We start from the raw sequence: 288,358 nt of genomic DNA, 5'->3' as shown, positions 1-288,358 counted from the left end.
TTGTTACTAAGTAAACGATTCTATCTTTCAAGGTTTTAATGTACTCAACTACTGTAATTTGACTTTTGAGCCATTATAATGTAATTTTTGTCCTCATTGAAAAAAATCATCAACGAATAAATACTTGCACACTTATAAATGTTGTTGATTTGTTTGTTTGGGGATTTTTTTTAGCGCATCGGCGTCTATGGCCATAGTTCGCCAATCTAAATTGTATAAGTTAAGGTTTTATAATTACATTCATTTATAAAATATAATTGCCCTCATTGTCAAGGGCCACAATTTCAAACTTCGTTTAAAAGGATTACTTGTGCAAAGATATTTTTTACACTGTAAAAATAATATCCTTTGGCAAGGAAATTTCGTTTCTAATTACTTGGAATAGAAGTGGGGGGCGTGATTGTTAATTATTATGTTAAGGAAATAATTGAGACTAAACTATTATGCCACCTGATAGATTCAGTAATTTATTATCGAAATGAAACAATTTAAAGAAATTGAACGATCTCAACGCCAAAATTAAATTATTCATTGCAACATTAGAAAAATGTTTGAGGAACTACCAATTTTCAAATTTGATTAATTACACCCGTTACAACAAATTCAGAGGGGATTAGGGATTTTTAATAAATTATCTTTATGAATGAATTAATTAATTTAGTGGCATACGAACTTATTTCGCTCACGGCGTCCTTTATTATATATAAAATTTATGCGACCCCCTCAAGGTAAATCCCGAGGAAGGATAACAATTTTATAGAGAAGAAAAATGGCATTTTATAAATTTTGAACTAGAAAATTTTATTTAAGTACCGAGAAAGGAATAAAAAAAAAATTCTTTCCTTTTTACTTTACACATTAAAATAATTCTTTAATATTTTTATTGAATACAGCAAAAATAACAAATCAAATTCTTATTGTTCAATTAAGATTACAAAACAGTAAAAAATGAACAATTACAAAACAAAACAATTAATGAGCAAGATAAGTTTGGATAACCGATAATATATGGAGGCAATATTTGAAATTGCTAATCTTTTGTCATCTTCTGGATCAAGTTTTGAACGCTCTTTTGTTTTATAGCAGCTAATTTTGAGAAACAAACATCACATAAATATGAATACCAGAAAACTAGCTAGCTATCTTTATATCGCCATTTTCGATAATTTTGGGTACTCATCTTGAAGAGATGAGCCAAAAGTTTTCACAAGTAGTCTTGAAACGAGCACGTAATACTTCATCAAACGACAGGTCGACGAGATCTTTCTTTTTGCTCAATGGTAATTTCGGGACATGGAAACATTTTAAAAGCAAAGAAATCACGGATCCACGGATTCAGTTTGTTCTGAAGATTCATAATCGTTTGGAAAAAATTCTTAATTATCATTGTCAGGTAAGGTGGCAATGACATCCCTAAATTGTATAATGACAACATTATCGCTATTAAAAAAAATCAGAAACACATGGGAACATTTCTGTATTATTTCGTTCAAATTCAGTTTTCCAAAAGTTAAGTATATTTTTGAAAGCTGAGTATTAACGTATTTGTTCCCTGTACTTGAAGACTTAAATTTAAATCATTACGCTTTTCAAATACTGTGTACATCAATAGAGTAACTAAGTTTTCCAAGTCATTTTTTAATTGTAAACAATTCAGCAAAATTCTGAGATGTGTCTGACAAAATCAATAAAACTGCACGTTTGAGGACAGGAGATGTTGCAACACCTTTCCACTGGGCAAACACCTCACTTTCGTATACAGAAGAAGCATGTCATACGGATCCCATTTCATTAAAAAGTATGGTGAAAACTCTGCTCTTTAAGTTTCTACTTTCAATAAAAGGCCCACTTGTTGAATAGTTTATAAATAGTTTATAAAGTGCCGAAAAATAATCAAATCTAATTCTCGCTTGATTATAAATTAATAATATTTATTTTATAAAGGCGAAATTTGGAAATTCGCCTGGGGTTCTGAGAGTTCTTAAAATGGCCCTGCTTCCCTATGTATAATGCAATGATTAAAAATTATATTTGGAGCAATTTCATTTCCTTTACTTTGCCTTTAAACTTTATTTTCTCCTATTAATGCAGCCATCAGTGCAAATCGCAACACTGTTCTTCCACGTTAGATTATTTGTTTGAAAGAAAATATTTATAACATAAAAATCTTCTGGCCCGTCGTTCTTCCAAAGCTTTGCAAAATAGATAATCCTCCAAAGTGTCCCCCTCTTAGCAGTATCCAACACATACAACAATTATCTCTGAATATATCTAACTGTATTGATAAAATTAGACTTTCTCTCAATTCATTTAATAAATTGAATTTTGTTGTCCGATAACTGTAATACGTCTTGAAATTGTGTCTCTGGACAGAGGACAGGCTTATAAATCATTCCTGTATCATGCATAATTGAAATTATTTTTTAATTGAAGCAAGGAGAAGGCATCGAATTACGATGCAAAATAAAGCTTGCGTGAAACCAAGGCCGAGGGAACTTGGTAAGCCTGGTAAGCAGGCATAGGGGTACCGAAATTAATTTTTTTTTATTTTTTATGTGAACCCCAAACACGAGAGGTATTAGAACCTATAGTACTTAGTACCGTGCTTGGGTTGGAGATTGAGAAGACGAAAGAAGATATTTGTTGACATTGGACTTGAACTTCTGTAGACTGTAATTTTCAGGAAATATGTATGAAGGAAGTTTGTTCCAGAAAACGGCAGTTGAATGAATAAATGAGGAAGATGAAAAGTTGGTTCTGTGGGTTTGAAGTTGGACAGTAAATGGATGTTGGCTGGTGGCAGCACGTGTTCGGACTGTTTTGAAAGAGAGAGCAGGAATTATAGAAGCCAATTCAGAAGAACAGTGCCCATGGAAGTATCTGTAGAAGACGAATGCAGCAGAAACAGTGCGTCTATGAGAAAGCGAATGGAGAGACTCTGTTAGAGATGAATCATTAATTAACCTAACTGCCCTCTTCTGAATGGAATCAAGAAGCCTGAGAGAGGTTTTGGGGGCACCACCCCAGTTGTGGGAACAATATTCCATGGCAGGGCGGATTTGCGATTTATACAGAAGGAGCAGCTGTTTGAAAGAAAAGTAACGCCGAGAGCGAAAAAGAAAACAAAGTTTTTTAGATGCAGAGGAAGTAATGTTTGTAATGTGCTTGTGCCAAGAGAGATTAGAAGTTTAGTGTAATCCCCAAAAGAGATATATCATTTTGCCTAGAAATCGGAGTGTCACTAAAGATAAGCATAGGAGCAGAAGAATCCTTTTTGCGAGATATAAGACAAGACTGAGTTTTAGAAGGGTTGAAATCAACTAAGAGGTCTTTGCCCCACAGGAGAATTACTTGAAGATCGGCATTTAAGGAATTGGTAGCAGATTTTCGAGAAGTTGAAGCTGATTAAGCAGGACAAGGTTTCTCAAAATGGAAAGTGGAATACAATGTGCAATCATCGGCAAAACTATGGATAGGATTTCCAGTCAATGGAAGAAGGTCATTAATATACAAGAGGAAAAGAGTGGGGGAAAGAACTGAACCTTGGGGGACACTGGCATTAGTGGAGAAGTTAGAAGACAGAGAGCCATCTACCATCACGTTCAGTGAGCGATCAGAGAGAAAACTGGATAACCAATTACTAAAAACAGTTGGCAAACCATAAGATGGAAGCTTGTTTAGAAGACCTTTATGCCAAACACGATCAAAAGCCTTTGAGATGTCAAGAGCAACTACTTGTGTTTCACCGAACCTTTCCATTGAATTAGTCCATAAATGGGTAACATAAGCCAGAATATCACCAGTGGATCGACTCTGACGGAATCCAGACTGGCGATCGTTAATCAGACGGAAGGTTTCAAGGTAATTTAAGAGTTGGCGGTTAATTGATTTCTCCATTACTTTAGAAAGAGTAGAAGTAATTGCAGTGGGACGATAATTGGATGGGAGGGATTTGTCACCCTTTTTAGGAACTGGCTGGATATGAGCAAATTTCCAAGCAGAAGGAAAAACATCTTTGGAATAAGAAAGTGAAAAAAGGCGGCAAAGAATAGGAGTGAGTTCAGGAGCACAGGTTTTGAGAACAAGTGGAGAAATACCATCAGGACCTGGAGCTTTCTTAGCATCAAGATTGATCAAAATCCTTCTGATATCCTTTTGACGGAAGACCACAGGAAGCATTGAATGGAGCGTGTTGGGAATGGTGGGAGGTGTTTTACCAAGATCATTAGTACATGAGCTGGAAGAAAAATGGGATGCTAGCAGGTCAGCTTTATCCTTGGCTGAAGTGACAACAGAACCATCTGGTTTGGACAGAGTTGGGAGCAGAGATGGACAAAAGTTGCGGCCAATAGCTTTGGCAAGAGACCGGAATGCTCGGCTACCATTAGGGCAAGAAGCAAGTTTTGTACTCTTAGCCTGTTCAAACTCTAGTTTGGACTGATTAATAACTGCTTTACAATAGTTGCGAGCCAAAAAATGAAACTGAAGAATTAGAAACAAGCCAATTACGATATGCAATATTCTTCTCTTGAACAGCCTTAGCACATTTATTGGAAAACCAAGGTTTAGATAAAGGACGAGATTTTAAAGTGGAGTGTGAGATAAAGGATTCCATTCCTGCAAGAATAATTTCACTGACACAATCTGAACAAACGTTGACATCAGAAGTTTTGAAACAGTAATCAGACCATGGAAAAGAAGAAAAGAAGTCTCGCAGGTCATCCCATTTTGCATTCTTATAAGGCCAAACAACACGAGGTTGGGAATAGCCATGAGATAAAGGTTCCATTGCAGAAGACCAAGCTGTGATCTGAAGTGCCTAAAGGGCCTCTCACTTCAACCGTGTACTTAGAATGGTTGTTTGTGAGAAAACGATCAAGCGTATTGGCTGTATGATTAGGATTGTCCGAATTCTTGTAGGTAAATGAACAATCTGTATTAGGTCATTAGTAATTGCAAAAGCTCAGCATCTCGACCAGCTGGGTCGGTGTGACTAGAAAACGGAAGCCAGCTGGAGTTGTGAACATTAAAATCACCAAGGAAAATTACCTCACTGTTAGGAAAGTTGGACTGGAGAAAGTCAAGTTGCAACGACAGGAAGTCAAAGATCTCCAAGTGATTAGTGGAGTTGGGAGGACGGTAGAGACAACAGATGAATTTGACACAATGAGGTAGAGAGATTTTAAGCCAGAGAAGATCAAAGAGAGGAGATTCCAAATTTTCAAGTCTCTGACAGGGAATATCAGAACGGACATAAATAAATAAATAAATTTTCTGTTTATACTCCGGGACGACCAAACGGTCAGAGGAGTTCACAAGATAGACAGAATACAAGAAACAGCACCATATTCAGCAGTCACGGGTTTGAACCCCGGTCACTCAAGGCACGTGTACTTATGCACCCGCGCACCTGACCACTAGGCTACGGCGGCCTTAATATGCACAAGTACCACCTTTGAGGCGAAAGGAATCATACAGCGAATAATTTGGGCATCTGAGATGAGCAATAGTTGAATCAACCGATAACTGAGATTCTCTCAGAAAAAGTACATGGGGTTTGGCAGACTGCAAGTGAAATGGACATCGTTTAGATTAGAATTGAGACCACGTGTATTTGTGAAATGAATTAGGAAGTGCTTGGGAGGTTTAGATCTTTTCGCAGATAAGCTTGCTCTATTATTTTGACAATTCAATTATATTAAATATTATAATAATATTTAATAAAAGTATCTCAAGTGCGCCAAATGCACATCTGCCTAGGGACCCGAAAAACCCAAGCGCAAGGCCACGCCTGCATGCAACACACTTGCTATGTAAATTTACTGCTATAGTACATTCACACCTCTGGCCTTTAAGCAATTTGAGAAATTGTGCTGTAGGAAGCACGAATTAAAAAATAAAGGGATTAATGTGGTAGTACTGAGAAGTATCAATACATACTGAAAAGTCGCACTAGTCGCTTCTTTTTCTCTGTCCATAAACAGTGATCAAATTAAGGCATATTCCCGAAGCGGTTGGCAGTAGGGTTCATTCGTATCTCACACTTAGTTCGAATAGCAAAGTCACCTAAAGTACCTACATCCACCTACAGTACTGATAAAGTAATTTTAACAACAGGTTTTTAGTTTTTATGTACACAAAAATTAACTTTTTAATTAAAAGTGTTGGACAGGTCTACATCTAAATGAGTATAGTAGAAATAGAATACACTGTATTAAAAATGATCAAAATGAAACTTGTAGATTCACTGCACAAACAACGTACTATGCCCCATACGCCTGAAGCCTGGAAAGAGTAAGTTCCCGAAACACAGCCATGAATAGTTTTATGTGTTTGGCAATGAGATGGTTCAGTTCCTTATTGTATCATTTTGATAATAAATTATTTAATTTGTCAATTAACAATAACGGTGTTCTCAATTCCTAATGCGCTTGCGCCAGCTAGTGTAGTCGCCTGATTTTAGTGCTCTTCGTTTTCAGGTATTTCTACTAACTTTTCCGTAAAGTTTAACTTATAATTTAGTATGGTTGGATTCATCATTGTGAGCTGAACAAGAGGATACATCACTCAAATTCTGGATTTACACAGGTAATATATTATTTGTATTTTAAGATGAAAATAGGGAGTTCTCTGAGCTGGGCACATTAATTACCAACAACAAGAACTTTCAGGGTATATCGCTGTCGGGATAAACCCCTTGGGATTCACCACGTGTAAATGCTGCCTACGTAGGTAGTCAACTAAGAAGTAAGTACTCCAAATAATCTTAAGACAATGCCGCAAGCAATAAAGGTCAAAGAATGTACCACCCCACAGGTGGCACAATAATCTCTTAATCACTGAAAGTACTAGAAAGCTTAAAAGTGCACTAAAGGTAGCAGAACAATTTCAGAACTATACAGAATTGCATATTAAGTCCACATTATGGATCAGCAAGAAATCATTCCGGGTCTATTAATATGTAAAATTTGTGGAATTAATGAAGAAACGATTATTAAATGCATTAAATGCCTCGGGTTGATATGTAATTCTTGTACCAAGATAAACCTTACTAAATTGCCCAAAGCTAAAAGACGGCTATTTATTTGCGATCAGTGTAAAGAAAATACGAAACAAATAGCTTCCTGTAAGGCGCCAGATGAAGCTCTCATTCAAGAACCACAAAATAAACACTCTGAAAATGCCGATACTTCTGAGAGTGACCACACGTTAGAAATAGTTTCAAAAATGAATGAAGAAACAAATGAATCGCTGGATGATAATAATTTTACACAATTTCCTCTGAGCACTCAAGATTACTTAGATCTAGAGTCCTATCCGGCTTCTGACAATCAGGAAATCAGTACACGTTCTCTGAATAAAAGTACGCAAACGGAAAGTATAAGCAATGCTGAGAGTAGTCATGCACTGCTAATGGTAAATACGGATTTCCAGAACACAAGAAAAGCCCCTGAACAACTCTCAGCAGCAATAGAAAGTATAGCTCTGAATCTGAAGAACGTTCAAGAAAATCTAACGGTTTTGATTGACGAAAACCAAATACTTCGAGCGCAAAATACAGAAATCTCTCAAGAGCTATTCACCCTCAAGCAATTCATCATGAATCTCCATTTATCAGAACATACAATGAGACCTGAAAGTACACCATATGGCAAGTACAAACAACGGGATAATGAATATCATGATTCAGACGCTATCTCAACAGAAACCCGACAACGGGTCACTGATAGCAGTGTCACACCAGAGCCAGAGAGAGTACCAGTATCCACGTGTAGCAAACAGTTCCCAGTGATGATCTCAGCAACAAGTAGCCACATACCGCAAGCTGAAGAATGTTTTGTCACCTTCGAACAGGAAAAAATCGATAAGCATCCGCATAACAGTACAACCGTTTCCTCTCAGAGCTGCATCTCAATGCATAAAAACTCCTCATCTGAAATTCATACAGTAAAAAAAAAGACAACAGAGCATACATTGAAAAAGGATACTCAGAAGATAAGGGGTGTAACACTTGCTGGTACTAATTCAGTAGATACAGCCAATGAGCTTGTCGGCTGCTGCCTAAACCCGCCACAGCAAAAACAATAGTTTTGGCGGTCTTATGCCGACGTTACCGCTACCAGCCCAACTGGCGTCCGACCCAAAGGTAGAGACAACCAAAACGGCACCCATGAAGAGAACCAACCTCTTAATCCCAGCGCTGTGTCGTATTTCCCTCCATCTCTAACAAACATTAATGAAAAGGGTATCATAAAACATCATCCGAAACCCAATCAACGAAAGACTTGCCCAGCATATAACTACAATATAACAGCTGTACGGACTCGGGACCAAATCTTTGTGTCAAGATTAAATCCAAAAACCACTACTCAGGCAATCACAGAAATGTATTGGAAGGAATACTCCATCAGAGTAGACGTTAGACAACTACGTACGCGGCACGCATCTTATGCCTCTTTCATTGTCTCAAAGCCAGCTGACCCCTGCCAACCGCTAATAAGCTTGGAACCATGGCCACAAAATACTGTAATTAAACCTTTTGAAGACAGAAAAGCTAGCGTTCTCCAGAGGGGACATAATAATACTCAGGTATAGCAATTACAGAGTGTCCCATCCACACCCGTATCTGTAACTATCAGATGCTACATTCATAACATAAGAGGCATAAGTTACAAACTCCATACACTTCAATCTATTCTCCTTACTGCTGAGTACGATATTATTTGTTTAATGGAGACCTGGATGAACCACAATAGATGTATTGACACTCTTTGCCTCCCTTTGAACTATGCTGCTCAAGTTAATGGACGTGCCATTCTCCGCGGTTGTGGAGTTGCAATCATCTATAAAAATTCCTTTTCTCAACATAGGACCAACTCAAGTAGTTCCGAAAACTTTGAAGCCATCTCTGTAATCCTTGACCTCGATGAAATTAGAATACAGGTTTGCACACTGTCTACCTCCCTCCAGAACACACCCTAGAGGTTAGAACGGAATTAGCGACCTGGATTACTACCAATCTCCAACTCAACGTCCCTACTATTCTCGTAGGGGACTTCAACATGCCCCTGCCAAGGTACTCAACGGCTCGACCTTCATCCTCTTCAAATTCCCCCAATTCGCGGAAATCAGCAGCTCGACCTCATTTTTCACAACACACTTCATGCAGAACATATCGAACCAACCTTCTTCTTCAAATCAGATCATCAACCGTTAGATTGTGAATTTTATGCCCGTTCCGACCTCTCTAATACCTCGGTTGAAGGATGTGGCCCGCTGCATACGAGAAGAGTCTTTTCAAACAAGTTCATTAAGCAAGAAATAATTCTCCATCGCCTCACTTCGTATAAATGGAATTGTCTGTTAGAAAAGTCAGGGCCTGAAGCCGCTTCCATCTTGGCTGAAGAATTATTTCAAATAGCTTGTGTTCGTGCGTCTAAGGAGATTCGGATCTCACATCGATCTAACTGGTGGTTTAACAACAATATGAAGGTTGTGTTTGTAAGAAAACAAAAGGCTTACAGAAAATGGCAGAAAACCAGAACCGCTGAAGACTACATCGCTTACAAAAAGGAACGAGCCTGTTTCTTAAAGCACAAACGCCAAGAGTACAACTTTGCAATTTCTAAAAAGCTTAAACAGTCTAAAAGAATCAATAACAACAAGAATACCAACTTCACCATGGACGAAACCTTATTTAGGGAATGGGCGAACAGTGCCTTCGGAATCTCTCCAGATCCTAATTTAAAGTATAACTCTCTCAATATCAGTTGGCTGGTAAATTACATGAATAACATGACTCCTTCCGGATCCAATCTTGAATTCCTTGATGGCAATACTTGAAAGGCATTTCAGAATACAGGGAGGCCTATTAAAAGTCATCCTTTCCATTCTCAAACAAAGGCATTTGAGAGTAGAACATAGAACCTTCCAATCGAACCACGTCGTCTACAGAGGAGTCCCCCAAGGTGGCGTCCTTTCCGCACTATTTTTTGCTGCCGCTTTGGACCCCTTCCTCTCTACGCATCCTGACTGCAGCTCTTACGCAGATGATATAAAACTCTTCATTTCGTCAAAACACGGTGACAGATCTGACGCAATCACCGCCCATGCCACTGCCCTAATAGAAGAACTTGACCATTATCTTGTGAATATTGGCCTGTCCATAAATCCGACCAAGTCAGCACAAATGTCTTTCACCAACATGAAGAAGAAGATGAACATAGACATCTACATCAATGGTATTAGAGTCCAAAAGGTTTCTCATCACACTGATCTAGGGCTCACCTGGGATGAAGGCCTGACCTTCCAACAGCACTTTGCCAACACTAAGGCAAAAACTCTGTCAGCAATGTGGGCGATAAGACAGGAACTTACTGGAGTAAACAACCAAAAACTTGCCACTCACTACATACAAACATGTCTTGTTCCGGTTCCCATGTATGCCTCGACGATCTGGTCCTCTGCTTCCCTCACTAACATCAAAAATTCATGGGTATTGAGTACTGGATTTTAAGGTGGCTGAACCGTGTGAATGGCCACCCTTTCACCATCTCGAGATCAGTCATGTATACTAACCTTGGTTGCACCCCTTGGAATCAGTTGCTCACTACAGGAAATCTGCGTAATCTCTGTCAACTCCTCACCGATCGCTTTGACACTCCAAATGTCCATAATCTTGTTGCAGGCCCTAGGCTTTCCCGCGTCCTTTGCAATAGTTGATGGATTCCCCTAAGAAGCGTATTACAGAATTTAACTATGCTTAGAAGATGTTTTCCGTCTAACATCCTCCAAACGTACAACACCCTGAAGATTGATCCCCACAAGTACAGTGATGAGAAAGCGTACAAATCTGAGAAGATACAGGACATGTACCATCACATACAACTGTAAAAGTTTCCTGATCCATCAACTCTACTTTGCTGAAGAATTAATTTGTTTTAAATCATTGTGTTTTGTATGTATATGTATTAGCTGTATATGCATATATTAGGACGCGTATGTGTTTATATGTCTCTACCTTTTGCTTGTGTCACTGTATATATTTGTATCTGCTTTATTTGCTCACGTTAGATGTTAATTGTTGGAATATAGAAACTAATGTTTATAATATTATATAGAAACTAATGTTTCTATAAAATAGAAATAATAATAATATGCGTAATTTGTGTACTTTTCCTATGATTGCTCTCTAACTTATAATGTACAAATGTATATAGGCACCCTCCTAGCTGAAGGCTGTTCAGGGGTGAAGCATATGTAATAAATTGAATAATAAATAAATTCATTAACATCAAAATTTGTTGATCTTACAAGTTATCTGTGGCAATCGAAAAAATTAATCACTTCATATTTATTTATTGCAACATTTTTTTGCCTGATAATTTTATTTTCCACATGATTAATGGGTTTCATATTGGATTCAATAAATACTTACTTAAAATCTAATAATGACTTTTTCTAGTAATCCAATTATTCTAATAATAACTTCTAACTGCATACTATTTTGTTTCTGCAATCCGTTTTAGGTTTTACTTTCATCACAGCAGATTTTAGTATAAGAATTAAACTGCTAGCAAGCTATTAAGATAAAGTTGCTTGTGAAATATCTCCTGAGGCAGAGGTGAGCGACTTCTAGAAACTGATTATTTCGCTCCGCAAGACAGATATTCTAAATACGTTTCTATTCATCCAGAAAGAATAATTTTTTTTTTATTTGATTCCCTAAAATCTCTGTACAAACAGCACAAAATTCCTTGTTTCGATCTGAAAAATCTTCTTTTTCTTTTCGCAGCACCAATGAAGTGAAGTTTTTTTTTTCTTTTGTTAGCGCATCAGTTTCTGTGGCCATAATGCACCCCCGAAAGTTTCGCATTTACTCTGATTCAACACTAGGCGGGATTTGAAACGGTGTCCTTTTGGTTGCCAGGGAAGCACTTTACCCACCCGGTTAGCCCTTTCGGCAATGAATTGAAGTGTCACATGGGTAAATTAATTTTTCGAATTTCCAAAGGGCAGCGGAGTCTCTCTAGGTAGTCACTCCTTCTCTACTATAATGCTGTTTTCCTTCTCATGGTCACCTATGCAGCAGGAGCTTGGTTTCATCGGGCCACCAATTCCAATATCAGGTTAAAACTGAATTCCATCCAGCGGAGCATGCTGCTCTCTATTCTCAGAGTCTGTATGTTTGTTGTTGTTTGTTATTTGGTTTTTAGGAGCATTAGCAACTAAGGCCATATTGCTCCGGGATATACGGTGGTCATTCCATGACCTTTCCGCATTCTCCATATTTGGTGGTGACGGGCTCGAACCCCGGTCTAATCAAGAAGCGTGTGCTACGCACTGCTGCTCCTTCCCACCTGGCTACGGAGGCGCTCAGAGTCTGTAGAACATTTTCCACCGCTGCAGTGCAAGTTATTGCGGGGTCCATTCCATTGGATCTATTTGACATCTATCGTGGCACCTGCTTTCTACACAAAAAACAAATACCTTCAGAATTACTTAGTATCCAGCTTAATTTAAATGAAGATCCTAAAATAGAGAAATCCAGATGCTTTAACGAGCTAAATAGCATCTTTCAGACCAGATGGGACAAAACCCCACTTGAAGCGACGACAAGAAAACTCCTCCCTGCTGTAATCCATGCAAAAAATGCAATGACAATTTATATTTTTTAATTTAAGGTAAATATCACAAGAGTGCTAAGAATTAAAATTAATTTCAGTCTTAGAAATAAATTCTATACTCTTCTTTTTTATTTATCCTTTCTATGTATTGTTCTATTTTTCTTTTTGAAATTTAATGACATTTTTGGCTGCGAAAAAAATCTGTTATTCTTATTAGTTGGCAACATTTGTTGTTTACAGTTAAATACGTTACGTCTGGTTGTCATCAAATTAGTAACAGCATGTTTGTGCAATTCCGTTAATTTTAGTTATATCTTATAAATTTCGGATAATATTTCTTTCTTTTCTTTAGGTAGTATCAATTGAACTTGCCCAAGATTTCACCACTTGACCTGGTGATATTGGTGACAAAATTTGCAAATGAAATGGCATGCAAATGGAGATTTTGATGTGCCTAAAATCGAAACTTTTAAAAGACTTAAATTTTAACATCACAATTCACAAGATTATTCTTTTGTATTTGAGAAAAATAACCAAAGATTGTTTTTCCTATTCTTTCAATTTAAAATAAATTCAGCAGTTTCAAATTTTCTGCCTTTCATTTTTTCTAGAAGACACCCGTTTTTGAAAATCGAAGTTGGCAAATTTTTTTTGGGGGGGGGGGGGGTGCAAGTAATTAGCCTTGCCTAGGGCGCCAAACAGCCTGGCACCGGCACTGCATCCAGGATAAATTCATAAATTTTAACAACACTTTCTTCTGTTACAGTAGTTGGCGGGACAGCTTCGTGGAATCTTTTCGATTTACATAATAATGAACATTCACTTAGGCCCCCTCACCTCTTCCAAATAATTCAAAATGAAACTTTCTTTGTAATATGCGTTAGATTATTTTTAAAGTGTGGAAAATGCCTTTGCGCAAGTTGTTCTTTAATCAAATGCAACTTGAAATTGAGGAATCTGAAAATGTTTTGGGCAATGCAATATGTTGTAAATAAATGTAGTTATAAAGGCTTAAATTTTAAATTTTAGAAGACTGTATATTGTTAATCAATTTGTGTTGATTTTTGCAATGAAGAAAAAATTAACGTTTTAAAAATTAAAACGTTAATTTAAAAAAAAATTAACGTTTTCAAGTTATACTGCAATAGTGGAGTACCTTAATACCTTGGAGGACAGAATCGTCTACTTAGTATTAAAGAGAATGTGTCATTGGGGTTGCAAATTCATAATCTTGTTGAAGATTAACATCACAGCGTGGAATTTATCTGGTTTCTTGGAAATAAAACCACAATATGCCAGGAGGCAAACACGAGAAAATCAACCCTATTGGTATACTCAAAAAAGTCTGATATCCAGGGTTTATTTCACTCAACGATCTCTATTTGGGCTTTATGTTTCATGCTGAACGTTTGGGATTAGTATAGGCTTTATTTCATTCGAAAGAACTGTATAAGTTTATTATAGCATATATCCCCTATTTTATTCTATTAGAAAGGTAAGTTTCGAATGTTTAAATATTTAACAGTTATACAAATATTTAAATAATAATTTCATAAATTCTAATTTTAGTATTTATTAAAATTTGAAAGGAAGCCAGATTTTGTGATTTGCCCTATTTTGAGCATAGTCCCCAGGTTCACCTGAATTTTTTTTTTAATACAGTTTGGTCACAATTATTTTTTAGGTTAATTGTATTTAAATAAAGTGTAATGTAAAAAAAAAACGTTTTTTTATTAAATATAGTAAACCGATATAATTCTTAAATTACTGATTCCAGACTAAATTCCAACTGTTGCTGATCATGTAAGGTTTTTAGGCTAGCCTGATTTAAAAAGAAAAAATATTCCAAATTTATTTTCCATTCATAAACACAAAACACCAAATTCTTCTTGTTTTTCATATTTGTCACTATTACAATGCATTTGCGACATTTAAAATTATTCATGTTGTGGGATATCCATTACTGGCTCAAAGCAGAGGATTAAATTTTAAGGCGGCTCGATTAGTAAGCTCATAACTCAGTATTAATACTGCCTTAAATAAACTGTATTGGACTATTGCCAGTGCGATATCAGCATTATGACCTCTGGCCTTTGTTTTTTTGGCGAGTATATTACCTATGAATCAATCCGTTTAATAAACTTTACTTTGCTCTAAACCCACACACACTGCGTTTCTAATTTTGAATAGATTTCGGAAAGAATCAACTGAAAAACGACAAATCTCTTCAACGAAAACACATCGTATTGTAAAATGATAACCTTTGTTCGTTCTGCGTTGGTATCGTTTTAGTTCTATCTCTAAAATTAAAGAGGTAGTGCAATACCATGGCAACTTGTTGCGAACGTATTAAAAATATGAGATATAATTAAAATTTTTCCTACTTAACTATTTTGGCAGACGGTTTCGAATTAAACTGATTCAACAGCACTAGACTATATGCCAATTAATTAATCAATTTTCTTTTTTGTCGAGTTTGCTTTGTTCCCAATTTTAACTCAGAAAATATGGTGGCTCTAGAATAAGTGAAAATGAAAGTAGGTGTGTTGCAAAATGCACAATAACATACGATACGATGATAATATACGATATCTTGAACTTAATTCGGGTATCATAAACGCCTGTTCGTCGTTCCACTGGTATTTGAATAACAATTTAATTTATTTTTATTTTTTTTTAATTTTTATGCATGAAATTTATTGAAAGGATAACAAAGAAATAAAGAATGTTTTTATAGAAAAAGTCAACTTTTAATTATATTTGTACAATGTTCCTTAATTTTTATTGTAAATAATCCCCCCCCCCCTCGTTCGTAGTCTGTTTATTACCACAAATTTCAAAACTGTGTGTTATAATTTGTCGCGCAATTGCGAAAGATTATTTCTAACCAATGTTCCTCTTTTCTTTTACAAGTACTTTATACCAAATTTTTCCATATGCTGTTAACATTGAATGAAAGGTATTTTCTATGAAATAGCACAGTAATAGAAATTATACTTTCTGTGGTTAGAAAAAAGGTCGAGATTCAATATCGGGTACAGCGTTCCGACTGCTAGCGATACGGCAGTGATTGACGGGTGCTGTGATTGGCTGATTACGATTGCGTAATCACATTTTGGTCAGTTCTTCATTTGTGCGGGTGCCTGTTGCTTGCTGCAGTGAAATCTCCTTTGTCACAGGAAACATTCCGGCAGCAGCCATTTAACTATGGAATTTTTAAAAGCTGTGAACTTTGTGTATAAACCTGAAACTGAGGATTGAACGAAGACTGATGAAATGAGTGGTTTTTCTTTGTCTCAGTTCACTCTGATTGTTTTTCATAGAAATAGCATAGAAAAACGTGCGTTTTTGTTTCTGTTTCGTAAAATTTCCCCTACAATTAACTTTTCGTTTTCTTTTCAGCCTTTCTCATTGTTAATGCACGTAAAATTTCCCTTCAAATTATGTTTTCTTTTTCCTTTTAGGAAAAAGAAAAAGGCAAAATTTCCTTTTAAATTACCTTCTCCCCTTTTCAGCTATATCCGAATTATTCAAATGTCACTTGACATTTTGTTATCGCCAAAAACGTGCGTTTTTGTAACTTGAACTTTATTGGATTTATCCTTTGTTTTCAGCTGCCATATTTGTTGCTGTGCCAAGTGCCCTCCGCGTGTCACTTGAAATCCGCCGGGCAAGGAGAGGTGGGGGAACGCAGTGAGTGGGCGGAGTCACAACCCGTCAATCATTGCTTCCCCCCCCCCTCTCCTCGTCGCCATTTTTGGCGGCTGTACCCGATATTGAATCTCTACCGAAAAAAAATATGAGCAACTCAATCATTCCATTGATGACGGAATAAGCCATTGAACCTACTTGAAAAAAGCGACATCACTCCCTAAATCCCAGACAGAAAATAGATTTTTCAGCTTATTCAGCCAGGTCTCAGAGAAAAGCATTAAGCCAGGATGAACCGACAAAACTGCATGAGTCCTAACCAAAGCATGAGAGGAGGCCCCAAAATTGTATTTATCCATTTCTACCTTCACAATAACAAACGAGGAAGGAATGAATAGTGAAAACGGAAGCTATATTTGATTTATACCTGAAATTCATTTGAATCCTATGGAGTTTCACAAGAGAATCTAGGAGCATCGCCTCTAAAACAATGAAAATAGCCATAACATAAGTAATAATTAAAATTTGTGTTGTTTTGCTTGTCATATTCAGTAATAAAAAATATACTGTGTCTCAAAAATATTTGTACAAACGTTTAGGGGAGGTAGGTAACATCTAAAGGAATGTGAATCGCATAGGAACCCATAACCGGAAACGTCACGGGAAAGTAGTAGCAGAGGCACAAGAAGCAGGAATGTTGTTGTTATTTGGTTTTTAGGAGCATTAGCAACTAAGGCCATATTGCTCCGGGATATGCGGTGGTCATTCCCTGACCTTTCCGCATCCTCCGTATTTGGTGGTGTTGGGCTCGAAACCCAGTCTAATCAAGAAGCGTATGCTACGCACTGCTGCTCCTTCCCACCTGGCTACCGAGGCGCCTAGAAGCAGAAAATGACACAAGACAGTAATTAGTGGCAAACATTTATTTGACATAATATTAACAATGGAGTACGAGATGGATGAATTTCATGATGTTACAACAGATGCTCAAAGGTTCCACCATGAGAAGCGATGCATGCGTAACACCGATGCAGCATGGATTGCCGGACACGGTCGAACACAACTGGAGTTTCTTTGACAGTAGCAGCAGCGCAGACGAGTGTCGCCACGAGATCCATTTCCATCTCCACAGGCGATTCAGACACAATAGATTTGAGGGCCCCCCACAGAAAGAAATCAAAGCTCGATAAATCAGGTGAGCGTGGGGCCAGGCAACGGGTCCACCACGGTCAATCCATCGACGCCCAAAACGCCTGTTCAAATGGTCAGGCGCCGGGTCATGTTGAAACCAAATGTTGCGATTCACATTTGCTAGAACATCGTCAAATAACCCTGGTAGAACTTGTTCATGAGAGATCCGATATTCAGCGGAGTTCATGCGGGACGTTGTGCCACATGGGGGCGCACACCGTGTGGGCCCTCTGCTAATCCATACACTAGTTGCATGTCTGCCAGCTCACAGTTCGTATATCGATGCATGTTCTTCGTGCGGAAACTATTGCTTGAATGAGTAAACCTGAAATTTTCCCTCTCGCGAACTGATGAACAGCACCGTATACCGACTTTCTGTGACGTTTCCGGTTATGAATTCCTATGCGATTCACATTGCTTTAGATGTTACCTACCTCCCCTAAACGTTTGTACCAATATTTTTGAGACACCCTGTATATCATTACATCTACTTATACAGTGCACACCTCATAGCAGTTATCATTGATAAGAGATAATGGACAATAAAAATTTTAACACTTTTGAAGTCCATTAATTGAATTCAGTGAACTTCATTAACTGATGCTTCAAATAAATTCGCTATTCACTCCACAGATATTCGGGAATCTGGCAGCCTACGGTTATTCTCAAATATCCTTGAATTTTTGATTTGGAAATAAGGATTTTCTCCTCTATTTCGAAGTAGATTACTCGTAATGAAGAAATTCTTAGGATTTTTTTTTTTTTTTTTTTTTTTTTGATATTTCTTTGAAGAACGAGAAACCTGGGATTAGCAGAAGAAGAAGAAGAAGAAGATGAATAGCGAGTAACGTGTTTGTTTGGAGATATATGACCCCAGATAATGATTTATCCTCTTGAGAATTGTTAAATATGCTCAAGAGCATCGGCGTGAGGAAGGTAGAGGGAGATATGTCAGCTTCCACGGTCCAACATCGTGTAGCGACACCAGGATCTCAGGAACAAGGCTGACAGTTGAAGGGGCGTGCTGACCCTCGACGCCCTCAAATCCAGTAACATTATGTGTACTGATATAACTATGCGTTGCACAATAATTGATAATAGTGACATAGTGTTTTTTGTCTGGTGGCACAGAGGTTTACACAACAACGCGTTTTTACTCGATGTAGAATAAAATACTCTGCGCAAATCCAGGATTTGTGTGGTTTGTGGTGTTCGATAATAGTGGCCTAATGTTTTTGTGGAAGGCACCACCGGTGGTTTCCCACATCTGCGCGACGGTACTTTGTGAAAAATTACAGAATCTGTAAAAGCATGCGGCCAAGCAGCCAGAGACAGAATTTGTTCTGTTTCTGGCTGCTTGGCCGCATGGACCCTAGTGGAACGCCAAGTTGCCCGCCACAACCATTGGGAGGTGATAGAGGCTGTCCATTATACTCGGCTGGCCTCCGCTAGGGGTGCTTGAGCTTCCTGACGGAGGCCAAGAAAAAAAAAAGAAAGGAGGGCTAAGAGGGGGGGACAGAAGAACAGAGTATTGAATGAGAAATGAATTTGGGTGGATTGACAAAGGAGATTAATCAACAATGGCGAAGTAAGGGAAATAGTGAGATTTTAAGAGTCACAGGTAACAGGCGCCCCCGTGTAATTACCATTGGAATTGTATTTGTATATCCGCACCTAGATCGCTGCCAGCAGTATATCCTACTCATTTCAGGTTTGCAATGACTTTTAATCGCGCACCCTGAATGGTGCCTGTAATAAATCCTACCCAATTCGGGTTAATATGTCTGCGTTCTTCTTGTCGATGGACAGTTATTCCATGCCGGTCTGGTTTAGTTCTTCGGCTCTGATAAAGATAAAGGTCACATGGAGACCAGGCGAAAACCAGGGTTGACGTTCTGGGTGAGTTGAGTTTATAGATGGAAGGAATCGTTTTGTGATACCCCTTTTGTTGTAGTGTCCCAGTCATGTTGACATATCTCTTGTAGACGTTGGTCTATCCGCTGTCTTTCCTGCCTCGTTCGTTTGTGATGTCAAGTTGAAGATTAAGCAGTTGGGTTCAAACTCCTTTAAGTGGGAGAAAAGTCATCTTTTGATCTGCAGAGACAGGGGTGCTGCTCACCGTTCAAATTGAAAGGAGCATGAACATCTGGATTGAATCGAGCTTACGTTTGTTTCTTGCTTGGATGGCTTTTCGGTACCATATGGAGGCACTGTTACAACAATTGGAACGTATACCGCTTGGTATATGAGAGTAAGGGCCTTATGATTCTGCTCTGCTGATCAGCCTTATTGTAGAAGTGTACCTTTGAATTTTGTTGGCTAGATACTTTAGGTGGTTGTGGAATGTAAGCCCCGAGTCTAAGAAGATAAATAGGAGCTTGACTTCAGTGTGCAGTCCTATGGGTATAAAGTTTAATTTTATTGTAGGCGGTTACTCTTCATTAACTGTGTTTTAGTACTCAATACCTTGTAATGATCTAAGAATATAAATATGTATTAAGAGTGTTGCTTTTTGTAGATTTATAGTCGTTTTTCTTTTGGATGATGTCACTGTAGAACAGCTCTACAGTGACTACATCCAAAAGAAAAACGACTATATTAAAGCCATAGCAGCCAGGAAGAAAGGAACCTGGGTGAGCTTTGTTAAGGAAACTAGAAATTCCAACCCCTGGGGTTTAGTATATAAAATAACAAGAGATAAAACCTTCACCCCTGAAATTTTTAACACTGTACAGGCTAACTCCCAGGAAACCTCCAACTGGTTTGATTCAGCCAACCTAATCCTTGACAGGTTGTTTCCTCCAGACGATGTTGCTGAGGATCTCCCAGAGCATACAGCAATTAGAAATGCCAAACGAAACTACGCCACAGAAAACACAACGGATCCTTTCACCCTGGAAGAACTGAATACAGTATTACTGAAAATAAACCCAAACAAATGCCCTGGCCTAGACCAGATAGAGTATACCTTCATCTTTCGTCTGTTTAAACTAAGGCCGCTATACCTCCTCCTGTTGTACAATAAATGCCTCCAGGGAGGTATCTTTCCCAAGGAATGGAAAACTGCTCTTCTGCGCCTTCTTCTTCACCTTCAGATCCTCGCTCCTTGCGTCCCATTGCACTCTTGGCAAATCTCGGGCAAATTCTCGAGTGTCTTATGGTCCTAAGAGACTCGGCGCTTTTCCAGGCGAAAAATCTAATCTCTCCACATCAATATGGCTTCATACCAGGACGCTCCTCTGAAGAGGCCCTTTTTGACCTGGTGTTACATATCGAAAACTCCGAAGCTAAGTTTGAATTGGCAATCTTTGTCGATTTTAAGGGAGCGTTCGACACTGTCTGGTGGGACAGCGCTTTGGAGCGCCTCCGGTCTGCCTCCTGTTTCCATCAATTATATAAACTTTTCCTTAGCTACTTCTCCGAACTGTTATCCTAAAATCTAGGTATCAACATGTCCTCAGGCCTGTCTCTCGGGGATTCCCCGAGGGGTCGGTTTTGGGGCCTGTGGTGTGGAATATGGTTCTACAGAATTGGCTCTCCCGTTCTTTTGAGAACACCAAAGTTGTTGCCTTTGCCGATGACCTTACCATCATTGTGTCTGGAAAATCAAGGAGTGCCATTGAACATAATGCCAATCTGTTCCTGTCTGATCTCTCCTCCTGGGCAGCATTGACAAACTCCGCATTAAAACAAGCAAAACCAAAATGATGCTTTTAAGCACAAGCTAGATCTCAGGAGTCCACCACAGGTTAAAATCTCTGGAATCCGGCTACCCATAGTTACTGAAGCTACCATTCTTGGAGTGGTAATTGATCCCAAACTGAGCTTCCTTCAACACCTCACCCATCTCAGATCAAAAGTCAAGAAGCTCTCTGGCTCCATTATTCGTATCTCCAGGAATGACTCCCTTTCCAAGAGGACACTTCGTCTGTACGATAAAGCAGTCTTCCTTCCAATTGTCACATATACAGCTGGTGCCTGGTTTCACCGAGTTGGCTTGGTCAAGATGAGAAACAGATTGAGTTCCATCCAACGTACAATGCTACTGGCTACCCTTAGAGTTTGCAGAACAGTTTCTACAGCAGCCATCCAGGTCATAGCTGGAACTCTTCCTCTCGATTTGTATGTTGCTTACAGAGGACTAGAATTTAGAATTAAAAACAGCATCCCCACTAAGTTCCTTGACATCGAGCTTGATCTTGACACTGACCCAAAAGCCGAGAAAGCCAGATGCTACAACGAATTAGTGAACATCTGGCAGACCCGCTTGGATTCATCCCAGGTTGGAGTGATTACTAGAAGATTCCTTCCTGATGTAACCTTTACATCCTCTAATTTGATCCAATCCTGGCTTTCCTTCACCATGGAGACTTCCTTCCTAGTTACTGTACATGGCTCTCTTAATGAAAAACTGCACCAACTAGGCCTCTGCACGACTGACCTCTACTACTGTGGAACCAAGGAAAACTGGAGGCACCTCCTTTTTGACTGTATTCTGTACGAAGACTTGAGAAAAGATTTAGTGAACACCATCCCAATATCGGAAAACCAATTAGACCAGTTACTCGAAACCCCTGAACGTTTATTTGCTCTTCACAACTTTGCTATGCAAGTCTTTGCTCGAAGGAGGAGATCATATAGAGTGGTCTACACCCCTGGCATTGGGCCTGCAGTGGATTAGACAATGGTGTTTTTTTCCCTGTTCCTCCTTACTGTTTCTGTTTGGAGTGAGCCACTCCACACTTAGTTTTATTATATATATATATTTTTTTTTTAAATTTATTTATTTATTTTTTTTATTATTATTATTTTTTATTTTATTTTTTTGTTTTATTTTATTTATTTATATTTTTATTTATTTTTTTCCCGATTACCAACACCACGGGTGGTTTTTTTTTCTTTCTTTTTTGTCTGCCCCTCTGGAATGGGCCCCCAGAGGATCTGACCTACATGCTGGCAACACCATGTGGGTCAGAGTCTCTTTTGAGACAGTACGTGCATTACTAGGACTGGCCCACCATCCCGTGGGCCAGTCTCAGTAATCTGTACTCGTCTCAGTACTCGTCCATCTTCGTATGGACGAGTACCCAGAATCATCTATCCAGGTGATTGATGTTTCTGGGTAGCCAAGTGGCCAGACACAACAAAAGAACACACACAAACCTACGTCACACACATATCTGGCCCATCTGTAGTGATACTGTTCTTCACAGAGATACGAGGCGGAGTTGAACAGATGTTCAAGGTGCCGCCCTTTACAAAAACACATGTCCACATATAGATTAGACCAGTGGTACTCAAACATTTTTTTTTTTTATCAGAATTAAAAAAGATAACTGTATTTTCAGCAGTGTAAATAAGTAAAAAAGATGAAAAAATATTGAGAGAGGAGGGAACTTACAGTTTCTCTGTCATCTACTAAGGCTAAATGGAGAATTGGTTCCTTTTGAAAACAAGGATTTCGGCTCCTCTTGCCAAAACTAAATTAAACCCCTTTTTGCTCTTTTTTTTTTCCTTTTCATTCCCCTTTTTATTCGTATATATTTCTTTGAATATTATTCACTTTTACTCCTGTTCTTTGATGGGTCAACATTGAGTTATGTACTAGAAATTGCCAACTTTATTTGGTACAAAATATGATGAAAAATCAAATATTATACCTTTATATATATATATATATATATATATATATATATATATATATATATATATATATATTACATTATAACATTATTCAGTATAATAATATATTAGAGTATTAATATATTTGAGATAACAAGTGGTAGTGACACGTTACAAAATGTGGAAAGTTTGTAAGAGAGAAAAGAAACTTCTAAAAAATAAAATAAATAATCTTATATAATAAAAAATAGTGTTATTATGACTACTAGAAACTCAACATTTTTCTTACCTGTTTTAATTCTTGAAAAAATTAAATATATTTTCAAAACTTCATTTATTTCTAGACACATTTTAATACAGAAGAGGAAAAAGTTTTGCTCCCATCATGTCCTCATTTGAAGAAGCAGATGAATTCATAGACGTGGTGGGAATAAGCACGGATGATGACGAGATTTCAAATCCAATTTCCCGATTAGAGTTCAAGCATGCACCGGCAACAGAAGTAAATCCACAGAAGTTACAGCCAATGCTAGTAACACAAGGAAGTCGGCCAAAGCATAAGAATTTAGATGTTAACACAAAAAAAATTAAGAAATATACTTTACTGAAACCGCTTGAATGGAAATTATATCTGTCCTCAAATGAACACCTGAAAGCAGTTTCAGCATCTTGCTTTAAACACATACCACTCTCCACTATTTGGAACCACATGTCAATTGACGTCCACATTGAAATAAAGCACAAGGAATCAAGTTTTGTTCACGATATTTTTCATACTGCCTACTGGATTGCTACAATCGTTAGGATTGAAGGTTTAATGGCTAAACTTAGATATCAAGGCTACGAAAGAAACGATGTCCATGATTTCTGGATTAATCTTTGCAAGGAGGATATACATCATTTGGGTTGGTGTGCTTTAAATGGGAAGGCAATCATACCACCAAAAATCCTGAATAGCAGTAAAAATTGGCGTGCATACTTGATGAAGGCACTCGACAGACCCGCAACAATTCCTGTAAATTTTCCAGAAATTGTTCAAGAAAGCTTAAAAACTAAATTCAAAGTTGGAATGAAGTTAGAAGCAGTTGATAAAAATTGCATTTCTGCCATTAAATTAGCACGTATTTCAAAAATTGTTGGGTGCCATTTGCACGTTGTTTATGAAGATGAGAATGATGGATGTTGGTTCAACGCAAATTCCCCATTAATACATCCCGTTGGATGGGCAGAAGAAGTTGGATACGTTCCGCCATCAAATACATTTCCTTGGAATTTTAAAAAAGACGAGATTGCACCATCTTCTTGTTTCATTCGTATGACTGGCACCATGTTGCCTCATATTACGATTAAGGTAGGAATGAAATTGGAAGCTCTTGATCCTGTTAGCTTTAATACTATTCGGGTAGCTACAATAGCAAAAATTTTAAAGAAGGGATATCTAGTAATCCGTTTTGACGGCCTATTATCATTCAATGGTTCAGATCAGTTTTGTTATCATATTTCTTCGCCGTACATATTTCCGGTGGGTTTTTGTTCACTAAATGATATTCATCTCTCTCCTCCTCCTGATTACTACACAAAAAATTTTCAGTGGTTTGATTATTTAATGGAAACCAAATCTCGACCAGTACCGGTGTGTGTTTTTGAGAGGAAAATTTATAACCACGGATTTGAATTGGGCAGCTACGTAGAAGCTGTCAATTTTTTGAATCTTAGTTGCTTTCGAGTAGCGAAAATTGCACGAGTTGTAGGACGGTTGCTGAAACTCCATTTTGTCGGTTATAAAACCAATTGCGAACAGTGGTGCGATTGTGAGAGCCCAGATATTTTTCCTTTAGGTTGGTGCGAAATGGTTGGTCAGAAACTTGAGCCTCCTGAGAAAAACACCATTCTTCTGAAAGAACGATCATATCAGATACGGAGAAGCGGAAGGGCAGAATCACGTCATTAAAACTTATCAATTCCCAAATCATGTAAGAAAGTTTTTGCAAAAATCAATTTTCATTGCAACTTTAAATTATGCAAATGACCCGGTTTGTATCATTATCAGGATGCTTTTTGTATGAAGAAGTGTAAATGGTGTACATTGATAATAAAGGAATACTTTTTTCATAAAATTACGACTAAAAGTATTGTTGTTTATTTCTTGGTCAGACATACATATATATCTATCTCTATCCTCAAATATTTTCTCGGTTTTACTTACTAAATTTATATTATCATACGATATTTGATTTGATATACAGAAGAATGGCGAGAAGGAAAAATGGGAATTTACTAAAAGAGTGTAAATTCCCTTACAGTTGAGACCGTAAATATTTTGGCGACTCAAATTATTAGCGAACTTTTAAAAACCTGTTCTTCTTTTTAAAAGACAAACAGTTTACGGTATTGATACTTTTATTGAGGAAGAGGTAGCAAACTCCTGGAGAATGGAGTTTTCTACCAATTCCAATAAACACCCTTTAATACTTGTAGGCGCTATATGCCCAATGCAGCCATTAAAGTGAAGAAACAGCTAGTCTTCAAGCATGAATTGAGAACAATATACACTTCTGCAGACGAGGAATTAGTCTATAATGGAAATATTTCTTTAAAAATTTTTAATATACGATCTAATTGGCTGAAATATCAAGAACTGCGGGAAAAACCAATTGCCTAAAACCAAGGATTTTTTTTTTTTCTCCATCCACCATATTTTGCCCAGTTATCACTGCAATCAGTGCACAGGAATAGCACGTATTACTGCTTCAGACTCTGAGGACCACCATCTTAAAAGAAAATAGTTAGCCGACAATCTAATGCAATCAGCGATAACCATGTCTGGCAAGCTGTCCTTGGGTACGCTTCCGTAAACTTACATCGGTTCTTCTCAACCTGGAGTACCTCGGGCATTGTATCCATAATGGCAGATTTTCGTGTGCTTAGTTTTTAGTAATATTTTTAATATTAGTATTGGTTGAGGTATACGATGCAAGAAAGCTAGCTCATATAGCTTAAGCCACCATAAAAAAAAAAAAAAAAAAACATTCCATTTCACTCATCCATTCAGTCCCATTTACCTAGTTGTGCCTTGAGTTCATTTAAACTGTCAACTTCCAGAACGATAGATGGAATTTGTTCCAGCAATCTAGCACCCACTGGCAATTTAGCCGACCGGGCTAGCCGAGTGGGTAAAGTACCTGCCCCGCAACCCAAAGGTCGCGGGTTCGATTCCCGCCTCGGGCTTGGATCAAAGTACTGCAAAAACCTTGGGAGGTGCAATATGGCCACAGAAGCCGATGCGCCAACAACTACCAAATCAAAAAAAAAAAAAAAAACCCACTGGCAAAAATCAAAATTCTACACATCTACTGTAAAATTGTCTTTTCTCAGTTTCATTTATATCTCCTAAGGCTACTAATTTTGGGCGAGTGGAAGAATCCCATGAACACTGAGCTTGCTCATGTGCAACAGTATCAAAAACATTCCTAAAATCCAAGTATATGCTAACAATATTATTTTTTTCCATCCAGTTCTTTTCGTAGTATCCAACTGAATTGGTCAGGCAGAACTTCCCTCAACAAACCCATGCTGTTTCTAAACTATAAGTGTAGTCTTGTCCTGTATTGCTTCTTTAACCAATGACTCCATTAATTTGGCCGGAACAGATTTTAAACTAACAGGTCTGTAATTACTTTTGACACCCTTTGCGAATTCGGGTCATATCTGTGCAGCTCCAGTTCTGAGTCCAAGGTAACTTTCATAATTATTGCTACCTGTTTGCTTATTTCCTTTGCTGCTTCGTTTAATATAACTGGATAGATCCAGTTATAGTAAATTATAAAAAGTTCTCGTTCAGTTTGTCAGCTATCTGAGCAGGATCATCAACAGTTGAGCCATCGATACAAGTGGATCAACCAGGTTCACACACTTCCTTCTATAGTTTATATAAATAAAGATGAAGTTTTTGCTGCTTTGATTTCTGCCTTTGCTTGCCTAATTCCCTTTGTAACTAGATTACACACTAAGTTATATCTACCATAAAGCTCTCTGTCGCCTTATAATTTAAATTTATCCCATGCATTTTTCTTCTCTGCCACGAGTCTCATTAGTTCATCAGATATCAATTTAAGGCCTAGACCTTGAATAGTATTTCATATATGGTATGAAAAGCCTAGTACACTGAGTTCACAGAAATCATTGGATACCTAGCTAGTAACGAGTATGCCCAAATTTCGCCTGGATATGGGCAATACCACGGCGATGTATTGATTCCACTATTTCACGAAACCGTTCCACGGGTATTTCCCTCCATGTTTCCTGCACAGGTGTCCATGAGTCTGTCGCATTCTCGGAAGACCCCAAGCAAGAACGAACCTTTCATATCATTGGGATGCTATGAAAGGTTCGTTCATCATTGGGATGCTATGAACGAACCTTTCATAGCATCCCAATATACTCTACAGGGTTCCAGTCCAGTGAACGGGAGGCTATTCCATGGTATTAAAATATGCTAAAAATTTATGTAACGTCCTGATGGGAATAGGTAAAATGAATGAGGGAGGTTTATTTTCACTGGTAAGAGAAAAAAAAAAAAGCTAGAAGTCACAAATTTAATATTTTAGGGAAGGACTCGAAATTTGCTATTTGTCCCACGTATGTTCGCAAGAACAATAATAAAAATTACCACAGAGAATAAATTCAATATTAGGTGTACAACATGTGTTGTATTAATTTCAATTAACTATTATCAATTCGAATATACCATCATTAAGAACGTATTCCAGGGAGGGTCATTTGGCTCGGGCTTCAAATCAATTTCTCAAAATACTTCAAGTGAAAGCACTTCACCAAATTAAAGCTTAGATTCTGTTTATTATTATTAGACATTGTCAGTTGGGTCTTTGAAAGTTTCTCTCACATCTGTATCAATCAAGGAGCAGCAGAGAGAAAACATGCAAGGAACGTATGACTGATAGATTCGACTAGTAATGAATAGAGTATAAATTTTGCATAAGTGAAGGTCTTTAATTTCAATTATTTTGATCAAGATAATCTCTTAACATGCCTTCAAATATTACGAAAATAAATTCTTAAATAATTAGTACACTTGCAGAGCAAAAGGCTAGAAAATTATTTAAATAAAGATATATTCAAATTATTTCGGACTTTTTTTTTTTTTTTTTTTTGCATTAGAATTTTCCGACACCGGGTGGGGGAGGTGCATAAAAAACCGGTGTCGGATGCCTACTTATATCGAAATTTATGATTGCTTTCGAAGATTTCTTGTTCTTATTAACAAGAGTTTATGACTGCATGAAATTCGAAAAGGCCTTGACGAGGAATCAAGTTTAGGATATTAACTAAAATCACATAAACTAATTTTTAATTACGAAATTACGCATTAGAAGGAAACAGGTAAAAGCCTTCAGGAACGTTTTAGGATTTGCTTGCATCCAAGTTATAAAATTATTTTGATAGAATTGTGGTAAGCAACTGTTAATAATTCGTTGACTTTTCATAACTATATTTATACGTCTTGTTTTCGGTTAATGTCAAATGTTTGTATGAAGTTTCTAATCAGTATTCTCTAAATAAATGGTTACCGTATATCTGACAAACACGTTGCGCCAGTACAATGTTTAATTAGCAGTGCTTATAATGGAGAGAATATGGTGATCTATGTCGCTTAAACTCCCCCTCCCCTTAAGTAAATCCAAAATACCTCACCTTTTGATTAATTACGGTTGACGTGTCTGTTCAGCTTTTACGTACCCTTCTCTACTTTTTATTTGTTTATTTTTATTTATTTTTTTATGTCTACAGTACTTCTAGAGTTGCATTTCCAATCATTCAATGCGAATTGACCATTCTGATAAAATGGTCTTCCCTCACTCTCAGTAGTTAATCGTACTTGTTTCGAGCTACAATTTTGAGTGACTGATTAGTTTTTCATTTCATCCTTATTCCTGTCTATTTCGGTCGGTTTTTTGATGCATATCCTGATTTCATGTCGCCATTTCTTTGGTTATGACTACGTTACCGAGTTGAATCGGTATTACAACTTTAAAACCACGATTTAGTACAGCAGCTCAGATTAAACAAGTTCATCTGCATATTGTTGCAAAGTCAAGATTATGTTGCTGTGACAATCAAGACATTTGCTTTATCTGTACATTTGAAATCCTGCTGACAGAAAAGTGGATTAATTTGAAAGGTTTGGCATCATCTCTTCAAAGTGAAGGTTCACACTGATAAGGTAGTAATATACCAGAACTCGAAAATTAATTAAGAAATATAATTCTTGCATACATAATACGCTAAAAATTAATTAAAAAATGCATATTTAATCTTTAAGCAAGAAAATTTATATTTTAATATATGTTGCTGGCAGTATTGTAAGCTGCAATATCTTGCTCACTTAAAGCAAAATGTTAAGAACCCCTGCTCCAAAAGAACAACAATGAAGGAGTGTTAGAATACTTTTTATGTAGATGGAGAGGGGAAGTTGGGCTCAAAAAAATTTCAGTATCCTTGCTGTAGAGTTATACATTATTTTATACTAATTGACTTTACAAGTCAACATCCCAATAATAAGAAAAAAAAAATAAAAGAAAGCAACCAAAAACATAACTTGAATTAGTGCAAGTCTGGTAGACTTACTCTCATAGATTTACTGTGATTGAAGGTTTTTTTTTTCATCTACAAAACTTTGCAAAATAAAATGCTGTTTAACAAATGAACATTAGAGAACTTACTTGGAATCCGATGAGATACAGAACTTACACTTTCTGGCAGATGAAGTGTCCAAACAGGGGCAAAACAATATGAGAAATACAACATACCTGCTTAAAAGTTTCCGTGGGCATTTGAGATAAGTTCATTTCCCAGCAAAAATGGAATAATAAAACGATTACTGCAGATAGTGATCCTAATTCACAGCCGAACAATATTGCAACTGATCAATAAGGTTGTCCACTTATGCAAAGCAAAAGGCAAGAACGTAAGAAACTACGTAAACGTAAAAATGAAGACTTCAGCACCAATTTCGTACCGTCGGACAATCTTCTCTTCTCAGCGTAGTCATAACCAAAGGAATGATGACTTGAAATCAGAATATTCAACAAAACCCTACTTTAACAGACAGTGATAACAAGGAAATGAAAAACAGACCAGTCCATCAAAAACGCACCTCCAAACAAGTTTAAGATTCACTACTGCGGGTGGGAGAAGACTTTCTATCAGAAGGGACGATTTTCATTTCATGACTGGAAATGCAATTTCAGCACTTTTGAATTAGTAAAATAATAATAAAATAAAAATTAGGTAAGTGTATTAGGTAAGTATAACTTACTTAAAAGTAAAACAACTACTTCAACTGTAATTAATCAAAAGGTGAGTGGAGCGGTATTCACCTGAAGGGTGAGAGCGGGGAACAGTATCCCTCCGTTACACGCACTGCTAATTAAACATTGTACTTGCGAATGTGTTTGAGAGATATAAAATAACTATTTATTTACAGAAAACCGGTTAGCAACTTCATATGAACTTTTGAAATTACCCTAAAACAGAACCTATACACATATACAGCGAAGAAAATTCAATGAATTATTTACAATTTGCTTACCACAATTCGCACCAAGTAATCTTATACTCCGTATGCATGAAACTTTCCCGAAATTGTTGAGAGCATTCACAGTTCTCGTTAAAATGCGTAATTTTGAAATTAAAAAATTTGTTTTTTAATTTTAGTTAAAAAACTCAACTCGGTTCCTCTCAAGACGTTTCTGATTTCACTAAGTCTTAAAATCATAAATAGTTGTTAAATAAAGCGAATTAATTCTGCAAACGAAGTTTGCATAATTAGTTGTAAAGCTCTCATATAATCATGAAGACCCACTTGGTGTCTGGCAATAGCAGCTTTTTCTATGCAAGTGTACTTATTTTTGAAGAATTTATTTACATAATATTTGAAAGGCATATTACACAGATTTTGCTTACCACGATTCACACCAAATAATCTTATAATCTAAATGCAAGAAACCCTTCCGAAATTGCTGCAGGCATTCACAGTTCTCCTTGAAATACGTAATTTTAAATTAAAAAATTTGTTTTTTAATTTTAGTTAAAATCATGAATTCGATTCCTCGTCAAGACGTTTCTGATTTCTTGTAGTCGTAAAATTGCAAACCCTAAAGTCTGCAAACGCACATTTCAAGCTCTCATATAATCAGGCAACTTACGTTTGTCAAGTTCTGCCTTTAATCTATTTAAGCTATCCACTTCTACCACGACAGTTGTCGTGGAAGAAGTGGATAGCTGGAAGATTACTGGAAGTTTGTTCCAGTAATCAACCACCCGCTGGCTAAAGGCAAGCTTTCGCACATCTATCCTACAACCGTCTTTCCTCAATTTGACTTTATGCCCTCTCTGGTGATTATTCTCAGCAAGAGGAAGAGTCCCATCAGCATTGAGCATGCTCGAACCATTCAAAACTTTATACACCTCAATCAGATCACCTCGCAGGTAGCTAGTCTCCAGACACTGTAATTGGCAAAATTTAAGCCTTTCTGCATAAGAGCAACCCTTTGTTCCATTCACTAATTTTGTTGCCTTTCTCTGTACTCGTTCCAACAGCTCTACATCCTTCTTGAAATGAGGCCTCCAGACATGTTTACAGTACTCAAGGTATGACCTGACCATTGCCTTATACAAGGGGATAATCATCTCCTTATCATTGCTAGAAAAATTCATGTATATCATTGACAAGACACCATGAGCCACTCTTGAAGACCATCTGCACTGCTCAGAAAACTTCATATCTGCCTGCACAATTACCCCCAGGTCCTTTTCTTTCTCTACCACAGAGTTGATAAGTTACTAACAGGTCTGTAATTACCTGTGTCTCCCATTGATCGTCGTTTGTGGATTGGGGTCACATTTGCTCATCTCCAGTCCATCGGTGCGTCCGCTGAGTCCAAGGAAGCTCTCATTATTATGGTTGATGGTTTGGTTACTTCCTTTGCCGCCTCCTTTAATAAAATTGAATAGATTCCATCCACCCCAGGTGCCTTTTTTATGTTTATCTTCAACAATTTCTCCTACACTTTGCTTTCAGTTATCTAGCTTACTGCTAGAGTTTAATACACCTCTGGCATTCCTCTCCCTGAAGAACTCCTCATGTGCGAATGTAGATGCAAAATATTCATTTAGTTTGTTAGCTACCTGAGCAGTATCACCAAAAGTTGAAACATCAATATCAAGTGGACCAATATCAATCTGATTCATCCCCTTCCTTCTAGAGTTTACATAAGTAAAGAACTCTTTGCTATTTTTCTTTGCATCCTTTACAAAAGATTTCTGGTAAACTGCCTTCGCCTGCCTAACCTCTTTTGTAACTTGGTTACAAACCAGCTTATATCTATCATAGGCTTCACTGTTACTGTTATTTTATACGTATGCCATGCATTTTTCTCCGAAAGCTAGCAGTACAGAGCCTCTATGAAGCGTACAGATTACTTAAACTATAATCTTGTAAATAATTGCATTTTGGAAACAATATTGGAAATATACGCACTTGGGTAAATATTGTAATTCTTGCACACCCTGCTTATATAAGCAGGGTGTGCAAGAATTGTGAATAATTGTAATTCTTGCATTTTTATACACCCTTCTAGCCGGTCGGTTAGAAGGGTGTATAAGGATGAAGGCAAACATTTGTTACCTTAATAAACGGATTTAATAATAATAATGTCTAGTTGTCAAGCTTTCGAGTCCGACTTCTAAGCCTTCATATAGAAATCGATGAATACCTCTCACCAATCTCTATGTTGTTTGTTTTTTTTTTTTATTTAATTTTCTTTGAAAGATTTACCTTCCTTAAGTGTGGCCTACGGACCTGAACTTTATATTCCAACGGCGATTACACCATCGCCTCACTCGGAGGGAAATGAAATTCTTCTTCCCTCTTGCAAAGATCCTGCAAATAAATAGACTGGGTCGTGAGAGCACATCTGGCAACCTGTTTACGCTGAATAATAAATATCATATGTGATCGTATTTAATTAATAGATAACAGAGCTGCAGTGGCTCAATGCATTCTACGTTAGTTATATATTAATTAGTTAAGAAAAAGAGGATTGCTTCTATGATGTCTCGTAGAACACTTCGGTGCTGAAACAACCACAGAAATAGTTTACATATATTCCACACCCTCGTAGACAAAACCAATGATCCAATGCCATGAATCCGATTCCCGCGTATTCCGAACTACATCAAATCATTAATCCTAATCCTTGAGCGAGAGAATACAATTCGACCTTATTTTATTAAATTAAATTTTAAAACATTTAATTATAAAATTAAATCTTTCGAATCCAAATAAATAATGAATCCATAATTTTTTAACACTTTTAAACAAATATAATAGCAATTTAATTTCAGGCCTCTCCAAGATTAATAATTTGGTGTAATCGTGTTGGATGCTGAGAATTTTTGCTTCGTTGAAGAGTAAGGTGACCTTCACTGATTGCATGGAATGCAAGTTCCGAAGCCGAGTAGAGGGATGAAATGACGAACACTGAATGTTGCTTCATTCTCGTATTGAGTGCACAACCAGTATATCCCTGGTATGAGGGATATACTGGTTATCCTTGCAAGATATGTTGTAGAATAAATCATTTAGATGTAACGTTGAATCAGCTCTAAACACACAAATACAAAAACTAAGAAACAGATTTCAAAATAGAGGTTACCCCCTAAACGAAATAAGGTTAGACGCACAAAACAGATTACATAATAACACTCCAGTTAACAACAATAATAACATAAAAAATATATTGTATTGCTTTACCGTATACTGAAAAATGGTTCAAACACTAAACAGAATTTTCGAAGACACACAATTCAAAATCATAGCTAAACTCACAACGAAACTACATGCGGCCCTTAAAAACCACGAAGTTCAATCCACTTCCACGTTCCAATTAAATGATTTAGTCTACATTGTTGCTTGAATGATTGCAACTCCTCGTACTTCTCTACCATTAACATATTTTAATGTATTCGTGTTCCATAGTATTTAAAAGTTTTCTTAAGCAGAAAAACATATATATTTTATTTAATATATTTATTCTGCTTCTTGTGAAGGAAGTAATAATAAAAAGCATGTATGCTAATCATATATTGTATATTAATTATATTTTATATAAATTAAATTAAATAAACATATTCTTGAAAAGTTTTTTTGAAGGCGGACAGATGGCGCTACATAGATATAGGCAATGATAAATTTCACTATAATACACACTGGTGTTCAAAACTTAAGGACAACACTATTTCTAAAGGTTACAACCAAAAAACCTTTACTTAAGGTACTCTTTACCGATGAGAGTAGATTCAGTCTCAGCAGCGATTCTGGACGTCAGCTAATCTGGCGAGAGGTTGGCCCACGGAACAATGGAAGGGATCGATATGGCGGTCGAAGTGTTCTCGTCTGGGGTGGCGTCATCTTGGTTAGACGTACTAGAAGATGGTACTGTAACCGGTGCACGCTACTCTAGAGGTAATCCTTCCCCATGTGCGTCTGTTCCGAGATGCCATTGGCCTCGATTTCATGTTTATGGATGATAACGCCACATCCCATCGCACTGCAGTTGTTCAAATGCTTTTGGAAAGTGAGGACATTCTTCGTATGGAATTGTCCTGCCCGTTCCGAGGACCTATATCCAATCGAAGACATATGGGACGCTCTGGAGAGACACCTAGCGACACGTCCACCAGCCGAAGATGGCACTGACAGAGGAATGGACAATGTTACCGCAAGAACTTATCAACAACATTGTTCTAAGTACGGACAGGCGGTGCAAAGCCTGCAACGACATTAGGGGTGGCCATATCTCCTACTGAGAATCACCTCTTCCCTTTGTTCCATCTTTGGCAGTGATGCATCTGTATCATGGCTGCCAGTGCTATGTTGCCATTTTTGAATAAAGTCCCTCTGTACCGTTTTGTTTCCTTCATCATTTCTGTACCTCACGAGGTTCCATTGGTATGTTTTTCCTATAACCAGTCCACTCCTATGAGGAACTACAGGTGAAAACGTGACTTGTCCTTAAATTTTGCACACCAGTGTAATTAGCTATATATGGTTCAGGTGCGTCAACAACTTAAGCGATATTGGGCTTGAATAAACTACAAGTATGTGTACAAATGACGTGTGTTCTCTGCTTGATTTACTGGAATTGCCGGAAGAAACAACAAAATTCTTCGCGTTCTTGATGGGATTCGAACTCAAGTGTTTTCCAACCGTGTGGGGAGGACTTATCAATTATGACTTCCCACAGAGTCCAATGTTGGATTCTGTGGAAAGTTGGTGGCGTTGGTTAACACCCGGTAACAGTGAATTTATCAGGTAGCTTCAAGCTTCTACTCTGTCAGGGGCCATGCTATGCCGGGGGGAGGACAATTTACATCAACTCCAAAATTAATCCTTTGGTTCAGAAGCGTGTCTAGTAGCCTCTGCACATACCTGCTGTGAAAGTAATGTCTTTCCCCGGCCTGAAGTAGAACGCCACCGCGTAGAGGGGGCCCAATGGAGTTAGAACGTAGGCACACTCAGCACAAGCCGCGCACCTCAACTGAAGCCCACCGGGTATGACACACAATCAATATAAACCTGGAGACTTGCATTTCCTCTCTCACTCTGGAGGTATGTTTCTACCAAGAGTGTGTCCAACTGGTTCCATAGGTACGCTGTCTGTCCTCTAACCCTAGTGGTTACCCTACTGGTTTGTTCCTTGAGCAGGATTTCCAGGGCAGTTTTAAAGAAAAGTTCCGGCTTTTTTCCTTTCCCCTGTCTGGAGGGTCCCAGCACGAGGGTTCTCCACTTCTTCCTGTTCAATGATGAAAGGATCGTCGTTTTGAATCTGCAGCATAATTTGTTTAGTCTGGTAGGGTTCCTCCTCCAAGTTTAGTGAAATCTGAATTAACGGGCCCATTCAGATTATCGTGACTCTCGTTGTTTCACGTGTCAGTTATATTAAACAGCTTTCAATAAATAGGTAGCGAAATTTTGGGCATTCCCCCCCCCCCCAAAAAAAAAAGACTAACACCGACCACGAGAAATGACTTTACCATCGATATTACCAACAATCGGAAGAGAGAAAAACAAAGAATTGTTGGCACCGATATGGCATAACAGGTGGAACGAAACCACCAAAGGAAGGATAATATGCAAATTCATCCCGATCGTCACCAAAGGATCCAGGCTGGCTATACCCAGGATTAAACACAATCGTCCTACACACGGGCCATGGGAAATTCAAAGCCAAACAGCACTCGGCCGCTATGAACAAGAACTCTTATAAAGAAGAAAGACGTTAATTGCAATCTACCAAGTAAGCCCAAGCTGAAAAATCCCAGTCCATCCAAGTACAACACGAAAGCTCAATGACAAAAGACGGGAAATCCCACCCCTCACAAGAAACGAACACAAAACTGATATCATAATGCAATGTTACGAAGGAAGAAGAAACAGACAAAACCACACTTGAAGTATCTTGGACCTGTGCTTGTTGTGGTAAACCAGACCCAACAAGTCAGCAGAGACATTGCCGTCACGTAAGAAAACTTGTCACACCAACTGCACTGAGCTCAACTCCACGATTGAAGCCATCAAAAAACAAACAACTAAACCGGACTTATCCATAGACAAATGCAGCGATCCTGCAAAGACGCCATATGACGACCTGCAGCCTACACACTCCCTGGCGGGGGATGGGAAAGACTTCCGCCCTCTGGTGGAGCACGGGCATGCCTCAATGCCAATTATAGGGCGCCTTACCTATTCACCCCATATTTCTGTCTTTTCCCCCAGCCTTCAGTCTCCCATTTAATCGGCCTTACCAGCGTACACCTCACACAGCTATCAAAATCCATAATTACAAATATAACTGCGTGATATTAGCTTATTTCCTTTGATGCCTCATTTAATATAACTGGATAGATCTCATGCACCCCAGATGCTTATGTTTAACTTCAACAATTTCTCCCCCACTTTTCTCTCTGTTAGTAAAAAATCACTGCGCTCCGGGTTACAGTTTAATGAGCTTCTCTCCTCCACTTCCCTACAGAATTCCTCATGTGTGAATAAAGATACAATATTCTCGTTCAGTTTGTCAGCTATCTGTGCAGGATCATCAACAGTTGAGCCATAGATATCAAGTAGACCAATCTGATCCATTCCCTTCATTCTAGAGTTTATATAACTAAAGAAGTGTTTGCTCTGTTTTTTTTTTTTTTTTTTTTTTTGCATCCTTTGAAAAAGATCTCTTGATTTCTGGCTTTATTTTCCTAAAATCCTTTGTGACTTAATTACAGATTAACTTAGACTGAGTGAACACTGAATTATCAGCACCTCTATGAAAATTGAATGTGATCTGTTGACCACGTGAGGTACGAGAGTGCGAAGTTATTCGACCTGCGTAGCATAGATAAGGTGTATTTGTTCAGTAGACAGTAAAATTTCTCGCGTGATGGATAAAAGGAAGGATTTGTCGGACTTTGATAAAGGAGAGATTATGGGAGCTCGACGTGCTTGTGCCTCGATTTCCCAAAAGGCTGAACTGGTGGAATGTTCGAGAGCCGCCGTTGTTAAAGTGTGCCAGGACTGGCGTCAAAATGGTCAAAGAATGACCCAAAGGCAAAAGGTTGAAGTTAGAAATGAGCGCCCAGTGATGACTCGTACAGAGGCAGCATTATTGAAGAGTTTACTACCTAATACAACATTGTCCAACCGGGATCAATATCTGGCATGGCATGCGTCACACGCTTGCACGTATGGATTGAACCAGCAGACGACCACTATGGCAACCTCTCCTAAACAAGGTTCATCGGCGTAAAATATTCGCCTGATGGAAAGAGTCTGCAAGTTAGACGTTAGAAAACTGAAAGGAGGTGTGCTGGTCGGTGTAAAGTGTCTTGATGTCTATAAAGTTTCCCACATCTCCGAGTTGCTTTCATTGTTGTAGTAACAGTTCGCTGTGAGGCGCAGAGAATTAAAAAGTGTGTGGGATGTTCGAGGGCTGCCGTTGTCGATGATGCGAGGATGTTTAATGTTCTTTTTTCCCGAATTTAATTATTCGGGTGGCCTAAAAATAATAGTTTTAGTTTGGCGTGTAGTCAAAGTAGTTGAAGTGCCGGGTATCCGGGTCTCTATCTGGTAGATTGTTGTCCTAAGAGTCGGCGAGGTCCCTCTTTATTGTAGTTTCTTATATGCATCAATTGTGTTTTGCGCTGGAGGGGGAAAGCAGCTCCTGCGAAAGTTGCTCCTTATTATTGTGGTTCTCTGAACAGCAATTTGTGTTCTGCGCCGGGTAAACAACTGCTGTGCGAACGTGTCTCCCCGCTCCGACTTTGGTATTAACTCCCAATATTTCCTTTTCCCTGTGTGGGGGCTCCCCGAACGAAGGTACTCCACTTCTTCTTGTTCACTGATGAAGAGATTGTCCTTTTTAATCTGTTCTATGACGTATTCAATTTGGTAAGGTAATTTTGAGATCTGAATTAACGGGCACATTCGGATTATCGTGATTTCCGTCGTTATACTTGGCAGCTGAATATCGTTAAATACAAGTCCATAGTTACATTAGACGGCTCTCAATGGGTCGGAAAAATTTGGGACATTCCCTCCTGTGACGTGGTGTGGGGGGGGGACCACCCATGCTGAAAATTCTGGCACTGTTCTCAGCCATGAGATGACCAATGCGGTCTGGCAACAAAGGAAACTGAAAAATAATGCTGAGAACTAACAAAATACACGGTAGAATGCTAAACCACCAAATACACGGTAGAAAGGTACCACCAAATAAAAGGACGAAAGCGAAAGGAAACTCAACCTAATAACCCGACTAACATAAGTAAAGCGAAGCCTCTTTCGGTAACCAACGATGGCAACAGTTTTGTCAGACCTGCAGTCTTATACAGCTCACCGAACTCTATAGCTCTCGATGTAATTGAATCACCATGTCAGGTGGCACCCAGCGTCGAAGATTCTATGTGTATGGCGACGTACTATTAGCTCGTAAAACAGAAGGCCTGATGCAGGAGAAAATACTGTACCAAGATATAATGAGAATGACAAAATAGCCGGCGAACACAGCCAAACCGAATGTGTGGGCAGCCCAGCGGGTGGCTGCCCTCACATTCAACACAGAAGAGACAACTCCAGACCAACACCAGGCAAAACTGGTGAGACTTATCACAGAAGCGGCGGACAAATCTATCAAAAGAAAGAAACCATCTCCGGGGGCGGTACCCTCGTGGAACCCTGAGCTTCAGCAACTAAGGCAGGTAGCAAACACCTGTCGGAAAAAATTCCAGCGGGCTAGACGTGATTGGCCTATTGCAGAAGTAGAGGCGCTCCGGGAACTGCAAGGAATCAATACACAGCAAAAATCAGAGAAAGAAAACAGCGTACATGGGAGCACCTAGTTTCCACGACAGGAAATGACAGCCCCTGGGGAGTGGTCTATCTGGTGACTACAAACAGGCTTCCCAGAGGCGAGGTACTCCCAGCAATGAGGAAACCGCAAGGGGGGTTTACAAAGACGTGGCACGAAACGGTCAACAATATTTTGGATGCTATGTTTCTGGAGCACACTAATCCCACTACGCCAGAACAAGTACTGCTCTGCCAACAGAACAGCATATACACAACCCCGAAAATTGAGGAACCTTTCACCAAGATTGAGCTGGAGATTGCGGCGGCCAAGCTGAGAAACAAAAAGTCCCCAGGGGAAGATCTCCTAGAGCCAGAGATCATCAAGAAAACAGTGGACACTATCCCGGAGGAAATACTGAAACTATACAATAAATGCCTCAAAGAAGGCTACTTCCCGTGCAGTTGGAGGGTGTCGACGCTCCGGCTAATCTTGAAGAATCCCACGAAGAGGCAGCACCTTCCAGGGTCCTATCGCCCGATAGCGCTCCTGACAGTTCTCAGCAAGCTTCTTGAACATCTCCTGCGAAACATGATAGAGAAGCACTATAGAAACGCAGGCCTAGAGTCACCCAAACAATTTGGATTTCGAAAAGGATACTCCACCACCGATGCCCTACGCAGCATCATCAACGCTGCAACAGAAACAGACCGCAAATACTTTCTTGCCATCGCGGTTGACTTTGCCGGGGCGTTTGACACCCTCTGGTGGCCAAACTCCCAAGTAATCTATACAATTGCATCAGCAGTTACCTGTGCGACAGGTCAGTAAAAGTCACTGCTCCTTACTGTTCAATAACCAGACGCATCTACAGAGGATGCCCACAGGGCTCCGTCCTGGGCCCACTGCTCTGGAACGTGGTCCTGGACGGATTCCTCAACCTCAACCTCGGAAATGCAACCTCCCAGGCGTATGCGGATGACCTTGTCCTGATACTGGCAGAAAACTCCAGGGCACAGCTGGAAAACACAGCAAACCGGGCGCTCGCCATTCTACAACAATGGGCTGACGAAAATAACCTGAAGATATCATCCACTAAGACAAGCTCCATCCTACTTCGGGGAATCCTGGACACTAGGAGACCCCCCCAAATAAAAGTACAAGGAACCATCGTCAAGCTGACCACAGAAATGAAATTTCTTGGGGTTGTCCTTGATAGAAACCTATCCTTCACTCCCCACCTTAACTATCTCAGAAATTACTCGTCACTATTTGCGAGAATCACCCGCAAGGACTGGGGCATAAAGAAGAAAACCCTTGCTCTTTTTCACAAAACTGTGTTCCTGCCAGTCATCCTCTATGCCTCGGGTGTCTGGTACAAGAAAGCAACCACTGCAACTAATAAAAGAAAACTAGAAACCATACAGAGGTACATCTTGCTGACTATCTCACGAGCTTGCAACACAGTGAGTACACACGCGCTTCAGGTGCTCACGGGTGCCCTCCCCTTGGACCTGGAAGTGATACGCAGTGGACTCCTCTACAGCCTTTCCGCCTTTCCAGAGGCATACCGGATACCTGCCTAAATTTCACATTAAACGTAGCCAGCGAACCGAAAATAGAGAAAAGAAGACTAACTGTACATCTCCAACAAACCTGGCAAACACGGTGGCAAAACTCAACAAAAGGGCAAATAACGCGAAAATTCCTCCCAACTGTCTCGGCCGTATACCCAAAATACCAAAGCTGGCTCTCCCCAGGATTGCTGGCCACGTACCTCCTAACTGGCCACGGCGCTATCAGATTCAAACTAATGACCTTTGCACTGAGCAACACTGCCCTCTGCCATTGTGGCTTAGTGGAAACGTGGGAGCATTTAATGTACCACTGCAAGCTTTATGAAGACCTCCGATGCCGACTAATTACAGAAATACATTATGTACCAGAGAATCAAGAGGAACGCTTACTGGAGGAGGAGCATAGCTACAAAGCACTGGCAAACTTTGCACAAGATCTTTTTGACAGAAGGCGTACTCTTCCGCCCCCACAGCCACAATAGCGATTCTCAGGCCCACAATATATGACTTTGCAAACAACAACCATATAAGGTGCACGGACAGTCACCATCAAGACAACCCACAAAGGGATTGCATCCCAGGAAGAAACAGCAAAAAAAAAAAAAAAAAAAAACACCAGGACTCGACAAACTCGGATCCAACAAATGGACGAGGATCCAATAACTAATGACCATGACTCCAGACAGATCAGAGACATAAGGTGCACGGACTAAATACCCACAACTACGGACCTGACTAAGGCACCTGTCCTGCTGCCAAGTGACAACCACAGACAGGAACCTACACACGAATGGGACAACTAGGACCCAACCAAGGACCTGACTCAAGCAGACATGCAGCCGCCAGGCCATACGGCGACCTGTGCCGGCTCCCTTGCCGGGCACACTTTCCTCCCTTCCCTGGCAGAGGGGGAGGCGACAGCCTTCTTGTTGCCTCCCCCCTGCCATCCCACATCTTTCTCTCAGGTGGGGCATGGGCATGCCCCACTGGCACATGCTGGGGTCGTGTACTCTATTGATCCCAGTCTTTCCTAGCTATTCCCCCCCCCCTAGCCTTCAGTCTCCTTCCCCTCTCTATCTGTATGCCAGCGCAAGACCCACACCAAAATTCTAGCTTCTTTAAATTATTTTGCCCTCTCCTCGGCCATTAAATTTTCAAATGCAACCCCTTCAAACCGGGAAACATGTATGTGATCAACATACAACGTGCAAAATGTTTTTTTTTTTTTTTTTAGGTCCTAGCCACTGAAATCTCAGGAAATTAGGTGGCAGGACCTGCCAGAGTAAATTAATTATAATACTGGTGTACCTGGTCTGCCTCCACGGGGCGAAAGTGGGGCAACGTTGGGCCTCAGTAGGGGTCCAGCGGCTAAATGACCAGATGAACAACGGTACACGACACTACACATGTACAATATCCATACACTTTTAAATCTCTGGCATTTCCAGCAAACTGGCACACCCATCACAATGTAAACAACGTGGAGATGGGGTAAAACCCTGGTGCCGTATGACCCTAAATACACTTTACAGCCAAACTGCCCAACCAGACAATGAAACGGCCTAATCAGCCATGTGTCAAGACCTCTACCGGCTTCAGCATACTGAAATCCCCGTGAAGACTTTCAACCTGCACAATAAATGTGCCTTTACAATGCAGTCTGAACATCACCACCATCTACCATGACTGCCGCTCCGGCTTCTTTACAGTGTTCTGTAACACACGACAATGTAGACTACACGGAGATCGGGGAAACCCCTGGTGCCGTTAGATCCAAATTACACTTTACACAGCCAAACTGCCGTGTCTACATTAATGTCTGGAATGAATTTTGATATCGGGATACAGTCTTCCGTGAATGGGAATTACGATGCAGAGTGGCTGTATCAAGAAGCTAATGCTTCATATACCAGCCTGCCGAATTTCCCGCCAATCCAGAATACTATACCCTGTCTCAGTAGCCTTAGGCCAAACAGACTGAATAACAAATCATATGGGAACAGAAATGGAATTTTCTTCCAAACAAAATTTGTTCAAAGACCTCCCGTCCTTTCCTATTCATCTAGTCGTAGCGGGTACACCGAAACAACTACATGTTGACAGCCAGTACACAATACCCTACCAATAACAACTGCGATAGATTGTCAGGTGCATTAGTCTCCTCTAGAATGATCCAACAATCTAAAGCCATCTTTGTTTCCCGAGTCGTCACTCAGACTACTCCAGACCAAATTGTGTCTGAATGCCTACGACTCATGAATATAACTGTAAGAGTCACTCTATTGAAGAGGGTAGCCACATATGCGTCTTTCGAAATTGAGTGAGATGAAAAAGATATTAATAATGTTGCCGCCACTTTCTTCTGGCCAGTGGGAGCTGTCTCTAGTCGCTGCTGTATACAAGGCCTACTTCAAATCTAGATTTGTAACGAGGTGGTGGAGGAGTAGCCCTGTTTGTACGTGACATAGCACTTCAAATCATTTCAGTCGCCTTCTCAGAGTCAGAGCTTTATGGGGCATTGTCACTTTAAAAGCTCACACAGTACTCTTAGTCGTTTACATTCCACCTGTCCCTAGTCTAGAAATCATTAATAAGGTAGTATACTGGGTTCTCAACAAATTACGTGTCAGCTACACATATACTATGTGGAGATTAACTTTCCACCACAGCTCAATAACCTGCTTAATACCATGTTAAATAAAAATACAGCCATGTTCCATCTCTCTTATCAATGACCAACCTAGGAGAGGTGACTTGACCTAATCCTGTCTTCTGGTAAATGTATAATTGATGTGCAAATGGATCAACACCTCTTGCACATGAATCATAATCAAAATGGCAGCTTTGTAAGTGGTTAAGGTGAACCCTTGTATTACAATTGCCAGGACTCAAGAGAGAAATGAAGTTTATATTTCGTCTTTTCGTGTACATTTTAGCCATTTTTTTATTTACATTTTATGGAAATACCCTGGCATTTTCTGCCCGGAAGGGAATTTGTCACTTACGGGTGTACACCTATATGGTAGAACAAATAAATATTTATTTATTTAAGAATATAATAGGAGGGGAGGACGGAATATGGTTCTAGATAAGAAACACTTAAGAAACTCAAAGAAAGTGCATCCTGTTGATATGGGTGGACAGTTGGGTGTTATTCGAGCACTGGGGAAACAAAATTGGGAGTATTTTAACTATTTTATTGGGAGTATTTAAAATTGGAGGATTTTAACTTCCCAGAATGGAACTTGTGTTCATTTCTACAGCAGCACGTTCCACAGAGAGTTACCTGATTATCAGTAGTGATTTCATCTCTTGATCAGTGATTTTTCATGCATTAAAAATCTGCTGATAAAGAACCACTAGGTGGCAGAGATCAGTGTTCTGATATGCACACAATGATCACTGAAAGATGTAAAGTGATTTTTAGTCAAAGATGTAAATAACATCAGGGGTAAAGGGAACGGTTTTTGCTCACTGCAGGACTACACCCGTTTGATCGATAGTTAATAATATTGTTTTTAAATTCTCCCCAGTGTGACAAAATAAATTCTCATCCTGGAAGAATTTAAAAACGGTATATTTTAAAATACATTACCTATCAGCTGCCTGTTCAGAACTATGCGTTTTCGTGCTGATAACGAAGTGCTTTCAGAATCCCCACACTAAAACCTTGGCGCCCCAAAATATTTAAGGAAAGAAAATTTCCATATTTCTTTTTGAACACACTTACAGCATAATTTAAATAATAATGAAATATTCGTTTTAATAATTTTAATTCACGCAATAAAAGCCACAAGGATTTAAAATAATAGCCAGAACATATTTAATTTTTTAAAAAAATATTCGTTTATTATCGTTGTACACTATATTATATTATTCATACAAAAATCTTCCTAATAGTATTACAGACCGGGTCATTTGCATCGTTTTAAGTTACAAGGAAAATTGATTCTTGAGGAACTTTTTTATATCATCGGAAAGTTAATAATTTTAATAAGGTTATCGTGGCCTTCCGCTTCTGCGTATCGGATATGATCTATCTTTGAGAATAATGGCTTTTTTCTGCGGAGCCTCAAGTTTCAGACCAACCATTTCGCACCAGCCTAAAGGAAAAATGTCCGGGCTCTCACAATCGTACCACTGTTCGCAATTAGTTTTATAACCGACAAAATGGAGTTTCAGCAAGTGTCCTACAACTCGTGCAATTTTCGCTACTCGAAAGCAATTTAAGAAATTGACCGCTTCCACGTAACTGCCCAATTCAAATCCGTGGTTATAAATTTTCCTCTGAAAAACACACACCGGTACTGGTCGCGATTCGGTTTCTATTAAATAATCAACCCACTGAAATTTTTTTAGGAAATAATCAGTTGGAGGAGACAGATGAATATCATTTAGTAAACAAAAACCCACCGGAAATATGTACGGCGAAGAAACATGATAACAAAACCGATCTGAACCATTGAATGATAACAGGCCGTCAAAACGGATTACTAGATAACCGTTCTTTAAAATTCTTTCTACTGTAGCTACCCGAATAGTATCAAAGCTAAGAGGATCAAGAGCTTCCAATTTCATTCCTACCTGAATCATATTATGGGGCAACACGGTTCCAGTGATATGACTAAAACAAGAAGATGGTGCAATCTCATCTTTGTGAAAATGCCAAGGAAATACATTTGATGGCGTTACGTATTCAACTTCTTCTGCCCATCCAACAGGATGTATTAACGGGGAATTTGCGTTGAACCAACACCCATCATTCTCATCCTCATTTTCATAAACAACGTGCAAATGGCACCCAACAATTTTTGAAATACGTGCTAATTTAATGGCAGAAATGCAATTTTTATCAACTGCTTCTAACTTCATTCCAACTTTGAATTTAGTTTTTAAGCTTTCTTGAACAATTGCTTGAAAATATACAGGAACAGTGGAAGGTGAGTCAAGTGCCTTCATCAAGTATGCATGCCAATCGTTACAGGTATTCAGGAATTTCGGTGGTATGAGTACCTTTCCATTTAAAGCACACCAACCCAAATGATGTATTTCTTCTTTGCAAAGATTAATCCAGAAATCATGGTCACTGTTTGTTTCGTAACCTTGATATCTAAGTTTAGCCATTAAACCTTCCATTCTAACGATTGTAGCAATCCAGTACACAGTAGGAAAAATATCGCAATCAAAACTTGATTCCTTGTGCTTGATTTCAATGTTGATGCCAATTGACATTTGGTTCCAAATACTGGAAAGTGGAATATGGTTAAATAAAGATACTGGAACTCCTTTCAATTGTTTATTTACTGATAGATATAATTTCCATTGTAGTGGTTTTCGTGGCGTTAATTTCTTCAATTTTCTTCTTTTAACACGTAACTTCTGTTGGATTAATTCTTTTGATGTGGTCTGCTTCAACTTCCATCTGGAAATTTCATTTGAATTCTCCTCATCGTCCGTACTTATTCTGACTACATCTATGATTTCTTCTTCTTCATATGAGGACATGATGGCAACGGAGCTTTCTTTTTCTCCTTCCGTATTAAAATGTATCTAGGAATAGATGAAGATTTGAAAACATATTTAATTTTTGCATGAATTAAAACAGGTAAGAAAAATGTTGAGTTTCTAAAAGACATAATAAGACTAATTTTTATTACATAAGATTATTTATTTTATTTTTTAGAAGTTTGTTTTCTCTATTAGAAATTTTGTACATTTTGTAATAAGTTTTACTACCACTGGTTATCTCAAATTCAATAATAAATATTAGAATTAATTGTTGTGTTTCAGATATTGTAAATCTGTAATATATTATTCTGAATAATATTATAATATAATCTATCTATGTAATTTGTGTGTATATGCTGTATGTGTGTAAACTAAGATCTGATAGTGAAAACCGCGCGTCTGAATTAAGCCTGCAAACGTCTGATCATGGATCTCTTCATCCTGGAACAGAAAAATGGCTGTAACTCAGAATCAGGTGAACTGTATGTTCACATGAACATTTTATTAAAATATTGTTGAAGTCCTAAATCCAACTCTGAAGTAGGTCCCACATTTTATGATACACCATGTGTATATATATAAATAAATTAATAAATAAATATTTATCACTTTTACTAGTATAAAACTCACTGTTGACAAAGAACCAGAATAAGAGTGAATAGAATCAAAAGCAAAAATAATAATAATAAATAAAATACTATAGCATAATTGTTCTTGTCAATGAATGAACCACTAGATTGGGAACTTCACTCTCATTAATTACGAAATCTAACTTGCATTTTAATATAACAAAGATTTAAATGCGTAACTTATTTCAACAGAATTTGAAAGCGTCAAAAACCATGCAAGATTTAAAATCTGTAACCTTTTTTTGAACTTCATTCATGAGTATTGTCTAACGGAATCATATCCAAACATAGAAAGAGCGTTATGAATTTTTTCATACCCTGCTAGTAACAGTAGCTATATAATCATAGATCGTTGGAATTTTTATAAATTTATAAAGATTGACCATCTGCATAATATAACAGCTTCCTACTTATATTACTTTTGTCCCAGGCATAGGATTGCGTAGTCTCGTCTCGGTATATTACAACTACATAAAAATATATATATATATATCAACAGTTTGATTTCATTGGTACTGTTACTTTTGAAATAAATCTTTATTTATTTAATCCACTACCTCTGCTTAGTGCACAGGTAGTGGATGAAATTAAATTAATATAATTCGCATAATGGAATTAATCGACATGAAAACGATTAATTGGCATCGATTTCAATTCAAACGTTTTTACATCAAACTGATTGGCAAAACATACGAGAGTGGATAGTGAGCAGGTATTAGAAAAATAGCTGGTCAATGAAAATTCGAATCACAATAAAAGACCAACTTTAATAACCCAACCTTAAAATAAAATTAATACTCTTTTTAATTTAGTGTTCCATCTCACAGATAATATACTAAAATTCAAACGAAAAGTGAAAAATTTAGATAAGATTAATTATTGTAATGAATTGCTCTTGTAGCAAGTGAATAATATAAAATTATTTTATTGAATAAGTGCGTGTAACCTATTAACTCTAAATTGATAAATAGATGATATTTCCAGATCCATACTGAATCCTATCATCAGACAACAAGAGGCTGGTATTATGTAGATTCATAACAATTTAACAAATAACAAGCAATAGTTAAAAAACGGTCCAAAAAAATCAAACAAAATGATTATCAAATTCATTGGAAGAATTTGTTCTTCCAATGAATAATGATTAACAAATTCATTACTCTATCAAATGATGTATTCATTTGATATAGTAACGTTCTTTTTTTTATATTATTGAAATATTGCAATTAAACTGGAAATACAGTATTTCAATACTTAAATAATGCGGCCACGTTTCGAGAACAATTCCTGCTTCTCATAACGTTGGTTTCCAATTTAAAATGAAAATTTTAATAAAAGCAACTTAAACTATCAGGAAATGTGGGGGCTTTGTTAAGTCTTTCTTATATGATTAAATAAATTAAGAAAAAAATATATATATATAAAAATAAATAACATACCTATTAAGAGCTCCAAACACACTTGGTGATCCTAGCAACACTGATCTCGAATAGCGAATTTACTTTAATTCACAAATTTACCATTTGAATGCGAGATGGTATTCTGGCTTTTATACATTTTCCAAGGGATAAGACATAATAGCATCAATCTCCTATCGGCCAATGGAAAATAGCCAGAAAATAAAACCTTGAACCCAATGGCTGTGTTCTAACCTATAAAATCTCGAACCCTAAACTATTATGCAAACCAAGTCTCGTTCCCAAAACGCCTTTTCACATGCATAAAAATATAATTCAACTCAACGTTCTGTAATGCTTTAAAGCTTTCCTTCTGGATTTTTAATAATCCAGAAGGAAATCAAAAAATAAAAATAAGATCGTACCATGCGGTTCACGTTTTTCTTAATGTAATTTCTTAATGTTTATGTTTAATGTTTTTTCGTAATGTAAAAAAAAACACGTTGAAATATAAATCGTGTTCTGCGTTTCTCTGTCATTCATGCAATAAACTAATAGGATAAATAAATTGTAACAATTCATGATTTATATATTTAGTAAACTAATAACAAAAAATTAGCTATTTCAAATGCTCACTGCTTAAACTCAGAACGTTACTTTATTTGTCAACCACCATATTGCTCACTCCAGTCTCGGTATGGCAATATGGTATAATGGTCATAATGGTATATACATAGGTTTTTGTCATTCTTTTTTTATTTTACTCCATGGCGGGTATTTGTAGCAGGTACATTGATTGATTGTCATGTCTGGCGATTATTATGAGTTAAGGAAGCCTGACAATCCTACAAGTGTTCAGGATGACAGTCTTGCTTTCTCGCAGGCAGCAGAGCCAGCCCACTGTCAAAAGGCCCATTTTTACCCCTGATGAAGAAATAATTAAGATAGGTTAATATTAGGCAATTAGCCCCTTTTTAGCGGTTATACCTGCTGACAAAAAATCCAGGTTAAGATACTGCTTGTATGTGTTCTCTAAAACGGTGGTCTCAAAACGTTTTTGGTCGCATATATTTATTTTACTTCAAAGAACGAGCACGGGAAAAAAAATTAAATATATAAATTTAATATATATCTTTTTATTTATTCCATTTACGTGGAAGGCATTATATCTAAAATCACAAATAAAAAAATACAAAAAATTAAATTGAAATTCAAGTACAAAATGATAAGAATCATTAATGTAACAAGTGGAGAAAAAGCAATGGTATTTGTTTTATTTATAAATAATTTACATGATATGCGTTATATCTTGATAAAATATATTATATCTAGGTTATATCAGTGTGGAAAACATAATCCTCACGATTTTATTGGGTATTGTCGCGTGCAATCGTAGCGGTGGGCGTACTCCACTTTGGAGACCCTTTCTATGAGGTTCTCATTAGGGCAGTTCTTTTTGTTACTATTGTTATTACATACTGCTCCTGGACAGCCTTAGTCTAGGAGGGTATAAGCTACTTTAAACTAAAGTCAAAGCAAAACATGAGGCTTGTGTAGATGGACCATGTCTACTTAATCTATAGTTGATATGTATTAACATATTTTGTACAGTATTTTCATATTTAGCAGTAGCACATGATCTAAGCACGTCTCTCTCTCTCTGTCTCTCTCTCTGCATACAGTGCTTTTTTTGTAAAAAAATAGGTGCCGGCACTCATTCTTTGCTATCAAGAAAAATTCCGTGCCGGCACGGGTGACACGGCTCGCACGCAGTGGGTGTCATCCATGCTAGCTGCTTCCGTCTGTTAAGGATCACGTGACACTGGGTGGAGTCAGCATCCGTCAATCACGGCCGTATTGCTAGCAGTTGGTAGTTGTCCCTGCTTCCCTATATCCGATACTGGATCTCGACCATTAATTTTATTAACACACATTTTATTAAGCATAAATTTATTATACAAGTATATTAAAAATAAGTCAAAGGTGAGCCTTATTTAATAAATAAAAAATAATAAGTAAATATAAAAATACGGTAAGTACCAAGTAAAAAAATAGGTAAAAATAATTTCATAATGAAGTTTTGGTCGAGATTCAGAAACGGGTACCCCTTCCAGACTGCTAGCGATACGTCCGTGATTGACGGGCGCCGACTCCGCCCATTGTCACGTGATCTCCTTAATGGATGGAAGCAGCTGGCATGGCTGACACCGACTGCGTGCCAGACGTGTCACCCGTGCTGGCACACTGTAAAAAACGTGCGGTACGCCGTACCGTCACAAAAAAAGCCCTGTATATTTATATATATATAGGTAGGTATAGGTATGTTGAGGGTCGGACGGCTCCAGGGTTTTCTCCCATCTCCGCGTATGTTCCATGTATCGAGTGACAGTGCCCTGTCGATGCCAGAGGTTTAAAAATAATGTATGGGTCATGTGGTATGTAGTTTGTTGTGCCCATTGTTCATCCGGCATGTTGGCCGCTGGGCCCCCAGTGGGACCCGGTCTTACCATACCTAGCGACGGAGACTCCGGCCTCGTGTACCAAGAGACTAATTATACTCTGGCAAGTCCTGCCACTTACTTTCCAGGAATTTCGGTGACTAGGACCTAAAATAAAGGTTGGAGTTATCGCTGTTGATTTAAGTAAAATTGCATTTAGAAAGCGCTGCGTGGGGTTTTACGCTCAAAGAACTATTTCTAGAGAGCCTAAAAGGTCGGGCAGAATTTGATGTGATTTAAATTTGGACATGTGGGGCAGTCGCTGTACAAGAGAAAGTAATGGGAGGAAGGGTGTAGATGGGGGGTATGAAATAGGAAGAAGCGGGGGTCGGTTAGGAAGGTGGTCCCCCATTTTCAGTGGGGCATGCCCCTCGACATGGGGAGGCGAGGAGAGGAGAAAAAAAAATAATAAAAAAAAATAATAATAATAATTAAATAAATATATATGAGGAGGAGAGGAGAAGAGCAAATACCCCTCCCCGAATATATATTGTTAAAAAATATAATTATATTGATAATTATCAATATCTATATATATATAATTATAAGGGGCGAAATTTGAAATTCGCCTGGGGTTCTGAGAGTTCTTAAAATTCCACATGTATAATGCAATGATTAAAAATTATATTTGGAGCAATTTCCTTTCCTTTACTTTGCCTTTAAACTTTATTTTCTCCTGTTAATGCAGCCATCAATGCAAATCGCAACACAGTTGTTCCACGTTAGATTATTTGTTCGAATGAAAATATTTATAACATCAAAAATCTTCTGACTCGTCGTTCTTCCAAAGCTTTGCAAAATAGATAAACCTCCAAAATGTCCCCCTCTTAGCAGTATCCAACATACACAATAATTATTAGCATTAGCATTAACATTAGTAGAAGCATTTGATGCAAGAAAGCAAGCTTATGCAGCATCAGCCAAAAAAAAAAAAAATATATATATATATAAAATAAAATTAATTAATTAATTAATTAAAAAATAAATAAATAAATAACCACTTCCACTTCACCCCTCTGTTCGTTCGAAATACCTGTCCAGCTGAGCCTTAAACTTATTTAGGCTCTCAACTTCCAAGACAAGGGATGGAAGTCTGTTCCACCAACCAACCACCCGCTGGCTAAAGGCAAATTTCCGCACGTCTATCCTACATCTGTCTTTCCTCAATTTCAATTTATGCCCTCTCAGGTGATTATTCTGAGCAAGAGGGAAAATCCCATCAGCATTGAGCATGCTCAAACCATTCAAGGCTTTATAAACCTCTATCAGATCACCTCGCTGGTGCCTAGTCTCCAGACACTGTAATTTGCAAAACTTAAGCCTTTCTTCGTAAGAGCACCCCTTTGTTCCATTCAATACTCTTATTGCCCTTCTCTGTACTCGTTCCAGCAGCTCTACATCCTTCTTGAAATGAGGCCTCCAGGCCTGTATACAGTACTCTAGGTGTGGTCTGACCATTGCCTTATACAAGGGAATAATCACCTGCTTATCCCTGCTAGAAAAATTCCTATATATCATTGACAATACACCATGAGCTACCCTTGCAGCCCGTCTGCACTGCTCAGAGAACTTCATATCTGCCTGCACAACCACCCCCAGGTCCTTTTCATTCTCTACCGCTGTCAGTCTAGTACCACAGAGTTGATACGTTGCTCTGGGGTTGCTGTTTCCCATATGTAGTACTTTACATTTGTCAATGTTAAACTTCATTTGCCACCTCTCAGCCCATCTGCTCAACCTTTCCAGATCCTGTTGCAGCAACATAGTGTCAGAAGTATCCTTGACAACCCTGCCAAACATTGTATCGTCTGCAAACGTGTACATTAAGCTTGATATACCATCATCAATATCATTTATAAATACAGAAAACAATAATGGACCCAATACTGAACCCTGAGGGACTCCACTAATAACATTATGAGCAGTGTCCATTGATTACCACTCTCTGTCTTCTCCCCCTCAACCACCCCTTTATCCATAGCAGCAATTTGCCTCTAATGCCACACTGCTCCAATTTGTGCAGCAGTCTTAGATGTGCAACAGTATCAAAAGCCTTTCTCAGAACCAAGTATATAATATCAAAGTTATTCCCTGCATCCAGTTCTTTTGTGACTGTATCATAATATTTCTTAGTTGGTATGTAAAGCCTAATAGCTTCCAAGATAAGTTCTTTGAATGCTTCCCATTTTGAATTTGCTGTTGGTAACATCATCAGTTGGTCCCACTGTATAGAATTTAAATATTGTCTAAGTCCATCGTAGTCGCCTTTATGAAAGCAATACCCCTTCCCTTTAGCCCTAATGGTAGTTACCTCTTTGAGTAACTCCCACTTCAGAACACTGTGATCACTACCACGTAGTGGTTCATTTATCTGCAGAATCTTAATGCATGAAGAATCACTACTGATAATCAAATCAAGAGTATTGCTCCCTCTAGTTGCCTCCCGAACATGCTGACGTAGAAAACAATCATCCAATAAATCCCCAAAAGCCTTGCTAGTGTGTGAGTGACCAACCCACAAATTACAGTCAATATCTGGGAAATTAAAATCTCCCATTATAAGACTCTCTGATTTACAGGCCCACTCTATTTCCCTGTACAGTTTCTTATTATACTCATCAGAGTATTAGGCCTATAGCACACTCCTACTCTCAATTTTTATCTCCCAATGCTTATGTCACACCAAACTGACTCAACACTGCACTGTCCAGCGATGTCGACTGGCTTCACTTCCTTGGATTTTATTTATTTATTTAACTAATAGTATAACCCCTCCTCCCTTCCTATCCTTTCTGTAGACGTTGTACTCCCCAAATTCCAGTTCTCCATTCCTTATATCTGTGTGACACAACGTCTCTGAAATCCCCACAACATCTGCCTTTGATGTTTTGAGCAACACCTCAAATTCATCAAATTTATTTACTAAACTCCTAGAATTGGTGTACACGCAAGTATACATGCACCTGTTCTTTTTCTTAGCTACCCTAACACAACCGATGTGTTTATTTGTACCCCCAATGATTACCAGCAGTCTCTGAAATATCCTGCATCTTATTTTCCAGGCTGCTGCTCATTCCAATAGAAGCAGTGCAAGAATCACTTTCACCTCTGCCAGTGGCTACTGTTAATCTATTAGTCCTTGTATTCCCCCAATCTAGCAGTTTTCCGACCCACCTAACACTGTCTCGATAGCATCAGCAAACATTCTTGCACCCTTTCTATTTAAATTATCTCTGAATTTATCTAACTGTATTGCAAAAATTGGACTTTCTCTCAATTTATTTAATAAATTGAATTTTATGTTGTCCGATAACTGTAATACGTCTCGAAATTGTGTCTCTGGACACAGGAAAGGCTAATAAATCGTTCATGTATCATGCATAATTGAAATTATTTTTTAATTGCAGCAAGGAGAATGCATCGAATTACGATGCAAAAATAAAGCTTGCGAGAAACCAAGGCCGAGGGAACTTTGTAAGCCTGACAAGCAGGGGTGCCGAAATTAATTTTTTTTTATTATAATAATATTAAATAAAAGTATCTCAAGGGCGCCAAATGCACATCTGCCTAGGGCCCGAAAAACCCAAGCGCCAGGCAGCGCCTGCATGGAACACACTTGCTATGTAAATTTACTGCTATAGTACATTCACACCTCTGGCCTTTAAGCAATTTGAGAAATTGTGCTGTAGGAAGCACGAATTAAAAAATAAAGGGATTAATGTGGTAGTACTGAGAAGTATCAATACATACTGGAAAGTCGCACTACTCGCTGCTTTTTCTCTGTCCATAAACAGTGATCAAATTAAGGCGTATTCCCGAAGCGGTAGGCACTAGGGTTCATTCGTATCTCACACTTAGTTCGAATTGCAAAGCCACCAAAAGTACCTATATCCAACTACAGTATTGAAAAAGTAATTTTAACGACAGGTTTTTAGTTTTTATGTACACAAAAATTAAGTTTTTAATTAAAAAATGTAATAAATATTCGACAGGTATCTAAATGAGTACAGTAGAATTAGAATACACTGCATTAAAAATAATCAAAGTGAAACTTGTAGAATCACTGCACAAACAACTTTCTATACCCCATACGCCTGAAGCCTGGAAAGAGTAAGTTCCCGAAACACAGCCATCAATCGTTTTATGTATTTGGGAATGAGATGGTTCAGTTCCTTATTGTATCATTTTGATAATAAATTATTTAATTTGTCAATTGATAATAACGGTGTTGTCAATTCATTAACATCAAAATTTGTTGGTCTTACAAGTTATCTGTTTCAATCCTAAAAAATAAATCACTTCATATTTATTTATTGCAACATTTTTTTTGCCTGATCATATTATTTTCCACATGATTAATGGGTTTCATATTGGATAAATACTTAAAATCTAATAATGACTTTTTTTAAATATCCAATTTTTCTAATAATAACTTCTAAATGCATACTATTTTGTTTATGCAATCCGTTTTACGTTTTACTTTGATCACAGCAGATTTTAGTATAAGAATTAAACTGCTAGCAAGCGATTAAAATAAAGTTGCTTGTGAAATATCTCCTGAGGCAGAGGTGAGCGACTTCCAGAAGCTGATTATTTCGCTCCGCAAGACAGATATTCTAAATAGGTTTCTATTCATCCAGAAATAGTCCTGACAAAAAAGAATAATTTTTTTTTTATTCGATTCCCTAAAATCTCTATACGAACCAAACACAATTTCTGGTTTCGATCTGAAAAATTTTCTTTTTACAGCACCAATGAAGTGAAGTTTTTATTTTTTTATTTTTAGCGCATCAGTTTCTGTGGCCATAATGCACCTCCAAAGGTTTTCTCATTTACTCTCATCCAACACTACGCGGGATTCGAAACGGTGACCTTTGGGTTGCCAGGCAAGCACTTTACCCACCTGGTTATCCCGGTCGGCAATGAAGTGAAGTGTCACATGGGTAAAGTCAATTATTCGAATTTCCAGAGGGGAGTGGAGTCTCTCTAGGTAGTCACTCTTTCGCTACTATAGTGCTGTTTTCCTTCCCATAGTCACCTATGCAGCAGGAGCTTGGTTTCATTCGGGCCACCAATTCCAAAATTAAGTTAAAACTGAATTCCATCCAGCGGAGCATGCTCCTCCCTATTCTCATAGTCTGTAGAACAGTTTCCACCGCTGCAGTGCAAGTTATTGCGGAGTCCATCCCATTGGATCTATTTGTCATCTGCTTTCGACACAAAAAACAAATACCTTCAGAATTACTTGATATCCAGTTTAATCCATATGCTTTAACGAGCTAATTGGCATCTGGCAGACCAGATGGGACACCACCGCACTTGAAGCGAAGACAAGAAAACTCCTGCCTGATGTGACCTTCTTACTCTCTAAATCGGTTAAAACATGGTGCTCTTTAACTATGGAAACTTCCTTTCTGGTAATTGGACATGGCTCTTTCAATCAAAAACTCTTTCAGTTTCGCTTGCATCACACCGATCTCTGCAGCTGCGGAATACACAAGATTGGAGTCACGTGCTCTTTAACTGTGCAATCAACGACGATCTTAGGGTGAAGCTCCGAACTGATGTGCCAGATTTCTCTCCTGGGAAAGAGGAAATGCTTCTGCATAATAAGAATCATCTTTCAGCTCTTCAGAACTTTGCCTCCGAGGTGTTTGCTCGCAGAAAAAGAATCAACGCCAGGGCTGCGCACCAAAACAATCCACCAAATACAACTGTGTAAGCGGGGCAATAGTTTGCTTCTCTGATTTATTTTCTTCTGTGGTTCAAGTTTGTATGAATTGTCATTGCACTGATCCTGAAGATCACCAGTTCCACATCTGAATTATTCTGGATACAAGATTGAAGACTACTTTTTTTTTCTTTATCTTATCAGTCCCAGAATCTTTTTTTTTTTTTTTTTACTATTTTAATGATTTTTATTTATTTTATTTTACCCAGCACCACGGGTTGTGTTTATTTTATTATTATTATTACGATTACTATTATCATTATTATTACTAAAAACATTATTATTATTACCAACATCAAAAGAATATTCTCTGCCGAATTCTGGCTTCTAAAATGGGCCAACAGCAAACTCCACCTTCCCCCAGCTCTCAGATCAACGCAGTTAGCAGAAGCTCTTCAACTACGCAGGCTCCGGTCCTACATCGCAGAAAGAAGGCTGCTGTTCACCATCAAGATGGCCACCGGTAAAATTACAGAGCCGAACTTCTGGGATCACTGCTCTTGGCGCATTCCTCCCCCTTATCTCCGGTCTTCAGCACAGCTGCTAGCAAACCGTAACCGGCTAGTACTAACCGACAGATTCCTACCAAAGCAAATGCTGCCCTCACTGCAAGCCATCGACGGGGACCTCCAAGAAGTGGTCAATAATAAAAAATACAGGAAGGGTATCCTCGTCGAACTGAAAATGTAAAACTGTGCTTTGTTATCTGATTTATCTTTTTTTCTCATGTGTATCTCTTTTGTAAATATGTTTTGTTAACCCCTGGCACCACCATGCCGTGACGGGACTAATTGTATGTCTATCATTGCTGCAATTAAAGATTCTATTCTATTCTACTATTATTTTTATTATTATTATTTTTTATTTATTTACTTTTTTATTTATTTATTTTTTCTTCTTTCTTGCTGCTTTCTTTTCATCTGGAATGGACCCCGAAGGAATCTGGCGCCGACCGGGCTAGCCAGGTGGGTAAAGTGCCTGCCTGGCAACCCAAAGGTCGCGGATTCGAATCGCGCCTCGGGCTTGGATCAAAGTACTGAAAACACCTTGGGAGGTGCACTATGGCCACAGAAGCCGATGCGCCAACAACTACCAAAAAAAAAAAAAAAAAAAGGAATCTGGCCCACCTTTTGGCAACATTAGGTGGGTTAGAGTCTCTTTTGAGGCATTACGTGCTCTACTGGAACTGGCCCACATTCCCGTGGTGTGGACTAGTACCCAGAATCATCTGTCCAGGTGACTGACGCTTCTGGGTAGCCAAGTGGCCAGAATATAACAACAGAACACACACACACAATATACACAAACCAAGGTCACACATATATTTGTCCCATTTGTAGTGATATTGCTCTTCACAGAGACACAAGGCGGAGTTGAACAGACGTTGTAAGTGCCGCCCATTACATATACACACATGTCCATGTGTAAAGTGTAATACAGAGCAGTGATTCAATTACTCTTTCTGTAAGGAAGAGTAATTGAATCACCCAAACAACCCACAAAGAAATGGTCGCTGTTCGTGGACAACGTTAGCCAGGTTACATGGTTGTGGAAAATTGGTATAAACAACTGAAATGTGGAAGAACCTCTTTGTATGAGGAAGAAATCCCAAGATGCCCAGAAACTGTTGTAACACAAGAGTGTATTGCAAATGAGGCATTAATCTTGGATGATCGCGGTATTAGGGTTGAAAAAATTTATTTCCAATGCAAAGCGGAGCATTGTCAGATTTTCTTCTAAATTTGTTTTGTCAACAATCTTATCATTGTAAGAAACGAAATTGTTTGCAGTCGGAAGAACTCCAGAATTTTCAAATAGTTTTGTGCTGGAAAACACTTTTCAGAGCTAAAGACGACTGCCTATTAACAAGTTCTAACTGGGTAGCTCCTATTCATTTTAATTGAAAATTTGTTCCAATATTCGTTTCAAAATTTCCGTAATTTATCGTTAATTCAAATTTTCGGAGGTGCGCTTTCAAGTATTTAAAACTTTCTTGGAATTTGTCACTACGGTATTTCATTACATTCGTTACAAATGGGAATTTTAGCCACCCCCATAAAATCGTTGAGTGTATAGATCACTGATTTCTTCTCGAAATTTCTGATATTCATAGATTATCGGCATCCGCCAATGCTACTCTTTGCATTACAAATAAACTTTTTCAACCGTAATACCGCGATCATCTAGAAAGGGCCGGTGCTATCATTAGGCCAACTAGGCAGCCGCCCAGGGTGCTGACCTCAGAGGGACGAAGTACTGACCTTTGAGGGGCACAGTTTTATAGAGATTAGATTTTTTACCCATGCAAAAAATGCAATCACAATTTATATTTTTTAATTTAAGGTAAATATCACAAGAGTGCTAGGAATTAAAATTAATTTTAGTCTTAGAAAAAAGTTTTATACTCTTCTTTTTTATTTATCCTTTCTATGTGTTGTTCTGTTTTTCTTTTTGAAATTTAGTGACATTTTTGGCTGCGAAACAAATCTGTTATTCTTATTAGTGGACAACATATGTTGTTTACAGCGAGATACGTTACGTCTGGTTGTCATCAAATGACCAACAGCGTGTTTATGCAATTCCATGTAATTTTGGTTATATCTTATAAATTTCTGATAATATTACTTTCTTTTTTTTTTTTCGATAGTATCAATTGAACTTGCCCAAGATTTCACCACTTCATCTGAAGGAAATGGTGACAAAATTTGCAAATGAAATGGCATGCAAAACGAGATTTTGATGTGCCTAAAATTGAAAATTTTAAGAGATTTAAATTTTAACATCACAATTCACAAGATTATTCTTTTGTATTTGAGATAGATAATCAAAGATTGTTTTTCTTATTCTTTCAATTTAAAATAAATTCAGCAGTTTCAAATTTTCTGCCTTTCATTTTTTCTACAAGACACTCGTTTTTGAAAATTGAAGTTGCCAAATTTATGGGGGGAAGGGATGCAAGTAATTGGCCTTGCCAGGGCGCCAAACAGCCTGGCACCGGCACTGCATCCAGGATAAATTCATTAATTTTAACAACACTTTCTTCTGTTACAGTAGTTGGGGGGCGTCCAGGGTTTTCTTCATATGCACTGAGGTTCCTCGACATATGAATTGTTTATACTAAAGAACAACAACACCGACCTCGGAAGTCTTCTCCGACTACAGCTTCGTGGATTCTTTTCGGTGTTTTACTTTGTAGATAAAGACACTGAATCACTGATTCTAAAAGAAGAAAAAAATTGAGAAATGAAAACTGAAATTTGGTTTGTTGCAAAGAGATTTCAGGATATGAAACAAAAAAAAAATCATCTTTCTACCACTCGTACTTCGGGGTGAACAGAAATATTTTTAGAACCTCCTGTATATTCAAGTCAAAGTTCTTTCGCCGGTGCGTAATTCGCTATCTCCCTATCTTAATTATTTGCTAGTAGTTTAATCGTAAAATTTCTTAAAAGCTGTTGTGACGAAAGTAAAAACAGCGCATGTGCTATCACGGATTGTATTATCAAGGTCATCATCATTATTAGATTATTAAAACAGGAATTATTAGATTCCAAGGAAGTATCAATGAATCCAATAATTTATACGGAATCCATTCACGATGTGGAGGAACGAACGATCAGAGAAAATATTACAATAAATAAACATGTAGTAAATTGGGGGGGGGGGGAATTGTAACAAATAATGTGCAAAACGAATTTTCGTGTTAATGAATTGATAGATACAACACTACAAATGGTAAATTAGGTAATTTATTATCGAAATGATACAATTTAAAGGAATTAAACTACCTCATTCCCAAACTATTATGACTATATTTCGGGATTACTGTTTCTCGACTTCAGGCCTATGAGGGGGGGGGGGAATAGAACGTTGAGGACTGGTAGTACAAATTTTCAGTTTGATAAATTACAATATAAAGTGTATTCAATTTATAAAATTTCAATAAAAATCAATAGTTCAATCAATAGTGTATTCTAATTATACCATACCCCTTTGCATGTATAATTGTCATATAATTATTATATTTTTTCATAAATAATTAACTAATTAAGTTAGTTTGTGAAGAATTCCTAGCGTTACCCTCTGAATTAGTTGTAAATAATCAAATTGAAAATTTGTACAGTAGTTCCTCAAAGAGTGCTCCAACGTAACCATAAATATTTTAAGATTGGCACTGAGGTGGCTCAGTTCCTTTAAATTGAATTATTTTGATGATGAATTACTTAATGTTTTGATTGAGACAATACCAGTACCTAGCCATGTGGTAAATTTACATAATAATGAACATTCACTTAAACCCCCTTCCCAAATAACTCAAAACGAAACTTTCTTTGTAATATGCCTAAGATTATTTTTAAAGTGTGGAAAATACCTTTGCGCAAGTTGTTCTTTATTCAAATGCAACTTGAAATTGAGGAATCTGAAAATGTTTTAAGCAATGCAATATGTTATAAATAAATGTAGTTTTAAAGATTTCAATTGTACATTTTAGAAGATTGAATATTGTTAATCAATTTGTGTTGATTTGTGCAATTAAGAAAAATTAACGTTTTAAAAATAAACACATTATATTGACTAAAGTTATACTGCAATAGTGGAGTACATTAATAACTTGGAAGACAGAATCGTTTACTTAGTATTAAAGAGAATGTGTCATTCGAGTTGCAAATTTTTAATCTTGTTGATGATTAACATCACAGAATGGAATTTATCTGGTTTCTTGGAAAAATAAACCCACAATACGCCCGGAGGCATACACCAGAAAATCAACCCTATTGGTATACTCAAAAAAGTCTGATATCCAGGGTTCATTTCGTTCAACGATCTCTATTTGTGCTTTATGTTTCATGCTGAACGTTTGGGATTAGTGTAGGCTTTATTTCATTTGAAAGAACTGTATAAATTTATTACAGCATATATCCCGTATTTTATTTTATTAGAAAGGTAAGTTTCGAATGTTTAAATATTTAAACAAATATTTACATAATAATTTCATAAATTCTAATTTTAGTATTTATTAAAATTTGAAAGGAAGTCAGATTTTGTGATTTGCCCTATTTTGAGCATAATCCTCGGGTGCACCGGAAATTGTTTTTTAATACATTTTGGTCACAATTTTTTTTTAGGTTTACTGCATTTAATTAAGGTGTAATATAAAAGAAAACGTTTTTTTTTTATTATTAAATATAGTAAACCGATAAAATTCTTAAATTGCTGATTCCAGACTAAATTCTAACCGTTGTTGATCATGTAAGGTTATAAATAGGCTAGCCGGATTTTAAAAGACAAAAGATTCCAAATTTATTTTCCATTGATAAACACAAAACACCAAATTCTTTTTGTTTTGCATATTTGTCACCCGTAAAATGCATTTCACACATTTAAAATTATTCATGTTGTGGGATATCCATTACTGGCTCACAGCAGAGTATTAAATTTTAAGGCGGCTCGATTAGTGAACTCATAACTCACTATTAATACTGCCTTAATTATATATACTGTATTGGACCATTACCAGTGCAATACCAGCGTTATGACCTGTGGCCTTTCTTTTTTAGGCAAGTATCTTACCCATGAATCAATCCGGTTAAATATACGTTACTTTACTCTACACACACACCACGTTTCTAATTTTAACAGATTTCGGAAAGAATCAACTGAAAAAACGACAAATCTCTTCAATAAAAACGCATCGTATTGTAAAAAGATAACCTTTGTTCTTTCTGCGTTTATGACTTCGTATTTCAGTAGGTTTAATAGAAATTTAGCAAACTGTTTTGCATTCTGACTTGAAAAACAGAGATAATTTTCGCAAATTTCGACTCCGATTTTATCTTTTTAATTAATTAATTAATCTATAGTATTTTTAGGACAACAGCCTCATGCAATTGCATCAGTTTAATTTGTAGCCATACACCAGAGTAGTTAAGTTGGTATCGTTTTAATTCTATCTCTAAAATTTATCATGGTGTCATTATAAATGGTGAAATATTACTTATTAGAGGTAGTACAATACCATGGCAACTCGTTGCGAGCGTATTCAAAATTTGAGATATAATTAAAATTTTTCCTACTTAACTACTTTGGCAGATGGTTACGAATTAAACTGATTCAACAGCACTAGACTATATCTCAATTAATTAATCAATTTACTTTTTTGTCGAGTTGGCGTTCCAAATTTTGGTTAAGATTTAGTTGATGGTGCACCCTTCAAAATGGCGGCAAGGAGAAGAGGGGGGAAAGCAGTGATTGACGGATTGTGACTCCGCCCACTCACTGCGTTCCCGCTATTCTCCTCGGCGAACGGTACTAGGTGACACGCGGGTGGCACAGCAACAAATACGGCGGCTGAAAACAGGATAAAACCAATAATTTCAAAAGTTCAAGTTACAAAAATACAGGTTTCGTGGATCACAAAATATCACGTGACATTTGAATAAGTCCGATACAACCGAAAAGAAAAAAAGAAGGGGGGAAAGGTAATTTTCGCGAAAGAAAAGGAACGGCAAATGAACATTTATTAAAAAAAAAACAAACAAAAATGCACGTTTTTCTAAGCTATATTTTACAAGCATTAACAATGAGATTGGCTGAAAAGGCAAAAAAAAAAAATCAAACAGTAATTTTTAAGGAAATTTAAATAGGGGGATTATTATTTTTAGGGCAATTATTTTTAGCGCAAATAGCGGGGATCATTATTTTTTTTTTTAACAGACCCCCGTTTCTGTGGGGGCTTCTGCCCCCACACCCCCGATATACGTATTATTCAGCCTTTTCCAAAACCAAACAACTTTTCTTTTTTTGTTTTATAATTACGGATCGATAAAATTAAATAATATGCTAATCAAGTATTAACACCACGTGACATTTCTAACAGCGAAATTCATAACACGGGTGACACGCGTGCCAGATGTTTCCGTATGTTCAGGAGAACACGTGACACTGGGCGGAGTCAGCACCCGTCAGTCACTGCCGTGTCGGCGAGTGTAGAGAGGGTGCACCGAGTACTAAATATTAGCCCAGAATTATAATTTGTCATGCAATTGCGAAAGATTATTTATAACCATTGTTCCTATTTCCTTTTACAAGTACTTTATACCAAATTTTTCCATATGCTGTTAACATTAAATGAAAGGTATTTCTATGACAAAAGTGCATGTGTCGTAACCAAAGCATGGGTGGTGCCCCCCAAATTGTATTTATTCATTTCTACCTTCACAATAACAAACGAGGAAGGAATGAATAGTGAAAACGGAAGCTATATTTCATTTATACTTGAATCTCTTTTGAATCCTATGGAGTTTCACAAAGGCGATGCTCCAAGAGAATCTAGGAGCATCGCCTTTTCACTTAGTATCAGTGGTCGGGAATCAATTCTGTCCCCTCTTCCAAATTGTTTTGTGATCTTACTTCACCTGTTTGCCAATCTTGTTTTACCAAATATTTGAACCAAAAAGAAGACACCGAATGCACAATAAGTGAAAATCTGGAAACAGTGTGTGGGAATGGATTTTTGACTATTCCTTGTATAGAGAGAACAACGATATTAAACTCGGTGATTTCGAGGTGCAAACTTTATCAATTAAAACCATATCCATTCAAAAACGGCTGCAGCTTTTACAGGAGGAAGTGGCTATCTTCAAACTTATGGGTGATATTATTGTTTCACATTTATATCAAGCTCATGACGTGTTCCAAAAAAGAAAACTCTTGCAAACCAATACTTTCTTGAACGGCGTTGAGGATAAAAATTTCATCCATAAAAAAAAGGTAAAGTGCAGCCATTATCAACCCACTGCAGGATGGAAGCCTCCTCAACAATTCATGCTGAGGGAAATGGACCATAATCTGCCACGCTGGTCCAGTGCGGGTTGGCAGATCGACCGTATTCAGCAGTCAGGGGCTTGAACCCCGGTCTACTCAAAGAGCGTGTGCTATTGCACTCCCGCTCATGACCACTCGGCTACGGAGGCCATATGAATTATTATTTCATATGCCTACGGAGGCCATATGAAAATTTCATCGATATATATATAAATTATATTTAAAGACTGTATATCCTTATGATCTGGTTCGTGAATTTGACAGGGAAAAGAAAGGTAAAGGGCTCTTCTCACCATTCGATTCTTATCAAATATTCAATGCTGTAAATTCAATGTTAACTGAAGTAAGTTCCATGGTGTTAGACCAAGCACGTGCTCATTTTTATTATTAATTTCCATTGTGCACATTGAAGAGAGAGCGGTGTGTAAAGATTTTATCAGATTAATTATAAATAATTTTGTTAACAGTGTTCAATAAAAGACTTCATTATAATTCTGTCTTCTTTAAAAATTATATTGAAAATCACTTTCAACTGGCAAAATACCCTTGGTTAAAAATATTTGTCATGAATACTTTAATTATGTTCAAATAATGCCATTAATCCCTTCATGAATACTTTAAAGTAAAAACAATTCAAAATACCACTAATTAATTTATAGCATAAAAATAACATTAACATGTTTAAAATAGTCTTCTCATTTAAAATTATTTTTAAAGTATACATGTGCTGCCATCCAGCAGCAAAATTAAAAAAAAAAATAACGAAATTCGGTGAGCGCAAAGCATCAAACTCCTGAGAAGAGTTGCACAAAGGATCATGGGAAGGTTTCACGTGATTGGTGACATCATCACCTTCAAATTTTCAACATCTTCGCGTGACGGTGGTGCCCCCTAGCGGTGGTGGAGCCACTGGTCAACTAGGTTCAAAGTGTTTCTGTGCAGCGCCACCTAGCGACGGGGAGGGTGGAAGAGCACCCGCTGACAAAATCAGTCCAAAGTGTTTCAATGGCAGCGCCACCTAGCGGCGTGGAGTAGGGAGAGGGAGGGTAGAAGACCTCTGCACCCTGGTCAGTTTTGTTCAAAGTGCCATCACTCCTACTGTGTTCTGCATCTATTTTTTATGAGCAGTCTAAAATTCATACGTTTTTTCTTAGTCAAATTTAAATAAATAGTCCGATTTTAATTTCATTAGTTTTTAAAATATACATTGAATTTCGTTAAAATCGGACTAATAGAAATCCGGACGATGCGTTCACACACTTCATAGCAGTTATCACTGATAACAGATAATGGATATCAAAAGAATTATCACTTTAGATGTCAATTAATACAATTCAGTAAATTTCATTAATTGATGTTTCAAATAAATTCATTATTCCTCCCACAGATATTCAGGAATATGGCTGGCTGTGGTTGGTCTCAAATATTCTTGAATTTTTGATTTGGAAATAAGGATTTTCTCCTCTATTTCAAAGCAGAGGAAGAAATTTTTTTTTTTTTTTTTTGGAAATTTCTTTGAAGGACGAGAAACCTGGGATTAGCAGAAGAAAAAATAGTGAGTAACGTGCTTGTTTGGAGATATATGATCCCAATTAATGATTTATCCTCTTGAGAATTGTTAAATATGCTCAAGAGCATCGGCGTGAGGAAGGTAGAGGGAGATATGTCAGCTTCCAAGGTCCAACATCGTGTAGGGACCAGGATCTCAGGAACATGGCTGATAGCTGAAGGGGTGTGCTGGCCCTCCATGCCCCCAAATCCAGTAACATTATGTGTACTGATATAACTATGGGTTGCATAATAATTGATAATAGTGACATAGTGTTTTCTGTCTGGTGGCACCGAGGTTTACCCAACAACTCGTTTTTACTCGATGTAGAATAAAATACTCTGCGCAAGGCCAGGATTTGTGTGGTTTGTGGCGTTCGATAATAGTGGCCTAATGTTTTTGTGGAAGGCTGTTTGTTTGTTATTTGGTTTTTAGGAGCATTAGCAACTATGGCCATATTGCTCCGGGATATGCGGTGGTCATTCCTTGACCTTTCGGCATCTTCCGTATTTGGTGGTGACGGGCTCGAACCCCGGTCTAATCAAGAAGCGTGTGCTACGCACTGCTGCTCCTTCCCACCTGGCTACGGAGGCGCCTCTGTGGAAGGCACCACCGGTGGTTTCCCAAATCGGCGACACGGTACTTTGTGAAAAATTACAGAATCTGTAAGAGCATGCGGCCAAGCAGCCAGAGACTGAATTTATTTTGTCTCTGGTTGCTTGGCTGCATGGACTCTAGTGGTACGCCACGTTGCCCGCCACAACCATTGGGAGGTGATAGAGGCTGTCCATTACTTGGCTGGCCTCCGCTAGGGGTGCTTGAGCTTCCTGACGGAGTCCAAGAAAAAAAAAAAAAAAAAAAAGGAGGGCTATGAGGGGGGGGGAGACAGAAGAACAGAGTATTGAATGGGAAATTAATTTGGGTGGATTAACAGAGGAGAATTAATCAACAATGGCGAAGTAAGGGAAATAGTGAGGTTTTAAGAGTCACAGGGACCAGGCTCCGCCGTGTAATTACCATTGGAATTGTACTTGTAGATCCGCACCGTGATGAGTGCCAGCAATTCCGCACCTAGATCGCAGCCAGCAGTATATCCTACCCATTTCAGTTTTGCAATGACTTTTAATCGCGCACCCTGGATGGTGCCTGCAATAAATCCTACCCAATTCTGGTTAACATGTCTGTGTTGTTCTTGTGGATGGACAGTTATTCCATACCGGTCTGGCTTAGTTCTTCGGCTCTGATAAAGATAAAGGTGACATGGAGACCAAGCGAAAACCAGGGTTGAGGTTCTGGGTGAGTTGAATTTATAGAGGGAAGGAATCGTTTTGTGATACCCTTTTGTTATAGTGTCCCAGTCATGTTGCCATATCTCTTTTAGGCTTTGGACTATCCGTTGTCTTTCCTGCCTCGTTCGTTTGTGATGTCAAGTTTAAGATTAAGCAGTTGGGTTCAAATCAACTTAAGTGGTAGAAAAGCCCTTTTTTGACCTGCAGATAGGGGTGCTGCTCACCGTTCAAATTGAAAGAAGCACGAACGTCTGGATTGAATCGAGCTTACGTTTGTTTCTTGCTTGGATGGCTTTTCGGTACCATATGGAGGCACTGTTACACACAATTGGAACGTATACCGCTTGGAGGCCTCCGTGGCCGAGTGGTCAGGAGCGGGAGTGCAGTAGCACACGCTCTTTGAGTAGACCGGGATTCAAGCCCCTGACTGCTGAATACGGTCGATCTGCCAACCCGCACTGGATCAGCGTGGCAGATTATGGTCCACTTCCCTCAACATGAATTGTCGAGGAGGCTTCCATCCTGCAGTGGGTTGATAATGGTTGCACTTTACTTGTAACGCTTGATATATGAGAGTAAGGGCTTATGATTCTGCTATGCTGATCCGCCTTATTGTAGAAGTGTACCTTTGAATTTTGTTGGCTAGATACTTTAGGTGGTTGTGGAAGGTAAGCCCCGAGTCTAAGAAGATAAATAGGAGCTTGATTTCAGTGTGCAGTCCTATAGGTAAAAAGTTTAATTTTATTGTAGGTATTTACTCTTCGTTAACTGTGTTTTAGTACTCAGTACCTTGTAATGATCCAAGAATATAAATATGTATTAACAGTGTTGCTTGTTGTAGACTAGACCAGTGGTACTCAAACTTTTTTTTTTTATCAGAGTAAAAAGATAACTATTTTCAACAGTGTAAATAAGTAAAAAAGGGAATTTACTGTTTCTCTGTTATCTACTAAGGCTACGTTTAGAATTGGTTCCTTTTGAAAACAAGTATTTCGGCTCCTCTTGCCAAAACTAAATTAACCTCCCCTCCCCTTTTTTTTTTCTTTTCATTCCTTTTTTATTCGTATATATTTCTTTGAATATTATTCACTTTTACTCCTGTTTTGTGATGGGTCAACATTGAGTAATGTGCTAGAAATTGTCAACTTTTATTTGGTACAAAATATGATGACAAATCAAATATTGTACCTTTATATATATATGTATATAGATTATATTATAATATTATTCAGTATAATAATATATTACAGTATTACAATATCTGAAATACAACAATTAGTTTTAATATTAATTGTTGTATTTGAGATAACCAGTGGTAGTGACACCTTACAAAATGTTGAAAGTTTGTAAGAGAGAAAAGAAACTTCTAAAAAATAAAATAAATAATCTTATATAATAAAAATTAGTGTTATTATGACTAGATTGTTATGATTATTATGATTAGAAACTCAACATTTTTCTTACCTGTTTTAATTCTTGAAAAAATTAAATATGTTTTCAAAACTTCATCTATTCCTAGACACATTTTAATACAGAAGAAGAAAAAGCTTTGATCCCATCATGTCCTCATTTGAAGAAGAAGATGAATTCATAGACGTGGTGGGAATAAGCACGGATGATGACGAGAATTCAAATCCAATTTCCCGATTGAAGTTCAAGCATGCACCAGCAACAGAAATAAATCCACAGAAGTTACAGCCAATGCTAGTAACACAACGAAGTCTGCCAAAGCATAAGAATTTAGATGTTAAAATAAAAAAAAATAAGAAATGTACTTTACAGAAACCGCTTGAATGGAAATTATATCTGTCCTCAAATGAACACCTGAAAGCAGTTTCAGCATCTTGCTTTAAACACATACCACTCTCCACTATTTGGAACCATATGTCAATTGACGTCCACATTGAAATAAAGCAAAAGGAATCAAGTTTTGATCACGATATTTTTCGTACTGTCTACTGGATTGCTACAATCGTTAGGATTGAAGGTTTAATGGCTAAACTTAGATATCAAGGTTACGAAAGAAACAGTGTCCATGATTTCTGGATTAATCTTTGCAAGGAGGATATACATCATTTGGGTTGGTGTGCTTTAAATGGGAAGGCACTCATACCACCAAAAATCCTGAATAGCTGTAATAATTGGCGTGCATACTTGATAAAGGCACTTGGCAGACCCGCAACAATTCCTGTAAATTTTCCAGAAATTGTTCAAGAAAGCTTGAAAACAAAATTCAAAGTTGGAATGAAGCTAGAAGCAGTTGATAAAAATTGCATTTCTGCTATTAAGTTAGCACGTATTACTAAAATTGTTGGGTGCCATTTGCAAGTTGTTTATGAGGATGAGAATGATGGGTGTTGGTTCAACGCAAATTCCCCGTTAATACATCCCGTTGGATGGGCAGAAGAAGTTGGATACGTTCCGCCATCAAATATATTTCCTTGGCATTTTAACAAAGATGAGATTGCACCATCTTCTTGTTTCATTCGTATGACTGGCATCATGTTGCCTCCTAATACGATTAAAGTAGGAATGAAATTGGAAGCTGTTGATCCTGTTAGCTTTAATACTATTCGGGTAGCTACAGTAGCAAAAATTTTAAAGAAGGGTTATCTAGTAATCCGTTTTGACGGCCTATTATCATTCGATGGTTTAAATCTGTTTTGTTATCATGTCTCTTCGCCGTACATATTTCCGGTGGGATTTTGTTCACTAAATGATATTCATCTTTCTCCTCCTCCTGATTACTACACAAAAAATTTTCAGTGGTTTGATTATTTAATGAAAACCAAATCTCGACCAGTACCGGTGTGTGTTTTTGAGAGAAAAATTTATAACCACGGATTTGAATTGGGCAGCTACGTAGAAGCTGTCAATTTTTTGAATCTTAGTTGCTTTCGAGTAGCGAAAATTGCACGAGTTGTAGGACGGTTGCTAAAACTCCATTTTGTCGGTTATAAAACCAATTGCGAACAGTGGTATGATTGTGAGAGCCCAGATATTTTTCCTTTAGGCTGGTGCGAAATGGTTGGTCAGAAACTTGAACCTCCTCAGAAAAACGCCATTCTTCTGAAAGAACGATCATATCCGATACGGAGAAGCGGAAGGGCAGGATCACGTCATTAAAACTTATCAATTCCCAAATCATGTAAGAAAGTTTTTGCAAAAACGAATTTTCATTGCAACCTTAAATTATGCAAATGATCCGGTTTGTAGCATTATCAGAATGCATTTTGTATGTAGAAGTGTAATATGGTGTACACTGATAATAAAGGAATATTTTTTTATAAAATTAAGACAAAGTATTGTTGTATATTACTTGGTAAGACATATATACAGTATATACACAAAAAATATATAGATAGATTATATTATAATATTATTCAGAAAAATAATATACAGTATTACAGATTTACAATATCTGAAATACAACAATTAATTTTAATATTAATTGTTGAATTTGAGATAACCAGTGGTAGTAAAACGTTTTACAAAATGTTCAAAATTTCTAATAGAGAAAATAAATTTCTAAAAAATAAAATAAAAAATTATGTAATAAAAATTAGTGTTATTATGACTATTAGGAAATGAACATTTTTCTTACCTGTTTTACTTAATGAAAAAATTAAATATGTTTTCAAATGTTCATCTATTCCTAGACACATTTTAATACAGAAAGAGAAGAAAACGCTTCATTTCCATCATGTCCTCACATGATGAAGATGAATTCATAGACGTGGTGGGAATAAGTACGGATGATGAGGAGAATTCAAATTCAATTTCCCAATTGAAAAAGCCTTCCTAAAATTATCAAAATTATTTTCTCCATCCAGTTCTTTTCTGACCACGTCATAGTATCCAACTAAATAGGCCAGGCAGGACTTCCATTAACAAAGCCATGGTGTTTCTGAACTATAAGTGTAGTCTTATCCTGCAGGGCTTCTTTAACCAGTGAGTTCATTAATTTGACCGGAACAGATGTTAAACTAACAGGTCTGTAATTACGTTTGTCACCCTTTGATCCCCTTTTCGAAATGGGGTCATATTTGAGCAGCTCCAGTTCAGGGAGACTTCCCATGAGTCCAAGGAAGCGTTCATAATTATGGCTTCGTATTTGCTTACTTCCTTTGCTGCCTCGTTTAATATAACTGGATAGATCCCGTGCACCCCAGGTGTCTTCCTTATGTTTAACTTCAACAATTTCTCCTCTACTTTGCTCTCAGTTATTAAAAAATCATCAAGCTCCCTGTTCTGTCTTCCACTTCCCTACAGAATTCATTTGTGAATACAGATGAAAAATTCTTGTCAGTTTGTCAGCTATCTGAGTAGGATCATCAAGAGTTGAGCCATCGATATCATATCAAGTGGACCAACCAGGTTCATCCCATTCCTTCTAGAGTTTATATAAGAAAAGAAGTTTTTGCTGATTTTCTTTGCATCCTTTGCGAAAGATGCTTCATTTCCTCCTTTGTAACTAGATTACAGACTAAGTTATATCTACCACAGAGCTCTCTGTCGCCTCATAATTATAATGTATCCCATGCATTTTTCTTCTCTGCCACGAGTCTCATTAGTTCATCTGACATCCACTTAAGGCCTCGACCTTGAACAGTATTTCTTAGATGGTATGAAAAGCCTAGTACATTGAGTGCACAGAAATCATTGGATACCTAGCTAGTAACGAGTATGCCCAAATTTCGCCTGGATATGGACAATCCCTCGGCGATGTATTGATTCCATTATTTTATGAAACTGTTGCATGGGTATTTCCCTCCGTGCTTACTGCACAGCTGTCCATAAGTCCGTCGCATTCATGGGTGGAGACTCACAGGACATGGACCTTTCAACCAGAAACTGTTCAGCTTCTGCCTCGTCGATGACCCAAATTGCACGTGCGGGGAGGTCGAAAGCTGGGACCACCTGCTTTACGACTGCCCACAATACGAAGACCTCAGATGCACCCTCATCACGAAAATCCATTACCTCCCCAAAGGACTTAAACATCACTTCATTGACACGGAAGAGGAGTACCGAGCGCTTTCCCAGTACGCACAGGACCTCTTCACAAGGAGAAGGGTGTTAACTGCCATACATCGAAACTGATAGTAGAGTAACATAAATCGCATAAGACAGAGACAACTCCTGGAAAAGAAAACGAATGGAAAATAAAGGAATAAAGAAAAGAAGAAGAAAAGAGAATCAACGAAAAAAAAAAAAAAAAGGACAGGGATTGCCTCATGAGTGTCCCAATCTGAATCAAGTGGACAAGAATAGAGACAACAAACTGCAACCTAGCTCCCTCATGGCAGCCTGAAGAGGGCACCCTAGCCCCCTTCACCTTTAAATCCTACTCCCCCGGGGAAACGATTCGCTCGTCGCCCCCCCTCATTTCTATTCTGGTGGGGCATGGGCATGCCACACTGAAACTTGGAGCTGTCTTCCCTATTGGCTCCATAATTCTGGAAAGTCTTCAGCTCCCCCTCTCTATCTTCACGCTAGCGAAGCCCCACACACCTAAATTTAAATACATCCAAAATATCTTCCCCCACGTTCTGGCCCAACTCAAGTGACGTCAACCCCACGATTGACGTTGGCACATGTATGCTGTACATATGTGCTTGTATGCACGCATATCATATATGCATGCAATATAAAAAAAAAATTATTTTATTTTATTTATTTATCTTTTTTTATTATTATTTTATTTACATTTTTTTTTTTTTTTTTTTTTTTAGGACCTAGCCACTGAAATCTCAGGAAATTAGATGGCAGGACCTGCCAGAATAACTTAAGTCTACTGGGTTCCTGGTCTGCCTCCACGGGGCTAAGGTGGGGCAACGTTGGGCCTCAGCAGGGGTCCAGGGGCTAAACAACCAGATGAACAACGGTACACGGCACTACACATATACAATATCCATACACTTTTAAATCTCTGGCATTTCCAGTGAACTGGTACACCCACAATGAAAACTACTCGGAAATGGGGGAAATTTAGTACCTTATTCCTGGGTGGAGGATCGAAAGCTAGAACGGACCTTTCACAGCATCCCAATATGCTATACAGGTTCCAGTCCAGTGAAAGAGAGGCTTTTCCATGGTGGTAAAATATGCTAAAAATTTTTATAACGTCCTGATGGAAATTAGTAAAATGAATGAGGGAGGTATATTTTTACTGGTAAGAGAAACAAAAGCTAGAAGTCACAAATTTAATATTTTAGGGAGTAACAGAAGGCCACACAGACTCAAAATTTGCTATCTCTCCCAGGTATGTCCGCAAGAACAATAATACAAATTACCACACAGAATAAATTCAGTATTACGTGTACAACATGTGTGGTATTATTTTCAGTTAACTTTTACCAATTCCAAAATGCCATCAGAACGCATTCCAGGGAGGACCATTTGGCTCGGGCCTCAAATAAATTTCTAAAAATACTTGAAATGAAAGCACTTCACCTAAGCTTAGATTCTGTTTATTATATTAGACATTGTCAGTTGGGTCTTTTGAAGTTTCTGTCACAGTGTAACAGCAAGATCACAATCAATCAAGGAGCAGCAGAGAGAAAACATTCACGGAACGTATGATTGTTAGATTCGACTAGTAATGAATAGAGTGAAGAGCTTTAATTTCAATTATTTTGATGAAGATAATCTCTTAGCATGCCTTCAAATATTATGAAAATAAATTCTTCATTAATTCGAATAAATACCGTATATATATATATATATATATATATATATATATCACCTTTTGATTAATTAGTTGACGATCTGTTCACTTGCACAGAAAGAGGCCAGAAAAGCATTTAAATAAAGATATATTCAAATTATTTCAGACTTTTTCTTTTTTTTTGCATTAGAATTTTTCTACTCGGTGGGGGGGGGGATGCCTGCTTATATCAGAGTTTGAGTTCGTTCGAAGATTAGTTGATCTTATAACAAGAGTTTATGACTACATGAAATTCGAAAAAAGCCTTGACCAGGAATCAAGTTTATGATATTAACTAAAATCAAATAAACTAATTTTTAATTAAGAAATTACGCATTTGAATGAGAATTGTGAATGCCTTCGGGAGAGTTTCATGAGTTGCTTGCATCCAACTTATAAAATTATTTGAGAGAATTGTGGTAAGCAATTGTTAATACAGTAATTCGTTAACTTTTCTTCACTGTATGTTTACACATCCTGTTGTAGGTTAAGGTCAAATGTCAGTATGAAGTTACTAATCAGTTTGCTGTAAATAAATGGCTACCGTATATCTGACAAGCACGTTGCGCAAGTACAATGTTTAATTAGCAGTGCTTGTAATGGAGAGAATATGGTGATGTATGCCACTTATACTCTCCCCCTTCCAGTAAATACCATACACATCACCTTTTGATTAATTATGGTTGACTTATCTGTTCAGCTTTTACGTACCCTTCTCTACTTTTTACTTGTTCATTTTTATTTATTTATTCATTTTTACGACTACAGTACTGCTAGAGTTGCATTTCCAATCATTCAATGCAAATTGACCATTCTGATAGAATGGTCTTCTCTTACCCTCAGTAGTTAATCTTACTTGTTTGGAGCAACATTTTTGAGTGACTGATCAGTTTTTCATTTCTTCGTTATCCCTGTCTATTACGGTCGGTTTTAATATTTTAGGGATCATTAAAATGAAATCAAAAACCATATTCTGATTTCATGTCATCGTTTTTTTGGTTATGACTACGTTACCGAGTTGAATCGGTATTACAACTTTAAAACCTAGACTGAGTATAGCAGCTAACATTAAACAACTTTATCTGCATATTGTTGCAAATTCAAGTTTATGTTGCTGTGACATCAAGACCTTTCCATTATCTATGCATTTGAAATCCTGCCAACAAAAAAGTGGATTAATTTCTAAGGTTTGGCATCATCTCTTCAAAGTCAAGGTTCCCACTGATAAGATGGAGGGAGGAAGTTGGGCTAGAGAAGTTTGAGAACCACTGCTGTAGAGTTATACATTATTTTATACCAATTGACTTTACAATAATAAGAAATGAAAAAAAAAAAAAATTAAATTAAAAAAAACAACCAAAAACATAACTCTAATTAGTCCAAGTCTGGTTGACTTTCTCTCATCAAAAATGTGACTTCAGTTTTTTTTTTTTTTTTTTTTTTCATCTACAAAACGACAAAATAAAATGCTGTTAACAATTGAACATTAGAGAACTTACTTGGAACCCGATGAGATACAGAACTTACTCCTTCTGGCAGATGAAGTCTCCGAACAGCGGCAAAACAAGACGAGAAATACAACATAGCTGCTTAGAAGTTTCCGTGGGCATTTGAGATAAGCTGATTTTCCAGCAAAAACGGAATAATAAAATGATTACTACAGATAGTGATTCAAATTCACAGCCACACAATATCGCAACTGAACAGTAACTGAACTTCAGCACCACCTTCATTGTACCGTCGGACATTCTTTTCTTCTTAGCGTAGTCATAACCAAAGATATAATGACATGAAATCAGAATATTCTATAAAACCCCACCTTAACAGACAGCGATAACAAGGAAATGAAAAACAGACCAGTCCATCAAAAATGTACAAGTTTGCAGACGATACAAAGTTGGGCAGGGTTGTTAAGGACACTACTGATGCTATGCTGCTACAACAGGATCTGGAAAGGTTGAGCAGACGGGCTGAGAGGTGGCAAATGAAGTTTAACATTGACAAATGTAAAGTACTACATATGGGAAACAGTAACCCCAGAGCAAAGTATTAACTCTGTTGTACTACACTGACAATGGTAGAGAATGAAAAGGACCTGGGGGTTATTGTGCAGGGAGATATGAAGTTCTCTGAGCAGTGCAGATGAGCTGCAAGAGTAGCTCATGGTGTCTTGTCAATGATATACAGGAATTTTTCTAGCAGGGATAAGGAGGTGATTATTCCCTTGTATAAGGCAATGATCAGGCCACACCTTGAGTACTGGAGGCCACATTTCAAGGAGGATGTAGAGCTGCTGGAACGAGTACAGAGAAGGGCAACAAGATTAGTGAATGGAACAAAGGCTCTCTTACGAAGAAAGGCTTAAGTTTTGCAAATTACAGTGTCTGGAGACTAGGCACCGGCGAGGTGATCTGATAGAGGTGTATAAGGCCTTGAATGGTTTGTCCATGCTCAATGCCGACGGGATTCATCCTCTTGCTCAAAATAATCACCTGAGCGGGCATAAATTCAAATTGAGGAAAGACAGATGTAGGAGAGATGTGCTGAAATTTGCCTTTAGCCAGCGGGTAGTTGGTTCGTGGAACTGACTTCCATCCCTTGTTGTGGAAGTTGATAAACCTAAACAAATTTAAGGCTCAGCTGGACAGGTATTTTTTCGAACGAACGGAGCAGTGAAATGGGAGTGGTGTTTTTTTTTTTTTTTTTTTGGCTGATGCTGAATAAGCTTGCTTTCTTGCATCATATGCCTCTACTAATGCAAATGCTAATCAGGTCGTAAAAGAGTGACTAGGCCTTCCCAAGATGGATATTTGAAACGGCTATTCCTTCGTAATCGCCATGGTAGTGCTCCTGATCTAAAACTGGACTTTGAGATGGCCTTTGGTATTGAAACAAATCTACGAACTATCCAAAGCCAGCTTTTCGGAATGTGGTCTGCATGCCTATCGGCCCAAGTAGAAGCCTTTGTTGACCCAACAAATGAGGAAGAAGCGATTTGCTTGGGCTAAAACGCGTTTCATGGACAAAAGAGCAATGGGACACCGCCATCTTTTCTGACGAATCGAAATTCAACCTGCATGGCTCTTCGTGGACTGTTATTAGTGGAATCCCACAGGGTTCTGTGTTGGGTCCACTGTTGTTTTGTATATTTATCAATGATATTGATGAAGGTTTATCAATATCATTGCAGATGATATAAAGGTTGGCAGGGTTGTTAATGACAGTAATGGCAGTGTGCTACAGCATCTAGAAAATTTGGGAAGATGGGCTGAGAAGTGGCAACTGAAGTTTAACATTGACAAATGCAATATACAGCATATGGGTAGAAGTAACCTCAGAGGAACGTACCAACTGTGTGGTACTACACTGAAGGTGGTACAAAATGAAAAAGACCTGAGAGTAATTGTGCAATCAGATATGAAATTTTCTGAGCAATGCAGACAGGCTTCCAGGGCAGGTCATGGGGTTTTATCAATAATATATGAATTTTGCTAGCAGGAAAAAGGAGGTGATTGTCCCTCTGTATAAAGCAATGGTCAGGCCATGCCTTGAGTACTGCCTACAGGTCTGGAAGCTTCATTTTAGGAAGGATGTAGATTTGCTTAAGCGTGTACAGAGAAGGGCAACAAAATTGTTGAATGAAGAGATCCTCTTACCAAGAGAGGCTTAAGTTCTGCAAATTGCAGTGGCTGAAGACTAGGCACCTGCAATATGATCTGATTGCGGTGTATAAAGTCTTGAATGGGTTGAGCACGCTGAATTGTGATGGGATTCTTCGTGTTCAGATTACCAACCTAAGGGGGCATAAATTCAAATTGAGGAAAGATAGATGTAGAATAAATGTGTAGAAATTTGCCTTTTGCCAGCAGGTGGTTAATTGCTGGAACAAACTTCCATCTGTCATTGTGGAAGTTGATAGGGTAAATATATTTAAGGAGGAACTGGACAAGCATTCTGGTGCATAAGTAGATGTGCCTTGAGTGACCGGGATTCAAGCCTGTGACTACTGAATATGGACTCCTCTGACCGTTTGGTTGTCCCAGAGCATAAACAGGAAAAAAAAAAAAAATTCAGATGTAATTGTGTGAAATAATTTTTTTATTTTTGGCTGATGCTCATAAGCTTGCTTTGTTGCATCACATGCCACTACTACTTTTACTAATACAGAAAACAACAGAGTGTTTAGTATCAAACGGCACCAGGAGTTTCCCCCATCTCCACATAGTATACATTGTGGGTGTGGAACAGAACACTGTAAATGCCAGAGGCTTAAAAGTGCATGGGTTTTGTATATGTGTAGTGTCGTGCACTGTTATTCCTCTGGTCATTTAGCTGCTGGGCCCCTAATGGGTTCCAACGTTGTCCACACTCTGCCCCGTGGAGGCAGACCAGACACACCAGTATTATAGTTATTTACTCTGGCAGAAAACAACAATGGACCTAACATTGAACCCTGGGCGACTCCACTAATAACATTAGTCAACAAGAGCAGTGTCCATTGATTATCACTCTGTCTTGTCCCACTCAACCATCCCTTTATCCCTAGCAGCAATTTGCCCATCATCTATTTTGTACAGTAGTCTTCCATGTGCAACGGCTGTGGCAGATTAAGGATAGTTGGGGCCCCTAGGCAAATCATATTTGGGGACCCCAAAAAATAATAATAAAAATAAAAGAATAAAAAATAAATAAATGTTAGGTGTCAAATAAATGAAATTTTGTACTTTAGAATTTTTTGCTTAAACTAATCAAGATTTTTATGATGTTTACTGAAAACATTAATCTATTTTAGAACACTATAGGAAAATGTCTTGCCTTGGGGCCCCTAGCCACGTGCCTCATTGCCTTAATGGGTTTGATTTGATTTGATTTGGTAGTTGTTGGTGCATCGGCTTCTGTGGCCATATTGCACCTCCCAAGGTTTTTGCAGTACTTTGATCCAAGCCCGAGGCGGGAATCGAACCCGCGACCTTTGGGTTGCCGGGCAGGTACTTTACCCACTCGGCTAGCCCGGTCGGCACCTTAATGGGTAATCCGCCACTGTGCAACTGTATCAAAAGCTTTCATAAAATTCAAGTCTGGGTGGTTATAAAATAAGATTCCCTATTCAGGAGACCCTAGTGTCAAAACGGTTAGTTAGCGCTGTGAAAATGGTGGGCATGTCATTTAGGGTATGGGGATGCGATTTGTAAAAGGGGAAAAAAAAAAGTTCAAATTTTTGCCACCAGGGGAAAACGGTGCTGCACATGTAAAAGTTGTCATTTACTTCAAGACATGCTGCTTACGCAAATGACATCCTGTTAGATAAATACAGAAAATCCAATCCATCAACAATAACCATTATAGCTCTTACAAAAAATGAACATGCTCTTTTAGTAAAACCTTTCCTCCAGAATAATAGTAACGGTAATGCAGCACTATGTTAATATCGGAAATCTAAAGGTTTGTGTAAAGTACCTCATCAGTGGAGCTTCAAAATCTAATAAAGAAATTTGAAGCGACCTGAGGGGGGGGGGGGAGGTTCAATTCCAGGCAGGGGACGACCATGTATAGGAACAGAGGTAGTAGATGAAGTGGCGGTTGCAACGGTCACAATGCAAAACATTACCAGTCAGTAGTCCCTGCCAGAGGTGTGTCAAGAGACTTACACCTTCTTTGGTCTACTGTACGTAAAGTGCTTCGAATAATTTTACGCTGGTTCCCGTACAAGATTCACATAGTGCAAGAACTAAAGTCTTGTGATCAGCAATAAATTGACTTTATTCTACGATTTCTGGCTTGTATGGAACTTGACGATACATGGGTTCAAATGATCTTGTGGTCTGATGAGGCACATTTCACTCGGCTGTAAATACATAAAACTGCCAAATATCTCGTCCATCTGCTGTGCACGAAAGACTACTACAAATCCATATGTTACAGTACGGTGTGGATTCACAGCAGAGTTTATAATCGGACCATTTTTCTTTGAAGAGTCTACACCTCATGCCCCCCCGTAAGGTGTACAGTAACTAGTGCATAGTACTGCGCTTTTCTAAGAGATCACATTATTCCCGCTCTGCAAGAAAGGCAATGCTTGGAGACTGTAGTGTTCACGCAAGATGGTGCCCCTCCCCACATTGGTCGACAAGTAAAGGAACTGCTCCGTTGAACATTCGGAAATGATCACATCACTTCTAGAAACTTTCCGCAATTCTGGCATGGGGATACCTGAAAGACCACGGCAGCATACAGACACTTGTCAATTTGAAAGCAAGCATTAAACAGCATATAGCCAACATCCCCAATGAGAAGTAAGTATTCCATCTATTTACAGTGCCAATTTCTTCCTTGGTGAAATTTGAACTAATTTTTTTTCTTCTACAAATCGCTTCCCTATACCCTAAATGACATACCCACCAATTTTCACAGCACTATCTCTAACCGTTTTGACACAAGGGAGAAGCTTATTGTATAACTACCCGATATATCATATCAAAATTATTTTTTGCCTCCAGTTCTTTTGTGACCACATCATTAGTATCCAATCAAATTGGTCAGACAAGTCTTTCCCTTAACAAACCCATGCTGTCTGAACTATAACTGCAGTCTTGTTTAGACGATCCTGCAGTGCTTCTTTAACCAGTGCCTCCATTAATTTCCCAGGAACAGAAAAACTAACAGGTCTGTAATTATTTGTGTCACCCTTTGATTCTCCTTTGTGAATTGGGATCACATTTACACATCTCTAGTCCACAGGGGCCTCCCCCGAGTCCAAGGAAGCTCTCATAATTATGGCTATGGGTTTGCTTACTTCCCATGCTGCCTCCTTTAATATAACTGGATAGTATCCACACCAGGTGCCTTTCATGTTTAACTTCAACAATTTCTCCTCTACTTTGCTCTCAGTTATTACAGAATCATTTAACTCCCTTCCAGAGTTTGATAAACTTCTGGCATTCCCCTCCCTGAATAACTCCTCAGGTGTGAATGTAGATACAAAATACTCATTCAGTTCCTGAGCTACCTGAGCAGGATCCTCAACAGTCGTACCACCAACATCAAGTGGACCAATCTGATTCATCCATTTCCTTCTAGAGTTTACATAAGTAAAGGACTTTTTTTCTGTTTTTCTTTGCATCCATAGCCAAAGATTTCTTGTAATCTACCTTCACCTGCCTAACCTTTGTGACTTGATTACAGACCAGCTTATGTCTATCATAGGCTTCTGTCATCTGATAATTTATATGCATCCCATGCATTTTTCTTTTCTGCCACAAGCCTCGTTAGTTCATCTGACCTCCATTTAGGCCTAAATCTTGAACAATATTTCTCAGTTGGTATGAAGAGCCTAGTAGCTTCCAAGATAAATTCTTTGAATGCATCCCATTTGGAATTTGCTGTTGGTAACATCAGTTGGTCCCACTATATTAAATTTAAAAACTTTCTCGGACCACTGTAGTCACCTTTACGAAAGCAAAAACCCCTCCCTTTACCCCTGATGGTAGTTATATCTCTGATTAAATCCCACATCAGCACACTGTCATCTAGTGGTTCCTCTTAATGCATGAAGAATCACTACTGATAAACAGATATTGCACTGTACATAATACAATGCAATAATGTCTGTAAATAGCATGTGTTTTGTGGTTGATTTGCTGCTTGCTAGACAAATAACCCAAGTTGCTAAGAGAAAAAACCATGCTACCCTCGTCTGACTTCAGCCACATTGTGAAAACAGGCTCATAAAATTCCTCACACTATTGATGGGATTTGAACTTGGGTATTTTCCAACCAGTGTGGAGAGGACGGTGATTATACCAACTGTGCTACTCATGAGGTCATATGATTAGGAAGAGAGGAAGATAGAAGGGATAGCGGAGTCATACTTTTCACCAAAAGCAGCCCGAATGTGACAGAAGCTTTCCCAGATTCAGAGTTTACATATACCAACATACAATCTCTCTGTAGTGCGAGATAGAATTGAAGGTAAGGTAAAATGAAGGTTGGGTATATAAAATTAAATTAAATTTTCTGTTTATACTCCGGCACGACAACCAAGTCAGTAGAGTTTACAATAAATCTTCAATACAAATATTTATCGTATTTAGTAGTCATGGGCTTGAACCCCGGTCCACTCAAGGAATGCGTATTATGCACTCTCGCTCCTGACCACTCAGCTATATCAGGCCTTAGAACAGAATATTGTAAAGAGTATAATGAGAGCCTCTATGTGTACATTTGAAGAATGAGAAAGTGGAAAGGAAACTCACTATGGGAATAACATTTTTAAATAAACTATTATTTAAATAAATAAAATATTTTAAATTTAATTTAAATAAATGATTTAAATAAAATAGGATGAAGGTCTCTCCAGAAACTTTCAGTTTCTTCCATTTTGTGCAATGGCCATCCATTTACTACTTACAAATTTGTGAATTTTATCTATCCATCTCATTGCTGTCTTCCAGGTTTTCTTTTAAACTCTTCTTGGGTACATTCTGTTATTTTCTTAGTCCATCTGTTATTATGTCTTCGAGCTCTGTGTCTTGCCCAAGACCATTTCAGTTCTTTAGTTTTGAAAAGAATGTCCTTAATTTGTGTTTGCTTCCTTATCCATGTGTTTCAGTCTAACAGTCTGATTCCTAATATAATTCATTCCATTCTTCACTGTGTAGTTTTCAGCTATTCTTCCATTCTTTTGGTGAGTGCCGAAGTTTCACTTCCATAAGTCATGGTGGAAAGTATATATTGGTTCATTATTTTATGTTTCAGACAAATTGAGATATTGTGCCTCAGTATGTGACCGAATGCTATTCATCCGAAATTTATTCTTCTCTTGACTACAGCCATTTATCATTATTACAGCTAATGACGTGTCCCAGATAACTAAATGAATTCACCTTTTTAATTACTGCTCCTTCAATTATTATATCCCTTTCTGTGGCATACTTGTTCATCATTACTTTTGTTTTAGCCATATTCACCTTTAGTCCGAAATCCTTACTAACTATAACTGAATAAGATTTTAGTCTAATTCTTTGGGATCGTGATCCCAAAGAATTAGACTAAAATCTTATGATCACAATGTCAAACTGCAAATGGTTTAGGTATTCTCCATTCACATTGATTCCTTTCTGCAACCAGTCCAATCTTCTGAAAGCTGCTTCAAGGACAGCAATAAATAACTTCGAAAAAAATTGCCTCCTTGTTGAACTCCTTTCTCAATTTTAAATTTACTACTGTCTTTGTCTAGTCTAATAAAGGAGGCAGTCTTCTCATATATTTTCTTCAAAATCATAATGTATGGGGTGTCTATGCCTTCTCTCCAGTGACCAAAACATTGCCTTATGCTGAATGGAGTCAAATGCCTTTTCATATTCCACAAATGCCAGACACGATGGTGTTTTATATTCGGTTTCTTTCTCCATTGGCTGCAATATTATGTGAAGGTGATCTATAGTTGAGAATCCTATCCTAAAGCCAGCTTGCTCTTTCGGTTGATTCTCGTCAAGTATTCTTTCTAATCTGTTAGTAATGACCCTTGTGAACAACTTGTAGATATGGTACAACAATCTAATTGGTCTACAGTTTCCAATTTCTGATTTATCTCCTTTCTTATGCAGCAAAATTATGTTTCCATTATTCCACTACTTAGGAGTCACGCCTTTCCTAATGTATTTTGTGAAGAGTCTTGCTAGTTTCTGTGTCATGTCTCTTCCAATTTTTACAACTCTACAGTAACTTCATCTTCACCCGGGCTTTCTGATTCTTCAATTTCTCAGCAGGATGGATATCAAATGTCGTATATGTTACTAATTTGTGATCCCTCTTCCTCACTGCTTGCATCATTTCCTAACTCCTTATATAATTCTTTATAATAGTCTTCTGCTATTTGAATTATGCCTCCTCTGCTTTTTATAAGTAAACCATCACTATTCTTCAGTTTCAGTATCATTTGTCTTTCTGTATTACTGTTGTTTAAGTCCTTTGTTTTCCTTTAATGCTTGTTCTACTTTTCTTGTGTTAGATCTTCTTAAGTCCTCTCTGAGTCTCTTTCTAATGGCTTTGCATAACTCAGTGTACTCAATTTTGTCCTTGTCAGCATTTATCTTGCTCTTCATTTGTCGTCTTTGGTTCATCATGACAGGTGTTTCTTGACCAATTTTTTCTTCTTTGGATTTCTTTTTACCTATGGGCTTCTTGGGCTTTATCACTTTCAGAAAATTGTTGTATTCCTCACTGATATCTTTGTCCTGAAAGGTCTTCAGAAGCTCAAACTTGTTCTTAAGTTTGTTAAGTCTTGTTCCAGTACATACCACTTTTGCTCCTCTTCTGTAATCTCAAAAACCTTTGTATTATTTATCTGAATCAGTTTTTCCTTTCTTTTCTTACATCTATATCAAATGCACATCTTACCATTCTGTGATCACTTCCAACATTTACCTTGTTCAGGATGGTAACATTGTTCACAATATATCTTCTGTTAGAGAGGATGAAGTCATTATAGGACTAACCAGTGGCGTAGCTACCATGTAGGCAGGCAAGGCAATTGCGCCCGGGCCCCAGCGTCTTTGGCTGTCACCTGTTTTTGCCATTTTCATTAATTAAGTAGGGGTCCGAACATGTTCTTTGTCTCCGGGCCCGAAAAAGGGCAGCTACGCTACTGGGACTAACAGTACAGGAATGGCTAGCAGCGGTGATCATGGAGTTTATGAATGCCTATACTTTGCCATGCTATTAATATCCAGACACCTGCGTATCTACAAATAACCATTATTTATAGGAAAATTAATAATATCCGCCAAAAACTTTAAACTTCATGAGTCTCTGATGTCCGTGGAATGCTCTCCACCATTTATTTGTAAAAATCCTCCAATATTTTCCGTTATTTGGGTTTCGAAGTGGAATAAGTTGAGCTGTTTTTTGGGCAGTCTTCCCCACACACCTGATGATCCATTTCATGTTGAACAAAATCAGATTTGTTGTTCAACAGAAAGATTTATGCTTGGTTAAAGAACACTACAGTTTACATTGAAGGATCAAACCATTTATGTATGGCACATTATTATTTACCCTTCAGTATAATGTTTGATATTATACTGAAGTATCCACATAAATAGTTATTATGAAAGATTAGTAGGTGAGCCAAACAAGGTTCGGTTCTTAACAAGAGCCCACCCACCACTGATACTTTTAAGAAGTACACATTCCAATAGGTATCAACAATGACTTATTTACTGATTTGATACATATACTGTCAGTACCTGTTGCGAAAATTTCGCAATTGGTAGCACAGTTTTTCTCTAGCTGTCTGAAAGAAATCTAGTCTGTGTTTTGTTGTGAGCAGGTAAGCCAGTACACATTGAATGCACACCTAGGAAGAAATATCTTCAATTTGAGACCACTTTCAAGCTCAATTGGTTAGGCCTATCGTTCAAAATGGCTGTCTCAAGAAAACAGCTTCCGTATTAATATATAGATTATATCCGTTTTTCACATCTGGCTTTTACAGAGTCTGTAAAACACCACAATGACATAAATGCAGAGTTGGGGAAGATCCCCGGTGCCAGTAGACCCTGAGTGTCTTTGCACTTTTGTATGTTTTCCATCCTTTTCCCCTTGCAGGCCACCTCCCAACAACAGCAAATTTTTTGATTATTAAAAAAAAAAGGGGGAGTGCGAACACAACCCCCTACTAACAAAAATTCCATGCTCCATCTATCCCAGTTTGGGAAAGTTGCAGGAGTCAGCTAACTCACAGTACAATGGGAAAGCCTTTCCCTGGAGTAGCTGCCTTACTGATCATGGCCTTCTCAGTGCCAGGTAAGTATGTTACTCACTCGCCCTAGTGAACATGACTATCACTACTATGTAGCTAATGAAATAGTGTCTGCATATAATATAGGACATTTATTTTTTTCTTTTTATTAATCACTAATGCAATGTTTTTAATATTTAAATTATATTTGTAATCCAATCTTTAAAAGAGAGAATGATTAATTAAATTATTGTATTTTATGGAGAGTTTCTGGCCCATTCCGTAAAATAAAACTATTCGGAATTTTTATATTTTCCCATTTTTCTGCACACCTAGAAAGAAATATCTTCAATTTGAGACCACTTTCAGCCCGATTGGTTAGGCCTATCGTTCACAATGGCTGCCTCAAGAAAACAGCTTCCACATTAATATATAGATATTTATTAGCACAGATGGCACACAAGCTCCAACTGTTATATTCTACTCTGTTACTAATAGCAAAAGAAAACCAAGTACTGATGAGTCAGTTTGTCAGAAAGGCTTTTAAGATGTCTAAGACTACTTATAACAAGTTCTGTGTACACACAGAGAAATGAATTTGAACAGGCCTGCATGGTCAGGTTCTTGAGCCTGGATGGACAATTCAGAAAACTGCTGTTCATCTTGAAGTAGTTCCTATGACAATGGGTTAATGTTGACAGCAGGGATTAGAATACACCACAGATCATACAGCTTCTGGAGCACCCAAACATAAGAAGATGGCCTTGTTTGGGAGATAGATAATTTGACATTAGGGTGAAGCAGAGTTTGCTTCTGATAAGAATTGGGGAAGATATTGCTTCATCCTTTTTACTAAGTGTTAAGGATGACTTTCTCTTTACACGATGAAGAAACTCAAGAAAAATACTATTTTGCTACCCTAGACTAATTTTTAAAAGGCCTTATTAAGTTCCTCAATATCAACAGCAGAAATCAAATTCTCATCTTTCCGAAATGGACAGTAAGTGACTATGCTAGCACAATGAAAGCATCATTACTTGAGTAACAAAACTTTAATGACCTGCTTTGGTTTATTATCAAATTACAGTTAATGCCACATGATAATAAGCAACTGATTTTCTGAAAACAGTTGTAATGTAGAAGTGTTCAATTTTGAAAAATGAACAAACTTATTCTAGCTATTTTAATGGCTTTTATTATCACTTAAAGTTTATGATGTAAGAAATAATACAACAATTGAAGAGTTGGTCTTCTATTTAAAGAGTAAAAATAAGTATTAGCATTTATAAATGTGCCTAGATGATATTTAGACTGAAAATATCACACACATGCACACACACACAACAAAAAAGAAACCAAACAAAGTAGTAGTTATAAATGGCCACCACTCTTCATGGACAATGTTATGAGTAGGGTACCATGGGGTTCCCAGGAGAATCCAAGATTTTTTAAAATCAATTTTGTACTGCTATCAAAGTCAGTAATATCACAAAAAGAAACAAGTATAATATGAGTATTTATGTATACATATTGCATCTTTGGTAATTAACAGTTCTTGATCTAACTAAACATTCTGCTGAAATCATTTACTGTTTGGTGTGAGACACAATACAGGCTTATTCTGGCTCATTACAGATTTATGAAGAGTGAAATTGAAATATCCATATGTTGCTAATGCCCACTTTTATTATTAGTATTAAAATGGCATAATAATACAGTGGGGCAAACTTATTCTGGATGCAAAAAAAAAAACCCTCTCATATTATTGCCAACACCAGAAAAGTATCCATAAAAATTTTCCTTGGCTTCTGCCAAATTCATAGCCCTTGGCCACTCTTGCAGACAACTTATTCCAACATGCCACATTCCTTAAGGTAAACTTCATAAGAGCTAATCTACTGTTGCTGCTTTTATATTTTTGTCCTCTGGTTCTTCGAAAGAAATATTCTCACCACCAGTGAGAATATTTCTCCCTCACTCATTTTAACCAATTCCCCGAGGGCCTTATATAATTCAATCAAATTCCCCTAAGTTGTGTAGTTGCCAAACTCATATTTTCTATGCCATTCCTCCCTTTTTTTATTGTACTGTATAAAATTTATCAATATGAGTTACTCCCAGTTTAAATTTTAAAATGGGAATTATGCCAATATCTTATTTTATTAATACTTTATCATCATTATAATCACACCTTTTTTAAGAAATGCAATAAGTCAAAATGTTTTTTTTTTTTAATTAGCACAATAATAATGTAAGAAGATGAAGTTTTTTCCTTGAAAATTATTGCACTGAAGTGGCATGAAATGGCATGGATCACTTTCCTTCTAAGTGAACACAGTTGGCAATTAATCCAGAGAGGCACTTCACTTTTGAACCTGTCACTTTTATTGAGAAGGTTCAGTATATATATATAAACACAATGATTAAATGATAAATGAAAAAGAAATAAAAAAAATTATAAATGAAAAGAGTCTAGGAAATATAGGTATTTAGATAAAATCTCATATTATCAGCAACTTCAAATGTTGCCATTTAAAAGGAGTTATATCCAGACCTTCTTGCTCCATTCACAATTTACTGAAAAACAAGATAAATTTTACAAGATGATTTTAACTGTTTGCTACAATATCATCACCAGTACAACAAACAAACTTACAGGACAATTTAAACAATGGGCTGATGCAAATTATTTACACATCAATACTAGTAAATGTTTCATGATTTCCTATGCTGACTCTCACAAAAACCTCACATATAATTACACAATAAACACCACTCCTCTATGAAGAAAATCAGAAATAAAAGATCTAGGAATTATATTTTCATCAAACTGCAAATTTAAAAGTCATATTAATACAATACCTTAAAAGATTATCAGATTTTAAGCCTTATCAAACATTTTTGATACAGTCTAAAATCACATCCAATCACTTAGTCAAAAACTATATTCAACCATGGTTATTCCTATTTTGGAATACAGATCCCTCGTATGATTTCCTTATCAACACATAAATATAGACAAACAATTCAAAGAAAAGAAATAAAGAACTTAATCACCTTAAAAGGTAACACCTTAGAATATCATAATCTAAATTATCACAGTTATTTAATACCACCTAAATACGAATACAATAGAGCACTGAAGAACTATAATTGGGTTCCGATTTATATATAAAGTTTTAAACAATACTATTTTAAATAATGAATTGCTTCCTTACATTTATTATAAAGTTCCTTACGTAATTTTAAGATCTCACAAATTATTTTATTTGATCTTTCAAACTGACTATGGTTGCAGTCCCATATAGAGATGATTAGATTAATGAATACTAATAACGTTGTTCCATTTATACCAATAATGACTTTTTAAAATCAGTGGAATTAATGTTTAATATAGTTTTACAGATTAATATTTTATTTTATTTAGTTTTATTGAAATCATTACTTGATGCCTTTATGTATAATGTATGATTGTGTACTTATGTGGGATTTTACACTGTTTTGTATGAAATAAATAAATAAACAAAATAAGATGAGTCTTGCCTTTGAAAAAAAAAATCATTAATTTTGATACAAGTATCTGACTTTTTATCTTACCAAATTCAGTAATATTAGGTAAATCATTAAAAATCCTTCCAAAGAATTATCCAAATAAACCTTACCTAATATAATTATATATTAATTATTGCTTAGAAACATCTGATAAATTGATCCCATATGAGAAAATTATTATTTAATAAAAATAATCATGCATATAAGGAACATTTGTAAGCTGCTCATTGAATGCTAATATTTACTCACTGAATGAAGCCCTTCATGAAAACTAAGCTTTATATAAGGTAGGGCCAAAAGTTTCAAAACTAATTTTGGAAAAAATATTTGAACATCTAATGTTGTGCAACTGATATAAGTCATTTTGCTTTGAGGAGGCTGATGGTTGAATAAATGGTCCGAAAGGTAGCTACTGAAGTTTAATGCTTCTAAATGTAAGTTTTTGCATCTGGGAAACAGAAACCAAGGAGTTAAAAGTGGTTCAGGACAACAAAAGATTTAGTGATTACAATTCTGTCAGATAAGAAATTTTCTATGCAGTGGAAACAAGTGGCTAGGAAACCACATGGTGTCCTCTCTATGATATATAGGCCTTTTGCATGTAAGGAAAAAGATTCATTGTCCCTTTATATGAGACTGCATTTAGAATATTGTTCAGGTCTTTTTTTTTTTTTTTTTTTTTGTTAGTTGTTGGCTCATCAGCTTCTGTGGCCACAATGCACCTCCCAAAGTTTTTGCATTTTACTCTGATCCAAGCCCGAGATGGGATTAGAACACACGACCTTTGGGTTGCTAGGCAGGAACTTTACCCACCTGACTAGCCCGGTCGGCTGTTCAGGTCTGGAAGCAATACTCTGCAAAAGACAGAACTTCTAGAAAGGGCTCAAAGAGGGACAATCAGATTGGTGAGGGGTGCTAATCAATGGCCATAAGAAGAATGGTTTAGAAAGTGCAGATTGCAAAACTTGCCAACTAGACATCTTAGGAATGACCTGAGAGGTAAATAAGGCCTTGAAGGGGGATTCAGTAAAATTAAAGAGAGAGGTATATTTTCACTGGCAGAAGAGAGAGAGAGCCAGGGGCACAAATAAAATTTTTGGGAGTAACAGAAGGTTGAATCTCATGAAGTTTACTTTCAGGCAGCATGTTGTAGATTGTTGGAATGAATTACCTGCCATGTAGTTGAGGCAGAAAGTTTGGTAAAGTTCAAAGAATTAGATAGCCACTTTTTGATGATGGGGAAGGTATGTGTGATAGAGAATTTTTTTTCTTTGGCAGATACAGAAAATGTCTATTTCCTTGTATCACGTAGCCGTTATAATACTGAAATTAATTTTCCACTCTAATTTTGACAGACCATAAGGAATGGTAATAATATGTATATAATATATATTTATAAAGAATTAAAATTAGAATAGCCATTTTTAATGTAATCTGAATAAAATATATCTGAAAAATCTGAATAAAAAATCTGAATAGTCTGTTTATCAGAATTTATAAAGTAATAAAAGTTTAACATTTTATTTTTTATAATTTTTTGAAAAAAAATTTAAAAAAATCTTGGATTCCCCATATTAGAATTAACACAAACACACACAAAAATATATTCTGACGTTTTCACTTGCTTACTTCACAACAATATGCTAAAAAAAAAAATTAACAATCCAAAGATTTTCTAAAAATAGAAACCTCCAGGTTTTGTTTATACAAATACCATCTTGTACAGAAACACTAATATTACACTAGTTTTTTCTACTACTTTCACCAGTGCTATATGTATCTATGTGTGTTTAAAGCTGGAAGACATGAAGATTAAATCAATAATAAACAGCAAAATATACTATAAATATCAAAGTAAAACTAGATCACTTTATTATCCAAAATCTGATTTAAGAGCATCTTTAATTATATCACAATTTATAAGAATTTTTTTAAATATAAAATGAACTTTAAACTCATAATTAAATTAAAAAAAAAATATTGAATTCTCCCTTACTCTGAGTAAAAACTGAACCAAAAAACATAAAAAATGGCCATACTTATAATAAATGCTTTCCTTTTAGATCTTTAGTACATATCATGTAAGGAAAAGGGTACATACGTTAGTGTATGTACTAAAGAGTTAAAAGGAAAATATCTATTCTATTTATATAAATTAAACTAGAAACCAGCATATATTTCTAGTTTAACTTACATTTGTTGAGAATAAAAACAGACCACCCATTAACTTAAAACTTATCAGAAATTTTCATTGAAAAATATAAAATGTATATACTGAAAGTGATGCAATATCTTAAGAGCTGAATAATAAACAAATATTCCAATTGAAATAAACAATATCTCTGATTAAAATTAGTATAGTTATCAGCTGTTATAGAACTTGTATAAAGTATACTTTTATACAAAAATTATATATAGTACATTCAAAAAGTTGCTGGAATGATGAGTGAATCTACGTACATTTCTTCTAAAGTAGTGTCCTCTTGTGCAGCAGTACACTTTTCCCCAATGATTGTAAAGTTGTCAGAAATGCTTCAGGATATCATTCTGTGTCACTTCATCACAACAGCTTGCGGTTATTTCACCAATACATTTTATTATGTATGGGTGACATAAAAACAAGTATAAGAATCCTCACCACATACTGTATAAGCCCAGTTATCCAGCATCTATGGGATTGGTATGTGGCTTATAGATGAGCAACACTCTTATAGGTGCCTACATGCATAATGAAATCCAATAATCTCAAGTCACACCAATTTTCTTTATTTCCTTTGAATTTTACAATAAAACTTCTTTTTTATACTTCTTACTGCTGAAAACTTATCACTGTATGTTTATATCATAAATCATTGGAGAGCAAAGATGATTTTCACCTTTTGTTTGTCTTCCACAAATATCCAGTTTCTGTTTTAAGGTCAAAACAAATCTGTTTTTCACCAAATTTTTGGTTACCACAATGGACGAGTGGGTTTCATATACGACTATAAAAACACACTTACTCAAGTAAGCAGTGCTGGATTAAGGCATGGGCTAGCAGGGCCCTTGCCTGGGGGCAACAAATTTTACAAATCATGAAAAAAAAAAAAAAAAAATATATATCCTTAGTAAAGGGGGCACCAAAAAATCTTTCTGCCCAGGGTGCGAAAATGCCTTGGTCCGCCACTGCAAGTAACTGACAATTTAATGGTGGTGGTCAAGTGAAGGAGGAGGGTAAATTTCAAAAGTGACCACCAGTGCCTCTGGAGGTCACTTTTAATGTTATATAAATAGTAAATACAGTATTTTACAACTTTTTAAAATTTCTTTTTCTGGTTAATTTTTAATATAAATTTTGTCTTGTTAAACTGTTTTTATTTCATATGTTTTTGTGATGCTTAATTATTCAATTTAGGCTTATTATTACTGAGTAAAGGTGGTGCGACTGTTTTTTTTTAAATATATTATTTTTGAATGTTCTAATTATTGCATGCTTTCCATATGGATGGCAGATAGCTGGGCTTTTAGTATACTTACAGTAATAATGTAGGAATTTTTGAAGGAATAAAGTAGGAATAATGCAGGAGTTTTGGAGTTTGCTTGGTTGCATGGGTGTTCCTTGGAGCAGCAATTACTTTGATTATAGTGTGGCCATAGTTCATCTGGTACTAGATATGATCTTTCTGTCATGTGTTGTTTGCACAAGTGTGTCATCACTGGCCAATGTGCATGCAGGCCATCCTCCATGAGAGTATAGTGATTTCACCACTTGTCACTTGTTTGGAGAGGGGCTTGGTTTGAGTCACATTGATGACTGGAAGACTTTCTAAACATCTCTTCAACTTGAGCTGTAGTTATCCAATCTCAGGAGGAGGGAGTAGGTCCCCCCCCATGAATTATTCCAGGTTTTTCAGCCCACAGAACATGCACATCGACCCATGAATACACTTCTATCGACATAATACACAATAACAATACAATATGGTCTAAGCTGCTGATGCCCTTAAAAATTAATGACAACAACAGCATTTAGTTGTCAGTAATTCATGAGGGAGATCATCCACCTGATATTAACTAACTACAGCTATTATTAAAGCAGACTTACAGAATTTGTCCAGTCTTAAAATGAAATTTGACATTAGCATGCTTCTCAATTATTGAAATTTTAAGGTAGTCACAAGCAAAAAGCCAGAACATGACACATGCATATCTGAACTTTAACTATTACTACTAGCCACCTATCAACTGCAAAGCATAATAGCACTTGCATAACACAGAATATGTGATATTTTGTATGTTACCATTTCTGGGAGATTTATTATTATACAATTTTTAAAACTTTTTGAATGCACTTCTTATATACATTAATAAGAAAAGTAACATTTATTAACAAAAAACCTATGATGCAAATAAGTAATACATTCAAGTCAACAGATAAAGAACAACACTGGTTCAAGAATGTATTGATAGGAGCGGCCAGCTGGGTTCTCAAATTATTTATAACATTTTGAAATAATAAAATATGTTCACAGTTAGAAACAAAATAATAACACATTTAATATAACTCATATTATAACAATGCTTTTCAAATGTAAAATTAGAAATGATATAAAATATTTAACAATCAATAACAAAAATGTTTCTCTTAAGCATTTCATATTTATACTCCCGGGCTTTCCAATTACTCATAACATTCTAAAATGATAAAATAATTCAAGTTATAAAACACATATTTAATGTATTCCAGACTACAACAACACTCAGGTGTAAAACTGGTACAGATATCAAAATTTTTAATATTTAACAATCAATAATAATAATAATAAAAGTGAGATCTTAGGCATTTTATAATGTACACCTCTTAAGCAAAATTTCCAAAAAAAATAAATAAAAACTATTTCAAAACAGGAATTCATATAAGATGGAATTATGAAACAATTTGTTCATGAAAGCTCTTTAGTAAAATCATTAGACAATGGATATAAATCTGAATTGCTTTAACATAATAAAGTAAATATATGAAAAAAAATTTTTAAAAAATTAATTGATTTTTTTAAAATTTTTTCATTTTTCATTTCTGTTAGTTTTCTGTTTTTTTCATTTCTGTTAACTGCATTAACAGAAATGAAAAATAACTAAAAAAAACCTAAAAGCATATAAAATAAGTAGAAATTTTAATTGTTTGTTAGTTATATATGTTAACAGTTAAAATATCCAAAAGTTATAATACTGTTCACTTTTACCCATCAGAAGTAATGTTAAAGATTCAAATGAGAAACAACAAATAACAGATATATAAGAACTTAGTTACATACTGAAACCCTGTATGAATACTGCAAAGAGATGAATTGAAATGATCTGCATTTCCATCCGAGCACACACACTTACAAACACACATACACTGGAATGGATGCTTATCCTATCATTATCAATGCTTCCTTGATAGAAATAACACATCAAAATCAAGGTTTTACTTTTCTATTCCACATGCTTTCATATAATTGGATATCTGATTATATAAATTGATGTGATACTAAGTTTTTATTTAGCAGATTTGATGAAATATTTTAAAAGACTATGCTTGCTCCATTCCTATTATAATTTAAGATTTTTGAGAAATCAAGGGCTCTATTAAAAATTTATTAGTAGATTATTTATACAGTAAATAATGGCAGTGAAGAAGGTGTCATTGAACAATCTTTACTAAATTGTAATATTTATTTACAAGTATATGTAATAATAGTAAGTTTTGGCCTTGAGCACTATCACAGACTTAGGAAAAAAAAACTAGCACTATTTAAGAGCAGTGCAAAATTTTGACTATTAGAGACTCTAATGAATCTCTGTGTAAGAAAGAAGTTTTGTGCATATAAGCAGAGTTGAATGTTAAATGAATAGTTGCCTGAATCAACCAAACCACAGTTATGAGGAGAAGAAATTTTAATGAATAGAAGTACCTGCTACAAAATATTTTTTTTCAGAATGTTAACACATAATCAGCAATTCTACATGAAATATATTATCTGAATTCTCATCTTTATGGGAATTTACAAAATATTACATGATTTTTGTGCTAAGAGTTATAATTATAGTAGGGAAGGTATACTGCTAAAAGTATTTGGACACTGCCCAATGTTGTAGATGATATGAATGTGATATATACAAAGTAGGAAAGGTTTAAAAGCATGTAGACAATAGCCGAGTTATCAAAAAACAAAAACAAAAACAAAAAAAAACAGCTTAAGTGGTTTCAGAATGTGTTAATCATCAGATGCCATATCAATAATTTGTTATTGCTTTTGGAAGCCACATATTTGAATCTTGCAAAACCAATTACAGCCAATAGCAAAGAAATGAAAGAAAGCAATATAAGTTTGTGCAAATGATCATATAAGCTAAAAACACAGATATGATCATCAATCCCCATAGGAAGTGAAAGGGAACTGAATCACAACTTTGGAAAACATTACATTGGAGCTACAGGTCTCTACGGGAATATTAGTAAGTGCAGTCTGTATGCAGCTTTTCTGAAACTCCCTATGAACTGTGACCATACTTATAGAGTTTTTATGGAAGAGTTACTGCCCACAAGCATCATAATCATAAAAATGAATTAATAAGCAATGAAAGGTCATCAGTATACAGATACTGGAACAGTTAAGCAGCTGTGACAGAGGTAATGACAATTATTCTAGAATGTGCTTTACTGAGCTGCTTTTTAGTAATGTCCTGCAATGATGCTGGCATGGAGTATCAGTGTGGGAGGGAGGGCAGCTTTGAAAGAAATAAACACCATCAGTTTATATTCTTTCTTATACATGCAGTTCTGAAACTTCCAAGACATTTACAATTCAAGATTCATTTTTTATCTTTAAAGAGTTACTTGAACAGGTTTCAATTAAAAAAATATATATTTAAATTAGATGTCAAAAACATCCGATTGAAATATACTGTCTAAATCAATGTCTATAAACTTGCATTTTTGAAGAGCAGGTGCATAACTTAAATAAGCTGCATATGATATACAAGGTTGTAAGAAGTCTCCACTTAAGGGAAAATCATGGGAACCTGTCATGCCACAGGTATGAGTGTAAATAAGAAAAAATATATGAGTGTAAACAAGAAAAGGCTTACAAGCTATTCAGTAAGCTAAAATGCAGAACTTGGTGGCTTACCTTTGAAGTTAGTAGTATTATAAATATTATACTAGGAGAGCATTAACAATTAAGTAGAAATTTGCAGTCACTAGTCCAATTTAGCTGCACACAAGAGTAAACTATAATCCAAAAAATACAGACCCAAATGCTGGGACATGGAAAAGCAACTGTCTTGTTTGAAAAACCTGCATTATCCTATGTGGCATACAAATGATATAACTTTAGTGTATGATAGCAGCAGAACAATGTACATGGCTTCTCTGTGTCATATGCATGGAGTAATATTTATTGCAGCAATAAGAACATACTATATAGAAACACGCACATAACAGGTATACCTAACTGATATGATTTGGAAAACTCAAAATCTGCCATAATACAAACTTGGACTTGTGTCAAGCTTAGTACAAGTCCTAGTATTATGTAGTATACAGCAAGGGAATGAACATCAGTGGTGCTATATGAGATATGATGTGTCATACAGCTTGAATTTCATGTTGGTTGGTTGGTTGTTGGGTTTTATTGGCGCATTAGCAACTAAGGCTATAATGCGACAACGAATTTCATGTAATTCCTTAGAAAAGTTCAGATTCACAGTTACCACTAAAACTCCAGAGTTTTAGTGGCAACAATATATGAACAGTGGGCCCAATCCACTGCTGTGGCTTGTCACATAATATTTACACATTGAGTTTTAAAAGATTATCTATCACATATCTCCATTCCTACATCCATCTGATTATATAAAAGTCAGAGTAACATGTAATTTTTTCCAACATTATTATAAAATTTGTGATATAAATTTGAAAGTACCTCTCCCCATGTGCGTCCAGAAGATACTGGGACATGGAGAAACCCCACCCATTTCCTGCCAATATGAAGAGATTCTACCTCAGTTCTTAAATATGAAACAAAGGAATAAAGTTTAGTGCTGTACGTCTGACCAACTCAGGGAAGAAGCATGGTAATTGTAGATTTCTATGAATTGCTAATGATATGCACCTTTACAATTGAGTTTATTTTGGTATCAATTACCATTATGGAGTTAATGCTGCTAATTTCCAAATTTTGTCACCTGGGATACTGCAATCTATCTTAGCAAACCACTCACAAGAATTTTCCTATACACAGGTTATCACTTTGAATGAGACCCTATGAAAATTCAAATATCGCGTTATAACTAATGATATTAAGAATAGGAGGTCTGATGATTTATGTAACAGGTATAGGTAACAAGTTTAGTCAGGGGCACAAAAGGGTAATCTTACCAAGAAAGACTTTAGTTCTGTAAATTGCAGCATCTAGGAACTGGGCACCTGTGAGAAGACCTGATATATGGGTTTAAAGGAACTGATTAAAATATATGCTAATCGCTCCCTTACTTTAATAAATTAAAATAAAATTTTTCAATATAAATTAACTGAAAAAGGATGGCACCTGGATAGATGTGTGAAAATTTTCTTTCAGGCAGAGTGTAAATGATTGGAATAAATTTCCACATGATGGTGTGAAAGTGAATAGTTTGAATAAATTATTAGAGGAGATGGGTAGGTGATGTGGGTAGCTTTTTTTTTTTTTGCTGATTCTGTATAAGCTTGATTGCTTATATAATTTGCCACAACGCATACTAACTTCAAGTAAATGAGTGCTAGAGACATGAAATTTACAAGTAACATTCTTTATTCTATGCATGGTGTCACCATCTGTGAACAACTAGCAAACGTATGAATGTGTATGTCCAGTACAAGCAGTAAAGTTCATGAAGTTCAGTAAAGTTACATGAAGTTCAGTAAAGGTGCATGTGTTCATGGTGGAACATTACCTCAGAAAAGAGTTGTTGAAAACTACTTGTTGCAATTTTTTGTGTGCAATTTCAGTGTTTTGGTGCCTTATGGTACCATCAAAATCTGTGATATGGAAGCTTGTGAAAATTGCCAGGGAGACTGGGAATGTAAATGAAACAAGTTGTGTTTGTACAGTGACTGTTATGACTGAGGGATGTTTAGCACAGGTTAGGGAGAGCTGCAGCAATTCCACTTAAGTCACTATGGAGGTTTTACACAACAAAAGGAAATGGCTTGTGGCAGTTGCCATACAGTAATGAGGAAATTAAAATTGTTTCAGTACAAAGTGAATGTCATGTAGCAACTTCTGCCACCAGACTGTGGAAAATGAAGCCATCACTCTCTTCTCTGATGAGGCCTGGTTTCATCTGAAAGGGCATGTAAACTCTCAAAATATTTATCTGTGGTGTACAGAAAATTCTCACACAGCACACGATACTTCCTACATGCTGTGAAAGACAGGGATGTAGTGTGCAATGACCCACTGCAGGATTTAGGGTGCATCCTTTTCAGAAAAACCATAACTTCTTAGCAGTATACTGATATAGTCCATGAATTCCTGGGATACTTTACTGAGGAGGAGATTATTAGATGGAATAATTTCAAAAGGAATATGGCCACTATGCCCATTAGATATTTCTTGCCATTAGACTTATTTTTGTGGCTATGTCAAAGACAATGCCTACAACAATAATCCATGTGACATATCCAACACCACTCCAACATATTGCAGGCAGTGTTTTTGAACATGCTTCATTGTGCTCAGTTATGTTAAGATCACAGTGGTAATCATTTTCAACATCTTGTGTGCCAAATTAAATATTGTCAGAGAATAAAGAATGCTCAATAGAGAATCAAAGTTATTCACATTGTCATGGGTTGTGAATGATACAGAGTGGTCATTTAAAATGATCATCCTGTTATCATTCACTCTTACATTGTAGTGTGACATGCTGTAAAGCAAGACTATTTCCACTGGGAAGGTAATGCATGGTAACATAGTAAATACACATATGGCAAAGACAAAGGGATAGCTATGAGAATGGTTTGTTTCATTTTTAACCCCTCCCACCCTTACCCTGAAGAATAATGAAAATTTCTAAGGATGGCTAGTTATGGTTTATTTAAGTTTTAATTCCAAAGTAAAGTTATTTTCTTTCTGTATCTGAACACTGATAGAAATAACAATGGCATTCAATATTAAATATTTTGATGGGTTTACTAGCAAGCAGATGTCAAATGGGGAGGAGGAGTAAATCAGTATTATGTTTTTAACATAAAAATGCAGGTGGACATAACATATTCTGACAACAGGCCTGTTGCCAAGATTTCTTTCTGGATACAGATGTTACTTACCACCATATCAGTGCTTATAATATTCACAGTTATAATTCCTAATGTGGTTTGTAAAGGGCATAATTATAAACAAGTAGAGTATTAGAAGAGCACAGAGATAAATCATTTGATAGTTTTGCTGTATAATGATGAAAAATATTAACAAAGCTAATGTTAAGTACCCTTATCTTGGCAATTATATCTTACTTTTGACACTGTTGTGCATGGAAGACTACTGTACAAATTGGAGCAGTATGGTATTAAGGATAAGTTGTTACAATGGATAAAAAGGTGGTTGAGTGGGAGAAGACAGAGTGGTAATCAATGGATGCTGCTCTTTGTGGACTAATGTTATTAGCAGAGTCCCCCAGGGTTCAGTGTTGGGCCCATTGTTTTGTATATTTATCAATGATATTGATAATGGTATATCAGGCTTAATGTTGAAATTTGAAGATGATACAAATGTTGGCAGGGTTGTTAATGATAGTAATGGCAGTGTACTACTGCAACAGGATTTAGAAAAGTAGGGGAGATGGGCTGAGAAGTGGCAACTGAAATTTAACATTGAAAAATGCAAAGTACTGCATATGGGTAGAAGTAACCACAGAGACACGTACCAACTGTGTGGTATAAAATGAAAAAGACCTGGGAGTAATTGTGCAGTCAGATATGAAATTTTATGAGCAGTGCAGACAGGCTGCCAGAGCAGGTCATGGGGTATTGTCAATGATACAGGAATTTTTCTAGTAGGGTAAAGAAGATTATCCCTTTGTATAAGGCAATGGTCAGGCCACGCCTTGAGTACTGCATACAGGTCTGGAGGCCTCATATTAAGAAGGATGTAGAGTTGCTTGAGTGAGTACAGAGAAGGGCAACAAGATTGGTGAGGGGAACGAAAGGGTGGTCTTACCAGGAAAGGCTTAAGTTCTGCAAATTGCAGCATCTAGAGACTAGGCACCTGGAGGTGATCCGATTGAGATGTATAAGGCCCTGAATGGGTTGAGCAGGCTCAATTCTGATGGGATTTTTCCTCTGAGGAAAAAGTTATAAAATAGATGTGCAGAAATTTGATTTTAGCCAGCGGGTAGTTGATTGCTGGAACAAACTTCCATCTGTCGTTGTGGAAGTTGATAGCTTAAATAAATTCAAGGAGGAACTGGAAATGTTTTAGAGGGAATGGATGTGTGAATTTTTTTTTTTTTTTTTGGCTGATGCTATGTAAGCTTTCTTTCTTGAATCACATGCCTCTACTACCACTACTATTGTTTAAGATACATAATATATAACTTATGTTATATAACAGATGAGTTTATTTACATCAACACCAAGACTGTGAAGTTATATTCTGACATCAGAAAAGAACAACAGTCAATGTGGATATCCACATTCACTGTTGTTCACCCCAATGTCAGAATGCAACTTCACTGTCCTGTGACTGATGTAAATAAACTCATATCTGTTATATAACTAAGTTATATATTATGTATCTTAAATGGTAAGATGCAATTATAAATGAGTCAATTTACAATGTGCTACTACTGAAGAACTCCCTAATAAGGGATATGTAATGTATAGCTTTATTAATATTTTTTAATTAGTGTACAGGAAGTCATTAAATGATTCATCTGTATGCAATTAAGTATTTTTTTCATCCTTCTAATAGTCATAATTAAGCAGCAATAGCTTCTAATAGCAACAATTAAGTCATATTAAGCATTATAATAGAGTGAAACTTGCTTATAACAATGGCATCTTAACTGACAATTTTTCTTCACTACATACAAGAATTGTTATATTCACTACTAACAATTAACATGTGAATACTGAAAAACAATTTTAATCAATGCATGGTCAACTTAGAATATATTTTTACAACATATTTATATACCTAGAAGTATCATATATGGTTTTGGAAACTGTTTGCCCTTGTTTCTCATGTCATTTCAAGTTTTACATGGAAAATTAGCAGCTTTTTGAAATGTAGCTAATGCTGTTGCTTGTATAGGACATTTAGAGTTTCCAGGAATTCTGACCCCATTAACATTATGGATATGAAAGAATTATTAAATTACTGAGCAATATAAACAAGGCTCAAAAAGTGCTACTTACTAATTATTTTTTAAAAACAATATCACAACAGCATCTCTAATTTATATCTGACTAGCTTAAAAAAAAAAAACAAACACAACAGGAATATGGTAATGAAAGTGAAAAATAGCTACAAAAAGAAAATTCATATTCAGTAATTAGTCATTACAGTAATTAGTTACTTGAAAAATCTGATATACATTGCACAAATTGATTATCATTAGATTTCCTAAGAATTCGAGAATAAGTTATTTTGCGTGCTGTGTCACAGAAATGAGACAGATAGGCCATATTAAATAATCTTCACTTTGATCAAACATACTCAGCTTCACAGTTAAATCAAGGATTTTGCTAAAACCAGAATTGCTATAAATGAGTTTGTTTTTCTGTACTTACATAATTTATAAAAAAAAAAAAAAAAAAAATCAGGCTACATTTCTTCAATATGTGCTGCCACTATTTATGTTGGAATTATGGTGCATTCACTATATGAATTAGGTAGATACAGTTTATTTATCTGGTTATGTTTTTTATGAAAGAAAATACCTAAACAGATGATTTGTTATAGTCTAAATTGTAAATTTAAGCACTTAAATGCAGAAGAAAATAATGGTTTATAAATTTTAAGAACTTATTAAAAATAATTTATAAGGATAACGTGCATTATAAAATCTTATTGCATGCAAATAGACTGTTATTACCATTTTAATATACGTGTATATATTACAGAATATAAGCCTCTGTAGTCAAGCACAATAGCACATGCCCTTTGAGTAGACTGGGGTTCAAGCCCCCTGAGTGCTGAATATGGTCAGTCTGCACTAAACCAGCATGGCAGATTATGGTCCATTTTCCTCAACCTCAATTCACTGCAGGATGGAGGTTGAGGCCTCCATCCTGCAGTGGATTGACAATGGCTGTAGATTTATTTATTTTATTTATTACATAAATGTATATACATATAATAAAACAATACATAATAAATACACAAGTGGGTGGTTCACAGTGCAAAAAAATTTGGTTACACCTTCTGTGTTTTTATTTTTGAATTTTTTTTTTTTACAAATTATGGAATGACAACTGATTAAAAATAAAATGTATTTGTTGAAACTTAGTGAAACCTAATCAAGTTGTCTGCTTCATTTGTCCTGTTTGTCAAATCACAATTTGCTATCTCCATTCCTCATAGTCCACTCAGAAATAATTGCTTTAAAGGATTTGTTAATTGAGATGTCAAATGGCTATCAGCTAAGACCACTTGGATTTACAAGTAAATCAATATTTAATGCAGCAGCTGTGCTTTTGTTGCCTTCATTACATGGGATCTGAAATGGTCACATACTAATAATGCTCTAGCTATTTAAGAAGGGCATGTTGACAATTTGACCATACTTTCTCTGGCCATGGAGATAAAACATCATTGCATGCATTTCATAAGCCTTTGGGCCATAAGATGCAGAGGAATTCTGGGCAACATTTTCCAAGAAAAAGGAGTGTCTTGTGGTCAAGAAAATATGCCAATCAAAACACAGTATACTCACAATTAATTAACTAGGGTCTCTATAGCCTGCAGAAGTCTCAGTCTAAGTTGGATAACAGAAAGAAATTTATGAAATCTGTTACAGGTGTTGTTTGTTTACATTTTGCAATGTTCCTTTAGCCAATACCCTTGAATTTCTCTAACAAACATGCTTACCCTTTGCTTTCCTTACTAGCTAAATAGTAATTTAGTAATTCTTTGGTATTAGCATTAGTAGAGGCATATGACAAGAAAGCAAACTTATTTAGCATCAGCCAAAAAAAAAAAACCAAAAAAAAAACCCCTTCTCATTTTACCCATACAAAAAAAAAAAACAGTTTGCTTCCATTTTAGCCATCTTTCCTCAATTTGAATTTATGCCCCCTCAGATGCAGAATCTGAGCAAGAGGAAGAATCCCATCGGCATTGAGTGTTAAAACTAGGGCTCAAAATGAAATGAAACAGAACACACATTAATAAAATCTTTAAGTAAAGCATATAACTTTTATTTGATATTTATTTTTTTAATAACAAGTTCATATTCACAATATGAGATGTAATAAAAATGATGCCATTTCACCAATTTTGGTGATTTACTATGTACAGAACCGATGCATTGCACTAACTTATGTCTAATAAATTCTGTGGTTTGAAGGTTTAGCCTTAAATTTTATTTTAATAATGTATGTGATATAGGCTGAACCTGGTGGTCCAGTGCGCTGGTTAAAATGGAAGCAAACTGTTTTTTTTTTTTTTTTTTTCTATTGGACAAAAACTTCTGCTCATCAATAAATATGAAAAAGTGCTAATATGTGAACTTTAATGAGTCTCTACTCAAATAAAGGGAACAATGACATGTTGCTCTCACTGATAAAACTATGCTTCAAATTTTAATTATTACCATTTGCAGAAAGGCAAACCAAGGGAAAAAGCAAACTTCACAGTTTCCTTTTTTTTTTTCAATAAATTATATGTTCTTATTAAATTTTATGTCAAATCTCTCATGCTGTGGTGTACTTTTATAAACATGAATGCAGTACATAAACTATGTTGTAAATAATGCAAAGCATTAATTTATGTAGCTATAAAAGTATGAGCAACAAATTTATAAATGGCATCATATTTAAACATCTCATATTGTGAATTTCTTCACAATGAGTTGTTCTACTCATTACACTTCAAATAAACAATTCTTACCAAGTAGGAAAGGCTACTATTATTTATTTCAAGGTGAGTGCCACCACAAAGGTGACATTATTTTGGAGGTTCTTGTCTCTCATTGGTGGGCAGGTAAGCAACCTGAGTTTAAGAGCTGACAATGGAGCAAGGGGTGTTGGGGGTTTCAGGGACGGATGGCAGTCATCCTGAAATAGGTGGGTATATGGGATGTGTTAGGGTAACTAGGAATAGGAGCATGTATGCTTGCATGTATACCAGTGCTAGAAGTATAGTAAATAAATTTGATGAATTTGAAGTGTTGGTCAAGACTTCAAAGGCAGATATTGTTGGGATAAAGCAGAGACGTGGTGTCACATAGATATAAGGAATGCAGAACTGGAATTTGAGGAGTACAATGTGTACAGAAAGGATAGAAAGGGAGGAGGAGGTGTTATGCTGTTAATTAAGAAAAACATAAAATCAAAAGAAGTGCACCCAGTTGATATAGATGAACAATGCACTGTTGAGTCAGTCTGGTGTGACATAAGCACTGCAGAAGCAAAAATAAGAGTAGGAGTGTGTTATAGGCCTAATGACTCGAATGAGTACAATGAACAATTGTAGAGAGAAATAGAGTGGGTTAGTAAATCAGAATGTCTTATAATGGGGGATTTTAACTTCCCAGATATTGACTGGAACTTGTGGGTTGTTCACTCACACATTAGTCAGACTTTTTTGGATTTATTGGATGACTGTTTTCTGCAGCAGCATGTTCGAGAGGCAACCAGAGAGAGTAATACTCTTGATCTGGTTATCAGCAGTGATCATTCGTGTATTAAGAATTTTCAGATAAAGGAACCACTAGGTGGCAGTGATCACAGTGTACTGATGTGGGATTTACTTAAAGATTTAATTACCATCAGGGGTAAAGGAAAGGGTTTTTGCTTCCGTAAATAATGTCACTGGTTAAAGATGCATTGCAGGATCATCTAGACAAGACTGCAGCAATAATTCAGGCACAGCATGGGTTTGTTAAGGGAATGTCTTGTCTGACAAATTTGATAGGATATTATGATGTAGTTACAAAGGAACTGGATGCAAAAAATAATTTTGATATCATATATTTGGATTTCAGGAAAGCTTTTGACACTGTTGCGCATGAAAAACTATTGTACAAATTGGAGCAAATAGTATTAAGGGTAAGTTGTTACATTGGATAAAAGGATGGTTAAGTGGGAGAAGACAGAGGGTGGTAATCAATGGGTGCTGCTCTTCGTGGACTAATGTTATTAGTGGAGTGCCACAGGGTTTGGTGTTGGGTCCATTGTTGTTTTGTATATTCATCAATGATATTGATGAAGGTATATCAAGGCTTAATGTCGAAGTTTGCAGATGATACAAAGGTTGGCAGGGTTGTTAATGACAGTAATGGCAGTGTGCTACTGCAACAGGATCTAGATAATTTGGGCAGATGGGCTAAGAAGTGGCAATTGAATAATTGTCACCTTGACAAATGCAAAGTACTGCATATGGGTAGAAGTAACCCCAGGGAAACGTTCCAACTGTGTGGTACTACACTTAAGGTGGTAGAAAATGAAAAAGACCTGGAAGTAATTGTGCAGTCAGATATGAAGTTTTCTGAGCAATGCAGACAGGTCATGGGGTTTTGTCAATGATATATAGGAATTTTGCTAGCAGGGAAAAGGAGGTGATTGTCCCTCTGTATAAGGCAATGGTCAGGACACACCTTGAGTACTGCGTACAGGTCTGGAGGCCTCATTTTAGGAAGGATGTAGATTTACTTGAGCGTGTACAGAGAAGGGCAACAAGATTGGTGAGGGGAATGAAGGGATACTCTTACCAAGGGAGGCTTAAGTTCTGCAAGTTCTGCAAATTGCAGTGGCTGATCCTCAATCAGATCACCGTGCAGGCCTAGGCACCTGCACGGTGATCTGATTGAGGTGTATAAGGCCTTGAATGGGTTGAGCACGCTGAATTCTGATGGGATCCTTCCACTTGTTCAGATTACGAACCTAAGGGGGCATAAATTCAAATTAAGAAAAGACAGATGTAGAATAGATGTGCAGAAATTTGCCTTTAGCCAGCGGGTGGTTAATTGCTGGAACAAACTTCCATCTGTCGTTGTGGAAGTTGATAGGTTGAATAAATTTAAGGAGTAACTGGACAGGCATTTGGAGGGAATGGTGTGATTTTTTTTTTTTTTTTTTGGCTGATGCTGCATAAGCTCATACACTTGCTGTCTTGCATCACATGCCACTACTGCTACTACTAATGCAACTGTGACGTGACTACACAATATGAGAGATGCCAAAATGTGTATGAAACTTAAATTCCATAAAGTTTTAGAGATTCACAATATTAAATGTTCAAAACTTTATTTGCTTATACTTTTATAGCTAAATAAATTGATGTTTTGCATGATTTACAAAATAGTTATGCAGATTATAATCATTTGTCTCCTGCAGTTTATAATCATTTGATAACAAAAAATAAATAGCCGGTTGTGCAACCCCAGAACTTGGCCAGAAGCTACCACTGACATACATAAACATTACAAATAACGTTTACTAAATTAATATATGGCATTTTAACAGAAGGCATTCAAAGTCAGTAATATATGTTATTATATATCAGTTACATTAAAATAATTTATGCTTTGGGTTAATTTCAGTATCACTAAAATAAGCATAATTCTATAACAACAATATTTCAGTTGTCTTGGGAATAAATAAATAAATCTGCAAGTAGTTTGGATTAATAAACAAATTATAGGCAAAAATTATCATGGCTTACTCTTTCATGAATATATATGTGTATAAAATTTTTAAGGTTCTATCATCAAATTATGCCTGGATATGTACAAGATTCTCTTGAAACTATAGAGACACGTCATCTACTAATTATGTTTATAATAACAAAAACTATTTCTATATTTTTCCTAATTTTGAAAATCAATATAAGTAGGCATAACTCTTTTAGGTTTTGAGACAATTTGAGCTTATACAAGCTTAAACTGAAGAATGTCTTTGGAATTTTGATCCAGAAGATGATGAAACTAAATCAAATAATACATATATAAATGCAGAGGATTTTACTTCAAAGAAAATATTTAGCAAAGATAAATTTTTTATCTTTTAATACTTTATGATTTTATTTTTGACAGTAATCCTGCTCAGCTATAAAGTCAAAACAGGAAAAACTTAATATCTAAAAGCATTTTATATACATATTTTTAAAATTTTTACAAACTTATAAAAATTCCTTGAAAAATGCATCCCAGGTAGCAGGCCTAGAAACCCATTTGTGAAAGTGTTTAAACATAGATATCCTAACAGCTCTGCAAAGTCATTCTAATTTACCCTTCAAATGGAAGAGTAAATTTTTAACTGCTATCAAAATTCTGCTTTAATATTAGAGCATAGACAAAGAAAAATTAATAAATAAGACAAAATTACAGCTAAACAATACTGTAATGAACGAAACTTATTAATCTGTAATGAAACTTAATTGTCTTCAATATTGAGACTTAGTAACACTCAGTCTCTATACTGCTGCATGTTCTGAATAGATTAAATTAATATATATGCTGCAAAACTAAAAACATTGCACAGATATTAAACTATCACTGAGAAAAGATTATCTGTGTTTAAGGAAGACAAAATCTAATATCAAACTTAAATAAAATAAATTATACTGCAGAAGATATTTCAACTGTAAAGCCTTGTTTAGGGCTTACTTATTATAATAAAAACATAATAAAACCACATAAGTGAAATTTTCTATTTGTGTTCCTTTTCATGTTTCTTAATTTCAGTTCTCATTATAATCAATAAGCACTGAAGAAGGCTGATCTATAATGTTGTACTTTGTGTAGTTTATTTTATTTAAGTTATACATTTTATCTTACTTGAACACAGATTTTATCTTACTTCAGCCTTATCTTACTTTTATCTTACATAGTAAAAAAAAAAATGGCTATAGGGTGAATAACATCAATGGTTATAAATAATGATATATGAGAAAAGAAATAGGATTGATGAGAGATAGGAAATAGTGAGAAATAAAGAAATAATAAAAAAAAATATTTAGAGAATAATCTGTGAATAATGCATTAGAAAAAGATGTAAACAGAAAGGATCATATGAAGTAAACTGAAACATTGCAGCTATTGCAACATAAAAAAAACTTACCTTTAACACACACACACACACACACACACACACACACACACACACACACACACACACACACACACACACACACACACACACACACACACACACAGTGTACTAAAAAAATAGGATACATCACAAAAATTATCTGAGTTTTAATATTTAACAAGATGCATGACATATTATATCTTATATTGTTAATGATAAAATGATATCAAATATAGTCTCAAGCAAAAAAGATTCACTCTAAATTCACACTAATAATACACAAATTATTGGGGATAATATGTGACTGAACTTTATCCCAATATACTTTAGTAGAAAACTTGTCTGTTCTGAAGCCAGTTCAAAGATTTTCAAGGCACATCTAGAGCCTTCAATTTCTACAAATATCTATAATTCAAAATGGTTTATATTCTAATGACAAGTACTTTTCTGGTTCGTTTTTTTTTTTTTTAAAGCCAGCTTTAAGAAAAACTTGCAACAAAGTAAGTCAATATACACTATATACAAATACTCTGTACAACATTATAAGACTAATAAGTTTAATACTGATCTCCAGCATGATCTTGCTTCTTTGGCAATGATAATCTAGAATCCATTTGTTGAAATCGAGATTCTAAAAGAACATGTTGGGACCGTTTAAGAAAGGAATCTTTATCTAGTCTTTGTCTTATTAAATCTCTGAGATCTGATGCTGCTTGGGCCAAAGCCCTGGACTAAAAGGAAATTAAAAAAAGTATATAAAAATGTAGTTATTATTTTTTAACTGAATATATAACATTATACATATAACTAATTTGTTTATTTTTATTATTTTATTTATTTATATAGCTCAAAACACAAAACAATATACAGTAGATACATGTTAATCCAGACTTGACAGGACTGCACTCGGTCTGGATTAACCAGAAGCTGTCTTTAATGTACTAGTTTTTATTTAAAGTTACTAAATAACAAAATTTTAACTAAATTGGTTTTTATATTAAATTAACAAAACAATATTTTAAAATGAAATTATAAAAAGTAAAAGAATATGGTAAGTAAACAAAATATGGTACAAAGCAATAAAGTTTTAATGTAGAACATTATATTACATAAAATTAACCACAAAAATATTACAACCCAAAACAAATAACTATTTTTGAGAAGTTTACTTGAAATAATCCTCAACGTTTTTTTGCTTTAATTTTGAAACTCTCTTTCAGGCCACACAATCCCACAGATGTTTCAAGGTCATTGTTTATTTTTATTTTTTTTATTTATCTACATATATACATAAACACTCTCCATTTACAATCATTTGAACCTGTGTTAGGAACTCCAGCAGAAAACGAAGCTTCTCTTACAAAACTGTAAAATGCAACAAAACTCAAAAGTAAAAGAAATACATGCATGCATATTCAATGGCACTTATGTATGTGTGTAGCCTGTTTGTAGTGGCTCCAGGACCTGGGTCCATCTCCACAAATTGTCTCTGTGTTGACTACAGAATCTCTGTAAATAGCGCCTGAAATGTGAGCAGTCAACACCTGAGCAACTGCTGCCTGATGCCCATCCCAAACCATGTGGAGCCGGGCATATTCTACAATCTGCGCCTCAATAGTGCACTAAAATCCTGCATCCACTGTAGTGCCATATCAGTGGATATCAGCAATCCTGTACTCAGGATGCCCAGTTCCAAGTACCAGCAGGTAAAAAAAAATAAATTAATTAAATAATAAAATAGAAAAATAAATTAAAAAATAAAAATATATAAATAGATAAATAATAATGATAAAAAAATTAATTAAAAAAAAACACCAGTGATTGACATCTCTGAACAACCTTAGAGATCACGAGGATTCAAGTCTCGGATGGCTGGTAGGTGACACAGGGAACAGCTCAGCAGGGATTTGTTGAATTATCCAGTGTGGTGAAGTATCTGCATTCTTCTGCCGAAGACGTAATTGATGAAGATTTGAAGGGCTTGAAAGTTAGTCTCATTTTCAATTAAGGCTTTAAAATTGACCTCTGAGATGTTCTGAACCTTATTTTTAAGTGTTGTCCATTGTTCTTCATAGTTGGGGCAGGACAATAGGATGTGGTTCCAGGGTTTCTCTTCCCCACAGGAGCAATGAGGGTTTGTCGCCACTCCAAATTGGAACAGTTTCGTTTTAAGAGCACCATGTCCTGTTAGGATGTAGAATGTGCTCATGGATGGGTAGAACCAATTACAATGGGGCTTATTCATGGCAAAGGTGACATCTGGAATGAAAAATATGGTGACCTCTCCAGTGGGATTTTCATCCCATATAGCCTGCCAAAGGGAGAGGAGTTTAGTCCATAGGTTTATTTTTTCCTGTTTGATATTTGTAGCAGAATTGCAGTCTATTCCAAGGAATGAGATTGATAGGCTTTTTTGTGCTTGTCGATACAGCCTCTATAAGCTATGCATAGGTCCAGGGCGCCTGATATAACCTGCACAGCATTATTTGAGGTTGTCCTTGGTACTCAGTGTGTCGCAAGCAGCACGGTTCTTTGCATGGAAAGAAGTTTGGCTCTGATTTTACTGTTAGTGACGTATGGAACCACACCCTAGCAGCAAAGGAGGCAATTGGCAAGAACACAGCTTTATAGTAAAGGGATAGGATTCTTTTGGTGAGTCCCCAGTCCAAATGGGAGATCCTGATGATGGCTATGGTGAAGGCTTTGGTTTTATTGGTAAACTGTTCATGTGTGGTTGGAAACTGAACCTGTCGTCCAGTATGATGCCAAGATGTTTAGTTTGTGCCATATATGGAATTTGCTTCCCACGAATGAGCACTTTAGGGGATCTGCAGTAATCCACCTGTTTTTGAAGATCACTAGCTTTGCTTTTGTGTTTGATATTTTTAATTCATTTGTGAGGGTCCAGTTTACAAGGTCATCCAGGACAATCTTTGCTCGGTCCTCAAGGGGCCTCCTGGATCTTCCTGCAATGCAAATAACCAAGTCGTCTGCATAGTCAAAATTGTCGCAGTTGTCAAAGCTTCTAGTGAGCCACTGGTAAAGTACGGAGTTCCAAAGGAGTGGTCCTAGCACTGACCCCTGTGGACAACCTCTGTTTATAAATTTTGAATATGACAGGTGTTGGGCAGTGACCTGAACTGATGTTACTGAAGTAGGATCTTATGACTTTGTAAAGATATTGATTGCAGTTTGCCAGTCTAAGGGACCTGAGGGCACTCTCCCGCCAAAGAGTATCAAAGGCACCCTTAAAATCCATAAAGATGGCCATCTCATAGACTGCCATGGAATGTGTACAATGTTCTACAAGTTGGATGATTTTAACCTATGAACAAATACATGACCTTGATGTACTTGTTCATAGGTTAAATTAGGGACTTCATTGCAAGAAATGCTGTCTGTATTCTTATACACAAAAAAAAAAAAAAAAATAATAATATCTACTTAAAAATTTTGAAGAATTCTAGAAAATAATAGAGTATTTAATATATGTGTTTAACCTTTTGAGGTTAAACACATATATTAAATGCAGTTAACGTGTATCTAAAACAAACTTTGAATTAGTTTGAATTTTCATTTAATAAAGTTTTATTTTTAAAATTTTAAATATGAAGGTTTTGGTATTAATAGCTAGTGAATGATATAAAATCAAAGAAACTTGTTATAATTTGCTGCCAAATTAAGAAAAGTAAAGAAACAAAATTATCTTAAACATTTATACTTTAATTTCTATGGTTACTGCCATACCCAGGGTCCTGAGCTGGATATCATCATTCTTCTCTTTCTTGGTGATGATTCCCTTCTACTTCTGACTTTTTCTCTCTCTCTCTCTCTCTCTCTCTCTCTCTCTCTCTATTTACCACCCACCAACGACTTCACAACTGTGATGGCACGCTTGCATTATCAGGATACCTGCCCACCCACCAATGATGCAGCCAACTAGCTTCGAAACGTATGGGTTGTGGTGGTGCCCACTGAGAATAAATAACAGTAGTTTCCTCGACTAGAGGAGCTTTATTTATTCTAAGTAGTGCAACCCTGGTATCTCATTGTGAAAACAGCCACAATATGAGATAAAATTAAATTATGCCTTTACACTACATATGTAGTTAAATTTATGGGTAAACTATGGTGTATCTACACTGATATTATATAGTTAATTTAAACTCATATCATATTATGCCTTTCACATTTAATCTTCAAATACTGTATCATTTTTAAATATTACACTTTAACAATAACTTTTATGGGTGACATTCTAAAAGTATTAGGAGTAAGATATATTTGGAAATAATCACGCAAAAGGCCGCAATTATTTGTCTTTGTGCATGTGTGCAAAAGAACACGGATCAGAGATTAGATATGAATGGAAAAAGTTAATAGAATTCTCATGTAATTTAATTTCGATGGTTTCTGCAATTAATAGTCTCGTATAATTATGTTGAACATTAAGTTGGAGTAGTGTCGTTTGCACACATGCATGAAGACAAATAATCTCAGCCTTTCACACGCATGCACGAGGACAAACAATCTCTCTCTCTCTCTCTCTCTCTCTCTCTCTCTAAGATTCAAGCTCACCCATACTCTGTAATTTCCATTCCTGTGATCACAACATATGGTCGAAAAGCACTGTCTGCTTCAGGAGGAAAATCGTTTTTTCAAAATTTACATTAAACTTTTTAAATTCATTTTATTTAATTTTTAATTAATTTTTTGAATTTTAAATTAATTTTTGAATTGTTTTCAATTGATTTTTTACTGTAATAATTTTGCATTAATCTTTTATTCATTTTAATTTCTGGAGAGTATCATATGGACGTGTTCTACATATCATATTGAAGTAAATTTCTCTTATTCTTCTACAAATACTGATATCAACATAGAACGTATTGAGTATCATAGCTTTGTTATATACTATCAAAACACTAAAATAAAATAAATACATAGCCTATCATAATAGGCTGTTCTTCTAAGCTTCTTCTAGTGGCTCAAAGTTAATTAATTTATGAGATTTTAAACACTATATAACCAGAAAATTCATATTTTACAAACATTAGTCTATCTTCATATCTTTGATTCATTTACAAAGGAATGGAAGCTCTAAAACTTTGTCAGAAGTACATATATGTAAATCTATGTTTGAAGGTTACTTCAAACATGTTCCTGTAATGTATGAATTTTTTAAATTTTTTATTTTATTTTTTATTTTTTAGGAGCATTAGCAGCTAAGGCCATATTGCTCCGGGGATATGCGGTGGTTATTCCCTGACCTTTCCGCATCCTCCATATTTGGTGGCCACGGACTCGAACCCCAGTCTAATCAAGAAGCGTGTGCTAAGCACTGCTGCTCCTACCCACCTGGCTACGGAGGCACCAATGTATGAATTGCCTTGACCTTTTGCTATTACATGCTGCAATCTGTAATCTGTGTTTCCAACTAATTATAGACAGTTTATGATAGATGGTGGCATGAAAATAGATTTGAAAATAAAAAAAAATAGCTCTGAGAAGGGATGGCACCTGTTAATTTTAATTGTCAAATTTGGATTTAGAACAGCCAAAATTGAAGAATGTCTTTGGAATTCAGATCAAGAATTTTATAAAACTGAATCAAGTAATATATAAATACAGAAAACCCTTGATTTAATGGACTAATAGGGGAGAAGGGATGTCCGTTAATGCTGAAAGTCCGTTAAATTGCATGTAACCTGGGGGGCGTTTTTTATTGTTCTTAATGTAAAAAAAAGCTTTAATACAATATACAGTACTGTACAATATAAAATTATGTTGCAATTTGGCCTTTGATTTACGGATATCAGAAACAGTGTTTTTTATGCCGTAAATTTCACAAACACATGCTACTGAGATGCCTTGTTCTAATTTCTCAATTATCCACTAGAAAGCTCTAATTTCTGTACCACATTTAAGTTCACAACCTTTCTTTTAACTCCTCTATCACTTGATGCCATTTTAAATTGTGAGGATTGCAAAATTATTTAATAAATACAGTCACAATTCAGAAATCACAGAAACACTCTGTATACAACCTGACCACACAATAGGTTGAGGCAGACTGAGACCGAAACAAAGCGAGTCGGTAGACCTGCAGTTTAGTGTTCTGAGTCACGTTCAGCTCACAAGTCACCACCTGCTCTTATCTGTAATCTGGGAAAACAGCTATTTGAACACGTTTTCAGAAAGAATAAAAAACAATTTCCTGAAATTGATTATAAAAATAAAAGTAGGTAATTATGAAAACAGGTCATTATTATTAATTTTTAATTAATAATAACACTGAAGTTTTGTAACCTAAAAAAAATAATATGGTCGAGATTAATATGTACATTACTATATTATTTGCCTGGTCCATTAAATCTGAAATCCATTATATTGGGGTCCATTAAATCGAGGGTTTACTGTAGGTACAGGGGATATTTCTGCATCAAAAAAGCAAAAATAAATGTTTTATTTAAATATTTTTTTACAATTTTTTAAGGAAATTTTAAAAAAAATTCTGATTTTTTTTTTTAACAATAATTCTACTCTAGTGTTGAGAAATAATCAAAATAAGAACATTAATATTTTAAAGCATTTATATAGTTTTTGTTTTTAAAATATTTCAAAATTCTACAAAATAATTCACTCCACAGAGCCAACCACTAAAAAAATCCACAGTGAGAAGAGACCCATACATGTGCAGTAAACTCACTGTTCAAAATGCTAAAGTCCAAAAATTGTGTTAATTTGGTATTTGTTAATTGGCTATGTTCTTTTTCTATACATAAGTGAAGGGTGTGATTTTGATAAATCAGAGAAGGATCCCTGACTAGCTTTTGATATGTTTGGTAGTAAAGTTGTACCAATGAGTTCTTATGTATACTTTTTGGAACCTGTAAAATTAGAGTATAACCTGAAAAATTAGTGTACAAATCCACCCCACAACACATTACCTGGAAATTTAAGACATACGGTACACATCAGCAGTTTTTTTACTATCAAATGCTTACAAATATGCAAATTTCCAATGGGAGTTCACATCTTGGATAAAGACAAAGGGCTTAGCGATAAATCTGATGACCTTAAATAATATCATCCTACATCAGGTACATAAGAAATTTATGTATCAATTGAAGCATCATATGATAGCATTCCAGCACTATTATAAGCTCTAACGTTTTCTTAAATTTTTATAATATGACACATATGATAGCATTTCAGCACTATTACAAGTTCTAATATCTGAAATTTTTATAATGTAAAGAACATTTGACGTTAGGTTATGAATAAAGACTGGAAATGCTTATCTAAATTCCAATTTTAATTTGCTTTTGTGGCAATTACTTGAAATTATAACATCAGTATCATTAATAAATATTAAAAACAGTAAGATCCCACACTGAACAATGTGGTATATGGTTCAGTGGGAACCCACTCATAAAATTAATCCATGAAGAGCAATGGCCATTTATAACTGCTCTTTGTCTCCTACTGGTTAACCATCCCTTTATCCATAGTAAGACACAGACTGGATTGAAGTGCTGAAGTGTCCCTGGCTCCCTATGCATAGGTAGTTGGGCATCAGTTTAAATGCTGATCTTAAACTAATAATTTTAAAGACAATTAAACAACAAATAAACTTAAAATTTCAATTTATATTATAAAAGACAATCATAGCTAATACTTTTTTATGGAGCCTAACCTTTATGAAGCTGAGCCCGAAAAAATTTTTCAGTACACTCCTCTCCACAATAATAACTTGCTCCTAATGCCTTACATCATTTTACCAATGCAAATCTGACAATTTGCTCTTTTATTTGCAGATGTGTAATAATGTCTTTGATCTCTTAGTAAAAAATTTCTCAGACTCAACCTTTTCAGCCTAATCACTTCTCTGGGGTTTTATGGTGCATTGGTCTTTTCTGTGGTACTACTATGGATCAACTTATAAGTATTATATGTTTCAGAGCTTTCCATCACTCTATAACTGTCCCATAGAAGCCAATCTAACCAACTTTTGTCGATTAAGCCTAATGTTAAGATTCAACACAGAATCCACAAACATCACAACTATTAATCAGTTCTACTGTGTGGGACTTTAGCTTACTTAATGTAATACCATTACACAATAAAATTCACATGGTTTAATTAATGTTACTCACATTTAATCAATGTCCCTCACTCAACACATTACTTATTTAGTTCATTCGTTTAGTTTAATTTCTGTTATTTTTTTAAAATGTGTGTGGTTATTTCATTACAGTTATGATTTGTTATTTAATATAGCTGTCATGCTTTTTATTATGAGTTAGTAAGAGTTTACTTTTTGCACATTTGGGCTCATCAAATGGCTCCAATCAACAATGAAATTTACATTTTGTCTTTTAGTTTGCTGTAGTTGTTTTAAGGTTACAGGGTACCAACCACAGGGCATCCATGGTCTGTTTGTTGGCAATGAGCAGGATATGAAAGAAATGCAAGCATTCGGAGATTTTCACAATTGTAGATGGCCATGAAGATGTCAATGTGGTTCCACAAAACTTTCTTTTGTGTTAATTTTTCATCTTTTTGCATGGGAATGATTCTAGCATTATTTTAAGCAGCAGCTGCACCTGATCTTTGCAGGATTCCATGCCACTGTGCTTCCCAAGGTGAACATTGGCTTTGCTTGTTAATTTGTTTTCTTGTCTGCTTCACTGTTTACTCTAAATTTTGGTTTATTTTAATTATTGCAAGTAGTATTTAGTACATAAAGTAGTTTGTTGCATTTAGAATTAATTTTCATAGAAGGCTTAAGAGTGTTTGATTTAAGACTTCATTGCACTGTTTTAAGGCATCTTTGCATATGCACCCATTGTCTTCACCATGTCTGTCCATCTGCATGTAACAGAGGACCTCTCAATGGACAGATCTGAAATTTTAAATTTGGGCCTTTTAAAAATATTTGTCAAGCCATTCTAAATTTCATTAAAATTGGACAAACAGAAATATGGCAATTATTATTTCCATTTTCCATACAATTTGTATGAGAAAAAAGAAATTCATGGATTAAATTGTAGTTTTAATGCAGTCTGTGCATGTGTTTTATATAAAACTTGTGAATGTGGTGTTGCTTTGTGAAGTGTTTCATATATATAGAGAGAAGAGAAATTTAAAAGTATATGGGAGAAGAGTAATAAATACAGGAACTCCCTGACTTATGTAATACTCGACTTACACAAATTTGACTTTACGTAAGTTTTTGCCGGCCGGTGCAAACTCAAAAAAATTGCAGAAACGTATTTTGCATCTTGTAGGAATAAATGGAGGTATTGTGAAAATATCATAATGTGAGCCACATTTTTTTTTGTAATTTGTTCCAAGTCGGAAGTTAAAAATTTCGCTATATTACTAAGCTATTTATCTCTCTAAAAGGTCATATTTATAATGGAATTGCCCTACACTTTCATCGTTATCATATGTTCCCATTATAAGAATCAATTTTGAAGGCCTTTGTAATATTTTTCTAAAGCATGTTTCTGGAGGTCACAACCAAAAAACAATAATAACAATTTGCACTTTCTGTTTTATTGGGCTTTTCTATTAGTGCAATCTATTATAAACAGGTAGTAAACTCGATCTTATTGCATTTGTGGTAATCCCGATAATTGGAATTCTGTGGGTTTTTACGTTATGATATTATGATGAAATGTGTTCCCCTTCACTGAAATTTTCCATCATATAAAAAACAAATTTTCAGAAACTTCTCTTCATTCCTATTTATGTATTACAATGATGAAGGGAAAGGGACTAATGGAAAGTGCAAGTGCTGGCAGTGCTAGGAAACAAAACAAAATTGATTTAGAAATGAAGATGAAAATGATTAAGAAGTACAAAACAGAACAAAGTTTGTCATCAATTGCAAGGTTGTTGTTGTTGTTATTTGGTTTTTAGGAGCATTAACAACTAAGGGCATATTGCTCCGGGAATACGCGATGGTCATTCCCTGACCTTTCCGCATCCTCCATATTTGGTGGTGACAGCTCGAACCCCGGTCTAATCAAGAAGCGTGTGCTACACACTGCTGCTCCTTCCCACCTGGCTACGGAGGCGCCTCAATTGCAAGGTAATTAGGTCTTGCTGCTTCAAGAGTGAATACTATTTCAGAGGACAGTGTGCATATAAAAGAACATGTCAAAGGCTCAATGCACTTAAGATCAACAGTGATCACAAAACAGTGTTCAGGAGCTATATCGAAGATGGAACAGCTATTAATAATGTGGATGGAAAATCAGATTCAGAAGCAAGTGCCCCTGAGTCCAATGGCCATTCAAACAAAAACAAGAAGTATTTATGAAGATATTAAGGATAAGTACAGTGAACCCCAAGAGAAGTTTGTGGCAAGCAATGGGTGGTTTAATAGGTTCAAGCATTGTGCTGGTTTCCAAAACATTAAAGTATGCCGGTGAAGTCGCCAGTGCCGATTTTGTAGCTGCAGAGAAATTTTGTGATGTGTTGGAAAAAATTATTGATGAAGGCATCTGTTCAACACAGCAAATTTTTAACATTGATGAGACTGCTCTGTATTGGAAAAAATGGCGGATCGAACAAACATTGCCAAAGAGGAAAAGACAATGCAAGGTTTCAAGGCTTCAAAAGATAGGGCCACGCTCTTGCTTGGGGGCTATTGCAGTGGGAGATTACAGATTAATACCACACTGCTTGTGTACCATTCTAGAAAGCCTCGTGCATTTAGGGGCATCAATAAAGCCACCTTACCCGTGCACTTCCGATTGAACCAGAGAGCATGGATAACAATATTTCTCTTCGAGGATTGGTTTAAATGCTGCTTCATTCCCGAGGTTGAAAAATATTGTAAAGACAACGACATTCCTTTCAAGATTTTGCTTCTATTAGATAATGCTCCTAGACATCCTACACATCTAGATGATTTCAATTCGAACGTCAGAGTCATAATCAATGGACACTGCTCATCGTGGACTAATGTTATTAGTGGAGTCCCTCAGGGTTCAGTATTGGGGCCTTTATTGTTTTCTGTATTTATAAATGATATTGATGATGGTATATCAGGCTTAATGTCCAAGTTTGCAGACGATACGAAGGTTGGCAGGGTTGTCAAGGACACTACTGACACTATGCTGCTGCAACAGGATTTGGAAAGGTTGAGCAGATGGGCTTCGAGGTGGCAAATGAAGTTTAACATTGACAAATGTAAAGTACTACATATGGGAAACAGCAACCCCAGAGCAACGTATCAACTCTGTGGTACTACACTGACAGTGGTAGAGAATGAAAGGGACCTGGGGGTGGTGGTGCAGGCAGATATGAAGTTCTCTGAGCAGTGCAGACGAGCTGCAAGAGTAGCTCATGGTGTATTGTCAATGATATATAGGAATTTTTCTAGCAGGGATAAGGAGGTGATTATTCCCTTGTATAAGGCAATGGTCAGGCCACACCTAGAGTACTGTATACAGGCCTGGAGGCCTCATTTCAGGAAGGATGTAGAGCTGCTGGAACGAGTACAGAGAAGGGCAACTAGATTGGTGAATGGGACAAAGGGGTTCTCTTACGAAGAAAGGCTTAAGTTTTGCAAATTACAGTGTCTGGAAACTAGGCACCAGCGGGGTGATCTGATAGAGGTGTACAAAGCCTTGAATGGTTTGAGCATGCTCAATGCTGATGGGATTCTTCCTCTAGCTCAGAAAAATCACCTGAGAGGGCATAAATTCAAATTGAGGAAAGACAGATGTAGGATAGATGTGCGGAAATTTGCCTTTAGCCAGCGGGTGGTTGGTGGGTGGAACAGACTTCCATCCCTTGTCGTGGAAGTTGATAGCCTAAATAAGTTTAAGGCTCAGCTGGACAGGTATTTCGAACGAACAGAGGGGTGAAGTGGAAGTGGTTATTTTTATTTATTTATGTTACTTTTTTTTTTTTTTTTTTGGCTGATGCTGCATAAGCTTGCTTTCTTGCATCAAATGCCTCTACTAATGCTAATGCTAATATTTCTAACGCCAAACACGACTTCACTCATCCAACCTATGGATCACAGTGTCATTTCGAATTTAAAAGCATACTATTTACACAACATTTGCTCAGGCACTGTCTGCAGTAGATGGTGAGAAAAATTTTACGTAAGGAGACTTTTGGAAATCTTACAATTACCATGACATCTTAAACATTAATAAGGCCTGGGCAGAAATTACTAAAAGTTGTTTAAATGGCACATGGAAGAAAATATACCCACGGCATGTAAAAAGCTTTGAAGAGTTTGAAAAAGACTGTAAAGGTTGCAGAGCTGCTTCAGTTGGAGGTTGTTGCTAAAGATGTAGAGGAAGAAGAGAAGGAATTATCTAATAAAGGACTTATTGACTTGCAGGCAGTGATAGTGAAAGGAGAAAATGCTGACGAAGCTCAAGATGAACCAAATGAGGAGCCAAGATGCTTCATCACCAGAGAGATGGCAATGGCATTTAGTAAAATTGCATCGGCAATGGAGAGGTTTGAGAAGATGGATCCTGACAGCGAACAATTCTTTAAAGTTAATAGAGGGGTGTATGATATGCTTGCTTGCTGCAAAGAAATCTATGATGAAAAGAAAAAAGCCACCATCCAATCATCCATTAATATGTTCTTTTGTAAGGTTGAGCAGCCGACCCCTTCTAAATCTCCACAGCCCTCAACCTCTGCAGTGGTGTACTTATCAGCTGAAGACGTCGATTCAGGCAATAATGCTTGAGAGTGGTAAAACTTACTGATGTTATGCCTGTCTCCTCTCTTTTTTTGTCATTTTATAATTTTGAAAATTTTTAAATTGCACACTTTTGTAATTTTTCCTGTGCATGAGATAAAAAATTGAATAAATAATTCTATTCACGTTTATTGAACATTTCTTTTTTGATTCGATCAATTCAGCGTGCACAGTTGCGAGTGCTGCACAAGTATGGGTGAAATCCCGACTTACATAAAATCTGACTTAAGCAGAGTTCCGCAGAACACCACCCTTATGTTGATCGGGGCATGGCTGTATTATATAGTTGTAATTAGATTGAATGGCTAGGTTTAGAGAATTGAAAACTATAGAGCTGCATTAAGTGTTTTATAAAGTTATAATCTTAGTAATTAATTGATAAGAAGATAACTATATTAACTTTTCACTCCTAATAATCACATAAAAATGAAAAAATTCAATTAACTTAAGAAGAACAAATCAAATGTACCTGAAATGTAACATAATGCATACATCAACATACATCAACTGTTTACTACTAATGCACAGGTGTATGACAGCTAACATTCAGCAGTTGCTCCGAGTATTTTCTTCTTCATTTTTGCCTTCTTCCCACGTTTACATGGGGTCAGAATTTCCATCCTCAATTCTTTTCCTCCATTCCTCCCTATCCTGGGCTTCCTCTCTCTTTTAAATCCTCTGCCACCTTGTCCTTCCATCTCAGCTTAGGTCTCCCCCCTCTTCCTTTTCCCTATCACCTCCAACTATTCACACCTCTTCCCCACATACTCCTCACTTCTTCGTTCCACATATCCAAGCCATCTCAACCTAGATTCCTGCATTTTTTTTACCCACAGGCCCCACCTTAACCATACCTCTGATGTAGTCATTTCTTATCCTGTCCTTCCTCGTAACACCACACATCCATCTTAGCATCTTCATCTCTGCCACTTCCATCTTCTTCTTCTGGGCCCTTGTAATCACCCATGTCTCAGCACCGTACATCAATGCGGGTCTAACCACAGTTTTATACAATCTTCCCTTCATTCTGCAATTTACTTTCTTATCACACAGCACCTCACTCATCTTTCTCCAGTTCCACATTGCACTCTATGCTGTATTTCTGCACTCAATCCTCCGTCCTTCTCAAAGTTGGATCCCAGATACTTAAATTTCGAAACTGATATTAGCTTTTCCTCCTGCAGTTTTATAGAACTCTCATCTTCTCCATTCAATGCCATATATTCTGTCTTTGTTCTACTTATTCTCATACCTCTCTCTTCCAATGCTTTCCTCCATTCCTCCAATTTCTTCTCTACCTTTCCTTGGGATGGTTTGCACAGTAAGATATCGCCCGCAAACAGCATACTCCATGGTGCTGTACTCTTCATGTCTGTCACCAACCCACCCATTACCAGATCGAACAGATATGGGATGAGAGCTGATCCCTGGTGCAGTCCAACTACTACAGAGACCCCCCCTCAGTCATACCTATACTACTCTTAACCTTAGTCACTGCTCCCTCATACATTTCCTTCACAAGTCTTACATACTTTTCTGATGCACCCTTCTCCCTCATGCATCTCCATACCTCTTGTGTGGGCACTCTATCATATGCTTTTTCCAGGTCTATGAACACCATGTGCAACTCTACTTGCATCTCCCTGTACCTTTCCATCACCTGCCTTAAAGCAAAGATCACATCTGTTGTTCCTCTTCCCGGCATGAAATCAAACTGTTCCTCTCCTATCTTACCCTTCCTTCCACAATTCTTTCCCAGATTTTTATTGAATGAGACATTAACTTTATTCCCCTGTAGTTCCAACATTCCTGCACATCGCCCTTTCCTTTATAGATTGGTACAAGTATACTTTCCCTCCACTCATCTGGTATCCTCTCCTGCTGCCAAGTTTTCCCATAAGGTCCCATAAGATATCGATCCCTTCTTTGCTCATACTTCTCCATACCTCTACTGGTATCTGATCAGCACCTACTGCTTTCCCCCCTCTTCATTTTTCTGAGTGCACTTTCCACTTCTTTCCTGCTTATGTCGTGCTTTCTGTTAACCTCACACACTCCATCTTTTAACTCCTTATCAACTACAATACCTACTCCATTTCTTCCTCTCTCATCCGCTCCCCTAAAGAACAACTTGTACCCTTCACCGAGCTCTTTTGCTTTATTTCTCTTCCACCTTGTCTCTTGTAGGCATAGGACCTTCGCTCTTCTTCTTTGCATGAAATCCACAATCTCTCTACTCTTTCCAATCATTGTCCCAATGTTCAATGTTCCTATTCTAACACTTTTCATCCTCTTCTTCTTCTTCTCTAGCTGGACTAACTTCTTTAACTAAACCCATTCTTTGTTTGGTAGCCCTGTCCCTTTTATCACTGTTTCCGGGCGACATGACTGCGTGTTGCTTATGGGGTACGCTCTAGCTGTTCTACATCCATTTTCTGTCATTCCATCATTTGCTTTAGTTTTGGCATAGTTTTTACAGTCGGGTGCCCTTCCTGACGTCAACCCTCACCATTTATCCGGGCTTGGGACTGTCACCTACTGAGTCTGGCTTGCCCCCCCCCCCCCCGCCTCGGTGGCTGGTTTCGCTCTGAGTATTTTGATTTTGTTTTTGTGATTTTAGATGTTTTTTTTTTTTTTTTTTTTTTGATTTGATAGTTGTTGGCGCATCGGCTTCTGTGGCCATATTGCACCTCCCAAGGTTTTTGCAGTACTTTGATCCAAGCCCGAGGCGGGAATCGAACCCACGACCTTTGGGTTGCCGGGCAGGTACTTTACCCACTCGGCTAGCCCAGTCGGCGATTTTAGATGTCTGAGAGCCCTGGGGGATTCAGTGATACTTAGTGCTGTGAAGTTATTTTTGAATACTAAAACACAAATGCTTCCAGCATCACTTTGTCCATGCCAGTTAAAAAAAAAAAAAAACACTGGTTGCAATATGGAACATAAGGCAAGAGATAGTAATAGTATTCACCATATTGGCAAGAAAGCCGTAGGTTTTTGCTGCACTGGCAAAAAAAAACCAAAAAAACAAGTAGATATGAAAATACAAATTATGTGCTTCCCCCTCACACAGGTAACTATCCAGTTGACCTTTGAATTTATTCAAACTGTCGGCCTCAACTACCTCGCTTGTTATAGCAATCAGTGACTTGCTGGCTAAAAGAAAAAAATCCTACAATCTAATCTAAACCTCAAGCCATGTAGTTTGAATTTATGATCCTTAGTTCTGGAATTCCTTATTAACAGCGAGAATTCCACATTTTTTAATTTTACTAACTCCTCTCAGAACCTTATAAACCTCAATCAGGTTTCCCCTCTAAGGTGCCTGGTTGCCAAGCTCTACAGCCCACAAAATCAAAATCCTTCCTTGTGCAGTTGCCTTTTTCAAATCTCACCATGCAAGTTGCTGATCTTTGGACCCTTGAGGGACTTCATTCCTGATGTTACACCAATCTGAAGAATATCCATTAATCACAACCCTCTGCCTTCTGCCCTGCAGCTGCCTAGCAATCCATCTTAGAATCTTACCAGTAATCCCAATCTGTTCAAGCTTATACAAGTAACCTCTCATGAGGGACTGAGTCAAATGCTTTGTTAAAATCCAAATAAACTGTGTCAAATTATTACCTAAATCCAGCTCAGGAGTAACTGTGTCAAAACAGCCTACTAAGTTAGTTAAGCATGATTTATCCTTTAGAAATAAGGTTTGAAATATATACACACATACATATATGTGTGTACATATTTCAAATCTTATTTATGACAAGACTATCAGTAGTTGGCTTACTGCTATCCAAATGCCACTGGCAGTAGGTGTTGGCTAAATGGAATGAGAGTAATTATATTGTAAAGCAATTATAACTTGTAAAATCTTAAATTAAAACATAAAATGCAACAGTGTAGTGACTGACATAAAAAATAAAGACAAGACATTAAATGTAATGAACAGAAGGACTAATGTAGCTGCCTAAAATCAAAATAGAATGGATTTATATTTTCATTTATTATTATTAGCCATATGGTGCAAGGAAGCCTGAGACTTATGCTGCACCAGCCAAAAAAAATTTCTAAGTTACCCTGAGAGTGAGTGAGAGAGAGATAGGGAACAAAAGTTAGAAGTAGAAGGGAATCACCAAGAAAGAGAAGACTGATGATATCCACCTCAGGACCGTGGTGTGCCAAGCCCATACTCACCAGATGTGAGCCCTTGGGGTTTATAATTCTACTATGCTGTTCAACTCGTTAGGCCATGTTTGTCCCACATTCTAGCAAGCTGGGCACAAGATAAAATATTGACATTGATGATAAAAACAGCTCCCCACCCTCACAAACAAGGAAAATTATGAGGACCACTACCGACGATGTGCCTGGTTGGAGTCGTTGAACATCACATGCTCTAATACCTCGGTCAACAGGAGCAGTGGATGTCGTGCCCACCCTATCATCGAAACAACCATTTTGATTAATGACAAATGTTGGCAACGTCCACTTGCATCACAGCCACGGGCTTCAATGCTCACCAGATGTGAGCCCCTGGGGTTTATCATTCTACTATGCTGTTCAACTTGTTTGCTCCACATTCTAGCAAGCTAGGCACAAGATAAAATATTGACATTGATGATAAAAACAGCTCCCCACCATCACAAACAAGGCAAATTATGAGGACAAACTTCTGATACTAGCGAATAAATGTTTTCTATATTGATCCCTGCTAGATTTGGGCCCAGGATTGGCTGCATCTTAGATTTTATACCCTTGAAAGCTCTACGTTAAAGTAAACAATTTATTAATCATATTAGAAGTTTAATTATTTTTTAAAATTATGGGAATGAAAATCACTGCAATGCATTTGAACAAAACAGGTATTGATTAAAGAGGCCTGTGCACTCTGGATTCATTATTAATTTCGAATTAGTATTAGTATTAGTAACGGCCGTATGGTGCAAGAAAGCCTATGGCTTATGCTGCACCAGCCAAAAAAAAAAAAAAAAAAAATCCGAACAAAACAATGAATTACTGTGGACACAGAGCGAAACGGAGATAGAATAAATTATGACAAGTTTAATAATAGGAAAAACACATACATATATTAGATCAGATACATACAAAAGCTTTCGGTTAATTTGTTAACCTTCCTCAGTCAAACTGACAGTTAAGAGTGAAACATGAGGGTGTACTGCCAATCATATACACAAACTGCATGATTAATTGTTGGATGTTGAAGCCTGTGGCTGTGATGCATGTGGACATTGCCAACGTTTGTCATTAATCAAAATGGTTGTTTCGACGATAGGGTGGACACGACATCTGCTGCTCCTGTTGACCGAGGTATTAGAGCATGTGATGTTCAATGACTCCACACCCGCAATGTCGTGATCGCAGATAGGTCCCGCCACTACCGACGACGCACCTGGTTGGAGTCGTCTAACATCACATGCTCTATCTTGGTCAACAGGGGCAGTGGATGTCGTGTCCACCCCATCATCGAAACAACCATTTTGATTAATGACAAATGTTGGCAACATCCACATGCATCACAGCCACAGGCTTCAACATCCAACAATTAATCACACAGTTTGTGTACATGATTGGTAGTACATGCCCTCATGTTCCACTCTTAACTGTCAGTTTGATTGAGGAAGGTTAACAAATTAACCGAAAGCATTTGTATGTATCTAATCTAATATATGTATGTGTTTTTCCTATTATTAAACTTGTCATAATTTATTCTGTCTCAGTTTTGCTCTGTGTCCACAGTAATTCGATGTTAATAAAAACAGGTTTTGTTACTAAGTAACTATTTGTAAGAGCTTACAATTATAAAAGAAAACAGGTTTCCAAATTTAGAATTTTATTAAACACTATAAATAACAATAAACAAGTTAGGTAATGTACATATTATAGTATATTTTCAGTCATGTTCAATTCTTTCTCTTTAAACTCAATTTTTCCACTTTCATTTTCTGTTCTTAATATAAACGAGAATGAATGAATGATGTGAGTAATAGTACATAAACGTAATTAGTGAAGGTAATGAAAGCCAACATGAGAACCACGGGAAACGTCGGCTAACTTATCCGGAAAATTAGTTTACTGACACTCTAGTGCTGCTTGCACGGCAAACAGACAGTAGGTGTTATCGGTGTGGAGCAGAAGTCGAGAATGATATATTGATTGACAGGCAGGCATGGCAAACAATGTGCTGATTGGTGCGTGAACACAACAGACGATAACATCGGTTTAGTATCACTTGGCCTAATCTCAGAAGCACTAATGGTCACTTGCCCTAATGAACGCTTTCCATAATGGTGAAAAAAGGTGAGGTTACCTCCACTTGAATCCCATGGGGGCTTGAACCCCTCCCGAAGTGGAGGGGGTAACCTGACCTTTTTTCTTTAGAATCATGGGTGGACTAGCGCATAAACTGTTTATTAACAAAATATAAATTTTTTATTATTGTATTTTTATTTTTTAAGACAACTCGTGCGGATACACACGTATCATAATATTAATCAACACCTCAATAGCTATTCACAATATATATATGTATATATATATATAAAGAATCTTTCTTTCTTTCTTTCTTTTCCTATTATTTCCTAACTTAGCCTTTAAGGTTAGGTTAGGAAATAATAGGAATATAAGGAAACCTTTTCTATTATTTCCTAACCTACCATTTAAGGTCAGGTTATGATATAAAATGAAAAATAAGGAAACCGTTTTCTTTTTTCATAACCAAACCTTAATCAATAATATAGTAAAAACACTCATGAACTCCAAAAATCTGCTTTTAATAATGAGAAAAAAAACATAATGAAGAACATAAAAATGAACGGAACTTTTTCAGAAAAAAAAAATCATGAATACAAATCATAAATCATCTGTTATGATGGTAGTATTTTTCTTCACTACTTTTCTAATAATGCGTAAAAGAGTTTTTGCTTTCCGATTTTTTATGAATTTCATGAAGGCGAATTTTGATTCTTTTTCAAATACTCCAAACACCTATTTCTTCTTAGCAGTTAAATTCATCCTATGTGATGATTTGGTTTTAGAAATACAGTTTCATCTGTGTCTACAGTTTTCCCAGATCCATCCAACTTAATGGGTTTTTTTTTAACAACTGCAATTCGCAAATATCTCGTAGTTTCTTATAAAACTTAATTGTTGTTACTTTTGAAATCTCCAGATGGAATGGTGTCGTGGTTACTGGCATGCAAATTGACCAAAAGTATATAATATATATTATCTTTTTTAATGAAAGTTTTGTACTTTCCATAAAACTATCTTTTAATAATGAAACTCGTGCAGAACATTTTTTACAATACCAGAACTTTGCACACGACTCTGTTGTGATTCAATTAATTTAAAATAATCATTGCGCTTAAAACAGTGCAATTTAGGTCTTATTAATTTAGTTTTCATCAGAAAATCAAGCAATGCTTTATTTTCCTTACAAATTTCTTCGATCTTTAAAAGATTCACCACTACTATTACCTGTTTACCATTCATTACAAAACTAATTATGCACCATTCTATACACATCATAATGCCAACCAATGACTACACAGTAGCTTGTCTGTTACGCCCACCACCAATCATTTCATCGTTTGTCATGCCTACCTGTCAATCAATATATCGTTCTTGACTTCTGCTCCAGACTGATAACACCTACTGGCTGTTTACCAAGTGAGCAGTGCTAGAGTGCAGTATCGGGAAACAAATTTTCCGGGAGCTAGCTGACATTTCCAGTGGTTCTCTTGTTGGCTTTCTTTACCACAGCCAAGTAATTATTTTCATTTCACTGCAGTTCAGAGGTAATATTCACTCAAATTTTTGTAATACTTATTTCCTACTGGATATTAATATTTTATGGATATTCTGAAAAAAAAAAAAAACTCTTCAAAAAATAACCACTTTTGTATGTATAGTGCATAAACTGAGTATTTTTCATTACTTCACCCCACACATATTACTTATTCATTCCTCCAATCAGGAACATTGCCATATAACTTATGAAATGTCCAACTCTTTAGCTACAGTGATGGCCAGATTTAAACTTGTTGTGGCCCTAAGCTATAACATGTACAAGGCCCTTCTCTGATGCCTGTGACAATATTAAAAAAAGTATTTTTTCCGAGGCCTCTTGTAATGTGAGGCCATAAGCTGTAGCTTATTTAGCTTATATGTAAATCTGACCTTGGCTACAGTATATAGTATATGAATAACCAATATGACAAAAGAATTATTTCTGTATCGAAGACAAATGGGAAATATTTAAAAGAAAAAGATATTTGAAAAAAAAAAAAAAAAAAAAAAAAAAAAAAATGTTCTGGTCTCTAAAAAGCCATTTACAGCTTTCTCAATATTGTCATCTCTTGAAAACTGATGTCCATGCAGATGTTCCTTCATATTTCTGAAGATGAAATAATCACTATGGGCCCTGATCTGAACTGTAGGTTGGGTGGTTTAACTCCTGAAATCTGCAATCTCTCAGAGCAACAATTGCTTTATGAGAATTGTGAGGACTGTCATGAATAAGCAAAATACTGTGTCAATTTCCTCTCTGTTGTTCATTTATGGTCCCACTAAAACTGTTGAGAACAGCAGCACAGGCATCTCCAGTGGCTGTTTCTTATGTGGCATGTGATCTAACAAAAGAATTCCTTCAATATTCCAAAAAAATAGTGGCCATGATCTCTATGGTGGTGGGTGAGCCCTGAATTTTATGGGCAGTGGTGTGACACATGGTGTTTCCAATGCATGAACTCATGTTTTGTTTCCAGATCCCAGTGATCTGGAAAAACACGAGTATCTTCAAATTCAAGCATCATCACTAGTGACAATTCTTAAAAGAAATCCGTGTGGACCTGCCCAATGCACGTGTAAATTGCTCTAAAAATTTCGAGCACTGCAATGCTTCTGAAGAGGTGTGAGCATTCTTTGCATCCAGTGAGAACTGACCTTTGACAGAGTCAAGTGTTCATGGAGGATGGTCAGTATCAACCCTTCATAAACATTACATGCTCTGGAAACCATTGCCATTTTAATAGGTCTACCTTGCAATACCAGGCCTTCAATTTTTCAGGAGTTATCACTCCTGTTGGTTGGTTGTCTTGATTTGGGATCATCCAGATTGGTAACTACATTTAAACTGCTTAGACTAAAATTTTATTTGATATTCAGAAGTGGAGGCATCACCATTCCCTCATTTGGTGAAAAATTTGATAAAGGTCTGATGCTCCAAATTTGTGGTATTTGTGTTTTCTTTTGGGTTAGCTTCTTTAAATCTCTTCTGTTTTTCCACACTTCAAATTAACCTAGACCTGTGCAAATAAGACAGACATTAATGAAAGTGATAATTATGATAAAACTAGTTTCTTGTATATCAAGCAGGTTTATAGTAAAGGTAGAAACTTACTGAATGCCCCTTGTATGTATGAAAACAAAAGAAATACTATTATAGAAATACTATTTCTATATGTGACATTTAGGCGCCTCCGTAGCCAGGTGGGAAGGAGCAGCAGTGCATAGCACAGGCTTCTTGATTAGGCCGGGGTTCGAGCCCGTCGCCACCAAATACGGAAGATGTGGAAAGGTCAGGGAATGACCACCGCATATCCCGGAGCAATATGGCCTTAGTTGCTCCTAAAAACCAAATAACTAACTAATATGTGACATTTAAATGAAATTTTGGTTGACTGCTCCATACAGCCAGCCCCTAGTAGAAAATTTACTGCTCTGAGCAAACACATGTTTAGCAAATGCACTGCTGAAAGAGAGAGACCTTAAATGGGGAGGAGTCACCGTATATTAAATTTATTTGCTAATATTTAATTAGCAGCTCCAAGGTAGAAATTCCCATTTTAGCAGTGCATGTGTTTGCTCAATATACATTCATGCACAAGCACATGTTATGATGCCTGGACATAAGTTTTGAATTGAATTACGTGAATTTTCATATTTTTGAATTAATCGTTAAAATAAATATCATGTAGTCTTTGCACAGCTGTCTATTTAACAAATATGATTTTACTTTTATTTTAAAATATTTCCTAATACTGTGATAATCAGCTGTTTTACATTACCTGTTCAATTGAAGAAAGTCTTTCTTGGGTAAATGCCTTAGAACGTTCATCTTTGGATTTCAGTTTTGCTAACATTTCCTGCAATTTTGCCTCTTCTTCAGCTTCAAGCCTAAAGAAATATATTTTTATGAAATAAAAAATTTAGAAATGACAATTAATTTGTAATTAATTGTCATTCCTATTAGTTAAGAATAATACAATGCTTTAAATAAAGAAATGTATTCAATACACTGAGATAGTCTTCAGTGTTATCTCATCCAAGATGTTTTACTTTGCTGCCATTATACTTTTATAATTATAGTTTCGTTAGATAAAAAAATTAGTATAAATGTGCTATATACAGTTAAAATATAGACAGAAACATACATAAAATGTATCTTTTTAAGTTTAGCAAGGATATTCTTCTGTTATAAATACGGTGCAAACTTGATATAATGTGGATGTCAGGTGACAACTTTAATACCTGCATTATAAGTGAAGTGCATTATATCTGAAAAATTTTACCATTTTTTCACAGTTTTTATAACATAAATACATATTACTTAGTATATAAATACTTTATGTAATATTGTTTTATGAGTATACAGACTAAAAGATATATCATTCCCTTTACATTCTACTAATACACACTGCTGTTATGCACTTACACTTTACACATCCATTCTGAAACAGTCATGTAATTTGTAATTAATTTGTACAGTGTTTTTTCAGTACATAATTCTTTAATAGTGGTCAGATGCAACAAATGAAGACGTTCGCTATCACCTTGACATTCTAACCACGCCATCACCTCATTAATGTTTTCAAGCATTTTGTTGATTTCTGGTGCTTTTTCCTTATATGAGTCATCCACATTGTCTTCTGAGTCACTCCTTATGTTACTGGCATTCTGGTTATTGATTGTCTTCCCACTGTTCACAGAGGCTTCAATTTCTTCCTCGCTCAGGTAATGCACAACTGGAGCTCACGCATCCCAATCCAAGTAGCAAAGTCATTTGCCACTGAGTATGTTACAAGCAGCCTTTGCTTCTCATTCTGAAAATGCAGTTAATTCAAGATTAGCAATCTCATCTTTTTTAATACATTCTTTTCCAGCAGTTTTCAAACTGTTGAGAGTACTTTCTCCCAAACTAATCTGATATTGTATGCAACATCCAATAATGTATGAAGTGTTAATGGGTTCAGAAATTCTAGAACTTGAATTTCTGAGGTCACAACACCAGCAAGTAGCCTACCATAAAAGCAGGCTTTGAAGGCTCGAATAATGTAGAGTGTATTTAGGGTCTATATAATGGTGCCAGGGGTTTCCCCCATCTCTGCATAGTTTACATTACTGTGTGATACAGTACACTGTACAGGCCAGAGATTTAAAAGTGTATGGATATTGTGGTGTGTAATGTCATGTACCGTTGTTCTTCTGGCCATTTAGCCGCTGGGCCCCTGGTAGGTCCCAATGTTGCACACACTAAGCCAGGCAGACAAGGTACATCAGTAATTTGTTTTACTCTGGCAGGCCCTGCCACGGAATTTCCTGAGATTTCAGTGGCTAGGGCCTATGTGAAAAAAAAAAAAAAGGGGGAGATAATGCTAGAATTGGGAAAGCTGAGAATGGTGAGCATGATTTAATTTTGTCACATTTAAATTTGAACATGTCGGACGTGCATTAGTGTACAGACAGAGTAGGGAAGGGAGACTGAAGGCTGGGGAGAAAGTCAGAAGAATGGAGATGAAAGAGAAGATGAACCCAATAATTTTCAGTGGGGCATGCCCACACCCCATCAGAAGAAAGGGGGGATGGCAGGGAAGGAAGGAGACAAGAAATTGTCTCCTCCCCTCCCCCATCAGAATAGGGAAAGAAAGTGGGGGAAGCTAGTTGCCCTGCCCAGATCGCCAACTGGCAGCTTAGCTGCAGTCAAAGTCTTGGTTGGAGAGTGTGTCCATTTTGGTGATTTCCTTGTCTTATCATGATAAGAAGATGGGACTTCAGTCTTGGCTCAAAGTGGATTTCACAAGTGTTCAAGCAAAGGTTGCCAACTGATGAGGTGGCAGCATAGCTGCAGTGTGATTGGAGAGTTCATTTCAGTCTTATTGGAGAGTCTGTTTCGATGTTTGCCTTTCTCTTATCGTAATAGAAGGAAGATGAGACATCAGTTTTGGATTCAACCAGCACAGTTAGTCATATGCAGTTTTGTTCCTGACAGGAGAGTGTTTGTTATATCAGATCTTTGTAGAGAAAGCGATGAGTTTGTTCAGTTTTGTGATCAGATTTTTTCGATCACAGGATAGTGGTTGTTTCTTATTCAGTTTTGCTGTTCAGGCTGAGGTTCAGTGCAGGGTTTGTAGTGATGAGGTTGTTCTGGTCATGCTAAGTGGTTGCCAGTTTCTTGGTTGTGGTAAGGTTCTGCACCTTGTGAACAAGTCTTGGACAAACTTTGTGAATGAATTGTAGTTCTTTTTACCATCAATTAGGCAGTGTTCCTGGTTCCTGGGATTGTACTTGAGCTGAGTGACGAGAAGGACCCAGAGGTCTTCGTACAGATGGCAGTTGAACATCAAGTGGTCTCAGGTTTCTTGGGTGCCACAGGCACATAGAGGGTTGTTTTCAATGCCTAGCATGGTGAGTTTGTTGCAGATGGCGGCGTGTCCAGTTAGAAGATAGGTAGTTTGTAGTCCCAGTGAAAACCAGGTCGGGGACTTGGGAAATACTCTGTTGATACCCGGTATAAATTTTCGAGTTATTTCTCCTTTGGTGGAGGTTGTCCACCTTTCCTGCCAAATTTGTTGTAGGTAGGTCAGATGTCTTCTTTTCTCGCTGGGTCTGTTGCTTAATGGATCTGTTGAATGATTGATATAAGTAGCGGGCTTGTCCCTATTGAGTTGGTAGAGCATTCCAACAAGCAAGACCTCCAAGGTCAAGGGGGTAGCACTCCTGCAGTGCGTGCTAACCGTGTTACATGCCTGGGTCATGTTCATTGGCCTCTGAATAGACTCCAGTTTTCTCTTATTGACTATGGTGGAGGCCCTGTGAAACCACGCCCCAGGGGTGTAAGTGATCTCAGGAAAGAATACAGCGTTATAAAAGAGAGCCAGCATGCATTTATTCAACCCCCAGTTTTGGTGAGTCACCCTGGCCACCATTGCAGTGTAGGTCCTGATCCTTCTTTGTATATAGTTCAGATGTGGGAGGAAGGATTGGTTCTTATCTATTATTATTATTCCTAGGTGCTTTAGTTCAGTGACAAGTTTGACTGTAATGCAATGATCTGTGGTGGTCTTGTTGGTGCCAGATAGCAAGATGGACTGAGATTTTATGGGTGATACTGTGAGGTGGTGGAGTCATACCCAGTCCATAAGGGCACAATTTGCATAGGTTTCAAGTTGAGCCCTTGAGTCAGCTGCCAGTATTAGCAACAGATCATCTGCATAGGCCTGAGCACAGACCTCCCTAAGGTCTGTGCTCAGGAACTCATCCAGGACATAGGTCCAGAGCAGTGGGCCAAGAACTGAGCCCTGGGGAGAGCCTCAGTCAGGGCCGCGCCAACCCTGTGTTTGAGTGTGCGATGAACACTGATGGCCAAATCCAATTGTGGCCGAAATGCTGTAGAATCCAAGCATAATTTGAATAAAGAAAATACAAATAAAGAAATTCTTGTCATAATAAACTTTTTAAAAATGTTTAGATAGTGAACACATAACTTTTTGATTCTTCATTCATATATTAGTAGTTGTTGAGAGCCCATTATACAGTATTACCTCGTTTAACAATAGGGATGCATTCGCTGAGATAATTGGATCAAATTTAGGGGAATTACTCATTCGTGCCTAGTAGCCACCAACTAAAAACTTTTGTTAGTTACATTATAGTGAGTATCATTTACAGAGGTAAAGAACTGAAATTTACCATTTAATAGTTTTATTTTAAAGTGCAGTGTATTACATAAGAATATTAAAAAATAAATTTAATAAATATTATCAGCATTAAGTTTATTATAAATTATCTATTTACTTAAATTAAATATTGACGTCAAATTAACCTGCAGCAGGTGAGTTTTCGTAACTGAAAAATGTATGTATATTATTTATTTATAATAGTAATTGAAAATATTTTTTTTATATTTAACCATGACTAAAGACAGTTAGACTTGCCGAAACACAAAGATTTTCCGGTGCGCAATATCGTAAAAAAAAGAAAAGTAAAAGATGAAGAAAATAAAAAATCAGAAGGTGCTATTTTAAAATACTTTCAAAGTCTCGAAGGACCGTCAACATCTTCAATGTGTGCAGTAACCGTAACAGAAAGTAGTGAAAATGGTTCGGGTTCCGAAGAAAAAAATTATAAAGAAGAAGCTGAGAATAAAAATGAATTTGAAGATAAAAATGAAGGTCAAGATAGAAGTAGTGCTGAAAAAGACTGCTGAAATGAAAATAAAGAATATTGAAGTAGATGAAATAAGTGACGATCCCGGTATGTGGCCGTTAAGGCTGTCTAATAAGTTAGTGCAACTTTTAATTCAAAATTAACCTGTACAAGAAAATAATATTAATTACCTTGTTGATGACAATGGAAAAAAATTTTCCGATTCATATTACAAACGTACTTTACTTAATGGAGGAAAAAAACCTCAAGAAATTGGTTGCTCTACTCTATATCTTTGAAAAATGTTTTTTGTTTTCTCTGTAAACTTTTTGGTTTTCCCAAGAACTTGTTAGCTACAAATGGATTTTCAGACTGGCAACATTTGTCCTAAGTTTAATCGAGACATGAAAAGAATGAAACTCATATTAAAAATTATACAACGAAGGTAAAAAAACCCCACATGAGAAGCACACAAAAGTTCGATAAATTTACTGGTAAAAGTACTTTGCCACAATGGCATTTGTATTATTGCTCGCTCAGTAAACATACAATGGGTGTTATTGGTCAGGAGTAGAAATTGAATCCCATGGGAGATCGAAACCCTCCCGAAGTGGATGGGGTAACCTGACCTTTTTTCTTTAGAATCACTGGTGGACTTGGATAAATTGTTTATTAAGAAAAAAAAGGCAAGGGTAAAGGAATCCCACACGAGAAGCATGGCAAACTTCGAAAAAGTTTACCGGTGAAACTAGTTACGAATGTTTTTTATGACACCAGAACTTCCAATATGACTCTGTTTGTGATTTAATTAGTTAATTCAATTAGTGATTCTAAAGAAAAAAAAGTCAGGTTACTCCCCTCCACTTCGGGAGGGTTTCAAGCTCCTGTGGGATTCAACTTCTACTCCAGACCGATAACACCTCACCGTCTGTTTACCGAGCAAACAATAATACAAATGCTGTTACTGCAAAGTACTTTTACGGGTAAATTTCATTGAACTTTTGCATGCTTCTCATGTGGGCTTTCTTCACCGTAGCTAATTATACTAAATGGATGGATCTTAGAAAAGCGTTAGAAAACAAAACCACGATAGATCATTACAAGCAAGAAATTTTTCGTTAAAAAATTTCATTGGTACGAAGTAATAAAACGTTTAATATATATAATTCAGTTTTTGGCATGACAAAATTTAGCCCTTAGGGGAGCGAGTAATATTTTGTTTGACTCAAATAATGACAATTTTTTAAAAGCTGTGGAAATGATTTCAAAATTTGATTCACTATTTCACAACACCTTTGAAGAATACAAAATTCTCAAAATACTCAAACATGTATGCCAACATATCTGGGTGACAAATTCAGAATGAAATAATTTCATTAATTGCTACCCAAATTAAAGACAACATATTGTTTATGGCAAAACAATAAATATTTTTCTATAATATTAGAATTGTACGACTGACATAAGCCATACGGAACAACTTATTATTATGATTAGATTTGTAAATTTAAATGAAGTCAATAAAAAAGTAGATATAAGAGAACACTTTTTAGGTTTAATCCATTATAGCAAATTCGACGGGAGAAAGGTGAAGTGCATTTATTTTAAACAAGTTTAATAAATTAGGTCTTGATATTAATGATATGCACAGACAAAGTTATGGAAACTGAGCTAACATGAGGGGTTCAAGAATTGTTTATATTTTTTCTGTTTCCATGAAATGTTCGGATGTTTCAAAAAAAAAACATGTTTCGAAATTACTTTTAAAATCAGTAAGCGATACGAGATGGGAAAGTCATATAGATGCAATAAGGCCATTAAGACAAGAAATTGACGAAATTTATGATGCCCTTTTAGAAATACATGTAATGGAAGATAAAAATAAAGATGTTAAATCACGACACCTGTCAAACTGTTTAGCCTCAAAATTAAAATCATTTAAATTTATATGTTCAATAGTAATTTGGTATGAAATATTAAATAATGTGAATGCAGTAAGTAAAACAACGCAAAATTTAAAATTAAATATAAATTCTCGGCTCCATCAAAATAATAATATATCTAATTACTTACAAAGTAAACAATTTGATAGTGGATTTTTAGAGTTTTTAAATGAATCAAAACAGTTAGCCGAAATATTGGAAACCGAAACTAAATTTCCAGATATCTCTTTTATACGTCGATGTAAAAAGAAAATTCAATTTGAATCATTTGATTATGAAAATCCAGATGAAGGCATAAACGATGCACAGTTAAATTTTAAAATTAATCTTTATTTTTCAATACTAGACACAACAATAAATTCTCTAAAACAGGTTTGATTTATTAAGAACACATAGTGATGATTTAAATTTTTTATATGACATACATAATTTAAAGCTCGTAACCGATCAGGAAATTCTAAACGTTGTAAAGATTTGCAAAATAAATTAACAGACGATATCAAGAACGAAAAGGATATCGATGTCATTGACATGACCAACAAATTAAAAGTACTTAAAAATATTTTAAAACCAGATTTGAGAGTAACAGAAGTATTAGAGTATATTTTTGAAAATAATTAATGCACCACTTTTCCAAACATAGTGGTTGCTCTAAGAATACTTTTTACATTGCCAGTGAGTGTAGCTACTGGGGAAAGATCATTTTCCAAATTAAATATGATTAAAAATGATCTTCGCAGTACGATGTCCCAAGACAGATTGGATAATTTTAGCACTAGTCTCGATAGAACGATTCAGCTGACAGTTTAGATATGCACGACTTAATAAAAAAATTTTCAGAACTGAAAGCCCGAAAATTCAATTTATTTAATATCTAGTCATTTTATTTCAATTTATTTTATAAGTTAAATATGTAATAACACATGAATTAAACTTTATACATGTAACTGTTTAGTTATAAATAAAGGTTATTATTATACATGTATGTATTTTTATAACAATTATTATTAATATCTATTTTCACAATTTTTTTAAAAACTAAGTAATATTATTTAAAACATACATATCAAATTTAGATAAAATATATTCCACAAAGCTGTCTTAATTTTATATTACCTTTTCATTTTCAAATATGTGTAGCATGAATAAGTGTGATAAGGAAATAAAATAAAAAATGTAAATATTATTAATAAATTCTAATATTGATAAAATATTATTACAAAAAACGTTATGTTTGGGGGGGGGTTACAATGTTCCAGGGAGCGGCGTATTTTTCCTTTGAACACGAGTGGCCAATATATACGGTGCAGCCATGGCCTCAGTAGATTTTCCTCTTCACTTAGCAATAAGGTGCCTGGACTACCGTGCTTCTGTTTGTTAGGCAGTTTTTTATGCAGTTATAGAGGTTTTTAGGGAGTTGTGCTTGTCGCAGTCAATGGAGGACACTTGGCCACCAAAGCGTGTTGAATGCCCTGGCGAAGTCAACTAAGATAACTAGATGGTATTTCTTGTCACAGTTGTTAGCTGCGTCAATGAGATTTTCCAATGCATCAACAGTTGATTTTCTTGGCTTGAAGCCATATTGATTTGGAGCAGGCATCTGTGCAGCACTGTAGTCATTGTCTATTCTTTGACAAAGTAGATGTTCAAACACCTTACTCAGCACTAAGAGTAGGGCAATGGGCCTATACGAGTCAGGAAGTTCTTGAGGTTTAGAAGGATTCTTCCGAATTAGGTGAATGCCTGCCATCCACCAGTCTGATGGAAACCACCACCATTGTAGGCAGTGGTTATAGAGGTTTAGAATAATGTACTGATCCATGGGCTGTGTTCCTTGGCAGAAACATGACTCTGATCTTGCTATCTTTCAATTTCAGGACATCAGCTAAAGGATGAGCTGGGCAGTGATCAAACAGTAACAGAGCCTTTTATTCAAGTTTTTTGGAAAGCAATTGGTATCTCACCAATGGTACAAACTCACTTTCAAACCATGAAGCAAAAACATCACTAGTCACCCAAGTGTTGGAGCTATTTTTAGAAATCACAGATGTGCTTAAAACACTTGGGACTTTGACTTTAACCAATGCATAATGGCTTTAGTTGTGATTTCCAGTCTTGTTTGCACATAGCAACACAGTAATTATCTCTTTGTTAGTTTTCATGCCTGCTTTGTTGGGTGCCTTTTTATTATCCAGTGACTTGCTGGAGAGAAGTTTATAATACAGCACTGTTTCATCACAGTTATACTGGTGAATTCACAGTTCATCTGTGAATTCACCATCTTCAATCACATTAAGCAGAAATTCAGTAAATGCTTTTGCTGCTGTAATGTCACCAACTGCAGATTCACTTGCTAAACTAACCTGGGATATCCCACAATGAGCCTTTAAATGTGTCATCATTTCCACCAAGCAGCTTATGAAATTTAAATGCCAGTGCGTTCAAAATTACCTCATTGATCTGTATTCCTTCATTACACTTCTACAGAAACCACTTTTATAAGCATTGGTCTACATCACTGTTTTCACAAAGTCTAGCTTTCTTCCTTTGGAGGCCTACTTCATTTTCTATGGAGTCTATGAATGAAATCAATTTTTCTTCCTCTTTCATCTAACCATGGATTGTTCCTTCTGGAATTCCACACTGGTGAAATATACTGCATTTTGTTTTGACATTCTTAACACTTTTGATAATCTTTAACCTTTCTTCAACTGTATAATTTTTTTCTTTCTTTTGGTAGCCATTACTTCAGTTCGTAGCCAAGTAGTCAGGAGCAGGAGTGCAGTAGCACATGCTCCTTGAGTAGACCAGGGTTCAAGCCCTTGACTGCTAAATATGGTCTGCTAACCTGCACTGGACCAGCGTGGCAAATTATGGTCCATTCCCCTCAACATGAATTGTTGAGAAGGCTTCCATCCTGCAGTCGGTTGATAATGGCTGCAGTATGCCTTTTTTTTTTTTTTTTTTTTTTTACTTCAGTTCTACTGGTTTAATAAGTTTACCATATATTTATTTCTAATATATTGCCGTGTTTTGAGAAAACTAAATCAAAACCAAACTGTCATGAGTATCATAGTGCTGAAGTGAAGTCACATGGTTTCTTCATAAAATAATTTGTCACTTCATGTATATTTTTGTCTAGTTTAGCCCTTAGCAGTCTTTTCTATCCTAAATGCAACTTCTACTAGAAGAAAACATCATGTGCTGTTGTTTACAAAAATTTATTTTTTATAAGGCTGTCAATAAAGAATGATCATAATTTTTTTTTTCACAACATACCTTCATTAATCATCCATATTTTGATAGTTCTTTTTCAAAGTAGTCCCATTTGATGAAATGCACTTACTCCAATGTTTCTGCCATTATTCAAAAACATGGTGGAAGCCATTTTTTTAAATACATTTTAGAATTTCTTCCAATATCTTTACAACTTCTTCTGATGGTAACATTTTCCTCAAAGCTCCTTTAACTCTGGAAATAAAAAAAAAATTGCAGGTTGCAAGTTCAGGGCTACAGGGCGGATGAGGAACACATTTTACATTAATGCTGGCTACGTACTAGATGACAGTATGAACAATGTGAGGTGTCGCATTGTCATGATGTGGCATCCACTCACTTGTGTGCAGTTATGGTTGTTTGAGAAGAATGTAAACCTGTAAAGTGTGCAGTACAGTTCTGTAGTAAGGTCCTGTAACAGTTGTATGATGTGGCACAACATGCTGGTAAATCATTCCTTGAATGAAAAATAAAAAAATAACAAAGAGTTGCCCATAACCTTTGCTTTCTTTGGTGTTGGCAATGAAACTTCCAAACAGAGCTTTGTTGCTTACTCTCTGGGTCGAAATGATGAAGCCATATCTCATCTGCTGTTATCACCTTGTGCAGAAGCTCATTACCTTCAGAAACAATCCATTGCAGCTCCTGACAAACCTTCAAGCAAACTTGCTGTTGCTCAAGTGTGAGTAGTCTTGGAATCCAGCATACACAAACACATGTCATATGCAAATAGTCATGGAGAATACTGTGTGTGCTTCCTACCAATATTCCCAACATCGCTGCCAGTTGTTTTCCTGTTACACGACAATCTTCCCTCATAATTAATTTGATCACAGAAGCAGTGTTTATGGTTTCTGTGGTGACTAATGTAATTGACGAATGGTAGCTATATTCCTCTCCATGTATAAGTGGCTGTTTGGAATTAGTGTTTCACTGACACTCTTTTACTGCATTTCTAGGCGGGGGCGGGGGGGGGAGAAACTCAGTGTCTACAGTAATTAGTCTCTGATGAGTTGTTGTTTAGAAAAAGTACTCTGCAACTGAATACTGAATATACCGAAGTGAATATACATTCAATTTTTAGCCAATTTCCCCTCTTGGGGAAATTGGCTAAAAATTGAATGTATATTCACTCTTGGGGAAATTAGCTAAAAATTGAGTCAAAATGAAATTGATAGTTCTTTGAACACAGTATTTTTTCATAATTTGTTTTGGAGGGACATGATCATATTTGCAGTATGAAGAGGCAAGTTATATCAAGGTTGCACTGTAATTTAATTTCTGAAATGTCCTACTAGTTCATAATGCATGTAATGAGAATTTTAGAGAGTAGTCATTGTAGTGCTAATGCATATGCAAGCATATCCATTTCGAAGCTTTTTAAAGCTAGAGAATTTTTTTAGAGGAACAGAGTAACCTATAATGGTGTGATAAGTGACGGTCTATATAAGATAGTTAGCTAATGTTTATGCTGTTGTAACCTATGTACTGCTATTTGTAAGGAAATAAAATATCTGAATATTTATTCTTCCAGATATTAAGTATTATCTGTGATATTTTCTGTGTTATATCAGTTAAATTTGATGTACTCTTGAGAGAAGCATTCTAATAAAGAAAAAGGTCATCTCCTAGCATTAATATCCTTGATAAACTATGCATAAGTTAAGTGCAATAGCATCATTAATACATAGCCAAATCTGAATTAATAGAATATTTGCAAGGCTGCATCGTTTTAAGTTATATCTCACATTGTGAATACCTTCACAACGAGTTGCCATGATACTGCACTACTTCGAATAAGTAACGCTTCACCTAAGGAGAAGACTAATGTTACTTAACCACTGAGTCCATTATTCTCCCTAGAATAGAAGTTGAACTAACAGGTCTGTAATCGCTTGTGTCACTATTTGATCCCCTTTGTGAATTGGGGATACATTCACAGTTCTCCAGTCCGTGGTACCTCCACTGAATCCAATGATTCTCTCATAATTATGGCTAAGTGTTTGCTTACTTACTTTTCTGCCTCCCTTAATATAATTGGATAGATCCCATCCACCTGAGGTGCCGTTCCTATGTTTAACTTCAACAATTTCTCTTCCACTTTGCTCTCAGTTATTACAAAATCATTTAACTGTTAAAGTTTGATAAACTTCTGCCCCCCCTCCCCGAATAACTCCTCATGTGTGAATGTAAATGCAAAATAGTCATTCAATTTGTCAGATACCTGAGCAGGATCATCAACAGTCGAACTATCAGTGTCAAATGGACCAATCTGATTCATACCCTTCCTTCTAGAGTGTACATAAATAAAAAGGTCTTTGCTGTTTTTCTTTGCGTCCTTTACTAAAGATTTCTTGTGTAGTGCCTTTGCTTGACTAACCCCCCCCTTTGTAACTTGATTACAGCCTAGCTTATATCTACCATAAGCTTCTGTGTCACTTGATGCTTTTTATGCATCCCATGCATTTTTCTTCTCTGACACAAATCTCATTAGTTCATCTGACATCTGTTTGGGCCTAAACAGATGTCAGATGTAGGTACTACAGAGTTGATACGTTGCTCTGGGGTTGCTGTTTCCCAAATGTAAAGTACTACATATGGGAAACAGCAACCCCAGAGCAACGTATCAACTCTGTGGTACTACACTGACAGTGGTAGAGAATGAAAGGGACCTGGGGGTGGTTGTGCAGGAAGATATGAAGTTCTCTGAGCAGTGCAGACGGGCTGCAAGAGTAGCTCATGGTGTATTGTCAATGATATATAGGATTTTTCTAGCAGGGATAAGGAGTTGATTATTCCCTTGTATAAGGCAATGGTCAGGCCACACCTAGAGTACTGTATACAGGCCTGGAGGCCTCATTTCAAGAAGGATGTAGAGCTGCTGGAACGAGTACAGAGAAGGGCAACAAGATTGGTGAATGGGACAAAGGGGTGCTCTTACGAAGAAAGGCTTAATTTTGCAAATTACAGTGTCTGGAAACTAGGCACCAGCGAGGTGATCTGATAGAGGTGTACAAAGCCTTGAATGGTTTGAGCATGCTCAATGCTGATGGGATTCTTCCTCTTGCTCAGAATAATCACCTGAGAGGGCATAAATTCAAATTGAGGAAAGACAGATGTAGGATAGATGTGCGGAAATTTGCCTTTAGCCAGCGGGTGGTTGGTAGGTGGAACAGACTTCCATCCCTTGTCGTGGAAGTTGATAGCCTAAATAAGTTTAAGGCTCAGCTGGACAGGTATTTCGAACGAACAGAGGGGTGAAGTGGAAGTGGTTATTTTTTATTTATTTATGTTACTTTTTTTTTTTTTTTTTTTTTTTGGCTGATGCTGCATAAGCTTGCTTTCTTGCATCAAATGCTTCTACTAATGCTAATGCTAAACCATGAACAGTATTTCAAGGTTTAGGCCTAAACTTCAAACAGCGTTTCATAAGTTTGTATTAGGCAGTGGTGTTCTTGAGGAGTTTCCAGGAAGCAGCAATTTGATAATACAGATTTGAAGAGTAAATGTTTATCATAAAATTTTGGGTGAACTGGTATTCTTATTCTCTGCTCTCATATTTCTTTAAAAGAAATATCTACTCTCTTTTAAATTTAAAAGAAATTTAAAAGAGAGTAGAGCTTCCCAAAGTAGATAATGTCAAGTTTTGTCATTGTATTCACATTGTTTTTCTTCTGATTTCCTGCAACTGCATATATTTCTTTAACTAATTGATGAAAATGCAATTATTGAGTAACACATTAAAAATTTATGACATTTATTTATTTCATCACATGTTTCATAGTGGCCTGTGAGCTCTGGACATTCTTTCTTTTTGAAAACTAATAACTGAAGTAGTCAATTTAAGATGGCTTTGGTTAAGCTTAATATTCAGCATCCTTCTTTCTCTCTCCCTCACATGTATTTGTTCCAAAACACAGAAAGTTGTGTACTGCTGCAATTACCACCAACTTAAAAATCAGGAACAAAAAGGGTGGTGTGTTGAATGATTACAATATCCTGAGAAGGGTGTGTTGAATTACTTTTGGCATGTACATAGTGCACTGGCATCAAATAAGCCAAAAGTAGAGGGTTGAATAGTGATGCCCTAGAGTAACACAGAGAAGATTGTTGTTGTTGTTTGGTTTTTATGAGCATTAGCAACTAAGGCCATATTGCTCCGGGGATATGCGGTGTTCATTCCCTGACCTTTCTGCATCCTCCGTATTTGGTGGTCACGGGCTCGAACCCCGGTCTAATCAAGAAGTTGTGTGCTACGCACTGCTTCTCCTGCCCACCTGGCTATGGAGGCGCCACACAGAGAAGAAAATCTATTATACAGATAAAATAATGTCAAAATAATTCATAATAAAAATCATATGACATAATATACTTTACTTATGCATCTTTTTCTTGTGCTCTGCTTCTTTAGTCATTCTGTCTTCTTTTATTCGTCGTCGACGTTGCTCTACATTTTCTGCTGCCTTCTCAGCTGCTCTTCTATTAGCTGCCTCTTGATATGATGCTACTTGCTTTTGCCATTTTTCCAGTGCTCTATCAAGTTCCTGCTGATTTAATTTAACTTGCTTCATCCTTTCCCTAAGTTCTTCTCTATTAAAATTATAATTAAAAAAAAGAAGAAAAAATGGAAAAGAAGTCAATGCAAAGTTGTTATAATAATACTATTACTCTAAAGAAAAACACTACAGGACATATCAATCATCAGTCAATTCTGTACTTAATGTAGGATTTCAGGTAAGAAAGATGTCAATTGTATTTACATACTTATATTAGCATTATAAGCATTAGTAGAGGCATACGATGCAAGAAAGCAAGCTTATGCAGCATCAGCCAAAAAAAAAAAAAAATAAATAAAATAAATAAATAAATAAATAATTAAAAAAATCTGATTTCACCCCTCCATTCATTCCAAATACCTGTCCAGCTCAACCTTAAATTTATTTAGGCAATCAACTTCCACAATAAAAGATGGAAGTCTCTTCCACCAATCAACTACAAGCTGGCTAAAGGCAAACTTCCGCACATCTATCCTACAACTGTCTTTCCTCAATTTGAATTTATGCCCTCTCAGGTGCTTATTCTGAGCAAGAGGAAGAATCCCATCAGCACTGAGCATGCTCAAAACCATGCAAGGCTTTATACACCTCAATCAGATCACCTCAAAAGTGCCTGGTCTCCAAACACTGTAATCTGCAAAACTTAAGCCTTTCTTCAAAAGAGCAACCCTTTGTTCCATTCACTAATCTTGCTGCCCTTCTCTGTACTCATTCCAACAGCTCTACATCCTTCTATATGTAAGGTAAAAAATTATTCCTCCTGTAATAATTCAGACACATTCAGATAGGGGTCTGAATTATTACAGGAGCCTTGTCTAGATGATCTTGCAATGCATCTTTAACAAGTGATTCCATTTATTTTCCCCGGAACAGAAGTTAAACTAATCGGTCTGTAATTACTCATGTCACCTTTAGATCCCTTTGTGAATTGGGGATACATTTGCACATCTCCAGTCGTGGGGAACTCCCCTGAATCTAAGGATGCTCTCATAATTATGACTAAAGGTTTGTTTACTTCCTTTGCTGCCTCCTTTAATATAAATAGATAGATCCCATCTGCCACAGGTGCCTTTCTTATGTTTAACTTCGACAATTTCTCCTCCATTTCGCTCTCAGTTATGCAGTGCCTGGAGAGTAGGCACATGAGAGGTGATCTGATTGAGGGGTATAAGGCCTTAAATGGGTTGAGCAAGCTGAATGCTGATGGAAATCTTCCTCTTGCTCAGATTAAGAACCTGAGGGGGCATAGATTCAAATTGAGGAATGACAGTTGTAGAATAGATGTGTGGAAATTTGCCTTTAGCCAGAGGGTAGTTGATTGGTGGAAAAGACTTCCATCTTTTGTTGTGGAAGTTGATAGCCTAAATAAATTTAAGGCTGAGCTGGACAGGCATTTGGAACGAATGGAGGGGTGAAATGGGTTTTTTTTTGGCTGATGCTGCACAAGCTTGCTTTCTTGCATCGTATGCCTCTACTAATGCTAATTAGCATTTTAGTGTAAAAATTGGAGCAGTATGGCATTAAGGGTAAGTTGCTGCAGTTGGTAAAGGGATGGTTGAATGGGAGATGGCAGAGTGTGTTAATATATGGACACTGCTCTACATGAGCTAATGTTATTAGTGGAGTTCCCCAGGATTCAGTGCTGGTTGTAGTAACTCAAGAGAAATGTACCGACTGTGTGGTACAACACTCAGGGAAGTGGAGAATGAAAAAGATCTGAGGGTAATTTTGCAGTCGGTTTGAAGTTCTCTGAGCAGTGCAGACAGGTTGCCACAGCATGGAGTTTTGTCATTGATATATAAGAATTTTGTTAGCAGAGATAAGGAGGTGATTGTACCTTTGTATAAGGCGATGGTCAGGCCACACCTTGAGTACTGCATACAGGTCTGGAGGCCTCATTTTAGGAAGGATGTAGAGTTGCTAGAATGAGTACAGAGAAGGGCGACAAGTTTAGTGAGAGGAACAAAGGGGTTCTCTTACAAGGCAAGGCTTAAATTGTGTTAGTTGCAGTATCTGGAGATAAGGCACCTGCGAGATAATCTGACTGAGTGTACAAGGCCTTGAATGGTGTGAGCAGGGTCAATGCTGATGGGATACTTCCACTTGCTGAGATTAAGAACCTGAAGGGATATAGATTCAAGTTGAGGAAAGACAGTTGTGAATAGATGTGTGGAGATGACTCTAATGAGTACAATGAACAACTATACAGAGAAATAGAATGTGCCAGTAAATCAGATTGTGTTATAACAGTGAAATTTAACTTTCCAGATACTGACTAGAACTTGTGGGTTGGTCACTCACACACTAGCAAGACTTTTGTGGATTTATTGGATGATTGTTTTCTGCCAGCGGGTAGTTGATTGCTGGACAGACTTCGGTCTATTGTTGTGGAAGTTGATGGCTTAAATAAATTTAAGGCTGAACTAGACAACCATTTGGAGTGACCGGATTGGTGAAATGGAAAGTTTTTTTTTTTTTTTTTGCGGATGTTCTATAAGCTTGCTTTCCTCAAGTAATGCTAATGTGTGAATGCAGATGCAAAGTACTCATTCAGTTTATCAGCTACCTGAGTATGATCATCAATAGTTAAACCATCTATGTTAAGTGGACCAATCTGATTCTTCCCTTTCCTTCTAGAGTTTACATAAGTAAAGAAGTCTTTGTTGTTGTTTTTTTGCATCCTTTGCAAAGAATTTCTTGTAATCAGCCTTTGCTTGCCTAACTTCCTTTGTGGCATGATCACAGACTAGCTTATATCTGCCATAGGCCTTTGTGTCACTTGCTAATTTATATGCATCCCATGCATTTTTCTTCTGTGCCACGAGTCTCATTAGTTCATCTGACATCCATTTAGGCCTAAATCTTGAACAGTATTTCTGTAGTTGGCATGAAAAGCCTAGTAGCTTCCATGATCAATTCCTTGAAGGCTTCCCAATTAGAATTCACTGTTTTTAACGTCATGAATTGATCAATATGTAAAGAATTTAAAAACTGCCTGAGACCACTGTAGCCACCTTTATGAAAACAGAAACCCTTGCCTTTACCCTTGATGGTAATTACATATTTAAGTAAATCGCACATCAGTAGACTGTGATCACTGTCACCTAGTGGCTGCTTTATTTGCAAATTTCTAATGGATGAGTCATCACTGCTGATGATCAGATCAAGAGTATTACCCCCTCTGGTTGCCCCTCGAACATGCTGATGAAGAAAACAATCGTCCAATAAATCCACAAAATCTTGCTAGCTTGTGAGTGACCAACTCACAAGTTCCAGTCAATATCTGGAAAATTAAAACCCCCATTAAAAGCCATTTGAATTTACTGGCCCACTCTATTTCTCTGTGCAATTGTTCATTGTACTCATCAGAGCCATTAGGACTACAGCACACTGCTACTTTCATTTTTCCTTTCCCAGTGTTTATGTAACACCAAAATGACTCAACATTGCACTGTCCACCCATGTTAAATGGATGCACTTCCTTAGATTTTTTCTTTTTAACTAACAGCACAACCCCTCCTACCTTGTCTATATTTTCTGTAAACATTGTATGTACTCACTAAATTCCAATTCTGCCCTGCTCATATCTGTGTTACACCATGTCTCTGCTTTCCCAACAATATCTTTCTTTGACACCTTGATCAGCACTTCAAATTCATTAAATTTTTTATTTTATACTTCTAGCATTGGTGTATATGCAAGTATACATGCACTTGTTTTTACGTTTAGTTACCCTAACACAGCCCATGTATTTACTTGTTCCATGATGACTCCCATCAGCTCTTGAAATCCCCAGCAACTTGCTCTCTAGGCTGCTGCTCATTACAACAGAAGCAGTGCAAGAATCGTCTTCGCCTTTGCCTGCAGCTACTGTTTATCTTTTAGTCTGTGAATTTCCCCACAAGCTAGCAGTTTTCCAGCACACCTAATGCTGCCTCAATAGCATCAACAAATATTCTTGCACCCTTTCTATTTAAATATATCCCATTCCTGTAGAACATGCAGAACATCAAGTTAGCAAGCAATCTTTTCTCACAAATCTTTCTTAAAAGGTACAATGACTTAAAATGCATTTTTATTACTAATTTTTTTCAATCTTTATGTTGACCTTTTTGATTAAATATTGGGCATTTTATTTCTAGAGTTTGCCTTTGATATAATAAAATCTGGAATTTCATAAAATCCAGCACATCTAAAAAATTTTACATAAAGAAAAAGTTTCATTGTATGTTGTTGCTTCGCCTGTTGGAAATTATATATGACTAGGGAAACTATGCTGTAACTTCCTGAAGGTTGGTTGGTTATTAGGAGTTTTATGGCACATCAGCATCTAAGGCTATTGTGTGCCAAGTCTAAGGCAATAAAATATAAAAATATAGGAAATATGTAAAAATATAAAATAACATATCTAGTTAATATATTATAAAAAATATATGACATAAAACATTTATAATATATTAAATATTAGGGCAATCTAAATAAATCTATATAAATTAATAAGTTGTAAAAACCTGAATATATTTGATACATTGTCATCGTCTGACAAAATCTGCTTGAGTGTATAAGGCTCAGACAGATGGCTAAAACATAAACGGCGTTCATTACTAAAAAAAGTAACAGAAGTTACTTTTTTTTTCAATATATCAGAAGTGTCAGGAATATCTTTTAACACCAGCATTAATATTCCCAAAACAAAATTTACCAAGCTTTTTCTAATTTTTAATAAGAATATGTAATGGCCTACACAAGCATTTTTATTGGGAGCAATTTCATTAGTAGTAGTAGTAGTGGCATTTGATGCAAGAAAGCATGTGTATGAGCTTATGCAGCATCAGCCAAAAAAAAAAAAAAACACACCATTCCCTCCAAATGCCTTTCGAGTTCCTCCTTAAATTTACTTAAACTTATCAACTTCCACAATGACAGATGGAAGTTTGTTCCAGCAATTAACCACCCGCTGGCTAAAAGCAAATTTCCGCACATCTATTCTACATCTGTCTTTTCTTAATTTGAATTTATGCCCCCTCAGGTTCGTAATCTGAACAAGTGGAAGGATCCCATCAGAATTCAGCATGCTCAACCTATTCAAGGCCTTATACACCTCAATCAGATCGCCCACAGGTGCCTAGTCTCCAGCCACTGCAATTTGCAGAACTTAAGCCTCTCTTGGTAAGACGATCCCTTCATTCCTCTCACCAATCTTGTTGCCCTTCTCTGTACACACTCAAGTAAATCTACATCCTTCTAAAATGAGGCCTAGAGACCTGTATGCAGTGCTCAAGGCGTGGCCTGACCATTGCCTTATACAGAGGGATAATCACCTCATTTTCCCTGCTAGCAAAATTCCTATATATCATTGACAAAACTCTATGACCTGCCCTGGCAGCCTGTCTGCATTGCTCAGAAAACTTTATATCTGCCTGCACAATTACTCCCAGGTCTTTTTCATTTTCTACCACCTTAAGTGTAGTACCACACAGTTGGTACGTTTCTCTGAGGTTACTTCTACCCATATGCAGTATTTTGCATTTGTCAAGGTTAAACTTCAGTTGCCACTTCTTAGCCCATCTGTCCAAATTATCTAGATCCTGTTGCAGTAGCACACTGCCATTACTGTCATTAACAACCCTGCCAACCTTTGTATCATCTGCAAACTTCGACATTAAGCCTGATATACCTTCATCAATATCATTGATAAATATACAAAACAACAATGGACCCAACACCAAACCCTGTGGCACTCCACTAATAACATTAGTCCACGAAGAGCAGCAACCATTGATTACCACCCTCTGTCTTCTCCCACTTAACCATCCTTTTATCCATTGTAGCAACCTACCCTTAATACCATTCTGCTCCAATTTGTACAATAGTTTTTCATGCACAACAGTGTCAAAAGCTTTCCTGAAATCCAAATATATGATATCAAAATTATTTTTTGCATCCAGTTCCTTTGTAACTACATCATAATATACTATCAAATTTGTCAGACAAGACTTTCCCTTAACAAACCCATGCTGTGTCTGAATTATTGCTGCAGTCTTGTCTAGATGATCCTGCAATGTATCTTTAACCAGTGACTCCATTATTTTACCCGGGACAGAAGTTAAACTAACTGGTCTGTATTACTCGTGTCACTCTTCGATCCCCCTTTGTGAATTGGGGATACATTTGTACATCTCCAGTCCGTGGGAACCAGGGCTTGCAAACCGGTTAAACCAGGTTTTCATATTGAGTTGTTAAAACCGAAACCGAGCTTCTAAAACCGGATTCGAATATTTTTTTAGTTAGCCCTCGAATATAGTTTTTTGTTACGCATATTTTCTTTTGTTTGTTCGTTTGTCTGCATCGTTCAACTGCTTTATGTTTTAAACATGTTTTTTATTTTATTTTATTTTAAGGTACGAATCTCATGGGCAAGTGGCCCAAATCTAGGAGGGGTACCTTTTATCTTCTGACCTGTATTATGGCACGATGCAGGTGTACTCATTTACGACTGAGTGAGTCGGAGCGATAGCGTAAAAGAAAATGCTCAACATTTCTCCGTTCCATCTATCTTGTTCACCAGGCAAGTTATGGAACGCGCCTTATTGATGGTTACCCACTAGAAACAGATTCGCTGAATATTGCATCAAATTTCGATTGTAGAAAGTTTTTTGCTTCTTTATTCCAATTAAATTTGTGATCAAATGTTCTCCAAAAAGCAGCTTCACCAAATTTAGCTTTTATGTAATTTTAAAAATACAATAGATTTAATAAAAAAATTCTTTCGTGAAAATTTTGAAACTTGCCTCGTTTAGACTCTTCATTCAGTGCTTGCGGGAGTGACGCACAGTAGTGTGCCTTTGTTATCTTCAATATTTTTATTTAAAATTGTTGGTGATATAAATTCCTACTAATTAATATTTATTACTCTTAATATGTCTAAGTTGAAATAAAATGTATGGAATTATTTTGCTCGAAAAAGCAAAGATGAAGCACAATGTTCGAAATGTCAGAAGATAATGAAGTCGTCTGGAGGATCTACATCATCTTTGACGTTGCATTTAAAGAAAATGCATCAGATTAACATTAAACAAGATAACAGTAAACCTCCCGTAAAAATAGTAAGAACATTAGTAAACTTTATCGTTAAAAAATATATGGAAGAAGAGATTTCAAAATTAGCTGCTTTAGATGGATTTTCTTTTAATTCAATTGCCAAGATTGAGTTTATACAATCAAGCCTTCACCTTCAAAGAAATAAATACGATAAATTACCACCAGCCTCAGTGAATGGAATTAAAAATATGGTTCTGAATTATTATAAAACTAAGAAAGAAGAACTCATTCAGTATTTCAAAAATTCATTGGTTTTGGGTGCACGGTATTCATTGACTCTAGACGAATATACGTCTATACAAAATAAAAGGTAGATGAATATAAATGTGTATTCAAAAGACAATCATTGGTCGTTAGGTCTTATTGAGATTAACGGTTCACTTGATAGCAGAAGAACTGAGCAAATTGTGAATGGACACTTGAAGGAATTTGGTTAGAACTTGGATGAGGATATTGTTGCCTGCACCACCGATGGAGCAGCAGTGATGATTAAGTTTGGCAAGTAAATTATGCCTAATAATCAACAATCTATAGCCCATTGTATACATCTGTCAGTTATGGATGTACTTTATGAAAAAGCAAGCAATTATTGCTTTTCCATAAAGATTATGGTGCCACAGTCTCTGAGTCTCCCAAAGACAGTGAAGAAAATGAAAATAATGAAGAAAGTAGTGATGATGAAGAAGTTAAAGAAAGACAGCAAGGCATGCTTTATCAAACTGACTTGACCGATGAGCTCATTTATTTCTTCAATCCAATGGCCAATATTGCACAAACTATTAACAAAGTCAGAAAAATTTGCAAGCTTTTTCGAAAATCGCCTACCAAAAATGACATATTACAAAATTTTGTTAAAGCAAAATTTAATAGGAAAGAATATAAACTTATATTAGATTGCAAGACTAGATGGGATAGCACATTCTATATGAATGAGAAATTTTTGAAATTGAAAAATTGCATTCCAAATGCTCTATGTGCAGTACTGCCAACTGAAGCCGTGTCTGACGATGACTGGAAAACACTTGAATTGCTACTTGAAACTTTGCGACAAGTTCAAATGATTCTGAAGGCTATAACCTCAGAAGATACAGACTTATTTAAAGCAGAGTCTTCAATAGAATTTTTGCTTGCTAAGCTTGATACAGCAGAAAACCCATTTTCTTTAAAGTTTCACCAAAGCCTTTTGCAGCGTTACAATGCAAGACGAAATTGCCCAACTGTGGCTTTGCTGAGCTATCTACACAACCCCAAAAAGTTTAGGAAAGAAGATTCAGGTTCCAGAACTTTTGATTTTCCAAGTAAGTAAGTTTGGAAAAAGCATGCTGAAGAGATTCATCAAAGATTATTTGCAAAACATTCCGAAGGAGTCTTAGCGTTGAATGAAGAAACTGAAAATAAACGAACTGTTCTTTTAGAAGAAAAAAAAGACTCATCTAGTTCCGATGTTGGAGATACACTCATGCAAGAGTATGATAGTGTAATAAAGAGATTAACTGAAGAGCCTTCAAAATATCCGAGTGAATTGGAAATCAGCAAAGAATTTAAAATTTTGGAGGCAACTAGCAGTAGAAGTGAAAAGCTGGAGAAAGTTTATAGAGCACTGCCGACCATTAAACCAACAAGTGTCCAATCTGAGAGAGTGTTTTCGATCACTGGTCTCTTTAACACAAAAATAAGGTCAAGTCTATCAGGAAAAATGCTTAATATACTGTGTTTTTTTAAGGATCATTTTCAGAAGAAAGCTGAGCAATAAATAGTAAAGTATTTATTTTTAAATACTTTACTATTTGTAAAGAATTTTACAAATACTTTAAGCTTTTTTTTTCACATTATTTTTATTTATTATTATTATTATTATTATTATAGGGCTTATTATTTTTTTGTTTACAATACAAGAAGATAGTTTTTATTTAAAGGATTTGACTACAATTTGTAATTTTGTATAATCTCAAGCCAGTTACTTTTTTGGAGCATTTTAATTTTTTTATTTTTTTACTATAAGAGGTGATAAATTTTGTGTAAAAGATTTGATTACGATTTGTACAATCTACCCAAGATAAAATAAATACCTGTGTTATAGCTTTTACTTATTTTCCCTAAGTCTGAGATTCCCTAAGTTTAATTTTCCCTAAGTTTAAGAGTAAACTTCGGTTAAACTCGGTTTTGAAATTTCTTGGTTTTATGCAAGCCCTAGTGGGAACCTCCCCTGAGCCCAAGGATGCTCTCATAACTATGGCTTAGGGTTTGCTTAGTTGCTTTGCCGCCTCCTTTAATATAACTGGATAGATCTCATCCACCCCAGGTGCTTTTCTTATGTTTAACTTCAACAATTTCTCCTCCACTTTGCTCTCAGTTATTACAAAATCATTAAGTATTCTACTACAATTTGATAACCTTCTGCCATTTTCAAACCTTAATAATTCCTCATGTGTGAATGTAGATGCAAAATACTCATTCAGTTTGTTTGCTATCTGAGCAGGATCATCAATAGTCAAACCATCGATGTCAAGTGGACCAATCATTTTCATCCCCTTCCTTTTAGAGTTTATATAAGTAAAGAAATCCTTACTGTTTTTCTTAGAATCTTTTGCCAAGAATTTCTCGTAATCTGCCTTCGCCTGCCTAACCTTCTTTGTGACCTGATTACAGCCTAGCCTATATCTGCCATAGGCTTCTGAGTCGCTTGATAATTTATGTGTATCCCATGCATTTTTCTTCTCTGTTACGAGTCTCATTAGTTCATTTGATAACCATTTAGGCCTAAACCTTGAACAATATTTCTTAATAGGTATGAAACTTTTAGTAGCATCCACGATTAATTCCTCGAATGCTTCCCACTTAGAATTTACTGTTGGTATCATCGTCAGTTTATCCCACTGTACAGAATTTAAAAACTTTCTGAGACCACTGTACTCACCTTTACGGAAGCAAAAACTCTTTCCTTTACCCCTGATGGTAATTATATCTTTAAGTAAATCCCACATCAGTACACTGTGATCACTGCCACCTAGTGGTTCCTTTATCTGAAAATACTTAATACACGAATGATCACTGCTGATAACCAGATCAAGAGTATTACTCTCTCTGGCTGCCTCTTGAACATGCTGCTGCAGAAAACATATTTCAAGATGCTCGCGCACTCACTCACTCTCTCTCTCTCTCTCTCTCTCTCCACCCACTCAACAGGGTTGCTAAGTGGGAACAACAAGAACATATCATTTTATTGCTGGAAAATGTGTGTAAACTCTCTGCATTATCATTTGGCAGGAATATGATTGAATTTATCTGATTTCACCACGGAAAGTGAAAGATCAATTTCTTTTTTATTTTCATGAAACAAACATAATAAATTTTATTATCATCTATATTTGTGGTGTGGACCAGCTTTTGCTATTCATACTTGCCTCCTCAAATCACACAGCAGCTCATCAGCTGCCAAAGTGCCAGGGGAGCTCAATGTAAATCAGTTCTTTTGCCCATACTTTAATTTTAATTTGTTTTGGGGAAATGGGTTGAAGTAACTGCTGTGTGACACTGTAGTTGATGATGGCAACTGTTCTGTGTTAGGAGTACTTGTTCCCGATTCATCTTTGTTTATTGGGTGGGGGTAGCAATAATTAACAGACATACCAGATTCTTTTACAAAGGGTGATAATCTTACTTAGCTATGCTGTAGTGAGTTATTTTCAGCAGTGAATACAAATGAAACTTATCTCTTTTCTTGATCATCATTTGATACTGCAAAGTAACAAAGCTTAGTTATAGAATAAAATATATCAACATTAAATATTGCAGTTCTTTTCAGAAATATATAATTTATAAGGTTCTTTCAATACATAAACTGTATGACATATTAATGCTAAGCAGAGTTGGATGGGAGTGCCTTTTAAAATATGACCAATTGCGACATAATGTTTTAATTCATTTAAAATGTAACAACAATTGCAATACAAAATTTCAACTTTTAACGAAAGAAGTACATGTCCCCATTACATTACTGAAAAAAAGCTTTGTTTCTGTCTTACAAGTACCCCTCGATTACATGAATTCTAAGGCATACTCTGCATTATGCCTTTAGTAGTTTTTGCCATTCTACATGTGATTTCATAGCTTTAAAAAGGATGTTGTATTCTGTTTGTTGATTAAAAAAATGTAACTGAATAAAAAAAAATAAAAATAAAAATGTTTTTGTTTATACTCTGGCATGACCACCAGGTCAGTGGAGTTTACAATAGATCAATCAATACAAATGTTAATCGCATTTAGCAGTCACGGGCTTGAACCCCGGTCCACTCAAAGAGCATGTGCAACTGCATCTGCACTCCTGACCGATCGGCTATGTCAGGCCACTGGATAGTTTGTTCTCATTTCCCCTCTAACAAGGAAAAATGTTTACTTTTTGTGAGTTTCCCCTGTACAATTATCGTGTCAGTGATGTATGCTCCCATATATATATATATATATATATATATATATATATTTTTTTTTTTTTTTTTTATTGCATTTGTAATTCAGGAAGATAGGAGAAAAACTGAACATCTTCAGTAATTACTGAGGGATAACTCTTGTTTTTTTATACAAATTTAACTGCTAATTGGCAGAATACACCACACAAGGGAATACAGTAGCTCAATGGTTCACATTGGAAACCACTGCATTAATCGGTTCTCTCTCCATAAGGTATGGAGTATGCCTGTTGTTGACTGAGAAATTTATGTTTGCCATAAACTGCATTATTTTTTTTTTATCTTCCTCTTCTCGGACATAATAAAACTTACATTATATCCAAGACTGTGGTATAGAGCTAAGATATATTCAGTGTTCTTATGAATAGGTACTTACTAATTTGGAAATTTTTTAAACAGCCCAAAGGGATTATATTTTGCAGAGAGGAACAGAAGATGAAAGCTTCCTCTTATGCTGATGGTAAAAATTGGACACAACACTTTTCCATTACTGAATATCAGAGTGGATTGCAAAAATTTGCTATGAAATGTGGCTATAACACATGCAAAAGGTGAACCATTTATGACAGAAGGAATCTTCCCCATAATCTCTATTAGTACATTACCAAAGTCATCGATGAAAGGACATAGATAGGATGGGTAAATAAGCAGCACAGCAGATAAAATGTGTTCACTGAATGTAGTTACTCCTTCAGTAAATAAAAAGAAATGTTGTTTATTGAATAAGCATAGCAGTTTTTTAAAATTTCATGAAAAATGATTGTCAGTCTACAATGTTCTGACAGCCAGGTTGGCAGAGTAACACTAGAGCTGCATTGCATAATTAAATTACAAAAAAAAAAAAAAAAAAAAAAAACATTTTGTCAAACTGTCTGGATTTCAGGATTCAAATATGGGCTCCCATATTGTATATGACTGAACATTTAATTTATTTATCAACTCCATCTAAGATGTTACACCAGAAATTGTTTCAGCAACCTCATTGTTTTTATGTTTCTCAATTATGAGCCTGACATGAAACGAATTATGGCAAATTGCTCACCTCAGGAACCTAGAAAGAGCATCAAAAATGACTTTTTACTGATACACATGTACTGTATCGGTATCAGTACTGATTGCATAATGCAGGTGAATATGCTCCTTCAGGAAGTTATAGCAAAATTCTGCTAGTTGTATATGATTTACAACATCTGAAGGAATTTTATTAATGTAAAAACCCCTGTCTTTTGGAATTTCAAGTTTATGAGATTTTATGATATCTGAAATATACAAATAAAAAGCACAAGATCTGCAGGGATTGAGACAAATCATTTATAAAATGCATTTAAAACCCTTACACCTGATATCTTGATTTATGATTAGTAAAACCTAGTGATTCTCACTGGCTTTTACTAATCATGACTGTTTGATTGCTGAGTATTTCCCATTTATAGCTGTCAATGGAAGTCAATACTCTTGCTGATAATGGTAAGGAGAAAATTAAAAGTTCAATGATTGGTTTTTGTTTTTGAACTTTGACATCAAAAAGAACACAATACTTTATTTAATATTAGACAAAATTAACAATAAAGAAAGCCGAACTCTATTTTACTATAAGTCTGTGGAACTCTGAGTTTACTGATAGCAAGAGCAGCTATACACTCTGCAAACTAATCAGCAAGAGAGAAATTTAATTTCCCCTTGCCAATACAGAGAGAATTATGAGTAGCACTTAGAAATCAAGCAAATAATACACTTTAATATCAAAGAAAACTAACAACGAAGAAAGTTGTTGTTGTTATTTGGCTTTTAGGAGCATTAGCAACTAAGGCCATATTGCTCCGGGAATATGTGGTGGTCATTCCCTGACCTTTCCACATCCTCCGTATTTGGTGGTCACGGACTTGAACCCCGGTCTAATCGAGAAGTGCGTGCTACGCTCTGTAGCCAGGTGGGCAGGAGCAGCAGTGCTACGCACTGCTGCTCCTGCCCACCTGGCTACAGAGATGCCAATGAAGAAAGACAATCTCTGTATCATCTAGGTTTGAGGTCACCAAAAGTCATCAGGATCTCAGTCTACCAATCGAGACAGTAGTCATTATGATAGTTATTGGAATTTCCTTTACGAGTGGCTGTCATATATATTTTAAAAAACTTTCTTGAAGATAACCTATTCAGTGAGTGAACCAAGTAAATTTCTTGCTGCTGAATGGAGGTAAAAAATTGGTATTAACAGCCTTCAAGTGTGTTTATAACCTGCAGTATTATGTCTGTAGAAGTGCATGTTCAAAGGCCAATTTACATGTTATGAGGGCTTATAAACCCAGAATAATACACAGGGCAAAAATCTTACACCACTGTCTAAAGTCAATTAACTACAGCCTCAAATTAAGACAACTTTAAAAATTCTTCCACTTGTTGATGGGAATCGACAAGACAAATGGCAGACAAGCAATGAACTGCATTGGTTAGGCTACCACAGAGGGTTTGTTGCTGATGGAGAGGGAAGTATGTACTTAAATCACCACATAGGATGGCATAGTTTTCCATTTTTTTTGTGTGTAATTAGAAAAATGGGATGTTTCCACTATAAAAAAATCCTGCAGATACAGTTGTAAAGTACACAAGTATGATATGCCTTATGTTCCACATAACAGGAACATCAAATTTGTGAGCTGTATGCACAAAAAAATTTGATTCAGCAAAGCAGGGATTCTCAAACTTGCAATACTGCAGATTCCTAAAACGTAAAAAAAATTTTTCCACCCCAGCTATGAATAAAACTAATGATTTTATTTAGGCAAGAAACAAATATAATGCTATTTGCTTTAATAATTAAATTTTAATCTATATATATTAAATAAAACAATGATAGCATTGACCAACCTTATAAATCATTGTTTAACTGGAAATAAACAAAAATAATCAAATTTAAAATCTGGACAAAATAAAAAAAACTGTAATCTCCCCTTTAAATTGTGCTTGAATCCCACCCCCCAGGAGAGGGTCAAGACACCAGCACTAAGAAAACCTTTGCTGTAAAGAACATCAGCAGTTTTTTTTTTTTTTTTTATTGAATTTTAAATAATTTCTGTTTATCATTTCTAGAGATATTTGTGTTAAACAATTTGTATAAACAAAATAACTAATTTTTGTTCAAGATTTTGCTTAAAAATATTCTTGTTATCAACATATATATTAAAAAAAACTATTTTTTTCCAGTCATCAAAATGTAACTATAGCTATTTTAAATAAAATTATGTCATACCATTAATAGATGTAAAATATTTTTGCCACATATTAATTGTATAATGTTACAGCCTATATGTTCAGTTAAATGTTTTTCTCTTTTGTTTTGTTTTGTTTTTTTTATCTTAATTTTCTATAAAGTATGTTTTGACCTAATCTCTTCTTCTTCAAAAGAGCTTTTGAAGAAGAGATTAGGTCAAAACATACTTTATAGAACACAAAAAAAAAAAACCCATAAAAAAAACAGGCACCTTGCTAGAAAAGTTGGGAGTAATGTTTTGCACACAGACAAACCAATATCTTTGATATAGCTATATCAAAGATACTGGTTTGTCTGTGCTCAAGAATATTTAGTTTTAGTTTTCCAATTAGAATGAAAAAGTATTTGGTAAATTTATAATAAAATTTAGCTAAAAAATTATAAATATAGGAAATAATTTTTTTTTTATACTGCACTGCATTTTTAATTTTTAAGAGATTTACAGTGTGTTGGCAGTGCTTTCCAAAATCCTTTAAATATTAAAAACTCAGTGCAGTGAAAAACACTAATGGGATGACTTGCGAGATTTCTATTCTTTTTTTCCTTGGTTGGATTTACTGTTTTAAATTTTCTGATGTAATATTGCTTGGATTGTGTCAGTGAAATCATTCTTGTAGGGATGAAATCTTTTATTCCACACTCCACCTTAAAATCTCGTCCTTTATCTAAACCTTGGTTATCCAATAATTGTGCTAAGACTGTTCAAGATAAGAATTGCATAATTTAATTGGCTTGCATTCAAATTTCCAAGTTCATTTTCTCCCTACACCAAAATTGCAAAAATTGTAAAGCAGTTATTAATCAGTACAGACTACATTTTGAACAGCCTAAGACTAGAAATCCTGCTTGTTGTCCAACTGTTAGTTGAGCATTTTGGTCTCTTGCCAAAGCTATTGGCTGCAAATTTTGTCCATCTGTACTCCCACCTCTGTTAAAACCTGATAGTTCTATTGCCATTTCAGCTAAAGATAAAGCTGATCTGCTAGCATCCTACTTATCATCTAACTCTTGTATTGGCAATTTTGATAAACCACCTCCTACCATACCCTAGTACACTCCATTCAATGCCTCCTGTGGTCTTCCATTTGAAGAATTTGAATGCCAAGGAAGTTCCAGGTCCTGGTGGAATTTCTCCTTTTGTTTTCAAAAACCTGCCCTCCTGAGCTTACTTCTGTTCTGTGTTGCCTTTTTACACTTTCTTATTCCACTGGTGTTTTCCTATCTGTTTGAAAATTTGCTCACATCCAGCCAGTTCTTAAAAAGTGTGACAAATTCCTTCCATCCAATTATTGTCACATTGCACTTACTTCCACTCTTTCAAGATAGTTTAGGAGTTGGCAGTTAATGGAGAAATCCTTAACTGCCAACTCCTAAACTATCTTGAAACCTTCCATCTGATCAATGATTGCCAATAAGGATATCATCAGGTGAATACACTGGTGATACACTGGCTTGCATTATCCATCTATAGACAAATTCAATGGAAGAGTTTGGTGAAACTCAAGCAGTCATTCTTGACATTTCAAACGCTGTTGATTGTGTTTGGCAAAAAGCTCTTATAAATAAGTTTTCATCTTATGGATTGTCGAATGTCCTTTTTAACTGTGTATTCAGTTTTGTTTACTCTCTGACTACTCACTGCAGGTTATGGTAGATGGTCCTCTGTCTTCTAATTTCTCCACTAATGCTGATGAACCCAAGGTTCAGTTCTTTTTCCCACTCTTTTCCTCTTGTGTATTAATGATTTTCTTCTATTGACCGGAAATTCTATCCATAAGTTTTTCTGATGATAGCACATTGCATTCTAATGTTTAGTTTTAAGAAACCTTTCCCTGCACAAACAGCTTTAACTTCTTGAATACCCACTACCAATTCCTTAAATGCTATCTCCATGTAATTCTCCAATGGGGGGGTGAAGATAATTTAGTTAATTTCAATTCTTCTAAAACTCAGTTCTGTCTTATATATCACAAAAAGGATTATTCTACTCCTATGCTATTCTTTTATGACAATCAGATGTCTAGACAAGATCACATATCTCTGATTTCTAATCTTTCTTGGCATAAGCATATCACACATATTGCTTCTTCTGCATAAAAAAAACTGACTTTTCTTTTTTTCTCTTAGAGTTACTTTTCTTCTAAACAGTTTCAGCTCACTCTTTAAATCTCAAATTCTCTCTAGCATGGAATATTGTCCCCATAACCTCCCAGAATCTCAAGCTTCTAAGACTCCATTCAAAAAAAGGGCAGTTAGATTAATTAATGGCCCATATCTTACAAGGTCTCTCCACTCTCTGTCTCATAGATGTTCTGTTTCTGCTGCATGCCTTTTCTATAGATACTTTCATTAGCACTTTTCTTCTGAATTGGCTTCTATAATTCCCCTCTCTCCTCCAAACCAGTCCAGACACAAGATGCAGTCAGTCAACATCCATTTACCATCCTGCTTCAAAAACTCACAGAACCAACTTTTCATCTTCCACATTTATTCTTTCAATTTCTATTTTCTGGAACAATCTCTCTTCACATGTATTTCCTGACAATTACACTCTAAAGAAATTTAAGTCTAATGTCAACAATTATCTTTTTTTCATCTTCTCAACATTCAACCCATGCATGGTACTAAGTACTATACATTCTAATGCTAATACCTTTCAGGTTTGGGGTTTCATAAAAAAAAAAAGGTCTAAATATAAAAGAATCATTGTTTTATTTATGGAAGTTAAATGAAAAAATACCTAGAGATAACTGTCCAGTCTGACATGTCCCAAGTTACCTGAACAGTGGAGACAGGCTTCTAGGACAATTCTCTCAATGATACTGAAATTTTGGCATTAGAAACAAAGAGGTGACTATCAATTTTATATTGCATACAGATTTGGCAGCCTCAATATAGGAAGGATGTAGATCTGTTAAAATGGGTGCTGAGAAGGGCAACATGATTAGTCAGGAGTAACTACAATTAGTGGCTTTGTGTTTTGTGTTCAATACATTTATTTACTGCTCGACATAAATTTGGTTATTGTTGTTATTTGGTTTTTAGGAGCATTAGCAACTAAGGCCATATTGCTCCGGGAATATGCGGTGGTCATTCCCTGACCTTTCCGCATCCTCCGTATTTGGTGGTGACGGGTTTGAACCCAGGTCTAATCAAGACGTGTGTGCTATGCGCTGCTGCTCCTTCCCACCTGGCTACGGAGGCGCCCATAAATTTGGTAACTGAGACTACCTGATGTCTGATAAGTGACTCCAATAGGTCTGAAACCTGTCAACAACAGTACCTTCAAGTTTTTAATGAATACTAGATTTATCTACTGGGTGGTTTTATTTGATTAAAAATGATATTAGTTATTTTAGATCAACTCATGGATAAACAGTCATTTATAAAGAGCTAAGCCTGTCAGTCACAGAAGCGACAAAAGTCCCTAGACAGTCAAGGAAGAAACACAATGTAATATTTTCTTAAATTCATTATTTGCTAGTTATTTTCTAAAACAATGCTATAATTCTCTTAGAAGCAATGATGAGTTGCCATTTTAATGGAACATTACATAATCTTTTCAAAATCTGTAACAATGGGATTTAGGTGTTTCTACTGAATTAGGGGGGAAAAAAGTTGTGTCTGAAACTAAGAAGACTAAACTAAACAGACACATGGATTTCCTTAGCCAATAGTCAATATATCAATCTGCCAAGAGAGTATTAATTTGTGTTCTACATATTTCACATAGCATGTAACTGAAATGTATTGATGGTAATTATGTTGCAAAACTTACATTTTAATGAGCACTATCTTTTAATCAACATTTATAATAATCAGGTTATCTTGTATGAATTCAGACGTTTCATTTGTGGAGTTCATCAGACATTTCATTTGCAAATCCCTGGGGGCCACAGACCAGTTCCAGGGGATCCACGAAACAGTGGTCCACCATACATATATATATATATATATATATATATATATATATATATATATATATATATATATATATATATATATATATATGGTCGACTACCAATACAGATATATAATATATGCATTTGATAGTATGAACCAGAGCTATAATGCTCAATATGTTCTATGTTGATATCAATATTTGTAAAAGAATAAGAGAAATTTACCTCAATATGATACGCAGAACACTTCAGTATGATACTCTCCAGATATGCATATGTTATATATAGGGGTCCACAAACTTTTTTTGATTTTTGAAGTGGTCCCTAGATCTCAGTAGTTTGGGTTGTTGTTGTTGTTTATTAGTTGTTGGCTCATCGGCTTCTGTGGCCATAATGCACCTCTCTCGGTTTTGATTTCCTAGTCTGGTTTCTTTCAAATTTTGGATTTAAGTAATACCTGACTTTATGAAGAGATGGAGTTCAAATGGATTCGTTGACTTGTGGTGATTTTTGTGTTTTAAATCTGATTATATAAGCCTATTGATTTTAGGTAGTGAAAAACTTCTCTTACCTTATTTTCTTCACTTAGAATGTTTTCCAAAACCAGAGCATCTTGATTTTTAGTTACAGAACTAAAGGCTATTTTTCTTTCATTTATAAGCTGGACAATCTAGTAGTAAATGTTTTACTGTTTGTTGTACACGGCACTGACTGCATTGAGGTGGTTCTTCGGATTTAAGTAGATAGGAATGGGTTAGATATGTGTGCCCTATTCGTAACCTGGCAAGGGTTACTTCTTCTTTTCGGACATCTCTTTCATTGCATTGCCACTGATTTAAAACTGGTTTAATTTGAAAACGTTTGTTATGTGTTTGCTCGCTCCATATTCTTTGCCACTGTTTTTTGCTGTTCACTTTGATACTATGTCTGTAGTCTGTAAATGGGACTTTGGTGGTTGAAGAAAGGGTGCCGGTTGCCATTTTTGCTGCATGGTCTGCTTGTTCATTTCCTTTAATTCCCATATGTCCAGGAATCCAACAAAAAGTGACTTCTTGTTTTCTTTTAAGAATTTTGTTTAGGGTAGCTTGGATTTGTCTTAGAGTTGGATGGAAATTCTTTGCGTCACATTGTATTACTTGCATCGTACTGAGGGAATCTGTGATCAGACTATGGGGTAGCTTTTGCTTCCATATTTGGTCTATTGCTAGCTTCACTGCTTGCAATTCAGCTGTGAAGATGCTACATTCTGTTGGGAGGACTTGGATTATTGTAGTATCAGAGAAAACTGCTGCTGCGCTTACTTTTGTATCGGTTTTCGATCCATCTGTATAGATTTGTGAATATTGTGGATATTTCTCTAGATATGCAGCATGTAGTTGTTGAAAGCTGCTTCCTGGTAGGGAATGTCTTCCCCAAGATTGAAAGTAGGTATCATAGTTTGGTGATGTTATTTCCAAGGGGGGTTTTGGTGCGTTTCGTATAATAGCTAGTTTGTTGAAGTCAAGAGACAAAATTGGAAGTAGCTCTTTGATGCGTATGTTTGCTGGTTTGTTAACTGTTGGGTGTATTCTGTACATATTTTCCCATATTGGTGTATATAATGTTTTGAACACAGGATGGTTTGGAAAACACTTTATTTTGGCTGCATAAGATAGAAGGAGTTCTTGTCTTCTGAGATGAAGTGGTGGTTCATAAGCCTCAGCATAGAGACTTTGAACTGGAGAAGTACGGAATGTTCCCAAGGCTATGCGGAGTGCACTGTGGTGTACAGGGTCTAACCATCTTAAGGCACTTGGTTTTGCAGAGCTGTAAACAGGTGCCCCATAATCGATTTTGGATCTTATCAAGCTTCTATATAGATGTAATAAGGTGTACCTGTCTGCTCCCCAATTTGTTGCAGATATGACTCTAAGAATATTTAATTTCTTTAGACAGTTTATCCTAAGGCGCTTTATGTGATCTAAAAAGGTCAGTTTCTTATCTAGGGTTAATCCGAGAAAATTTGTGCTGGATGTTATTAGGATTACTTCTTCTTCTAGCTTTAATTCTGGGTCTGGGTGCAAGTTTCTTTTCCGACAAAACTGTATTCCTACTGTCTTTTGTTTAGAGATTTTAAAGCCATTGTTTTGAGTCCATGCAGTTATTTTATTAATTGCTGTTTGTAATTGACGTTCTATTATTCGCATGTTTTGTGATTGATAAGAAATGCTAAAATCATCAACATAAAGCGCTGCGTCTATAGTATTTGGTACTTGTTTAGCTATTGAGTTGATTTTTATGGCGAACAGGGTAGCACTGAGTACCGATCCCTGTGGTACTCCCTCTTGCTGCACAAAGACTTCCGATAGTGTGGTTAATATCTTAACTTGGAAAGTTCGTTGTTGTAAAAAATTTTGGATATACATTGGTAGATGTCCTCTCATTCCAAAGTTAAAAATGTCTCTAAGTATTCCATATCGCCATGCTGTGTCATACGCCTTTTCAATATCGAAAAATATCATTACTAAGTGCTGTTTTCTTAGAAGGCATTTCTTATGTTGTTTTCTGCTTTTATCATTAAGTCTAGGGTGCACCTGTTCTTTCTGAAACCACATTGAGCTGTATTTAGTAAGTTATGGGTTTCTAAAAACCACATTAGTCGGGCATTTGCCATTTTTTCAAGTATTTTTCCAAGGCAGCTAGTTAAGGCTATTGGGCGATAGTGATTTGGATTTGTGGGATCTTTATCTGGCTTTGGGAAGGCTAAGACTATTGCGTGGCACCATTGATTCGGAAAGGAATTTTCCAGGTATATTCTGTTATATAAGAGGAGCAACGATCTCAATAATTTCTCGTCTAATTTTTGTACCATCATGTATACTATTTCATCTGGACCTGCTGCACTTTGCTTCGTCTGTGAAATGGCTTTATAAAGTTCTCTGAGGGTGAAAGGTTGGTTACAGCATTCTTTGTTTTTACTAGAGAAATTCAATTTATATGTTTCTGCATGGGCTTTATGTTTTTGGAAAGCTGCCTTATAGGAGTTACTATCTGATATTTTTTCAAAGGTTCTACCAAGAGCATTTGCTATGTCTTTAGGTTTAGCTTTATCTTGTCCATTCCATTTTATAAAAGGAGGAGAAATTCTTTGGTATTTGTTGTTCATTTTATTTATTTTGTCCCAAACTTTCCGGCTGTGTTTTCCTAGTAATCGTAGATGCAAAACGGATCCAACATTTTTTCTTACTAATCTTTGTAATGCGTCTGACATTCGCCCTTGCCTTTTTGAAAATTATCAAGTTGGTTGTGGTAGGGTGTCTTCGGAAAATATTCCATGCTTTGGTTTTCTCGCGTTTTGCTAGGGAACATGCATCGTTCCACCACGGCTTTGGATGTATGGGAAATTTTAATGAAGTTTTTGGTATTGTTAATTTTGCGACCTGGAGGAGTTTGTCAGTCACATATTTAACTGCAGAGTCAATTGATACCTGTTGGATTTGTTGCTGTTCTAATAATGCCAGCTGCTTGTATCTTGCCCAGTTTGCTTTATCTAATCTCCACTTTGGAGCTCTTTGTGGTTGACAAGTGGTAGGTTCTTTTAAAGTAATCCTTATTGGATAATGATCACTACTCAGGGGATCGTTATGAACTGCCCACACCAGTAGAGGGTATATTGAAGGAGAGCATATGGAAAGGTCTATAGCTGTGCTAGTTCCTGTGGTTAGACGTATATACGTGGGTGTCCCGTCATTCAAGAGTATTAGGTTTAGCTTATCAAGTAGTTTCTCTAGAATTTGACCTCTTTTATCTATATTTTCATTTCCCCATAGAGGATGATGGCCATTCATATCTCCCATGATACATAAAGGAGTTGGTAATTGAACTACTAGGTCTTCTAGTTCTGCATAGGTTATTTCTTCGTTTGGTGGTAGGTAGATGGAGGCAACTGTCACATGAAAGTTTACTGCAATCCGTACTGCTATAACCTCTAGATTAGTCTGCAAAGGGATCTGTTTAGTTGGTATGCCGGAATTTACTAGGATTGCTACTCCACCATGTGCTGTACCGCCTGTAATTCTGTCTTTTCTATATATATTGTAATGTTTTAGTGTTATTTTATTCTGGGGCTTAAGATATGTTTCCTGCAAACATAGACTAATCGGATTGTACTCCGATATGAGATCGTGGATATCTTCGAAATTGCTGCGGAATCCTCTACAGTTCCAGTGTAAAAATTTATTCATTATTTGGTTTTGTTAGTACTTTCAGCTTGTTTTCTTGAGGTTGTTGCCTTTGAGTTCTCTGTTTTTTGTCGTCCTTTTTTAGGGAAGTGTGGCTTTCCGGTATCCATCTCTTCTTCTTCTGCAAAAATTTCTAGTATTGTTTCATCTGTCTGATCCTTTTCTTCTACTTCCATTTTATTTCTGTTTGCTTCAGTGGTTCTGACTTGTTTTGTAGATTTGGTGGTTTCTCTAGTTGGTGGTATCGTGATGGGCGTGTTTATTGCCTGATCAGGTTTTTCTTTTGGTTCAATAAGAAGAGAACGTGCCCATTCTGACATGGATTTTTTTGGTGGGATCATTACATCTGTCTGTGTTTCTATTGTCCTATAAGTTTGCGTTACTTGTGCATATGTTGGTCTATTTGTTCGTTGTGGTTGTATTGTTTATTTTGCTTCTTGGTATGTTACATTGTTTTCTACCTTATATTTCTGTATTCTTTTTTCTCTCTTCCATTCTTCACATTCTTTTGAGTAGGCATCATGTTCTCCTCTGCAATTTGGGCATCTTGAATTCTGTGCTGTACAGTCGTGTTGTGTATGCTCTCGTGATCCACATTTGGTGCAGATAGAAAAGCCTCTACATACTGCTTGAGAGTGTCCGTACTTCTGACATTTAAAACATCGGACAGGGTTTGGAATATATGGTCTCAGTGGGCAGTTTAGATATCCAGCTTTAACTGTTTTTGGTGGTTTTGGAGTGTTGAAAGTCAGAATTATATTCCTCGTTGGGATAATTTCTCCTTCTCTTTTAATTGTTATTCTTTTCACTTGAATAACTCCTTGGTCTTTCAACTCTTCTTTTATTTCATCTTCGGGAACGTTGAGAAGATCCCACTCTGTAATTACTCCTTTCGATGTATTCAAGGTGGAATGAGGAGTAACTATTATTGGAATTTCTCCGAAATATCTCGCTTTTATTAGATGCTCTGCTTGTTTTTGATTTGTCATCTCTACTAGTAGATCGCCTGATTTTAGTCTTCTGACTGCTTTAGGGGAACTAGCTATGCTTTCAAGAGTTTTTTGAATTCTGAAAGGTGACAAGCTTCCGATCGGTTGTTCATTCTTTGAATGAATAACTAGAAACAGTGGTGCGACTAGAGGGAGATCCTCTGTCCTTTGTCTCTTTGCTGTACATGAATCCATTTGATCTAGTTTTCTGCTAGTTTGTGTAGCAGAAACATGGTCTGTGTTTGCCATGTTTGCTCCTTTTGGCCCTTGGCTGGAGGACTTTTCCGCCAAGATTTCCGGCCCCGCCACGGGGAGGCAGGAGCAGTGTCGCTAGGAGGCCAAGCGGTTAGTGTTAGTTGTTTAGTGTTGCTTAAAAATATATGATAAAGGAAAAGAAAGGTGAATTTCCTTTCTGCGTTCTGACTTGTAGTTTTCAAGTATGGAACTGTTGTTAAAATGAAACTGTTTGGAGAAAGACAGGAACTTAAAAATAACGTTATTCACTTATCTAGAGCACTATAAGTCGCAGTAATGTCGCTTGGCCTCGAAAAACGCTTGGCACCCGGGGCCCAGTAGTTTGGGAACCACTGCTCTAGGTTATATGACTGTATGCATACATGAAGTTGTTCATCCTTAACTGGTCTGTGAAGCAGTCTCACAAGAATGTTTAATTTAAGTAATCGCACGAGACTACATGGTAGCCACAAGGTTTTTTTTTTGTTATTTAATAATTCCATACGGACTAAGTGCAATATATTATTTTCATGTTTTAAGAATTTATTTTTTAAAAAAATAACTTTTATACCTAAATGACTATTTTAGAATGTTTTTTGGAACGTTGTTTGAAGTACTATAGTTTAGCTGAATAAATATTTTTAACAGATATGGCATATTATAAGTATACAATGCCATTTTATTTTTGATTTCTTTTTTTCCTATCATGACAGCAGGTAAAAATGTTATTGTTAGCATAAAAAAAAAAAAAAAGTAACAGCTTACCTTGAAAGTACAGGATCTCCGTGTACTAAGACTTACATTTTTATGCAGAAAATGTCTCAAAAAAAGTGGAATATTAAAAACAATATTCCAGTTTTTGTGAAAATGTACTAAAAATAGTGCTATGCATTCTAAAGGATTAATGAGATACAAAACAATTTTGTTAACTATAGTTGGTACTGTATACAGATTTAAGAATAAAAACATTTCAAAACTTTTTCTGAAATAAAATGACACCCACGCACTTCTCTTTACAGTCTTCTCCCTCTGCTGCATAATATGCTGTTTTCGCTTCTCAAATTTTTCTTCTTTCTCTTTCATTATCTTCAATTTCTGTTCCAGGTCATAACGAGAAAGTCGTTCTGTTGAACCAGATGGCTTCTGCTTAGAATGCTCATCTAGGGATTTCATTTGCTGTTTTGATCTCTGAAAGAAGTTAAAAATTTTAATAATTTAAAGGAATTGTATAGGTTCAATGTATTATAATATATTAATGTATATGAGTCGAAAAAAGTTTGACTCTTAGCTATGAATAGAAATATAAAGTTTTTTTCATTTCTATGTGTAGCTAAGAGCAAATTAAGCTTGATAGAAAATGCATCAAACTTATACTGTGAAGCAAACCAGTTTCAGTCCTGAATGTTCACTTTTAATGCACAGCATTCATTCATTCATTCATCATCAGCCATTTTCAATCCACTGCAGGATGAAGGCCTCTCCAGCAACTTTCCAGTTCCTTCCAGTTACTCCCTAAGGAGTATACTGATATTTATTTATAATATGTGTGTGTGTACACAGATGACCATCTCAGAAATTCTCTTCTTTGGGGAAACTGGAATCCATTTGTGTAGAAACTACTAACCCAGTAATAAAATATTTCATTAATATAGTATAAGAAATGTCAAAGAGGTGCTGGATATTAAAATTAAAGTAAATTTAAAGCAAAAGTTTCAGGCGCAGGAGAGTAAAAGTTGGCAAAAGCTTTATTTCTATACACAGGAGTAAATTAAGTTTCTTACTAAATGCATAAATTTCATATTGTGAAGAAAATCAACACAAGGTGTTGTTGTTTTTCAGGTTCAGTATGTGCTAGCTATCTACACAGGTGATATTGCACTTTTTTGTGTGGTGCTGGAAAAATATATATTTCCTTGGGATTGGTGTGTTAAATTTGTTTATAACATTGGATAAGTTTTAAGTAAAGGAAGACACTTGTGATATCATGTCTCTCTTTTATCATTTGTTACAAGGTATCATATATATGACTGAGGAGAGGAAACTGTTTGATGTTCCTGTTGGTAGAGAGGACAAATTTTTTACTGCAAATGGAAGATGACAGCTGGAGTACAGTGGGGATCACCTTGGGTAAGTATACATATTTGTGTTAGATATGTATGTCCAATTTGAACTCAGGCATGTATTACTGTCTATTTGAATGAGTAATAGACTTTAATACTGTGGTTAAGGTTTTCTTTGAAGGAGCCTGTTGTTAGTCTGGTCTTGCCATATCTGTTGTCACTCTTCTTTGGATGTGTTTCAATTCTGAGTTTATAGTTAATATATGGAATTTTGAAGGGAGATTTATTTATAACAGATATAAGGCCCTTATACAAAACTTTATGCACTGAAGAAATTACATTTCATGGATTTTTTGCAGTTTAATAAGCATATTCATTGCATGGTATTCCCAACTGTTCAGGAATATAAGACAAACTGTTTACTGATTTTCCATTAGATGAGATAAACAGGAGTGAATTTGTCTTAGTTTCAGATGTGGTGAGGAATATTTTCATTGTAAGGCATACATTGTGCTTAGTGACTCAATTATCCTTTACATTCATTTCAGATGGTGTTCTTATTTTATTGTGTGATCCATATCACAGTTAGTCTGGTTTCTCGTGGTGGGTGAAATATCGGGTTGTCTTGAATGATATTACTCATGTTTATTTTGCATTCCAAAATGAATCCACTCAATCAGATACCTGGTGGTCTACACAGTTTTGTTTGGTTACTATACAGATTTTTTTATTTTGGATTACGCAAATATTGCCTTGCTGGATGATTTGAAAAGCTTTGAATTTTTGTGGCATAACGTATTAGAAGCACTTGTCTATAAAGATTCAGGAGGTGCACAGGTTTCCATGTATCAATACACAACATGCTGCAATAAATACGATTTTGCCATTTTAATGTTTTTCTAGCTTAGTTGTGGACAGGGCTCCATAGTTTGATCCACAACTTACTGTGGCATGGTTACTGTTTAGTAATGACTAGTAGTCTGCATCCAATGGCATGGCAGATATTGCTCTGAGCTTAATATTTCGTTTCTTTAAATATGCAGTATGTAAATATTTGATGTGCCCTAATATAGAAATATATCATTTCTGCTGAAAAAAAATTGCAGATAATGCTTTAAATAAAGCTATAAACTCATCACACTAGGATTGTTTTGAGCATTATCTCAACCATGATGTTTGCTTTACATTACACACACACATATACTTACCAGTGTTTTGTAAAACGATATTGGTAGGCTGTTAAAGTATCTTAAGTTAAAGTATCATAATGGTAAAGTATCTTAATGGTAAAGCTGTTAAAGTATCTTACATATCCAAAGCAATCATTATCTCTTTGAAGACAAGTTTGAGGAAAATGTTTTCTTACACAGCTCAAATACTTAATCTTTTGAATCTTTACTTGCCTCCAAATTCAGATTTTGTGGGGTATGACATAGTCAGGTTTTTATTATTATTATTACTGGTGTATGTTTGGTGTTTTGTTGCTTGCTTGTTCTTTATACAGTTTATAATTTTAATCCTGTATAGTATTTAATTACAAAAACTGGCCAAAAAAATGTGTCTCTAGCTTAGTTGTGGACAGAGCTCCATAGTTTTAATCTTTGTATTAAAACAGTCATTACAGACAGAATTAAATACAAAGAAAGCTGTGATGTGAGGTGAAGATGCATTGCTTCATTGAGTACAAATACTGCACAGGTTGTTTGACTGCAGTAATTTGAAGCCAGAATGGGAAAAATGCCTGACCTATCAGACTTTGAAAAGGTCTTATCATTGGTGCATATTTAGCAGCAGCTATGATTCAAGAAACAAAAGACATAATTGGTTTCTCAAAAAAGCATCCAACTCAAAGGTTTTTAATGACTGGAAAGCAAGCAGTTCTACATCTCAAAGATGTAAATGTGGCAGAAAAAAAAATTCACGAGTGCAGTTGTACTCTAAGGCAGATTGTAAAGAAAAACAGGATATCCAGTGTGCATCAAATAACATCTGAATTTAACCAAGCCCAGAAATGCTATATTTCAACCCATACCATGTGCATGGAATTGAAGGAATTAGATATTGGTTGTTTGCCCATTTGGAAGTCAACTGTTTAATTGAAGCACAAAAAAATCCACTTGCAGTGGTGCCAAGAAAGCCATGACTAGACAGAGGAATAATGGAAGAAAGCCATGTGGTCAGACAAATCACGATACACTTTGTTTTGCACTGATGGTAGTCAGAGAGTGTGGTGAGAATCTCACGAAGCAATGGACCTTGTTTCCACGTTAAGACAATCCAAGCATCTGGAAGTAGTATCACGGGATGGGGAATGTTTTGTTGGTATCAGTGGAAGGTCAAATCATCCAGGGAGTACTTGAACATTAGCATTAGTAGAAGTATATGATGCAAGAAAGCAATCTTATACAGCAACAGCCAAAAAAAAAAACAAAAAAAAACCTTCAGATTTCACCAATCCATTAACTCCAAAAGTTTGTCTATTTCTTCCTTGAACGTATTCAAGTTATCAACTTCTACAACAACGGATGGAAGTTTGTCCCAGCAATCAACTACTCACTGGCTAAAGGCAAATTTGCACACACATATATTTGACAACTGTCTTTCCTCAATTTAAATTTATGCCCCCTCAGGTTCATAATCTGAGCAAGAGGAAGAATCCTATCAGTATTGAGCCTGCTCAATCCATTATATTGCTCATAAGGTTCATCTGATTGATGAGCCTTATATTCATCAATCAGATCGCCTTGCAGGTGCCTAGTGTCCAGAAGCTGCAATTTGCAGAACTTAAGCCTATCTTCATAAGAGGACCCCCTTTGTTCCCTCTCATCAGTCTTGTTGCCCTTCTCTGTACTTGTTCTAGCAATTCTACATCCTTCCAGACCTGTACACAGTACTCGAGTTGTTGCCTGACCATTGCCTTATACAAAGGTATAATCATTTCCTTATTCCTGCTAGAAAAATTTCTGTATATCATTGACAAGACCCCACGACCTGCTCTGGCAGCTTGTCTGCAATGCTCAGGAAATTGCATATCCAACTGCACAATTACCCTCAAGTCGCTTTCATTCTCCACTACCCTGAGTGCAACACCACACAGTTGGTACATTTCTCTGAAGTTACTGCTTCCCACATACAGTACTTTGCATTTTTCAATGTTAAACTAAGGTTGCCAGTTCTCAGCTCATCTGCCCAACTTTTCTAGATCCTGTTGCAGTAGCATACTGTCATTAAGAACCCTGCCAATCTTTGTATCATCTCCAAACTTCTACATTAAGCCGGATATATCTTCATCAATATCATTGATAAATATACAAAACAACAATGGGGCAAACACCAAACACCATGGGGGACACCACCAATAACATTAATCCACTAAGAGCAGTGTCCAATATTTCAGACCTGATTACACTCTGTCTTCTCCCACTCAATCATCCTTTTATCCATTGTAGCAACTTGCCCATAATGCCATACCACTCCAATTTGTACAGTAGTCTTACATGTACAACAGTATTAAATGCTTTCCTGAAATCCAAGTATGTGATATCAAAATTATTTTTTGCATCCAGTTCCTTTGTGACTACGTCATAGTATCCAATCAAATTGGTAAGACGAGACTTCCCCTTAACAAACCCATGCTGTGTCAGAATTATTACTGCAGTCTTGTCTAAATGATCCTGCAATGTTTCTTTAGCCAATGATTCCACTGTTTTCCCCAGAACAGAAGTTAAACTAAGAGGTCTGTAATAACTCGTGTCACCCTTTGATCACCCCTTTATAAATTGGAGATACATTTGCATATCTATAGTCCATGGGGACCTCCCCTGAGTACAATGATGCTCTCTTAATTATGGCTAAGGGTTTGCTTATTTCCTTTGCCGCTTCCGTTAATATAACTGGATAGATCCCAGGCTCCCTTCTTATGTTTAATTTCAACAATTTTCTTCTCCACTTTGCTCTCAATTATTACAAAATCATTTAACTCCCTGTTAGAGTTTGATAAATTTCTGGCATTCCCCTCCCGAATGACTCCTCTTGTGTGAATGTAGATGCAAGATACTCATTCAGCTTGGCAGCTACCTGAGCAGGATCATCTACAGTCAAACCATTGATATCAAGCAGACAAATCTGATTCATCCCCTTCCTTTTAAAGTTTATATATAAGTAAAGAAGTCTTTGCTGTTTTTCCTTTGCATCCTTTGCTAAAGATTTCTCATAATCTGCCTTTGCTTGCCTAACCTCCTTTGTGATTTGATTACAGACTAGCTTATATCTATCATATGCTTCTGTGTACCTGTGGCAGAGAAGAAAGATATGCATCTTTTTTCTCTGCCATGAATCTGATTAGTTCATCTGATATCCATTTGGACTTAAACCTAGAACAGTATTTCTTAGCTGGCATGAAAAACCTAGTTGTTTCCAAGATTAAATCCTTGAATGCTTCCCATTTAGAATCTGATGTTGCTAGCTGGTCTCACTGTATAGAATTTAAAAAATCACTAAGATCACTATAGTCACCTTTACGAAAACAAAAACCCTTCCCTTTACCCCTGATGGTAGTTAAATCTTTAACTAAAACACACATCAGTACACTGTGATCACTGCCACCTAATGGTTCCTTTATCTGTAAATTCTTAATGATTTACATTAAGAATTTACATATATAATCACTGCTGATAATCAGATCAAGAGTTACTCACTGTGGTTGCCTCTCAAGCATGTTGCTGTAGAAGACAATCATCCAATAAATCGACAAAAGCCTTGCTGGGGTGCAAGTGAACAACCTACAAATTCCAGTCAATATCTGGGAAATTAAAATCACCCATTATAAGACATTCTGATTTACTGGCCTATTCTATTTCTCTGTATAGTTGTTCATTATACTCATCAGAGTCCTTAGGCCTATAACAAACTCCTACCCTAATTTTTCTTTCCCAGTGCTTATGTCACACCAAACTGACTCAAAATTGTACTGTCAATCTATAACTGAATGCACTTCCTTAGATTTTATGTGTTTCTTAACTAATAATATAACCCCTTCTCTCTTCCTATCCTGTCTATCCTTTCTGTACACATTTTACTCCCCAAATTCCAATTCTTCATCCCTTATATCTGAATGGCACCAAGTCTCTGATATCCCAACATTATCTGCCTTGGATGTCTTGACCAGCACTTCAAATTCATCAAATTTATTTACTATACTCCTAACAATGGTGTACATGCAAGTATACAATGCACCTGTTCTTACTCTTAGTTACTCTAACACAGCCCATGTATTTACTTGTTTCATGACTCCCAGCAGTTCGTGAAACTCCCAGCAACTTGATATCCAGGCTGCTGCTCATTCCAATAGAAGCAGGGTCAGAATCATTTCCACCTATGCCTGCGGCTACTGTTAATCTATTAGTCTGTGAATCTCCCTCCTAACATTGCCTTGATAGCATCAGCAAATACATTTGCACTCTTTCTATTTAAGTGTATCCCATCCCTGTAGAAGCAATCTCTCCTGTTAACAAGCATAGACCATGCTGAAAAAAATTCTATCCCATGAGCCTTGCACAATTTCTCCAGGGCCGAATTGATTGACAAGGTTCTCATCATATATTCCCTCCTATTGGAAGAATTGCTGACACTTTGAAATTTAATCCTAACTTGTGACTTTTTTTCCAACATTGTTCTGTAAAATATAGTATCAGGTCTACTGCACCTTGCAACCTGAAGTTGATGGCCACTTTAGGGATTTCCAACATCTTCCCAGTCCCCCCCCCCACCACATTCACCTGGTCCCAATCCAATTGAAAATGTGTGGGTAGTTATTATTTGTTATTTTGGTTTTTTTAAGGAGCATTAGCAACTAAGGCCATATTGCTCCGGGGATATGCGGTGGTCATTCCCTGACTTTTCCGCATCCTCCGTATTTAGTGGCCACGGACTCGAAATCACGGTCTAATCAAGAAGCGTGGGATATGCTGGAGAGAGCTATTTGACAATGAAGTCCTCTTCCTTCAATTTTGTGACAATGAAGATCTCTTCCTTCAACTTTGTTGCAGCTACATGATATTTTGCTAGAAGAATGGTTAAAATTACATTAAAACACACTAAAACACCATACAGAACCCATCGCATGCCACACCCTTGCTGTTATTCGAAACAAAGGCGGCCCAATTTCATAATGAATAAAGATTGAATTTTTTTGGCCAGTATGTGTATTTTGCTGTATAAAAATTGACATTTGTTATTTGTTATTTGGTTTTTTTTTTTAGGAGCTAATGCTCATAAAAAAAAAAACCAAATAACCTTTCTGCATCCTCTGTATTTGATGGTCACGGGCTCGAACCCCGGTCTAATCAAGAAGCGTGTGGTATACACTGCTACTCCTGCCCACCTGGCTACAGAAGCACTCAGAAATTGACATGTTAGCCCTGCAAACCATCTGGGATACAATGTTTAGATGTTCTAAAGAGTTTCTGTACTCATGGCATTTGTTTAACATAAAATTATATTTGTTTACTCCACTTTACAAGTGATGCAGGATCCAGTAAAGGTGCTATAATAGACTGATGTATAATAAATGATTTTATTGCGGTGTAAGAAGTCTAAGTAAAAAATGTATCTCGATGAAATTAATGTTTATTATCACCTCAACACAAACACCTCACCTCTCAGAGTTGACTTTACTTCTTGGTCTAAGATTATATCTGCTACCAAAGTTGTTATGACATTCACTGACTAGACCATTCTGGATTTAGCTGAGAAAAATTCTGATCTGAGCTTATGTCAACATGAGGAGGGCACTACAAGCAGACTTGTAGTGTCCTCCTCATGTTGAATGATGTTAATGAAGGCACATTGCTGTTATATGTTTTAGTGAAGGGTGCTGTATTTGTATTGTGCTTGTTCTATCAAGTTATTAGCATTAGCATTAGTAGAGGCATATGATGCAAGAAAGCAAGCTTATTCAGCATCAGCCAAAAAAAAACAAAAAAAAAACACACCACTCCCATTTCACCCCTCCGTTCGCTCGAAATACCTGTCCAGTTGAGCCTTAAATTTGTTTAGGCTATCAACTTCAACAACAAGTGATGGAAGTCGGTTTCACCAACCAACCACCCGCTGGCCAAAGGCAAATTTCCGCACATCTATCCGACATCAGTCCTTCCTCAATTTGAATTTATGCCCTCTGAGCTGAATATTCTGAGCAAGATGAAGAATCCCATTGGCATTGAGCATGCTCAAACCATTCAAAGCCTTATACACCTCTATCAGATCACCTCGCCGGTGCCTAGTCTCCAGACTCTGTAATTTGCAAAACTTAAGCCTTTCTTCGTAAGAGCAACCCTTTGTTCCATTCACTAATCTTGTTGGCCTTCTCTGTACCCGTTCCAGCAGCTCTACATCCTTCTTGAAATGAGGCCTCCAGACCTGTATACAGTACTCAAGATGTGACCTAACCATTGCCTTATACAAGGGAATAATCACCTCCTTATCCGTGCTAGAAAAATTCCTGTATATCATTGACAAGACACCATGAGCTACTCTTGCAGCTCGTCTGCACTGCTCAGAGAACTTCATATCTGCCTGCACAATTACCCCCAGGTCCTTTTCATTCTCCACCACTGTCAGTGTAGTACCGCAGAGTTGATATGTTGCTCTGGGTTGCTGTTTCCCATATGTAGTACTTTACATTTGTCAATGTTAAACTTCATTTGCCACCTCTCAGCCCATCTGTTCAACCTTTCCAGATCCTGTTGCAGCAGCATAGCGTCAGTGGTGTCCATAACAACCCTGCCAACCTTTGTATCATCTGCAAACTTGGACATTAAACTTGATATCCCATCATCAATATCATTCATAAACACCGAAAACAACAACGGACCCAACACTGAACCCTGAGGAACTCCACTAATAACATTAGTCCACGTTGAGCAGTGTCCATTGATTACCACTCTCTGTCTTCTGCCACTCAACCATCCCATTATCCATAGCAGCAATTTGCCTCCAATGCCACACTGCTCCAATTTGTGCAGCAGTCTTCCATGTGCAACAGTATCAAAAGCCTTTCTAAGATCCAAATATATAATATAAAAGTTATTCCCTGCATCCAGTTCTTTTGTGACTACATCATAGTATCCAATCAAATTGGTCAGGTAAGACCTGCCCTTAACAAAACCATGCTGCATCTGAGCTATAACTGAATTCTTGTCTAGATGATCCTGCAGTGCTTCTTTAACCAGTGCCTCCATTAATTTACCTAGAATAGAAGTTAAACTAACAGGTCTATAATTACTTGTGTCAGCCTTTGATCCTCCTTTGTGAATTGGGGTTACATTTGCACATCTCCAGTCTATGGGTACCTCCCCTGAGTCCAAAGGAGCTCTCATAATTATGGCTAGGGGTTTGCTTACTTCCTTTGCTGCCTCCCTAATATAACTGGATAGATCCCATCCACCCCAGGTGCCTTTTTTATGTTTATCCTCAACAATCTCTCCTCCACTTTCCTCTCAGTTATTACAAAATCATCCAGCTCACTGCCAATGTTTACTTTACCTACATCATTCTCCTTCCTGAATAACTCCTCATGCGTGAATGTAGATGCAAAATACTCGTTTAGATTGTTAGCCACCTGAGCAGGATCCTCAACTGTTGAACCATCAATATCCAGTGGACCAATCTGATTCACCCCTTTCCTTCTTGAGTTTAAATAGGTAAAGAACTCTTTTCTGTTTTTCTTTGCATCCTTTGCCAAGGATTTTTCGTAGTCTGCCTTTGCCTGCCTAATCTCCTTTGTGACTTGGTTACAGACCAACTTATATCTATCATAGGCTTCCATGTCACCCATCAATTTTTGTATGTATCCCATGCATTTTTCTTCTCTGCCACATGTCTCATTAGTTCATCTGACAACCATTTAGGCCTAAACCTTGAACAATATTTCTTAGTTGGTATGTAAAGCCTGGTAGCCTCCAAGATTAGTTCCTTGAATGCTTCCCATTTTGAGTTTGCTGTTGGTAACATTATCAGTCGGTCCCACTGTATAGAATTTAAATACTGTCTCAGACCATCATAGTCACCTTTGCGAAAACAAAAACCCTTCCCTTTACCTCTGATGGTAGTTACCTCCTTGAGTAAATCCCACTTCAACACACTGTGATCACTGCCACCTAGTGGTTCATTTATCTGCAGGTTCTTAATGCATGAAGAATCACTACTGATAATCAGATCAAGAGTATTGCTCCCTCTTGTTGCCTCACGAACATGCTGATGTAGAAAACAATCATCCAATAAATCCACAAAAGCCTTGCTAGTGTGCGAGTGACCAACCCACAAATTCCAGTCAATATCTGGGAAATTAAAATCCCCCATTATAAGAATCTCTGATTTACTGGCCCACTCTATTTCCCTGTACAATATCTTATTTTACTCATCAGAGTCATTAGGCCTATAGCACACTCCTACTCTCAATTTTGATTTCCCTATGCTTATGTCACACCAAACTGACTCGACACTGCCCTGTCCATCAATGTCGACTGGCTTCACTTCCTTGTACTTTATGTGTTTCTTAACTAATAGTATAACCCCTCCTCCCATCCTGTCCTGTCTATCCTTTCTATACACATTGTATTCCCCAAATTCCAGTTCCGCATTCCTTATATCTGTGTGACACCATGTCTCTGATATCCCAACAATATCTGCCTTTGATGTTTTGAGCAATACCTCAAATTCATCAAATTTATTTACCAAACTCCTAGCATTGGTGTACACGCAGGTATACATGCACCTGTTTCTCTTCTTGGCTACCCTAACACAACCCATGTGTTTACTTGTACCGCAATGCCTCCCAGCAGTCTCTGAAATATCCTGCATCTTGTTTTTCAGGCTTCTGCTCATTTCAATAGAAGCAGTGCAAGAATCACTTCCACCTCTGCCAGTGGCTACTGTTAATTTATTAGTCCTTGTATCCCCCCCCCCAACTAGCAGTTTTCCGACCCACCTAACTCTGCCTCGACAGCATCAGCAAAAATTCTTGCACCCTTTCTATTTAAGTGTATCCCATCCCTGTAGAAGCAATCTCTCCTGTTAACAAGTACAGTCCAGGCTGAAAAAAATTCTACCCCTTGAGCCTTGCACAATCCCTCCAGGGCCGAATTGATCGACAAGGCTCTCATCATATACTCCCTCCTATCGTGTCTGGGCAGAATTGCGGACACTTTCAAATTCAACCCTAATTCACGGCTTTTTTTCAACAGTGACCTGTACTTGCTAAGGAATTCTGCCGGTCTCCTACTCTTAATATCATTAGTGCCAACGTGTACGGCGCCTCCGTAGCCAGGTGGGAAGGAGCAGCAGTGCGTAGCACACGCTTCTTGATTAGACCGGGGTTCAAGACCGTCACCATCACATACGGAGGATGCGGAAAGGTCAGGAATGACCACCGCATATCCCGGAGCAATATGGCCTTAGTTGCTAATGCTCCTAAAAACCAAAATAACAACAACAACAACAACAACAACAACAACAGCCAACGTGTACAACTATATCACCTTTTGTGCCCTTAAAAGATGATATCCGCTCTACAACGTCATCAACCTTTGCCCCTGGCAGACATACCCTGGTCCTATTCCACCTATCCTTCTTACAAAGCATGTTCCCTGCTTCATGGCCTTTACTAGGGAGTCAGCTCACACAGTGTGAATATATTAGAATTGCGGTATTACTTCAAAGCTATAATTATAAAAGCCTTGAAAAAGTATATACCATTAAGAAAACTGTAAGATTCCAAGATGGATATACAATAAAGTAGCTAGTTTAACAGAGTGGAAAAAGATGGCACAGAAAAGTTAGAGTGATAAAAAATAATAATTGAAGCCTGTAATAGCTACAAATTGATCAGTAACAATACCAGAGGAAAGTTAATTCTATCAAAGGCAGATTTTAAGAAATTATTATTATTACTATTATTATTAGCTATATGATGCAAGGAAGCCTGAGGCTTATGCTGCACCAGCCAAAAGAAAAAAAATATAAAATTCCTGAGTTACCCTGTGTGAGAGAGAGAGAGAGAGAGAGAGAGAGAGAGAGAGAGAGAGAGAGAGAGAGAGAGAGAAGTAGAGGGTAATCACCAAGAAAGAGAAGAATGATGATATCTAGCTCAGGATTCTGGGTGTGGCAAGCCCATACTCACCAGATGTGAGCACCGAGATTTTTAGCATTAGCAAAGGCACATGATGCAAGAAAGCAAGCTTATATAGCATCAATCAAAAAAACCCCCTTATTTCACCCAACCACTCGCTCCAAATGTTTGTCAAGTTCTGCCTTGAATCTATTTAAGTTATCAACTTCTACAACGACAGATGGAAGTTTGTTCCACCAATCAACCACCCGCTGGCTAAAGGCAAACTTCCACACAGCTATCATACAACCGTCTTTCCTCAATTTGAATTTATGCCCTCTCAGGTGATTATTCTGAGCAAGAGGAAGAATCCTATCTGCATTGAGCATGCTCAAACCATTCAAGGCTTTATACACTTCAATCAGATCACCCTGCAGGTGCCTAGTCTCTAGACACAGTAATTTGCAAAACGTAAGCCTTTCTTCGTAAGAGCAACCCTTTGTTCCATTCACTAATCTTGTTGCCCTTCTCTATACTCGTTCCAACAGCTCTACATCCTTCTTAAAATGAGGCTTCCAGACCTATATACAGTACTCAAAGTACTGTATATAGGGGTTAATCACCTCCTTATCCCTGCCTAGAAAAATTCCTGTATATCATTGACAAAACACCATTAGCTACTCTTGCAGCCCACCTGCACTGCTCGGGAAACTTCATATCTGCCTGCACAATTACCCCCAGGTCCTTTTCATTCTCTACCACTGTCAGTGTGGTACCATACACTTGATACGTTACTCTGGGGTTACTGCTTCCCATATACAGTACTTTACATATGTCAATGTTAAACTTCAGTAGTCAGCTCTCAAGCCTATCTGTTCAACTTTTCTAGATCCTGTTGCAGCAGTGTACTGTTATTAGTGTCATTAACAACCCGGCCGACCTTCATATCATCTGCAAACTTGGACATTAAGCTTGATATACCATCATCAATATTATTTATAAATACAGAAAACAATAATGAACCCAACACTGAACCCTGAGGGACTCCACTAATAACATTAGTCCACGATGAGCAGTGTCCATTGATTACCACTCTCTGTCTTCTCCCACTCAACTATCCCTTTATCCATAGCAGCAATTTGCCTCCAATGCCACACTGCTCCAATTTGTGCAGCAGTCTTCCATGTGCAACAGTATCAAAAGCCTTTCTACGATCCAAATATATAATATCAAAGTTATTCCCTGCATCCAGTTCTTTTGTGACTGCATCATGGTATCCAATCAAATTGGTCATGCAAGACTTTCCCTTAACAAAACCATGCTGTGTCCGAGCTATAACTGAAGTCTTGTCTAGATGATCCTGCAGTGCTTCTTTAACCAGGCCCTCCATTAATTTTCCTGGAACAGAAGATAACCTCACAGGTCTACACTTACTTGTGTCAGCCTTTGATATTCCTTTGTGAATTTGGGTCACATTTGCACATCTCCAGTCCATGGGTACCTCCCCCCGAGTCCAAGGAAGCTCTCATAATTACGGCTAAAGGTTTGCTTACTTCCTTTGCTGCCTCCTTTAATATAACTGGATAGATCCCATCCACCCCAGGTGCCTTTCTTGTGTTTATCTTCAACAATTTCTCCTCCACTTTACTCTCAGTTACTACAAGATTATCTAGCTTACTGCCAGAGTTGAATACACCTCTGGCATTCCCCTCGCTGAATAACTCCTCATGTGTGAATGTCGATGCAAAATATTCATTTAGTTTGTTAGCTACCTGAGCAGGATCATCAACAGTTGAACCATCGATATCAAGTGGACTAATGTGATTCATCCGCGTCCTTCTAGAGTTTACATAAGTAAAGAACTCTTTGCTGTTTTTCTTTGCATCCTTTGCCAAAGATTTCTCGTAATCTGCCTTCGCCTGTCTAACCTCCTTTCTAACTTGGTTACAGATCAGCTATATCTATCCTAGGCTTCTGTGTCACATGTATCCCATGCATTTTTCTTCTCTGCCATATGTCTCATTAGTTCATCTGACATCCATTTAGGCCTAAAACTTGAACAATATTTCTTAGTTGGTATGTAAAGCCTAGTAGCTTCCAAGATAAGTTCTTTGAATGCTTCCCATTTTGAATTTGCTGTTGGTAACTTCATCAGTTGGTCCCACTGTATAGAATTTAAATACTGTCTCAGACCATCGTAGTTGCCTTTACGAAAGCAAAAACCCTTCCCTTTACCCCTGATGGTAGTTACCTCTTTGAGTAAATCCCACTTCGGCACATTGTGATCACTGCGACCTAGTGGTCCCTTTATCTGCAGATTCTTAATGCATGAAGAATCACTACTGATAATCAGATCAAGTACTCCCTCTAGTTGCCTCCTGAACATGCTGATGTAGAAAACAATCATCCAATAAATCCACAAAAGCCTTGCTAGTGTGTGAGTGACCAACCCACAAATTTCAGTCAATATCTAGGAATTTAAAATTTCCCCATTATAAGACTCTGATTTACTGGCCCACTCTATTTCCCTGTACAGTTTCTTATTATACTCATCAGAGTCATTAGGCCTATAGCACACTCCTACTCTCAATTTTGATCTCCCAATGCTTATGTCACACCAAACTGACTCGACACTGCACTGTCCAGCGATGTTGACTGGCTTCACTTCCTTGGATTTTATGTGTTTCTTAACTAATAGCATAACCCCTCCTCCCTTCCTATCCTGTCTATCCTTTCTGTACACATTATACTCCCCAAATTCCAGTTCTGCATTCCTTATATCTGTGTGACACCATGTCTCTGATATCCCAACAATATCTACCTTTGATGTTTTGAGCAATACCTCAATTTCATCAAACTTCTTTACCAAACTCCTAGCATCGGTGTACACGCAAGTATACATGCAAAAGTATAAAGTTTAAAGTGTAATTAAAAACTTTTAAAGTATAATTAAAAACGTTTTGTTCGCAGGAGCTGCAAAACCTATCCACACGTGGATTTGATACCTTTACCGATACTGGCTAAGTGAGTAAAGAATGGGGACAAGGAGTTTTTATACATAAGTACTAAGAGAAGAGTGAATCAGACTTGGAAGCATCTATAGCAGATGTGGAAAAGTAATAGATAACTCTGCTGATGTTACAGATGAATTGAACAAGTACTTTGCATTGATATTTATAGAAGTAAGACCCTTAATGGTGAAGAGAAACAGCTGGAAAGCATGATATTAGCAACAGTAAAATTTCAGATGATTATTTATTAGAAAACTTTTGAGTCTAAAAGCAAGTAAGGCTCCTGGCATTGATTGCATATAACTAGTAATTTTGTGGGAGGTGTCAAGAGAGTGAATCGAACCATTGAAGTTAATTATGAGGTTGTCATTAGACTCAGGAGTTATTCCCTTGGATTGGAGAAGTAAAAATTTATCATCAATACATGAAGGCGGCTCTAAGAATGAAGTGGGTAACTACTAGAGAGTCAGTCTGACTTCAGTGGTAGGGAAAATTATGGAAGCAATGATAAAGAGTGGTAGTACCCTGTCTCATCTGCTTTTCTCTGTTATTATCGCACACCCTCAGTTCAAAAAAATACCTCTTATGGTAAATGCTGATGGCTTGAAGATCTGGTTCACTTCACAAAATCATGTGTAAACATGGTTTTATGGAGTAGATAATAACAATTTAGTTAACTTAGTACAGTACTTTCTTTTGTCAAATATTAACAGGTCAACAAGTATTTTCATTTGATGTAGAGGGAATATGTAGACCTGCCAGACTATTGGATGCTGATTCCAAATCTGTTTTCAGTTTTCCTCAAGTACATCTAGTTTTTGTGATGAAACTGATTACAGCCACTCAGCGACTTATGTAAGGGTTGCGTTCCGCGGAAATCTACTTAAGTCGGAATTTCCCTAAATGCATATGCAGCACCCAAAACTAAGCATGCTGAATTTGATTGAAGCAAAAAAGAAATGTTTTACGAACATGTAAATAGAATTATTTATTCAAATTTTTTATTTCATTGCGCAGGAAAAATTACAAAAGTGTAAAAAATTACAATAATTTCAAAATTATAAAATTACAGAAAGAGAGAGGAGACAGGCATAATGTCAGCAAGTTTTACTTTTTGAGCATCATTGCCAGAATTAACTTTCCAGCTAATAAGCAAGCCACTGAAGAAGTTGAGGGCGGTGGAAATTTAGAATGGGTTTTTTCCAACACATCACAAAATTTCTCTGCAGCTGCAGAATCAACACTGGCGATTTTACCGCACACTTTAATGTTTTGAAAACCAGTGCGATGCTTGAACCTATTAAACCACCCACTGCTTGCCACAAACTTGGCTTGGGGTTCGCTATACTTATCCTTAATGTCTGCATAAATGCTTCTTGCTTTTGCTTGAATGGCCATTAGACTCAGGGGCACTCACTTCTGAATCTGATTTTCCATCCATATTATTAATAGCTTTTCCATCTTCGATATAGCATCTATTCGTTTGTTATTTGTAGCATTAGCAACTAAGGCTATATTGCTCCAGGGATACGTGGTGGTTATTCTCTGACCTTTCCACATTCTCCGTATTTGGTGGTCATGGGCTCGAGCCCCGGTCTAACCAAGAAGCATGTGCTACACACTGCTGCTCCTGTCCACCTAGCTACAGAGGCACCGATATAGCATCTGAACACTGTTTTGTGATCACTGTTAATCTTAAATGCGTTGATCCTTTAACATGTTCTTTTAGGTTTTGTTCTTTGATGATGTATAGGATGTATAGGAATTTTGCTAGCAGAGACAAGGAAGTGATTATCCCATTGTATAAGGCAATGATCAGACTACAACTTGAGTACTGTGTACAGGTGTGGGGGCCTCATTTTAGGAAGGATGTAGAGTTGCTAGAATAAGTACAGAGAAGGGCAGCAAGATTGGTGAGAGGAACAATGGGGTGCTCTTACCAAGAGAGGCTTAAGTTCTGCAAGTTGCAGCATCTGGAGACTAGACACCTGCGAGGCGATTGGATTGAGGTGTATAAGGCCTTGAATGGTTTGAGCAGGCTCAATGCTGATGGGATACTTCCGCTTGTTCAGATTAAGAATCTGAGGGGGCACTGATTCAAATTCAGGAAAGACAGTTGTAGAATAGATGTGTGGAAGTTTGTCTTTAGGCAGTGGGCAGTTGATTGCTAGAATAGACTTTACTCTGTTGTTGTGGAAGTTGATAGCTTAAGGCTGAACTAGACAAACATTTGGAGTGACCAGATGGGTGAAATTGAACAGTTTTTTTTTTTTTTGGCTGATGCTGTATAAGCTTGCTTTCTTGCATCATATGCCTCAACTAATTCTAATTAGAGGTAAGCACTTTTTGACTATGGGAATATGAGAGTAATTTTTTTTTTTTTTTTGGAATGCAAATGCAGAATAAATTTTCTTCCTTGCATCATTATACTGACACTAATATAAATGTAAAGAAGAGATTTTGGATGTATACTCATAATGATAAGAATATTGTAACCACTGACTTGAACATTAAACAATTTATTTAAAAATAAAACAGAGAAAGGCATTAAAATAACTATAAAAGCAATAAAACTATTGAGCATAAAAGATATTAAAAGTAAATAAAATCATATAAAAGAAATAAAATGTGTGGTATAGTAATTAAAAGCTATAAGAGTATAATACATGCGAAACAGCGAATAAGTGATAAGATCAACATACAAGAAGCTTTTGAGGCATAGAGACCTCTTTTTCAATTTAGACTGAAGCTACAACAGCAGTCTTTCTTATATCCCAGAAGCTACACCAGATATACAACACTGTGCACATTGGGCCCTTGCAGACAAAAGAAAAGAAAGAGTGAAGGGGGAAAGGAAGAGGAAGAAGCTGGCTAATGTAATTTAATGTTCATCAACATGATGACTGAATGCAATACATGATGACTACCTGCTCAATTATTTAACTGCCATTTCTCATCACCATGTAGAGTAACAGCCTCCATAATAGGATGTACCGTATTTCCCTATGCATAAGATGCTCCCATGTATAAGATGCACCTTAATTTTGAGGCCTGAATTTTGAAAAAAAATGTACTACATAAAGTTATTGAACTTAAGTTTTATTCATCATAAAATTCATACAACTCCTCATCACTGTCGAAACTCCCATCCATTAGTTTGTCCTCATCTGTGTCTGATGACTAATCACTGTCTTCATATATTGCCTCGTCCTCAGTTCCATCTATGGCATTTGAAATGCCACACTTCTTAAATGACTTGACAATGATCTCAATCTTGATATTATCCCAGGATCTTTTCACCCAGTTACAAACTTCTCCTATAGTTGGTTTCTTCATTCTTCCTGCCGGTGTCCCCCAGAAGACTTCATCCATTGGTTCCATTCGTCTCTCACTGTTGTTGTTGTTATTTGGTTTTTAGGAGCATTAGCAACTAAGGCCATATTGCTCCGGGATATGCGGTGGTCATTCCCTGACCTTTCTGCATCCTCCGTATTTGGTGGTGACGGGCTCGAACCCCGGTCTAATCAAGAAGCGTGTGCTATGCACTGCTGCTCCTTCCCACCTGGCTACGGAGGTGCCTCGTCGTCTCTCATGGCAGCTTTGAAGGGTTTGTTATGGTGACATCAAGTGGTTGGAGCTGGAATGTCAAGCCTCCAGGTATGACGGCAAATTTTGTTTTTCCTCTGCAGCAATCTTCTTTGTGTTTTTTGTTAAGTGTGCCCTGAACTGATCAAGCACCAATAGGGCAGGTTTGCATAAGAGCCCACCCGGTCTCCTGCTCCAAACTTTCTCAAACCAGATCTTCATCCCATCCTGATCCATCCAACCCTTGTCATGAACGTGGACAATCACTCCTCGAGGAATGTCTTCTAGAACAACTGTATAATGCCTCTTTTCATGTCCACTTGTCTTCACAGTTACAGTTTTCACCCCCCTTCTTATCAACAGTTCTGTTACTTGGGACATCAAATTGAAGGGGGACTTCATCCATATTTGCAATCTGTCCCAACTCAAACTGATGTGTCTTTTGACATTGAATGACAAAACGATGAAATTCAAGGACCTTCTGCTCATAGCTTTCAGGCATCTTTTGGGCAAGTCTGGTGTGTGTGTATGCATGCTTAATCCATTCCGTTTCATGAACCTGAAGCACCAATTGTGTCCTCCTTTGAAATCAGTAACTTCTTTTTCATCAGCAATTCTTCTTGCCTCATGCTGAACCATCTTTGTGGACACAGGACTTCCAATTGCCCTTTGCTTTTCCATCCATATCTTCAATTCCCTCTCTAAATCAGGCCATTTTGCTGACTTGCCTCTCATGGCCTTCTTCTGCAATGGCGTTTTCAGTAGGGTTTCTTCTTCCTGTAGCCAGTCTCGGATTGTTTTCTCAGTTTGAGGAGGACCAAACTTACGTTCAGCAGCACGATTTCCATTCACTTTTGCAAACTGGATCACTTTTAATTTGAATTCAGCACTGTACAAAAATCTTTTCTGAGCCATTTCTGGGCAGAATGTGGCAAAATGTAACCTAATATATCAGTAACAAGTGTGAAACAATGAGCACAAAGACAACAAGCACAAAAAAGCGGGAAATGCAAGTAAAAAAAATCTACAACCACTGTATAAGATGCACCCAGTTTTTAGACCCCAAATTTTTCGAAAAAAAGGTGCATCTTATACATGGAGAAATACAGTATGTGGGCCCAGAATTGCGATTAATAATGAGACCTGCAACAGTTATATGGATAGCTTCTAACCATGCAAGGTGGCGCACATTATGAGCCACACATCCAATATTTTAATTTTCAGCTGGGGCTTAAGATTAACAGTGCTGCTTAACTCAATAATGCTACACAACTGCTAAAACCAGCCTGGTAAATAGCACCCCTCTGCTCGGAAACATGATCGCATAGCCTGCACTCAGTTTTGCCAATGTAACATGCCTCACACTCCAGGCAAGCAACATGGTATACCACCATTGAATAACGTTAAATGTGATATACCATATCTCTTATGCTCATAATAGTTTTGTTTCTTTTATAGTTATTTTAATGCCTATGTGTTTTATTTTTAAATAAATTCTCTAAAGTTCATTTCAGTGGTTACAATATTTTTATCAATATCCATGGCAGTATTTTCAAAATTGCTTCAAACTTTTAGGCTCTATACACAAGAGTAATCAGGTAGCTAATGATCCCTCTCTTACAAACTCACTCCAGTTACGGTAGGCAGCAAGTTTCCTCTGATTGCTTGCCGTTTGTGAACAGATGTTCAGTTTCTGCTGCATATTTCTACAGATACTTCCTGGGCAATGTTCTTCTGAATTAGCTCTGTAATTCTGTCTCTTTTCTTCTGAACCAGTTCAAAGGTTTCATGTAGTTCATGCAGCAGCTGAAATGTTTGAAGCCAATTCAAACAATGGATCAGTGATTTGTAGTTCAGTTACAAGATCACCATAGTAACTTTTCTTCTTTATTTATGTCTTCTACTTCTGTTCTTAGGAACAATGCTCCTTTTTATGTTTCCTGAAACCTACAGAAATTGCACTTGAACATCAAGCACTTTCTGTCTTCTGGAACCCTGGAATGACAAACCAAACAACACTACAATAAGTTCCAAAAAATCTTTTGTGCTTGGGGTTACCACCAGGGACAGCTTTACTGGAGTTCAGCACTGAAATTTCTCAAGAGACCCAAGGTCATGGGGGAAGACCAGACCAATGCAATTACTGTTGGTCAATGGCCTCAAGACCTTATATTTAATACATCTAAAAGTATAGGTACCAGGACCCACACTAGCTAAATCTAGCATGGCTACCACAAAAGTTAGCAAAAACTATTTAGAACATATTCGTCAACAAGCCAGTATCCATTATATTTTGACTTCTAATTTTATGAATTGAGTTTTGCTCCATTTTTATACACTATTTCTATTCTTTAAAAAACTCCCCCATATGCATTGTCTAAACCATGGGTTGGCAACTTTTTAGGGGTGATATTTTGTGTTCATCCTGGTGTAACGGATTAGGTGCCAAGCTCAGTTTGGAGTAGGGTCAGTGTTTGAATGGTAAATTTCTGAAATCTGGGGGGGGGGGGGGGTCTATGAATAAGAAAATTACTTGCTGTAATTTTGGAAAAAAAAAAAAAAAAAAAAGAAAGAAAGAAAGAGTATTCTCAGGGTGAGTTAGGGATCATTGAAATTCACTCTGCGAAATTAATTATAACAGAATGCTTTTTCAGGGATAACTCTTGTGCTTATAGGCTTTGACCTCTTTTCTAAACATTAAACCCTACAGAAATTCAAGAACAATGTTAACAAGGTACCTCTGACTTTTCAATCCATAGGCAATTCATAGTACTGCAAATTGCAACTAGCTTTTGTTTGGGATCATCAATAAAAAAAAAGTTAATAGTATGAAGAATATTAGAAAATGTTAATATCTTTGAACTTATGTGAAAGCTAGATGGCAATGGTGAAGTTAGCTGGTGATATATAAAGATGCTTAAAAAATTTAATATCTTTAATTAAAGACTAATAAATATATTAAAGCAATGCAATGTTTTTTTGCTGCATGCTAATTCTAAAAACAGTAAAAAATTATTGAGTAGTATGTATTCTTATCTGGCACAAGTGAATTAACAGTACTGTTTGTGGAGGTAAAGGATGCAGAATATAAGACATTTATTATACCACTTGCATATTTAAAACACCAAAGTCATAAATGTAAAAATATACCTTAAAACTGTGACGTTTCCATGTTGTAAAATGGATTCCTGAACCTTCTTCAAATAATGGTTCATGTTTATGACACGTATAGACTGAAGATTTTTCCTTAGAACACGATGCTTTAGTTCTCTAAATAATAATTAGATAAGCAGTTATTTGTAGAAGAATAAGCATAAGTGCACACAAAATGTAGTATAATATACAAGGCTCATAAAATCAGGCACTTTACAATCAAAAATTCTTTGAAATTTGGCAAATAAAAAAAAAATAAAAAATAATAATTTCACAATCTGGAAATATTAAGAAAGCAATCCATCACTTATATTAATGGATTACAATTGTCTTTAAGGAACCATGTAAAAAAAAAGGACAAACATTACTTTCTCTCTCTCTCTCTCTCTCTCTCTCTCTCTCTCTCTCTCTCTCTCCTGCTTATTTAGTAAGTTCTGCAACTTGTTCTTACTATTTTCAGCTACACAGTACTTATGTGAGCCAGTTACCAGTATGGTGTCATTTTAGAATATCTGAGAGCAAAAAGACATAGCAAATACTCAGTGTTAGCAGAGGTAAAAAAATGAATGATTCATTAAATCTATGACTAATTTCTTCCTTAAACTATGATGTATACAAACAATAGAAATTTAATTCCACAAAAACAAGGCCACTATTATAAACAGTCATAGCTAACCTAAAATAGCACTATTTTTTAGAGGTTGGTACAATATTATTCTTGCCAATACTGACCAAAGAGGAAATGTAACTTAAAAAAAATTCTTAAAGTAGTAAAATAAAGTCTGCTTATATAAAGAGTGATTGGAAAAGAAGGAAAAATCACAAAACCAGTGAGTTGGTTTGTCATTTTGCAGTCTTTCATTCATGAAAGTTTGCAAAGAGAATGAAAAAGAAAAATAGAACTACTGAAAAGACTTTTTTCCAGATTCAAAACTCAAGAAGAATGCCATTGAATGATCATCTACTGGTGACTTTGCCAATGAAGCTGATTTTATATTAAAGGCAAATTCACTGCCTTAATATAACAGCCTTTTCTAGTTTATTCTGGCTATGTATACTTTATGTCAGCACCTGATCATTACCTCAGAACTTTGTTTAAATTTAATTTGATGCCTGATGCACTTTTATTTTAACTGTTATTTTTAATATATTCAAAAATTCGTATTTCTTGGTTTCTTTTCTTAAAATTTAATTTAATTTTAATCTATTCATACTTCAATAATTATGGGGCAGCCCTTGCTATTTTAAGTTTGAAATATCAAATACTTTAACCTCTCTCAAGGCACTGCCCTTGAATATTTCTATTCTATTCATTCATTTTCTATTTCAGTTCTCATGGTTTTGAGTGCTTTGCATCAGGACTGTGTTCGTTTATTGGTTATTGAGTAAGTGAACACTACATTGCTCCTCTGCCCACTGCAGTGTCTTGTAGCTTTACACTTGAACAGGTGGGGCATTGATGGCCAAATTACTTCCCCTTTTTCCCCAGATATTTCCATTTATTCTTTATGAGGCAAATGTCATTACATATTTTCTACATTTTCATTTCAGTTTGTGATATGTCACTTTAGCCAGTGGAGGAGATCTTTCTCCAGTCATTTTATTTTCTTTATTTGTGAAAACTCAAAGGTCTGCAAAGAGGCCTATTGACTCACTGGCTTTTTGGTGTTTGCCTTCTTTTCCAACCACTCTTTCTATACAGGGGGACTTTATTCTGCTAATTTAAGAAATCTTTTAAGCTACATTTCCTGTTTGGCTGGTATCAGCAAGAATAATATTGTAGTCATACAACTCATCAGCTGCTTGACATTATGATGGCAGCAAACAACAATCTTTGTTATTACATGCAATAGGTGACTGCACTTCTCCCTGGTGCATTATTACAATTAAACCATCAACCATCATTAAAACAATTAAACCATCAAAAACTAATAAAGAATGCACACCTTTTGAACTGGGGATACACTTGCACATTTCCAGTCCATGAGGACCTCCCTGAATCCAAAGATGCTCTCATAATTATGAATAAGGGTATGCTTAATCCTTTGTTTGCTGCCTCCTTTAATAATTGGATAAATCATATCTACCCCAGGTGCCATTTTTTATGTTACATTTCATCCGTTTCTTTTCCACTTTCCTCTCAGTTATCACAAAGTCATTTAGCTCCCCATTAGTGTTTGTCTGGCATTCCCTCCCCTAAAGAATTCCTTGTGTGAATGTAGATGCAAAATACCTATTCAGTTTGTGAGAAACCTGTGCAGGATCATCAACAGTTAAACTATTAACAAGCGGGCCATTGTGATTCGACCCCTTCCTTCTACTGTAATATAAGTAAAGAAGCTGCTTTTTTTTTTTTTTTTTTTTTACTAGGGATTTCTCATAATGTGTCTTAGCTTATAATATTGCTCATAATGTGCCTTAGCAGACTAGTTTATATCTTCTATATCACGTAATAATTTATATGCATCCCATGCATTTCTCTTCTCCACCACAAGTCTAATTAATTCATCTGATATCCTTTTAGGTCTAAGTCTGGAACAGTATTTCTTATTTGTTATAAAGAGCCTAGTAGCTTCTATGATTATTTCCCTGAATGCTTCCCATTTAGAATTTTTTGTTGGTAACATCATTAGTTTGTTCACTGTAGAGAATTTAAAAACTGTCTGAGATCATTGTAGCCTCCTTTACAAAAGTAAAAATCCTTCCCTTTACCCTTGACAATAGTTATGTCTTTTAAATAAATTCCTCATCAGCACACTGTACTCACTTCCATTAGGAGGGTCTTTTACCTGAAGATTTTAACATGAAGAATCACTGTTGATAATCAGATGAAGAGCAGTGCTTTCTCTTGTTGACTCTCTAATATGCTGCTGTAGAAAACAATTATCCAATAAATACACAAAAATCTTGCTAGTGTGGGAGTGACCCCACAAATATCAGTCAATATTTGGAAATTTTAAATTCCCCTATTATAAGATATTCTGATTTCCTGGCCCATTCTATTTCTCTGTATAGCTCTTTGTTATACTCATACACACCTACTGTCATTTTTGTTTTCCCAGTGCTTATGTCACACCAAACTGATTCAACATTGCACTGGCCACTGGATGCACTGCAGTAGATTTAATATGCTTCTTAACAAATAGTATGTCCTTCTCTCATCCTGTTTGTCCTTTCTGTACACACTGTAGTCACCATATTCAAATTCTGCTTCTCTTATGTCTGTGCGATACTGTCTCTAATATCCTCACAATGCCTGCATCTGATGACTTAATCAGTACTTCAAATTCATCAAGTTTATTTACTATGCTCCTAGCATCAGTGTACATGCAAATATACAAGCACCTGTTCTTAGTTTTAGTTACCCTAACACAGCCCATGTATTCACAGGTTCCATGATGACTCTCAGCAGGGCTTGAAATTCCCGACAACTTGCTTTCTAGGCTGCTGCTGCATGTTACAACAGCAGCAGTGCAAGATTCGCTTCCCCCTCTTCTGTGGCTCTAGTTAATCTATTAGTCTGTGCATCCCCACAAGCTATCAGTTTTCCAACCCACCTAACAGTGCTTTAATAGTACAGAAAATATTCTTGCACCTCTTCTACTTAAGTGTATCCCATTCCTGTGAAAACAGTCTCTCCTGTTTAAAAGCACAAACCATGAGTCTTGCACAGTCTCCAGGGCCAAACTGATCGACATGGCTCTCAAGGTGTACTCCCCCCACTATCATATCTGGGCAGGATTTCAGACATTTTCAAATTTAATCCTAACTCAACTTTTTCTCAACATTGTCCTGTATGTTTTAAGTAAGACCTCAGATCTACTCTTTTTTGTAGACCACTGTAAGTAACTGGTTGCACCAAGCACTTCTAGGAGTTGATTTCCATATAATAGTATATATGAGAAGCTGTACTCTTAAAAAAAACACAAAAAATATATATATATTTGCAAAGTAGAACTTACAACCACTCCAACACTATAGTACCCCTTGTAAAAGTTAACTATAAAAAGGGAGGGGGGGGGTTGTTTATGTGGCAAATATATGAAAGGACTAAATTTTCAATGCAAAAAAATAGCAGATGACTTATATACAGAATATATGGTATATTTTTCCAGTTTATATCATAAAAATGACATGTTAGTTTGGTGTAGTTCAATGGAATGTTCGCTACTACATTGATCACCACAAGACAGGAATTGTTGTATAGCAAGTCATTACATGTCTTCCAGTCTTGAAGAGTATAGATTGTTGATGAACAGAGAGAGAGAGAGAGAGATCTACAGCTGTACTTAAACCAGTAGACAGTGAAATATGTTTGAACTATCAGTTAAAATTGTTAAATTGCATCTACTAGTTTCTTGATAAACCTTCCTCTTTTGCCAATATCCATTAAGGAGGAAATTCTCAAAATTGGAATTTCCCTCATAAGGGATATTGGCGACTGAAGTTACCCAATATATAGTAGAGCTTAGGGGGCTGTTCAGTGGGTAAATGCATTGAGGCTATTGTGACATTAGTTAGTGCATTTGCATTATTACTACATAGCTGAGATATATATATATATATTTTTTTTTTTGCAAATGAAAAATGCACTAATGTTACAGTTTGACTTTTACATAGTTTGAGGCTTTCTGCTCTAAAATATTATTAGATTGAGGCTATTGTCAAAGAGAAGCAATTTGAAATAAAGATTTCTACTGCTTTGAGGTCAGTTTTCAGACTACAAGAATTTACCAAGACTGCCACTTTGTCATTGGCTGTTGTCTATGACCCAACCTTTTTTTGAGATATATAGTATAATAGCAGAAATTTGTGCAAAAATTTGCCTTTAGCCAGCGGGTAGTTGATTGTTGGAACAGGCTTCCATCTTTTGTTGTGGAAGCTAATAGCCTAAATAATTTTAAGGCTGAGCTGGATAGGCATTTGGAATGAATAGAGGGGTGAAATGGGAGGTTTTTTTTTTTTTTTTTTTGACTGATGCTGCATAAGCTTGCTTTCTTGCATCGTATGCCTCTACTAATGCTAATACTTAAGTGAGATGTTGACATGCACCCTTCTCAACAATATTTTATAAATGACTATATAGTATTTTCTGTTTTTGCTTTGATTTAGTATGAATTATGAGAAATTAGTTTTTTGTTTGGCATTTAACAGATGTGAGGAAAGCATTTTTTGTAGTCAACTCCCATTCTCACATGGCATCTGTGAGATGCCAGCAAGAGCTTTCTAACCTTGCCATAGAGCTTTGGTTTCACTAGCTTAGAAGAAATGAAACATGAGCAGCAGACAAAAACATGGTATCTCATCTGTCAGTTGTCATGTGAGAATCTGTTTCAATTTGGAGGATGAATAATCTTCACAATTCTAAGAAATATGACAAGATGCTCCCTTTTTTTTTTTTTCTTGGAAGATGTTGCATGAACATATACCAGGTGTATGCAGCATTTTTTAGATCAGATTGTATATTGTAAGGGTGACTATATAGTATATGGCACATGTGCTATGTGCAGTTATTGTTAGCTGCACACCTATCGAAAAAAAAACAAGCAAAAATTCAGAAATGAATATGCAATTTAAATTCCACTTTTATTGCCAAATATTATTATCCACATTTTAACGTAAAACTCTCTATTCATATTTATTGTTTTTTAGGGTTAATTTAATGAATGTTTGTTAAATTAACCACCTTGCCATGTTTCTTCACACCAAGATTTACATGTGCAACAATTAAGCAGCATAATCAGTCCAAATTATTGGTAGTCATTTGATTGAACTTATTTGTGAACTTTGAGTAATCCTTTCTAAAAATTAACAAGTCACCAGTAGAAAGAGAAAAACATCTCATTAGTTCGGAAATACATTAGTTTTAATTTATTATGAATTTGTAGGCCTGACAAATTGGGACCAAAACAGAAGAGGTGTTTGTACACTGTTGGCTTCAAACTGAGGGTGTTAATTATACCAAACATGGAAACACGGCAACTGAAAGACATTTCAGTCCTCCTCCTCCTCCAACTGAGAAGATGATAATTTTACTTGTGAGTTAGTATTTCAAATATATGCAATAAAATATTTTGTTCCAAATTTTCCTTCTAAAATATGAGTATCTTAGAGTCTGGTGTATCTTATCTTCCAACAAATACAGTAATAGAACACTGTTTATGATTAGTTAAAAAACCGAAAAATTAATTTTTTATAATTAGAAAAAAGATCACAAATGCCACTCAAGCATATTTGTTCCATTCAGGGTATGAATGATGGAGGGTTAAGATAAGCTCCCTGCAAATGCAGAGGAAGACCGAGTCATATTCTATCAGTAAGTTTTGCATGTGATCAAAGTCAGTGTAACAACTCTGGCATTTGACTGAGAGGATGTAAATTATTTAGGTTTAGCAGAGCACTCTGTTTCTGTGATGATGACCATGTATGCCCTCCTGCTTTTATTTTTTTGAAGAAGTACAGTTCCCAGGATCCATATAACTAAGCAAATTTTCAAATACTGATTTGTTTGGCTGATTTCAGATTCTGTGTCCATTTGATTGGAGTAATTTTGCTTTGCTTTGGAGCTTTATCTATTAACTGAGGTTTTCTTGAATGGACTGGCAACCAATGGAATTGAAATAACACTAAGCATATGTACTACCTACCCTTGGTTTTTGTTGTTGTTGCTGCTACTGTTGTTGTGTAGTAAATAGTAATCAATGTGCTCAGTTGTTGAGTTTGTAGCATGAAAGCTACTAATCATACTCTTCACCTCTATATTTGTCCAACTTACTAGTTTTTCTGGCATTTTGCTATTCTCATTATTTGATAAAGTGCTCATATCCTTTTCACAGGTGGTGACAAAATATTTCCACTCTTTCTTTGGGCATATACTGCATGCTATGCCTGTTTCTATCTTATTTATGGAGAAATCCTCTTGGTATAATTACTGGGAAAATAAAATATGTTTATAATGGCAAGTTATTTTTGAAATTTTTTTATCAAATATTAATTAATTAATTTTTTTTTAGAAACTTCATGTATCACTTCTTTGTTTATCCCATGTAATGGCCATAGAGGAGGGGTCTTCAGATTCTTCCTCTATGGCCATTATATAAAATAAATAAGACAATGTGCAGTCAATTTCTCTGAATGTTTGTTGTGCATCTTAATTTCCGAACCGAGACTTTAAGTAAACTAGTGCGAGGGTGCTATGTGATATCAAAAAAATAAAGCAGTCACCTGTCACACGTGTTCTGCCAAAATGCACTGCTCACAACAGCAGATGAATATGTGAGCAAGGTTAACTGAAAGTGTTGCGCCAAATTTTTTTAACCTCAATGGGTGATGATAAAGGAAAATAATGGAGTCACTGAAAAACAGTGTACAAGGAATTGAAATAATTTTAAAGTGTCACATTGTCAAGGGAAGGAGAAAAGTTTTCTTGGTGCCAGAACAGATTTTTAAATATTTTTGAATATAGGGCCTCAGTGGGTTAAGGGGAAAAAATAAATTTGTAAGAATGGTGTGAAAACCACACTGGGGTGTGGTTTTCACACCATCTACCTAATATAGTTGCTGAAGGGGTAAAAGCATTTATTAGAATTCTGTAGGCTGCAAAATTTAATAAAATGGATTCAAACAAAATTTTACTTCAAAAGATGGGTCAAACAAAATTTTATTCAAAAGGCACCACACATAGCAAATAAGTTTGAGAATTACTGTCATTAATCATTCTAAAAGTCTTTGAAAAAAAAAAAAAATGAGAAGCTAATTGGCACCAAGGATACTTGTTTAATCATAAATGGTATTATCACTCAAATGGTTTTCAATAATATGACAAATTTTGCAATGGGCACAATCCTTGGATTTATTTGGAACAATTCTTGGATCATATACTTAGATTTCAGGAAAGCTTTTGATACTGTTGCACATAATAGACTGCCACACAAACTGGAGCAATGTGGCATTAAGGGCATGTTACTACTATGGATAAAGGGATGGTTGAGTGAGAGAAGACAGTTGTTATCAATGGATACTGCTCTTCATGGAGCAATGTTATTACTGGTATCCACTAGGGTTTAGTGCTGGGCCCCAATGTTGTTTTCTGTATTTATTAATGATAGTGAAGATTTATCAGGCTTAACATCTAAGTTTACAGATGATATGAAGATTGGCAGGATGGTTAATGACAATAACAACAGTATGTTACTGCAACAAAATCCAGAAAAATTAGGCAGATAGGCTGAGAAATGGCAATTGAGGTTTAACATTGACAAATGCTGCACATGTGTAGCAGTAATCCCAGATTTACATATCAACTGCAGGACACTATACTCAGGATACTGGAAAAATGAAGTTCTCTGAGTAGTACAGACAGGAGCCAGGAAAGCATATGGAATTTTGTCAATGATATACATGAATTTTGCTAGGGGATAAGGAGGTGATTATTCCTTTGTACAAGGTAATGGTCAGGCCACATCTTGAGTCTGCATACAGGTCTGAAGGCCACATTTCAGGAAGGATGTAGAGCTGCTGGAGTGGGTACAGAGAAGGGCAACGAGATTGATGAAGGGAAAGAAGAGCTGCTCTTCCCCAGAAAGGCTTCAGTTCTGCAAATTGCAGCATCTGGAGACTAGGCAACTGTGAGGTGATCTGATTAAGGTGTTTAATGCTTTGAATGGATTGAGCATGCTCAATGCTGATGGGATTCTTCTTCTTGCTCAAACTATGCACATGAGGAGTATAAATTCAAATAAAGGAAGCTGGTTGCAGAATAAATGTGCAGAAGTTTGCCTTTAGCCAGCAGGTTGATTGCAGGAAAAAACTTCCATCTGATGTTCTGGAAGTGGATAGCTTAAATAAATTCAAGGAAGACCTGGGAAAACTAATGGAGAGGATGGATAGGTGAAATGGGATTTTTTTTTTTTTTGGCTGATGCTGCATAAGCCTGCTTTCTTGCATCACTTTTCACTACTAATATTAATACTAATACTAATCTCCTATTTGTGATAGGGCACCTAACATAGTTCAAGTACATGATAATAGTTCTGGGTTGAAATGTACACCCTATATGGGAGCAATATGGCCAAAGTAGCTCTTGCGCCAAAAAAACCCAACAACAACACCCTATATGACCAGTTACAGGTTAAGAAACAACCAACCAATTGCAGAGCAGTTATATTCAAGCCTATAAAAAAAAAAAAAAAAAAAAACCGACTCTATAAGACAATGTATGCATGCACCTGTATACCTCTTCTGAACTACTCCGATGAGATTTGGAAGCCAAATTTCTCCATCTTTCTTGCTCAGCATTCTCCCTCCTTCGTTCCCTCTCTTCTTTTTCTCTGTCCCATGCACGTTGTGCAGCAGCTTTTCTCTCTTCTTCCTCTTCCTGTTTCTCATATTTTTGTAGGATTACTTCTAGAATCTTCATATCCTGAATTAGATAAGAGATAGTTTATTTTCAAAAGAAATGTTTTCTAAAATATTCATTTACAATGTAATTCTAATATGTCACCTCAATTTTACTATATGAGTAGAAAAATCAGACGGCATATTTCTTTTTTCAGACTTTTACCAGACAGAAATTCCTATATAATAATGCAAACAATAAAATACAACACAATACAATTTTATTGACAGCAATCAAAAATATACAATATATTCTAATTAAAGGACTAAGGCCCCCTACAAATTTTACTTAAGTATCTTCGATTATTGAAAAGTATGTTAATGCACTCCCTCCTTGAAAAAGGGAGTGGGGATGCAGAAACATTTTAAGGATACTGGCAACACAGAAGATGACTAATCTCAATTCCAGATTCAGGTAGTATCTGACACACTGATCCCATACTGGCCTTGACTAAATTACAAAAACATTAACGATCATAATTATTCCTCCTTTGTCAAAATTTTGCCTGAGAACTCAAAACACTGGGTTTGCTTGTTTGTTTGTTTGTTATTTGGTTTTTAGGAGCATTAGCCACTAAGGCCATATTGCTCTGGGGATATGCAGTGGTCATTCCCTGACCTTTCCGCATCCTCCATATTTGACAGTCACGGGCTTGAACCCCGGTCTGATCAAGAAGCGTGTGCTACGCACTGCTGCTCCTGCCCACCTGGCTACGGAGACACCAAAACACTGGGTGTGTACTACCTTAAGTTCAGTATTATATTTATTCAATACTGATAGATGCTACCATAACTAAATGGAAGATATAAAAACTGTAACTTAAATATGCTACACTGGGGATGGCATCATCAGCACCATTTCGATTTTTAAGTTGATTTTTTTCTGTTTCTGGGGAAAAATAAAATTTTGAATTTTAAAAACACGTTTTGTCTTCTCACCAAGTTATAATAAGTAGAGCTGCCAAGGGTAACCTTAATGAGACAATATAAGAAATTAATGAGTATCAATATCAGAATTACTAGTGTTATTATAAATATTAAATGGAACAATGATTGGTATATCATTGCATAAGGTGGAAGTGGCACTGTTTAAAATGCAGTGCCATGAGTATTTAAGACCACTGGAATATCAGGAGAGGCTTACTTATAAAAAAAAAATGATTATTATTATTATAAACAAAAACCCTTTTCTCCTTTATGGGATTTTTTCCATTCCACGATGGGTACTGGTACCAAGTGCATGGGGTGGTTGGTTGTGTCTGGTTACTACCACTATTATTGTTGCTGCTTGTTCTGGTTGAGAAACTCTCTTACTATCCTTCAAGTGTTCAGGATTGCAGCTTTCTGGAATTCCATATAAGTGTTCTCTGGAAGACCTATTGTTGCTAGGTTCTTAGGGAGGCTCTTTGGAACCATGCTTGTGGTTGACGTGATGATCAGGATGGTTCATTGAAAAGGCCTCCGGAGTCAGGAACTCTGTAATTCATCTGTAATGCTACTAAATAACACTGACTCGAATGTGTAAAACTTTTTTATTATGATAAAATAAACTGCTAATACAGGAGCTTCAGACAGCAGTGGTTGCCTTCATCAGCTATAGTGGTTGCAGGATGACCAACAATCTATATGTACCACACATCTCAGCAGGTCTGTGACATGAACTATGGCATCTGCACACAATTCACTTCTCATGCATTGGAACCGGAAAATGGACGGGCCACTCTAAACAGTTTGTCTCTTTGTAGGATAAGGGTTTCAAAGAGTGGATGAATGCAACAGCCCTTATCCATATTAAGACTGTAGCGTTCAGACGAACATATTCTTAAACTCTCCAGCCATTTCCGGTTCCAAAAGCCATGTGCCTTATCCACGATCATGGCTTCTTTAGCAGTAATGCCATGCCTAGTTTCCCAAGCATGTTCTGCTACAACTGAACCCCTGTAATTTGCAGTCTTAAGGGCTCTATTGTGTTCCCCCAGGTGGTCCTGCAGTCTGCGTTTTGTTTCCCCCACAAAACACCCCCACAATCAGGACACTCAATTTCATATATGACCCCACTAGTGTCATTACCCGCAATAGGATATAATGAACTTGTATTCTACAGGGGGGGGGATACAATGAACTTGCATCCCCTGTAGTAGGGCACTTAGATCATACTATTAAAAATAGCAGGGAATTTGTAGTTCGTCCATGCTCAAGAGGTAGAAGAGGGGGAGATTATAGCATCTTTTGATGTCATTTCTTTGTTCGCATGTATACCTGTCGAACACGGTTTGGACTGTGTGCAGAATGCTTTGAGTAGAGAATGGTACTTTGAAAGACAGGGCAGCCCAAAGTGGTGAAGATATTTGTGAAGGTGTTGGCTTATGTTTAAGTAGTAGCACCTTATTCTAAATGGTTATGTACCAGCAGGTTCGCAGAGTGGCCATGGGTTCACCTATTAGTGCAATTATAGCCAACTTAGCAATAGAAGAATTTGAAGATAGGATGTTGGGGAGTTCTAGTCCTCCTCCATTACATGCATGGAAGAGATATGTTGATGACATGTTCATGGTGATACAAAGAGGACACGAAATAGAAATACTCGAGTGGTTGAATAGTGGTTTGCCTTATATTCGGTTTACTTCGGAGGTTGAGTCAGGGGGGGGGGACCCTTCCGTTCCTAGACGTGCACATAGACACTTGAAAACTAAGGTTTACAGAAAACCTATGTGTCGGGGCCAATACACACTTCAAAACAGCTCAGGCCAGCTGCCACAAAAGTAGTGTGGTTAAGGCCTTATTGGAAAGGGTGGGATTCCACTGCTCCTCGTCTGAAGAGAGAGGCAAGGAGATTAAACATGTTACAGCGGACCTAGTAATGTGTGGTTATCCCCAGAACATTATTGAGAGTTGTTTAAGAGGTATGAATAACAGTCGCAGGGATGCTTTTATACCTATTTCCACCGCATACATCCCCTACTATCTGGGAATTTCGGAACCCATTTCCTGTATCTTGCATTCGTGTAAGATACGCTGTGTGCAGCTGCCAGGTCGGAGGCTGCACACAGTAGTGTCCGCAACTAAAGATCCTATTGCAGGTAATGACACTAGTGGGGTCATATATGAAATTGAGTGTCCTGATTGTGGGGGGTGTTATGTGGGGAAAACAAAATGCAGATTGCCAGATCACCTGGGGGAACACAATAGAGGCCTTAAGACTGCAAATTATGGAGGTTCAGCTGTAGTGGAACATGCCTGGGGAACTGGGCATGGCATTACTGCTAAAGAAGACGTGATCGTGGATAAGGCACATGGCTTTTGGAACAGGAAATAGCTGGAGAGTTTAAGAATATGTTCGTCCGAGCGCTACAGTCTTAATTGGGATAAGGGCTGTCGCATTCATCCACTCTTTGAAGCCCTTATCCTACGAAGAGATGAAAGGTTTAGAGTGGCCTGTCCATTTTCGGGTTCTAATGCACGAGAAGTGAACCGTGTGCAGATGCCATAGTTCATGTTGCAGACCTGCTGAGATGTGTGGTACATATAGATTGTCAGTCGTCCTGCAACCACTACAGCTGATGAAGGCGGCTGTTGCTGCTGAAAGCTCCTGTATTAGTGGTTTTAAACAACTTTTATCACTTTTAATTTTATATTTGTTTGAATTTTATTCTTGTTATACAACATTTATTTTATCTTGTTTTAATATTTTAACATATAATTATACAATCAGTACGCATGTATTTTATTTTACATATTTGAGTCAGTGTTATTTAGCAGAATTACAGATGGATCAGGATGGTTATTACTTGTTCATATGCCACATACCTTTGACTTCCTCTCTTAGGTCTAAGTACTTCCTGTTCCTTTCCTCGTATGTTTTCTGGAAGTTGCCAGTGTTGGGCACCGCTTATGTTGTTCAGGTAAGTAGTCATTTCCTTCTTGTGGATGAGTGTTATGTTTGGCCTGTTGTGCAGGATCGTTTTGTTTGTTATTATGGCACGGTCAATGTATAGTCTGTGAATAGAGGTCTCTAGTATGGCCTGAGGCTGGTACTTGTAATATGATAAACTTTCTTTGATCAGCAGGTATTTTTGGGTAGCTTCTGATGTAGTATCCTTGCCACCTGGTCATGTCTGTGAGTGTAATCCATCTGGGTGATCACCCTGCATCCTGCAGTGACGTGCTGGATTGTTTCTGGGACCAGGTGGCATCATCTGCTTATGTTATCTGTTATTCTGGGGACCTTAGCGATGTATTTCCTGTAGTTCCTAGTGTTGATTACCTGGTCTTGGATGGCAAGCATGAATCCATTAGTCTCAGGGAAAAGCCTTTTATTCGTGAGCCAAGAGTTGGAAGCCATCTTATCTATGTTGTCTTGATGAATGTCATTGTAGTGTCTGCCATGGAGTGTCTTCTTCTTTGCCTATCTTCCTGTCTTTGTTTCTTCTGTCTGTGTGGTTTCCTTGTTAAGGTTGAGTGTTCTGTGTCATTTGCTATCTTTCTTATGGCTTCGTAGATTGGCGTTGTGTTTTCCTAGAAATAGTCATACAGGTTCTTAATTGTCTTCTTCCTCTCATTCATAGAGGTCAATCAATCTCCTCCCTTCTTTATGGGCTATGGTCAGTCTCTTGATGGCCGACTTCGGGTGGTGTTAGCAGCTCTTAGTCATCATTATCCTGGTCAATCCCATAAAATCCTCCAGCCCAGTGTTCATCCAATTTATGAACCAGAATGAGTATGTTTGTACTGGAATTGTGTAAGTGTTTATGGCTGTGACCATGTTCCCACAATTCAGATTTGATTTTAGCAGGCTTCTCAGTCTCTGATGGTATTTCCCAGTCAGGTGAGCCTTGATCTCCTTGTGTTTAACTGATGAGCCTGCATTACCCCCAGATATTTGTATGTCTCTCCCTCTGTCTTGGCTGCAATCTCTTCACCAGTCTTCAGTTAGTAGTTTCGTCCAACTGGATGTCCTTGATGCAATCCAGTTAGGCATCCTACAGGTTATTCCTCCCTTCTTTTAGGGTATACCCACACTTGCTGTTATTGAGCATGATGGACAGTGGGTTGAGTGCTAGACAGAACCATAGTGGGCTCAAGGCATCTGCCTGGAACATTCCTCTTCTGATGGGTATTGGTCTGCTCATGAAGTTCTCAACCTTGATGGTGGTCCTCCATTTTGCTTCTAGGAAGTGTGTAAGGGTTGGGTTGACTTTGTAGATCTTTAGTGTTTCTATCAGCCAGCTATGATTTACAGAGTTGAAGGCCATGTACAGATTGTGGTGTTTCTTGTAGGCTTCGCCATAACTGCAGCATCAAGGGTCAATTGCTGCTTGCATTCTCTGCTCATCTGCCTACATCCCTTCTGCTGCTTGGCCATGATGTTCTGGCTCTCCAAATGGTTTGATATCTCTTTATTATGTAGCTGATCATTATCTTGTACACTGTTGGAAGACAGGTGATTGGTCTGTACTTTGCCAGGTTTGTAGTGTCTTTGTCCTCAGCCTTCAGATAGATGATTCCTTGAGTCAGAGACTCATGGATTATCTCAAGGTGTCTCATTATCTGGGTAAACTGCTCTGCTATGTGCTTGTGTGCAGCTGAATTTCTTGCACCAGTAGTTGTGGATGTTATCTATTCCTGGGATTTGCCAGTTGTGGGACTTTCTGATCGACTGTTGTACTTCTTCCTCCTGAATCTCCCATTCTGTCATCTCTTGTACATTCTTGGTTTTCTTCCTTTCTAGGTTACAGGGTATACAGCTGTTATGGCTACCTTCGCTGCTCCACAGGTTTCTCCAGAACTCCTTGAGCACCTTCTGGTTGGGGGTGGGTCTGTTGCCTTCCTTCTCCAGTTGTCCAATTTTCCTGTAGAAGACTCTCTAAAAAATTATTATTATTATCATCATCTGTTTATTTATCCATGAAATGTGGACCACCCTGAAATGACTATGTGCCAGGAGGGTGTGTTATTTATGATTTAAGGTGTGAGGTAACACATGTAAATCAGATTAGCAATAGAGTAAATGTCTGCTTGACACAAGAAATTTACACAGAATTTCCCTTATATACAAAATGTTGAAATTATATACAAATTTTGAAAATTGTATATATATACTCTGAAGTTATACAAAATTATAAATTCAAAATTATAATGTCAAAAACTTGAAAGTGCCCATCACAGATTCATCAGCTGATAACAATTCTCTAGGGCAGTGGTGTCCAACCTATGGCCCGTGAATAATTTTTATAAGGTCTGTGCGGAAAGTGAACTAAAACAGCATCAATTGCCACTGCGTGTACAGGCATACAAGCGTCCAGCTTGACTGTATCAAACATGTACATGTGGTTCAGTGCAGACATATGTACGCTAAATACAGTTATGTATTTCGATATAGCTTGTTCATTGCATTGAATTAATTATTAATTTGTATTGAATTACAATAAATCATTTCTTAAAAATGTTCCAAAAGGGAAAAATCGATTTGGAGTATCGTGTTTTTGATCCAAGGTGGACTGAAGACTATTTCTTCATTGATTACTATGAAAAAGCAGTGTGTTTGGTGTGTCAGGAGACTGTGCGAGTTTTTAAAGAATATAATTTAAAATGACATGATTCCAAGCATAAATCTTATGATCAACATAAAAGAATGTTGAAAAAGAAAAGTGTTCAAAGTTGCAAAATTAATTAAGAAAACAACAAAACACACTGAAAACATATCAGTCAAGAAATTTATCTGCTGTAAGTGCCAGTTATCAAATTGCACATTTGATTGCTTTTGAAAGTAAACTGTTCATTGATGGTGAATTTGTTAAAAAGTGTTGTCAATTAAAAATTGTGAAAGAAATTTGGCCGGAGAGAGAGGAACAATCATACAAGACATCAGTTTGTCTCGACAAGCAATCATTCGAAGAGTTTTTTGATTTGATTTCGATTTTATTGGCGCATTAGCAACTAGGGCTATAATGCGCCAAGACCAGATTCGAAGAGTAGAAGATATTGGAAAGAATTTGTTCCAGCAACTTTTGCAAAACATAAAACAAATTAAATATTTTAGTGTGGCACTGGATGACAGTTTTTTTTTTTTTTTGGTAGTTGTTGGCGCATAGGCTTCTGTGACCATAATGCACCTCCCAAGGTTTTTGCAGTACTTTGATCCAAGCCCGAGGCGGGAATTGAACCCATGACCTTTGGGTTACCAGGCAGGCACTTTACCCACCCAGCTAGGCCGGTCGGCCTGGATGACAGTACTGATGTAAATGACGCAGCCTAACTCCTCATCTTCATATGTGAAATTGATCATAATTTTGTACCAGTTGAAGGTTTAGTGGATCTACAGAGTATGCATGGAACAACTGCAGCTGAAAATCTTTTTGAAAAATTTTGCCAATCTATTGAAAAGCTAGGATTAATTATTAAAAAAAAACTGGTAGGAGTCACAACTGGTGGTGCAAAAACATGATTGGTAAAAACATTGGGCTTATGGGTAGAATAACCAAAATAATGATAGATATCGGAGCTGAACCTCAGATTGGAATTCACTGCATTGTGCATCAAGCTCTTTATGGGAAAGTATTGAATCTCCAACAAGTTATGAATGTCATTATTTCAACTGTAAATTTTATAACATCACATGACCTTAATGTGGCTGTTGAAACGTCACTGAATGTTTCAATGCAGAAAAGGGGAAACCAATAAAACAACCATCAAATATGAGGTGGTTGTTTGATCTTGCAATTCATAAATACATTTCTAGTCATTTAAATGCTCTTACTTTAAAACTAATCTAGTGTTAATTTTTCCTGGGAAAGGAAAATTGGTCTGATTTGTTTGGTGACATCAAATCATTTCAGAATAAGTTATTATTTAAATCTCAAATTGAGCAAGACAATTTAGTTCACTTTGAATTTTGCACTGAGCTAAAGGAAAAATACATTTCCAAAGAATCATTGCCTTTCATTATTACAATTACTTTTTGACAAGTTTGAAAGTCAATTTTCTAATATAAAATCCCATGCAAAAGACATAAGCTTTTGTTTGAGAACCCATTTACTTCTATGGCTGAAAACTACAATCCCAGATTGCAACTTAAAATTATTGATCTTCAAGCCACAACATGATTCAAAAATAAGTATATGAACTGCGAAAATAAACTATTTGAATTCTACAGTGCTCTCCCATCTGAAGATTTTCAGCTAATAAAATAAAATGCCATGAAAATGGCAACTTTGTTCTGATCAACATATGTTTGCAAGCAGATTTTTTTCACTCGTAAAATCAAATAAATATTTTTAAAAGAAACAGAATATATTTTTTATGAAAACCCCAAACATGAGAGGTAATAGAACCTATAATACTTAGTACCATGCTTGGGTTGGAGGTTGAGAAGACGAAAGAAGATATTTGTTTACATTGGACTTGAACTTCTGTAGACTGTAATTTTCAGGAAATACGTATAAAGGAAAGTTGTTCCAGAAAATGGCAGTTGAATGAATAAACGAGGAAGATGAAAAGTTGGGTTCTGTGTGTTTGAAGTTGGACAGTAAATGGATGTTGTTGGCTGGTGGCGGCATGAGTTTGGACTGTTTTGAAAAAGAGAGCGGGAATTATAGAAGCCAATTCAGAAGAACAGTGCCCATGGAAGTATCTGTAGAAGAGGCATGCAGCAGAAACCGTACATGTATGAGACAGAGAGTGGAGAGACTCTGTTAGAGATGAATCATTAATTAACCTAACTGCCCTCTTCTGAATGGAATCAAGAAGCCTGAGAGAGGTTTTGGGGGCACCACTCCAGATGTGGGAACAATATTCCATGGCAGGGCAGATTTGCGATTTATACAGAGTGAGCAGCTGTTTGGAAGAAAAGTAATGCTGAGAGCAAAAGAGAAAACAAAGTTTTTTAGATGCAGAGGAAGAAACATTTGTAATGTGCTTGTGTCAAGAGAGAGAGATTAGAAGTCAGGGAAATTCCCAAAAGAGATATATCATCTTGCCTAGAAATCAAAGTGTCACCAAAGATAAGCATAGGAGCAGAAGAATCCTTTTTGCAAGATATAAGACAGGATTGAGTTTTAGAAGATTGAAATCAACTATGCTGTCTTTGCCCCACTGCAGAATTACCTGGAGATTGGCATTTAAGAAATTGGTAGCGGATATTCCAAGAAAGTTGAAGCTGAAACTTTCCACTTTCCAGTTGAAGTTTCTCAAACTGGAAAGTGGAATGCAATGCGCTCTCATCAGCAAAACTATGGATAGGATTTCCAGTCAATTGAAGAAGGTTATTAATATACAATGGGAAAAGAATGGATTGACAGAAGTAAACCTTGGGGGTGGGGGGGGGAAATGTGCTCTCATCAGCAAAACTATGGATAGGATTTCCAGTCAATTGAAGAAGGTTATTAATATACAATGGGAAAAGAATGGATTGACAGAAGTAAACCTTGGGGGGGGGACACCAGCATTAGTAGAGAAGTTAGAAGACAGAGAGCCATCTACCATCACCCTCAGAGGGCGGTCAGAGAGAAAACTGAATAATCAATTACAAAAAACAGTTGGCAAACCATAAGATGGAAGCTTGTTTAGAAGACCTTTATGCCAAACACAATCAAACGCCTTTGAGAAGAGCAACTACTTGTGTTTCACCAAACATTTCCACTGAATTTGTCCATAAATTGGTAACATAAGCCAGAATATCACCTGTGGATCAACATTGACGGAATCCATAGTGGCGATCGTTGATCAGATGGAAGGTTTCTACTTAGTTTAAGAGTTAACGGTTAATTGATTTCTCTATTACTTTAGAAAGAGTAGAAGTAATTGCAATGGGATGATAATTGGATGCGAAGGAACTGGCTGAATATACAGGCAGAAGGAAAAATACCTTTGGATTAAGAAAATGAAAAAAAGGTGAAAAAGAACAGGAGTAAATTGAGGAGTGCAGGTTTTGAGAACAAGTGGAGAAATACCATCAGGACCTGGAGCTTCATCGAGAAATACCATCAGGACATAATCTTCATTATGTATTGAAATTGGCATCACAAATTTGCAACCAAATTTTGACCAATTATCTAAAAATATCCAGCCTCAATTATGTCATTAAATGATAAGTTTTGTTCAATAACTGTTATTGTGTATTGTACTTAATAAAATTCTCGAATATTTCAATTTTAGGTTTACCATTATATTTATTTATTCACCTTAATATTGAAAAGCAGTGATCCTTTTCAGGTTATAAATTTTCTAAAGTGAGCATTTAAAAGCAAAAGTGAAGTATATTTTAAAACAAACAAACAAAAGTAAGTCATATTTTTATAATTTTAATAAAATCTAAAAAAAATAAATCACTGACAGAGATTTCTTGTACATAAGTGCTGGGAATTTGCATTTTATATATATAGCTTGAAAAGAAAAACTGCAACATGGAAATAGAAACTTCCTTTTACTTTTACTTTGGAAATAGAAACTTCCAAGATATGGAAAATGTGATACAATTTTATCTTGAATCACTCTGTGCGGCACGCAAAATAAATCTAAATCTGAATATGGCTGCCCCGTAAGGGAAAAGGTTGGACACCACTGCTCTAGGGTATTCTTTCTATAAAGCTTATCTTCACAGAATTTATCCACATTAATGCTTAAAGGATGGAAATTTGCTGAAGATTTCAAGGATATTGGTGGAAAACATATCATTCAGATTGAATTCAGATTTGCAAGAGTTAGCCAAAGAGGGGGGCAAGAGTCAGGATGATCTCTACTTGTCTCCTTTGGGCAAGAGATTAAAGATGATACAGTTGGGATATCTATTTGTCCAATTATGAGCTGTGCTAAAGTGAGAACATTTCTTGCAGCCATCAGATGTCTCCAGGGAGCGGCATCCAGATTTGCTTGGAGAATGATCTGGAAATAGTAAGAAGGTTGCTTGCCACCCTGTTCATCCATCTTAGTATCCAATATTATAATCTCAAGTAGGAGACTGGAGCAGAGGACCACATTTCAGAAGTGCAAAGTGGCAGAGGTGCAAGGCACTAGGATATACTGGCAAATCAGTGATGAATTATGCATTCCCACGAGTTTGTCATATGGTCCACAATGCTGCGTACATTTTCTTTCTCATCCTGTCAAAGTGAGTCCTTCATTCCAGATGAGGCCTAGGTCTTTGTGGAACATCATCCTTTGCACCCATTCACTGCTTAAAAAGATTTGAATATTGTTTTTAACTCTCTTTTTGGTTATCATTATTTTGAAGGGTTCAGTTGAAGCTTGATTTTGAGCTTTCAGCAATCCTTTTTTTTGCACCAAAATTGTTGCAAAAAAAAATAAAAGGATTGCTGAAAGCACACTTCCCTGTGGGATTCCTTTTGTGACATCAAAGGTTACTTGGTAATTGTGGGAATCCAACAGATGTCTTGAAAGTAGGATTGACTTCAAAATTTGCAGTACAGCATCTGACAAGCTGAAGTAATGTTTGAGTATGGTAAAAAGAGCTAGCAGGTACACTCTGTTGTATGCCGATTTTAAATTCAGGAAGATAATGCCAATCTGAGATCTGTTGTTGAAAGCCTGTTGTACTATGAAGAGGGTATCTCATAAGATACCCTCTTCACAGTAAAAGATTGGTAGTTGTTGATCTTTTGTAGACACCAAATGTAGAGTCTGTGTCCAAAGCAGTGTTAGGGTATTGCTGGCTGAATCACTTTTTCAAATGTTTTAAGTAGAGAACAGTTGATGGAGATTGGTCGCAGGTCTTTAGATTTTGGCTTCTTAATCTTTAGAATTGGCTTGACTTAACCGACTCTTCAAATCGTTGGGATGATTTCAGTTTGTAGTATTTGTTTGAAGATATCGAGAAGAAGGTCTATTTTTTTTTATGTCCTGCATATTTTAATTATGAAAAGTGGGAATCCAGCTGAATCCACAGGTAGTTTTGTTTGGTAGTTTGTTTATGATATCAATAAGGTTCTCTTTATATATTTTTATAGCATCCATCCATGGCTTAGGTACCCAACCGTCTTGTGGGAAAGACGATTTTGGGTCAGATAAGCCAGCCTGCAGAAAAAGTTGCATTGTGCTCGTTCCTGGGGACTAACTTTTGGTCTATGTCAGTGTGATGTGGGTGGTGAGAAAGAATCTTTCTAGACCTCTTCAATCTATCAAAAACAACTTCAGTGTAGACTTGCTTTATCTTTTTAAAGAAGTATGCTCTTTCTTTACTCAATTCAATCTCAATTTCCTTCAGATGTTAAGATCTGAAGGAAATTGAGATTTCTGCCATTTTCAGAAGGCCTTCTGCTTCCTGATGAAAGCCAACTCAGTCTTCTGATTAAAACCCTGATTTGACCTGTTACAAAGCCTGACTTCTTTGGCTGCACCATGGACACCAACCAATTTAAACTATTCTGACAAGTCAAAGATGGCATCCTTTACTGACTTTGAATAAAGACATCTCCACTCAAAGTAGTTTAGGCATTCTAAAATGATGTATGGCTTCAGATATTTAATACAGAACACCTTTGGCAATTCTGTGCTGATAGCGCAAGGGAACTGCTTTGTAGTGATAGCTGACATGTCATTGGTAAGCAATCTCACTGGAATCGGAAGGTGTTAGATGGGATGTCTGACAGGTTATGGAAAATTAGTTCTTGCATCTGTTCATCTCTAGTTGCTGCTGTCATTATCCTAGTGAGGGCAAAGGACCAAAGTGTGACCTCAAGGTCCACTAGAGAATCTTCATGCTTAGGTAGAGGCAAGTTGAAGTGGTCCATGACCACAGGCAGAATTTTTGACACTAAATTTGCTGCTAACCAGGTGAGGAGTTCAGTTCTAGAGCCTTTACTGTGATCTGATGGTATCCCAGATCACAATGAAGCAGCACTGAATTTAGTGAAGGGTGCTCCTAAGTGTTGTAAAGATTGCTTTATTAAAGAAGATTTCAACATCTCCAGCCAGCCTGCTGTCTTTAAAATTTTCAATATGTTTGTAGAAGACATTTATAGGAATAAGATCCAGCTGTCTATCTGTAATGTTTCTGCGAGATAGATAATATCACTAAAAATAGTAGCGTCTGGAGAGAGTGGAGTATATATTTCAGACTGCAGACATTCTGCATAAACCAAAGAAGTTTTCCTTTATGTGATCCTGATTGCATGTAATCCTTTTATTGCTATGCTTTTATATCCTGACTGGGTCTTCTGTATGTAGTGGTTCTATTCCTCACTTGAATTTAACCCCAGGGGCTCACATCTAGTGAGTATGGGCTTGGCACACCCAGGGTGCTGAGCCAGATATCACCATTCTTCCCTTTCTTGGTGATTCCCTTCTACTTCTCTCTGTCTCTCTCTCATGGTAATTCAGAATTTTTTTTTTTGCCCGGTGCAGCATAAGCTTTTTTTTTTTTTTTTTAAGGAGCATTAGCAACTAAGGCCATATTGCTCCGAGGACATGCGGTGGTCATTCCCTGACCTTTCCGCATCCTCCGTATTTGGTGGTCACAGGCTGAAACCCGGATCTAATCAAGAAGCGTGTGCTACACACTGCTGCTCCTGCCCACCTGGCTACGGAGGCATCTCAGCATAAGCTTCAGGCTTCCTTGCACCATAAGGCTAATAATAATAATAGTTATGCTTGCATGCTGTACAAATACGTACATCATGCCAGCATACTACAAAATAATGAAGCTGGAGACCGATATGACAACTTACAGGGCGGGACTACACACCAAGTGGCTGGTACGATTCCGGATAATCAGGTCACCGAACAGCGAATAGTGGACCAGAGAAGAACCATCATCACAAAGAACCTGATAGCTCCTGCAATCTTGGAAAAATTCAAGCAGGACGTGAGCGATCAGCTACAAAGGATAAAGAATACAGAACCAGAGGAGGAAGAAAATACCACCACCAAACCAGAGGAGGAAGAGCAAGAAGAAATAGAAATACAACCCACAGCAGCTGAAGTGGAAAGAGCCGAGGTCATGATATCTAGAACAGTGGAAGAAGGCCCTAACAGAATTCGAGGGAATGGACCCCACAAAGACATGTGATACCGAAGCAGAGGCCGAATAGAATCTTGTGGAGAATCACAGACTACCTCAATCAGCACATAATACCGCATTACCTTGACAGCAATGGTACAACACTGGAGGCCATCCACACAGCTGTGTATTGTGCTGTGGTAGCAGCCACGAGGATTAATGGAAGAGAAATAAGAGACCAGCAGCAGAAGAACCAAAAACAGAAGGAACTGTTAGCTTGGGTAAGAAGACTTCAGCAAAAGATAGAAGAATTAAGAGTCAAGATAGGCCAATTGACCCAGTACCAACGGGACAATAGTAGTAAGAAATTAATTGGAAAAGTGAAGAGCATCCTCAAGAGAGGCAGCATCCACAGCAAACATGAGACAAAAAATCAGAGAATAGGAGAGTACTTGGACACATTGAAGCAGAACCTCCTTGCACTCAGCAAGAGACTGCGCCAATACAAAGAGAGCTCCCAGAGGAAAATAAACAACTGAATCTTCGAGGACCAAAGAGGCTTCTATAGGAGTCTCGAAGAAGACAGGAAAGAAGGGAATGGACCACCCAACCAGAAGGTGATTGAGGAATTCTGGGGAAACATATGGAGCAGGGAAGTAAGACATAACAAGAGCCTCCTGGATAGAACTAGAACGCAAGAAAACCAAGGCCATACAAGAAATGAGAGGGTGGGAGATTAGGGAAAAAGAAGTAAAACAGATGATCTGGAATTCTCACAACTGGTGAACTCCAGGAATAGATAATGTCCACAACAACTGGTACAAGAAGCTTACTTGCACACACAAGCACCTGACAGAACAGTTTATCCAAATGATAAGGCACCCAGAGACAATCCCAAAGTTTCTCACTCGAGGAATCACATATCTGAAGCGTAAAGACGAAGATACAAGAAATCAGGCAAAATATAAGCTAATCACCTGCCTCCAAACAGCGTACACGACCACTAGGAGAGCCAGAACATAATGGCCAAACAGCAGAAAGGATGCAAGCTGCTGGGCAAAGGATGCAAGGAGCAATTAACCATAGATGCCGTGGTTATGGAGTAAGCCTACAAGAAATGCCACAACATATACACAGCCTACATCGATTACTGCAAGGCCTTCTACTCGATGCCTCATAGCTGGTAAATAGAGTCACTGAAAATCTACAAAGTAAATCCGATAGTGACAAACTTCCTAGGAGAAACGATGGCGAAATGGAGTACCACCATTAAAGTCGAAAACATCACAACCAGGCCAATCCCCATCAGGGAGATGCCCTGAGCCCACTGTGGTTCTGTCTAGCACTTAACCTGCTATCTATCATGCTCAACAGTAGCAAGTACAGATATAACCTCAAAGAAGGAAGGAAGAACCTGCATAACCTCACCTACCTGATGTACATGGATGACATCAAGCTCTACATGGGAACCGAGAAGCACCTCCAGCAACTACACCAGATCACCAAAGAATTCAGCAAGGACATCAGGATGGAATTTGGTCTAGACAAATGCAAGACCCATGGATTGCACCAGGGAAAATTAGTCAACTGAAACTACCAGCTGCAGACTGGTAAAGAGATTGAAGTCATGGCAGAGGGAGAGGCCTACAAATACTTGGGGATGATGAAAGCTCAGCAGTTACAGCACAAGGAAATTAAGGCTTGCCTGACCGAAAAATACCATCAAAGACTCAGGAGCCTGCTGAAATAAAAACTGAATGGAGGGAACACAGTTAAAGCCATAAACATCTATGCAGCTCCAGTTCATACACATTCGGGATCATAGATTGGACTAACACCGAGCTGGAGGATATCATGACACAGACAAGGACAATGATGACCAAGAGCCACCAACACCACCCGAAATCTGCCATGGAGAGATGGACAATTGCCTGGAAAGAAGGAGGAAGGGGCCTGATAGACCTCATTGAGCAACAGAAGACAGTGATAGTTAACCTAAAGGATTACTTTCAGAAACACACAGCAGCACTCCAGCAGGAAATAAGGAAAATAGACAAGTGGTATACCCCACTCAACCTAAGCAAGGAGTCCTCTCCCCCCAACCAGGGGGCACAAACGAAGCTAGATAGAGAAGACACTCCATGGCAGACACTACAATGATCTCCATCAAGAATCACATAGATAAAATTTCTTCGAATGCATGGCTCACGAGCGGGATGCTCTTCTCCGAGACTGAAGGATCCATGTTTGCCATCCAAGACCAGGTAATCAACACCAGAAACTATAGAAAATACATCACCAAGGAGCCCGGAGTGTCCGATGACACATGTTGACGATGCCACCTGGCCTCAGAAACAATCCAACACATCACCACAGGGTGCAAGGTGATCACTCAGACTGAGTACCCTCATAGACACGACCAGGTAGCCAGGATAATACATCAGAAGTTAGCAAGGAAATACCAGTTGATCAAAGAAAGTGTACTGTACTACAAGTACGAATCCCAGGCAGTACTAGAGACCCCAACCCACAAGCTGTACTGGGACCGCACCATAATAATGGATAGGACAATCCTGCACAACAGACTGGACATAGCCCTTGTCTACCTATCTGATTGACATAGTGGTACCCAACACTGGCAACCTGCAGAAAACCCATGGGGAAAAAATCAGGAAGTACACGAACCTAAGACAGGAGATCAAAGATGGGGCATATGCAACAAGTAACGACCATCTCGATCATCATGTCCATGTCAACCACAGGTATGGTGCCTTGGGCACCATACCTGTGGTGCTTACATAACAGCCTATGTCTCCCAGGCTGTTATGCAAAAGTAATAATAGCAATAGGTCTCCCAGCAAACACTTACAAGGAACTCCAGAGAGTCGCAATCCTGAACACCTGCAGGATAGTCAGAGTTCCTTGACCAACAGTAACACCACACATAACAACCACCACCCTGTGTACTTGGTAGCAATACCCGTCACGTGGTGAAACCTCCAATCAGGAAGAAATAATATGAGCAATAATAATAATAATATGGCTATATGAGGATGCCCAAGGGCCTACATTTTATATCCAAGTTAATGCCCTTCACATTTGCTGAGCAAATGATAAAGGAGAGTAGGGTGGCTACCTAGTTTTGATATCTTTCACATCTATATTTATCCTGTGCTCTTGAGCAAAGAGTGTCTTAATACTTTCAGCTTGCGTCGTTGGTCTGTCTTAAAAGGAAAATTCTTTCATGGATCTCGACTGCTGAGACTTTATAGATCTATCCAAGTCTTCTCAACTATGTATATGTGTATATTTGCCATGGGTGGCACCTGGATTTGCATCCATCTCCACCTGTGTATTCTGTAGGCATACTAGTCCCTTGATGTTAGACTGAGTGTATTAAATATGTGTGTAAATGTTGTAACCTCAGGCTACTGGCACAGAGAGCTGAACCTGCGTCAACTTAACACTGTCTGTGCAATAACATAATATGCACCTTTATCCCGCACCCACTGGTGGAAGTACTAGACCAGTGGGTGCCAGCAATCCAGCTCCGAAGCTGCCCAACCTGGGAGCCAGCAACAAAAAAAAAAAATAAATAAATAAAAATATATAATATTATTATAATTATATAATATAATATATAATAATATTATAATATATAACAAGAAGAAAATAAGAAAAAAAAATAATGATAAATTAAATTCAAAAAATATACATATAAAAAATAATAAAATTAAATTTAAAAAAATATATAAATAAATAAAAAAAATAATGATAATAAAACATTTCCACCCATAAACTAGCAGGAGTGTAATATGTCCCACACCACTGATCTTTTACCAGTGCCAGCAAAAAAAAAAAAAAAAAAAAAAAGGGGGGGGGGCACTCCTGCAAGTTACAAGGGAGGGAGGAAAAAAAAACAACTACACTCCAGTTCAAAAATGGAAACGGGAGCAGTACAACTGCACAGGAGTAATCTACTCTCTACTCCAACAATAATAAAGCATGCAAGTGTTTTCTCTTATTAAAGACTTGATAACTAAATTCCTGGAGAGCATTATAGTACAACTTATTACCTACATATACATGTTATTATTATTATTAATAGCCATATGGTGCAAGGAAACCTGAGGCTTATGCTGCACCAGGAAAAAAAAAAAAAATTCCCTAGTTACCCTAAGAGAGAGTTTGATTGATTGATTGATTTTGATTTTATTCTCTCCCTCTCTCTCTCTGCAAACCTGTGTGTGTGTGTGTGAGAGAGAGAGAGAGAGAGAGAGAGAGAGAGAGAGAGAGAGAGAGAGAGAGAGAGTGTCCAAAGTAGAAGGGAATCACCAAGAAAGAGAAAAATTATGATACCCAGCTCAGGACCCTGGGTGTGCAAGCCCATACTCACCAGATGTGAGCCCCTGGGGTTCATCACAACCTGGTCTTAATTCAGGTATCACCAATAACAATTGGCTTCTATAATCTGAGTAAATACTACACATACAAAATATGATGCCAGGTTTTCCCAGCACCACAACAACAATTAGGGCTCGTCACAAGACCAAATTTAAACAGCCTGTCATTTAATGACCATACCCTATCAAAATGTATGACAGTTGCATACTTGGATAAAACCAACTAATCTTTTTACTATTTGTTTTTAAAACAAATTAACATCAGGAAGAAATAACGAGTAACACAGCCCATTTCATAAGTATCCCAGCACGCTTGCCATATCGTGACAACTTTCTTCATAAAATCTGTCTTGGTAATTTTACTTTAATCTTCGAATTAATTTAATAAATTCATTTATGAATAATTTAATAATTTTCAGTCTCCAATCTGTTTGAGTAATATGCATTACAGCAGCCATGAAATTCTTAATCTTTTCACTTATAAAAACCAGATGTGGCATAAACAGCAATCTGTTATCAAAAATAATTTCTAGATTCTTAACCTGTGATACATTGGTATCTGTTTACCATGTAGTAAAACTTTTGGTGGTCTACCAGGATCTAGTTTCCCTTTAAATACCATCATTACTGTCTTTGAAGGGGGATACTTTCAGCTTATGTTGTTGGCTAGCCTAAATGACCAAACTAGATAAAATTGCCTCAGATCTTTCTTTTAAAATTTTCCTAGGTCCCAGGTAAACACAAGATGAGATCATTGGCATATGCCACTTTATAGCAAAACTCATGTTCTAATGATAACCATTGATGCAGTACCAGGTTTCAGAACACAGGACCCAACATTGAGCCCTGTGGGCAGCCTCTGGACATTGCTTTCATAAACACCTTGTGCTGAGCCTTCAATAATATCTGTCTCCCATTTAAATAACTAAACACTGTATGGTATAATAATCTAGGCCAATTTAATAATCTAAGTGAAAATAAAATACTTGGGAACCAGACACTATCAAAGGCTCCTTCAAAGTCTATAAATATTTCCAATTCATACTTATAAGTAGAACTGTGTATATGAGAAGTCAGATCTCCAATGGCATCAAATGCAGAAAGTCCCTTTGTGAAACCAGTCTTCTCAACTGGGAAACAAAGGCAGGTTCATATGAGCCATGCATTTTTGGCTCATGCATTGTGATTTGGTACACCTGTGAATCTACAGTTAAACTGCCTCAGGCAGATTTGGCCATTTGAAGATTACTTGTGGAAATTTGGGCATGTCAGTCCATGAGATCTGGTTGATGCAGAGAAATGACATGCCCATAATTCAGCGCCTGTCCCTGTTTTGAAAACTGAAGGACCTCTTATCTCCTTAATGTTGAAACTGTGGTGAGGCAAGGTTCAGTACTTGATCACTAGGCTTGTCTCACTAGGTTAGTTGATATTATGTTCACTGGGAAGCAAGAATATACGTCATCATCAGCCAAAAAAAAAAAAAAAAAAATGCCCCGTCTGTCCATTGCCTCTAATAATAGGTCTAACTCTTCCTTATGGTAGTTTGTTCCAACAATTGGTTACTCCTGACTGAAAGCAAATTTTCACACATCTATCCTGCCACCCATTTTCAATTTAAATTTATGTCCCATTGTGTGTGTGTTGTCAAAGAAAGGGTCCAAATAAAATCATTTAAATTATTAAGTTTACTCAATCCATTTAGCCTTAAATACTTCGATCAAGTCTCCTTGCCAGTACTTAATTTCCAAGTGCCACAATTTTCAGAAGACAGAGATCTTATGTAGTAAGAGTACGCCTTTGTGTTCTTGATTAACCAGGCTGTTCTCTGCATCATTCCTAAAATGAAGCCTCCAGGCCTGCATGCAGTACCAAAAATGCACCATAACCACTGCCTTATACAATAAGATAATCACTTCCTTGTTTCTGCTGGCAAAATTCCTCTATATAATATTTACATAACACCATGAGATGTTCTATCAGCCTATCTGCACTGCTCAGAGAACTTCACGTCAGACTAATTATCCCTAGGTCTCTTTCATTCTTCACTATGTTGAGTATGGTGTTAGCTAATTGGTACATTATTCTAAGATTACTGCTGCCCATACACTGTACCTTACACTTGCCAATGATATACCTCAACTGCCACTTCTCAGCCCATCTGCCTAATTTTTCTAGGTCTTGCCTTGATTCCTGTCATTAACCACCCTGCCATCATCTGTATATCTCCAAATTTAGACAATAAGCTTGATCAATATATTTAATAACTACTATAAACAGTAAGGGGTCCAACACTGAACCCTCAGATACTCCACTAATAATATTAGTCCAAGAAGAGCAGTATCCAATTATAACCACCCTCTGTCTTCTGCCACTCAACCACAAACGGCACAAAAGCAATTTTTCAATTAATGATCATTCCTTTGCATATTCTTCCCTATAAATGCATTCTACCAAATGAAAAAAAAAAATTAAAATAAAATACTTAACGCTCTATTTTATCAATACAACTAATCCTGCTATAGCATACATTCTGAAAAAAAAAAAAAAATGGCACACAGTAGAAATACACATTATAGCATGCATACTTTGTGCAACAGTCAGGGGTAGATTCTGTAAAAGCTATAAATTGTTATTACTTGTCCTATTTTCAAACTAAGTTTTATGAAAGCACATATTATGTTGTAATTGATAAATGAGGTATAAAAACTTAAAGGTTATTAAATAAAAATCTACTGAAATATAACATGTATCAGCAATATTGTTTTAACCAAAAGAAAGCAGGGTGATCTTGTATTGGGTTGGCTTTTCAAAATAATGAAATTAAAGTTGCTTGCTCAGACTGTTTTTTCTTTCTAAAATAAATGTGTAACTGCTCATTAGATCATCCAATTGTGCAAATTCTTTTGATGTCCACAACCAGTTTGGAAGCAATTTCATCAAAATTTAGAACTTCCATTTTTATTTCAATATTTAAAGTTTTTTGAAATGCTGTCTTCGTTTTTGCATTCAGTTTATTTACAGTATGGGTTGTTAAGTATCGACAAATTAGGATGAGTCGACTGGCTTTGGATTTTGGTTACATAGTTCAGAGCTACCTGATATTTAGAGGAGCATAGGCTTCAACATGCTGACTTTGCACTGGAGATGTTCTGAAAGAGTCTAGAGCTATCCTAACAGCTGAATGTTGAATAGGGTTCAGTCAGCGTAAAGCATTCTCCCTAGCAAAATCTAGGAGAGGTGCACTGTAGTCCAGGTGTGATCTGATTACAGATCTATATAAGCGAAGCAAGGTGTAATAATCTGCTCCCCAGGTTGTGGCTGATAAGGCTCTGAGAATGTTCAGATTTTTTTGGAAAAGCAGTACAGAGAGGTTCAATGTGCTTTTGATAATTTAGCTTGCTGTCAAAAACTAAACCTAGAAGAGGAATACTATTTGAGTTTGGAAGAGGATGATTGTCCAAATGGAGATCAGGTTCAGGATGTGAATTCATTTCTGTACAAGATGTAAATCTTGTACAGAAATGAATGGCAGCAGATTTCTGGCTAGATAATCTATAGCCATTTTGTGTCATCCACAGCTGGATGCAATTTATTGATATTTGCAATTGTTGCTCAATGTAGTCATGTTTTGGAAATGACAGGGAATTGTGAGATCATCAGTGTAAATATATGAATCCACTGTTTTTGGAATGATTTTGATTATATGATTCATTCTAATGACAAATAAGGTCACAATGAGAACAGAACCCTGTGGGATTCCTTCTTCTTGAATAAAGTTTTTAGAGAGAGCTTGCCGATAACAGACTTGAAAGGATCTGTGTTGAAGGAAATTTTGGATGAAGTATGGTAAAGGGATTCTCAAGCCAAGGGAATGTAGATCCTTTTAAGATGCTGAAATGTCATGTGGTGTCAAAGGCTTTTTCAATGTCAAAACATATCACGACGAGATGCTCATTTTTGATTAATGCATTCCTGATGTTTGCTTCAGCTTTAATAATGAGATTCAATGATCACCGATTTTTTTTCGGAATCCAAACTGGTTGTTGTTCATCAGGCTTTGGGATTCAAGATACTAAGTGAGATTATGATAAATCATTTTCCTGAGGGGTTTTGCTCAGACAGCTGGTAAGAGAAATCGGTCAATAGTTTTGAGGCACAGATTGGTGTTTACCAGGTTTTGGAAATGCTAGTACATCAAATAATGCCAGGAGTTAGGGAATATATGTTCAGAGAAGATTCAAATTGAAAATGATCAGCAGTGAAGATAGTGATTTTTGATCTACATTTTGGAGCATCAAAATGCAGATTTTAAGATGGCCGAATACAGCAGAATGTGCTGAAATAAAAAAAACCCTTCTGCTTGCCTTGTTCATTTCAGGCGTGAAAACGATGGCAAAAAAACTGCACGAGCAAGAGAACATACAGTTTACATTGATATTTTATTATATCATTACATTTTGACAATGTTAGAAGTAAAATGTACAAGTCTTTTTCTTTGTTAGGATAATGTTAATTTTTGTATATTTATTTCAGAAAAATATCAAAGTTTTGAAGTGCTGTTCAGTACAATCCCAGTAAAATGGGATGGCCTAACCAAAGAAAAACACTCTCACACTCTCTCTCTCTCTCATTAGCCATACATTATATAAACTTGAAAAACAAGTTTTTTTTTTTTTTTTTTTTTAGAATTTAATATCATAAATTGTAGAATTGTGAATTTTTTTTTGTAATTGTGGGCTTGGCAATTGCTATGAAAAAATTTAATTTGCTAAGAATCACATTCTAAGTCTAATATTTAAATGTATAATCATATTAATTTCAAATTATGCAAATAAAATGTAACCAGCTCACAATACAATAAAATTTTATTAAAAATGAATACAGATTTAATTAAAACTATTATATAATATAGGATCCATGTATCTTAACTGTCACAAATCCCCTTTCCTGAAATTAAAAGCCATGCACTGTCTTTAACAACTTGCAACTTCTTACTCTTTATCATACAACTTATAATCATTTAACTAGTTTGAAAGTATCCCTGTACTGGGCAAATAATTTTCAGTTCCTGAGAAGTTTTTGAAAAATTTTGCTGTTTTTATTGATCTGATTAGCAAATTAAATCCCATTCTATAAATAGCTTTATAGTCCTACTACTTAATATACGTAGAACCTTTGTATTGATGATTTGGCACAAATGTCGTATCTAATAACTTTGTACTGTAGTGCATAGTAGGGGAATTCTAATGTTTTAATTGAAGCAAATAGGCATATCAAAAGTTTGAATCATATAGGTTGGCACTAACAGATAAATTTATTGGCTATTATAATTAATTTATAATTTTACAATCATGATGGTATAGCATAAACTCAATAACATAAAACATATAAAGTAAACTTGATAATGTAATACATATAAACTTGATATCGAATATATATAAACTTGACAGCATATATATATTACTGCTGCATAATGTTATTATTGAATTTCACTATATTATTTTAGTACTTTCTAATCAAAGTACTTTCTGTTCAAATTCAATTAAACTGAATTTGAACAGAAGTCATGCCTCAGATCAGAGCAGCAAAGCAAAGGGCTCAAAGTAGTGGGAGTGTTGTGGGAGAACTGAGGAAGGCAGTTGTCCTCCGAATCAGGGCCTTACAAAATGTACTGCACTGTTTGTTTGTTGTCTGCAAATTGATCTGGAATGGGACATGATTAGCATTAGTAGAGGCACACAATGCAAGAAAGCAAGTTTATGCAGCATCAGCCAAAAAAAAAAAAAATATATCCCATTTCAATCCCCGCCCCATTCCAAATGCCTGTCCAGCTCAGCCTTAAATTTATTTAAGCTATCAACTTCCACAACAAAAGATGGAAGTCTGTTCCACTAATCAACTATACGCTGGCTAAAGGCAAATTTCCACACATTTATTCTACAACTGTCTTTCCACAATTTGAAACTGTGCCCCCTCAGGTTCTTAATCTCAGCAAGAGGAAGAATCCTATCAGCATTCAGCTTGCTCAACCTATTTAGTAGTAGTAGTAGTGGCATGTGATGCACAACGACAGATGGAAGTTTGTTCCAGCAACAATTAACCACCCGCTGGCTAAAGACAAATTTCCGCACATCTATTCTACATCTGTCCTTTCTTAATTTGAATTTATGCCCCCTTAGGTTCATAATCTGAACAAGTGGAAGGATCCCAACAGAATTCAGCGTGCTGAACCCATTCAAGGCCTTATACACCTCAATCAGATCACCGCACAGGTGCCTAGTCTCCAGGTACTGCAATTTGCAGAACTTAAGCCTTTCTTCATAAGAGCAACCCTTTGTTCCATTCACTAATCTTGTTACCCTTCTTTGTACTTGTTCTAGCAACTCTACATCTTTCCTAAAATGAGGCCTCCAGACCTGCACACAGTACTCTAGGTGTGGCCTGACCATTGCCTTGTATAATGGGATAATCACCTCCCTGTCCCTGCTAGCAAAATTCCTATATATCATTGACAAGACTCCATGACCTGCCCTGGTAGCCCGTCTGCACTGCTTAATGAACTTCATATTTGCCTGTACAATTATCCCCAGGTCTTTTTCACTTTCCACTTCCCTGAGTGTAGTACCATACAGTTGGTATGTTTCTCTTCAGTTACAGCCAAGGCTCATGTCTTTGTGTGCATTTGATGTAAAGAGTGTGAGGTTACTAGGCATTAACTCAACATTCTGATAGGCATTTATGAGAGCTTGAAAAACAAGGTAGATGCCCTCGAAGGAATTAAGTCAGGGCCCATCAAGCTCTCAGTTGCTAACCTCAATGAAAGAGCTTGCACTTGCAGATCAGGCAACACAGTGGCAACCCCTAAGGCAGAATGTGCTGGTCCCACAGAAGGTAGCTATTGTCAGTGACTCTATTGTCAGGGAAAGACGAAATATATTGTGCAAAAACGATAAGTGCAATATGATTGGAGTATGTATTCAGTTGATAACGTACAGCAGTTATCATCATTTAAGGGCACAAGAGGTGATACTGTTGCACACGTTGGCACTAATGACATTAAGAATAGGAAATATGAGGACTTAACAAGTATAGAGCAACGTTAGGGAAAAATTGCAAGTTAGAGTTAAATTCGAAAGGGTCTGTAATTCTGCCCAGACATGATGAAAACCTTGTCAATGAATTCATCCCTGGAGAGATTGTGCAAGGCTCGTGGGCTATTTCTCAGCATGGTCTGTGCTTGTTAATAGGGGAGACTGCTTCAGCAGAGGTGGGATATACTTAAATAGAAAGCATGCAAGAATATTTGCTGATGCTATCAAAGCAGTGTTAGGTGGGTCAGAAACCTGCTAGCTTGGAGGGATATACAGACTAATAGATTAACATTAGTGGCAGGAAGAGGTGAAAGTAATTCTTGTACTGCTTCTATTGGAATGAGTAGCAGCCTGGAAAGCAGCTAAGTGCCAAGGATTTCAAGGACTGCTGGGAGTCATCACTGAACAAGTAAATACACGGGCTGTGTTAGTACAATGGGTACAGAAAGGACAAAGTATTAAAAGTAGTTCTGTTTTTCAGGTGGTCTCCAGGGTTTTCCCTATAAGCCACAGTTTCATCTAAAAGTCATGTGCCAAAGCCAGTGATATGTGAGAATGTGGGTGTGTCGTGTGCGTGGTTCTAGTGAACATTGAGTGCTGGTACCTGGCGATTTCATGGCCAGGGAGACACCTGGTCCCCCCCGTCCTCTAACCCCCATCTTTAGCCATGTGGAGGCACACAAACGACCAGAAATGACAGACAGGACAAGAAGGGAGGAGTAACATTGTAAGTTAAGAAACACATAAAATATAAAGCAGTGCATTCAGTTGATGTGGGTAGCCAATGCAACGTTGAGTCAGTTTGGTGTGATATAAGCTGTTGTTGTTGTTGTTATTTGATTTTTAGGAGCATTGGCAACTAAGGCCATATTGCTCCAGGGATATGTGGTGGTCATTCCCTGACCTTTCCGCATCCTCCGTATTTGGTGGTCACAGGCTCGAACCCTGGTCAAATCAAGAAGCGTGTGCAACGCACTGCTGCTCCTGCTCACCTGGCTACAGAGGCGCCACAATGGAAATACTGTGTACCATAAACTAATGCATTTTAGCAAAAGGTACTACTAATATACAATCAAATCAATATATTTTTATATACAATCAAATTAATATATTTTTATATACAATCAATATATTTTTTTTTTCTTGGCATGTGCACATGCACAATTGACTGTTCAATAATTACTCACATTTACATTTAGTAACAAAATATTTTTGAAAATTCAACTGCATTCAAAGATATTTTAGAAAATATAGTGGTAAATTTTAAGAGTCACAACTATGATTATAAGTTTAATTCTCTTTCAATACAATATACATGCAAAACAGTAATTTTACTCTTATCTGGCATTATGCCAAGTTCTGTGACCAATTTGTGATATTACAAAGTTAGCAATCAATATCTTTATAAACTGTTACCTTCGGAGGTAGCCTCAGCTTTGACCTAGGAAAATTTTGAAGTTTGGCACAAACAACAGGAGAAGTTATTCTAACAAAGAGTGTTTGTGAACCTCTGTAAAAAGGTGATGCAGGAGTAGACCAACTTGTTGGCCTCTGTCCTCTACTCCCACAGTTTTTTGTTCTGGATTGTCGTGGATTGGAATGGATTTCTTTATCACAAGCACTATCTGGGGAAGTAATATCTTCTATTGACTTCTGTGTAGTATCTGGATCATTTGGGCTGCATATTTTCTGAGTATTATCTGTAAAGAAGCATTTTCATGGTATACATAGCTGCTTATATATAATATATATATATATATTACTGATATTGCTAATACATGGTATAGGTTTGATCAAAAAGTTTGCTAAATGTTGCAAACCATTAATTTTATTCAAAAATAAATATTTACATTGATAATATTCTTCAATATAATCTCATTCTGTAACCACATGCTTGTTGCATCATACCTACTGCTGATCAAAAGATATTTAAAGGTCCTCTTTTGTGAGTGCTTTTAGGTGATTTGTTATGTTTGATTGGATTTCTGGAATTGACTCAAATCAAATTCTTTCATGTCCTGTTTTAATTTTGGGAATAGCCAAAAGTAACACAGTGTCAAAATCATAAAAATAAGGTGGTTGTAGCAAAAGTGGGAATGTTTTTATTAGTAAAAAATTGCCAGCCAGCAAGTGGCATGTGATAGAGAACATTGTTGTAATGGAATGCCCAACCATTTTGCCACATTTTAAGTCATTTAAGGCAGATTGCATCTCTTAACCAACTAAAACTTCTTGATAGTAAGCTGCATTAACAGTGACACCTTGCATAACATATTCTAATAGAATTATATCATCACTATCAAAAAATGCAAATCAGTATGACCTTCACATGTGACTTTGACTGCTGCTCCAACCTTTTTTGGCTTTGGTGATGGCACTTTCCCTTGGGAGCTTTAAACCTCTGTTTTTGGATCCGATCCACACACCTGAGACTCATCACCTGTTATAATTTTTGTTAAAAATGCAGTATCTGACATAGTTTGCTGGAATAACTTAGGTGAAACAAGGATTTTATGCTGTCTTCTTTGATCTCAAGTGACAATGTATGTAATCAACTTGGTGCTTACTTGCCTCATGCCTATGCAAAGTGGTCAATTCTTCAGAAATTTCTTGAAAATTTCTGAGGAATTAACCTCAGAATTGAATAATCAGTTGTTGACCCAAATGGAAGGATGACAAGCACCACTACACTGATGTATAGACCATTTCAGAATGTTAATAGGTGACTGCTTTCTTCAACTTCATGCAAAAAAATTTCCCCATGAAACCCCTTTGAAACAAAAAATACTTTTTGCCATAGAATCATTTCTGTAAACTCTAATGGGCATTTCACGTGTTTCCATGGCTGACTTTCCAAGTCTACACAAAATTTAATATTTGTATTTTGTTCAAATTTCTTCATTTTCAATACATGTGACATATGAGAAAGACAAGTTTTCGCAAGCATTCAATAACAAGTTAAAATGTGGTGTGCACATGTTCAAAAGATGTGTCTATAAATCTTGTCCATGATCTTTTAGCTACTGCTATGCATTCAAGAATTATGAGGTAATTCAGTGAACTTTTCAATCAAACCTTGTACACTATCACTATTCTTCAACAATTTTTGGGACATCTCACCTTGGGAAGTAATGGTTAATTCTGGAAGTCATGCAACAGATAGATGGCAATAATGTTAAAAGAAGTATATCAAAGGCATGCACATTCAATGACAGAAAAAGAATGGGTCAAGAAAAGGAATCAGACCAAAATCCTGTTCGAAATGCAAGATAAAGTAAAACAATCATTCATCTTAAACCAGATAGATCATCATTAATGATCCTCAGAACATGGGTAAATAGTTGAAACACAGTGAGAGCAAATCATAATAGTGCTTTAATGAGACAACTTTAGGAATGGTTGACAAAACTGGGAGAGACCAAGAACTATCAGAAAACACTTCACTGAATGGGTTATCTTGGTTATGCAAGCTGCTCATCAGCTGAAGATGTCCCAACAATGCATGTCACTGCTTATCCTGGTGCAGAGAATGGAAGCATTACAAAATTGGACATTACAAAAGTGGCAGAATGAGTAGTGATGATCACTCTATAAAAAAGTTCACACATCAGATGGGCACACCTGGGTGTGGCATGCACCCAAAGAACAGTTTCACACAGATTCCACTGAACCAGCAATCAGGTTTTGTGTTGGTGCTATAATGGTATAGGCCTGTTCTATGTAGTTTAGAAGAAGGTAGATGTCTATGTTGATTTTCTGAACAATTATCTCTTGTTCAAACAATTGTGCAATTGTTTGGAGAAGGGAATCACCATGAAAGCACTCCATGTTAGAAAGCACACCCAGAATAGCAATGGTTTAAGCAGAATGTGGCAATCCTGACATTTTAAACCCAGATTTGAATGTAACTGAATAACATGGATTAAGACAGAACTAGATGGATTCCATTCTGATCTGGGCTGAAAATGGAAACCAGCACAGATCTGAATGCAATCTAATATTTGCAATCTAAACAGTAACTGAGAGCAGAACATCATGTGGTAGTTCAACTAGCAAACTATCTGCAGCTTTATAGGATTGGAGCAAGATTCTGGTCTACATATATTAAAAATTTTTAGAACTTTTTCCAAAGGGATTTTTTTTTGGTAGTTGTTGGCGCATCGGCTTCTGTGGCCATAATGCACCTCCCAAGGTTTTTGCAGTACTTTGATCCAAGCCTGAGGCGGGATTCAAATCCACGACCTTTGGGTTGCCAGGCAGGCACTTTACCCACCCAGCTAGCCTGGTCAGCCCGAAGGGTTTCATGGGGGGGAATCATACTTAACATTAAATATTTTTGTAACCAGATGCTTTTTCTTTTAGTGTCCTGACACATGTTGAAGAACAGTGCACATAAATACAGGATGTTTCTAAATTACACAAATTAAATTATAGAAGCAGTTTTATGTATTAAAAAAACTATAAAAGTTCATATACACATGTATCTGAAAAATCTTTCTTTTCAAGTCACAGCCATTCATTTGTGTAAAAAGGGTTGTAAATGTTGTATGTTATGAAGTACAAGGAAGAGTGAGTATAATTCAAGTTTTTAAGTGCTGCTTTAACAGATAATGCAGCAATAACAGAAGCTGTTTGAAGTCATGGCCTTAGACTTGGCAACACAACCTATATTGATGCAACACTGGCTAGTGCACACAATTCAAAAATAACATGTGCTCTGAACTGAATTATAGGTATCTAGAATGCAATGGATGAGGTACTTGCATTCTGCTTGTTCCACAAGTGCTTTTGCATTATAAACTCAAGGTGGTCTAGATCCAGTGGATTCAGGTTAGAAAACCATATCAGCCATTGCATAGAGCTGCCATTCCCAATCCATTTCTCCTGGTAGGTCACAATCTCAGTTATGCACTATCACACTGAAGCTGAGGGAGCAGCCATCATGCTGGAACCATGGGTTTTGGTAGATATGCAGAGGAATATGTTCCAGTAATTTGAGGAAGGTTTGATCTAAATAATTACAATAAACATGTCTCATCAAATGAACAAGAAGGACATGTGGCCCGATTAGGTAATTGTTCACTATTCCGTAACAGACATTGCAGGAAAGTTTTGAATTGATTGAGGACTTTCTTCAGCCAAATGTGCATGTTAAATGAGTTGAAAACACTATCTCTCATAAATGCAGCCTCATCAAAGATATTGTTTCACTGGTTGTTTTGATGTTTACTGAAAAATTTAGGGAGACATAAGAGCTACTCAGGCCAAATTGTGCCTATTCTTATATTATAATATGAGCAGTTGGTCTTATTTAACTTCATAAAAGTTCATATAGCTGTGTATTTTTTTTAAGATAGGCAAAGAGTTCATCTTGGTTTGCATTATTTCTTATAATGTGGGAAAGTGAAAAGGGTTTGTGCAGTTGTACCAGAGAATGGAAAGTAGTACAGTGCAACTTTGATATAACATGGGTGTCAGGCAACAACTTTAATACCCCCATTATAAGTGAAGCACATTATAGCCGAAAAAATTTTACATTTTTTCCCTCTAGTTTTTTAATAATATAAATACACTTTAATTAGTATCTAAATACTTCATTTATTAATGTTTTATGAGTATACACTATTAAAAGACAAAGTATTAAAGGTTATATCATTCCCTTTACATTCAACTAACACACATTGCTGTTATGGAATTACATTTTATAGATACATTCGAAAACAGTCACATAATTTAGTTTTGACAGTGTTTTTTCTGTACAAAATTCTTAATAGTGGTCAGATGCAATAAATGAAGATGCATACTGTTATTCTGACATTCTAACCATGCCATAACATCATTAATATTTTCAAGCACTTTGTTAATTTCTGGTGCGTTATTCAAGATTATTATTAGTAATCTCATCTTTTCCAATACATTTTTTCCAGCAGTTTTCAAATGCTGTTGAGATTACTTTCTCCCATGCTAATCCAATATTGTATGCAATATCTAATATTATATGCAGTGTTAATGGGTTCAGAAATTCTATGAATTTAATATTAGATATTGTGTAATATTAGATATTAACACTGCATATAATATTAGATATTTTAGTGTTAATGGGTTCAGAAATTCTATGAATTTCGGAACCCATTAACACTAAAACTTGAATTTTTGAGTTCACAACACCAACAAGTAGCCTATCACAATAATAAGCTTTGAAGGCTTGAATAATGTATTGATCCATTGATCCCTAAGCAGTAAACCCAGAGTAATGTACCAGATGTGTGGTACTACATTCAGGGTAGTGGAGAATGAAAAAGATCTGGGGGTAACTGTGCAGTCAGATATGAAATTCTCTGAGTAGTGCAAATTTATGCTGCATGGTCAAACAGTGGATGAAGAACACTACAAACGAGATCTACTGCAATTGTATGATGCTGTTCAGAAAAAAATGGCCAGAAAAGTGGGCTTCAGAGAATTGGTGCTTGCATCACAACAATGTATCTGCACACTCAGCAGTCTCCAGTTAAATATTTCTTCTGAAGTGCTCCATCCTTGTGATCTCCCAATCTGTTTTATTCATTAGATTTAGTATCCTGCGATATATATATATATTTTTTTTTTTTTTTTTTTTTTGTGTTCCCCAAGCTAATATGATCTCTTGGTAGGTGAAAGATTTACAATGACTGAGAAATTATTCAAAACATGGCACATGAACTATTAGCAAAGCTTCCAGAAGTTTCAAAAGCATTGTAATTAGTGTATACAGTGTCAAGGAGGCTACTTCAAAAGAGATCCATTCAAATATTTGGCAAGCTTTGTAACTCTAGAAGGAAGGGGATGAATCAGATTGGTCCACTTGATATAGATGATTCGACCATTGATGATCCTGCTCAGACAGCTGATAATCTGAATGAGTATTTTGCATCTGCATTCAAGGAGGGAAATTCCAGAAGTTTATCGAACTGTAACAGGGTGCTTAATGATTTTGTAGTAACTAAGAGCAAAGTGGAGGAGAAATTGTCGAAGTTAAACATAAGAAAGGCACCTGGAGTGGATGGGATCTATTTATTTATATTAAATGAGGCGGCAAAGGAAGTAAGAAACCCTTAGCCATAATTATGAGAGCATCCTAGGAAACAGAGGAAGTTCCCACAGACTAAAGATATGCAAATGTATCTCCAATTCACAAAGGGGGATCTAAAGGTGACACGAATAATTACAGACCTATTAGTTTAACTTCTGTTCCAGGGAAAATAATGGAGTCACTGAATAAAGATGCATTGCAGGATCATCTAGACAAAACTGCAGTAATAATTCAGCCACAACATGGGTTTGTTAAGGGGAAAGTCTTGGTGTGTCATATTATCCAAATTTGATTGGATATGATGTGGTTAAAAAGGAACTGGATGCAAAAAATAATTTTGATATCATATACTTGGATTTCAGGAAAGCTTTTGACACTCTTGTGCATGGAAAACTATTGTACAAATTGAAACCGTATGGTATTAAGGGTAAGTTGCTACAATGGATAAAAGAATGGTTGAGTGGGAGAAGACAGAGTGGTAATCAATGGACGCTGCTCTTCATAGACTAATGTTATTAGTGGAGTCCCCCACCCCAGGGTTTGGTGTTGGACCCGGTGTTATTTTGCATATTTATCAATGATATCGATGAAGGTATATCAGGCTTAAAGCCAAAGTTTGCAGATGATACAAAGGTTGGCAGGGTTGTTAATGACAATGTGCTATTGCAACAGGATCTAGAAAATTTGGGCAGATGGGCTGAGAAGTGGTAACTGAAGTTTAACATTGACAAAGTACTGCATATGAGTAGAAGTAACCCCAGAGAAACATAGCAACTGTGTTGTACTGCACTTAGGGTGGTAGAAAATGAAAAATATCTGAAAATTGTACAGTAAGATATAAAATTTTCTGAGCAGTGCAGACAGGCTGCCAGAGCAGGTCATCGGGTATTATCAATGATATAGAGAGGAATTTTGCTAGTAGGGAAAAGGAGGTATTTATCACTTTGTATAAGGCAATGGTCAGGCCATGCCTTGAGTACTGCATAAAGGTCTGGAGGCCTCATTTTAGGAAGGATGTAGAGTTTCTTGAGTGAGTACAGAGAAGGGCAACAAGATTTGTGAGGGGAATGAAAGGATGGTCTTATGAAGAAAGGCTAAAGTTCTCCAAATTGCAATGTGTGGAGACTAAGTATCTGTGAGGTGATCTGATTGAGGTGTATAAGGCCATGAATGGGTTGAGCAGGCTCAATCCTGATGGGATTCTTCCTCTTGCTCAGACTACGAACCTGAGGGGGCATAAATTCAAATTTAGGAAAGACAGTTATAGAACAGATGTGCAGAAATTTGCCTTTAGCCAGCGGGTAGTTGAGTGCTGGAACAAACTTCCATCTTTGTGTTTGTGGAAGTTGATAGCGTAAATAAATTCAAGGAGGAACTGGACAAATGTTTAGAGGGAATGGATGTGTGAAATGGGTTTTTTTTTTTTTTTTTTGGGCTGATGCTACATAAGCTTGCTTTCTTGAATCACATGACTTGATTACTACTAGTACTACTATTTCCCAAATATTCATACAAACGTTTTGATCACACCTTGTATAATAATATAAAAAGAAGAGAATTGTATATAACAAACAAAAACTAATACATATTTTTTAGGAACTGTATGAAAATCACTTAGAATCACATGATCACTGAGAGTAACTTGGCATATGATGTGTGTGAAAAATTTTTATACAACTAGAAGGATTCAAGAAGGATGTAGAGCTGCTGGAACGGGTACAGAGAAGGGCAACAAGATTAGTGAATGGAACAAAGGGTTGCTCTTACGAAGAAAGGCTTAAGTTTTGCAAATTACAGAGTCTGGAGACTAGGCACCGGCGAGGTGATCTGATAGAGGTGTATAAGGCTTTGAATGGTTTGAGCATGCTCAATGCCAATGGGATTCTTCATCTTGCTCAGAATAATCACCTCAGAGGGCATAAATTCAAATTGAGGAAGGACGGATGCCGGATAGATGTGCGGAAATTTGCCTTTGGCCAGCAGGTGGTTGGTTGGTGGAACCGACTTCCATCACTTGTTGTTGAAGTTGATAGCCTAAACAAATTTAAAGCTCAACTGGACAGGTATTTCGAACGAACGGAGGGGTGAAATGGGAGTGGTGTGCGTTTTTTTTTTTTTTTTTTTTTTTTGGCTAATGCTGAATAAGCTTGCTTTCTTGCATCATATGCCTCTACTAATGCTAATGCTAACTACAGTGATGCATAGAAAAAGAGAATCTTTTTGCCCATCAGTTTTTAATGTACAATTTATGACACATTATGCTTTTATGTGAAGTATATAAAATGGACAGAAACCTAGAGATCAAATTGCCTGTGATAAAATAAGAAGTCATTCTACATGCTGAGAGATTGGGAGGCAGGAAACTGACCTTAATATTTACTGTGCTGCCAATCAATTTCATCAAGTTGCCCAAATTTTTTTACACAAATTTTTATTAAAGTTAACCTCCTTTGTTGGATCGATAATTTATTTCAAGCAATTGATAAAAAGTTGAATTGTTCAAGTTTGTGTATATCTTGTATAAAAAAAAAATAAATAACAGAAAAATGAACTTACCACGTGTTTTATCTAATTTATGTTGTCCAAACAGCCTTTCTCTTCTGCATGGTGAAAGGGACTGAGAACGACGTTTGGTTGTACTTCTCCAAATTATAAATTCCCTTTCTGCCTGACATTTTTCCAGCATAACTAATATAATTAAAACAAATGGAATATGTAGCTTTTAACCAAAATAAACTTGACCAAAACATTGAATAATAACACACCACACTGTTAAATAGAGCCATAAAGTATATGCAGACCTACTAACTTTTCCAGTTTTGCTGGAAGACTTTTGATATACTGTTTTTCCAGTTTTTGGTAAGTGTAGGTTTTCTTTTCTTCCAGATTTTATTCAAGTTTATGTTGTTTATTTAATTTTTTTTTACATTTTTTAAAAATGCACACGTCTTCTTGATATGAAATTAAAATCTTCCATTAAAACATTCTGCTCATGCTTATTGAAAAGAATACATAGTACAACAATTGGAAAACAAGACTGATGATAGGAAAAAATAATAATCCATGTATGAGTAAACTAACCTTGGTTTATTCAAAGTTACTTCCTCTTGCATCCAAACACTGCATGCAACGATCATAGAGTGACTGGGACAACTGGTGAAAGTCTGTGATTAGTATCCTGTGCAATGTTCTCATCATAGCTCTTTAAATAGTGTTGATATCATGAAAATAACAGCCTTTCAGTGGTGCCCTGAGCTTCAGGAACAAAAAGAAGTCACACGTGGCTAGGTCTGGTGAATACAGTGGGTGTGACACAGAGGCGGACTGGCCATAAGACTTATTAGGGGAACCCCGGTGGGCCAGAGGCCAATGGAAGCCAGTGTCATTTTCAATATTACACTCTGACTTCCGAAACATTCTATTTGTTCACTAATATATGAAAACTAAATACACAAAAATCATAATAAGAAAAATATGGATCTTCTATATCCACAGTAATATATGAGTCAAACCATTTGGAAATGTTTTTTTTGCCTGTATAGTAGTTGCATCAATGCTGTTAGAGTTTGTTTAATAAAAGCAGCACCACTAGGTTGCTGTTATGGCTGCGGCTACTATGTTGTTGTTATTTGGGTTTTTAGGAGCATTAGCAACTAAGGCCATATTGCTCCGGGATATGCGGTGGTCATTCCCTGACCTTTCCGCATCCTCCATATTTGGTGGTGACGGGCTCGAACCCCGGTCTAATCAAGAAGCATGTGCTACGCACTGCTGCTCCTTCCCACCTGGCTACGGAGGCGCGCGGCTACTATATGTACTCATACAAGGTAGTGTGACTGTGGCTGCTGTGGTGTAGTTAGGACAAGCGCAACTTCTCAGTGGGAGAGTCCGTTGTATAGTTTTATGGACACCACTGAATTGTGAAATGTAATCCCTTCAGCTTTGAATTCATGGTAATTGGACCACCCATGGATTTGAGAATCTATATAAGCTTAGACCCCAAAATTGTAAAATTCAGTTTAATTTAGCAGTTGATGTGTAAAGTTAGTGTGCTATGTAAGAGTGCACACATTGAAATAAATATAGGTATCTTTATATATTTTTATATACTTATGTATCTTTATATATCTAAATTTATATTTAAAATTCATTAAAAAATTAATGACAGATAATTACTCTAGCTACTTGTAATCTATCCCCCCCCCACACACACACTTCCTCACAATATGGCCATAAACACTAGTATGAGGCCACTACAAGTTTTCCCAGGTAAGAATTTTTGACTCATTCCACTTCTGGAGTGACAGTACAGACTTCTCTGGTAGCCAAAAACTGCCAAACAATGGGAGTGTTAAGGCTTGGTATGTGGTCATGCAAGAGGAACCAACTGCTGCCTACTCTGTACTGAGGCAACACACAATGGATTCTCTGCAATAAACATTTCAAAATGTCCAGATTGTAGGGAGCAGTAACAATTTGGTCACTGAGCACAAACTCTTTGTGCACAATTCCCTTGCTATTATAGAAAGTGATGAGCACAGTTTTGATATTTGACCTTTCTTGATGAACTTTTTTGGCTTTGGAAGGGTTTGCTGAATTCCACTCTGCACTTTGTCACTTTGTTGTGGGATCGTACTGAAAACACCACATCATGTCACCTGTAATGATCAAATTCAGTAAGTTGGGTTTGCTTTCAGTTAACTCAATGAGTTTTCTGCAGTGTTCAACTCAGGTCTGTTGTTGACTGTCTGTTAACGAATGTGGAATAAACTGCACCTAGACCTTCGTTTTCTTCAAATTCTGGGTTATTATTTGTCGAATGGTTTTTTTATTAATGAACATATCTTCTGAAATCATTCTGAGTACTGCACATCAGTCATTAGTAATGATTTCCCACACCTTTTCAATCAACTCTGGTGTTTGAATCATTTTTGCTGGGCCTGGATGTTTGTTGTCTTCCAGTGATTCTCTTCAATGGGCAAAATGTTTTTGCCACTTGAACTTATGTGCATGAGACAGACAATTCTTTCCAAACACTTGATTCATCATATGAAATGTTTCTGTGGCACTTTTGCCCAGTCGAACACAAAACTTGATGTTTGCTCTTTGGGTTCCATTCTTCCTCCACAACACGGACACAGGAGAGAGAAGTACACTTCAGCTCACACTACCTTCTGAAATCGCAGCAATTTCTGCTTATCTTGACTGCAGTGCTTGAAGAACAATCACTAATAGAAGTAAATATTTCATGTTTACTTCTATTAGATGACAGCACCAGCACTTGTGTCATAATATCAGTCTCGTTTTCCAAATGCCACACTGCATATCAAACCGAGTGAGTTTCTGAATTTCTTGTTTTTGGACAGCAGCAACACCAAAACGTTTCTATGATTTATTCACTTGTAAATGGTTAATTCTCCTAATTATTTGCTTTTAAACATATTTTTAGAAAGATGCAGTTTGCACATTTCTAAAAATGGTTTATTTTCTGCGAGCATTATGTACTGAGTGTTAGACACCACTGCAAAGAATAAAACTATACAATTTTATAAGTTGTCGTTGTTGTTTGGTTTTTAGGAGCATTAGCAACTAAGGCCATAATTGCTCCAGGGATATGTGGTGGTAATTCCCTGACCTTTCCGCATCCTCCATATTTGGCGGTCATGGGCTCTAACCCCAGTCTAAATCAAGAAGCATGTGCTATGCACTGCTGCTCCTGCCCACCTAGCTACGGAGGCGCCAATTTTATAAGTGACAAAAGTGTTATTTATTTTTCATTAAGTGTTCTTCACCACTTAATCTATGATTTAATGAACAACTTCTAAGACATTTAGATCTGTACACAAAATGTGATAACCTGAATTAACCTGTCCCGAGGAGAGAAAAATATTATTAAAATATAGAAAATTATAAAATATTAAAATATATAGAAAAAATATGAGTTATATGTTATAAAACTCAAAATCATGTTTTGTTAAAATTCAACTACTAAAATGTGATCAGTCATAAATCATAATTTTTAAATGCACCTGTATTAGACTAAAGTAGTGAATGTGTCTCCATCATTTGTATGCAGATTAGTTACAACTATTTTATTCACAACATGAATTTCAATTTATCAATCTTAAAATTGCAGGCAAGTAGTAGCAATTAAATAATCTATATTTCCTACTGTTTTAAGTTTATCTATTAATATAATTAATAAAATCTGATGATTAACCCTAACTGAATAGCAATTTTCATTAAAATATGCATTTTTATTTCAAGAAAAGTTGAGCCTTCCAGTTTCTTTTGGTTATATTAAATTTTATTAAATATAATCCAGTTTTTTATTTTTTTTTTATTTTTAAAAGTTGGCAAATCTGTAGATGAAACTCATATACAGTTGTAAAATTAAGAATAATGCATGCTTTTTCTTAAAAGTAATATCTTAATTCAACAGCAAGTGAACTTCATAATGTTAGTTAACTAGATAACGGCAGTCCAAAATCTTCATCCCCCCCCAATACCCTTTAAACCCTCTAAGGATGCCTGTGATAACTGGATAAACTGGTTCACTGCATAAGCTCAACCTGCCCTTTCTGATATCCTGTGTACTTTAGTATACCTATAATAACTGGATAAACTGGTTCACTGCAAAAGCTGAACTTGTATACTTTAAAATTATCTTGTTGATAAAATTAATTTTTAACTTTTAACATGCAGGTACTTCATTCTTCCCCTACTAGACATGTCAATGCATCAAGAGAAATTTTTCAGACATCTATTCTGTTGAAGATGAGATTACAGAGAACACCTCTATCCAGGGACAGGCTTTGGCCTAGGGCCCATAATTTTCTGGGGCCCGTAAAATGGTTTTATTATACATTTTTTCATTATTTTAATTTAAATAAATTTATAATTTAAATTCTTCCTGTTTCACACCGATCAATCAAAGCATCTTTGCATGCTGCGCTATCTGGTGAATCACTGTGGCAGGCAGGGCACGATGATTCACCAGATAGTGCTAGTTGCATATTAATTAGGTAGATTTAGTTACTTAATTAATGCCTCTGTTGTACGATGGTATAAACTATTTGATTTAAGCTGGCAATTTCAATAATAGAGTTCAAACGTATTTTTCTATTTAGTAATAGAAGACCTTTTTTAACCCATTCAGCTGTGTCCTCCATTACAATTTCTGAAAGGTGGCAAGCCTAGGTGAGGGCCCAAAATGAGAATCTTGCCTAGGGTCAGATTTTTCCTTAGTCTGCCACTATCTGATCACTTCTGACTACACATCTGACTTGTTCAATTAATGAACTTAAAAAAAAAACCTCTCTGTAGTTTCCGCATGCTGTAAATGTATAATGAAGAGAGTTTTTAATTCCAAAATTCATTAATATATTTCAGACTTACCCACGACACATTTTTTCATCTCTACAGTAAGAAACTTATTAGCTCTCTCAATGGATAAATTTCATTCTTTACAACGTGATATCAAACACTGGCCTAATATCTAAATATTCCAAACCCTGATGCAATCATGACCTCATTAAAGTTTTTCATGATAAACAAATTCCACATAAAAAGCATAAAAGAAACCTCTCTATAGGTACTATCAAGAAAAAAGGAGGAATTAGAAAAATATTCTAGAAGGGGTGATCAAAAAAGTTTGGAGAATGACTTTATATCTTGAAAGTGGGGCTTTATAATTTGTCGCAACATGTTTGGTAATAGTAGTAGTAGTAGTGGCATGTGATGCAAGAAAGCAAGTGCATGAGCTTATGCAGCATCAGCCAAAAAAAAAAAAAAAAAAAAAAACACACCATTCCCTCCAAATGCCTTTCGAGTTCCTCCTTAAATTTACTTAAACTTATCAACTACAACAATGACAGATGGAAGTTTGTTCCAGCAATTAACCACCCGCTGGCTAAAGGCAAATTTCCGTACATCTATTCTATATCTGTCTTTTCTTAATTTGAATTTATGCCCCCTTAGGTTCGTAATCTGAACAAGTGGAAGGATCCCATCAGAATTCAGCGTGCTCAACCCAGTCAAGGCCTTATACACCTCAATCAGATCACCGCACAGGTGCCTAGTCTCCAGCCACTGCAATTTGCAGAACTTAAGCCTCTCTTGGTAAGAGAATCCCTTCATTCCCCTCACCAATCTTGTTACCCCTCTCTGTACAAGCTCAAGCAAATCTACATCCTTCCTAAAATGAGGCCTCCAGACCTGTACGCAGTACTCAAGGTGTGGCCTGACCATTGCCTTATACAGAGGGACAATCACCTCCTTTTCCTTGCTAGCAAAATTCTTATATATCATTGACAAAACCCCATGACATGCCCTGGCAGCCTATCTGCACTGCACAGAAAACTTCATATCTGATTGCACAATTACTCCCAGGTTTTTTTCATTTTCTACCACCTTAAGTGTAGTACCACACAGTTGGTACATTTCTCTGGGGTTACTTCTACCCATATGCAGTACTTTGCATTTGTCAAGGTTAAACTTCAGTTGCCACTTCTTAGCCCATCTGCCCAAATCACCTAGATCCTGTTGCAGTAGCACACTGCCATTACTGTCATTAACAACCCTGCCAACCTTTGTATCATCTGCAAACTTCGACACTAAGCCTGATATACCTTCATCAATATCATTGATAAATATACAAAACAACAGAGGACCCAACACCAAACCCTGTGAGACTCCACTAATAACATTAGTCCATGAAGAGCAGCACCCATTAATTACCACCAACTGTCTTCTCCTACTCAACCATCCTTTTATCCATTGTAGAAACTTACCCTTAATACCATTCTGCTCCAATTTGTACAATAGTCTTCCATGCACAACAGTGTCAAAAGCTTTCCCGAAATCCAAATATATGATATCAAAATTATTTTTTGCATCCAGTTCCTTTGTAACCACATCATAATATCCTATCAAATTTGTCAGACAAGACTTTCCCTTAACAAACCCATGCTGTGTCTGAATTATTGCTGCAGTCTTGTCTAGATGATCCTGCAATGCATCTTTAACCAGTGACTCCATTATTTTTTATTTATTTATTTATTTATTTTTTTACCCGGAACAAAAGTTAAACTAACTGGCCTGTAATTACTCATGTCACCCTTCGATCTCCCTTTGTGAATTGGGGATACATTTGCACATCTCCAGTACGTGGGGACCTCCCCTGAGTCCAAGGATGCTCTCATAATTATGGCTAAGGGTTTGCTTAGTTCCTTTGCCGCTTCCTTTAATATAACTGGATAGATCCCATCCATTCCATTTAAGTTAAACATAAGAAAGGCACCTACCAGGTGCCTTTCTTATGTTTAACTTCAACAATTTATCCTCCACTTTGCTCTCAGTTATTACAAAATCATTAAGCACCCTGTTACAATTTGATAACCTTCTGCCATTTTCAAACCTTAATAACTCCTCATGTGTGAATGTAGATGCAAAATACTCATTCAGTTTGTTTGCTATCTGAGCAGGATCATCAACAGTCGAACCATCTATATCAAGTGGACAATCAGATTCATCCCCTTCTTTTTAGCGTTTATATAAGTAAAGAAATCCTTGCTGTTTTTCTTAGCATCTTTTGCCAAAGATTTCTAGTAATCTGCCTTCACCTGCCTGACCTCCTTTGTGACCTGATTACAGACTAGCTTATATCTGTCATAGGCTTCTGAGTCGCTTGATAATTTATATGCATCCCGTTCATTTTTCTTCTCTGTCACCAGTCTCATAGGGCGTGTCCGTAGCCAGATGGGAAGGAGCAGCAGTGCGTAGCACATGCTTCTTGATTAGACTGGAGTTCAAGCCTGTCACCACCAAATACGGAGGATGCGGAAAGGTCAGGGAATGACCACCACATATTCTTGGAACAATATGGCCTTAGTTGCTAATGCTCCTAAAAAAAAAAAAAAACCAAAACAAGTCTCATTAGTTCATTTGATAACCATTTAGGCCTAAACCTTGAACAATATTTCTTAATGGGTATGAAACTTTTAGTAGCATCCACGATTAATTCCTTGAATGCTTCCTACTTAGAACTTACTGTTGGTAACATCGTCAGTTGATCCCACTGTACAGAATAAAAACTGTCTGAGACCACTGTACTCACCTTTACGCAAGTAAAAACCCTTTCCTTTACCCCTGATGGTAATTATATCTTTAAGTAAATACCACATCTTATAATAATGATAAAAATCGCTAATTTATCTTCAATCAGTCTGAATTAGTATGCACTAAATAGGAGTTGTGTCATATTTCAAAATGAGTGATTTTACTGGGTAGTGAATTTGCATCAAATTTTATTTCAAATTGGGGTTCAAACAACATGAAGTGTTTTAAAGAGCTTTCAGAGAAGATGCTGTGCACTATTTTAAGATATTTCCGTGATCTGGAATATTTAAAGAGGGCTGCTTATACATTGAAAATGATGCTCACTCTGCCACCCTTCAACTTCAAAATACTAATGATTCAATCATCACTCATATTCATGAGTTGATTGTGAATGGTCAATGTTTTAACTATTTGTGAAACTGCTATTGTCTTATGGGACATGTTAATTAATTTTTAACACAAGATTTTGGAATGCAATGTTTCAGCCAGGTTTGTGCCTCACTTCCTCACTAATGGTTACAAATAGCAGCAAATACTTGTATGATAGGACGTTTGTCTACATGCTGCTGCTAACCCACACTTTGTGTCTTCCATCATTACTGGCAACAAATAATGGATGTATGGCTATGATCTGGAAATAAAGGCCTAGTCCTCTCAATAGAAGACTGCATCTTAAAGTTCAAGAAAAAGAAAGACAATCTCGATAATGTGAAGTCCATGCCCATCACATTTTTGAGTCATTATGAATTTATCCCACATCATCATACAGTGAACTAGGAATACTAAAAAACAATTCCAGTGATGCTGTTTACAGAAGACAGCTGGAAAACTGGGCTTCAGAGAAGTAGAAATTGCATCATGACAATGCAATTAAATTAGAATATTTCTTATAAAGCACCATCACTGCAGTTCCTGTGATTTTTTTTTTCATTTACCAAGCTTAAAGCTCTCTTGAAAGGTCACAGGCTTGTGATGACAGGAAATTATTCAGAACATTACACAGGAACTATTAGCAATTCCAAAAGAAGCCTATCAGGAATGCTTCCAGAGGTTGCAGAACTGTTGGCATTGGTGCATACAGTGTCAAGGAGACTACTATGAAGGAGCTCCATCTGAATAGCAGGTAAATGTGATTATTTCCCAAATAATAGTTCTATCTATGAACTCTTTGATCACATTTGAAAACATCTGATCACATCTTCATCCGAAAAAGAAGACATCCAGCTTCTTGAATGGGTCCAAAGACGGCAACTCGAATGGTCAGATTGGCAGAAGGACGACTGTATGAAGAAAGACTCTGATTATGTGGCCTACAGAGCTTGGCAACCAGGCATCTCAGAGGTGACCTGATTGAGGTTTACAAGGCTCTGAGAGGGATTAGAAAAATGAATGACGGTGGAATTTGCACTGTTATAACAAGAACTAGTGTCATAAATCCAAATTACAGGGTTTGAGGTTTAGATTAGATTGCAGGAAGTTTTCTTTTAGTCAGTGAGTCGTTGATTGCTGGAACAAGTTGCCCTCGCAGCTGGTTGAGGCTGACAGTTTGAATAAATTCAAAGGTCAACTAGATACTTACCTGTGTGAGAAGGCAAGCATATAATTTGTTTTCTTATCAACTTGGTTGGTTTTTTATCTTATTTTTGCCAGTGCAGCAAAAGCATGTGGCTTCCTTGCCCTATATGGTGAATACTATTACTAATACATCAGCAAAAAAAAAAAAAACCCAAAAAAAAAAAACGAATTTATTCAAACTGTTCACATCAACAGCACCAAATTGCAGGTTGAGAGCATAGTATTCTAGGAAAGAAGGAAGGAATTGCCTAGGCCATTCAGCAATGTTATCTACTGTGAAGTTTATCTCACTTAATAGCCATTGGATCCAAATACCAAAGGGTTAGCTGGCAGTCCGATGAGTGTTGTACAAATTTTCCCATTGTGGCTCAAACAGTAGGGTGGTCGGGCAAGGATTTCAATTTAAAAATGTTCTGTAAGGGCAACTATTAAGAACTACAATAACTACTACAAAGAGAGATAGTTTGCTTGCTTCAATGTAGAGACTTTGGACAGGAGATGTACGAAATGCACCAGTAAAAATGTGGATAGCCTGGTTGGACTGGATCCAGCCACCAAAGTGCACTATCTCTAGCAGAAACATACATCTGACAGATGTAGCCAAGTTTAGAGTGAACTTATTTTGCCAAAAATAAGTACCATCAATTTGACTTCTGCTACCAATGGAATGATGTTTTGCCCAAGCCTTAATTCTGGCTAAGGATGAATATTTCATTTACAACAGAAGTGTACAGAAACATCTTGAAAAAAATTTTAACTCATTAGCCAATATCCACAATGCCAGATGGTCAATGGCTTTTTGCAATTCACCCTCATATTGCACAAATGACAAAATATAGTAAAACCATCAATGTAGAGGTATTCTTTAGCACTGGAGGAAGTTGTTCTGTTATAGAGTTTATTATGATTGCAAAAAGCATGACACTTGTAACTGACCCTTGTGGAACTACCTCTTCTTGGCAGAAGCCAAAAGAGAGTATAGATCATACACAAATTTGAAATGAGCAATTAGACAGGAAGTGTTTTTTTTTAAAATGGGAAACCTACCCCTAAGAACAAAGTTATGAAGATCTTGTAATATGCCAAATCAGCAGGGTGTATCATATGCTTTTTCAAAGAAAACTGGCACAAGATGCTTGGATTTTATAAAGCATCCTGAACGTATGTTTCAAGTTTTATTAAATGATCCAAGAAGAAGATGAAAGAAGATATTTGTTGCCATTGGAATTGAACTTCTGTAGACTGTCATTTTCAGGAAATACGTATGAAGGAAGGCTGTTCCAGAAAACGCCAGTTGAATGAATAACCGAAGAAGATGAAACGTTGGTTCTGTTGAGTTTGAAGTTGGACAGTAAATGGATGTTGTTGGCTGGTGGCGGCACATGTTCAGACTGTTTTAAAAGAGAGAGAGCGGGAATTATAGAAGCCAATTCAGAAGAACAGTGCCTATGGAAGTATCTGCAAAAAAAGGCATGCAGCAAAAACAATATGTCTATGAAATAGAGAGTGGAGAGACTCTGTTAGAGATGAATCATTAATTAACCTAATTGCCCTCTTCTGAGTGGAATCTAGAAGCCTGAGAGAGGTTTTGGGGGTACTGCCCCAGATGTGGAAATAAAATTCCATGGTAGGGCAGATTTGTGATTTGCACAGAGTGAACAGCTGTTTGGAAGAAAAGTAATGCCGAGAGTGAAAGAGAAAACAAAGTTTTTTAGATGCAGAGGAAGCAATATTTATATTGTGCTTGTGCCAAGAGAGAGATTAGAAGTCAGAGTAATCCCCAAAAGAGATATATCATCTTGCCTAGAAATCGGGATGTTACCAAAGATAAGCACAGAAGCAGAAGAATCCTTTGTGAAATATAAGACAAGACTGAGTTTTAGAAGGATTGAAATCAACTAAGTTGTCTTTGCCCCACTGGAGAATTACCTGGAGATTGGCATTTAAGGAATTGGTAGCAGATATTCGAGAAGTTGAAGCTGATTGAGCAGGGCAAGGTTTCTCGAACTTAAAGTAGAATGCAATGTGCTATCGTCGGTAAAACTGTGGACAGGATTTCCAGTCAATGGAAGAAGGTCATTAATATACAAGAGGAAAACAGTGGGGGAAAGAACTGAACCTTCGGGGACACCAGCATTAGTGGAGAATTTAGAAGACAGAGAGCCATCTACCAACACCTTCAGTGAGCGATCAGAGAGAAAAATGGATAACCAATTACAAAAAACAGTAGGCAAACAATAAGATGAAAGCTTGTTTAGAAGACCTTTATGCCAAACATGATTGAAAGCCTTTGAGATGTCAAGAGGAACTGTTTGTGTTTAACCGAACTTATCCATTGAATTTGTCCACAAATGGGGTAACATAAGCCAAAATATCACCAGTGGATCGACACTGATGAAATCCATACGGATGATCATTGATTACAGGGTAGGTTTCTAGGTAGTTTAAGGATTGACAGTTAACTGATTTCTCCATCATTACTTTAGAAAGAGTAAAAGAAATTGCAATGGGATGATAATTGGATGGGAGAGATTTGTCACTCTTTTTAGGAACTGGCTGGATATGAGCAAATTTCCAAGCATAAAAAAAAAAACACCTTTGGAATAAGAAAGTCAAAAAAGCGACAAAGAACAGGAGTAAGTTCAGGAGCACAGGGTTTGAGAACAAGTGGAGAAATCCCATCAGGACCTGGAGCTGTATTAGCATCAAGATTTGTCAAAATCCTTCTGACATCCTTTTGACGGAAGACCACAGGAGGCATTGAATGGAGCGTGTTGGGAATGGTGGGAGGTGTTTTATCAAGATCATTAATACATGAGTTGGAAGAAAAATGGGATGCTAGTAGGTCAGCTTTATCCTTGGCTGAAGTGAGAACAGAGCCATCTGGTTTTGACAGAGGTGGGAGCAGAGATGGGCAAAAGTTGTGGCCAGTAGCTTTGGCAAGAGACTAGAATGCTTGGCTACCATTAGGGCAAGAAGCAAGTTTTCTACTCTGAGACTGTTCAAAATCTAGTTTGGACTGATTAATAACTGCATAACAATTGTTGTGAGCTCTGATATAAGCAGAAAATGAAACTGAAGAATTGGAAACAATCCAATTACAATATGCAACATTCTTCTCTTGAACAGCCTTAGCACATTTATTGGAAAACCATGGTTTAGAGAAAGGGCAAGTTTTAAAAGTGGAATGTGGAATAAAGGATTCCATTCCTACAAGAATAATTTCACTGACACGATCTGAGCAAACACTGATATCAGAAGTTTTGAAACAGTAGTCCGACCAAGGAAAAGAAGAAAAGATCTCTTGCAGGTCATCCCATTTTGCATTCTTGTAATGCCAAACAACACGAGGTTGGGAATAGCCATGAGATAAAGGCTCCATTGGAGAAGAGACAATCACCAAGTTGTGATCTGCGGCCTAAAGAACTACTCACTTTGGCAGTGTACTTAGAAGGGTTGTTTGTGAGAAAAAGATCAAAGGTATTGGCTGTAAGGCTAGGGCTGTGAGGTATTCTGGTTGGTAAATGAACAATCTGTGCAAAAACCTCAGCATCTCAACCAGCTGGGTCGGAGTGACTAGAAAACGGAAGCCAGCTGGAGTTGTGAACATTAAAATCACCAAGGAAAATTACCTCACTGTGAGGAAAGTTGGACTGGAGAAAGTAAAGTTGCAAAGAGAGGAAGTCAAAGAGCTCCAAGTGATTAGTGAAGTTGGGAGAATGGTAGAGACAACAAATGAATTTGACACAATGAGGTAGAGAGATTTTAAGCCAGAGAAGATCAAAAAGAGGAGATTCCAAATTACCAAATCTCTGACATGGAATATTGGCACTGACATAAGTGCAAGTACCATCTTTGAGGTAAAAGGAATCATACAGCAAATAATTTGGCTGTATGATTCCTTTGAGATGAGCAGTAGTTGAATCAACTGAAAACTGAGATTCTGTCAGAAAAAGTACATGGGGTTTGGCAGAGTGCAAATGGAAATGGATATCGTTGAAATTAGAATTGAGACCACATATATTTGTGAAATGAATTAGGAAGTGTTTGGGAGGTTTAGATCTTTTTGCAGATAAGCTTACTCTATTAGTTTGACAATTTATGGTGTATTCAATAGTAAGAAAAAAAGGGGGGGGGGACATGCTGTATGAAGTATTGAAATTTTTGGATATGGATACACATGGTAAGAATATACCCAGATCCTCGACATAACATGGCCTCTACCATGCCCCCCCCCCCACATACACACTACTTGGATTCCCTCCAGTCACTATCTATCAGAGTAGAGGTAGCAAGCTTATACACTAACTGATCCAGAAGCTTCCTAGAGTTACCAAAAGTTTCAGTCCGGTGTACTAACTAGCGGCCGGCCTGCGATCATCATTTTAGAGCTGTACCCTTGAAATGTAAGGAAGATTGGACCTCACCATGATGTTCATCATAACCTCAAAAGTCATCAGTCATACTGCCTGAGGGAAGAGATGGGGAAGTGTTGACCGGAACTTAGCTCTGGAGACCAAACATGGGTTCCACCACTTCAAGCCTCCAATTAGCGAAGTGGTGGTATTGCACCGGTTGATGAAAGTCATCTACCACCTAGTACTGCCTGGTAACACAGAGGGGTGGCATTCCTCCATGTGGTGTAGGAGCCACACCTCGACCCCTGCTTACATTGGTTCAGACCTAGGTGGTCACCCACACTGTGCTTGCACATGGAGGTTATACCCAGGATTACTAAGAGTCCCACCATTGCGAAGATGCAAGCAGAGGATTTGGCTGTCCCAGACTGCCCAGACTTTGCTGAAATTGGGTCCATTTGACTTGAGTGTCACCCAAATATCAGTTCCATCAGCATTTTAGACTTACAGGTAGCAAGTACAGCTTGTCTGGCATATCTCAGAAAATGTCTACGACAACCTCAAGGACCAAATGCTTGCACAATATGGCTAATAATAATAATAATAATAATAAAATAAAATGCAGTGAGTTCTGCAATTGTATGTCTATTGTGCACTGAAGGGCATGGTGGATATTTTCCCTTCATTTTCCAGATCTTATCACCTACTACTTTTGAATTAATAGACTAGATTATAGATGAAGTAGAGCTGATTCAAGATTCCCTTTTGACTCTGATGTCAAATATGATACACTTTGGCATGTGCATGTTTAAAAAATATTAAATATTCTGTTGTAGGAATTCAGTAGAATATCCCACATGCATTGTTTTGGGCTAGCATTAGCATTAGTTGAGGCATGTGACGCAAGAAAGCAAGATTATAGAGCATCAGTCAAAAAAATATATATATATATACCATCCCATTTCACCCATTTGCCCACTGCAAATGATTGTTTAATTCAGCCTTAAATTTATTTAAACTATCAACTTCCACAACAACAGATAGAAGTCTGTTCCATCAATCAACTACCCGCTGGATGAAGGCAAACTTCCACACATATATTCTACAACTTTTTTTTCTTCAACTTGAATCTATGCCCCTTCAGGTTCTTAATCTCAGCAAGTGGAAGTATCCCATCAGCACTGAGCCTGCTCAAACCATTCAAGGCCTTGTACACCTCAATCAGTTCACCTCTCAAGTGCCTAGTCCCCAGATGCTGCAACTTACAGATTAGAAGACTTTAAGCCTCTCCTGGTAAGAGAACCCCTTTGTTCCTCTCAACAATCTTGTTACCATTCTCTGTACTCATTCTAGCAACTCTACATTCTTCCTAAAATGAGGCCTACAGACTTGTATGCAGTACTCAAGGTGTGGCCTGACCATTGCCTTATATAAGGTATAAAGGTATAATCTCCTCCTTGTCTTTGCTAGCAAAATTCCTATATATATCATTGACAAAACTCCATGACCTGCTCTGGCAGCCCTTCTGCACTGCTCAGAGAACTTCTTATCTGACTGCACATTATCCCCCACCCCAAGGTCTTTTTCATTCTCCACCTCTGAGCACAGTACCACACAGTTGGTACATTTCTCTTGGGTTACTGCTACCCATATGCAGTACTTTGCATTTGTCAATATTGAACTTCAGTTGCCACTTCTCAGCCTATCTACCTAACTTTTCTAGATCCTGTTGCAGTAGCATACTGTATTTACAATCATTAACAACCCTACCAACCTTTGTATCATCATCTGCAAACTTGGGCATTAAGCCTGATATACCATCATCGATATCATCAATAAATACACAAAACAACAGTGAGTCCAGCACCGAACCCTGGGGATCTCCACTAATAACATCAGTCCATGTAGAACAGTGTCCATTTATTACAACTGTCTGCATCTCCCACTCAACCATCCCTTTGTCCATTGCAGCAATTTGCCCTTAATGCCATATCACTCCAATTTGTACAGCAGTCTTCCACGTGCAACAGTATCAAAAGCTTTCCTGAATCCAAGTATATGATATCAAAATTATTTTTTGCATCCAGTTCCTTTGTGACCACATCTTAGTATCCAATCAAATTGGTTAGACAAGACTTCCCCCCTTAACAAAACCATGCTGTGTTTGAACTATTACTGCAGTCTTGTCTAGGTGAACCTGTATCTTGGGTTTTTCTTGCTGCTGTGCATTCTGAATTAGACCTAAGTTTGAGAAATTTTGAAAACTATGTAGATGTTTTCAGAAATGCAACTACTGCTGCATGGACAATAATTTCTGTAATGCGGGTAAGAGCATCATTGATGAACTCCTGGCTGACTCTAGTAATGTCAAACTGTGCAAGGTATTTAGGCTTTCCAGTCAGCCTTATAAAACTTCCACCGACATATCCTTGATGGCTTACACGATATTTTCTGTCAGAACAGATATTACAGGCAAATGATTATTCCCACAGGGATTTTTCTTCAACCTAATATGTAAAAAAAGGGAGCAGAGAAGAGGGAGCAGATAGAGAGATCAATGGCAATAAATGTAAAGCATGTAGAGAAAAGTGTTTGTTCCCACATTTAGGAGAGAGCTCATTATTTTTGAGCATGTGTTCTATTTTATGACCCCTCTTATTAATGTTAGTAAATCACTTAATTGATCTTGTATTTAACTTTTTTTGAGAAGTATGTGTGCTGTGAAAATTGAGTATACTGAGTTATGCAAAGCCATTAGAAAGAGACTCAGAGAGGACATAAGAAGATTTAACACAAGAAAAGTAGAACAAGCATTAAGGGAAAACAAAGGAATTAAATCAGCAGCCATGAGCAGTAATACAGAAAGACAAATGATACTGAAACTGAAGAATAGCGATGGTGTACTTATAAACAGCAGAGAAGGCATAATTCAAATAGCAGAAGACTACTATAGAGAATTATACAAGGAGCAGGGGAATGATGCCAGCAGTGGGGAAGATGGATTGCAAAGTAGCAACACATACGACATACCCAATATTCTTCCTGATGAGGTAGAACATGCATTGAAGAAAATGAAGAATCAGAAAGGCCCGGGGTGAAGATGAAGAGTTGTTAAAATTGGGAGGAAGAGACATAACAAAAACTGGCAAGGCTCTTCACAAAGTGCATTAAAAAAGGTGTGACACCTAAGCAGTGGAATAATGCAATCATAGTTTTGCTGCATAAGAAAGGAGATAAATCAGAAATTGGAAATTATAGACCAATTAGCTTGCTATCCCACATCTACAAGTTGTTCACAAGGGTCATTACTAACAGATTAGAAAGAATACTTGATGAGAATCAACCGAAAGAGCAAGCTGGCTTTAGGACAGGATTCTCAACTATGGATCACCTTCATGTAATATCACAGATAATGGAGAAAGCAAATGAATATAAAACACCATTATGCCTGGCATTTGTGGATTATGAAAAGGCATTTGACTCCATACGGCATAAGGCAATGTTTCGGGCACTGGAAAGACAAGGCATTGATACCCCATATATTATGATTTTGAAGAAAATATATGAGAGTGCTACCTCCTTTATTAGACTAGACAAAGACAGTAGGAAATTTAAAATTGAGAAAGGAGTTCGACAAGGAGACACAATATCTCCGAAGCTGTTTACTGCTGCCCTTGAGGAAGCTTTCAGAAGATTAGACTGGTCGCAGAAAGGAGTCAACGTAAACGGAGAGTACCTAAACCATTTACGATTTGCAGATGACATTGTGGTCATTAGCCACGATCCCAACGAATTAGAGGAAAATCTTAATCAGTTATGCACAGCTAGTAAGGATTTTGGACTAAAGATGAATATGGCTAAAACAAAAGTAATGATGAACAAGTATGCCACAGAAAGGGAAATAATGATTGAAGGAGCAGTAATTGAAAAGGTGGAGTCATATACTTATCTGGGACAAGTCATTAGCTGTAATAATGATAAATGGCTGGAAGTCAAGAGAAGAATAAATTTTGGATGGATAGCATTCAGGAAATATAGTCACATACTGAAGAGCAATATCCCGGTTTGTCTGAAACGTAAAATAATGAATCAATGTATACTCCCCACCATGACTTATGGAAGTGAAACTTGGGCACTCACCAAAAGAATGGAAGAGAAGCTGAGAACTACACAGCAAAGAATGGAACAAATCATATTGGGAATCAGACTGTTAGATAAGAAGAGAAACACATGGATTAGGCAACAAACTCAAGTAAAGGACATTCTTATCAAAACTAAAGAACTAAAATGGTCTTGGGCAGGACACATAGCTCGAAGACATGATGACAGATGGACTAAGAAAATAACAGAATGGTATCCAAGAGGAGCTAGAAGAAAACCTGGAAGACAAAGGCGGAGATGGATAGATGAAATTCATGAGTTTGTGGGTAGTAAATGGATGGCCAGTGCTCAAAACAGAAGGAACTGGAAAGTTGCTGGAGAGGCCTTCATCCTGCAGTGGATTGAAAATGGCTGATGATGATGATGTGTGCTGTGCTATATCCATATCTTCCTTGACAAAGAGTTCCAACGCTAAGTCATAAGGTATTTCCTTAACCTTTATCTTCATGATTTCTTGTATTGAAGATGGCTCTTGCAATTTTTGGAATTTTTTTTTTACACTTCTACATCCATTATTCTTGTACTGAAGATGGCACTTCCAATTTTTGAACTTTTCTTTACACTTTGTTTTGGTAGCATTGGAGTACTAGGAGGGTACAAATATGTAAATGACAGCTGACTATGTTTTTTGGGTGGATTTTTGTGAGTTCAATAAATAGCATGCAATTAGGGTGAACTACTCTGCAGGTAAAATAGTCATATCAATTTACAACCCAATGAAATGCTTCCCTCCATATGATGGCTTATTACTATTTACTGGCCTCACTGCTTTCCATTTATTCTAGTAGGATATCTTCAGCTCTACCTAAAGTATCTGTACTTTTTTTTTTCTTCCTTCCACCACCATCACACTCATGATTATGTAGAGTGTTCTCCTTGGCAGTTGATACATATTGGCTTTGGGGCTAAACATCCCATGATTTCATGCTGTTTAAGTATTATTAGAGCAGATACCCAGCTGTAATCAAATTAGGAAATATTGGTAAGTTGAAAGTAAGGATCAAGTTTCTAGTTGAACCTGCCAATCCTCCAAATGTTGCCTTTCATTATCCCCTTCTGAATAAAGAAAGAAAACATCTTTCCTATGGGCTTTTCACAAGTTGAATGAAATATCAGGAAGCATGATGATCCTAATATTTCCTCCATTCTGGCCCTTTTTGTAGCAGTGGTATTATTATCAGTGCTGTGGTTTTCTGGTAGAGACCATACTAGACTCCTAGAAGAAGAAGAGTCTTTGATTATCAGAATTCATAGTATTTTTTATTTTGGTTCAGTGCTGAGGCTCCCCACCCACAATGGAGCCCACATGGGACACCCACCACCTAGCAAGCAACAAATGGGCTCAGGAATGGAACACTAGGGCTAATCAGACACCACACCTGCCTGAATTCTGTCTCTCAGACCATGGTATTATTTGTTTTGTTTGTTATTTGGTTTTTAGGAGCATTAGCAACTAAGGCCATATTGCTCCGGGATATGCAGTGGTCATTCCCTGACCTTTCCGCATCCTCCGTATTTGGTGGTGACAGGCTCAAACCTCGGTCTAATCAAGAAGCATGTGCTACGCACTGCTGCTCCTTCCCACCTGGCTACGGAGGCGCCTGACCATGGTATTGACATGGCTGATCCTTGCAGGCAAACCCACTAGCTGCCTGAGCCTAGACAGGCCATCCCAGGACCACCTGTCTTGTTGAAGCAGTGGCCAAAGTAGTGTGTTGAAGCTGGGTCCTTCAATCACTAGGGCTCCAGCCCTAGTAATTGAATCAGCATTCAATAGGAATCCAGCATGTGGCAAACATGCTGGATTCCTATGATGTTAGTGTGGAACATAGGTTGTGGGCATTGGTTTCTAATCAGTACCAGCAGCATTAAATGGTTGTCCTCTCACCACATACAGGTGCCCATGTTAAGGGGCACACATATGAGGGGACATAAATTTAAATTAAGGAAGGATGGTTGCAGTATAGAGGTGTGTCAATTTGCTTTCAGCCAGTGAGTAGTTCGAATAAATTTAAGGAAGAACTACAAAAATTATTAAAGGGATTGGACAAGTGATGTGGGAAGAGGTCTTTTTCTTTTTTTTTTTTCTTCTGGCTGACACACTATATAAGCTTTCTTTCTTGCATCATTTGCTACTACTAATATTAAGAGTAGTTTAGGGACAACTTGAGTTCTTTAAAATGCAGTGTCTTGAAACTGGGCATCTGCATGGAGATCTAATTGATGTATTGAACAATTATTATATTATAAAAGATGAGAAAACAATGAGGGTAAAAGTTAAATTTTTTTTTTTTTTAAACTGATTGGTTGATGCTATTTAATTTGCTTTCTTACATCATTTTGCTAATATTTACACTAATAAAATTAAAAAAGGGCTCTGTAGCTGGGTATATGATCATTTAAATTTATTTGTCCAAACAACAATAGAAAAGAAAATAATAAAATATAAGAATTACACACAGGTACAAATTTAATTATAATAAAATAAGTCATAAAAATCATAAAACTAGCACTAATAGTGCTAAACTCAAATATATATCCTGTATAAACTTTATTGGTTCTCTAGATTCCTTCTTCCCATAGTCGAAATGACACTAGTCCACTGGTACCTTGAAAGACTCGTGTTACCTATATATGTGGATTTGAGTAGTCATACTAAGCACCTGCAGTATCTAAGATCACTTAGGCACCAACTCAGCATTCTGATGGGTGTCTATGAGAGCTTAAAGAGTCGGGTGGATGCCTTTGAAGGAATGAATTAAAATGAGGTGCCCATTAAGTTCTCAACTGCCCAACTCAACACCAGAGCTTATATGTGGATTTGAGTAGTCATACTAAGCACCTGCAGTATCCAAGATCACTAACTGTGGACTTATCTCATTTACTTTGTGAAAATGATAAGGGTACACTGAATGTAATATACTAGCATACATACAGAAATTATTATGTAAATTACTTTTATGAATCAGAGAAAAATATATCAAACTTACTAATTCTTTTCTTTTCAAATTCATCATATAACTTGAAGACTTCTTCAAGAGGTTTTCCTGGTGGCATATCATTTGTAAATTCGGTTAGAGATTTGTGTAATAAGTCTACTGGCTGAAAGAATTAAAATAATTTTAGCTATACTTTAAAATGAGTTATTCTAATTAATTCAAAATAATATCTACAGCAATAGTCAGGACTTTGGAAAGGGTACATCCATTTGTCACTGCATTTATTTATATGCTAGATATCCATATTATTACAAGAGTCATGATTATTACTGTATGATTTACAGTTTGGTTCAGCATTCTATTTACTCATCTTTTGTAAATACTTATATTACTGCGCAGACACAGCATGGTTTTGTTAAGGGAAAGTCTTGTCTGACCAATTTGATTGGATACTATGATGTGGTCACAAAGGAACTGGATGCAAAGAATAACTTTGATATCATATATTTGGATCTTAGAAAGGCTTTTGATACTGTTGCACATGAAAGACTGCTGCACAAATTGGAGCAGTGTGGCATTGGAGGCAAATTGTTGCTGTGGATAAAGGGATGAGATTGAGCAGGAGAAGACAGAGAGTGGTAATCAACAGACATTGCTCTTTGTGGACTAATGTTATTAGTGGAGTCCCTCATAGTTCAGTGTTGGGTCCATTGTTGTTTTCTGTATTTATCAATGATATTGATGAAGGTATATCAGGCTTAATGTCCAAGTTTGCAGACGATACAAAGGTTGGCAGGGCTGTTAATGACACTAATGACAGTATGCTGCTGAAACAGGATCTGGAAAAGTTGAGCAGTTGGGCTGAGAGGTGGAAACTGAAGTTTAACATTGACAAATTTAAAGTACTGCATATGGAAAGCAGTAACCCCCAGAGTAACATATCAACTGTGTGGTACTACACTGACAGTGGTAGAGAATGAAAAGGAGCTGGGGGTAATTATGCAGGCAGATATTAAGTTTTCTGAGCAGTGCAGATGGTCTGCAAGAGTAGCTAATGGTGTTTTGTCAATGATATACAGGAATTTTTCTAGCAGGGATAAGGAGGTGATTATCCCCTTGTATAAGGAAATGGTCAGGCCACACCATGAGTACTGTATACAGGTCTAGAGGCCTCATTTTAGGAAGGATGTAGAACTACTGGAGCAAGTGAAGAGAAGGGCAACAATATTAGTGAATGGAACAAAGGGTTGCTCTTACAAAGAAAGGCTTAAGCTTTGCAAATTACAGTGTCTGGATACTAGGCACCTGCGAGGTGATCTGATTGAGGTGTATAAAGCCTTGAATGGTTTGAGCATGCTCAATGCCGATGAGATTCTTCCTCTTGCTCAGAATAATCGCCTGAGAGGGCATAAATTCAAATTGAAGAAAGACAGTTGTAGGATAGATGTGTGGAAGTTTGCCTTTAGCCAGCATGTGGTTAATTGTTGGAACAAACTTCCATCTGCCATTGTAGAAGTTGATAGCTTAAATAGATTCAAAGCAGAACTAGACAAACATTTGGAGCGAGTAGATGAGTGAAATTAGCAGATTTTTTTTTGGCTGATGCTATATAGCTTGCTTTCTTGCATCATGTGCCTTTACTAATGCTAATACTGTATTTGATATGCTAATGGATATTTATTCATAGAATAAATACTGCTTTGCTTCAAGCAGAAGAAAAAGAGTAAAGAACTTGAATGTATTATGGAACAATGTATATTTATAAAAAATATTTTACCCTGAGCAATTTTTACCCTTGATAGTAATGTCTTTAATTAAATTTTGCAATACACTGTGATCACTGGCACCCAGTGGGTCTTTTACCTGCAGATTCTTACTGCATGAAGAATCACTACTGATAATAAGATCAAGAGTATTGCTTACTCTTGTTGCCTCTCTCGCATGCTGCTGTAGAAAACAATCAAGCAAGAAATCCACAAAAGTCTTGCTAGTGTGTGAGCACCCAATCTAGAAATTTCAGTCAACATATGGAAAGTTAAAATCTGCCATTATGAGACATTCTAATTTGCTTGCCCACTCTATTTCCCTGTATAGCTGTTTGGTATACTAATTACAGTCATCAGGCTTATAATGCACTCCTATCCCCAATACTGTTTTCCCAGTGCTTATTTCACACCAAACTGACTCAACATTGTACCCATTACCCAAGTCAACTGGATGCACTGCCTTAGATTTAATATTCTTCTCAACTAAGAGCACAACCCTTCCACCTCTACTGTTCTGCCTGTCCTTCCTGTATACATTGTACTCCCCATATTCATCATCACTTATGCCTGAGTAACAACACCACATTGCTATTCCTACGCCGACCGGGCTGGCCGGGTGGGTAAAGTGCTTGCCTGGCAACCCAAAGGTCGTGGGTTCGAATCCCGCCTCGGGCTTGGATCAGAGTACTGCAAAAACCTTGGGAGGTGCATTATGACCACAGAAGCCAATGCCCTAACTAAAACAAACAAACAAACAAGCTATTCCTACAATGTCTGAATTTGCTGACTTAATCAGTACTTCAAATTCATTGAATTTATTTACAATGCTCCTAGCTTTAGTGTACATGGAAGTATACATGCATGTGTTCTTACTCTTAGTTATCCTATGTATTCATTTGTTCCATGATGACCCACAACAGGGCCTGACACCTCAGACACTTTGCTTTCCAGACTACTCCACATACCAAAAGTCAGTGGTAGACTGGGTCTAAAAATATTGGTTGCCAGGAGACAAAGGGGGGGCCCACCCACAACTATTATATTTTCAAGCTACTAAAAGGTCGTTAACATTTTTAACATATTGTCTAATGTTATTGCAAGGGGGGTCCATTTGACATCAGGCAAGCTGACACCCTGACCAGTCCGCCACTGCCAATAGTAGGAATGCAAGAATCACTCTCACCTCTGCCTGATGCTTTAGTTAAACTATTAGTCTGTGTATCACATCCCCCCCCAAGCTAGCTGATTTTTGATCCATCTATCACTGCTTCAATGGCATCTGCAAATATTCTTGCACCCTTTCTATTCAAATAACTTTCCAGACATTGACTGGAACTTGTAGGTTGGTCACTTGCATGCTAGCAAGACTTTTGTGGATTATTATAGCAACATGTTAGAGGGGCAACCAGAGGGAGTAATACTCTTGATCTGATTATCAGCAGTGATTATTCATGCATTAAGAATTTGCATATAAAGGAACCACTAGGTTTTTTTTTTTTTTTTTTTTTCTTGTTAGTTGTTGGCGCATCAGCTTCTATGGCCATAATGCACCTCCCAAAGTTTTTGCATTTTACTGTGATCCAAGCCCGAGGCGGGATTCGAACCCGCAACCAATATGGTACGTCAAAGCAAGAACTGCAGTAAATAAAAGAATCCTCGATACAATACAGCGAAAAACACTCCTCACCATCACCAGGGCGTGTAACACGGTGAGTACCTGTGCGCTGCAGGTCCTGGCGGGAACTCTCCCTCTGGACCTGGAGGTGGCGAGATGTGGGTTGATGTACTACCTGGCGAAGGGAACACCAACCACGTTTGACACTTTTACACTGGACCCTACAAACAACCACAGAATGGAAAAACAGAAAATCATGGAACACCTGAAAGAAACTTGGCAGAGGAGATGGCAAGCGACGACCAAGGGTGAAGTCACACGGAAATTTATACCCTACGTAGACAAGACCTATCCAAAAGCTCCCAAATGGTTCTACCCAGGACTGAACACCACCTTCCTCCTGATGGGCCATGGGCCCTTTAACGCAAAACTGAATGCATTCGGACTGACCGAGGACCCAACTTGCACCTGTGGCAATATGGAGACGTGGCAACATATCATGCACAAATGTGAATGCTATGAGGAACAAAGATCAGTACTCATCACCAGTATAAAGTTTGTACCAAAAGACAATGAGCATCACCTCCTGGATTCGGAAGACGAGTACACCGCGTTCAGCCGCTACGCCCAGGACATCTTTAACAGAAGGAGAACAGAAATCGCTATCCGCAACAGTATGGAAACATCTAAATAGAAGAACTCCATTGAAACTAACCAAGGAGGAGACATTCAAGACTACAGCATGAACATACCGCATGACTACAACTGATCAGAAGAAATTACCAACAAAAATAACTCTCCATTCATAACCTGGTGCAAATGGCCAGGACTGATGCTCTCAACGAATATGACTACCTGAATTGACATCAAAACAGTACTACAAACTGACCAGAGTCATCACTCCTCTTCCTGATCCCATAAGATGAACACGAGACAAGTGAGACTGAACCAAGACTGTGACCTACCTGAAGTGACACTGAACTGAACATCCAAAAAACCATGACTGTGACTGCAGCTATGCTGTTGCCTCGCCTTTTGGCGATCTGGGTTGGACACCTTGTCTGGCCCACTTTCTCTCCATATCCTGGCAGTGGGAGGGGCCGGGACCGTCCCCCCCCATTTACTTCTCCTGGTGCGGCATGGGCATGCCAAACTGATATCTGGGGTCGTCTACCCTATTGGCCTCATACTTCTGTCTTTCCCCTCCAGTCTTCAGTCTTTCCCCCCACTCTCTCTCTCTCTCTATACATCACAGTGTATGCCCCACACGACAAAAACTTAAACTTCCAAACTATAACAGCCAAATCGTGCATCAATTCCGAAACTTAACCTCATTAGCGAACCACCCCTTAAAATCGCGTTATTATTATTATTTTTATTTATTTTTTTTTATTATTACTATTTTTTTTTTTTTTTTTTTTTTTTTTTTTTTTTTGGGTCCTAGCTACTGAAATCTCAGGAAATTAGGTGGCAGGGCCTGCCAGAGTAAATAATTATGCTAGGTGTACCTGGTCTGCCTCCACGGGGCTGAGTGTGGGCAACGTTGGGCCCCTGCAGGGGTCTAGCGGCTAAATGGCCAGAGGAACAACGATACACAACACAATACTTCCAAATCCCATACACTTTTAAATCTCTGGCCTTAACAGTGATCTGTTACACCCACAAAGAAAACCACGCGGAGATGGGGGAAACCCCTGGTGCCGTTTGACACGAACACACTTTACACCTTTGGGTTTATTATCCTATCATACACCCGATAATCCGAACTGTACCGGTTATCCGAATTTCGTTAAATGGAGGAAAGAATAGGAAAACACAATGATCCCCAGGGCCAGAGTAACGACCCTGTTATTGTGGAACCCCAGGACGAAAAGGAGGATCCCCGTTCTGGATCCCAACTCAACAAGCGGAAAATTCGCAATCAGCTGATCCCCAAGTTTGGGCGGGAAACACGTTCCCAGACAGAGACTAAGGAACAGCCTGAAATAGCTGCATCACAAAAAGACCCGAAAAAAGACAAACAGCAGGACTCACCCCTTGACCCTGCCATTCCAGAGGGTAATATATTTGAAAAGACGCTCTTCCTCAAAACCGCACTTGAGAACATTTTCAAAGAAAACTCAAATAGAGTAGTGTCAGCAGCACTCAGATCTGAGACTGTCACAATCTTCCACAAGATGGAGACAATCCTACATGATGAACATCTTAACAAAGAGAAAGCAACCACCCGGCTACAGGCCTATATGGAATGCGGGGCAAGTCAAATGCCACAGCGTGCCCCAACATATTCTGATGCGCTGAGGAATCAACCTGCAACAACAAAGGCTATCACAAACACCACCAACACCAAGTCCGCACCCAGGAAGACGCTGTTCCCTACACCACATCTTGTGGTTCTTAAGCCAACCACTACTGACACTCTTAAAACTAGCGAACAGGTCAAAAAGAAAGTCATTGACTCTCTGACGCAAGAATTCAAAACAGCCAAGATTAGAGCCATCAGGAAAACGCGTAATACTGGGGTAATAATTGAGACGGAAACAAAAGACGATGCCAACTTGATCATAAATAATGCCAAGATACCGATGCTCGGGCTCTCTGCTGAGCTGCCTAGAGAAAAAGGCCCCTCACAATTGTTATATTCGGCATAGACCCGGATCTGACCCCCACTTCCATCTGCGAGGAGATATACACAAGAAACCTCCAACAACACCTACCAGACAGAGACCACGCAAGTCTACTAGTGCCTAAACACCAAACCAAGAGCGGGAATGGCAGCTCAATACACTGGGTGGTCGGACTGGCCCCCGAGGCATGGAGGGTGATAACAAAACAAGAGAGAATATATATAAACAGGAGCTCCCACCGCTTCAGGGAACACATCGCGGTCCCAAAGTGCTTCCGGTGCTGCCGATTTGGCCACACCACCCACACGTGCGTCCAGCAGGAGCCTACCTGTGGGCACTGTGCTGAGAAGGGGCACAACTACGCAAGCTGCCCAAATAAAGAAAGAGACCCAGCCTGTGCAAACTGCAAGTGGCAAACACTCCCCCACACACACATTCAGTCAGAGATAATAAATGCCCGGTATATATTAAAGCAAGAAGCGCCCAACAATTAAGAATTCATTATGGGGCCTCTGCCTAAAAGTTATAACACCACTTGCATTAAATTCCTCCAACTCAACGCTCAGCGAGCAATTGCCGTAGCGGGAAAGATAAGGCAAAAGGCCGAAGAAGAAAACCTAGACATCCTCCTGCTGCAAGAACCCTACACCTGCGCTGGGGCTGTCCGGGGGTACCTACTCAGCTATAAGATCGTTCAGGTGGATGGAGCAACCCCATGGGCTGCTGTCATTGTAAGAAACCCGAACATAACCGTCACCAGGATCTCGCACCTGTGCCACGAGTGGGCATCTTGTGCACACATCGTTTGTTTCCTAGGAGAACTTTACGTCATCTCCTTGTACTGTCGTCCGGGGGCTGACATCCTCCCATACATCCAATATCTACACAAAGTGCAAACTGAACTAACAGGAGCTAAGATCCTCATATCAGCCGACCTGAACTGTCGTTCACCTCTATGGCACAGCGAGACCCAGGAGCGTAGAGGCTCTATAAACGGACAGCAGATGGAGGAGTTCCTAGCCAACAGCAGCTTTGTCGTCATCAATCGCACCAACAATCTTCCCACATTTAGTTCGACACTCTGGGAGGCCACCCTGGATGCCACCATGGCCACTAGGTGTCTAGCTCGTCACCTCAACGATTGGATGGTGCAAGAGGATTGGACTACTTCCGACCACAGGTCCATCACCTTCACTATGCATAGGTCACTCCATCAAATCCAGATAAACAGCTACAAGCAGGAAAGATATGCTGTCAATAAAGCAGACTGGAGTAAATTCAAAGAGGCGATCACCAGAAATGCACACAACCTGTCATCCAACCAGCTCCAGAAACAGACCCCTGACCAACATCAACGCGCTGTAACCAATTCCATAGTCAACGCAGCTAATGAATCAATTAGGAGGAGGACCTCCCAGCCGGGAGCTGTCCCGTGGTGGTCGCAAGAGCTCGACCAGCTTAGAAGAGCAATGAACGAGAAGAGACGCACCTTTCAAAGAAGCAGACGGACCTGGCCACCCCTTGAGACGGATACTCTCAGGCAACAGTACAGGGAGGCCAGGAACACCTATACTGCGATGATCAGGCAGCGGAAAAAGCTATCCTGGTAGCATCTGGTTTCTACTGTCGGCAACTCTGATCCCTGGAGCATTATCTACCGGATAACCACAAATAAGCTGCCTGGGGGGGGTAACCCCTTCCACCGTAACACCACAAGGTGTCATGACCAACAACTGGCATGACACAGTTAATAACATACTAGACGCCACTTTCAAAACAATCGAAGGCAACAACACTCCTGAACAGCAACTGCTATGCCAGGCCAATGAAGTATACAAATCCCCCAGAACGGAAGAGCCTTTTACCCACCCAGAACTACAAACTGCCATAAGCAAGATAAGAAATAGGAAAACTCCAGGGCTAGATATGCTTGAGCCAGAGCTGATTAGGAAAGTGGCTGAATACACCCCAGACCTGCTCCTGGATCTTTACAACCACTGTCTCCATTCAGGCGGTTTCCCTCTCGACTGGAAAGTGGCAAACATCAAATTGATCCTAAAAAATCCATCCAAACCACAGCATAAACCAGACTCCTATCGACCAATTGCCCTACTGTCTGTGCTCAGCAAAGTACTGGAGCAGCTGCTCAGACAGAGGATTAAAGTGCACTATACCACTGCTAGCTTAACAGCCAACAAACAATTTGGATTTAAGCCAGGAAATTCCACCGTCGACGCACTGGAATCCATCCTTAACATGGCGGAGAGCTGTCGACAAAAATACTTTCTCCTCATCTCTATTGACTTTGCGGGGGCGTTCGGCGCCCTTTGGTGGCCGAGCGTCCTCGCAAGACTCAGGGCTGCCCAACTGCCGACAAACCTCTATGTTGCGTAAGAAGCTATTTGACCAACTGACGGGTCCTGGTACAGGCCCCCTATTGCAAGGTTGACCGACAAATACACTGGGGATGCCTGCAGGGCTCTGTCTTAGGACCTCTCCTGTGGACCTGTGTACTGGACGAGTTCCTCTCCCTCGACTTAGGGGGCGTACAGGCATTGGCATATGCATTAGCATTAGTAGAGGCATTTGATGCAAGAAAGCAAGCTTATGCAGCATCAGCCAAAAAAAAAAAAAAAAAAACCCACTTCCACTTCACCCCTCTGTTCGTTCAAAATACCTGTCCAGCTGAGCCTTAAACTTATTTAGGCTATCAACCTCCACCACAAGGGATGGAAGTCTGTTCCACCAACCAACCACCCGCTGGCTAAAGGCAAATTTCCGCACATCTATCCTACATCTGTCTTTCCTCAATTTGAATTTATGCCCTCTCAGGTGATTTTTCTGAGCTAGAGGAAGAATCCCATCAGCATTGAGCATGCTTAAACCATTCAAGGCTTTATACACCTCTATCAGATCACCTCGCTGGTGCCTAGTCTCCAGACATTGTAATTTGCAAAACTTAAGCCTTTCTTCGTAAGAGCACCCCTTTGTTCCATTCACTAATCTTGTTGCCCTTCTCTGTACTCGTTCCAGCAGCTCTACATCCTTCTTGAAATGAGGCCTCCAGACCTGTATACAGTACTCTAGGTGTGGCCTGACCATCGCCTTATACAATGGAATAATCACCTCCTTATCCCTGCTGGAAAAATTCCTGTATATCATTGACAATACTCCATGAGCTACTCTTGCAGCCCGTCTGCACTGCTCAGAGAACTTCATATCTGCCTGCACAACCACCCCCAAGTCCCTTTCATTCTCTACCACTGTCAGTGTAGTACCACAGTGTAGTATGCAGATGACCTGTCCCTAACCCTTACTGCAGATTCAAGAGCCCAACTAGAAACTCTCACGAATGCAGCAGTAACCACCCTGCGAGAATGGAAGGAAAGGCATCGACTCACCATATCAGCCACCAAGACCAAATCCATCTTACTTAAGGGCTACCTAACCCCAACTAGACTGCCGCAAATAAGAATCAACAATAGAACAATTCAGCTAGCCACAGAACTAAAGTATCTGGGTGTTATCGTGGACCGTAATCTATCTTTCACCCCACATCTAAAATATATGCAGGCTAAGATGAAAAAATATGCTGGCATGCCTGCGAGAGTCACACGTCGCGACTGGGGGCTATAAAGGCGCACCCTTGCGATCCTTTATAAAGCAGCCATTATTCCAGCAATCACATATGCCTCCGGTGTCTGGTTCCACAAAGCCTCAACAGTGGTAAACCGCAGACGACTGGATATTATACATAGACCCATCTTATTGACCCTCACCTGAGCATGCAAGACAGTCTCTACCCACGCACTACAAGTGATCACGGGTGCTCTCCCTCTTGATCTTGAGGTGACTCGCACCAGCATACTTCAGCAACTCAGATGCGGCAAAGCCACAACCTTCCAGGACCACACCACGAACCCGGCAAATAACTGTAAAGCTGAAAAGTACAGGCTGCAAACCTACTTAACATCAATATGGCAACAACGGTGGACGATGTCTGACAAAGGAGATGTCACCCGAAGGTTCCTCCCAAACTTGCAATGAGTATACCCAAAATATCCCACATGGCTCTGCCCTGGTCTCCATGTCACCTACCTTCTCACTGGACATGGAGCCATCTGCTATAAGCTTAACCTCTTCGGACTAACAGATAACCCAGCATGTGCGTGTGGCTCCCTTGAAACCTGGGACCACCTGCTGCACGAGTGTGAGTTGTATGAAGATCTTCGGGGTCACTTCATCACACGAGTCTGCTTCAACCCTAAAAACCAAGAGCACCACCTACTAGAAGACAAGGCAACCTACAATGCCCTCACTAACTTTGCACAGTGCTCATTTGCAAGACGACAGACTCTACCTATGCCACCAAACCCAGAACAACCAGAATAAAACAGCATACATACTGAAACTGAATATTGATCCATGGACGGGACATTGATCCTATGAGAGAACTGAACCAGCGAATGACATAACCTGCATGGACCGCCACCAAAATCCTGGCTGACTGTCCGGATTTCCTACTTGCCGATCTATGGACAGAGTCACCACCGACGAGGACAAACTCGCTGAACAACGGATGGGACTTGTATCCCATGAGTGTATACGTAATCAGAACTCACATAATCATTACCAAACCTAAACCAAAACCTTGGATGGAAACACCCTCGCTGGGTTCGCGGATGGCACAACTCTGTTGCCTCGGCACCTGGCCTGTGGCCTCTTGCATCCATGCCCTATTGGCGATCTGGGCCAGTCCCCTTGACTGGCCTACTATTTTTCCCTCTCCCTGCGTGGGAGGGGGAGGAGATGGTTTTGCTGTCTCCTCTCCCTTCTTCCATCCCTTTTTCCCTCTGGTGGGGCATGGGCATGCCCCACTGTAAACTGGAGTTGCCTTCCCTTTCGACTCCATATTTCTATCTATCTCCCCCCCCTCAGTCTTCAGCCTTCTCCCCACTCTATCTGACAGCAACGTGAACACACCCCACACAATCTAAAGTGACCAATCTAAATTAATTTCGCCGAACATTCTGGACTTCTCCCTAGCACTTCCCGCGACGCGTATGCGATCTTTTTTTTTTTTTTTTTTTCCTTTTTTTTAGGTCCTAGCCACTGAAATCTCAGGAAATTAGGTGGCAGGACCTGGCAGAGTGAACTATATACTAGTGGGTATCTGGTCTGCCTCCACGGGGCAAAAGTGGGGCAACGTCGGGCCTCAGTAGAGGTCTGGCGGCTAAACGACCAGAAGAACACAGAAGAACAACGGTACACAATGCTACACATGTACAATATCCACACACTTTTAAATCTCTGGCTTTTCCAGTTCACCCACAATGTAAACTACGCCGAGATGGGGGAAACCCCTGGTGCCGCTCGACCCTAAACACACTTTACACTTTAGGGTTGCCAGGCAGACACTTTACCCACCTGGCTAGACCGGTCGGCGAACCACTATGTGACAGTGATCACAGTTTACTGATGTGGGATTTACTTAAAGATGTAACTACCATCAAGAGTAAAGGGAAGGGGTTTTGCTTTCATAAAGGTGACTACAGTGGTCTCAGACAGTTTTTAAATTCTATACAATAGGATCAACTGAAGATGTTAAAAACAGCGAATTCTAAATGAGAAGCCTTCGAAGAATTAAATAATTACATACTTAGTTTCATATTACAATGAAAAAAAGTACATGGTTTATGTTTTAGACTAAATAGGTAAAAAAAAATATTCAACAAAAAATAATTAACGCTTGGATTATTTATAAACAAGTGTCAGGGAAAGTTATGAAGTAAAGTGATTTTATATTGAATCTAGCTGAAGAACTCAGAAAAGAATATACAGATTCACAGAAAGCAGCAGCTGAAACCAGTAACAACAGCAGCCATATCAAACCTCTCAAAATGCATCAATCCCAAATTAGGCAATACAACGCAAACAAAATACATAAATGTGCACAATATGTAAAAACTATGTATGCAAAATGTGTACAGAACTGTTGAAAAAAATGTGATTTGTTTAAAATGTGCAAAGTAATTTTTAAACCAGTTTATTTTCAAATTTTTGCTATCAGAAATATTATTTTTATGTTTATTACCATAAGCAACAACACAATGTACTGTTGCCAGTTACATTATATCAATGTTTATAATAAAATACTGAAAACACAAATTAAAAGTATATTTTATGCATTGCAGTCAAAATGATTAGCAATAGCGGTTTCAGGTATTTTTGTTAGCTGGCAGTTCTAGTGTCAATGTAAAGGCTTTGAATGTGAGAAGCCTTGAAAGCTTCCAGGGAAGTTCTCAAAGCACTGTGTTGAATAACATTTAGTCATTGTAAATATTCCTCTTGACCAAGTAGTATACAAGAAAATCATTAGCATTAGCAGTAGCATATGATGCAGGAAAACAAGATTATACAGCATCAGCCAAAAACAAAAAAAAAAAAAAAACCAGAAAAACATTAAACTTTCCATTTCATTTATCCATTCCCTCCAATAGTCTGTCTAGTTCTTCCTTGAATTTATTTAAACTATCAACTTCCACAACAATAGAAGAAAATATGTTCCAATGATCAACCGCCTGCTGGCCTAAAGGCAAACTTCACTACAATCTATTCTGCAACTGTCCTTACATAATTTGAATTTGTGTGCCCCATGTGTATGTGTGGTCTGTGCAAGATGAAGAATTCCATCAACATTGAGCTTACTCAAACACCTCAATCAGATTACCTCGCTAGTGTTTAGTCTCCATACACTGCAATTTCAGAACTGAAGCCTTTCTTGGTAAGAGCACCGCCTTGTTCCATTCACAAATCTCATTATTTTTCTCGCTACTCGTTCCAGCAGCTCTACATCCTTTTTAAAATGAGGCCTCCATACTGTATGCAGTATTCAAGATGTAGTCGGACAATTGCCTTATACAATGGGATAATCACCTCCTTATTCCTGCTACAAAAATTCCTGTATAACACTGACAAAACCTCAAGAGCTGTCCTTCCTGCCTGACTGCACTGCTCAGAGAACTTCATATCTAACTGCATCATCACCCTGAGGTCTTTATTTTACATTGCCTTGGGTGTAGTACAACACAGTTGGTACGTTACTCCGGGGTTAGTGCTATGCATAAGCAGCACTTGGCATTTGTCAACGTTAAACTTCTGTTGCCATTTCTCAGCCCATCTGTATAATTTGTCAATGTTAAGCTTCAGTTGCCATTTCTCAGCCCATCTGTCTAACTTTTTAGATCCTGCTGCAGTAGCATACTGTCATTACTGCCATTAACCAACCAGACAATATTTCTATCATCTGCAAACTTAAACATTAAATTTGATATGCCTTCATCAATACCATTAATAAATACAGAAAACAACAATAAGCCCAGCACTGAATGCTGGGGAAATCTGTTAATAATATTAGTCCAAGAAGAGCAGAGCCCATTGTTAACCACTCTTGTCTTCTCCCAGTCAACTAACCCTTTATCTATAGTAGTAATTTGCCCTTAATGCCACACTGCTCCAATCTGTACAGCGGTCTGTTATGTGCAACAGTATCAAAGAGTATTTTGATATCATATACTTGAAATCCAAGTATATGATATCAAAATTATTTTTTTGCATCCAGTTACTCTGGGACCACATCATAGTATTCAATAAAACTGGTCAGACAAGATTACCCCTTAACAAATTTGATGATTTGTCTGAATTATAATTGCAGCCTTCTCTAGATGATCTTGCATTACTTCTTTAATCAGTGGCTCCATTATTTTCCCTGGAGCAGAACTTAAAACAACAGATCGGTAGTTACTCAAGTCACTCTTTGAGCCCCATGAATTGGGGATGCATTCAGACATATCCAGTGTGGAGGGGCAACCCCCAAATCCAAGGATGCTCTCATCATTATGGCTAAGGATTTGATTATTTCCTTCGTTGCCTCTCTTAATATAATTGGTTAGATTCAATCTACCCCAGGTGCTTTCCTTGTTTAGCTTCAACAATTTCTCTTCCACTTTGCTCTCATATATTGCAAAATCATTTAGCTCACAGAGTTTAATAAACTTCTGGTCTCCACTTCCCTAAAGAATTCCTCATGTGTGAATGTAGAAGCAAAATACTCATTCAATTTGTCAGCAACCCGAGCATTATCATTCACAGTCAAACCATCAATATCAAATGGACCAATCTGATTCATCCCCTTCCTGGTAGTGTTTACATAAGTAATGAAATATTTGCTATTTTTTCTTTACATTCTTTGCCAAAGATTTCTCATAATCTTCCTTCGCTTGTCTAACCGCCATTGTGATCGATTACAGACCAGTTTATGTCTACCATAGTCTTCTGTCACCTGATAATTTATTATTATTATTATTATCAGCCATACGGTGCAAGGAAGCCTGAAGATTATGCTGCACCAGTCAAAAAAAAAAAAAATTCTGAGAGAGAGAGAGAGAGAGAGAGTCAGAAGTAGAATCACCAAGAAAGAGAAGAATGATGATATCCAGCTCAGGATCCTGGGTGTACCAAGCTCATATCTGGTGAGTTAATATGCATTAAAGTTAATATGCATTCCTTTCATTTTTCTTCTCTATCACGAGTCTCCTTAATTCATCTGACACCTGTTTAGGCCTATACCTTGAAGAGTATTTCTTAGTTGGTACAAAAAGCTTAGTAGCTATGATCAATTCCCTGAATGCTTCCATTTATAATCATCATCAGTTGGTCCCACTCTACAGAATTTAAAAACTCTTTGTGACCACTGTAGTCACCTTTACGAAAGCAAACCTCTTTCTTTTACCTGTGATTGTAGGTACAGCTCTAAGTAAATTCCATATCAATACACTGTGATCACTGCCATATAGTGGTTCTTTTATCCGCAGATTCTTAATGCATGAATAATCACTGCTGATAATCAGATCAAGAGTATTACTCCCTCTTGTTGCTTCTCTAAAATTCTACTGTAGAAAACAACCATCCACTAAATCCACAAAAATCTTGCTGGTGTGCAAGTGACCCACAAGTCCATTCAACATCTGGAAAGTTAAAATCTCCCATTATAAGACATTCTGATTTACTAGCTCACTCTTTCTCTGTACAGTTGTTCGTTGTACTCATCAGAGTAAATAGGCCCATAAAATACTCCTACTCTCATTTTTGCTTTCCCAGTACTTATGTCACACCAAACTGACTCTACATTGCACTGGCCACCCATCTCATTTAGATCACTGCATTAGATGATCTAAATGACATGGGTGGCCAGTCAATTATGTGCTTCTTAACTAAGAACATAACCTCTCCCTCTCTTCTATCCTTTCTGCACACATTGTACTCCCCATATGTGAATTCTTCATCCATTATATCTTAGTGACATCACATCCCTGATACCTGAACAATGTCTGATTTGATTTCTTGACCAGCACTTCAAATTCATCTACTATGCTTGTAGCACTGGTGTACCTGCAAGTATACATGCATCTGTTCTTACTCTTAGTTACCCAAAAAGAGTCCATGTATTTGCTTGTTTCATGATGACTGACAACAGTCCTTGAAATCCCTAGCACTCTGCTTTCTGGGCTGTTGCTCATTCTAATATAATCAGTGCAAGAATCACTTTCACCTCTGCTTGCAGCCATTGTTAATCTATTAGTCTGTGCATCTCCCCCACCAAGCTAGCAGTTTTCTGACCCACTTAACACTCAATAGCATCAGCAAATATTCTTTCACCCTTTCTATTTAAGCATATCCCATCTCTGAAGAAGCAGTTTCTCCTGCACAGACTACATTGAGAAAAATTCTTCCCCACGAGCCTTGCACAATCTCTCCAGGATCAGAATTGATGGAGATGAGTGACAGGAGCTTAGAAATTCTGGTGTTGTCTAATATCAGCTCGATAAATCAGGAAGTATTAACAAGTGGGACTGAGGTATTGCTTAACTATAATTCAGGATCACGGTGGAATGCATGTCACTCACAAAGTGAATGGTAGTACGTTTCTCTTCTGCTAATTTTTAGCCACTGCATGAGTTGTAGAATTCTCTTCTGGTATGGCAAGTTGGAGATGCAGTTCAATAGTATTCATGCTTTTCAACTGAAGGGAGATGGAAAAGTTGTCCACATTTAAGTTTCAACATTTATTTAGCAATCTTTTATCATGTTTTTGACTGTAAATGCAAATCAAATTGTTTTGGATATTGGTCTCTGCAGGGACCCCTTCCTCCTGAAATTGCAGTGTAGATAGATGTGATTAAAGGAAATTTTAAATTATTTGAGGTAGATGGCTACTTAGCCATAGATAAGTTTTTTAGTTATGTTTATAATAAAAAATTTACCATGTCTATGAAAATAATTTTTTTCACACAAAGCATGTTTATTGTTAGCTAGCTGAACAACACAAGCCAAATTGCAGTGACTAGAGGTGAAATGGTATTAGCATAGCTGCTGCTTCCAGGGCAGTTTTTAAGAATTTTTGATTTTTATCAAAACAAATATTTTCTTGGGGGGGGGGACCCACAAACTTTGCATTGGGGCCCACTTTTTCTAGTTACAACACTGATAATACCATAGTGCCACATAGAGTCAAAGGCCTTTCCAATGTCAACATTGACCATGACTAGATGTTGCTTCATGACAATGGTATAGCATATATTAGATTCAACTTTGCTAAGTAGATTCTAACTAGGGCAAATTTTTTTACGAAAACCATATTGATGATTTGTTATGAGATTCTGTAATTGTAGCATTCAAATAAGCCAATTAGGTAGCAATCCAAATAAGCTGTATGTGTGTAGGTGTCATCCCAAAAATTTTAACTAAACAGCTTAAAAGAGATGTTAGCCTGTAATTTTCAACCAAGTAATGATCTCTGCCTGGTTTAGCTAAGGCAAAAATAAATGGTGGTTAAAGAGGAAAGGATATATTCAGCTAGCATTCCTTGATATATATATATATTGCCCCTGGAGTCTGAGTAGAGAATCATCACAATGGATGGGGACTACTGAAATCACCAAAAAGACAGATAGGAGGGGTGGGAGATGCATAACTTTTTCAAGTTCAGCATTGGAGCATGGATGAAATAGTGAAATATAATAGATGCAAGGGTTATTGATATTCCTTTTGGTATTCCTACTGCAATAGGTCTAGTAGATTTGACAGTAACTGCTAATCCTCCATGAGCAGGAGATTCCAAATTTTTATCTTGTTGGAACATTGTAATTTATAAACTTGGGAAGCAGTCATACATCTATGGGATTAATTTGGACAAGAGAATTGCTGCATAGGCCTCTGCAGTTCCATTATAGTTAGAGAAGACTGGTCTGACTGTTTTTTTTTTAAACAATGGACTAATGCTTGTCTCTTTTTGATTTGTCCTTCTTAGGAAAAATGAGGCATCTTGATTTCATGCTATCATTTGCATGAAGTTCTAGCATTATTTCATTCAGAACTCACTGATTCATTTCCACGGTGCCAGTGTGCAATGAACTGTTTAGGAGGTTTTTGATTATGTTATATCAAATGAGGCTTTTCTGAAAGCTATACTAGTTCTCATTGCTAATGGCACCAAAACCTCCTCCTTAAACTAGTCCTGGAAATTTCTAGTGAGAAAGAAAGAGTTCCCTAATATTTTTCGGAATTTTCCTGTAAGCTTTCCTTTATTCTGTTCTTATTAGTTTAAAAAAACAACTAAATTAGGTCTGCCTAATGTTGGAATCTCATGGACATTTCATGATACTGTCAAACTTGTGAACAATTATGTAAATATTCTTCATGTGAGTCTAGCAATTTCTGTAGCATCCAAGTGTCATACTTGATTATTTGGATTTTTTTCTTTAGTTGTTTAGAAGTTTAACACACATAAATTGGTGGTCATTGCATTAATTATTTTAGTTTACCAGTTGACCTGTGATTTACAAAGGTTTCATGGTGCCTATCATATTATGATTAAACATTGGTAATATTTGTGCTCATACTAAGAATTTAAGGCAGTGGTTCACAAACTACTGAGATGTATGGGCCCTTTTAAAAATCAAAAAAAGTATGTGGACATATAATATATATATATATATATGGTGGTCTATGGTCTAGAACATGTTCTAGAAATGAACACCATATCTTAAAAGTCTTGAATTCGTTTTTTTGATGTAGAAAGTTACAACTGTTGAACAAAACTCAGATTTGCCTGACCTACCTTAATTTGCATGAAAACTCTATGGGTTGACCCTTTATTCTTAACAAATTCTTAGGGAACATAACTTTCAGAATCCATTAGAAGGATTCTGAAAGTTAATGTTTTATTGTAGCTACTGCCTCGGACAAACCAAAAGGAAATGCTATCTTTATATATTATCTGTGTCTTATGAGTTATGTTTGTAAAATTATGAAATTCCTTATGAATTTCAATATACTTAATTCTTTTCTTTACAAGGTCTTTTGTATATTAAGCTATTTATTTCAGAGTTTAACTGATTATAAAAATAGCATTAGCATTATAGAGGCATATGATGCAAGAAAGCAAGCTTATTTAGCATTAGCCGGAAAAAAAGCTTCCTGTTTCACCCATTCATTCACTCCAAACATTTGTCTACTTCGGCCATGAATTTATTTAAGTTGTCAACTTCCACAACGACAGATGGAAGTTTGTTCCAGCAATCAACCACCTGTTGGCTAAAGGCAAATTTCTGCACATCTATTCTACAACCGCCTTTCCTTAATTTGAATTTATACCCCACAGGTGAGTAATCTGAGCAAGAGGAACAATCCCATCAGCATTGAGCTTGCTCAAACCATTCAAGGCCTTATACACCTCAATCAGATCACATCGCAGATGCCCAATCTCCAGATGCTGCAATTTGCAGAACTTAAACCTATCTTTGTAATGGCAACACTTTGTTCCACTCACTAATCTCATTGCCCTTCTCTGTACTCATTCTATTAGCTCAACATCTTTCCTAAAATGAGGATTCCAGACCTGTATACAGTATTCAAAGTGTGGCCTGACCAGTGCCTTATACAAGGGGATAATCACCTCCTTATCCCTGCTAGCAAAATTCCTATTTATCATTAACAAGACTCCATGAGTACTCTTGATGCACCTGTCTGCACTGCTCAGAAAACATATTTTACTGCACAATTACCCCCAGGTCTCTTTCATTCTCCACTACTCTGAGAGTAACACCTCATAGTTTGGTACATTTCTCTAGGGTTACTGCTACCCATATGCAATACTTTGAATTTGTCAATGTTAAACTTCAGTTGTCACCCCTCAGCCTATCTGCTCAACATTTCTAGAATCTGTTGCAGTAGCGTACTGTCCTTACTGTCATTAACAACCTTACCAATCTTTATATCATCTGCAAACTGGGACATTAAGCCTAATATACCTTCATCAATATCATTGATAAATACAGAAAACAACAATGAACCCAACACGGATCCCTGGGGAACTCCACTAATAACATTAGTCCATGAAAAGCAATGTCCATTGAGTATCACTGTCTTCTCCCACTCAACCACCCTTTTATCCCATTGTAGCAACTTGCCCTTAATATTACACTACTCCAACAAAAGATTTCCTAAACTCCAAGTATATGATATCAAAATTAATTTTTGCATCCGGTTCCTTTGTGACCACATCATAGAATCCAATCAAATTGGCCAGACAAGACTTCCCCTTAACAAACCCATGCTGTGTGTGAACTATAACTGCAAGCCTTGCCTAGATGATCTTGTAGTGCTTCTTTAATCAGTGACTCCATTATTTTCCCTGAAACAGAAGTTAAACTCACAGTTCTGTAATTACTCCTGTCACCTTTCGATCCTCCTTTGTGAATTGGGGAAACATCTGTACATCTCCAGTCTGTGGGAACCTCCTCTGATTCCAAGGATGCCCTCATAATCATGGCTAATGGCCTGCTTACTTCCTTTGCTACCTCATTTTATATAACTGGATAGATCCCATCCACCCCAGGTGCCTTTCTTATGTTTAACTTCACAAATTTCTCCTCCACTTTGGTCTCAATTATTAAAGAATCATTTAGTTCCTTGCCAGAGTTTGATAAACATCTTTTATTTGCCAAAGATTTCTCGTAATCTGACTTTGCTTGCCTAATCTCCTTTGTAACTTAATTACAGATTATCTTATATCCACCATAGCCATCTCTGTCTCCTGATAATTTATATGCATCCCATGCATTTTTCTTCTCTGCCACAAGTCTCATTAGTTCATCTGGCATCCATTTAGGCCTAAACCTTGAACAATATTTCTAATATTTCTTAGTTGGTATGAAAAGAGTAGTAGCTTCCAAGATTAATTGCTTGAATGCTTCCCGTTTAGAATTTGCTGTTGGCAACATTATCGGTTGGTGCCACTGTATAGAATTTAAAAACTGCCTGAGACCACTGTAGTCACCTTTATGAAATCAAAAACAATTTCCTTTACCCCTGGTGGTAGTTACTTCTTTAAGTAAATCCCACATCAGTACACTGTGATCTTTGCCACCTAGTGGTTCCTTTATCTGCAGATTCTTATTGCATGAATTATTAATGCTGATAATCAGATCTAGAGTATCACTCCCTCTGGTTGCCTCTCAAACATGTTGCTGTAGAAAACCATCATCCAATAAATTCACAACAGTCTTGCTAGTGTGTGAATGACCAACCCTCAAGTTACAGTCAATAACCGGGAAGTTAAAATCCCCCATTATAAGACAATTTGATTTACTGGTCCACTATTTCTCTGTTGAGTTGTTCACTGTACTCATCAGAGTCATTAGGCCTATAATGCACTCCTACTCTCAACTTTGCTTTCCCAGTGCTTATATCACACCAAACTGACTCAACACTGCACTACCCACCCATGTCAACTTGATGTACTTCCTTGTATTTTATGTTTTTCTTAACTAGCAGCATGACCCCTCCTCTTTTTCTCTCCTCTCTATCTTTTTTGTACACATTGTTCTCCCAAAATTCTAATTCTGCATTCCTTATAACTGTGTGGCACCCCGTCTCTGATATCCCAACAATATCTGCATTTGATGTCTTCACCAGCAACTCAAATTCATCAAATTTATTTACTATACTCCTACTATGATGCAAGTAATACATGCAAGTATACATAAACCTATTCTTTTTCTTAGTTACCCTAACACAACCCATGTATTTACTTGTTCCATGATGCCTCCCAGCAGTCCTCGAAATCCCCAGCACCTTGCTTTCCAGGCTGCTGCTCATTTCAATTCATTCCTGACAATTGCCACTGTGTTGCCTGATGCACAAGAGTGAGCTCTGGCATTGAGTTGGGCAGCTGAGGGCTTGATGGGGTCCCCCATTTATATGTTGTCATATTAGAGCAGAAAAAAAAAAGTAATCTTTAAATTAATCAGTAAGAAACCACAGAGTCATCAGGATTCTAAACCTATGTAAAAAGAAGTGGGAATCATACACAAATATGCTTAGGCATATATAACTAGTTACAGTTGTTAGCTTAGATTTTGAACTACTGTTGTCAGTTAACTTAAAGCAAATGAACAAACTATCAGTACACTGAATTTAATTTAGATACAATACCATCCCTCTTATCCAGAAGCCATGGAACCAGAGGCTTCTTGGATTTTGGTGGTGTCCGAAATCCCTTTCATAACGTGCAAACACAGAGCTACATAAAATTTAACCAACAATTGCAATATAAAGTGTTAACTTAAAAAAAAAAAAACGTTCCCATGACATAACAAAAAAAAAAAGCTTCATTTTTGTCTAACACGTACCCCTTAAGTTATGAAATTAATGCATTCCTGAACACATTTTGCATTATGCCTCTAGCAGTATTTTCCATTTGACATGATTTTATAGCTTTGAAAAGGACGTCAAGTGCTGTTATTTACAAAAATTTATAACTGAATATATTGCGAATGACAAATGTGGTAGCTAGTTCTTATCTCACCCCTGAGATCAAAATGTTTACTTTCATGAGTTTCCTGTGCGCAATTACTAAATCAAAAAGAAATGTTTCACTTAACTACACTATTTTTTATTGCATCTCTAGTTGAGGTAAGATTGCCAAAAAATTGAATATCTACAGCAATTACTCTCAGATAAGCTCTGTGTTTGAAAACTTAATTGTCTAATTGGGTGAATATGTTGCAGAAAAGAATACAATAGCCAGTGGTCCACCTTTTGAAACCACTACAGTAGCTAATTTTCCCACTGTGAGGATTGGAGTTTACTTGCCAATGTAAATTGCAGAATCAGTGTTCTGCCATAAACTGCATTATTTTTTTATACTTCATTCGGGTGATGTGATCACAATAGCATTATACACAAAACCATCATAAAATGAGATGTGGTGTATCAAGGTTGCACTGTATTTAAAAGGAATTTTATCTGTCATATAATTTATTTCTCACATTTTATGAACTACTGTATTTTAAAAACAAAGACCTGCTCAGTTTGATGGGGGCAGATGGGTTGATCCCCAACCCCCATCTTGGTTATACTGTGATAAAAATGTTATTTTAGCTATTTGATCAGGAATAAAAATATGTACATGGCTTACCCAATAAATTCTGCTTTTTTTGTTGTTGTTTGCTTTCATTTTCCTGTTAATTTTTTTTTTTTTTTTTTTTAATAGCTAAGTATCCTTGGGCCATTGGCCAAAATTCATCACTATAGCAATGCGGTCATAGAAGCCATGGGAAAAATTCCGTTTACTTTTTGAACATAAAAAAAAACTCCAATTGAATTTAAAATCATATACTATTTGGAAATCTTTTAGCAACAGCCAATGATATACTGCATAGAGGAACACATATTGAAAGATAAATATCCTCTGATGCTGTTGGGAAAAATTTTAAATATCACTTTTTCATCACTGATGAGCACAGCAAGGCTATGAAAACTTACCACGAAAAATGATGGAAATAATCTAATATCAATATAACGGCAGTCTCCAGCCATGATGCAGCTGATTTCAAACTGGACCATTTGTAAGGGTCTCACCACTAGCAACAACAGGGTTATTTCCTTTAATATTTCTTGTGAGCAGCCATCTTATCATCTGTCTTATGGTGACACTATATGCTTTTCCATCAAGACAGCCAAGTTGGAAACTTTAGACACAACAGTAAAGCAACTTTCTGACTAGTGCTGGCCTGATTACTCACACATGTCAGCCAACCAGAAGGACAAGTTTATTACTACCCTGCTTCAGTAGGCATGTCAGGCAACCATGTTAAAGAGAAAACACCATAAAAAGAGCATCCCATGGTGGAATCTAGAACCCACCTCCCTCCAGAAACAAATACTCCAGAAAGTGACTTCAAAGGGTCCAGGGCAGGCAGGCAGTCAGGAACAGATTACTGCTCTTGGTGAAGAATTTAAATCACTTTACAGGATGTACGTAAACGCAATCTACCATGAGAAGCACAAAGCTTAAACTGTGGGTAACAGAGATCCTTGGGGCCTTATACATAAAATCATTAGAAATAAACTCAGCACACCAGATATCATCAATTCAATAACCGAAGTAGATTCTTTGGAAACCACAAACTGGTCTGACACTATGGAGATGATCATTAGCCAACTTGAAATTTAGGATGACCCACATCAAAATTCCCCAGAATGGTATGCCCTAAAGCAGAAAACCAGCTCTATGCTCCAACTACTCAGGAGAATGTTTTCTCTGCCCAGGAGGTGGGTGATGCCATTTGTAATAATGTAATGCATAATGTAAAATCAAACCTGGCAAGGCTCCTGGCCTCGAACTCATCACAGGGAAGGTGGTGAAAAGAGCTGGAACACTGCTCCCAGACCTTTGTCTGTGACCTCTTCAACTCCTTCTTTCTTGAAGATTCCTCCCTGCCAATTGGAAAAAATGCTAATGAGAGGGTAAATCCACAAGAATCCTTCTGCTATCCCTGGTTCAGCTCATACATACTGCACCATTACACTCCTCCCTATCCTAGGGAAAGGATTGGAGAGACTCCTCCTGCTGAGGCTGCTGACTTCCTACAGAGTCAAAGAATTCCAGGCACAAAATCAACATGGCTTCACTGCAGAGAAATCCACTATTGATGCTAACCTCCAAATTGCCAAGATCAAGAAAGAATCAACAGCCAAATATATGATCCTGGTTAAAGAAGCATTACAGGATCATCTAGACAAGATAGCAGTAATAACTGAGACACAAACATGGGTTTGTTAAGGGGAAGTCTTGTCTGACCAATTTGATTGAATACTATGATGTGGCCACAAAGGAACTGGATGCAAAAAAAAAATTTTGATATCATATACTTGGATTCAGGAAAACTTTTGATACTGTTGCTGTACAAATTGGAGCAAGTATGGCATTATGGCATCAACCATCCCTTTATTCATTGCAGCAAGTTGCTGCAATGAATAAAGGGATGGTTGAGTGGGAGACAGCAGAGTGATAATATATGGACACTGTTCTATTTGGACTAATGTTATTGGTGGAGTCCCCCAGGGTTCAGTGCAGGGCCCATTATTGTTTTGTGTATTTATTAATGATATCGATGAAGGTATATCAGGCTTAATGTCAAAGTCAGCAGATGACACAAAGATTGGCAGGGTTGTTAATAACAGTAATGACAGTATGCTGCTGCAAAAAGATCTGGAAAAGCTGGGCAGATGGGCTGAGAAGTGGCAATTGAAGTTTAACATTGACAAATGCAAACTACTGCATATGGGTAGCAGTAACCACAGAGAAATGTACCAACTGGGTGGTGTTACACTCAGGGTAGCGAAGAATGAAAGAGACTTGCGGGTAATTGTGAAGTGAGATATGAAGTTTTCTGAACAGTGCAGACAGGCTGCTAGGTCATGGGGTCTTCTCAATGATATACAAGAATTTTGTGAGCAAGGTGATTATCCCATTGTATAAGGTAATGGTCAGGCCACACCTTGAGTACTGCATACAGGTCTGGAAGCCTCATTTTAGGAAGGATGTAGAGCTGCTAGAATGAGTACAGAGAAGGGCAACAAGACTGCTGAGGGGAACAAAGGGGGTGCTCTTACAAAGAAAGACTTAAGTTCTGTAAATTGCAGCTTCTGGAGACCAGGCACCCATGAGGTGATCTGATTGTGGTGTATAAAGCCTTGAATAGATTGAGCAGGCTCAATGCTGATTGGATTCTTCCTCTTGCTCAGACCTGAGAAGGCATAGATTCAAACTGACGAAAGACAGTTGTAGAACAGAAGTGTGGAAATTTGCCTTTAGCCAGCAGGTAGTTGATTGCTGGAACAGACTTCCATCTGTTGTTGTGGAAGTTGATAAAAGTGGTGGAAGTTAAATAAATTCAAGGCAGAACTAGACAAACATTTGGAATGAATGGATCAGTGAAATGGGAAGGGGTTTTTTTTGGCTGATGCTGTATAAGCTTGTTTTCTTGCATAATATATTCCTCTACTAATGACAAGCCTGTTTCATCAGCATTGGAAATTTGCTATGGCACAAATTCATTGGTTTCAATAAATTTTTGAAACTCAATGGTGAATTCTTGAGTGGCCAGTCCATCACTACTTAGTTTTTCACCTTGAATGTCAATCTGATAAATGCCGTGCCACTGTTTAAACCGCATCAACTACCCAGGAGATGTGTTAAAATCGCTCTGCAATTTTAATTCATCGAAACAATATTTTGCCTTGGCTGCACAAACTCCCCAGACACTGAAATGCCTTTTGCTCTTTGCTAAACCACATTATACATACACTGGCCAAAAAAATACAAACCTTTGTATTAGCACAGTCAAGACAGCATAAATGCAAATAGGTGCCAAGAAAACTGTGATGCGGGATGATGATGATGTGTTGCCTTGTTGAGTATAAAGACTGCACAGGCTGTTTTTGACTGCAATAATCCAAAACCAGAATGGGGAAAATGCGTGATCTACAATACTTTTAAAAAGGTCTTATCATGGGTGCACATTTAGCAGGAGCCATGATTCAAGAAGCAAAAGACAATTGGTTTCTCAAAAGCACCCAAAAGCAAGCAGTTCTTCACATATCAAAGGCATAAATTGGTACAGAAAGTCATATTCAAAATCAGCATACCCAAATTCATCAATAAACACCAAAAAGTGTAGATATACAGAACATTTTTAAATTTGCTATGTAGTATTATCATTTTGATGTGTATGGAATAACAATCAGATAATAAATGTCTAATTTTAAATAAACACTGGGTTTCTCATCCTGGAATGTGTTTCTAACTGTATTAGCATAGTTTTTCATAGCACTGCTAAAATCATTTTGATTATGGAGCATATTTAATCATATTAATATAATAAATAATATGTACTAGTTACTTTTTGTTCGAACTATGGGACCTTTCCTCTTAGCATTATAGTGGATTATAAATAGGATTAAATTGTATGCAATAAACAATAATATTTAGTAATAAGTAACATTAAAAATGAAGTAACGTACTTTAATTCCTACTCTTGCACATGCTTCTAAGGAGCGAGGACTAGTTAAAACATATGGGCAATTCTGAGCAGCAGGACTGTCATAATTATATAAATTTAAATTTAAATTTAGTTCCTGGAGGGGTGATTTCTCTTTCCCTTTATCATCTTCCTCATCATTACTGGACATTATGGGAGAAGACTTCAACTTTAGACTGGAGTTCATTCAAAATTATGAATGAATGAACATTAAACTGGTATCTGAAATAAACTGACAATTTAATATAAGTATGAATATAATATGAATGTTCAAGGTTATCATTGTTTATGATTGCATTTCTTACATCAATTTTTGATTAGAGAGTTCACAGTATTTAATGTTTTACATTACAGATAGCAAACTTTTATTATTCAATATTTTGTCATGGTGTTCTGTAAACCAGGATGAATTTCTGAAATTCACCATACATCATAATGAGAAAATTATATATCAAAAATGATTAACTAAACTTAATTTTTTTTTATGAGAACCCCAAACACGAGAGGTATTAGACCCTATAGTACTTAGTAGCGTGCTTGGGTTGGAGATTGAGAAGATGAAAGAAAATATTTGTTGACAGTGGACTTGAACTTCTGTAGACTGTAATTTTCAGGAAATACGTATGAAGGAAGGTTGTTCCAGAAAACAGCAGTTGAATAAACAAACGAGGAAGATGAAAAGTTGGTTCTGTGAGTTTGAAGTTGGACAGTAAACGGATGTTGGCTGGTGGTGGCACATGTTCGGACTGTTTTGAAAGAGAGGGTGGGAATTATAGACGCCAATTCAGAAGAACTCATGGAGAAGGCAATAATAGAAGCCAATTCAGAAGTGCCCATGGAAGTATCTGTAGAAAAGGCATGCAGCAAAAACAGTATGTCTATGAGACAGTGAGTAGAGAGACTCTGTTAGAGATGAGTCATTAATTAACCTAACTGCCCTCTTCTGAATGGAATCAAGAAGCCTGAGAAAGGTTTTGGGGGCACTGCCCCAGATGTGGGAACAATATTCCATGGTAGGGTGGATTTGCAATTTGTACAGAGTGAACAGCTGTTTGGAAGAAAAGTAACACCAAGAGCAAAAGAGAAAACCAAGTTTTTTAGATGCAGAGGAAGCAATATTTGTAATGTGCTTGTGCCAAGAGAGATTAGAAGTCAGGGTAACATGTAAAAGAGATATATCAACTTGCTATAAATCAGAGTGCCACCAAAGATAAGCATAGGAGCAGAAGAATCCTTTTTGCGAGATATAAGACAGGACTGAGTTTTAGAAATCAACTAAGGACATGATTTTAAAGTAGAGTGTGGAATAAAGGATTCCATTCCTACAAGAATGATTTCGCTGACACAATCTGAGCAAATGTTGACATCAGAAGTTTTGTAAAAGTAATCTGACCAAGGAAAAGAAGAAAAAAATCTCGCAGGTCATCCCATTTTGCATTCTTGCAATGCCAAATGACACGAAGTTCGGAATAGCCGTCAGATAAAGGCTCCATTGGAGAAGAGACTCAATCACCAAGTTGTGATCTGCGGTGCCTAAAGGACCACTCACTTTGACCGTAACTTAGAAGGGTTGTTTGTGAGAAAAAGATCAAGCATGTTGGCTGTATGGTTAGGATTGTCCAGTATTCTGGTAGGTAAATGAACATTTTGTGCAAGGTCATTAGTAACTGCAAAAGCCTCAGCATCTCGACCAGCTGGGTCGGTGTGACCAGAAAACGGAAGCCAGCTGGAGTTGTGAACATTAAAATCACCAAGGAAAATTACCTCATTGTTAGGAAAGTTTGATAGGAGAAAGTCAAGTTGCAAAGAGAGGAAGTCAAAGAGCTTCAAGTGATTAGTGGAGTAGGGAGAATGGTAGAGACAACAGATGAATTTCACAGAATGAGGTAGAGAGATTTTAGGCCAGAGAAGATCAAAAAGAGGAGATTCCAAATTACCAAGTCTCTGAAAGAATATCGGAATGGACATATGCACAAGTACCACCTTTGAGGTGAAAGAAATCATACAGTGAATAATTTGGGCAACTGAGATGAGCAGTAGTTGAATCAACCAATAACTGAAATTCTGTCAGAAAAAGTACATGGGGTTTGGCAGACTGCAAGTGGAAATGGACATCATTGACATTAGAACTGAAACCACGTATATTTGTGAAATTAACTAGGAAATGAAATGAACCTTAAATTTCCAAGAAGAGGCGACTGACTTGACAAAAAATAGTGACAATGTTTCAACAAGCATTTATGCCAAAGCCATTCACAAAAAAAAAAACCCTGTTTATTAATGAATTCATATGGAAGAGGGCAAGGAGTATAACACATACACTATATGATTAAATGTATGCTGACACACAAGTAGTTGCAAAAAAGGGTTTTTATTTCAAGAGCTTAACACAGTTGAGTCAACTATGGCCTGTATGAGAGCCTCGCACCTCCTGGGCATACTTTTTTGCTACCTTCCAGCAGGTGTCAACCAGAATTATCCATCACCCCTCCTGCAAAGCAGCAGACAGAACCAGTCTGTAGGAAGGCTATTTTGGCTACACCTTAATCCAGTGCTCTAATTCATTCCACATGTTCAAGAGGTTAAGGTTTAATCTGAGCTAGCCAGTCCAACTCGACAGAGTCTATTTCTGTAGTACTGCTACATTGTTGGTAGTATGCGATTACCCAAAGAATCCAAATAGGTCATGGACTTAATATTTTCAGATGCCGCCACCACCACAGACCAGTCTGAACTAGAAGAAACAGCCAATACCAGAGCAACTCCACTAAGCTTCATGGTCGAGACAATACTCTGGCAGGAAGTTGCCTCAGGAAAATTTCCACAACACACATTCATCAGAATGAAATGCTGTGTAGAAAGATTTGTCACTTCATAGCCACTGTTTTAGAGCATAAATGTTGGGAAGGATATCACTCCAAACAGTTTTACATTGGATCTGCTTCATGGTGTTTTCTGTAGACAATGAGCATGAGTCATAAAAGTATCCTTTTATGGCTCACCAAACACATTATGTAAATTTGTGAGGCTGTCCAGATGCTTTCTTTTCATTGGGGTATCACCCGTGGTATTCCATCTTTGAATAACGTTTGCCACAGCAGATTTGGGAAGTTCAAATAAGTTGGAATTGCAAGCACAGAAAGGTTACTGATGTGGCATCTAACAACCATGCCATGTTGAAAGTAAGTTCTGATTCACAACATGCACTGACTTCTAATATCACTGCTGCACAGGCAAACCTGAGATTTATATTAGTGTGTCCAAGCTGACAGGAATGTGCAACAATATGGGCAATATTTATAGGGGGATGTCTGAAAACTTTGGCTATAATGTATAAAACAAGATAGGTAATGAACACATTGTGTTACATTTCAGGTGTGTTTGATTATTAAACAATGTATCTCAGTGGTTAAAAAACTTCTATACTGAAGAACTATTTATCACAACTTCACTACATGATGGGTAGCTGGAAGAAGGAGTTATGGAAGTTTGGGAGGTGTGATTATTTAACCTATTATCATAAAGTTGATGAAGCATATGATTCATTCAAACATGCAGAAAATGTAGAGCATTTACAGTGAATTCTTTTGCCATATTTTTATATTTTAAAACTACTTCCATAATTTTATTCAAGTGAATACTCTGATAACCATATTTTTTTGTACAAATTGGACCATGCCATTCATAATTTTTGCAAAACACTTCTTTTGTTGTAAACAGTAAATTTAGTCAAGAGGTGGACAAGAAGTGAATTTCTACTTCTACTGAATTTTTTTGCCAAAACTATTTTGCTCAAACAAGAGTTACAAAGATCTTAACAATAATGGAATTCAGTGGCCAGGACCTAGAAATATTTTTGTTATAGTGAAAATTTTGTTAAAATGGTATCGTTGTTTTATGTATAAAGAAAATGGGGGGGGGGGATATTCAGAACTGGTCCTAAAATCTCCAAGAGTTTAACAAAGCATATGCTGAAAATGTGGAAACCTAGACCTTGTC

General features: G+C 37.1%; 2 protein-coding genes, 1 non-coding gene and 3 pseudogenes across 3 annotated transcripts; 2 read left to right on the top strand and 4 right to left on the bottom strand.

Annotated features, from left to right (window-relative positions):
- Positions 1 to 23,475: 23,475 nt before the first annotated feature.
- Positions 23,476 to 25,041, top strand: LOC150091042 (MBT domain-containing protein 1 pseudogene; annotated as a pseudogene).
- Positions 25,042 to 45,087: 20,046 nt separating this feature from the next.
- On the bottom strand, positions 45,088 to 46,593 carry LOC150091041 (MBT domain-containing protein 1 pseudogene; annotated as a pseudogene).
- Positions 46,594 to 69,073: 22,480 nt separating this feature from the next.
- LOC150091040 (MBT domain-containing protein 1 pseudogene) lies at positions 69,074 to 70,639 on the top strand (annotated as a pseudogene).
- A 15,232-nt stretch (positions 70,640 to 85,871) lies between these two features.
- Positions 85,872 to 86,035, bottom strand: LOC150091039 (U1 spliceosomal RNA). Its single transcript, XR_016547783.1, has one exon. It is a non-coding gene; the product is annotated as a U1 spliceosomal RNA (small nuclear RNA).
- An 81,591-nt stretch (positions 86,036 to 167,626) lies between these two features.
- Positions 167,627 to 168,316, bottom strand: LOC150091038 (uncharacterized). The gene has a single exon (XM_090380732.1). The coding sequence runs from the start codon at positions 168,314 to 168,316 to the stop codon at positions 167,627 to 167,629; it is 690 nt and encodes a 229-aa protein (XP_090236858.1).
- Positions 168,317 to 168,702: 386 nt separating this feature from the next.
- Positions 168,703 to 284,510, bottom strand: LOC150091037 (uncharacterized). The gene is made up of 8 exons (XM_090380664.1): positions 284,343 to 284,510; positions 257,956 to 258,067; positions 237,309 to 237,440; positions 229,100 to 229,383; positions 202,075 to 202,260; positions 192,837 to 192,956; positions 170,927 to 171,111; positions 168,703 to 169,066 (listed from the first exon to the last, which is right to left on the bottom strand). Exons 1-8 carry the CDS (start codon positions 284,508 to 284,510, stop codon positions 168,703 to 168,705), a joined length of 1,551 nt encoding a protein of 516 aa, XP_090236790.1.
- Positions 284,511 to 288,358: the final 3,848 nt, after the last annotated feature.

This window comes from Mastigoproctus giganteus, chromosome 1 (assembly GCF_048544385.1).
Source record: "Mastigoproctus giganteus isolate SK-2022 chromosome 1, ASM4854438v1, whole genome shotgun sequence".
NCBI classification, from domain to species: Eukaryota; Metazoa; Arthropoda; class Arachnida; order Uropygi; family Thelyphonidae; genus Mastigoproctus; species Mastigoproctus giganteus.
Note: the sequence above shows the minus strand (reverse complement) of the source record. Positions and strands in the feature narration are given on the sequence as shown.

Excerpts from the sequence above, each read along its gene's own strand:
- LOC150091037 (XM_090380664.1), bottom strand. The coding sequence starts at position 284,510 with ATGTCCAGTAATGATGAGGAAGATGATAAAGGGAAAGAGAAATCACCC. Across the intron at positions 202,261-229,099 it reads AGCTGAGGCTACCTCCGAAG|GATATGAAGATTCTAGAAGT; the intron begins GTAACAGTTTAT and ends TATCTAATTCAG. Across the intron at positions 171,112-192,836 it reads GGAAACGTCACAGTTTTAAG|AGATCAAAACAGCAAATGAA; the intron begins GTATATTTTTAC and ends AACTTCTTTCAG.
- LOC150091038 (XM_090380732.1), bottom strand. The coding sequence starts at position 168,316 with ATGGGAGATATGAATGGCCATCATCCTCTATGGGGAAATGAAAATATA.